The sequence below is a fragment of the Pseudophryne corroboree genome, chromosome 1 (genome assembly GCF_028390025.1).
Source record: "Pseudophryne corroboree isolate aPseCor3 chromosome 1, aPseCor3.hap2, whole genome shotgun sequence".
NCBI lineage: Eukaryota > Metazoa > Chordata > Amphibia > Anura > Myobatrachidae > Pseudophryne > Pseudophryne corroboree.
The window spans coordinates 473150617-473438974 of record NC_086444.1 but is presented as its reverse complement, the minus strand read 5'-3'; the positions used below and the strand labels follow the sequence as shown (position 1 = coordinate 473438974).

At 46.2% G+C, this 288358-nt stretch overlaps 1 protein-coding gene across 1 annotated transcript; it reads right to left on the bottom strand.

Annotated features, from left to right (window-relative positions):
• Positions 1 to 55510: 55510 nt before the first annotated feature.
• Positions 55511 to 217240, bottom strand: SLC35D2 (solute carrier family 35 member D2). Its single transcript, XM_063913743.1, has 12 exons — positions 216981 to 217240; positions 205710 to 205743; positions 162711 to 162797; positions 146545 to 146612; positions 112788 to 112859; positions 97269 to 97337; positions 96666 to 96768; positions 88267 to 88359; positions 76059 to 76126; positions 68471 to 68549; positions 58970 to 59052; positions 55511 to 56167 (listed from the first exon to the last, which is right to left on the bottom strand). The coding sequence occupies exons 1-12, from the start codon at positions 217100 to 217102 to the stop codon at positions 56029 to 56031; spliced, it is 1017 nt and encodes a 338-aa protein (XP_063769813.1). The 5' UTR covers positions 217103 to 217240; the 3' UTR covers positions 55511 to 56028.
• Between the last annotated feature and the right edge of the window lie 71118 nt (positions 217241 to 288358).

Genomic DNA, 288358 nt, shown 5'->3' with positions numbered 1-288358 from the left:
AGAGTGGTCGAGAAAGGATCTGGAATGGGTTCTGATGACAAGGACGGATTAGTAGAATTCCAAGAGCAACACAGTCACCGAGCAAAGGCGAGTATCAGAAAACGATCTGGTAGTCATGACACTAGGAGACATTGTGAAGGATTGTTAGCTGAGGAGAATTGTATCTGTAGAAATTGTGAAAACATAGTTGAGGACGGGTGCATCCAGAGATGTCAGTCCAGCCTTAATATCAACATGGACCGTCATCCATTGAGTGACTATCACTCATTAGTGGGTAAGGTTTTAAACCAAACGGAATGCTGGGTGTGCTCACAAGTACCTCAAGGTCAGAGCAAGTCAGGATTAGTACCGTATCCTTTAACACTAGATGAGGTACTTGAATTAAGGGGTCGGAGACCGGTGGACAAGAAATTTAATATTTCTAGGCCTCCTAGTTTGAAGCTCCACCAATATCATGTGGATAGGTCCTTAATATGTTTTAACATTTCCAATCCCCGAAAGCCGGGAAATTGGGAAGTGACATGGAACAACCATACCATGGCATTTTCACACAGAGCCGATAGAATTCCCATAGACCCAGAACTTATACGCCAAATAGCCGACGGTGGGAGATATTTTCGGTACAGGTATACTCTAGGAAGTAGGACCATGCGGGTTGGAGAATTATCTCCAGGGTACTGTGCGCATATCATACAGCCTGATACGTGTACTGAACAAATGAGAGAGGGATAGGATTTTTCACCTGGAAGGTTTGCAATATGGTGATGTCATATTCTGTCCCATATGTTCTCCCCGATGATGCATATTTCATATGCGGGAGGAAGGCGTATAAGTGGCTTGCCCCAAACTCAGAGGGATTGTGTTACCTTGGAAGAGTGTTGCCAGAAGTAATGACCATTACCCATAATAAGATAAAAGACGTTCACCGCAATGCTCAAGCTCCTTACACTCACACTCATTACGAACACATTGTTAAGAGACACCTTATAGATAGGACAGAGCACGCAGCCTCTGATCTGATCCACAAATCCACCGGGATTCAATTCCTACTCACGCTAGATATCACCCGTACCGCCAGAGGAATTATAAATTATAGGTATATTCATGCGCTAGCGAACCTGATAGACAATATCACCGAGATGTATGATGACACCTTCAGGTATACTGGGAGGGAATTGCAAGCTTACAAAACGGAACTGATCCAGCACAGGATGGTTCTCAATTACATCACAGTGGTGACAGGCGGGTATTGTGTCACCCTAGCAACTCAGTATGGTGTGAAATGCTGTACGTATATTACAAACAGCACTGATGACCTCACCGAGGTCATCGATCAAAAGATGGACGATATCTTGCAGTTGAAGTGGGAGTTCCGAAGGAGACACAACCTTACCCTGACTGCTGTGAGTAATGAACTGACCGGCTGGGTTTCATGGTTGAACCCACGCAATTGGTTCTCAGGTTTAGAATGGGCTCAAAATGTTATCGTGAATGTAGGAAAGTTTCTCTTTTGTATCCTGGGAGTTGTCATAATGATTGGTTTGATATTTAGATGTGTTCGGATTTTAATGCAGTGCAAGCGCAGTACCAAAGTGATGAGTTTGAGGAGCGAGGGCATTGTTACAACAACTGGTTTAATTTATGATCCATCAATTGAGACAATGCTGTGATAAGACGTGATTCCACGATCCGTTTCTTTCACCCGTTTCTACTTTGTTTTTCTCCCAAGCGAAAAGACATCCATTCGGAAGAAGACTAAAGACTTTGATGGAGAAGACTACAGACCTTTGATGGACATTTCTACAGACTTTGAGAGACACTTTAGAGACTTTAAAGATTTTTTTATGGACACTTGAAAGACTTTGATTATCACCCACAGCAAGGATACACCTATCCGGACAAGACTTCAACAGACACCCAAGGACAATTGCACACATTATCATATGAATGTATTTGTGACATATGTTTCTTATCTTCATCTCTACAACCTTCAGGTAGTGACACACATAGTCGACAGGTGACATAGGTACATATATTAGCATTCACATGTTTTTCCCCCTCCATGCACCCCATTTGTTAACCCCATTAATTAATGTGCACCCCATTTGTTGGAACAAGAAGCCGAAAAGAGCTCGATAGTGTTTGTTGGCCAACTTACAGACCCTTAATACGGGATAAGAAGGATTTAATGTATACTTCGCAATACCTCGAAGCTTATCTAGAACATGTACGGCACGATGATACATGCCCCCCAGACATGAAGTTCATACATACATGCTTTTACTATCTCACTAGGCCATACATTTCCCGCCTACTCCTCTCCTTCCTCCACCCAATCATATATAGGTAAGGAAAGATGCCTGGCTGAACAACAGCCGGCTGAACAGGGCTTTATTATAAGGGCTTTTTTTAAAAGGGTTATGAAAATATTACAATATAGACTTACCCAGGACTTCTACATAGTGGCTGCATGTTTGCCATATACTGAAGGGCTGTGCCGGACCAATATGACAATTGCTCTCCTTTCTCTGCAGGTAATCTACACTACTTTGCATTTTGGATCTGCTGAGAATATATATGCATCAGTGATAGTGTTAATATAACTAGGTAATCTACACTACTTTGCATTTTGGATCTGCTGAGAATATATATGCATCAGTGATAGTGTTAATATAACTAGGTAATCTACACTACTTTGCATTTTGGATCTGCTGAGAATATATATGCATCAGTGATAGTGTTAATATAACTAGGTAATCTACACTACTTTGCATTTTGGATCTGCTGAGAATATATATGCATCAGTGATAGTGTTAATATAACTAGGTAATCTACACTGTCAATTTGTATATTATATGCTATATTCATTGTATTGTAGGATGAAACTGTCTTGCAACTTTATATAGTTGTTAACTGCTATCTTAGTATTTGTTTTAGCTGAGTTTTATGGCATGCTCTGTAAACGGGGGTGGGATGTTAGGCCTTGATTGCAATTACTAGAGACACATGGATACTTACCATTCATAAGGAAAGATGCCTGGCTGAACAACAGCCGGCTGAACAGGGCTTTATTATAAGGGCTTTTTTTAAAAGGGTTATGAAAATATTACAATATAGACTTACCCAGGACTTACCAGGACGAAAACATACGGAAACAACCCACCGACAAAACAGAAAACATCATCCTATCCTTTCATTCCCAATCATCTGTGTATTTCAGCGTATGTAAAATTTTATCAACTAAAAACCTCATGACCTCTAAGAACAAAATGCAACCAATTTGGTAGACAACTATATACATTGTGATTTACATGTGATTGTACATACCTGTTTGTCACTTTGCTCTATAATGCACAGTTAACATACAGCAGAACACCACCAGTAAATAGGCACCTGCACTTTTAACTTGAACAGGTAAAACCCTACACTCTCAGCCTAGAAAACACTGGTTTCATCTCAAACTAACTATGTTCCACAAATTGATTTTCTGCATTGCTCTTCATGGAGTATTCATAAAGGCCATTGCATCATTCAGTCTCCCAGCAACTCAGCCCTCTGTACATATTGCCCCCTCAATTCTACACTCCCCTCTTATTAGCACTCATGAGCTTTTTACTTCCCTATACTCATTGACAATAACCTCTACAACCTCTCACCATAAAAAACTTTCACAAACCTCTGACACCCACATTTATCTCTCTCTTCTGCTTCTGATAGCTGGTGACATTTCACCAAATCCAGGACCCTGCCACTTGCATCACTCGCATTCACCTGATTCACAGCAACATAGAAATCCAGCTAACCTCATAAACATCACATGTCTTCCATCACCCTCCAGATCACTAAAATGTGCCTTATGGAATGCACGCTCTGTTTGTAACAAATTAACATCTATCCATGACCTCTTCATATCTAACAACATCAATCTGCTGGCTATAACAGAAACCTGGCTCACACAATCTGACACAGCCTCCCCTGCAGCACTGGCACATGGTGGTCTCCACTTTACACACACCTCCAGACCCGATAACCATAAAGGAGGAGGAGTTGGACTTTTACTTTCACAATCTTTTGCATATACTGTTCTACCACAGGTTCCATCACTCACATTTACATAATTTGAAGTACATTCCATTAGGGTTTACTCTCCTTTCTCTCTGCGTGTTGCAGCTATCTACCGCCCACCTGGGCATCCAAAACAATTTTTGGAAGATTTTTCTGCCTGGCTGCCTCACTTTCTATCCTCTGACATCTCCACCATTATCATGGGTGATTTCAATATTGCTATTGATTGTCCAAAATCTGCTGCGCATGCCTCCAAACTACTCTCTCTAACCTCCTCTCTTGGCCTCTCCCAATGGACTGACTCCTCTACTCATCAGGCGGGCCACTGCCTTGATCTAGTATTCACCAGACTATGCTACATCTCTGAACTCACTAACACTCCTTTCCCCCTATCAGATCACAACCTTATCACCTGCATGCTTTCCTCTGTTAATTCAAACCCTGTGTTGCGGAAGTTCTCCAATCTTCCTCAAACTCGCAGAAATATTAACACAATTAATCTTCAAGAACTTTCCACTTCACTCCAACAACTGCTTTCACCTATTTCTGCATTCACCTCTCCTGAGATGGCTGTATCACACCTTAATAAGACTCTAGAACTAGCCCTTGATGAAGTGGCTCCAGCTACCCATCACACTCCACGTAGGCCTAGATGTCAACCATGGCACTCCAAATTAACAAGACAACTACAAAAACTCACACGAAAACTTGAACGTCAGTGGCGTAAATCCCGTATTTCAAGTGACTTCCTCACATATAAGACAGTCTACCATTCTTATAAAAATACCCTGGACATTGCCAAACAAACATATTTCCAAACTCTTATCTCTGCTCAAGCCTCTAACCCCAAACGACTCTTTAATACATTTAAATCACTTCTGAATCCTCCCGCACCTACCCCACCAGCCTCTATCAAGGCACAGGATCTTGCTTCCTACTTCAAGGAGAAGATTGATAAGATCCGAGATGAAATGGTATGCTCTTCGGCAGCCAGTGACCTGCTCCGTTCTTTACCTGAACCTTCTGGCACTCTTTCTTCATTTGATCCCACAAATGAAGATGAAGTATCATCACTCTTCTCATCCTGCTTCTCTACTACCTCTCCTCTTGATCCTTTACCCTCACAAATAAGTAAAGCTCTGTCTCTGGTGCTCATCCCTACCTTAACTAACATCTGTAATCTCTCTCTCTCTACTGGTATTTTTCCTTCACTCTTCAAGCATGCAGTTATTACTCCCATTTTAAAAAAACAAAATTCTGACCCTAATGCTCTCTCAAACTACCGCCCTATCTCTCAGCTCCCTTGTCTCTCTAAGCTACTTGAGAGACTTGCCTACACTCGACTCACACACTTTCTTAACTCATACACTCTGTTGGACCCACTTCAGTCAGGCTTCCGTTCCCAACATTCCACAGAGACGGCACTGACTAAAGTGGTTAATGATTTGGTCACTACGAAGTCTAAAGGCCACTACTCACTACTTATTCTTCTAGATCTATCTGCTGCATTTGACACTGTAGACCACTCTCTTCTCATACAGACACTACAATCCCTAGGTCTTAAAGACACAGCCCTTTCTTGGTTCCTCTCGTACCTATCTAATCGCTCCTTCAGTGTTCGCTTCTCTGAATCTACCTCCTCTTCGCTACCTCTTTCAGTTGGAGTACCGCAAGGTTCAGTCTTGGGTCCTCTGCTTTTCTCTATCTATACCTCATCTCTTGGTAAACTAATCAGCTCTTTTGGTTTTCAGTATCATCTGTACGCAGATGATACTCAAATCTACCTATCCTCCCCTGACTTGTCCCTATCTGTACTGGACCGTGTCACTGAATGCCTTTCTGCTATCTCATCCTGGATGACATCTCGCCACCTCAAACTTAATATTTCAAAGACAGAGTTAATTATATTTCCACCGGCCAATAGTAGGTACCAACCTGATATCTCTATCACTGTTGAAAACTCGACTATCTACCCTACCCCACAAGCTCGCTGCCTAGGTGTCATCCTTGACTCTGATCTGTCCTTTGTTCCCCACATTCAATCTGTCTCAAGATCATGTTACATGCATCTAAAAAACATATCCAAAATACGACCATACCTTACACAAGACACTGCTAAAACTCTAATCCACGCTCTCATTATCTCCCGCATTGATTATTGCAATAGTCTCCTAACTGGTCTTCCCAAAACGAGACTCTCACCACTACAATCCATTCTGAATGCAGCGGCGAGGCTTATCTTCCTCGCTAGACGTTCATCGTCTGCAGATCCACTCTGTCAGTCCCTCCATTGGTTACCTGTATTCTACCGCATTCAATATAAAATACTTTTACTCACACACAAGGCCATTAATCAAACTACACCAACGTACATCACTTCGCTTATCACAAAATATCTCCCCACCCGACCTCTGCGCTCTTCACAAGACCTGCGTCTCTCATCCACACTCATTACTCGCTCCCACTCACGACTGCAGGACTTTCATCGGGCTGCACCCACTCTGTGGAATGCCCTACCACACACAATAAGACTCTCCTCTAGTCTCCAAACCTTCAAGCGTTCCCTCAAAACTCACCTCTTTAGGCAAGCGTATCAAATTCCTGAACCGCCCACATAACTTTCATAAACCTTGCTATCAAATTACATCCACTCTGTACAGTCCACACATATCCTCACATGTCTTCTCATTCTATGCAATAGATAGCACCTTTCCTTATGTACATATGCCTATAGATTGTAAGCTTGCGAGCAGGGCCTTCCTACCTCTATGACTGTTATCACCCAGTTTGTAATTGTTATTTCAAATTGTAAAGCGCAACGGAATTTGCTGCGCTATATAAGAAACTGTTAATAAATAAATAAAATAAATAGGTATTTCATTGTATTGTATATTTTTCTGCTTAAATGTTTAGATTGTGGCAGTTATTGTTGACTGCCAAAGGGTCGACTTTCAAAGTCGAAAAATATTGTTATACGTATCCATTATACTAACCCCTCATGCACATGCACGCTGCTCGTGCACCCGGTCCCCCGTGCGTACACATACCCACAAGTTGCGTAAGAGACGCTCCAGCGACTCGTGCGCATGATATGTGTATTTACGGCGGAGTTTGTGAGCGTGTAGCGTGCGACTCAAACGTAGCATATTTAACCCAAATAGTGCATTTTGTAGATATAGTTCCCTTAGATAATGTCAGCGAGTAATGTTAGTTTAAACAGTTCCTGGACAGAGGGATTCGTCTTTGCATGATAGGAAGGGTCAGACAAAGGTTGGTAGGTGGTCTGGTATCCAGCTGTAGGGTATTTTTAGGGTAACATTCCGGTGTTAGTTAGGAAAAGATCGCTTGCTCCTGCGTATAGTTATGTACAAAAGTAGATTATGAACATTTACTGTATTTGCTGTAAATTACACATGCGGCGGGAATCCAGAGGATACCTCCCACCAGAGCAGTTGGGGAAGGACATCGCCTACCTGTTCAAATCCACCTATGACCTTTGCTGTAATGTAGGGACACATCCCTGTGTCCAATGAACAATGAGATTACAGGGACCATTGTATTGTGAATGTATGTTGTGTATAAAAAGACCACTGTTGCCTGGCCAGACACAAAGACTCTGAAGGCTTTCACCCTGATAGCTGAGGACTGGTCCAGGACGCGCTTGCGAACGATTCCCCACGTATGTATATTCTCTGTAGCCATTATTCTCTATTATTCTGTTTAGATTTCTTTGTTAGCCTGTAGTGTATAACTTGTATCTGTTTACCCCTTTTCTCTGAATAATCCGCTGCAGTGTTAGAGCCCAGTGGTTTACCACAAACCGGTGTTGTGTTTTCACTTTCCTGCAAAGGGCTTTCTTAGCGTCTCAATCGCTCTAAGGTGTATATGCATTGTTAAGGTTTTAAGGTATTACATCGTTGCAGTACTAGACTGCTAAGGTTTAAAGTATAAGCACACCCTTACACTGTTTCATTACTTAAGGTTTACTGTATATCACTCTGTGTGCGTCCGCGCCGCGTGTACGTTGTACCCACGGCACGGCGTCTGATACGCTAATAGCGTATCAGTACGGTACTCAGTACGCTAACAGCGTGCTTAGTACGAAGCGTGAATCCGTGTGCGTACGTGCCGCTCGTGCGTCGCGCCCACGGCATAGCGTCGGATACGCTAAGTGTGTATCCATACGGTACTCAGTACGCAAATAGCGTACTTAGTCCGTAGTGTGTGTAATAAGTCTAGCGGCCATAGCGGCTCCACGGTAATAGTGTATAGCTTTATGTTTTAAGGTAATATTTGACATTATCACCCCTTTCTTTTTCATCCACTAGGGGTCACTGGAGTACTCTTGGGATATGGACGGCTTCCACCGGAAGAAGGCACTGAATAAATTAATTTTTGAGACTACTCCTCCCCTCCATATCCTGCAGCACTCCAGTGTTTTTTCTGTGCTCGACACAGTTAGAAGGCATAGTGGAGCTCATCCACAAAGTATTGGAATTTTTTTCTAAGTTTTTTTTTTTCTTCAATTTCCACGTCCTTTCCCCCCTTCTAACAGGCGTGGGTCAGGGACAGTGGAAGCGGCTGAGTAGCCGTGAGTGTCGGACCTCTCTGTAAAGAGCTCCCTCACTCCACTTGCAGGCTGCCTGCAGGAAAGCTGGACGGAGCTTGGATGAAGGCCCCGTCATAGACTTTTGTCACGGTCCAGGTATGTTGGGTTGGGGCGGTCAGCGCTTGCTGCCGCTCCACTGTTGGGGATTGTTGGGTACTCACCGCTGCCCGGAGCGCGTGTACATGGGCCGCTTCACGGTCCATGCGGCGCGCTCTCACTCTCCGGCTCCCAGCATCCTAAGAGACCGCTGCTCCCTGCGCAGCAGCAGCGCTGCTTGGCTACACAGACACGCCGTTATGCTGTGTGTGGCGGGCGGGAGCACGTGTGCATAGGCCGCTCCACGGCTCTATGCAGCACGCTCTCTGCTTCCGCCATCCGCCCGCAGCAGCCGAGGAGTTCCGTTGTCCGGGGTCTACAGGCAGGCCGCTCACACGGCCCTTTGCAAAACTTCCACAGGCCCAGACCCGGTGCTGTACACGGAGGTCGTGGGAGTGGGGGGGGGAGACTTTAACAGTATTTGGCAGTGCAAGAAATGCTTAATATGTTTAAATGTTCTCCTGTCTGTTCCAGGTTTCCTATTTTTACATCTCGGCTAAGAGTGGTACTAGAGGAATTTTGGGGTCAGTTTTCGTATTTCTGGCAGGCACTGCACTTGCCTAGATATATACCAGGAACTTTGGTGTTATTACTGAGTCGTGCAGTCTGTCTGTGTGGAGTTTGTATTGTCTGTCTTCATAATGAGTAAGACACCAGCAAAATCTAAGAAACATTTGTCATGTCATGTCTGTAAGAGTGTGTTGCCTGATGGATCCACCACATGTACAGCATGTGTTGTTAATACAGCCATAAATACGATTTCCATTCCAGAAGTAAAGCCAGCATCTCAGGACCCGCCATGGGCTTTACTTGCAGATGTATTAGTTGGTTTACAATCAGAACTGGCCGCCTCTCGTGAAGAAAGAGAGGCGGCAAGATCTGAGTTTAAGATGAGACCATTTGAGTTACCTGGGGAGTCTCAAACTGGTCATAAGTCCACCTTGAGTGGAAAAGATAAGTTTCCTTTTCCTACTAATTTTCCTGTCTCTGGGATACTAGACCTCACTGAACAGGAGTACGAGGAGGGCGAAATAGAACAACAGTCAGAAGGTGACGACTTTGACAGCCCAGGTATTGACAATCTCATCAGAGCAGTTCGTCAGTCGCTGGAGTTTACGGAAACTGAGGAGCCACTGACGAATGATGAGGTAGTCTTTACTAAACGACAGAGATCTCCGATGTGTTTCCCTATCTCGGAATCTCTTAATAAAATGTTACTGGAGTCACGGAAAAATCCGGACAAACGGTTTTCTATTCCTCGTAGATTTAAATCGAGTTACCCGTTTCCAGAGGCCATGACAGCTACATGGGAGAACCCACCTTTGGTGGATTCATCCGTATCTAAACTTACGAGGAAGTTAACCATACCAGTCCCAACTGCTACTACGCTTAAAAACCCTGCAGATCGTAAAATAGAGGCTATGCTAAGGTCCATGTACACAGCAACTGGAGTGCTGTTAAGACCTGGGTTGGTTGGCATTTGGGTTACTAAGGCTTTAATGGTATGGATAAAAGAGCTCAAGTCGGCTCTGCAAGATGATCATCTTATACTTCTCGCGGATCAAATCTGGGAAGCTGCTGAATATCTATGTACAGCTTCTACTGACGTCTGTCAGCTTACTTCTCGCCTGTCCTCATCGCTAGTCACAGTACGACGAGCACTTTGGCTGCGTTCGTGGCAGGCGGAGACGGAGGTTAAAAAAGGTATAGAGGCATTGCCTTATGATGGCGAGAAACTTTTTGGTCCTGAATTGGACAAATGGATTTCTGAGGCTACTGGAGGGAAGTCTGTTTTTCTTCCATCGCCTACAACTATACCTAAACGGAAATATTCTGGTCCGGCGTTCAAATCCTTTAGAACTCAGCCCTTTCGTGGGCAGGGAGGAGCAGTCACGCCGGGCAGAAGAGGTCGGGGACGTAGTGCCCGACAATCCAATGCACGTCGTCAAGACACCAAGACCACTAACAAACCAGTGGCATGACGGGCTCCCAGCCCATCTCGGATCTCCAATTGTGGGAGCACGCCTTCAGAGCTTTCAGGGGGCGTGGCTGCAGACGTCCACAGATGGGTGGATCCGCAATTTAGTATTAGAGGGTTACAAAATAGAGTTCGATTATCTTCCGACAGGAAGATTTTTCACGACAGGACTGCCTGTGTCGGACGACAAGAAAGCAGTTCTGCAGGTTGCCATTCAGTCTCTGCTGAATGCTGCAGTGATAATTCCGGTCCCTGTGCAGGAACAGGGGCAGGGTTATTATTCCAGTCTGTTTCTGGTACCAAAACCAGATGGCTCAGTCAGGCCAATATTGAACCTAAAAGGTCTCAATCATTACGTCACTTACCACAGATTCAAGATGGAATCTCTCAGGTCAGTAATTGCAGGGTTAGAGCCACAGGAATTCATGATTGCACTAGATCTCAAGGATGCGTATTTGCACATTCCGATTTGGCCACCTCACCAGAGTTTCTTAAGGTTTGCGATAAGACGAGACCATTACCAATTTCAGGCTCTACCGTTTGGCCTCTCATCAGCGCCTCGGGTATTCACCAAGGTAATGTCCGTGATGACAGCTCATCTCAGGTCCCTAGGGGTAATAATTGTTCCGTATTTAGACGATCTACTCATAAAGGCTCCGTCTCAACAATTGCTTCTCCAACATGCCTTACTAACGTACAATGTACTAGTTCAGCACGGTTGGATAGTCAGTTTAAAGAAATCACATCTAATTCCGTGTCAACGACTTCAATTCCTAGGGATGATTCTCGATACAGTAAAACAAAGGGTTTACCTGCCACAACAGAAAGTACAGGGCATTCGTCATCTGGTGCAATTAGTGCTCAAGCCACGCACAGTCTCAGTACATTTGTGCATTCGCCTTCTAGGCACAATGGTGGCGGCTTTCGAAGCACTTCAGTTCGGAAGATTTCACTCACGTCCGTTTCAACTGGAGGTGTTAGCACAGTGGTCGGGATCACATCTGCAGCTGCACCACAGGGTGAGGTTGTCACCACAAGTCAGGGTGTCTCTTCTCTGGTGGTTAAAAATACACAATCTATCTGCAGGGAGACGATTCGGCGTCGCGAATTGGATAATTCTGACAACAGACGCAAGTCTCAGAGGTTGGGGAGCTGTAGTTCAGAGTTATCGGCTCCAGGGCCTCTGGGCGGATCACGAAAGATCGCTATCCATAAATGTTCTGGAACTCAGGGCGATTTACAATGCTCTAAGACAAGCGGTGTACATGTTTCGTTTTCAGACTGTTCAGGTGCAGTCAGACAACGCGACGGCAGTCGCATATATAAACAAACAAGGAGGAACGAGAAGCCGCATGGCTATGCGGGAAGTAGCTCGGATCCTCAGATGGGCCGAATATCACCAGGTGATATTATCGGCAGTGTTCATTCCTGGAGTGGACAACTGGGAGGCAGATTTTCTCAGTCGTCGGGATTTTCATCCAGGAGAGTGGGCATTGAATCCAGAAGTATTTCAGATGTTGATCCAGAAGTGGGGTTACCCTCAGGTGGATCTAATGGCATCCCGCCACAATCATCAGGTGTCAAGATATGTGTCCAGAACAAGAGATCCAGGGGCAGTGGCGGTGGATGCTCTCACAGCCACGTGGCCATACAGCCTTGTGTATCTGTTTCCACCGTTTCCGCTGCTCCCGTTGGTGCTAAAACGGATCAAGAGAGGGTTCGTCACAGTCATTCTAATAGCGCCTCATTGGCCTCGGAGGGCTTGGTTCTCGGATCTCCTCGGGTTACTCGCAGACGATCCGTGGCCACTCCCACTACGTCCGGACCTGTTACAACAGGGTCCGTTCCTTTACCCCGATTTAGCGCGGCTGCGTTTGACGGGGTGGCTGTTGAAAAGGCCATCTTAAGGAAAGAGGGCATTCCTGAGTCTGTTATACCAACCATGGTACGAGCTAGGAAGCCGGTTACGGCAGCTCATTATTATAGAATTTGGCGTACTTATATAGGTTGGTGTGAAGCTCGGAAATTTCCGACATCGTCTTTTAAATTATCCCGTCTTTTGTTATTTTTACAAATGGGGTTAGATGGAGGACTACGTCTTTCCACACTAAAGGTGCAGGTATCTGCGTTGTCAATTTATTTTCAAAGGAAATTGGCCTCGTTGCAGTCAATACATACGTTTCTACAGGGTGTAAAGAGGATACAGCCTCCTTTCATTCCACCTACAGCACCATGGGACTTGAATCTGGTTTTAGATTTCTTACAGTCCGATTACTTTGAACCCTTACAACAAGTGGATATTAAATTTCTCACTTGGAAAACGATTTTTCTTTTAGCCTTAGCTTCGGCTAAGCGTGTTTCAGATTTGGGTGCCTTGTCATGCAAGTCACCGTATTTAATTTTTCATGATGACAGAGCGGAACTTCGGACGAATCCCGCTTTTCTACCAAAGGTAGTGTCGTCTTTTCACATCAATCAACCAATAGTAGTTCCTGTGTTAACAGGAGATTCTGGAACGTTGGATGTGGTTCGCGCATTGCGCATCTATGTTTCCCGAACGTCTACTGTGCGTAAGACAGATACGTTGTTTGTTCTCTATGACGCAGCTAAGAGGGGTTGGCCAGCCTCTAAGCAGACCTTATCCAGATGGATCAAACTGACTATACGTCAGGCTTACCTTTATGCTAAGTTACAGCCACCTACTTCAGTAACAGCTCATTCCACACGTTCTGTGGGGACGTCATGGGCAGCGAGTCGTGGGGCTTCTACGACACAGCTTTGCCGTGCGGCTACTTGGTCGTAGGGGCACACGTTTGTGCGCTTTTACAAGTTTGATACGTTCGCGGCAGCAGCATCTAGCTTTGGCCGTTTAGTGTTACAGGTGCCAAACAGCTCTCCCGCCACGGAGGAGACTTTGGTACATCCCAAGAGTACTCCAGTGACCCCTAGTGGATGAAAAAGAAAATAGGATTTTGGTACCTACCAGGTAAATCCTTTTCTTTGAATCCATAGGGGGCACTGGACGCCCACCCAGAGCAGTTTACCTGTTTTAGGAGTCCAGTGGTTCTTATGGTAACACACTTTCACGACTGGTTTAAATTTAACAGGGGTTAATCAGTTATGGTGTCAACTGTTTAGTTGTCTGTTACGTTGTGTCAACTTTATTGTTGTCTGTGAGACTATATGTAATTCTCCTTTTGTCAATCTCTCTATCGATCCTGTTCGGCTCAGTAAAAAACACTGAAGTGCTGCAGGATATGGAGGGGAGGAGTAGTCTCAAAAATTAATTTATTCAGTGCCTTCTTCCGGTGGAAGCCGTCCATATCCCAAGAGTACTCCAGTGCCCCCTATGGATTCAAAGAAAAGGATTTACCTGGTAGGTACCAAAATCCTATTTTTCGAATTTGTACCGATTTTTATGTTTAAAATGTTGGAGGGTATGCAATACTAGCGTGCAGTTCCAGTCACAAGCATACATTCTAGTGTGCATTATTACCCTTACCAGTTATGTGCATACCTGTTTGTCACTGACACACCTACAGTGAGCACTTATCTTGTACCTGTGTTCAAGGCTTCAGCTAGTGTCTGCTACCATTGCAGAGCAGCATACCAGCCCTTCAGCCTAGAATTTAGGTGTTCTCCTTCCTGCTCAGTAACTATCCAGTAGGTATCACTGAATGAGAAGTGATATTAGAACACCTAACATCGGTGGTCATTCCGAGTTGTTCGCTCGGTAATTTTCTTCGCATCGCAGCGATTTTCCGCTAATTGCGCATGCGCAATGTTCGCACTGCGACTGCGCCAAGTAAATTTGCTATGAAGATTGGTATTTTACTCACGGCATTACAAGGTTTTTTCTTCGTTCTGGTGATCGTAATGTGATTGACAGGAAGTGGGTGTTTCTGGGCGGAAACTGCCCGTTTTATGGGAGTGTGTGAAAAAACGCTGCAGTTTCTGGGAAAAACGCGGGAGTGGCTGGAGAAACGGGGGAGTGTCTTGGCGAACGCTGGGTGTGTTTGTGACGTCAAACCAGGAACGACAAGCACTGAACTGATCGCACTGGAAGAGTAAGTCTCGAGCTACTCAGAAACTGCACAGAGAAGTCTTTTCGCAATATTGCGAATCTTTCGTTCGCAATTTTGATAAGCTAAGATTCACTCCCAGTAGGCGGCGGCTTAGCGTGTGCAATGCTGCTAAAAGCAGCTTGCGAGCGAACAACTCGGAATGACCACCATCATTCACTCCAGTTCTAACCAGTACTACCGACTGTTGTGCTTCCATACAATGAACCTTTTTAATGCAAGTCGTGAATCTAAAACAGCTTCTTCTTGTCAGGGTAAAGAAGCAGTCACTTACACTACTTGAGTTTCATGTGACCACGGGATATCAGAAGCTAGTTATGATAGCTCATGGTGTCCTTTGAATTTGCCACTACCACCCGAAAGTAGTAAAATAAAATGGAAACAGCAGCTGTCATTAGCAAACGGCAATATCTCTAGAGACAATCAGTAAAATCAAACAGGGAAGGACAGGACTTCGTGTGCTCAATAACCATAGTGGGGTAGTATAAATAGCATATATTCCACTGGAAATTATGTGCAGTGTGCAGATACATGGATAGTGGGCCTAATTCAGATCTGATCACTGTTGTGCAAAATCGCAGTGGACGATTATCGAATGACTGCACGTGTGTGCACCGCAATGCGCAGGCGCGAGACCAGACAGCAACAGAATGGTGTGAAAATTTAGATTGCTAGGCGTACGCAAGGTGATTGACAGGAAGTGGATGTTTGTGGGTGATAACTGCCCATTTTCTGGGAGTGTCAGGAAAAAAGCAGGTGTTCCCAAGCGTTTTCAGGGCGGGTGTGTGACGACAGCTCCGGCCCCAAACAGCCTGAATCTGTCACACTGTAGGAGTAAGTCCTGGGCTATGCACAGATTGGAAAAATAATTTGATGGTGAGTTGCGAACGGATTTGCAGCAAAGTTTTCACATGGCGTACGCATGCATTCGCACACTTGCACGGGGCGGGTTTTCATTTTCTATGGGCAGCGACTATCTGATTGCAGACCTCCGCAAAAACACAGAGGAGCAATCAGGTCTGAATTAGGCCCCGTATCAGTAGTCTTCCCCTCTGTTAGAAATTACGGCTAGTTGTTTATAATTAAGTGAGATCACCATTGTTACACTTATAGGCAAGCCTCACACCAAATCACAATGTACATGCCAGACAAACAAGGGTGTACTTCAAATGGAGATTAATTATCCATGTTGGGTATAAGCAAACATGTCTCTTTCACATACAAAATAGCAAAAATACAATTGCTTCACATTCAGAGTTAAGAAGTAATCAGTGGAAGAAGTCAGAAAGGCTTTATTTTTATAAATAATGTGCGGACAGGAGACAAACACCTCATATATTTACCAATATACTGTAGGCACTTTGGCCCTGATTCAGATGTTGATGGAGTAGCTATCGCTGCTGCTTACATAAAAGCAGTAGTGATTAGGGATGTGCACTTGAAATTTTTCGGGTTTTGGGTTTTGGTTTTGGGTTCGGTTCCGCGGCCGTGTTTTGGGTTCGACCGCGTTTTGGCAAAACCTCACCGAATTTTTTTTGTCGGATTCGGGTGTTTTTTTCAAAAAACCCTAAAAAACCGCTTAAATCATAGAATTTGGGGGTCATTTTGATCCCAAAGTATTATTAACCTCAAAAACCATAATTTCCACTCATTTTCAGTCTATTCTGAATACCTCACACCTCACAATATTATTTTTAGTCCTAAAATTTGCACCGAGGTCGCTGGATGACTAAGCTAAGCGACCCTAGTGGCCGACACAAACACCTGGCCCATCTAGGAGTGGCACTGCAGTGTCACGCAGGATGGCCCTTCCAAAAAACACTCCCCAAACAGCACATGACGCAAAGAAGAAAAAAGAGGCGCAATGAGGTAGCTGTGTGAGTAAGCTAAGCGACCCTAGTGGCCGACAAAAACACCTGGCCCATCTAGGAGTGGCACTGCAGTGTCACGCAGGATGGCCCTTCCAAAAAACACTCCCCAAACAGCACATGACGCAAAGAAGAAAAAAAGAGGCGCAATGAGGTAGCTGTGTGAGTAAGCTAAGCGACCCTAGTGGCCGACACAAACACCTGGCCCATCTAGGAGTGGCACTGCAGTGTCACGCAGGATGGCCCTTCCAAAAAACACTCCCCAAACAGCACATGACGCAAAGAAGAAAAAAAGAGGCGCAATGAGGTAGCTGTGTGAGTAAGATAAGCGACCCTAGTGGCCGACACAAACACCTGGCCCATCTAGGAGTGGCACTGCAGTGTCACGCAGGATGGCCCTTCCAAAAAACACTCCCCAAACAGCACATGACGCAAAGAAGAAAAAAAGAGGCGCAATGAGGTAGCTGTGTGAGTAAGCTAAGCGACCCTAGTGGCCGACACAAACACCTGGCCCATCTAGGAGTGGCACTGCAGTGTCACGCAGGATGGCCCTTCCAAAAAACACTCCCCAAACAGCACATGACGCAAAGAAAAATTAAAGAAAAAAGAGGTGCAAGATGGAATTGTCCTTGGGCCCTCCCACCCACCCTTATGTTGTATAAACAGGACATGCACACTTTAACCAACCCATCATTTCAGTGACAGGGTCTGCCACACGACTGTGACTGAAATGACGGGTTGGTTTGGACCCCCACCGAAAAAGAAGCAATTAATCTCTCCTTGCACAAACTGGCTCTACAGAGGCAAGATGTCCACCTCATCATCATCCTCCGATATATCACCGTGTACATCCCGCTCCTCACAGATTATCAATTCGTCCCCACTGGAATCCACCATCTCAGCTCCCTGTGTACTTTGTGGAGGCAATTGCTGCTGGTCAATGTCTCCACGGAGGAATTGATTATAATTAATTTTAATGAACATCATCTTCTCCACATTTTCTGGAAGTAACCTCGTACGCAGATTGCTGACAAGGTGAGCGGCGGCACTAAACACTCTTTCGGAGTACACACTTGTGGGAGGGCAACTTAGGTAGAATAAAGCCAGTTTGTGCAAGGGCCTCCAAATTGCCTCTTTTTCCTGCCAGTATAAATACGGACTGTCTGACGTGCCTACTTGGATGCGGTCACTCATATAATCCTCCACTATTCTTTCAATGGTGAGAGAATCATATGCAGTGACAGTAGACGACATGTCCGTAATCGTTGTCAGGTCCTTCAGTCCGGACCAGATGTCAGCATCAGCAGTCGCTCCAGACTGCCCTGCATCACCGCCAGCGGGTGGGCTCGGAATTCTGAGCCTTTTCCTCGCACCCCCAGTTGCGGGAGAATGTGAAGGAGGAGATGTTGACAGGTCGCGTTCCGCTTGACTTGACAATTTTGTCACCAGCAGGTCTTTGAACCCCAGCAGACTTGTGTCTGCCGGAAAGAGAGATCCAAGGTAGGTTTTAAATCTAGGATCGAGCACGGTGGCCAAAATGTAGTGCTCTGATTTCAACAGATTGACCACCCGTGAATCCTTGTTAAGCGAATTAAGGGCTCCATCCACAAGTCCCACATGCCTAGCGGAATCGCTCCCTTTTAGCTCCTCCTTCAATGCCTCCAGCTTCTTCTGCAAAAGCCTGATGAGGGGAATGACCTGACTCAGGCTGGCAGTGTCTGAACTGACTTCACGTGTGGCAAGTTCAAAAGGTTGCAGAACCTTGCACAACGTTGAAATCATTCTCCACTGCGCTTGAGACAGGTACATTCCACCTCCTATATCGTGCTCAATTGTATAGGCTTGAATGGCCTTTTGCTGCTCCTCCAACCTCTGAAGCATATAGAGGGTTGAATTCCACCTCGTTACCACTTCTTGCTTCAGATGATGGCAGGGCAGGTTCAGGCGTTTTTGGTGGTGCTCCAGTCTTCTGTACGTGGTGCCTGTACGCCGAAAGTGTCCCGCAATTCTTCTGGCCACCGACAGCATCTCTTGCACGCCCCTGTCGTTTTTAAAAAAATTCTGCACCACCAAATTCAAGGTATGTGCAAAACATGGGACGTGCTGGAATTTGCCCATATTTAATGCACACACAATATTGCTGGCGTTGTCCGATGCCACAAATCCACAGGAGAGTCCAATTGGGGTAAGCCATTCCGCGATGATCTTCCTCAGTTGCCGTAAGAGGTTTTCAGCTGTGTGCGTATTCTGGAAACCGGTGATACAAAGCGTAGCCTGCCTAGGAAAGAGTTGGCGTTTGCGAGATGCTGCTACTGGTGCCGCCGCTGCTGTTCTTGCGGCGGGAGTCCATACATCTACCCAGTGGGCTGTCACAGTCATATAGTCCTGACCCTGCCCTGCTCCACTTGTCCACATGTCCGTGGTTAAGTGGACATTGGGTACAACTGCATTTTTTAGGACACTGGTGAGTCTTTTTCTGACGTCCGTGTACATTCTCGGTATCGCCTGCCTAGAGAAGTGGAACCTAGATGGTATTTGGTAACGGGGGCACACTGCCTCAAGAAATTGTCTAGTTCCCTGTGAACTAACGGCGGATACCGGACGCACGTCTAACACCAACATAGTTGTCAAGGCCTCAGTTATCCGCTTTGCAACAGGATGACTGCTGTGATATTTCATCTTCCTCGCAAAGGACTGTTGGACAGTCAATTGCTTGGTGGAAGTAGTAAAAGTGGGCTTACGACTTCCCCTCTGGGATGACCATCGACTTCCAGCAGCAACAACAGCAGCGCCAGCAGCAGTAGGCGTTACACGCAAGGATGCATCGGAGGAATCCCAGGCAGGAGAGGACTCGTCAGAATTGCCAGTGACATGGCATGCAGGACTATTGGCATTCCTGGGGAAGGAGGAAATTGACACTGAGGGAGTTGGTGGGGTGGTTTGCGTGAGCTTGGTTACAAGAGGAAGGGATTTACTGGTCAGTGGACAGCTTCCGCTGTCGCCCAAAGTTTTTGAACTTGTCACTGACTTATTATGAATGCGCTGCAGGTGACGTATAAGGGAGGATGTTCCGAGGTGGTTAACGTCCTTACCCCTACTTATTACAGCTTGACAAAGGCAACACACGGCTTGACAAATGTTGTCCGCATTTCTGGTGAAATACTTCCACACCGAAGAGCTGATTTTTTTGGTATTTTCACCAGGCATGTCAACGGCCCTATTCCTCCCACGGACAACAGGTGTCTCCCCGGGTGCCTGACTTAAACAAACAACCTCACCATCAGAATCCTCCTTGTCAATTTCCTCCCCAGCGCCAGCAACACCCATATCCTCCTCATCCTGGTGTACTTCAACACTGACATCTTCAATCTGACTATCAGGAACTGAACTGCGGGTGCTCCTTCCAGCACTTGCAGGGGGCATGCAAATGGTGGAAGGCGCATGCTCTTCACGTCCAGTGTTGGGAAGGTCAGGCATCGCAACCGACACAATTGGACTCTCCTTGTGGATTTGGGATTTCGAAGAACGCACAGTTCTTTGCGGTGCTTTTGCCAGCTTGAGTCTTTTCAGTTTTCTAGCGAGAGGCTGAGTGCTTCCATCCTCATGTGAAGCTGAACCACTAGCCATGAACATAGGCCAGGGCCTCAGCCGTTCCTTGCCACTCCGTGTGGTAAATGGCATATTGGCAAGTTTACGCTTCTCCTCCGACAATTTTATTTTAGATTTTGGAGTCCTTTTTTTACTGATATTTGGTGTTTTGGATTTTACATGCTCTGTACTATGACATTGGGCATCGGCCTTGGCAGACGACGTTGCTGGCATTTCATCGTCTCGGCCATGACTAGTGGCAGCAGCTTCAGCACGAGGTGGAAGTGGATCTTGATCTTTCCCTAATTTTGGAACCTCAACATTTTTGTTCTCCATATTTTAATAGGCACAACTAAAAGGCACCTCAGGTAAACAATGGAGATGGATGGATACTAGTATACTTATGGATGGACGAGCGACTGCCGACACAGAGGTAGCTACAGCCGTGGACTACCGTACTGTGTCTGCTGCTAATATAGACTGGATGATAAGGAGATGAAATTAATATATATATATATATATATATATATAATATCACTAGTACTGCAGCCGGACAGGTATATATATTTATTATGTAATGACTGATGACGGACCTGCTGGACACTGTCAGCTCAGCAGCACCGCAGACTGCTACAGTAAGCTACTATAGTAGTATGTATAAAGAAGAAAGAAAAAAAAAACACGGGTAGGTGGTATACAATTATGGATGGACGAGCGACTGCCGACACAGAGGTAGCTACAGCCGTGGACTACCGTACTGTGTCTGCTGCTAATATAGACTGGATGATAAGGAGATGAAATTAATTTATATATATATATATATATATATATATAATATCACTAGTACTGCAGCCGGACAGGTATATATATTTATTATGTAATGACTGATGACGGACCTGCTGGACACTGTCAGCTCAGCAGCACCGCAGACTGCTACAGTAAGCTACTATAGTAGTATGTATAAAGAAGAAAGAAAAAAAAAAAAACCACGGGTAGGTGGTATACAATTATGGATGGACGAGCGACTGCCGACACAGAGGTAGCTACAGCCGTGGACTACCGTACTGTGTCTGCTGCTAATATAGACTGGATGATAATGAGATGAAATCAATATATATATATATAATATCACTAGTACTGCAGCCGGACAGGTATATATATTTATTATGTAATGACTGATGACGGACCTGCTGGACACAGTCAGCTCAGCAGCACCGCAGACTGCTACAGTAAGCTACTATAGTAGTATGTATAAAGAAGAAAGAAAAGAAAAAAACCACGGGTAGGTGGTATACAATATTATATATATATATTATATACAATTATATATATATATATATATATTAAACTGGTGGTGACTGGTGGTCAGGTCACTGGTCACACTATCAGCAACTTGCAAGTAGTACTCCTAAGCAGACAATCACAATATATATTATACTGGTGGTCAGTGTGGTCACAATGGCAGTGTGGCACTCTGGCAGCAAAAGTGTGCACTGTACGTTATATGTACTCCTGAGTCCTGCTCTCAGACTCTAACTGCTCCCCACTGTCAGTGTCTCCCCCACAAGTCAGATAATATACAGTCACACTATCTATCACTTCAGCAAGTAACTAGTACTCCTCCTAATGCTCCCCAAAATTACTACTGTGTCTCTCTCTACTGTCTCACTCTCTTCTCTATAAACGGAGAGGACGCCAGCCACGTCCTCTCCCTATGAATCTCAATGCACGTGTGAAAATGGCGGCGACGCGCGGCTCCTTATATAGAATCCGAGTCTCGCGATAGAATCCGAGCCTCGCGAGAATCCGACAGCGGGATGATGACGTTCGGGCGCGCTCGGGCTAACCGAGCAAGGCGGGAAGATCCGAGTCGCTCGACCCCGTGTAAAAAAACATGAAGTTCGGGCGGGTTCGGATTCCGAGGAACCGAACCCGCTCATCCCTAGTAGTGATAGCTCTAATTTGGTAATGCAGCAGCTGCATTACTGATTCTAGCTGAATCCAAGGACGCAGTATCGGCTCTTCTCCGGTCCCATCGGCCGACTGCAAGTCCTACCTAGAGGCCAGGGAATCTCTGTCCTCTGACGGAGATCTTGACCTCGTCCCTCCCTAGTAACGGGCCTTCGTTTGGAGACACGGAGGCCATCGCCGCCCCTCAGACTGTCAATCACTGACAGTCTAAAGCCGTAGTGCACAGTACAAGTCCGCCGCATGCACAAAGTACAGAACATCTGTAATATGCAGCATACCCTGCTACTCCAACACATCTGAATCATGCCACTTGTTAGAGGCTGTCACATGTCATACATAAAAACACTCAACTTAAAGAAGCAGTGACAATAAAGTCAACTATAATGAACTAAATGCATCCAGAATCTGAAAAGTATTGTGCAATAAATATAATTACAGTGCCGGTGGTTCATATGTGTATGCAAACTGTTCAACATTATTATACAAGGAGTTCAAAAAGTCCCTCCTCATTGAGCACTGTCTCTGGCTGCAGATTTCCTTGAAGCTGTGGGATGCCAGAGAGGGACAAAGCCACTGTAGATTCACAGAGCCACCAGAGACTTTGCAGCATGAGCTTATTTCATGCAAATAAAGTTTTGTTTTAAAACAATGATGTTGGCATATTACACTCTCAGTGGGGAGACTTTCTTAGCACTCAGTCACTGTGGAGAGACTTTTTGAACTCCCTATATTATAATCAATAGAATATCTGTTGATTAAAACTACAGAAACAATTAGCAAGGGTTGTAATATTAGTAAATATGTTGGCAGGATAGTATGGATAATGTATCTAATAATTTCCTATGGTCTGTACGGACAAACCTAACCCAAGTGGAGTCCCTGAGGTAAGTATGGGAGTGCGTGCATGTTTGTGTGGGGTGTATGGAGCTAGGGGTGTGTTTCTCAGAGGAGGATGACACAGAGCACCACAAAGAGGGACAGGGCAGTGGATAGAGAGGGTACATGCGGGACAGACAGGTGACCATGGGAAGGCAGACTGAGTTAACCCTTTACTAGTAGTAATTTTATATTATGCGTAGTGTAAAAAGTGGATTTTAATTACCTACAGGTAAATCCTTTTCTCTTAGTCCATAAGGGATACTGGGAACACTGAATTACGATGGGGTATAGATGGGGTCCAAAGGAGCCAGTGCACTTTAATTTCTTCAACAGGGTGTGCTGGCTCCTCCCTTCTATGCCCTCTGTCACAGCTCAGTCTAGGAAAACTGTGCCCGAAGGAGAAGACATACTTGAGAGGAGGAAACATAACAAGATACGAGTGGTGAGAGTAACGAACCAGCACACAGTAACATCAAAACTAGCAACCGCTAGTGAAACCAGAAAACAGCAACAGCTGAAATGACCAACTTCACACAAGAATAATAATTTGCAGGAAAGTGAAGCACAGAGGCAGCCACACAGTATCCCTTATGGACTACGAGAAAAGGATTTACCGTTAGGTAATTAAAATCCTCTTTTTTCTATCATCCATAAGGGATACTGGGAACACTGAATTATGATGGGGACTTCCTAAAGCTCCCAGAACCGGTGGAAACGTGCTGAGATGCCTGCAACACCATATATGTCCAAACTGGACATCCTCCGTGGCCAGGGTATCAAACCTGTAGAACTTGACAAACATGTTGGTCACCGACCAGGTAGCGGCCCGGCATAGTTGCAAAGCCGAGCCACCATGGGTAGCCGCCTAGGAAGGACCCACAGACCTGGTAGAGTGGGCCTTGATAGACATAGGAACAGGCAAGGCTGCCGAAGCATAGGCCTTTTGAATAGTAAACCTAATCCTAAGGGCAATAGATTGCTTGGAAGCAGGAAGACCTTTCTTGCAAGTGTCATAGAGGATAAACAAGGAATCCGATTTTCGGACAGTCGCAGTCCTCTTGACGTAAATCCTCCTGGCTCGCACCACATCCAAGGACTCAAGAAGAGAGGCAGTGGCCGAAGCCGCTGGAACCACAATAAGGAGATTTATGGTAAGAACTTACCTTTGTTAAATCTCTTTCTGCGAGGTACACTGGGTTCCATAGGGATAACATCGGGGTGTAGAGTTGGACCTTGATCCGAGGCACCAACAGGCTGAAAGCTTTGACTGTTCCCAAGGTGCACAACACCGCCTCCTCTATAACCCCGCCTCAGGAGCTCAGTTTTGTTAACCAGTCCAATGCAGCAGCAGGTAAGAAAGACAACAACCGTTAGTAGCCACTTATACCACATTCTCACGACAGGAGAAGGTACCAGCGGCTAATACCATACAAACCCAAAGAAGCTCAGTGCGTCAGGGTGGGCGCCCAGTGGAACCCAGTGTACCTCGCAGAAAGAGATTTAACAAAGGTAAGTTCTTACCATAAATCTCCTTTTCTGCAGCGGGGTACACTGCGGTTCCACAGGGATAACATTGGGGATGTCCTAAAGCAGTTCCTCATGGCAGGGGATGCACTGTAACATAGTAACATAGTATCTGAGGTTGAAAAAAGACAATTGTCCATCGAGTTCAACCTATTTGTGGTCTCCTATGCATGATGGTTTGACTAAAATTTCTGACTGATGCTGGTGTCAGCCGTTGCATTTTATCCCTATTTATAGTAACTATAATGCATGACTATGCACCATACCCCTGGATATCCTTATCCATTAGGAATTTATCTAACCCATTCTTAAAGGTGTTGACAGATTCCGCCATTACAACTCCCTCAGGCAGGGAATTCCAAACACGTATTGTCCTTACCGTGAAAAAGCCTTTACGACGTATTGTGCGGAATCTCCTCTCCTCTAACCTGAGCAAGTGTCCATGAGTCCTCTGTGTTGATCTAACCAAAAACAGGTCCCACGCAAGCTCTGTGTATTGTCCCCTTATATATTTGTAGATGTTGATCATATCCCTTCTTAGTCTCCGCTTTTCCAATGTAAACATGCCTAGTCTTTCAAGCCTTTCCTTGTATTCCATCGTCTCCATGCCCTTAATTAGTTTGGTCGCCCTCCTCTGTACCTTTTCTAGCTCCAGGATATCCTTTTTGTAGTACGGTGCCAAGAATTGTACACAGTATTCAAGGTGTGGCCTCACTAGTGATTTATATAACGGGAGTATAATACTCTCGTCCCTAGCATCAATACCCCGTTTTATGCATGCTAATATCTTATTAGCCTTCTTTGCTGCAGTCCTACTTTGGGTACTACTGCTTAGCTTGCTATCTATGAGGACACCTAAGTCCTTTTCCAGTACAGAATCCCCTAATTTTACCCCATTTAGTAGGTAGGTGTAATTTTTGTTCTTGTTACCACAGTGCATTACCTTACACTTGTCTGTGTTGAAGCGCATTCTCCATTTGGCTGCCCATGCTTCTAATTTAACTAAGTCGTTCTGAAGAGACTCGGCATCCTCCTCTGTATTTATAGCCTTACACAATTTGGTATCATCTGCAAAAATTGACACCATGCTCTCTAGACCTTCTGTTAGGTCGTTAATGAAAATATTGAACAATAGCGGTCCTAATACTGAGCCTTGCGGCACACCACTTAGCACTTCAGTCCAAGTTGAAAAAGATCCATTAACCACAACGCGCTGCTCCCTCTTATCTAACCAGTTTTTGACCCAAGTGCATATTGTGCTTCCTAGCCCTGATTCTTGTAGTTTGTAGATAAGTCTCATGTGTGGCACAGTATCGAACGCTTTGGCAAAGTCTAAAAAGATTACATCCACGTCTTTACCCTGATCTAGGTTTGCGCTTACTGTTTCATAAAAGCCAAGTAAGTTGGTTTGACAGGATCTGTCCTTCATAAACCCATGTTGATTCCTTTTAATGACCTTATTGACTTCAAGGAACTTCTGAATACTATCACTTAGAATACCTTCCAATACTTTCCCCACTATAGATGTAAGACTAACTGGTCTATAATTATCTGGTTCAGCTTTACTTCCCTTTTTGAATATAGGCACTACTTCCGCTATACGCCAGTCTTTGGGAACCATACCTGATATAACTGAATCCTTAAAGATCAAAGATAGCGGTTTTGCCAGTTCAGAGTGAAGCTCCATTAGAACCCTTGGGTGAATACCATCGGGCCCTGGTGATTTATTAATCTTTAAATGTTTTAATCGGTCACAGACTACTTCCTCGCTTAAATAAGTACCGTACCTATCAGTGGGATATTCTCATTATTGAGATTGTGTGTCAGTCCCTGAATTGGGTCCTCTCTAGTGAATACTGTTGAAAAAAACTCATTTAGTTTGTCCGCTATGTCATTATAATTTTTGCTTAAGACTCCCAACTTGTCTTTTAAAGGGCCTATACTCTCCTTCTTTAATCTCTTGCTATTAATGTATTTAAAGAATTTTTTGGGATTCGCTTTGCTTTCCTTTGCTACTAGTTTTCCAGTTTCTACTTTAGCCGCTCTTATTTCCTTTTTGCAAATTTTGTTACATTCCTTATAGTGCTGAAATGACTCTGCTTCCCCGTCAGATTTGTATTTTTTAAATGCTCGCCTTTTCTTGCCCATAAGTTCCTTAATCTTTTTGTTAAGCCACATCGGTTTATGATTTTTATTCCTTTTTTTGCTGCTCATAGGAATAAATTTGAGTGTATTTTTAGCTAGCAGGAATTTTAGTACCTCCCATTTCTCCGTAGTATTTTTTCCTAAAAACAAACCTTCCCATTCAATATCCCTGAAAAATACCCTCATCTTTTCAAAATTTGCTTTGCTAAAGTTTAGAGTCCTAGTTGAGCCAGTATAGGGCTGTTTATGGAAACTGATATTGAATGTGACCATATTGTGGTCGCTGTTTCCTATGGGTTCCCCTACTATAATACCTGATACCAAATCCCCATTGTTTGTTAATACCAGGTCTAAGATTGCATTGTACCTAGTTGGTTCCTCAATTAGTTGGACTAAGTAGTTATCATTAAGTGTGTTTAAAAACATATTGCCCCTAGCAGTATCACATGAATCGTTTTTCCAGTTTATCTCTCCCATCACTACTATGTCTCCTACTCCTGCTGCTCTTTCAATTTGCTTTAGTAACAATTCCTCATCAGATGCGTTGATACCAGGCGGCCTATAGCATACACCCAGGGCCGGTGCTAGGGTGTTCGGCGCCCCCCTGCAAACTATAAATTTGCGCCCTCCCATATTCCTTTGGCGCGCGCCGGGAAAAGGGGTGTGGTCTCACAAGTAAGGGGCATAGCCACACAATAGTACCCCCATTCAAAATTACGCCACAATGTAGCACAATCTTATTAATCTTATACGTAATGCCCCACCAGTAGCAGTAGCGTCCTTATATGTAATGCCCCCCAGTAGTAGTAGCGTCCTTATACGTAGTGCACTCCTAGTAGTAGAAGCGTCCATATGCATAATTCCGCCGTAGTAATAGTAGCGTCCTTATACATAATGCCCCCCCAGTAGTAGTAGCAGCGTCCTTATACGTAATGCCCCCCCAGTTGTAGTAGCGTCCTTATACGTAGTGCACCCCCCGTAGTAGAAGCGTCCTTATACGTAATTCCCCCTAGTAGTAGTAGCGTCCTTATACGTAATGCCCCCACCAGTTGTAGTAGCGTCCTTATACGTAGTGCACCCCCAGTAGTAGAAGTGTCCATATGCATAATTCCGCCCTAGTAGTAGTAGCGTCCTTATACGTAATGCCCCCCCCAGTTGTAGTAGCGCCCTTATACGTAGTGCACCCCCAGTAGTAGAAGCGTCCTTATACGTAATGTGCCCCCAGTAGTAGTACCGTCCTTATACATAATGCCCCCCCCAGTAGTAGCATCCTTATACGTAATGCCCTCCCCCAGTAGTAGTATTGTTATACGTAATGCCCCCCAGTAATAGTAGTGTCCTATACATAATGCCCCCAAGTAGTAGTATCGTCCTTATACGTAATGACCCCCCAGTAGTAGCGTCATTACACGCAATGGCCCCCATTAGTAGCTTCGTTACACGTAATGCCCCCCCTGTAGTAGTAGCATCCTTAAAGCACACATAAACGCACACAGACATACCACACACACACACATTTCCCTCTCACACTTCACTTACCTAAGCCAGTCTCCCTACACTACAGCAGCCTGGTCCGTGTAGCTCCGCCCCCTTCTGTCCCATTTAGCCCCACCCCTTCCGGCCCACTTAGCTCCGCCCCTTCTGTCCCGTGCACAGCGCTGTCCTGTCACACAGGTGAGGGAGGAGGATTTTCATGCTGCAGGTGCCGCAGCCAGTGCCTGTCATACAGTGACAGGCACAGCAGCAGCAGCAGGGGGGACAGGACGGCGCAGCAGGGAAGGAATGCAGAGCAGGGGGAGCGCCTCCCTGCACTGCATCCCTTCGCTGAGCGGGTAGCGCCAGGCCTGCATACACCCAATACTAACTTTTTTATTCCTTTTTCCCCGCATGCAATTTCTACCCATAATGTCTCGACAGTGTCTACAGTCCCCTCCTGAATATCTTCCCGTATATCAGGTTTTAAAAACGGCTTTACGTAAAGACACACCCCTCCACCCTTTTTATTTAGTCTGTCTCTCCTAAACAGTGTATAGCCCTCTAGATTGACTGTCCAATCATGAGATTCATCCCACCAAGTTTCAGTAATGCCTATAATATCATACTGTTTGCTTGCTGCAAGTATTTCTAGTTCACCCTTTTTACCAGTAATGCTTCTGGCGTTTACATATATACAACTAAGATAAGTATTTTCCCTTGCGTTAGGGACATCTTTCACCTTATGTAGCAATGATGACCTGTAATCGTCATTGGTTAGTGCTTTGGTAAAATCTCTTTTAGTACCCATGTTAGTAACTTTACCGCCTGCTCTTACCCTCCCCCCAACTTCGTTTACTACCGCCATCCCCACTATTCTCACTGCATAACCCGTAGTTTCTAGCTAAACCCTCCCCCCAGGCTCCTAGTTTAAAATCTCCTCCAACCTTCTAACCATCCTTCCCCCCAGCACTGCTGCCCCTCCTCAGTCAGGTGCAATCCGTCACGACAAAATAGATGGCGCCTGACTGAGAAGTCCGCCCAGTGTTCCAGGAACACAAACCCCTCTTTCCTGCACCAATCCCTAAGCCACACATTTACCTCCCTAATCTCCCTCTGCCTCCCTGGACTAGCGCGTGGCACGGGTAATAATTCCGAGAATATTACCTTAGATGTCCTTGCCTTCAGTTTCTTTCCTAAGTCCCTATAGTCTTTCTTAAGGACATCCCACCTTCCGCTAACTTTGTCATTGGTGCCAACGTGCACTAAGACCGCTGGGTCTTTCCCAGCCCCTCCCAACAATCTATCTACCCGGTCCGCGATGTGCCGTACCCGAGCACCCGGGAGACAACCGACTGTACGGCGATCACGGTCCCGGTAGCAGATTGCCCTATCTGCCTTCCTGATGATAGAATCCCCTACCACCACCATCTGACTAGGTACCTCTCTTTCTTTTATCCCAACCGCGCCAGAGGGACTGCTCCTCTGGATGCTAGAGGGAGCAGTCTCCTCCGGCACCGTAATTTCTTCACTATCATCCTCCGATTCCTCGTCCAATCGGGCAAATTTGTTCGGGTTTGATAGTTCGGAGATGTCGAGCCTCCCCCTCTTTTTCTTCCTTCTAACTGTGACCCAACTGGCTACCTGATCATCATCCTCTTCTACCAGTGACCCCTCCCGCAACTCCTCCACCGTTCTGTCTAAACTACGCTCAAGATTGTGAATCTCCCTCAGTCACGTAACGGTTTGCTCTAGATCAGTTACCTGGGCTTCCAGGGCAACAGTTCGCACACACCTCGTGCAGATGTAATCACACTGGGTCGGTAGCTCCAGGTGTGCATACATCTTGCACGACATGCACTGAGTGAGGTCCCCAATCACAGCCCCTCCCATATTGTTTGCACGGTCTAACTCCCTGTTACGCTCAAAGAAAAAGCAGAAAAAATAAAAAGTAGAAGACAAGCAATCTCACTTATACAATAATTAAGCTGGCTTATACTTATCTATCTTTGTGCGGTTCTTGGTCCTTCACTTTTATGCAGCCGTAGTACTCTCTCCTGCGGCACCTAATGCTCCACTTAGCAGTTGCAGTTGCAGTTGTTCCAGCTCACTGCACCTCCTTTTCACTCGGCTTCCAGCTCCTGCTTTTTGCTGTTTACAACTCACACTTAGAAATCCAAGCAGCACTTAAAAAAGACAAGCCTTTACACAGAGCAAGCTCCAAAGAGTCTAATCACTGTAGCGGGCACAAGAACCTGGCATCCAAAGTAGGCATCCTGGGAGGCAGAAGTATCGAAGGTTTAGAACCTAATGAACGTGTTCACTGAGGACCACGTAGCCGCCTTGTACAATTGTTCAAGGGTCACACCACGGAGGGCCGCCCAAGAGGGTCCAACAGACCGAGAATGGGCTTTGATGGTAGCAGGAGCTGGAAGTCCAGCCTGTGCACAAGCATGTGCAATCACCATTCTAATCCATCTGGCCAAGGTCTGCTTATTAGCAGGCCAGCCACGTTTGTGAAAACCAAAAAGAACAAAGAGAGAATCAGATCTCGTAAGCGAAGCTGTTCTCTTCACATAAATACGGAGAGCCTGTACCACATCCAAAGACCGCTCTTTGGAGGATAAACCAGGAGAGGTAAAGGCCAGAACCACAATGTCTTGGTTAAGTTGGAAAGATGACACCACCTTAGGTAGAAATCAGGACGAGTTCTAAAAACCGTCTGGTCACGGTGAAAAATCAGAAACGGTGACCTACAGGACAAGGCACCCAAGTCTGAAACCCGTCTAGCAGAGGCAATAGCCAGCAAGAACAAGACCTTAAGAGTAAGCCACTTAAGGACCACAGACTTAAGAGGTTCAAACGGAGACTCTTGTAAAGCGTCCAGAACAACCGACAAATCCCAAGGAGCCACAGGCGGGACATAGGAAGGTTGAATCTGTAAAACACCCTGAGTGAATGTCTGAACGTCAGGCAGAGTCGCAATTTTTCTCTGAAACCATATCGACAAGGCAGAAATATTAACCTTGAGGGAGGCCAGACAAAGGCGTAAGTCCATGCCCTGTTGCAGGAAAGCCAAAAGCTTGGCAGTACTGAACTTGTATGCGTCATAATGGTTAGTCGCACACCAGGTGAAGTAAGAATTCCAGACCCTATAATAAATCCGAGCAGACTCCGGTTTACGGGCCTTCAGCATAGTTTGAACAACCGCCTCAGAAAACCCTTTGGCCCTCAGTACGGAAGCTTCAAGAGCCACGCCGTCAAAGCCAGCCGGGCAAATCTTGGTAGACACGAGGGCCCTGAACGAGGAGGTCTGGGTGTTGCGGATGTAGAAGAGGGTGCTCTATCGAGAGACCCTGCAGATCTGAGAACCAATGCCGTCTGGGCCATGCTGGAGCGAATAAAAGTAGTATTCCTCCTTCTTGCTTGAACTTTCTTAACACCCTGGGCAGAAGTGACACCGGAGGGAACACGTACGGCAGCCGAAAGTTCCATGAAATTGCCAGTGCGTCCACGAACGTTGCTTGAGGATCCCTTGTCCTTGCTCCGAAGACCGGAACCTTATGATTGTGTCGAGACACCATCAGGTCTACATCTGGTAGGCCCCACTTGTCCACTAGGAGTTGAAAAGACTTCTGGATGAAGACTCCACTCTCCAGGATGTACGTCCTGATGACTGAGGAAATCCGCTTCCCAGTTGAGGACTCCCGGAATGCACACTGCCGATATGGCTGGCAGATGGCTTTCTGCCCAACAAAGGATTTTTGATACTTTCATCATTGCCATGTGGCTTCGAGTGCCGCCTTGATGATTTATGCACGCCACCATGGTGGCGTATTTCGACTGAATTTGAACAGACCTGTTCTGCACTAGAGGCTGGGCAAGTGTCAACGCATGGAACACTGCCTGCAATTCCAGAATGTTTATTGGGAGGAGAGATTCCTCCCTGGTCCACCGACCCTGAAGAGAGTGTTGCTCCAACACCGCGCCAGAACCCCCGCAGACTGGCATCCGTCATCAGAAGGACCCAGTTGGAGATCCAGAAGGGGCGACCCCTGCTCAGTTACTGGTCCTGTAGCCACCATCTCAGTGACAGGCGGACCTCCGGAGTCAATGAGATCATGTGAGTCCTGATCTGGTGAGGCAGGTGGTCCCACTTGGAGAGTATCAACTGCTGTAAGGGGCGGGAATGAAATTGAGTGTACTCTACCATGTCGAAAGCCGACACCATGAGGCCTAGTACATGCATCGCCAAGTGTACCGACACACGTGGGCGAGAGAGGAAGCAGCTTATCTTGTCCTGAAGTTTTAGGACCTTCTCTGGAGACAAAAAACGCTGGTTGTGGGTGTCCAATAGTGTTCCCAGGTGCACCATGCTCTGAGCAGGGCCCAGGGAAGATTTCTTCCAGTTGATGAGCCACCCGTGGGCTTGCAGGAATTGGACCGTCAGTTGCAGATGACAGACGAGAACCTCTGGAGAGTTGGCCAGGATCAACAAGTCATCCAGATACGGCAGGATCCTGATACCCTGAAGGCGGAGTAGAGCCATCATGACTGCCATGACCTTGGTGAAAATTCTTGGAGCCGTGATCAGATCGAAACGTAAGGCCTGGAATTTAAATTGTAGGTTGCCAATAGCAAACCGCAGGTATTGCTGATGCAACACTGCAATAGGTATATGCAGGTAAGCATCCTGCATGTCATGGGAAACCATATAGTCCTTGGGCTCCAAACCCAGAATTATTGAGTGAAGCGTTTCCATATGGAATTTAGAAACTTTCACAAACTTGGAAACCCGCACATGCTTGTTCAAAGACTTGAGGTTGAGAATGGGCTGAGAGGACCCATTCGGTTTCGGGACTAGGAACAGCGTGGAATAGTATCCCCTGCCTCTCTGAGCCAGAGGCACTGGCACTATTACTCCTGTATCCAGGAGAAATTGTACCACCAGATGGTGAATTTTGCTTTTACCTGATCCGAAGGGATGTTTGTTGAGCAAAACTGGTGAGGGGGACGAGATGGCGTATCCATGACGACTTCCCTTACCCAGGCGAACGGAGTGGTCTGTAACCACACCTGAGCAAACCGTATAAGTCGGCCTCCAACCCTGGGATCCCTCCAGGAGGAGGCCTGCCCCATCATGCAGCAGGCTTGTCTGTTTTGGAAGCAGGCTGACGAGCAGCCCAGGCACGTTTAGGTTTGGGCTTAGAGGTTTTGGAAGTGCAAGCCTGTTTCGGGTAAACCTGACCCTTTGCTTTGCCTGGAGGTCAAAAGGAATGAAAGGAAGTACTCTTAGCCTTCGGAGCCAAAGGAGAAGCATTAGGCAGACATGCAGGCTTTGCTGATGCTAAGTCAGCAACAATCTTGTTGAGATCTTCCCCAAAAAGAATGTTTCTCTTAAAAGGGATCACCTCCAAGGTCTTTTTAGAGTCCAGATCTACGGACCAGGACTGCAACCAGAGAATTCGGCGAGCCAGAATGGACATAGTAGACGCCTTCGCCACCAGGACACCTGCATCAGATGCCGCCTCCTGAATATAATGAGAGGTTGTAATAATATATGAAAGACATTGTCTAGCATTATCAGGAAAATCCGACGGTAGTTCCGCTTCAACTTCCTGACCCCAGGCTTCAATAGCTTTTGCCACTCCAAGAAGCCGCAATAGTGGGCCTATGCACAGCTCCAGCAACAGTGTAAATAGACTTCAAGCAACCCTCCACATGCTTATCCATCGGTTCCTTCAGCGAGATAACGGTAGTGACAAGCAGGGCAGAGGAGACCACCAGCGAGGGGATAACGAGCTAGCATCTTTTTAGACAGGGAAAATTTATTTCCTGGATTTTCCCAGGATTCCTGACGAATGTCAACCAAGTGGTCAGAAAGAGGTAAAATTAATTTAGTAACCTTCTGACGTTTAAACTTATCTGGTTTCTTAGAGGTAGCTGGAGGCTCTTCGTCATCATCGATTTGAAGAATCAGCCTGATAGCCTCTAAGACAGTGATTTTCAACCTTTTTTTACTCGCGGCACACCGAACAATATTTTAAAATTGCCAAGGCACACCATCAGTTCCCCACAGAAGAAAAAAACAAAACACACACATTGGCGCTCACAGTAAAAAAAATAATCCACTAATACATTGGCCTACACAGAAAAAAAAATCACATTGCTCCCCACATAAATCCTATTGCTCCACACATAAATCCATCACATGTCTCCCCACATAAATCCTATTGCTCCCCACATGAATTATTCACATTGTTCCCCCCATAAATTCTTATTCTCCCCACTTAAATCCTATTGAAATCCTATTGTTCCCCACAGGAGAAATTAAATAACAAATATTATTATCAGCTGTCCTCCTCCCTGTCCCTCAGTGGCGGGGGCTGTTCATAGTGGAGTTCTGCGAATACTGAGCAGCGGGCGGTCAGGCAGGTGTGGATGTGGGTGGGAAGGAAAGCTGTGTATGCAGGCGGGAACTGGAAAACGTGTATGCAGGCAGGTGGGCTGGCTGGGAGGTGAGACGCAGCGGCTGTGACCTATGATATCACATCGTTTTCAAGGCATAGGTCATGGCCGGAGCACGACTGATCCTCTAAGAAGAGCCCGGGCCAACAGTTCACTCTGAAGGTGCAGGAAGCTGCTCTGGCTCCGCGGCACACCTTGCAACTGGTCGCGGCACACTAGTGTGCCACGGCACACTGGTTGAAAAAGCTTGCTCTAAGAGGTCAGGAACATCCACTTGTGTCAGAGATTCCCCATCAGTGTCTGAAGGGTCAGTGTAAGCTCCATCTTCATCGGATGAGGTATCCGAAACGTGTGGATTGTGAGGACGTAATGGCCCGTTTAAATGACCCCTTGGTCTTAGGCGGGTGAGTCAGGATGTTGTTTAGCCAGAGACTGATTTAATTTCTGTAACTTAGAGGAGAGTGTATCTGCCCATGGCGGATTAACTGCAGGGACAATATTTGGCTGTAATGGCACAGGAGGCCCCATAGGGGGCGCAAGCCTAGTTACTAGCATTGTCAGTAAATTAGAGAAAGCAGCCCAAGGTGGGTCTTGATTTGCCCCCATTGCTGCAGACTGGAACCTTCAGCTGCTATGTTTTCCTCCGAGTTGTCCGTGGCATCAGCCCTGCATGGTGCAGGATCAGCCATGGAACTACCACCCTGTGTAGCAGACATTATATGTAAGCGGAACCTTAGGGTGTAATAGTACAATAAAGCAAATTACCTGACAAAAAAAACCCTGTATAGTGTGACTGCAAAGCAGAGCACAAACAGAGGATTTAAGAGGTATGTGGTGACTGTAAAACACAGAGAAAAATGCCAAAGTAGTATATCCTGTGAAACACTATATTATATGATAACCCTGACGAACTTAGCCCCCCTCAGGGTACAGAATATAGGGATAGCAATACTTGTGAGATACACGAAACAGAGATCACACAGCAACTATTGGCACACACTCAGTCACATGTACAATGCAGAAATTATTACCAACAACTATAAAACTGCACTGGACTAGCAATACTAACTACAAACTGTACTACCAAGTAAAGCTTTATAGGTATACAGCTATAACAATGCACAGTAAAGACTGGATGTATATCACAGGGTACTTGTACTAAATATCCCTGTAGTAATGCACTTGTTCTTAACTAACACTGTCTAAATGACATGTAGAATACTTAAGTGTCCTGTAAATGCACAGTGCTGATGATGCAGGCGGCTTTACAGAGGAGACATTGCCCAGCAGTCCCAGAATCAGCTCAGCATGTGTGTAATGGCGCCCAAACGCTGACAGGGAGTGAGGGAGCCAGAGAGATGCAGCTCCAGGGCTGGGAACATTTGCAGTAAATGGCGTCTGGGGGAGGGGCTACAGGTCAGAGCATTATCCCCTTGCTGGACTTCACCACCGGGTACTGCGGGGCCTATTAAAGTGGATTATTAGGTAATCCGGCCTGTGCCCCTTGCACTGGTGGTCTAGTGGGGTCCCTGTACGGCCACAGTGTCCACACCAGCGCGTGGCCCGTCTCCTAGAGACCGTGGCGGATCGCGGTTACAGTGAGTCCCGCCTGGGGGACCCTCTTACCTCCTCCCTGTAATGCAGCCATGCAATCCTGGAGAGCAGCGGCAAGTGTGTGTGCCCTGATGAGAAACCGGAGCCCTGCGCTGTAAGTACCCGGCAACCAGGGCGCGGGAGTATACAGCGCCGCTGGGGGAGGTGAGTGAGCCGCAGCACGATATGTCAGAATGACATATAGCACTTTTAAGTGCCTGTGCTGCGGCCCTTGAAGTCTTTTGTCTTCTAAAAAAGCTCTTGTCAGGGCTGCCTAGCGCAGCCCTTCCTGTTAGCTGCCTGCACTGCAGGCACCAACTTACAAACTGAGCTCCTGTGCATGGAGGCAGGGTTTTAGAGGAGGCGGTGCTGTGCATCTTGGGAACAGTCAAAGCTTTTAGCCTGTTTGTGCCTCGGATCAAGATCCAACTCTACACCCCGATGTTATCCCTGTGGAACACAAGTGTAACCCGCTGCAGAAAGGCTGATTTAGGTGGAACTCAGAGACCACCTTCGGCAGAAACTGTTGACGAGTCCTGAGCTCTGCCCTGTCCGCATGAAAGACCAGGTAGGAATTCCTACAGGACAAAGCACCTAGCTCTGAAACTCGCCTAGCGGAAGCCAAGGCTAAGAGCATCACCGTCTTCAACGTGAGGAATTTGTCTTCCACTGACATCAGAGGCTCAGGAATGTCAGAACTACGTTGAGATCCAAAGGAGCCGTGGGTGGCACAAAGGGAGGTTGAATATGCAGGACACCCTGCAGGAACGTCTGTACCTCAGGCTGAGCAGCCAATTTCTTCTGTAAGAAGATGGACAAGGCCGAGAGCTGACCCTTAATGGAGCCCAACCATAGGCCCATATCCCGCCAGCTTGTAGGAAGCACAAGAAGTGCCCCATATTAAATTCCGCAGCTGAACATCCTCTGCCCTCACACCAGGAGACATATCGTTTCCAGATATGGTGGTAATGCTTTGACGTGACAGGCTTCCTGGCGTGATGGTAAAGACCTTATCTGGAATACTTTTCTTAGCTAGAATGTTCCGTTCAATCACCTTGCCATTAAACAAAGCCACCGTAAGGCTGGGTAGACGAACAGTCCTTGCTGATTAAGATCCTCCCATAGTGGGAGGGCACAGGGTTATTCTACTGCCATGGGCAGAATATCCACATACCAGACTCTTCGAGGCCAGTCGGGGGCAATGAGAATTGCCTGTACCCCCTCTCATCGGATTCTATGTAAGATCAGGGGAAGTAAGGGAATTGGAAGAAACAGGTACACTAGCAGGTAATCCCATGGTGCCGTCAGCGCGTTCACCGCCGCTGCTAGAGGGTCCCTCGTCCTGGAACAATAGCACGGAAGCTTGTTGTTGAGCCGAGAGGCCATCAGATCAATCTGTGGACGTACCCATAGATCTGTTATCATCCGGACCACCTGTGGATGCAGGCCCCACTCTCCTGGGTGAAGGTCGTGGTGACGTAGGAAATCCACTTCCCAGTTGTCCACTCCTGGAATGAAAATGGCTGACACCGCCCTTGCATTTCTTTCGACCCAAAGGGGAATCTTGGATACTTCCCTCATGCAGGCGCTGCTCTTTGTTCCTCCCTGTCGATTGACATATGCCACCGCTGTGGCATTGTCTGACTGAACCTGAATGGCTTGACCTCAGAGCAGCTGAGATCCGTGCAACAGAGCACTGTATATCGCTCTGAGTTCCAGTATGTGTATTGGAAGGCAGGCCTCGAGTTCTGACCACCTGCCCTAGAACTGTGCCTCTTGGGTAACAGCGCCCCAGCCCCAAAGGCTTGCGTCAGTGGTCACAAGAATCCAATCCTGGATCCTCCCCACCAAGAGGTTTGCGGGCTATAACCACAACAGAAGAGCGATCCTGGCCTGTGGTGACAGACGAACACTTCTTCAGGAAATCCAGTTGGTAGGTCCTTGCATGAAACCTGCCAAATGTAATGGCCTCGAAGGAGGCCACCATCTTGCCCAACAGATGGGTGCAAAGATGTACCGAGATCTTGCGTGGTTGTAGAACCGCTTGAACCAACTACTGAAGAGCCTCTGCCTTGTCTGCAAGGAGGAAAACTTTTTGAGTCACCGTGTCCAGGATCATTCCAAGGAACAGGAGTCGGGTTGGCTCCAGGTGGGATTTCTGTAAGTTCAGAATCCAACGTGGCGTGACAACAGGGATGTCGTGCGGCAGATGCTCCCAGCAGGATTTCCTTTGACCTTGCTTTTATAAGCAGATCGTCCCCCTGAATCCTGAGTTGTAACATCATCTCTGCCATTACCTTGGTGAAAACCCTTGGGGCTGTGGATAAGCTGAAGGGTAGTGCCTGGAACTGGTAATGTTCCTCCATCAGAACAAACCTGAGGTACCTCTGATGAGGCGGCCATATTGGGACATGGAGGTAGGCATCCTTTATGTCCAGAGATACCAAGCATTCCCTCTCCTCCAGACCTGAGATCACCGCTCTCAGAGACTCCGTTTTGAACCGGAAAACCCTCAGATATGTGTTTAATGATTTGAGGTTCAAAATGGGTCTCACTGAACCATCTGGCTTTGGTACCACAAAAACGCTGGAATAGTATCCTTCGCCCCATTGCTGTAGTGGTACAGGGACAATGGCCTGGGTCTGGACCAACTTTTGAATGACCTCCTGTAGGATGAGGCACATGGTTTCTGAAGCTGGTAAACCCCATTTGAAAAACGTTTGCGGTGGAGGACAGTTTGTAGCCCTGTGAGATCAGATCTTTTACCCTGGTGTCCTGGCATGAGCTGTTCCAAATGGGCCTGATGAATCTCAGACGAGCTCCCAACCTGAGATCCCCCTGGAGCAGAGGAACACCGTCATGCTGAGGGTTTTGAGGAGACTGAGCTGACGCTCTAGTCCTGAGATCCTGTGGTAACCGGCTTGCGAGACTTACCTCTGGAACCTCGTGCCGTATTTGAGGCACCTCTGACTTTACCTTTAAAGCGTGCTGTCCAAAAGGACTGCAGAGAAGGTCCAGTGTAAGAGCACCTAGGTGGTGGAGCAGCAGAGGGGAGGAACATGAACTTTCCAGCGGTCGCCTTAGAAATCCAGGTATCCAATTCACCTCCGAACAGCCAATCACCGGTGAAGGGTAAGGCTTCCACACTCTACTTAGACTCAGCGTCTGCTACCCACTGGCGTAACCACAATGCTCTGCGTGCAGATATTGCCATGGTAGAGGTAAGTGCATTAATAACACCGATTCTTTATGGTATCACAGAGGAAGCGGGCAGACTCCTGAATGTGCTGAACCAGCAGTACTAAGTCGGCCAGGGTCTTATCCCCTGCTAGTCCTTCGTGAATGTTACCAGCCCAAGTCTGTATGGCGCGCGTCACCCAAATTCCTGCAATAACAGGCCTTTGGGATGCTCCTGCTGCAACATAGAGTTTAAAGTTGCTCCTATTTTCCGATCTGTAGGTTCCTTTAAGGCCGAAGCCTCTGGAACCGGCAGAACTAGCTTTTTGGACAGGCGTGACACTGAAGCGTCCACTGCCGGGGGAGTTTCCAATACCTTATGCCGTTCCTGGGCAAATGGGAAGGTGGTTAACCACTTTTTGAACACTTGGAATTTTTATTATCAGGATAGGTACATGGCTCTCTGAAAAGGTCATCTAGTTCCTTTGATTCAGGAAATGAGACCTGTACCTTTTTTTGTGCAGAGAAAAAGGATTGCAGCACATCAGATTCATTGTTAGGAATATTTAAAACATCTCTTATTGCAATAAAAAGTGAGTCTACACCCTGTGCAGCAGAGGAATCATCTAACTCAGCATTTGATTCCAGCTCCTCCCCCTCTTCCACCTCTGTTACCTCCTCCTTGGAGTCTGAAAGGCTATCAGGTAACCCCTTTTTTGGGGTAAATGATTAGAGAGAGGAGAAACACGTCTGCTATCTGCCCTGTCCTTTGTCAGAGCAGCCTTAGGGGTCTATTTACTAAGACTTGGATGGAGATAAAGTCGCTGGAGATAAAGCACCAGCCAATCAGCTCCTACCTGCTATGCCACAGGCTGTGTTTGAAAAATGACAGGTAGGAGGTGATTGGCTAGTACTTTATCTCCAGCGACTTTATCTCCATCCAAGGCTTAGTAAATAGACCCCACAGACTGTTGTAACTGCTGCCTTTCTTGTCTTGCAGTAGTTAACTCATTAGACATGTCAGCTATTATAGATTTAATTGAACTGAGCCAAGGAGGCTCTTGCAATTCACCCCCAGAAGCCCCACTAGTTTGTGAGGGCTGACTGCATTGTTTACACATGAGGGAATCTGCAGGAGAGGGGCAAACCTGGTGTGGAGCAGCACACACAACTTTTTTCACCATGCTGACAGAGGACATTTACACACACACACACACACACACACACACACACACACACACACACACACACACACACACACACACACACACACACACACACACACACACACACACACACACACACACACGGTACAAGCAAACCTGCCCAGTCTAGTATGTGTGGAGATACACAGAGATGAGGAACCAGCACACAGCCTGATACTAACAATTGAGCTGCTAGAAGGCAATTTAGTGTACAGTGCGTGAGGAGCCTAATACACGGGTCCCACAGCAGGCTCTCCCCCTTAACTACACCCTTGTACCAGTGTCTGGTCGTGGAGTGTCCTTTGGAGGAGCTGGCAGTCCTGCAGCAGCGCTGTGAGTGCAGTAAATGGTGCCAATAAGCCGCTGGTCCCGCTCTGATGAAGCGCCACCCCCTGCAATGGCGCTGGAGCTAAACTGTTATTTATACTGGAAAAGTCCCCAAATAGTGTAAAAATGAAAGTTCTAGTACCCCATTCCACTATCGCTGGCCAGTCTGCACGGGGGGGCTATGGGATCACCTCAAGGGGAGTCCGTATGCCCGCCCTGCGATGGCGCCACACAATGAACCTTATCACCACTCTAAGGACCTTCAGGCTCTGTACTGGGGGTATGCGGCGAGCTGCAGGTGTGTGCGTAAGAGCGCAATGCCTGCGGTATACGAACCCTCAGGACCGTTGTCTTGTCAGTGGGATCTGACTCAGCACCTCCAGGAGGCCGGTGTCAGTCCCCCTTCCAGTGTCCCTCGTTGCAGGTAAACTGTTGCCCAACAGCTTACCTGAAAATAACAAACAGAAACTAAACTGAAGAAAAACTCTGGAGCTCCAGAGTGTGCATCCTCTCCTGAGGGCACATTTTTCTAAACTGAGCTGTGAGGGAGGGCATAGAGGGGAGGAGCCAGCACACCCTGTTGAAGAAATGTAAAGTGCAGAGGCTCCTTTGGACCCCATCGTAATTCAGTGTTCCCAGTATACCTTATGGGTGATAGAGAAATGTTTATTGGATAGTATGAGTATTGTGTTGTCTATTGGACAGTAAATATAATGTGTAGCCTGCTTAACACTATATGAAACTGAACACTATTTAATAAGTTATGTGCGGTTATATTGTTGGAAACAAATGATCCCTTAGCAGCTAATGGCAGTGTGTACTTATGAAATAACCCCTACAAAATAACTTGGCATGACAGAAGAAATGATCAGGCTTAGTATCAATACATTATTTACTTACACGTTGCAAGGAGAAAACACATTTGATTGACACCTGAAGTAACTGCCAAGAATAAATTCTAACTTCACAGAAATTGTTCATTTAGATTCAACTGAAAAAATAAGATTTTACTTACCGATAAATCTATTTCTCGTAGTCCGTAGTGGATGCTGGGACTCCGTCAGGACCATGGGGATTAGCGGCTCCGCAGGAGACAGGGCACAAAAATAAAAGCTTTAGGACTAGGTGGTGTGCACTGGCTCCTCCCCCCATGACCCTCCTCCAAGCCTCAGTTAGGATACTGTGCCCGGACGAGCGTACACAATAAGGAAGGATTTTGAATCCCGGGTAAGACTCATACCAGCCACACCAATCACACCGTACAACCTGTGATCTGAACCCAGTTAACAGTATGACAAACGTAGGAGCCTCTGAACAGACGGCTCACAACAATAACAACCCGATTTTTTTGTAACAATAACTATGTACAAGTATTGCAGACAATCCGCACTTGGGATGGGCGCCCAGCATCCACTACGGACTACGAGAAATAGATTTATCGGTAAGTAAAATCTTATTTTCTCTGACGTCCTAGTGGATGCTGGGACTCTGTCAGGACCATGGGGATTATACCAAAGCTCCCAAACGGGCGGGAGAGTGCGGATGACTCTGCAGCACCGAATGAGAGAACTCCAGGTCCTCTTTAGCCAGGGTATCAAATTTGTAGAATTTTACAAACGTGTTCTCCCCCGACCACGTAGCTGCTCGGCAGAGTTGTAATGCTGAGACCCCTCGGGCAGCCGCCCAAGATGAGCCCACCTTCCTTGTGGAATGGGCCTTGATAGATTTAGGCTGTGGCAGGCCTGCCACAGAATGTGCAAGTTGAATTGTGCTACAAATCCAACGAGCAATCGTCTGCTTAGAAGCAGGAGCACCCAGCTTGTTGGGTGCATACAGTATAAACAGCGAGTCAGATTTTCTGACTCCAGCCGTCCTTGAAATATATATTTTCAATGCCCTGACAACGTCCAGCAACTTGGAATCCTCCAAATCGCTAGTAGCCGCAGGCACCACAATAGGCTGGTTCAGGTGAAACGCTGAAACCACCTTAGGCAGAAACTGAGGACGCGTCCGCAGTTCTGCCCTGTCCGAATGGAAAATCAGATATGGGCTTTTATACGATAAAGCCGCCAATTCTGACACTCTCCTGGCTGAAGCCAGGGCCAGTAGCATGGTTACTTTCCATGTAAGATATTTCAAATCCACCGATTTGAGTGGCTCAAACCAATGTGATTTGAGAAAATCCAAAACTACATTAAGATCCCACGGAGCCACTGGGGGCACAACCGGGGGCTGTATATGTAGTACTCCTTTTACAAAAGTCTGGACTTCAGGAACTGAAGCCAATTCTTTCTGGAAGAAAATCGACAGGGCCGAAATTTGAACCTTAATGGACCCTAATTTGAGGCCCATAGACAATCCTGTTTGCAGGAAATGTAGGAATCGACCCAGTTGAAATTCCTCCGTCTGGGCCTTCCTGGCCTCACACCACGCAACATATTTTCTCCAAATGCGGTGATAATGTTGTGCAGTCACCTCCTTCCTGGCTTTTACCAGGGTAGGGATGACCTCTTCCGGAATGCCTTTTTCCCTTAGAATTCGGCGTTCAACCGCCATGCCGTCAAACGCAGCCGCGGTAAGTCTTGGAATAGACACGGTCCCTGCTGAAGCAGGTCCCGTCTTAGAGGTAGAGGCCACGGATCTTTCGTGAGCATCTCCTGAAGTTCCGGGTACCAAGTTCTTCTTGGCCAATCCGGAGCCACGAGTATCGTTCTTACTCCCCTTTGCCGTATAATTCTCAGTACTTTTGGTATGAGAGGCAGAGGAGGAAACACATACACTGACTGGAACACCCACGGTGTTACCAGAGCGTCCACAGCTATTGCCTGAGGGTCTCTTGACCTGGCGCAATACCTGTCCAGTTTTTTGTTGAGGCGGGACGCCATCATATCCACCTTTGGTTTTTCCCAACGGTTCACAATCATGTGGAAGACTTCTGGATGAAGTCCCCACTCTCCCGGGTGTAGATCGTGTCTGCTGAGGAAGTCCGCTTCCCAGTTGTCCACTCCCGGAATGAACACTGCTGACAGTGCTATCACATGATCTTCCGCCCAGCGAAGAATCCTTGCAGCTTCTGCCATTGCCCTCCTGCTTCTTGTGCCGCCCTGTCTGTTTACGTGGGGGACTGCCGTGATGTTGTCCGACTGGATCAACACCGGCTGACCCTGAAGCAGGGGTTTTGCCAGGCTTAGAGCATTGTAAATCGCTCTTAGCTCCAGTATATTTATGTGAAGAGACATCTCCAGGCTTGACCACACTCCCTGGAAGTTTCTTCCCTGTGTGACCGCTCCCCAGCCTCTCAGACTAGCATCCGTGGTCACCAGGACCCAGTCCTGTATGCCGAATCTGCGGCCCTCTAACAGATGAGCACTCTGCAACCACCACAGAAGAGACACCCTTGTCCGTGGAGACAAAGTTATCCGCTGATGCATCTGCAGATGCGATCCGGACCATTTGTCCAGCAGATCCCACTGAAAAGTTCGTGCGTGGAATCTGCCGAATGGAATCGCTTCGTAAGAAGCCACCATTTTTCCCAGGACTCTTGTGCATTGATGCACAGACACTTTTCCTGGTTTTAGGAGGTTCCTGACAAGTTCGGATAACTCCCTGGCTTTCTCCTCCGGAAGAAACACCTTTTTCTGAACCGTGTCCAGAATCATTCCCAGGAACAGCAGACGTGTCGTCGGGGTCAATTGAGATTTTGGAAAATTCAGAATCCACCCGTGCTGTCGTAGTACTACTTGGGTTAGTGCTACTACGTCCTCCAGCTGTTCTCTGGACCTTGCCCTTATCAGGAGATCGTCCAAGTAAGGGATAATTAATACGCCTTTTCTTCGCAGAAGAAACATCATTTCGGCCATTACCTTGGTAAAGACCGAGGTGCCGTGGACAATCCAAACGGCAGCGTCTGAAACTGATAATGACAGTTTTGCACCACGAACCTGAGGTACCCTTGATGTGAAGGGCAAATTGGGACATGCAGGTAAGCATCCTTGATGTCCAGGGACACCATAAAGTCCCCTTCTTCCAGATTCGCTATCACTGCTCTGAGTGACTCCATCTTGAACTTGAATTTTTGTATGTACAGGTTCAAAGATTTCAGATTTAGAATAGGTCTTACCGAGCCGTCCGGCTTCGGTACCACAAATAGTGTGGAATAATACCCCTTTCCCTGTTGTAGGAGGGGTACCTTGACTATCACCTGCTGAGAATACAGCTTGTGAATGGCTTCCAATACCGTCGCCCTGTCTGAGGGAGACGTTGGCAGAGCAGACTTTAGGAACCGGCGAGGGGGAGACTTCTCGAATTCCAACCTGTAACCCTGAGATACTACCTGCAGGATCCAGGGGTCCACCTGTGAGTGAGCCCACTGTGCGCTGAAATTCTTGAGTCGACCCCCCACCGCCCCTGAGTCCGCTTGTAAAGCCCCAACGTCATGCTGAGGGCTTTGCAGAAGCCGGGGAGGGCTTCTGCTCCTGGGAGGGAGCTGCTTGGTGCACTCTCTTACCCTTTCCTTTGCCTCGGGGCAGATATGACTGTCCTTTTGCCCGCTTGTTCTTATAGGAACGAAAGGACTGCGGCTGAAAAGACGGTGTCTTTTTCTGTTGGGAGGGGACCTGAGGTAAAAAGGTGGATTTCCCGGCTGTTGCCGTGGCCACCAAATCCGATAGACCGACCCCAAATAATTCCTCCCCTTTATACGGCAATACTTCCATATGCCGTTTGGAATCCGCATCACCTGACCACTGTCGCGTCCATAAACTTCTTCTGGCAGATATGGACATCGCACTTACTCTCGATGCCAGAGTGCAAATATCCCTCTGAGCATCTCGCATATAAAGAAAAGCATCCTTTAATTGCTCTATAGTCAATAAAATACTGTCCCTATCCAGGGTATCAATATTTTCAGTCAGGGAATCCGACCAAACCACCCCAGCACTGCACATCCATGCTGAGGCGATGGCTGGTCGCAGTATAACACCAGTATGAGTGTATATACTTTTCAGGGTAGTTTCCAGCCTCCTATCAGCTGGATCCTTGAGGGCGGCCGTTTCAGGAGACGGTAACGCCACTTGTTTTGATAAGCGTGTGAGTGCCTTATCCACCCTAGGGGGTGTTTCCCAGCGCGCCCTAACCTCTGGCGGGAAAGGATATAATGCCAATAACTTCTTTGAAATTAGCAGTTTTCTATCGGGGTTAACCCACGCTTCATCACACACTTCATTCAATTCCTCTGATTCAGGAAAAAACTACAGGTAGTTTTTTCAGACCCCACATAATACCCCTTTTTGTGGTACTTGCAGTATCAGAGATATGCAAAGCCTCCTTCATTGCCGTGATCATATAACGTGTGGCCCTACTGGAAAATACGTTTGTTTCTTCACCGTCGACACTAGATTCGGTGTCCGTGTCTGGGTCTGTGTCGACCGACTGAGGTAAAGGGCGTTTCACAGCCCCTGACGGTGTCTGAGACGCCTGGACAGGTACTAACTGGTTTGCCGGCCGTCTCATGTCGTCAACTGATTTTTGTAACGTGCTGACATTATCACGTAATTCCATAAACAAAGCCATCCATTCCGGTGTCGACTCCCTAGGGGGTGACATCACCATTACCGGCAATTGCTCCGCCTCCACACCAACATCGTCCTCATACATGTCGACACACACGTACCGACACACAGCAGACACACAGGGAATGCTCTTATCGAAGACAGGACCCCACTAGCCCTTTGGGGAGACAGAGGGAGAGTTTGCCAGCACACACCCAAGCGCTATAAATATATAGGAACAACCCTACAGAAGTGTTGTTTCCTTTATAGCAGCTTAATATATCAATATCGCCAAAAAAGTGCCCCCCCTCTCTGTTTTTTTTACCCTGTTTCTGTAGTGCAGTGCAGGGGAGAGTCCTGGGAGCCTTCCTCGCAGCGGAGCTGTGCAGGAAAATGGCGCTGTGTGCTGAGGAGATAGGCCCCGCCCCCTATTTCGGCGGGCTCTTCTCCCGGTGTTTGTGAGACCTGGCAGGGGTTAAATACATCCATATAGCCCCAGGGGCTATATGTGATGTATTTTTAGCCAGAACAAGGTATTATCATTGCTGCCCAGGGCGCCCCCCCCCAGCGCCCTGCACCCTCAGTGACCGCTGGTGTGAAGTGTGCTGACAACAATGGCGCACAGCTGCAGTGCTGTGCGCTACCTCATGAAGACTGAAAAGTCTTCTGCCGCCGGTTTCTGGACCTCTTCACTTTTCGGCATTTGCAAGGGGGCCGGCGGCGCGGCTCCGGGACCGGACTCCATGGCTGGGCCTGTGTTCGATCCCTCTGGAGCTAATGGTGTCCAGTAGCCTAAGAAGCCAATCCATCCTGCACGCAGGTGAGATCACTTCTTCTCCCCTAAGTCCCTCGTTGCAGTGAGCCTGTTGCCAGCAGGACTCACTGAAAATAAAAAACCTAATAACTTTTTCTAAGCAGCTCTTTAGGAGAGCCACCTAGATTGCACCCTGCTCGGACGGGCACAAAAACCTAACTGTTTATTGGATAGTATGAGTATTGTGTTGTCTATTGGACAGTAAATATAATGTGTAGCCTGCTTAACACTATATGAAACTGAACACTATTTAATAAGTTATGTGCGGTTATATTGTTGGAAACAAATGATCCCTTAGCAGCTAATGGCAGTGTGTACTTATGAAATAACCCCTACAAAATAACTTGGCATGACAGAAGAAATGATCAGGCTTAGTATCAATACATTATTTACTTACACGTTGCAAGGAGAAAACACATTTGATTGACACCTGAAGTAACTGCCAAGAATAAATTCTAACTTCACAGAAATTGTTCATTTAGATTCAACTGAAAAAATAAGATTTTACTTACCGATAAATCTATTTCTCGTAGTCCGTAGTGGATGCTGGGACTCCGTCAGGACCATGGGGATTAGCGGCTCCGCAGGAGACAGGGCACAAAAATAAAAGCTTTAGGACTAGGTGGTGTGCACTGGCTCCTCCCCCCATGACCCTCCTCCAAGCCTCAGTTAGGATACTGTGCCCGGACGAGCGTACACAATAAGGAAGGATTTTGAATCCCGGGTAAGACTCATACCAGCCACACCAATCACACCGTACAACCTGTGATCTGAACCCAGTTAACAGTATGACAAACGTAGGAGCCTCTGAACAGACGGCTCACAACAATAACAACCCGATTTTTTTGTAACAATAACTATGTACAAGTATTGCAGACAATCCGCACTTGGGATGGGCGCCCAGCATCCACTACGGACTACGAGAAATAGATTTATCGGTAAGTAAAATCTTATTTTCTCTGACGTCCTAGTGGATGCTGGGACTCTGTCAGGACCATGGGGATTATACCAAAGCTCCCAAACGGGCGGGAGAGTGCGGATGACTCTGCAGCACCGAATGAGAGAACTCCAGGTCCTCTTTAGCCAGGGTATCAAATTTGTAGAATTTTACAAACGTGTTCTCCCCCGACCACGTAGCTGCTCGGCAGAGTTGTAATGCTGAGACCCCTCGGGCAGCCGCCCAAGATGAGCCCACCTTCCTTGTGGAATGGGCCTTGATAGATTTAGGCTGTGGCAGGCCTGCCACAGAATGTGCAAGTTGAATTGTGCTACAAATCCAACGAGCAATCGTCTGCTTAGAAGCAGGAGCACCCAGCTTGTTGGGTGCATACAGTATAAACAGCGAGTCAGATTTTCTGACTCCAGCCGTCCTTGAAATATATATTTTCAATGCCCTGACAACGTCCAGCAACTTGGAATCCTCCAAATCGCTAGTAGCCGCAGGCACCACAATAGGCTGGTTCAGGTGAAACGCTGAAACCACCTTAGGCAGAAACTGAGGACGCGTCCGCAGTTCTGCCCTGTCCGAATGGAAAATCAGATATGGGCTTTTATACGATAAAGCCGCCAATTCTGACACTCTCCTGGCTGAAGCCAGGGCCAGTAGCATGGTTACTTTCCATGTAAGATATTTCAAATCCACCGATTTGAGTGGCTCAAACCAATGTGATTTGAGAAAATCCAAAACTACATTAAGATCCCACGGAGCCACTGGGGGCACAACCGGGGGCTGTATATGTAGTACTCCTTTTACAAAAGTCTGGACTTCAGGAACTGAAGCCAATTCTTTCTGGAAGAAAATCGACAGGGCCGAAATTTGAACCTTAATGGACCCTAATTTGAGGCCCATAGACAATCCTGTTTGCAGGAAATGTAGGAATCGACCCAGTTGAAATTCCTCCGTCGGGGCCTTCCTGGCCTCACACCACGCAACATATTTTCTCCAAATGCGGTGATAATGTTGTGCAGTCACCTCCTTCCTGGCTTTTACCAGGGTAGGGATGACCTCTTCCGGAATGCCTTTTTCCCTTAGAATTCGGCGTTCAACCGCCATGCCGTCAAACGCAGCCGCGGTAAGTCTTGGAATAGACACGGTCCCTGCTGAAGCAGGTCCCGTCTTAGAGGTAGAGGCCACGGATCTTTCGTGAGCATCTCCTGAAGTTCCGGGTACCAAGTTCTTCTTGGCCAATCCGGAGCCACGAGTATCGTTCTTACTCCCCTTTGCCGTATAATTCTCAGTACTTTTGGTATGAGAGGCAGAGGAGGAAACACATACACTGACTGGAACACCCACGGTGTTACCAGAGCGTCCACAGCTATTGCCTGAGGGTCTCTTGACCTGGCGCAATACCTGTCCAGTTTTTTGTTGAGGCGGGACGCCATCATATCCACCTTTGGTTTTTCCCAACGGTTCACAATCATGTGGAAGACTTCTGGATGAAGTCCCCACTCTCCCGGGTGTAGATCGTGTCTGCTGAGGAAGTCCGCTTCCCAGTTGTCCACTCCCGGAATGAACACTGCTGACAGTGCTATCACATGATCTTCCGCCCAGCGAAGAATCCTTGCAGCTTCTGCCATTGCCCTCCTGCTTCTTGTGCCGCCCTGTCTGTTTACGTGGGGGACTGCCGTGATGTTGTCCGACTGGATCAACACCGGCTGACCCTGAAGCAGGGGTTTTGCCAGGCTTAGAGCATTGTAAATCGCTCTTAGCTCCAGTATATTTATGTGAAGAGACATCTCCAGGCTTGACCACACTCCCTGGAAGTTTCTTCCCTGTGTGACCGCTCCCCAGCCTCTCAGACTAGCATCCGTGGTCACCAGGACCCAGTCCTGTATGCCGAATCTGCGGCCCTCTAACAGATGAGCACTCTGCAACCACCACAGAAGAGACACCCTTGTCCGTGGAGACAAAGTTATCCGCTGATGCATCTGCAGATGCGATCCGGACCATTTGTCCAGCAGATCCCACTGAAAAGTTCGTGCGTGGAATCTGCCGAATGGAATCGCTTCGTAAGAAGCCACCATTTTTCCCAGGACTCTTGTGCATTGATGCACAGACACTTTTCCTGGTTTTAGGAGGTTCCTGACAAGTTCGGATAACTCCCTGGCTTTCTCCTCCGGAAGAAACACCTTTTTCTGAACCGTGTCCAGAATCATTCCCAGGAACAGCAGACGTGTCGTCGGGGTCAATTGAGATTTTGGAAAATTCAGAATCCACCCGTGCTGTCGTAGTACTACTTGGGTTAGTGCTACTACGTCCTCCAGCTGTTCTCTGGACCTTGCCCTTATCAGGAGATCGTCCAAGTAAGGGATAATTAATACGCCTTTTCTTCGCAGAAGAAACATCATTTCGGCCATTACCTTGGTAAAGACCGAGGTGCCGTGGACAATCCAAACGGCAGCGTCTGAAACTGATAATGACAGTTTTGCACCACGAACCTGAGGTACCCTTGATGTGAAGGGCAAATTGGGACATGCAGGTAAGCATCCTTGATGTCCAGGGACACCATAAAGTCCCCTTCTTCCAGATTCGCTATCACTGCTCTGAGTGACTCCATCTTGAACTTGAATTTTTGTATGTACAGGTTCAAAGATTTCAGATTTAGAATAGGTCTTACCGAGCCGTCCGGCTTCGGTACCACAAATAGTGTGGAATAATACCCCTTTCCCTGTTGTAGGAGGGGTACCTTGACTATCACCTGCTGAGAATACAGCTTGTGAATGGCTTCCAATACCGTCGCCCTGTCTGAGGGAGACGTTGGCAGAGCAGACTTTAGGAACCGGCGAGGGGGAGACTTCTCGAATTCCAACCTGTAACCCTGAGATACTACCTGCAGGATCCAGGGGTCCACCTCTGAGTGAGCCCACTGTGCGCTGAAATTCTTGAGTCGACCCCCCACCGCCCCTGAGTCCGCTTGTAAAGCCCCAACGTCATGCTGAGGGCTTTGCAGAAGCCGGGGAGGGCTTCTGCTCCTGGGAGGGAGCTGCTTGGTGCACTCTCTTACCCTTTCCTTTGCCTCGGGGCAGATATGACTGTCCTTTTGCCCGCTTGTTCTTATAGGAACGAAAGGACTGCGGCTGAAAAGACGGTGTCTTTTTCTGTTGGGAGGGGACCTGAGGTAAAAAGGTGGATTTCCCGGCTGTTGCCGTGGCCACCAAATCCGATAGACCGACCCCAAATAATTCCTCCCCTTTATACGGCAATACTTCCATATGCCGTTTGGAATCCGCATCACCTGACCACTGTCGCGTCCATAAACTTCTTCTGGCAGATATGGACATCGCACTTACTCTCGATGCCAGAGTGCAAATATCCCTCTGAGCATCTCGCATATAAAGAAAAGCATCCTTTAATTGCTCTATAGTCAATAAAATACTGTCCCTATCCAGGGTATCAATATTTTCAGTCAGGGAATCCGACCAAACCACCCCAGCACTGCACATCCATGCTGAGGCGATGGCTGGTCGCAGTATAACACCAGTATGAGTGTATATACTTTTCAGGGTAGTTTCCAGCCTCCTATCAGCTGGATCCTTGAGGGCGGCCGTTTCAGGAGACGGTAACGCCACTTGTTTTGATAAGCGTGTGAGTGCCTTATCCACCCTAGGGGGTGTTTCCCAGCGCGCCCTAACCTCTGGCGGGAAAGGATATAATGCCAATAACTTCTTTGAAATTAGCAGTTTTCTATCGGGGTTAACCCACGCTTCATCACACACTTCATTCAATTCCTCTGATTCAGGAAAAAACTACAGGTAGTTTTTTCAGACCCCACATAATACCCCTTTTTGTGGTACTTGCAGTATCAGAGATATGCAAAGCCTCCTTCATTGCCGTGATCATATAACGTGTGGCCCTACTGGAAAATACGTTTGTTTCTTCACCGTCGACACTAGATTCGGTGTCCGTGTCTGGGTCTGTGTCGACCGACTGAGGTAAAGGGCGTTTCACAGCCCCTGACGGTGTCTGAGACGCCTGGACAGGTACTAACTGGTTTGCCGGCCGTCTCATGTCGTCAACTGATTTTTGTAACGTGCTGACATTATCACGTAATTCCATAAACAAAGCCATCCATTCCGGTGTCGACTCCCTAGGGGGTGACATCACCATTACCGGCAATTGCTCCCCCTCCACACCAACATCGTCCTCATACATGTCGACACACACGTACCGACACACAGCAGACACACAGGGAATGCTCTTATCGAAGACAGTACCCCACTAGCCCTTTGGGGAGACAGAGGGAGAGTTTGCCAGCACACACCCAAGCGCTATAAATATATAGGAACAACCCTACAGAAGTGTTGTTTCCTTTATAGCAGCTTAATATATCAATATCGCCAAAAAAGTGCCCCCCCTCTCTGTTTTTTTTACCCTGTTTCTGTAGTGCAGTGCAGGGGAGAGTCCTGGGAGCCTTCCTCGCAGCGGAGCTGTGCAGGAAAATGGCGCTGTGTGCTGAGGAGATAGGCCCCGCCCCCTATTTCGGCGGGCTCTTCTCCCGGTGTTTGTGAGACCTGGCAGGGGTTAAATACATCCATATAGCCCCAGGGGCTATATGTGATGTATTTTTAGCCAGAACAAGGTATTATCATTGCTGCCCAGGGCGCCCCCCCCCAGCGCCCTGCACCCTCAGTGACCGCTGGTGTGAAGTGTGCTGACAACAATGGCGCACAGCTGCAGTGCTGTGCGCTACCTCATGAAGACTGAAAAGTCTTCTGCCGCCGGTTTCTGGACCTCTTCACTTTTCGGCATTTGCAAGGGGGCCGGCGGCGCGGCTCCGGGACCGGACTCCATGGCTGGGCCTGTGTTCGATCCCTCTGGAGCTAATGGTGTCCAGTAGCCTAAGAAGCCAATCCATCCTGCACGCAGGTGAGATCACTTCTTCTCCCCTAAGGTCCCTCGTTGCAGTGAGCCTGTTGCCAGCAGGACTCACTGAAAATAAAAAACCTAATAACTTTTTCTAAGCAGCTCTTTAGGAGAGCCACCTAGATTGCACCCTGCTCGGACGGGCACAAAAACCTAACTGAGGCTTGGAGGAGGGTCATGGGGGGAGGAGCCAGTGCACACCACCTAGTCCTAAAGCTTTTATTTTTGTGCCCTGTCTCCTGCGGAGCCGCTAATCCCCATGGTCCTGACGGAGTCCCAGCATCCACTAGGACGTCAGAGAAATACCATTGTAAGATAGCTTCTGGCAAAGGGTGTACATCTTTTTCAAATGGAAATAAGTTTACATTTTGTTTTATTTCAAACCGATGTCAATAGAAACTAATATAATATTAAGTACTTTGTCATCATATTCAATTGAAGTCGGATCCATTCCGACATTCATTTGTCAGAATGGATCCGACCTGGCCTATTCAATTGACATCTCAATTCGACTTTTCTAAAAGTCGAATTGAGATGCGGGTGGGTGGGTGGGAGACGGGGGAGCGCCGCGGGCAGACGGGGGAGAGCAGCGCTACAGCAGCAGCTATATAGCTGCTGCTGTAGCGCTGCTCTCCCCCGTCCCTCCTGTCTCACAGCAACTGCTCCATCCCCCGTCCAGCCGCCACCGCTCCCCCTCTCTCACAGCCGCAGCTCACGGCAGCGTCCACCTGGCTCACAGCCGCCGCCCACGGCAGCGTCCACCCAGCTCCAGCAAGCGCCTCGGCTCTCCCCGTCTCCGGCGCTGCTGCCCCCATCTCATGGGGGCCAAAACCGTTTTCGACACAAGCACGTGGATCGGCTGCTATTCCACCGATCCACGTGCTTTTCGACAAGTCGAATTCCTCGACTTGTCGAATAGCACTGAATAGGTCGAATCACGATTCGACCTTAAAAAGTCGAAAACTGCCGTCTTTTCGACAGATGGCAGTTTTCGACACCAATTGAACAAAAAACCCCAAGGCTGTTATCTTAGGCTATATTAGCATCATTGGAGCATCAGTGTATTCATGTGGTCACTGTACTTGACTAAAGGGAATACATATGAATTACCAGAAGACGGGATGCCGGCTGTCACTACACCGACAGCGGCATCCCGCTCGCCACAGTTTCTATTCCCACCCGGTTGGTGGCGTGGACCCACCAACCAAGTGGGAATACCCCGCATTTGTCGGGATTCCGGACGGCGGTATTTCACTGGCTGATAGGATTCCAGAATTGGTCTCTAAAGACCTGGAAGAACATCTTCTTGCTGCAAAGATCATTTCCAATTTTCAAATAAACATTTTAGGAAAATATTCAAATAGACGTAAATCAAGGGTAACTGCTCAAATAGAAGTAGCAATGGTAAATTATTATTATCATTTATTTATATGGCGCTACAAGTGTTCTGCAGCACCTAACAAAGTACATAAACAAATGAGCAAAACAAGAAAACAATGACTCAGTACAAGACAATGTAGAACAAATACATTTTTCAAGCGGCAATCATTTACAAGGCAATGCCAACTTGGTTTTGCCTTGTAGATGATTGGCGCTTCAAAAAGACGGGCAATCTCGGCTCAAATCCCGGACCCCCGCAAGATCGGACACTATTACATTTACCTGTTGGTATACTGACATTGCTGTATCGGGAACATCAGGGTGCCAGAAACAGAGGGTTAGGTGCAGATGTAGGGAGCATTGGAGTAGAAAAAAAGTTTAAGAAAGGGAACATCATATGAGGGGGCAGGGCCCTGCTGATGAGAGCTTACATTCTGAAGGGGAGGTGCAGCAGACAGGGGTGACATAGAAGGCATAGAAGTGAGAATGTAACTGAGGGTTAGGATGAGCGACGGCTAAGTTTGATGAAGAAGTGGGTCTTGGGAGGTTAATCCAGCAATGCTACCAGTAGTCTAAAAATGAATTTTCATATTATACAATTTTAAGATTAATCATCTTAAATGTTTTCTGGATCAAGGCAGATACCAGACTTAAACAATTATACCTTTTTTTCTAGAGCGCTCCAGATAAGAAATATCATACTGAATAACAGATGTCTTGAAGGATTAGGACACAATAATTTCAGATATACATATTACCATATGCCCAGTCCATAAAACTATTTTCCATTCACAAGGCAGCAGTAAGTGGCTGTAATTGATAATGTGACGCATTCATGACTCCAGTACACATCATGTTTTAAGGTATACTTCTGACATATAAATTCTTTATTTGCATTAGTATGGCACTGGCATAATACTTCCCATCATACTTTGCTCTGTTCCTCCATGCATTGGTACCAAACCATCTGAATGTAGTGAACCACCTCCCAACACAGATGTCACATGATTAATGCTTTTCTAAAATGCTTGTGGTAACTGCACCATGAATGAATATAAGCATATTTAAAAACTAGTACAGTATATACAGAACTACCAATTGCATATCCTTAAATGATTTGAATACAGTAAATAAGTTTGGTAACTATACGGCAGCAGTTGGTGTGAGTATCCTTTGGCAAGTAAACCTGATTAATACCAGTAAAATATACAGTCTACAATCGCCATACTTTGTACAGCTAGTAAACAGATTCCTCAGATGCCTAACATCTCTCACCATTTAAGAATCAACAATGGACAACAAATGGAAATTTGTGTTCCAACAGTCACATTAACTCTTTCATACAAATGTCTGAGCTAATGGTAATTTTAGCAATCAGCACAGTCTTTCACTCTCTGTTTTTGTTTGTGATTCAACACTTTGTGACAATGTATTATCTTGCTCTTCTGAAATAGAAGTCTTTGATGGGGATTCCCGTAATACTGCAAAAGAATATGCCATTCCACCTGCCATGCTGAAATGGAAGATGTAAAACAGAAAAGTTAACTAATTTAATTTTACATTTTAATTTTTCATTTTCTAAAGTATGTTCTGTGTTGAACCTTCTGTTCAAAGTGGCCGATAAAACTTTAGTATCAGAACTATTTGCAGACCCAGTTATCTGGCAATATAGCACAGTGATTGATGGTGCCAGTCATGACATCATTAGGCTGAACAAACTGGGCATGCATACAGAGGGTGATCTATACATACTAGTGCTGCTTTCTAGTTCTAGTGTGGCCCTCATATGTACCATGGTCAGGCCTAATCTACCGTGTGTGTCCTTCAAGGGGTTTCTATCTGTAGACACTGGATGCTTTAGAATTTACTAATGATTCTTTTCTTTACGATTTCTGAATCGTTTGTCTATGTGACAAATGCTTTACTCATGCAGTCACAAAATACAATCTTATTGTAGCATATCTATTTCAGTTCTATCAAATCTTTTATCATACTACAATACTTAAAGCAGTACTGTAACTTCAAAATGATTGCACTATGGTATGTGGTAACAAACAGAATGGTGTTATATGGGCCGTAATGTAATGGAGGCCGAGTTCAGCGGCCGTATGGGATGCCAGTCGAACTCAGATGTATTTTTAAAGAGGCAATCATGTACAAGGCTAAACCATGCCTTGTACATGTTTATCCCTTTAAATACACATCCAAGTTCGGCCAGCATCCCGCACGGTTGCCAAACTCAGACTCCATTACATCCTGGCCGTGGTGTCAAGGGAAAAAAAATATATAATGCACATAGGGGTAGATTTATTAAACCTGGTGAAGTGATAAATTGCATGGTGATAATTTACCAGCCAATCAGCTCCTAACTACCATGTCACAGGCTGGGTTTGAAAAATGACAGTTAGGAACTGACTGGCTGGTGCTTTATCACCTTCCACTTTATCACTTCACCAGGCTTAATAAATCTGCCCCATAATCACTTAAATTAATATATATGTTTTTTTACTTATTAACAAAGGGGCGTCGTACACAATTGGCCCTGTGACACAGGGAAAACATTTACGTTCATTATGTTTAGTCATATGGATGTCACGGTGCATTAAGCTGCACATCAGTAGCATGTACAACAGATTATGTCAGGAGTAACAAATGTACATACCAAGTCAGCATAAGGAAAGACTACAGACGTGGCCTGATAGTGTTTACACACTATCTTTACACGCACCATTGAAACCTGCACCATCCCTACAGTGGGGTGGATTATCCATCAGACTATGTGAGTTATTCTGTATCTGTGTACGCAACCACTATCAGCAACGCGCCTGTGACACACCCATAAGATGGTCACTTAGCCACCTCCCTGTCACTGCCCAGGAATGCCCAGTACATTTTCAAAACATCTCTGAGACCATGCGTCACTCGTATGCCCTAATTGCATCGCTGACTCCGTGCGTAGGGAGTGTGGATGCCTGTGCAGTGCAACACAGTCACATGCACAGAAGAAAAAAGTCTGCCATAACTGCTACATCTGAGTCAGAATCAGGCCCAATGTCAGATGTAAATGTGACCTTTTTTACATTACTAGTTTGTGCACAGCAATGCCACATATCCTATCATTACATCAGGCATATATATACACACTGCTACAGAGTCCATGGTGTAATTACATATGTGTCCTCATACATCTAGCCTCAACACACCAAGCAGTGGGAGATGCCTGGTGTGAGTGAGCCACCAGGTCCCGGGCAACTCAGATAGCGTCGGGCGTCTTTTATGGCGAAAATGCTTTTTGGTCATAATGCAATCTAACTAGGATGCACCAGGACACTAGTATATATGTGTGTGACTGAGTCTGTATATGGAGCAGAACAGAAAAAAGCTGCGGCTGCTACATTGTATCACTTCATATACTCAGAGACTCAGTCCACACAGATATATACGTGTCATATATAAAATTAATCAGCAGAGTCTCCCGGAGCGTCCTAGTCATATTACGCTGCGACTAAGACAAATTTTTCGGCAAAAAAGACTCCCGAAGCTAGCAGAGTCTCACGGGACCTGGTGTGCTGAGAGGGGATGTTTGGCGTGACTGCAGCAATGATGTATGAGGACACATCTGTAACACAAAGTAAACGGAGAAAAGAGTGACTAATTAACAAGGTTATCGAAGAAGAGTTTAACAAATACTAGCGTACATGTTATATCTGCCCCCCCTGCAGTGCAACATGGTTTTGCCTATTAGAGAACAATTTTGCTGCTGCGATCAGGTCTGAATTAGGCCCTTAATCTTTTCTTTAATGTGAAAAAAAAATAAAAAATTGAGTAGATTCCAAAATACTGAGCACAGCAATGTGACTTACAGTAAAACTAGTTCATGAAAAAAGTTATCATTGTGCTGCCAAGATTTGTGAGGAGTTTGTTGTTAAAATTGTTTTAAAGTGAGACCTAAACATATTGATGAATGTTAAACCCATAAAAGGATAAAAAATGTAGTCCTTTAAATTTAATCTAATCTTTGTTTCTCAAACTAGGAACGCAGACACCAACCAACATTGTTTTGTATATGGAAAACCCTTAATACATTTCTTAGATTCCTTGAGAAAGGAAATATGCATTGGAGGTAATTTTACTTGTATAGTTTTAGCTTTAACATACTATGTTTATGTGTGTTTCTGCTATATTTTCTCCTGTATTGGAGCTACTATCATTACCGCCAAGAAACTCGGTTCAAACTCATACAAAAATCCAGTACAAGTAAAGCAAAGTAAATTTATTACAGTAGTAATAGTAATAAAACATATAGAATACTTACCAAATATTTAAGCCTAAAAAGTTTAACCAAGAGAAACTATAATCTCCACTAATGAATATCCCGATATAGGCAATGCTTACATTCTAAAGGAAAAAAAGATTTAAAACAAATGTTATAACAGTTTACGTACCCTGTAATCCTAAAAACTGTCAGTTTGCATCATCACCCAAAGTTAATAAATCAGACCACTGGCGGGATGTAATGAAGTCCGAGTTCGGCGGATGTGTGGGATGCCGGCTAAACTCTGACTTTTTTTTAGCCTTGTAAATGATTGCCCCTTTAAAAAATCGCCTGAGTTTGGCCGGCATCCCGCACCGCCACCAAACTCGGACTTCATTACATCCCACCCCATATGTTATATATTATTATAGAATATTAAATACCCTGGATTTTAAAATTGCATCCAATCCTGCAGGCCCCCCAATGCCTGTCATGGATTGTTGGTGATCATTTCATTCCTGCCAGCAGTGTGTTGTCTATTTACAATACACCATCTATAGGTATATAAGCCTATCTCAGCAAAGTCAGGTAGAAAATTGTCGAACAGCATCAAACATCGGGTGAGCCACTAAATCGAAAGGAACGCTAGATGCATGGTAAGAAATATTCATATTATAATTTATGATACTGGAACCTTAAGAAAATTGGAAGTTTTACTTGAAGTACACCTTCATACCGTAATCTGATGCGACAAACTAGTATATGGCAAAAAGATTATTTATTATTTGGATGAAATCCAAAATATGGATCTGCAGCAGTACTCTATAACACAAATTGTAAAGAATATGTTTACGTAATCACTTAACTGCCCCCCCAAAAAATCCCGAAAATGTTGTGTTTTATGTATGAGTGAATTAGGTAAAGAACATGTTTTTAAAGTTTTTATTAGATAAAAAAGAAAGAAAACTTTTTAAAAATTTAAAAAATAAATAGTTTTTCAAACATAGAGAACATCGGTCAACATCAGAAGGGGTAAGGGAGGGAGAGATGTGGGGTGACGCTGGGCTGTCTGGTCACTGCTGGCCACAGTGTTCGGGGAGGGTGCAGTGCTGCAGCTGTAGGACAGAGGTAGGAGGCGGGAGGGAGGGCAGTGTTGCGCTGACACTGATGCCCGATTACTGCACACAGTGAACGGGACAGAGGGACGGAAGGAGGGAGGGTTTCCGCCGGGTGGGGGGAGGGGATGCTGCACTGCTGCCCAATCACTGTATTCAGAAGCAGAGCCGTGGCGAGTGTAGGAGGGCTGACAGGTCCCTCTGAGTGGGTTTTTCTGACTGCTTGCATCAGATGCCACAATATCAGGGAAAGCCCAGCCTGGTGCCTGGTGTGGTCGTATCTGATGCGACCATGCCAGGCAAGTGGTTAATGATGTCAACAATCATAACAAATATTTATATGGAGCTCTTACGCCTAAATATAGATAATTATTCAAGGTATTATAATTTACAGTAAAACAATTATTTTGAGACTAAAAAATTATATATAATAGTGGTATAAAATGGAAATCACACATCAATCATATGTAGCAGTCTTTCCAGTGGGGAAGGAGGGATAATTGTGTATACATATCACAGAAAGTTGACCGGCATGCTTTCCAGTACTCTCCTCGGATACACCACATTACAAATAATAAGATTTTACTTACCGGTAAATCTATTTCTCGTAGTCCGTAGTGGATGCTGGGTACTCCGTAAGGACCATGGGGAACAGACGGGCTCCGCAGGAGACAGGGCACTCCAAGAAAGCTTTGGATTCTGGGTGTGCACTGGCTCCTCCCTCTATGTCCCTCCCCCAGACCTCAGTTAGAGAAACTGTGCCCAGAGGATATGAACAGTACGAGGAAAGGATTTTTGTAATCTAAGGGCGAGATTCATACCAACCACACCAATCACACCGTATAACTTGTGATAAACTACCCAGTTAACAGTATGAACAATTAACATAGCCTCGGTTCAAGACCGACCAACTATAATATAACCCTTATTGAAGCAATAACTATATACAAGTCTTGCAGAAGAAGTCCGCACTTGGGACGGGCGCCCAGCATCCACTACGGACTACGAGAAATAGATTTACCGGTAAGTAAAATCCTATTTTCTCTAACGTCCTAGTGGATGCTGGGGACTCCGTAAGGACCATGGGGATTATACCAAAGCTCCCAAACGGGCGGGAGAGTGCGGATGACTCTGCAGCACCGATTGAGCAAACACAAGGTCCTCCTCAGCCAGGGTATCAAACTTATAGAACTTCGCAAAAGTGTTGGAACCTGACCAAGTAGCCACTCGGCAAAGCTGTAATGCCGAGACCCCTCGGGCAGCCGCCCAAGAAGAGCCCACCTTCCTAGTGGAATGGGCCTTAACCGATTTAGGTAATGGCAATCCTGCCGTAGAATGCACCTGCTGAATCGCGTTACAGATCCAGCGAGCAATAGTCTGCTTTGAAGCAGGAGGGCCAACCTTGTTGGCCGCATACAGAACAAACAGAGCTTCCGTCTTCCTGATCCTAGCTGTTCTGGTCACATAAATCTTCAAAGCCCTGACCACATCCAGGGACTCAGAATCCTCCAAGTCCCGTGTAGCCACAGGCACGACAATAGGTTGGTTCATATGAAAAGATGAGACCACCTTGGGCAGAAATTGAGGCCGAGTCCTCAACCCTGCCCTATCCACGTAAAAAAACAGGTATGGGCTTTTATATGATAAAGCCGCTAATTCCGAAACACACCTTGCAGAAGCTAAGGCCAACAACATGACCACTTTCCAAGTGAGGTATTTCAACTCCACTGTTTTGAGTGGTTCAAACCAAGGTGACTTGAGGAAACTTAATACCACGTTAAGATCCCAAGGCACCACCGGAGGCACAAAGGGAGGCTGAATATGCAGCACGCCCTTCACAAAAGTCTGTACTTCAGGAAGAGAAGCCAATTCTCTTTGAAATAAAATGGCTAAGGCCGAAATTTGGACCTTTATGGACCATAATTTTAGGCCCAAATTCACTCCCGTTTGAAGGAAGTGAAGCAAACGGCCCAAATGGAACTCCTCCGTAGGAGCAGCTCTGGCCTCACACCAAGAAACATATTTCCACCATATACGGTGATAATGTTTCGATCTCACATCCTTCCTAGCCTTGATCAGGGTAGGAATGACCTCCTCCAGAATCCCTTTTTCTGCTAGGATCCAGCGTTCAACCGCCATGCCGTCAAACGCAGCCGCGGTAAGTCTTGGAACAGACAGGGCCCCTGCTGCAGCAGGTCCTGCCTTAGAGGAAGAGGCCACGGATCTTCTGTGAGCAACTCTTGCAGATCCGGATACCAAGTCCTCCTTGGCCAATCTGGAACAATGAGAATTGCTCTGACCCTTCTTAGTCTTATTTATCTCAACACCTTGGGTATGAGAGGCAGAGGAGGAAACACATAGACCGATCTGAACACCCATGGTGTCACCAGAGCGTCTACCGCTACCGCCTGAGGGTCTCTTGACCTGGCGCAATACCTCTTTAGCTTTTTGTTGAGACGGGACGCCATCATGTCTATTTGAGGCAGTTCCCACCGATCCACGATCTGTGTGAAGACTTCTTGATGAAGTCCCCACTATCCTGGATGCAGGTCGTGCCTGCTGAGGAAGTCCGCCTCCTAGTTGTCCACCCCCGGGATGAACACTGCTGATAGCGCGCTTACATGGCCTTCCGCCCAGCGCAGAATCCTGGACGCCTCTGCCATGGCCACTCTGCTCCTTGTGCCGCCCTGGCGGTTTACATGAGCCACTGCCGTGACATTGTCCGACTGAATCAGAACCGGTTTGTTCTGAAGCCATTCCTCCGCCTGGCGTAGGGCGTTGTAAATGGCCCTTAACTCCAGGACATTGATGTGGAGACAAGTCTCTTGGAAACTTCTTCCCAGTGCGACAGCTCCCCAACCTCGGAGGCTCGCGTCCGTGGTCACCAGGATCCAGTCCTGAATGCCAAACCTGCGACCCTCTAGGAGGTGAGCACTGTGCAGCCACCACAGGAGAGATACCCTGGCCCTGGGAGACAGGGTGATCCGTTTCTGCAAATGTACATGGGACCCGGACCATTTGTCCAATAGGTCCCATTGGAAGGTCCTCGCATGGAACCTGCCGAAGGGGATGGCCTCGTATGAAGTCACCATCTTCCCCAGAACTTTTGTGCAATGATGCACAGAAACCTTTTTTGGCTTTAAAAGGTTCCTGACCAGGGCTATGAGCTCCTGAGCCTTCTCCACCGGAAGAAAAACTCTTTTTTGGTCTGTGTCTAGAATCAGGCCCAAAAAGGTCAGACGCGTTGCAGGTACTAGCTGGGATTTCGGTAAATTGAGAATCCAACCGTGCCTCTGCAACGTCTTCACGGACAGAGACACGCTGTCCATCAACTACTCCCGAGATCTCGCCTTTATAAGGAGATCGTCCAAGTACGGGATAATTGTGACTCCCTGCTTGCGCAGGAGCACCATCATTTCCGCCATTACCTTGGTGAAAATTGTCGGGGCCGTGGAAAGACCAAACGGCAACGTCTGAAATTGGTAGTGACAATCCTGTACTGCAAATCTCAGAAACGCCTGGTGAGGGGGGAAAATCGGAACATGAAGGTACGCATCCTTTATGTCCAGGGACACCATCCAATCCCCTCCCTCCAGGCTGGCGATGACCATTCTGAGCGATTCCATCTTGAACTTGAACCTCTTCAAGTACAGGTTCAGGGATTTTAGATTTAGAATGGGTCTGACCGAACCGTCCGGTTTCGGTACCACAAACAGGGATGAATAATAACCCTCTCCTTGCTGGAGATGAGGAACCTTGATTATCACCTGTTGAATGTACAATTTGTGAATTGCCGCTAACACTAGCTCCCTCTCTGACGGGGAAGCTGGCAGAGCCGATTTGAAAAACCGGCGAGGAGGCATGTCTTCGAATTCCAGTCTGTATCCCTGGGAAACAATCTCTATTGCCCAGGGATCCACCTGTGATTGAACCCAGACGTGGCTGAAAAGACGAAGACGTGCCCCCACTTGATCTGACCCCCCCCCCCCCCCCCCCCCCCGGAAAGCCCCAGCGTCGTGCTGTGGACTTTGCGGAAGCAGGGGAGGACTTCTGCTCCTGGGAACTAGCGGAGTGCAGCCGTTTTCCCTTGCCTTTACCTCTGGCAACGAAGGACGATCCTCGTACCTTCTTGTTTTTATTGGAACGAAAGGACTGCATTTGATAATGCGGTACCTTCTTAGAATGCTGCGGGGGAACATAAGGTAAAAAATTTGATTTACCGGCCGTAGCAGTAGAGACTAGGTCCGAGAGGCCTTCTCCAAACAACTCCTCCCCCTTGTACGGCAATGACTCCATATGCCACTTCGAGTCGGCGTCTCCCGTCCAATGTCGGGTCCACAAGAGCCGCCTAACAGAAATAGACATAGCGTTTATTCTAGAGCTTAGTAAACAAATGTCTCTCTGAGCATCCCTCATATACAAGGCAGCATCTCTGATATGCTCCATGGTCATTTGGATGGTATCCCTATCTAAGGTGTCAATCTCCGTAGATAAGGAGTCTGCCCATGCCACGACAGCACTACAAACCCAGGCCGACGCCATGGCCGGCCTAACTATAGTTCCTGAATGTGTGTAAATGTGCTTCAGGGTGATTTCCTGCTTGCGATCAGCAGGATCCTTGAGGGAAGCTGTATCCGGAGAAGGCAGTGCCACCTTCTTGGATAAGCGTGTCAGCGCCTTGTCTACTTTAGGCGCAGATTCCCATTGTATCCGATCCTTCTGTGGAAAGGGATACGCCACGAGAATCCTTTTGGGAACCTGTAGTCTCCGATCTGGAGATTCCCAAGCCTTTTCGCATAATTCGCTTAGCTCAAATGAGGACGGAAACGTGACCTCAGGCCTTTTCCCTTTATACATGTGAACCCTCGTGTCAGGGACAGGGGGTTCCTCCGTGATATGCAAAACCTCCTTTATGGCAATAATCATGTACCTAATACCTTTTGCCACCTTCGGCTGTAATTTTGCATCCTCATAGTCGACACTAGAGTCAGTATCTGTGTCGGTATCTGTGTCAGCGACCTGGGATATGGGGCGCTTTTGAGACCCTGAAGGTCCTGGCTCCCCAGGGACAGGCACGGGCTGGCTACCTGACTGATCCCTAGCTTCAGCCTTGTCTAATCTTTAATGCAGCAGATTTACATTTGCATTCAAGACATTTAGCATATCCACCCAGTCCGGTGTCGGCGTTGCCGACGGCGACCTGACATTCAAGCACTCCCCCTCCACATTTAGCGAGCCTTCCTCATCAAACATGTTGACACACCCGTACCGACACACTGCACACACCCAGGGAAACTTTTTCTGAAGACCGTATCCCCTGAAAGGCCCTTTGGAGAGACAGAGAGAGAGTATGCCAGCACACACCCCAGCACAACAACCTGGAGACCAACACAGAATGTCTTTCCCCAGCAGCGCTGTGTTATATTGTATCCGCCAATTATGTGCCCCCCCCCCTCTCTTTTTAAACCCCCTTCACCGTGTGTAAGCAGGGGAGAGTCCGGGGAGCTTCCTCTCAGCGTTCTGTGGAGAGAGAAATGGCGCTGGTGAGTGCTGAGGGAGAAGCCCCGCCCCCTCGGCGGCGGGCTTCTATCCCGCTCAAAATCGTGAGCGGGGGCTCAATTATATACATGTACAGTGCCCAGCTGTACATGTATATACCTATTTGCCATCCAAGAGGTGTTACTATTGCTGCCCAGGGCGCCCCCCCCCCCCCTGCGCCCTGCACCCATACAGAGACCGGAGTGTGTGAGGTGTATGGGAGCAATGACGCACAGCTGCAGTGCTGTGCGTTACCTCTGTGAAGCTGAAGGCTTCTGCCGCCTGAGACGTCTTCTTGCTTCTGCTCTTCTGGCTCTGTGGGGAGAATGGCGGCGCGGCTCCGGGGGTGGACGCCCAGGACGAACCTGTGTTCACCCCCTCTGAAGGTAATGGTGTTCAGTAGCCGAGGCAGCAGATCCTATCAGTTAAGTAGGTCTGCCCATCTCTCCTCAGTCCCTCGATGCAGGGAGCCTGTTGCCAGCAGTGCTCCCTGTAAAAAAGTAAAGATCCAAAACAAAAATGCTTTCTGTAGCAAAGAACTCAAGAGAGCTCCCTGCAGTGCGCCCTTCATCCTCTGGGCACAGGATTTAACTGAGGTCTGGGGGAGGGACATAGAGGGAGGAGCCAGTGCACACCCAGAATCCAAAGCTTTCTTGGAGTGCCCTGTCTCCTGCGAAGCCCGTCTGTTCCCCATGGTCCTTACGGAGTCTCCAGCATCCACTAGGACGTTAGAGAAAAAGCTTTCAAAAACTAAAGGATAAATTAACTCTGTGGACATTTTTGAGGGATTAACTGCAATAACCCTTTGTGGTTCATCTCCCAGATAATCCGTAGTCTGATATAGTCTCAAACAGAGACTACTGAGCACTTATCTTTCCTTCAAATTCTCCATTTTAGGAGGGTTGGGTGGGCATATGAAGGATTATGCCCTTACACATCCTCCTTTAGGATAGATCAGCTCTAAGAGATCCTGTGATGAATACATCGAGGAAGTGAAAGTGGATCTGTAGGCACACTTTCCACATTGTCCTAGAATATTAGAATTTATTTCAAGGCCCCCCTAGGCCAAATGTTTCTTTCTGAGCAATTCAGAAAAAAATATTAAGTAAATTGTGTTTTTATGTCATCCTTAGGTTCAGTTATGTGGTAAGGGACTAGATTCACTTATTTTATGACTGGAAGCCACCAGTACTGGTTTAGCCTATCACACTAATCATAAATTATTTTAATTGGTCCTGAACCACCAACCCAATGCACCCAGTTTGGGAACCACTGCTGTAGGAGGATTGTAGAGCCCAGAGCCAAAATAAATGGATACTGGTTTCGTGATTGGAACCTAGGGCTGTCAATGTTACAGGGCATGGCCTACATACATACACTGCTTCTGTCCACTGAATATACACAGCAAGTTAACTTTTTAGATTTTCTTTTAAAGATACAAGATATGTTAAAGGAGAAAAAAAAAAATCAGAAAGTGGATATAATTCAACCAATATTAATCTTTGTACAAATAGGTTAATAAAAATTAATACTGAAATAATAATGAATAAAGGACAATGGTGGTCATTCCGAGTTGTTCGCTCGCTAGCAGTTTTTAGCAGCTGTGCAAACGCTATGCCGCCTCCCACTGGGAGTGTATTTTAGCTTAGCAGAAGTGCGAACGAAAGGATCGCTGTGTGGCTACAAAATAATTTTGTGCAGTTTCAGAGTAGCTTCAAACCTACTCAGCGCTTGCGATCACTTCAGCCCATTCAGTTCCGGATTTGACGTCACAAACACGCCCTGCGTTCGCCCAGCCACGCCTGCGATTTTTCGAACACTCCCTGAAAACGGTGAGTTGACACCCAGAAACGCCCACTTCATGTCAATCACTCTGCGGCAGCCAGTGCGACTGAAAAGCTTCGCTAGACCTTGTGTGAAACTACATCGTTATTTGTAACAGTACGTCGCGCATGCACATTGCGCCACGTACGCATGCGCAGAAGTGTTTTTTTTTAGCCTCATCGCTGCACAGCGAACGAATGCAGCTAGCAAACAACTCGGAATGACCCGCCATATCAGTACATGTAAAAAAATTTATTTATTTTCTCTCTTCAACCATAAGGCTATATAATGAATGCATTTTATGTTTTTTTTGTGTTATTTATACAGGTTGTAGAATGCTCAACTTATTTGCCTCATATCTTCTTGTATTACATTATTATTATTATTATTATTATGATTATTATACTACAGTATATTTCATTATTTTACAAAACTGAGCTTGTATTATTGCCTCTCCAGTTAATTAAATGCGGAGGACATTTAATAAGTACAGTAGGTGCCTTTGTGGAATTTACATATTTGGAAGTAGCTAAAATCCAATTTACGCGGATTGGACAGTTACTAATTCACATATACTTGGTATTCGGACTCTGGGTCGACAGCACTTAGGTTGACACACCTTAGGTCGACGCCTATTGGTCGACAGTGACTAGGACACCAGAAATAGGTTGACACACCCATTAGGTCGACATGAACAAGATTAACATGGAAAAAGGTCGACATGAGTTTTTAACTTTTTTTTTTTTTTTTTTTTTTACTTTTTCATACTTAACGATCCACGTGGACTACAATTGGGAACAGTAACCTGCCCGAAGCATGGCGAGCGAACACTGTGCACTAATTGGGGTTCCCGGTCACTTTGTGAAGAAAACAACACAAAAAAATAAAATAAAAAACTCATGCCGACCTATTTCCATGTTGACCTAGTTCATGTCGACCTAATGGCCGCGACGACCTATTTCTTGTGTCGACCTACTTACTGTCGACCAATAGGCGTCAACCTAATGTGTGTCGACCTAGACACTGTCGACCCTGAGTCCCATACCCCATGTACTCATATTATAAGAAAGCACTTCATATTTACCTTGAGGGCACCAACGACTGTAGTTGTAAGTGCTGAGTTATAGTAACTGCAGAGCACTGTTGAATAAAGCAGCACAAATCTGTGAGGAGCCAAAGACAGAAAAGCAGAAATGTAAATACTGGGAGGAGATTTATCAAAGCTTGAAAAGAGATAAAGTACCAACCAATCAGCTCCTAACTCATGTTACAGGCTTTGGTTAGGACTTAGGTTAGGGCTCTATTATAAAATATCTTACATGTGGCTACCAATTCCCTTAACTATATATTTTTAACCAACATTTTTTCCCTTACTACCCATATTATAATGTTACATATGCAGCACACACACATGTCCTCTTTAGAGATTTTTATTGTTGCTCCACATGAACATTCCACCTTTATCACAAAGGCACCACAGAAAATAAGAATTTACTCACCGGTAATTCTATTTCTCGTAGTCCGTAGTGGATGCTGGGAACTCCGAAAGGACCATGGGGAATAGCGGGCTCCGAAGGAGGCTGGGCACTCTAGAAAGATTTAGGACTACCTGGTGTGCACTGGCTCCTCCCACTATGACCCTCCTCCAAGCCTCAGTTAGGACACTGTGCCCGGACGAGCGTACACAATAAGGAAGGATTTTGAATCCCGGGTAAGACTCATACCAGCCACACCAATCACACCGTACAACTTGTGATATGAATCCCAGTTAACAGTATGAAACAACTGAGCCTCTCAACAGATGGCTCAACAATAACCCGATTTAGTTAACAATAACTATGTACAAGTATTGCAGATAAACCGCACTTGGGATGGGCGCCCAGCACCAGCATCCACTACGGACTACGAGAAATAGAATTACCGGTGAGTAAATTCTTATTTTCTCTAACGTCTTAGTGGATGCTGGGAACTCCGAAAGGACCATGGGGATTATAACAAAGCTCCCAAACGGGCGGGAGAGTGCGGATGACTCTGCAGCACCGAATGAGAGAACTCCAGGTCCTCCTCAGCCAGGGTATCAAAATTGTAGAATTTTGCAAACGTGTTTGCCCCTGACCAAGTAGCTGCTCGGCAAAGTTGTAAAGCCGAGACCCCTCGGGCAGCCGCCCAAGATGAGCCCACCTTCCTAGTGGAATGGGCATTTACAGATTTTGGCTGTGGCAGGCCTGCCACAGAATGAGCAAGCTGAATTGTACTACAAATCCAGCGAGCAATAGTCTGCTTAGAAGCAGGAGCACCCAGCTTGTTGGGTGCATACAGGATAAACAGCGAGTCAGATTTTCTGACTCCAGCCGTCCTGGAAACATATATTTTCAGGGCCCTGACAACGTCTAGCAACTTGGAGTCCTCCAAGTCCCTAGTAGCCGCAGGCACCACAATAGGCTGGTTCAGGTGAAACGCTGACACCACCTTTGGGAGAAATTGGGGACGAGTCCTCAATTCTGCCCTATCCATATGGAAAATCAGATAAGGGCTTTTACATGATAAAGCCGCCAATTCTGACACACGCCTGGCTGAAGCCAAAGCCAATAACATGACCACTTTCCACGTGAGATATTTCAGATCCACGGTTTTTAGTGGCTCAAACCAATGTGATTTTAAGAAACTCAACATCACGTTGAGATCCCAAGGTGCCACAGGAGGCACAAATGGGGGCTGAATATGCAGCACTCCTTTCACAAATGTCTGAACTTCAGGTACTGAAGCTAGTTCTTTTTGAAAGAAAATCGACAGAGCCGAGATCTGTACTTTAATGGAGCCTAGTTTTAGGCCCATATTAACTCCTGCTTGCAGGAAATGCAGAAATCGACCTAGTTGAAATTCCTCTGTTGGGGCCTTTTCGGCCTCACACCATGCAACATACTACCGCCATATGCGGTGATAATGATTTGCTGTAACCTCTTTTCTAGCTTTAATAAGCGTAGGAATGACTTCCTCCGGAATGCCCTTTTCCTTCAGGATCCGGCGTTCAACCGCCATGCCGTCAAACGCAGCCGCGGTAAGTCTTGGAACAGACAGGGCCCCTGCTGTAGCTGGTCTTGTCTGAGCGGCAGAGACCACGGGTCCTCTGAGATCATCTCTTGAAGTTCCGGGTACCACGCTCTTCTTGGCCAATCCGGAACCACGAGAATTGTGTTTACACCTCGCTTTCTTATTATTCTCAATACCTTTGGTATGAGAGGTAGAGGAGGGAACACATAAACTGACTGGTACACCCACGGTGTCACTAGAGCGTCCACAGCTATCGCCTGAGGGTCTCTTGACCTGGCGCAATACCTCTCTAGTTTTTTGTTTAGGCGGGACGCCATCATGTCCACCTGTGGACGACCCCACTGATTTACAATCATTTGGAAGACTTCTGGATGAAGTCCCCACTCTCCCGGGTGGAGGTCGTGCCTGCTGAGAAAGTCTGCTTCCCAGTTGTCCACTCCCGGGATGAACACTGCTGACAGTGCTAGTACATGATTTTCCGCCCATCGGAGAATCCTTGTGGCTTCTGCCATTGCCATCCTGCTTCTTGTGCCGCCCTGTCGATTCACATGGGCGACTGCCGTGATGTTGTCTGACTGGATTAGCACCGGCTGGTGTAGGAGCAGGGATTTTGCTTGACTTAGGGCATTGTAAATGGCCCTTAGTTCCAGAATATTTATGTGAAGGGAAGTCTCCTGACTTGACCATAGTCCTTGGAAGTTTCTTCCCTTTGTGACTGCCCCCCAGCCTCGTAGGCTGGCATCCGTGGTCACCAGGACCCAGTCCTGTATGCCGAATCTGCGGCCCTCCAAAAGATGAGCACTCTGCAGCCACCACAGAAGAGACACCCTGGTTCTTGGGGACAGGGTTATCAAGCGATGCATCTGAAGATGCGATCCGGACCACTTGTCCAACAGGATCCACTGAAAAATCCTGGCATGGAACCTGCCGAATGGAATTGCTTCGTAAGAAGCTACCATCTTTCCCAGGACCCGCGTGCAGTGATGCAATGATACCTGTTTTTTTTTTAGGAGGTCTCTGACTAGAGAAGACAACTCCCTGGCTTTCTCCTCCGGGAGAAACACTTTTTTCTGGACTGTGTCCAGAATCATTCCCAGGAACATTAGACGTGTCGTCGGGACCAGCTGTGACTTTGGGATATTCAGAATCCAGCCGTGCTGGCGCAGCACTTCCTGAGATAGTGCTACTCCCACTAACAACTGTTCCTTGGATCGTGCCTTTATTAGGAGATCGTCCAAGTATGGGATAATTAAAACTCCCTTTTTTCGAAGGAGTATCATCATTTCCGCCATAACCTTGGTAAATACCCTCGGTGCCGTGGAGAGTCCAAACGGCAGCGTCTGGAATTGGTAATGGCAATCCTGTACCACAAATCTGAGGTACTCCTGGTGAGGATGGTAAATGGGGACATGCAGGTAAGCATCCTTGATGTCCAGGGATACCATGTAATCCCCCTCCTCCAGGCTTGCAATAACCGCCCTGAGCGATTCCATCTTGAACTTGAATTTTTTTATGTATGTGTTCAAGGATTTCAAATTTAAAATGGGTCTCACCGAACCGTCCGGTTTCGGCACCACAAATAGTGTGGAATAGTAACCCCGGCCTTGTTGAAGTAGGGGTACCTTGATTATCACCTGCTGGGAATACAGCTTGTGAATCGCTGCTAGCACCGCCTCCCTGTCTGAGGGAGCAATCGGCAAGGCAGATTTTAGGAACCGGTGGGGTGGAGCCGCCTCGAATTCCAGCTTGTACCCCTGAGATACTATTTGAAGGATCCAGGGATCCACCTGTGAGCGAGCCCACTGATCGCTGAATTTCATGAGGCGGGCCCCCACCGTACCTGGCTCCGCCTGTGGAGCCCCACCGTCATGCGGCGGACTTGGAAGAGGAAGCGGGGGAGGACTTTTGCTCCTGGGAACCTGCTGTTTGTTGCAGCCTTTTTCCCCTACCTCTGCCTCTAGAGTTATAAGGCAAAACTTCCATGTGCCTTTTGGAATCTGCATCTCCAGTCCACTGGCGAGTCCATAAACATCTCCTAGCAGAGATGGACAATGCACTTATTTTAGATGCCAGCCGGCAGACTTCCCTCTGTGCATCTCTCATATATAAGACTGAGTCTTTGATATGGTCAATTGTTAGCAGAATCGTGTCTCTGTCTAGTGTGTCAATATTTTCTGACAGTTTATCCGACCACGCAGCGGCAGCACTGCACATCCATGCTGACGCAATATCTGGTCTAAGTATAATGCCTGAGTGTGTATATACAGACTTCAGGATCGCCTCCTGCTTTCTATCAGCAGGTTCCTTAAGGGCGGCCGTATCCTGAGACGGTAGTGCCACCTTTTTAGACAAACGTGTGAGCGCTTTATCCACTCTAGGAGGTGTTTCCCAACGTAACCTATCCTCTGGCGGGAAAGGGAACGCCATTAGTACCTTCTTAGGAATTACCAATTTCTTATCAGGGGAAGCCCACGCTTCTTCACACACTTCATTTAATTCATCTGACGGGGGGAAAACTACAGGTAGTTTACCCTTTTTTGTGGTACCTGGATGTAAATCAGAGATATTTAACACCTCTTTCATTGCCTCAATCATGCAGTGAATGGCCTTAATGGGCATTAAATTTGACTCCTCGTCGTCGACACTGGTGTCAGTATCCGTGTCGACATCTACTTGTGCCATCTGAGATAGCGGGCGTTTCAGAGCCCCTGATGACTTTTGAGACACCTGGACAGGCACGAGCTGAGAACTCGGCTGTCCCGCAGTCGGCATGTCGGCAAATTTCTTATGTAATGAGTCTATACGTGCACTCATTTCTTTCCATAAGCACATCCACTCAGGTGTCTGCCCCCCAGGGGGTGACATCCCTTCTAAAGGCATCTGCTCCGCCTCCACCTCATTATCCTCATCAAACATGTCGACACAGCCGTACCGACACACTCCACACACACAGGGAATGCTCAATATAGAGGACAGGACCCACAAAAGCCCTTTGGGGGGACAGAGTGAGAGTATGCCAGCACACACCAGAGCGCTATATAAGGCAGGGACTAACTGAGTTATGTCCCTTATAGCTGCTTTTTAATATAAACTATATACTGCGCCAAATTAAATGCCCCCCCTCTCTCTTTTTTACCCTTTTCTGTAGAGTAGTCTGCAGGGGAGAGCCAGGGAGCTTCCTTCCAGCGGAACTGTGAGGGAAAAATGGCTCCCAGTGTGCTGAGGGAGATAGCTCCGCCCCTTTTCCGCGGCCTATTCTCCCGCTTTTTTCTGGATTCTGGCAGGGGTATTTACCTCATATATAGCCCCTGGGGCTATATATTGAGGTATTTTTGCCAGCCAAGGTGTTTTTATTGCTGCCTCAGGGCGCCCCCCCCCAGCGCCCTGCACCCTCAGTGACCGGAGTGTGAAGTGTGAGAGGAGCAATGGCGCACAGCTGCAGTGCTGTGCGCTACCTTGGTGAAGACTGATGTCTTCATGCCGCCGATTTTCCGGACCATCTTCTTGCTTCTGGCTCTGTAAGGGGGACGGCGGCGCGGCTCCGGGACCGAACATCAAGGCTGGGCCTGCGGTCGATCCCTCTGGAGCTAATGGTGTCCAGTAGCCTAAGAAGCCCAATCCGGCTGCAAGCAGGCGAGTTCGCTTCTTCTCCCCTTAATTCCTCGCTGCAGTGAGCCTGTTGCCAGCAGGTCTCACTGAAAATAATAAACCTAAGACTATCTTTCTTCTAAGAGCTCAGGAGAGCCCCTAGTGTGCATCCAACCTCGGCCGGGCACAAAATCTAACTGAGGCTTGGAGGAGGGTCATAGTGGGAGGAGCCAGTGCACACCAGGTAGTCCTAAATCTTTCTAGAGTGCCCAGCCTCCTTCGGAGCCCGCTATTCCCCATGGTCCTTTCGGAGTTCCCAGCATCCACTAGGACGTTAGAGAAATGTTAATATGAGCAACAGTTAATATTTGTAATATAAGAAGACTGACTTGCGGGCTGCATATTTTCTATTAGTGCCTGATCCAGGATTCACCTACAGTAGTTCACAGCAAATATACCGTATGCTAAATAACAGAGGTCTATGGGGGTCATTCCGAGTTGATCTCTAGCTGAATTTGTTCACAGCGCAGCGCAGCGATCAGGCTAAAAATTGGCAGTTCTGCGTATGCGGCGCAATGCGCACGCACGACGTATGGGCACAACGAACGATGTCGTTTTGCACAGGGTCTAGCGATGCATTTCAGTCGCACTGCTTGCTGCAGAGTGATTGACATGAAGTGGGCGTTTCTGGGTGGCAACTGACCATTTTCAGGGAATGTGCGGAAAAACGCAGGCGTGGCTGGGCGAACGCTGGGCGGGTTTGTGACGACAAATCCGGAACTGAATAGTCTGAAGTGATCGCAAGCGCTGAGTAGGTTTTGAGCTACTGTACTCTGAAACTACACCCCAAAATTTTTGTAGCTACTCTGCGATACAACCGTTCGCGCTTCTGCTAAGCTAAAATACACTCCCACGTTGGCGGCGGCATATCGTTTGCACGGCTGCTAAAACTAGTTAGCGAGCGATCAACTCGGAATGACCCCCTATAAACGATGGACACATGCTACAGCACATTTAACAAAGATTACAGTAGTATAAGGTATTTTTTGACTAAAACAATTTTAATGGAGTCTGCAATACAGTATGAGGTAGAGTCTTCACAGTGTGACTTTTGCTCTTTGTCCTGTGGCTGAGGAGATGTACCAAAGCTTGGAGAGAGATAAAGTGGAGAGAGTGAGTGTATAAACCAATGAGCTCCTAACTGCCATATTACAGGCTGTGTTAGAAAAATGATGGTTAGAAGCTGGTTGGCTGGTACGTTATCTCTCTCCAATCTTTGATACATTTCCCTATAAGCGTCTGTGCAGTCTATCTAGTGATATTTCCATAAATGTAGTTACAAAGTCGACAGTCAAAATGTCAACTGTGTAATGTTGACCACACAATGTCAATACAGCACTGGTAAAGCATCATGTATAATGTTATAATGTGGACACTGTTAACATGCTTTAAGTCATTTTACTGCTAGGTTGGCATTGTGCTGTTGGCATTGCATGTCAACATTTTGAATTAGTGAAGTGCATGCTATTACAACACGATAGTAAACAATCTTACTATAGACTTTACTATTTTGGTCATGTCTTGTCTGTTATTATATTGCCACCTAAAATAATTTATTTTATTAACACTGCAAGCAAAGTTGCATAAAAAAAACCCAAATCATTTTATACCAACTAAAATCAGCTTATAGCCATTTTCTTGGTCCAAGTTCTGTCTGTTTTATCTAGCTTTTGGTAGCATAACCTAGACACCATGAATTAAAGGAATAGTGTATCAAAGATATCTTTAAAAAAATTGTTGTGCTTTCTCTATCACTTTAAAAATCAGCCCTGAATTTTAATTTGGCAATACCTTCTTGAGCTTTACCTGATATGGGTTTGGTATAAATTGTATAAAAATCAGCAAAAGTCAGAACTACTGAAAAATGCCTGCCTGCTAAAGATTTACTGCATATACATTTCTGAAACTTCTACCTATGCACACCAAATATATTTATTTATTAACCAAAACTACAGATACTGCTGTCTACTTACCCCAAACCGCAGGAAAGTAAAAATTGAAAAACAAAAGCAGCACTGGTCCACTCGCTATAATGTATAGCCTAAAAAAAAAAAATTACATAGATATTGTTTATACCAGTATTCTACATACACGACATGAATTATGTAGTGTTCACTAATAGTGACATATCAGCATATTATTAAAAGGCAACGCTAAAGGATTAATAAAATATACTGTAAAATGGAAACTGATCTATGTAAAAGAGCTACTGGTAACATAACTGGATGCTTACCGCTATTTACAACAGCTGGAATGGTAATTTTCAAACAGTGAAGTATTCCTCAGCCTCATTCTGAAGGACCTAATCCAGAGGTTCCCAAACGTGGTCCTCAAGGCACCCTAACATTCCAGGTTTTAAGTATATCCATGCTTGGCCAAAGGTGACTTAATTCGTATCTCAGTTAATTTGATTTAACCGTCTGTGCTGAGCAATGAATATACCTAAAACTTAGACCATTAGGGTTCCCTGAAGATTGTGTTTGGGAACCTCTGAACTAATCCATCCTTCTGTAGTCATGGAGGCCAGGAACAGGTATTTCAACTATCTTGAAACAGTCAAGGGTAAGAAAGACCATGCCCCCTGTAGTTTTGAGGATGAGTGATAATTTCCTGAACACCAACACTATATACCAGGGACGTGCAGTCAGGGGAGGCAGGGGAGGCAGTGCCTCCCCTGTCATAATGATTGAAGTAATACAAAGAAGATATTTATAACACATGTTCTGTGTCATAATTATCTTCTTTGCATTTTTCTAATCGTAGTTGCTGTGAAAACATTGCTAAATGTGGGTGGGAGGCAGCTGAGAGCGCTGCCACCCACTGACAATGATAAAGTGTATGAGCAGGCAGGGGGCGGGCCCAAACCGAGGGCAGGAAAAGCCCATTGAAAAAATAAGAATTTACTCACCGGTAATTCTATTTCTCGTAGTCCGTAGTGGATGCTGGGAACTCCGAAAGGACCATGGGGAATAGCGGGCTCCGAAGGAGGCTGGGCACTCTAGAAAGATTTAGGACTACCTGGTGTGCACTGGCTCCTCCCCCTATGACCCTCCTCCAAGCCTCAGTTAGGACACTGTGCCCGGACGAGCGTACACAATAAGGAAGGATTTTTAATCCCGGGTAAGACTCATACCAGCCACACCAATCACATCGTACAACTCGTGATATGAATCCCAGTTAACAGTATGAAACAACTGAGCCTCTCAACAGATGGCTCAACAATAACCCGATTTAGTTAACAATAACTATGTACAAGTATTGCAGATAAACCGCACGTGGGATGGGCGCCCAGCATCCACTACGGACTACGAGAAATAGAATTACCGGTGAGTAAATTCTTATTTTCTCTAACGTCCTAGTGGATGCTGGGAACTCCGAAAGGACCATGGGGATTATACCAAAGCTCCCAAACGGGCGGGAGAGTGCGGATGACTCTGCAGCACCGAATGAGAGAACTCCAGGTCCTCCTCAGCCAGGGTATCAAATTTGTAGAATTTTGCAAACGTGTTTGCCCCTGACCAAGTAGCTGCTCGGCAAAGTTGTAAAGCCGAGACCCCTCGGGCAGCCGCCCAAGATGAGCCCACCTTCCTAGTGGAATGGGCATTTACAGATTTTGGCTGTGGCAGGCCTGCCACAGAATGAGCAAGCTGAATTGTACTACAAATCCAGCGAGCAATAGTCTGCTTAGAAGCAGGAGCACCCAGCTTGTTGGGTGCATACAGGATAAACAGCGAGTCAGATTTTCTGACTCCAGCCGTCCTGGAAACATATATTTTCAGGGCCCTGACAACGTCTAGCAACTTGGAGTCCTCCAAGTCCCTAGTAGCCGCAGGCACCACAATAGGCTGGTTCAGGTGAAACGCTGACACCACCTTTGGGAGAAATTGGGGACGAGTCCTCAATTCTGCCCTATCCATATGGAAAATCAGATAAGGGCTTTTACATGATAAAGCCGCCAATTCTGACACACGCCTGGCTGAAGCCAAAGCCAATAACATGACCACTTTCCACGTGAGATATTTCAGATCCACGGTTTTTAGTGGCTCAAACCAATGTGATTTTAAGAAACTCAACATCACGTTGAGATCCCAAGGTGCCACAGGAGGCACAAATGGGGGCTGAATATGCAGCACTCCTTTCACAAATGTCTGAACTTCAGGTACTGAAGCTAGTTCTTTTTGAAAGAAAATCGACAGAGCCGAGATCTGTACTTTAATGGAGCCTAGTTTTAGGCCCATATTAACTCCTGCTTGCAGGAAATGCAGAAATCGACCTAGTTGAAATTCCTCTGTTGGGGCCTTTTCGGCCTCACACCATGCAACATACTTCCGCCATATGCGGTGATAATGATTTGCTGTAACCTCTTTTCTAGCTTTAATTAACGTAGGAATGACTTCCTCCGGAATGCCCTTTTCCTTCAGGATCCGGCGTTCAACCGCCATGCCGTCAAACGCAGCCGCGGTAAGTCTTGGAACAGACAGGGCCCCTGCTGTAGCAGGTCTTGTCTGAGCGGCAGAGACCACGGGTCCTCTGAGATCATCTCTTGAAGTTCCGGGTACCACGCTCTTCTTGGCCAATCCGGAACCACGAGAATTGTGTTTACACCTCGCTTTCTTATTATTCTCAATACCTTTGGTATGAGAGGTAGAGGAGGGAACACATAAACTGACTGGTACACCCACGGTGTCACTAGAGCGTCCACAGCTATCGCCTGAGGGTCTCTTGACCTGGCGCAATACCTCTCTAGTTTTTTGTTTAGGCGGGACGCCATCATGTCCACCTGTGGACGACCCCACTGATTTACAATCATTTGGAAGACTTCTGGATGAAGTCCCCACTCTCCCGGGTGGAGGTCGTGCCTGCTGAGAAAGTCTGCTTCCCAGTTGTCCACTCCCGGGATGAACACTGCTGACAGTGCTAGTACATGATTTTCCGCCCATCGGAGAATCCTTGTGGCTTCTGCCATTGCCATCCTGCTTCTTGTGCCGCCCTGTCGATTCACATGGGCGACTGCCGTGATGTTGTCTGACTGGATCAGCACCGGCTGGTGTAGGAGCAGGGATTTTGCTTGACTTAGGGCATTGTAAATGGCCCTTAGTTCCAGAATATTTATGTGAAGGGAAGTCTCCTGACTTGACCATAGTCCTTGGAAGTTTCTTCCCTTTGTGACTGCCCCCCAGCCTCGTAGGCTGGCATCCGTGGTCACCAGGACCCAGTCCTGTATGCCGAATCTGCGGCCCTCCAAAAGATGAGCACTCTGCAGCCACCACAGAAGAGACACCCTGGTTCTTGGGGACAGGGTTATCAAGCGATGCATCTGAAGATGCGATCCGGACCACTTGTCCAACAGGTCCCACTGAAAAATCCTGGCATGGAACCTGCCGAATGGAATTGCTTCGTAAGAAGCTACCATCTTTCCCAGGACCCGCGTGCAGTGATGCACCGATACCTGTTTTGGTTTTAGGAGGTCTCTGACTAGAGCAGACAACTCCCTGGCTTTCTCCTCCGGGAGAAACACTTTTTTCTGGACTGTGTCCAGAATCATTCCCAGGAACATTAGACGTGTCGTCGGGACCAGCTGTGACTTTGGGATATTCAGAATCCAGCCGTGCTGGCGCAGCACTTCCTGAGATAGTGCTACTCCCACTAACAACTGTTCCTTGGATCGTGCCTTTATTAGGAGATCGTCCAAGTATGGGATAATTAAAACTCCCTTTTTTCGAAGGAGTATCATCATTTCCGCCATAACCTTGGTAAATACCCTCGGTGCCATGGAGAGTCCAAACGGCAGCGTCTGGAATTGGTAATGGCAATCCTGTACCACAAATCTGAGGTACTCCTGGTGAGGATGGTAAATGGGGACATGCAGGTAAGCATCCTTGATGTCCAGGGATACCATGTAATCCCCCTCCTCCAGGCTTGCAATAACCGCCCTGAGCGATTCCATCTTGAACTTGAATTTTTTTATGTATGTGTTCAAGGATTTCAAATTTAAAATGGGTCTCACCGAACCGTCCGGTTTCGGCACCACAAATAGTGTGGAATAGTAACCCCGGCCTTGTTGAAGTAGGGGTACCTTGATTATCACCTGCTGGGAATACAGCTTGTGAATCGCTGCTAGCACCGCCTCCCTGTCTGAGGGAGCAATCGGCAAGGCAGATTTTAGGAACCGGTGGGGTGGAGCCGCCTCGAATTCCAGCTTGTACCCCTGAGATACTATTTGAAGGATCCAGGGATCCACCTGTGAGCGAGCCCACTGATCGCTGAACTTCATGAGGCGGGCCCCCACCGTACCTGGCTCCGCCTGTGGAGCCCCACCGTCATGCGGCGGACTTGGAAGAGGAAGCGGGGGAGGACTTTTGCTCCTGGGAACCTGCTGTTTGTTGCAGCCTTTTTCCCCTACCTCTGCCTCTAGAGAGAAAAGACCCTCCTTTTCCCCGCTTGTTTTTCTGGGTCCGAAAGGACTGAACCTGATAAAATGGCGCCTTCTTAGGCTGTGAGGGGACATGGGGTAAAAATGCTGACTTCCCAGACGTTGCTGTGGAAACTAGGTCGGAGAGACCATCCCCAAATAATTCCTCCCCCTTATAAGGCAAAACTTCCATGTGCCTTTTGGAATCTGCATCTCCAATCTACTGGCGAGTCCATAAGCATCTCCTAGCAGAGATGGACAATGCACTTATTTTAGATGCCAGCCGGCAGACTTCCCTCTGTGCATCTCTCATATATAAGACTGAGTCTTTGATATGGTCAATTGTTAGCAGAATCGTGTCTCTGTCTAGTGTGTCAATATTTTCTGACAGTTTATCCGACCACGCAGCGGCAGCACTGCACATCCATGCTGACGCAATAGCTGGTCTAAGTATAATGCCTGAGTGTGTATATACAGACTTCAGGATCGCCTCCTGCTTTCTATCAGCAGGTTCCTTAAGGGCGGCCGTATCCTGAGACGGTAGTGCCACCTTTTTAGACAAACGTGTGAGCGCTTTATCCACTCTAGGAGGTGTTTCCCAACGTAACCTATCCTCTGGCAAGAAAGGGAACGCCATTAGTACCTTCTTAGGAATTACCAATTTCTTATCAGGGGAAGCCCACGCTTCTTCACACACTTCATTTAATTCATCTGACGGGGGAAAAACTACAGGTAGTTTTTTCTCCCCAAACATAATACCCTTTTTTGTGGTACCTGGATGTAAATCAGAGATATTTAACACCTCTTTCATTGCCTCAATCATGCAGTGAATGGCCTTCATGGGCATTAAATTTGACTCCTCGTCGTCGACACTGGTGTCAGTATCCGTGTCGACATCTACTTGTGCCATCTGAGATAGCGGGCGTTTCAGAGCCCCTGATGACTTTTGAGACACCTGGACAGGCACGAGCTGAGAACTCGGCTGTCCCGCAGTCGGCATGTCGTCAAATTTCTTATGTAATGAGTCTATACGTGCACTCATTTCTTTCCATAAGCACATCCACTCAGGTGTCTGCCCCCCAGGGGGTGACATCCCTTCTAAAGGCATCTGCTCCGCCTCCACCTCATTATCCTCATCAAACATGTCGACACAGCCGTACCGACACACTCCACACACACAGGGAATGCTCAATATAGAGGACAGGACCCACAAAAGCCCTTTGGGGGGACAGAGTGAGAGTATGCCAGCACACACCAGAGCGCTATATAAGGCAGGGACTAACTGAGTTATGTCCCTTATAGCTGCTTTTTAATATAAACTATATACTGCGCCAAATTAAATGCCCCCCCTCTCTCTTTTTTTACCCTTTTCTGTAGAGTAGTCTGCAGGGGAGAGCCAGGGAGCTTCCTTCCAGCGGAACTGTGAGGGAAAATGGCGCCCAGTGTGCTGAGGGAGATAGCTCCGCCCCTTTTCCGCGGCCTATTCTCCCGCTTTTTTTTTCTGGATTCTGGCAGGGGTATTTACCTCATATATAGCCCCTGGGGCTATATATTGAGGTATTTTTGCCAGCCAAGGTGTTTTTATTGCTGCCTCAGGGCGCCCCCCCCCCAGCGCCCTGCACCCTCAGTGACCGGAGTGTGAAGTGTGAGAGGAGCAATGGCGCACAGCTGCAGTGCTGTGCGCTACCTTGGTGAAGACTGATGTCTTCATGCCGCCGATTTTCCGGACCATCTTCTTGCTTCTGGCTCTGTAAGGGGGACGGCAGCGCGGCTCCGGGACCGAACATCAAGGCTGGGCCTGCGGTCGATCCCTCTGGAGCTAATGGTGTCCAGTAGCCTAAGAAGCCCAATCCGGCTGCAAGCAGGCGAGTTCGCTTCTTCTCCCCTTAGTCCCTCGCTGCAGTGAGCCTGTTGCCAGCAGGTCTCACTGAAAATAATAAACCTAAGACTATCTTTCTTCTAAGAGCTCAGGAGAGCCCCTAGTGTGCATCCAACCTCGGCCGGGCACAAAATCTAACTGAGGCTTGGAGGAGGGTCATATGGGGAGGAGCCAGTGCACACCAGGTAGTCCTAAATCTTTCTAGAGTGCCCAGCCTCCTTCAGAGCCCGCTATTCCCCATGGTCCTTTCGGAGTTCCCAGCATCCACTAGGACGTTAGAGAAACATAGAGTAGAGGCACCAGACGATCTGCCTCAGTGACAGGGGTGTGCCTGCATCCCACCTCAGAGCCCGCCCCTGTCAGTGAGGCAGATTTCATTGGTCAGCGGCTCCAGTGCTGAGCAGTGACTATTTCCCTCTGTCACTGCCAGTGCTGAGTCCGTCCGGCTCTCTTCCTCCCTCACCTCTCTCCCTCTCCAGGTACTGGTCGGAAGTCTGATCGCTCTGCAGGAGCGGATCCTAATGTCTTTGTTAAGTTCATGGGCCAGGTATGGGAGGATTGGGAGCCGGAAGTGAATGACGCCGGACAGGAGATGGGAAGTGAATGACGCCGGACAGGAGATGGGGAGTGACAGAAGAAGGACGGGAGAGCTGCTGCTGAGTGATAAAATGCACTGCAGCACCTTTGCCTAGCGCAGCACTAGCGGCAGGGATGCTGCAAACTTCGGGCACTGCAGGAGCAGCAGGTAGGAAACACTGGTGGCTCCAGGTGGGATGCGGGGAGTGGGGACCATAGGCAGCCAGAACAGTGTTGTAAGGTTGGGGCTGCAGGAGCATAGTTTGAAGCTGTGTGAGGCATGCAGACGGTGCGCCCCAGCTGCTATGATTTTGTGTATAGCAGCCTCAGACTGGGAGTATTGGTGGCAGTGCTGTCCGGGTTTCAGGAGGAGGGGGGGGGTTAGGTCTGTCTAAACTCTGTATAGCTCCTATCCATGATTACTTTGGAAGGGCAGCGTCCGGCATCCAGGACTCCAGAAGGTCCACATATCTGAACTCTCAAGTGGCTTCCTCCACTGTTCATGCCCCTAACTCCTTCTCTGCTGTGCACTCTATACATTGTGGCATTCTTCCAGTCCCATGCAGGACCCCTAGACTAGTAGCCAGAGACATCCCGGATTGGCTGGTCCATGAATCGCCAGCACATAATCACACAAACCCACCACCATTGCAGCTCCCATGTGGCAAGTCTACCAAACCTCTGGGCAGCTTGAGCCCTGCTTTACAATTCTGGTTGTATGAACATGGTCCTACCCCTCTCAATCTAATAACATCTAATTACATTTTCAGGGTGACATCAAATGCAGCTGCTCCAATGTAAAAAATGGCGGCAGCCCTACTTAGCCCTCATTTCTGCGTGAGCGATGCAATCATAATTGTTTTACGATCGCATCGCTGGGCCAGCCAATTAGCATGCTGGGCGGCCCCCAGCATGCCACAGAAGGGATTGAAGATTCTGCTTTTTAGCAAAATCTGCAATCCGTGCTTAATAACCCCCACTATTTGGAATGCCGACACCGGAATCCCGAATAGATTCACCATCCCAGCGCCGGAATCCTGACAGCCAGGATGCCAAACGACAAGCCAGCGGGATGATGCAGGGAGGGGGGAAGTTTGGTTAAGGCTGCAGGGGGGGGGGGGGGGGGGGGGTTAGGTTTAGGCTGCGTCCCTGGGGGGTTAGGTTTAGGCACCGAAGGGGGGGGGGTTAGGGTTAGGCACTACCCCCGGAGGGCTAGGTTTAGGCTCTGGGGAGGGAAGGTTAGGAGGCCAGGAAGGGAAGGGAAGTATACTTACCTTCCCCTATTGGGATTACGTTCTTCAGGATGCAGCAGTCGGTATTCTGACCCAATCAAACCCGACAGGACAGTTAGAGAAATTTATTGTAGTTTATTTTCAGTACTCTCCACAGCTTGATAAATCTAGCCCATGTATCCAGGGCCGGTTTTACGCATACACTGGCTACACAGCTGAGTAGGGCGCCGCATAGAGAAAGGTGCCCTGGCTCAGCTGCGCCAGCGACATTCTACCTTGTACTGTATGTCCCCCTGGGTAGTGCCTGCTCCGGGCTCACACTGCGAGGAGGCGGCATCTGGGTGTGCTGTTCTGTGCTGATCTGACCAGCGGTAAGCCCCGATAGTCAAACTGCTGCTGCAGGGACAGGGAGGTAGGAGAGGAGCATTGGAGCCCCCAGGAGGACACATCTGTTCAGCTGCTGCTGCCTGTTTGCGCACCTCATAGCACCTAGAACATCATACACAGTATAGATCTGTCCCGAGCTGGCTGCATCAATGTCCATGCTGTGAGTTAACCCCCAGCGGATACTGTTGCACCTTTTGTATAATGCCCACAGAACCACTGGGTTCATACACTGTATGCCGGTGTAAATCCAGTTCTGTTATAAGCCAGTGCCTCCCCGGTCATTGACCTCACCGCACGTCACTGCTATATACTGTATATACAACACTAGATATATCCTCATATATCTTTGCTGCGGTCTCGCCAAGCAGCCCTGGCATGCCATGTCGCATATTTTTTGCCGAAAACGCTTCTTAGTCACAATGCAATCTGACTAGGAAGCACAAGGAGACTGTGCTGATTAATTTGATATACTGTATGACACATATATATCATAATCTGTGTGCTACCGAATCTCTGAATCTGTATATAAAGTGCTACAATGTAGTAGCAGCAGCATTTTCTAACACAGATTCTGTCCTGCTTTGTATGCAGACTGAGTCACATACAATATACAAGTGTCATATATCAGATCAACCAGCATTCTCTTCATGTATCCTAGTTGTATTACATTGCGACTAAGACATATTTCTGGCAAAAACAGACGCCCAACGTTAGCAGACTTGCACAGGACCTGGCGGCTGACTCACGCCAGGCATTTCATGTTGCGTGGCGTATTGAGGCTAGATATATGGGGACACATCTGTATAGACCATGACAAAAAAGGGTGTATACCATATGTACAAAACAGTTATAGGCTTACCTAAAGGTAAGGCATGCAAATTAAGTATTGGAATAGAATAACTGCTCAACTCTCAAATACAGAAGTAGCCATGCTCATCTTTACTGCGATGCAGCATGCTGCAACACTGTTTGCTGCATGGCATGCCAGGCTGTGACTATTCCAGCCAGCGATCGCCGGCTGCGAATAGTTGCAGCATGCCGTGATGCAACATGTCGCATTACAGTACGATGAGCATGGCTACATCTGTAGATCAGTGATAGGTAGACGATGCTTGGTTAGATAAATCTCAATATGTGGCAGACCTAACGCCAACTGCATTTGAGTATTGAGAGGCTCTCACAGTAGTTATATATAGATCGTCTTAAAGAGAGAGATGCTGATTCAGAGTGCAGGCACTTCTGCCAGATTGCCTGCGCAGAAATAAATTTGGATCTTCACCTATATTCAGAGTTGTCTGTATCTAAGCCGCCATCACTATTAGTGTGCAGGTTCACCTCTGAATGGCCAGCAATAGTCCTTAATATACATAGAGAACACATATCCTATGTATGACCGCCTCACTGCTGCTTAGTTATACCCACTCAGCCACAAATGGAGAAAAATCCAACTCTAAATTGCCCATAGTAGTTCAATGTTGCATATGCAGGCTCCGACGCATGGATGCAACTCTAAATAAATCTCAGAGTGACTAAACCTTATTCCACCAGACTGAGTTGGCTTGAATAAGGAAGACAAATGAGTTAAGGTACAAATTAACCACCACATCATTGTGTCACGTATTACTAAAGCTAGCTACTCTCTATGCTACTGATACTCTCCATCTGACCATGGTCCCCTGTGTGAGCTGCTGTGTGTCTTTGGATGCAGCCACTGACATAAGCATGTTTTTGTCAGCAAAAGTACTATATTATTACTGGGGTTATAGCTGGTATCTCTTATTTAACCAGTTTTAAAACATGATTATCTGAAACGTAATGTTGTGCTGCTACATGCATACACAAAGTACTGATTTGCAGGTTCTCTCTCTCAAGTAGGGAGGCCAATCCCGGGGCATTTTTTCAATCCCGGGATTCGGGATTGAAAAATGCTCAATCCCGGGATTCCCGGGATTGTAGTAGGGATCAGTGTAGGGAGCAGGGAAAGTATATGTAGAGGGCAGCAAGGCAGGGTGGATGTAGGGAGCAAGGGAGGGTGGGTGTAGGGAGCATGTAAGGAACAGGAAGGGAGGGTGGGTGTAGGGAGCATGTAAGGAACAGGAAGGGAGGGTGGGTGTAGGGAGCAGCGGGAGAGAGGGTGTAGGGAGCAGCGGGAGGGTGGGTGTAGGGGGCAGTGGGAGGGTGGGTGTGTACACTGTGTAGTGAGCATGTAAGGTACAGGAAGGGAAGGTGCCGGTGGGTGTAGCGAGCAGAGGGAGGATGTCAGGAGCAGAGAGTGTGGGTGTAGGTAGCGAAGATAAACACTTACTACTTACGGGCGGGCCGCGGGCACCAGCCATGGACACACACAAACTGACCGCGCTGGCAGCATTTCAAACGTAGCGCTGGCCGCCAGCCAGTCAGAACTGGCAGTCCGGCAGCCAATCAGGGGCCGCGGCTGCTGCCGCTTCCCTGATTGGCTGCCGGTCTGCCAGCTCTGATTGGCTGGCGGCCGGCGCTACGTTTGAAATGCCGCCAGCGCGGTCAGTGTGTGTGTGTCCATAGCTGATGTAACTACATCGCTAACAGCCGGGCAGCGCTGTGCTATAGTGCTCAGCGCTGTCCGGCAAAACTGCGCATGCGCACTCTAATCCCGTGAATCCCGGGATTGGAGGCTCCAATCCCGGGATTCAAATCCCGGCATTTTTGGGCCCAAATCCTGGGATCCCGATCCCGGGATTGACCTCCCTACTCTCAAGCAGGAAGTCAGTCTTTCAAAAATGGCACTAATGCTTAACATGTGATACCTCCAGGCTGAATTACTTTATACCTGGATATTAGCAGGTTATCTAGATGTGACCAAACTGAGGGGCAGATTTATTAAGCTTGGTGAAGTGATAAATGGGAAAGTGATAACACTCCAGCCAATCAGCTCCTAACTTCCATGTTGAAGGCTGGGTTTGAAAAATGAAAGTTAGGAGCTGACTGGCCGGAGCATTATCACCTTCCACTTTATCACTTCACCAAGCTTAATAAATCTGCCCCTGAGCAACTCCAAGTGAATGAATAGATTGGTTATATTGTTTATGATCAGGCACTGTATTAGCAATACCTATACATATATTGTATGTCATGTGCTCTTTGGGCTAGATACACAGTTGAAAGCAAGTCAGCCATATTGCTATCATTTCTCTACTGCATTCTAGAAAATGCTAAACAGTATCTGACTGGTTGCTATGGGCAACACCTCCAACTGTCTGCTTTAGAATACATGTGGATTACAGTAACTATGGAGAATTGACTGAGGAAATAATATGACAGTGTGTGTCAGGGGTGTATTAAAAGCTGAAGTGGGCCCCATGAATATTTGTATGTGCCTGCTTGTGCAGTGCGCCACCTCCCTATTCTTGTTCCGCGGTGCCATATTTCCGGTGATACATTCGGAAATATGGTGCATGCACAAAGACTCTGTGCTGTGAGATCTTTTTCAATACATCACAAGATGGCGCCTTGGGAAAAGCCCCGCAGGACCCATGTGCACTGCACACGTTGTACCCATGATAGGTCCGCCTGTGGTATCTGCTTTCATTTACTTACACCAATACCAAATCACAAATAACCACAGCATGTATTAGATATGGCCACAGATTCATACATTTTCTGATTTGTAATCAGTAAATAAAACAGTTTTAATGTTATTACTATTATTATCCACTTACTGTTTGAAATTCTCCATTCAATAAAGTAAAAGTCAGTGTAGGTAAAATTGTAAAAATGGCATTGTAAAAAATAAGACCGTATTTGCCCAATTCCTGTAAAATATCACAACAAAAATGGACAGACATCAAAATTAGAAATTAATGAGAATATAATTAGAAATAATGTTCACATGCTGAATAAAAAAGCCTAAATATAAATATGTTTTGGGAGAATAAAAACAATTAATGATGACTTTACTGTTATGTCCACTTCACATGAAAATATGGCTGGATGGCCATCTGGCAAATGCCAGAATGTCCAGTGGCCACTTTGAATGCCTGGCCGAGCAGCTCTACCCCCATGTAATCTGTTCAGCCGGCATGTTTAGATGGGGGCTTGCAGCGCCCCAGTATGGCATGATCACACCACATGAGGCATGGCCACGCATTCTTCCCTATGCGCGCTGTCGGCCAGGGAAGAATTACAGCCCCAGTTTGTCCCTGCACAGAGATTATTTAATGATTTGAGTATGATGTTATAAGCATAAGAGCACTGATTATTGAATGGCAATAAAGACCAACTGATATATCTATACACACTGTTAACGTTTAAAATAGACCTATGTTATCCCTAGCATGTTTAAAAGACAGTTTCTGAGACTGAAAATTCTGTTTTGGATGTACTACCCTAAGTGAACTCCAGTGGCATGCGGTGAGGTCAGTGGCTGGTGAGGCACTGCAGCCATAATGTCCGCCGAATCCTGCTGATGACCCCTACCGCCACTGCCGCCAATGCCCGCTGCCTGCCTGCTCATTATACTTGTGATATATTGTACATTTTTATAGAAAAAAAAAAAATTAGTGTTTGGGACTGGGAAGGGGTGGGAGGAGGACATGAATGCAATTTTGTTGTCCAGGGCTTCCATTAACTTAATAGCACCGTGGATGCGGCGTTATTAAGTTAATAGAAAACAAACACTGCAGCGAAAGCATAGAATTTGTAAAAAAAATGGAGCTTTCAAATAGACCTGCTTTTTGCTGGCTTGTTGTGATAGTCATGCACAGATCAGCGAGATCCGTGCATGCTTATCTGTGGAAAAGGCTATGAATTGGTTAAAATTTAAAAAAAGAAATGCGTGTGGGTCCCCCCTCCTAAGTATAACCAGCCTCGGGCTCTTTGAGCCGGTCCTGGTTGTTTAAATACTGGGAAAAAAATTGGACAGGGGTTCCCCGTATTTAGACAACCAGCACCGGGCTTAGTCCGGTCCTGGTTCCAAAAATACGGGGGACAAAAGATGTAGGGACGCCCGTATTTTTAAAACTAGCACCGGGCTCCACTAGCCAGGGACATAATGCCACAGCCGGGGGACACATTTATATTGGTCCCTGCGGCCGTGGCATTACCCCCCCAACTAGTCACCCCTGGCCGGGGTTCCCTGGAGGAGTGGGGACCCCTTTAATCAAGGGGTCCCCCCCCTTCAGCCACCCAAGGGCCAGGGGTGAAGCCCGAGGCTGTCCCCCCCATCCGTGGGCGGTGGATGGGAGGCTGATAGCCATGTGTGTAAAAAAACGAATATTGTTTTTTGTTGTGAAACTACAAGGCCCAGCAAGCCTCCCCCGCTTGCTGGTACTTGGAGAACCTCAAGTACCAGCATGCGGGGAAATAACGGGGACGCTGGTACCTGTAGTTCTACAACAACAAAAAATACCCAAATAAAAACACAACACACACACCGTGACAGTAAAAATTTATTAAAACACTTACACACTCACACATACTTACCTACATCCCACGCCGGTCACGTCCACTTGTCCAGTAGAATCCAATTGGGGTACCTGTAGAGGAGAGAGGGCACACAATTTGTTCTTTGGCAGACTTACTTACCTATACACTCAGGAGGTTTAGGAGTTTGGAAGGGGAGAGAGAGAGAGAGACGAACCTGGAGTGAATCTGTTTGCGCCCTCCAGCTGCTCTTGCCGGCGGAGGGAGCAACTCTGACACTGACAGCGGCTGTTCTCAGCGGACCTGCCATTGACAGCGGCTCTTCTCAGCGACACAGGTATACAAACACTGGAGGGGGACATGCGCCAGGTGTGGGGCGGAGGGAGCAGCTCTGACAGCGGCTCTTGTCAGCAGCTCCCGACGCGGACAGACAAGGAGGGGGAACATGCGGCAGGACGAAACTCGGCTCACTGATTTCCGCCCTCCAACTGCTCCTGCTGAGCAGGTCTGACAGCGGCTCTGCTCAGCGGCGACAGCGGCTCTTCTTAGCGGCGCCCGGTGCGGACAGGGAAGGAGGGGGAACATGCGGCAGGAGGGGGACTGTGCCTGACAAGGAAGCGGACACGCACAGGGAAGTGAGCACTCATTTTTCAGCTTATAGGTGATTGGACCAGCAGATCCAGCCCTGGATCCGCTGTCCAATCACATCTAGCCCTATCGTCGCGGCACTTCTATTAGTGCCGCTTCCTCGTCGATTTTCTATGGGCTTTTACAGCCCAGTGCTTGGCTACGCCCCCCGCTTTCTCCTCCGTCCCATTCACAACGGGAGGCACTGTTATCAGTGACTCCTAACCTGCTACTTCCATATTTTATAATGGTTAAAATAATATTACGAAGTTACTTATGACACAGAATATGTCATAAGTATCTTCCTTGTATTATTTTACTCAATAATGACAGGGGAGGCACTGCCTCCCCTGACTGCACGTCCCTGGTGAACGCTAGTCCCTAAAGACTGTTTACTTTGGTTCTAAAGTTGGTTCCAGATTTTGCCTCTATTGCATGCTCTTGTTACTGCTCCCCTTACTCCTGTATGCTCCCTTATCCACTATGTTACCATGGGACAATTGAACACCATGCAGCAGGAGATAAGTACATTTCAGGGACTGATTTTCACTTTACATATTCCACCTAAAACTCGACTTCAGTTTTGAGTCTAATTATCCTAACAATTCTTTCACTGACGTTTCTACTCTCCATCTACTAGACTGAGGTTTGTACATGACAATAGTGACAACTGCAAGGGTTCAAAATGTACAATCTGCTGAGCTGAAGGAGCTGGGCTGATCAGACGGCTCTGCTGACCTTACACTAGGTGTGTGGCCGGGTCTAGTTTTGCATCCTCAAATTAAAACAGGATTAATATTAGTGGCATCATTTAAATGATAATCAATGCAGGGATGTGCAGCCAGGGTAGGCATAGCCTCCCCTGTCATACTCCCTGTCACGGTTATGGATCAATGGGTCGACATTTAGAAGGTCGACACCAAATGGTCAACATGGTAAAAATGTCGACATGGAAATTGTCGACACATGAAAAGGTCGACATGAGTTTTTAATTTTTGGGGTATCAAAATCACGTGGACCACCAATTAGTGCACTGTGGGGGTAATTCAGAGTTGATTGCAGCAGCAAATTTGTTAGCAGTTGGGCAAAACCATGTGCACTGCAGGGGGGCAGATATAACATGTGCAGAGAGAGTTAGATTTGGGTGGGTTATATTGTTTCTGTGCAGGGTAAATACTGGCTGCTTTATTTACACACTGCAATTTAGATTTCAGTTTGAACACACCACACCCAAATCTAACTCTCTCTGCACATTTTATATCTACCCCACCTAAAGTGCACATGGTTTTGCCCAACTGCTAACAAATTTGCTACTGCGATCAACTTAATTAGGCCCTGTGTCCCCTTGCATGGCTTGATTCACTCGCCAGGTTACTATTCCCACGTGGATAGTAAAGTATGAAAAAGTCCTGAAAATTTAAAACAAAAGAAGAAAAAAAAAACCTCATGTTGATCATTTCATGTGTCGACCATTATCATGTCGACATTGTGTCCATATCGACCATATGCATATCGACCATTTGGTTTCGACCTTTTCAGTGTCGACTTATCATCCGAATACCTTGTGGCTCAGTTCTAAAGTCAGACACTGCTTTGCAGAGCTGCGGGCAGGAACACACCACAGGCAGTAAAGCTGCACAGAAAGTCAGCTAATAGAGGGGGTGTGGTTCATCAAATCGACAGTGTCTAGGTCGACAATGTTTAGGTCGACCACTATAGGTCGACAGTCACTAGGTCGACATGGATGGAAGGTCGACAGGGTTTCTAGGTCGACATGTGCTAGGTCGACAGGTCTAAAGGTCGACATGAGGATTTTTTTTTTTTTGTCGTTTTCTTCATAGAGTGACCGGGATCCCAAATTAGTGCATGGCTCGCTTCGCTCGCCATGCTTCGGGCATGGTGCCTTCGCTCCACTACCGCTTCGCTCTGCACACTTTACCGTTCCAATCGTAGTCCACGTGGATCGTTAAGTATGAAAAAAAAAAAAATGTGAAAAACTCATGTCGACCTTTAGACCTGTCGACCTAGCACATGTCGACCTAGAAACCCTGTCGACCTTCCATCCATGTCGACCTAGTGACTGTCGACCTAAACATTGTCGACCTAGACACTGTCGATCTTCAGACCGGATCCCAATAGAGGCATGCCTTCGAGTGTAGGGGCGGGCCTTGGGCACTGATGGACACTTGGATGTGTCATATGACCAGGAAGTGCACTGTAGTTGGAGCTCAGTCAGCAGCAGCAAGAGAAGACACATGGATGCAGGTAGGAGACTCAGTGGACACTGTAGCTTATACCCCTTTTCCACCACTGTAGCATGGGTCGCAGCCGTGTCGCCTGACACGGCTGCGACCCATGCTACAGCCCCATTCAGACAGCGCTCACCAACCCGGCAATTGCCGGGTTGGTGACGTGGCTGTTGACGGCGCTGGGAGATCACATGATCTCCCAGTGCCGCCCTCCCAAACACTGTGAACGGGAGCCGTGTTGCCTCGACACGGCTCTCGTTCACACTACACAGCTTACCGGGTTGAACACGTGTTCAACCCAGCAAGCTACCCGGGTATGATTCCCGGATCACTTGATCCGGGAATTTGCCGGAGGACCCTTTTCCACTAGGAAAAAACACAGGTAAATGCGCGACCCCGCACATTTACCCGTGTTTTAAAAAGCTAGTGGAAAAGGGGTATTAGTGTAGTGAGGGGTGAGAAACATTGAGTAGGGGGTGAGACAGGCTCCAAGAATTCAAACCCATCCACATGTGTGCCTCCCTAGCCATTCACCTCACCACACATCACTGATTCAATGGATAGAGAAGGTATGTTTAGTTGGACATCCCCTTTTTTATGTAAAGGCTGCAGAGAACTTCATAAACTTTCAAAAGAATGCCATTTGCAGCTTAAAGTCACACTGTATTATGCTAAAATGTATTTGTAGATTATTTTGACCAGTGTGCAGAGAAATATTCATACACCCAAAAGTGACACATGCAATTGATTTGGATGCAGCTGCCTCCGTGTCCGATAGCGCAGTCGCATGTGTGATTTTATACAATTGCTGCTACACAACCCTTCCCTGGTATACATTCGTGCATCCGAATGTGCAAGGACAATGAAATACCGATTTGTGTGTCTTTAGTTGCACAATTGAAACTTGCAACAGCCCTATGGCAGGTGCAGATTATACATCTGTGTATAGCCCTCTACGTGAAGGGTTCTGCATCTGAACACAACTACTATCACTGACATGTCCGCAGCACTCCCATTAGATGCAATATTTCTGTACATCTGTTAAACCATTCCTATTATCTTCCAGTCACTGCCAGGAACACTCCATAAGTTTCTGCTCCTCTGCCTGTAGATTTAGGTGTATGTGTGGCGAGACTCAAATGCATGCACAGATGAAAAACATTCCTCCACTGCATGTGACATCGCTACTGCCTGTCCATAATGTACAGTTTTTGAGAAATGTACACATTTAAATGAAGGAAGGCACTGGGAGGAACTCAATTGCTGCCAAATGGATTTTCCCGTATGAATCCGCATGACACTCACCGCACTTTATACCAGCGGATCTTGCTCAAAGTGTTCACTACCCCATAGGATAGCGAGCGCTTTTGAGCAAAAAGGGGAGCGGAACGGATGTGCGAAGGCTGCGAGTCGGGCTACCATTGCCGGTGTTTAATCATTGTGGCAACTCACCCCTTTTGGCAGCAATTGAATTCCTCCACTTGTTCCTTAAGTGGTTGTAAGGACATTACAGTGTCAACCTTACTCTTTTACACATTGCTCATGTCCATTTAAAAACAAAATATGGGTGAAAAATGTGTATTTGCACTATATAAAAAGTGTTTTGCACTGTTATAACTGACCTTCACCTGAGAAAACACTCCCCTGTTCAAGTGTCCCGCACAATTCTATTGCTAAATGTCCACGGAATATTGCTAACATTGCTGTTATTTCTCTAGGACCAAATGCAAAGGAAAAATGCTTTGTGAAATGCTGTGTATATTTAATAATATTTGAACTTCCATTAACATGCACCATATATTATAGACCTGCATATAAGAAACTGATGTATTAAGTTAAATTAGATATGAAGGTCTTTAAACAACCTCTATTTAAAAGTAGAGTTTGCATGAAAATGACAAAGACAAGACAGCAGAGGTCTGTGATACTGAACAAATAAGAATTTGATGATTGTCTTTTAGTCAGCATTTTAGGGCAAATTCAATAAGGATTGCAAAAATTACAAAGTAGCAAAAATTGCGAGCAAAAGCAAAACTGCGAAAGCACGCCCAAAAGGAAAAACTGCAACACTAATTTAACAAAAAGAAGGTGGCCTTGTGAAATGTGCAAATACTGCGAAAACCATCCTAATAATCGCAATTTTTTCGTACATATTACAAATGTACGCAATTTTTGTGTACATGTTTCTGATGTTGCATTTTTTGCTAACAACAGTGTTTTTCCCTTAAAAATTGCACAACCTACTTTCATGCACCCAAATTAAAGAAACTACTCAACAATTGTAAATCAATTCAATCATCACTTAATTGGTCAAATGATCTTGTGGTAATTTAGCAGTTATTATCTTAAAGACACCATAGTGTTTTTCTTCAAACTAATGCCCATAACTGTGTTCAAATATATTCAACTAGAGAGAGTGTGAATTCTATTCTCTAAACCCTACACAACAGCAATTATTGGTATATGTTTTAACAAACACACTTTAAATATTTTAAATTTGGAAACAACAGTAACATTTTTATTAAAAAAAAAGTGTTTTTTTTTAATTGTGAAGTGGTCAAAACATTACATATTATTGTTTCTTTGCTTTTATTTACATACCTTACTTTAAGGAATTATGTGTAAATATTTGTTTCAATAAGTATACAAATGGAGCAGAATTTGCAAAACTTGAAAATAAAAAGATGGTGTTGCTGTTCTTCAACATATGTTTGTGTGTAGCGCACATCGGTGTATTATCTAGTTCATCTCACATGTCAATGACATCTCACATAAGCCAAAATCGTAAGCACACATAGTCCATATCTCAAGAAAAGTTAGTCAAAATCTGTGCTATCTGGGCTCCGGGGAGTTCAAGGGAAATAGCATAGTCAAAATCGGCCATAGCAAGGATCTCACCGTGTGTACACACCTTAAGTGTAAACACAAATCGGTTAGTAACATATATTTTCACAATCAACATGTGTTACAGAGTTAAACAAGTTAAACAATACCTTACATGTTTCTAAGTTCCAATACAGCTGAATGAAATGATGTGGGTGTGAGCTTCTTTAGCTGGGTGTAATGAAGCAATGATTGCAGTATACATGCATTCTACAATTGAGGTCACCTTGTGCAATTTTTAAGGTAGACTTGTAGTCACTCAGAAACTACACATCAGAAATGTGTGATCTGTTGTAAAAATTGCGAATGCACTGCCCACCGACCATCAGCATACGCCCACAACACGCCCCGCAACACGTCCCTGATCGTAGTTTTTGTGAGTCCAGCCCTTTAGTACGCCCCCTACATGCCTACTTTTCATAGTGCATACGCAGTTTTTGCTAAGTCTCAGAAATTGTTTTTTTTCTCAGTTTTTGCTATTTAAATTGCAGAATTTGCATTTTTACGCTTTTTTTGCTAATTTTGCTGATTTGCAATCCTTGTTGAATTAGGCCCTTTATCAACATATTTGTCTAAGGGGCCCTACACACTCGGCGATGCGCCGCCGAGGTGCCCGACGGCCGATATGGCCGACGAGCAACCCGGCGGCGGGGGGGCAGTGACGGGGGGAGTGAAGTTTCTTCACTCCCCCCGTCACCCGGCTGCATTGAAGTGCAGGCAAATATGGACGAGATCGTCCATATTGGCCTGCATGCACAGCCGACGGGAGATCAGCGATGAACGAGCGCGGGGACGCGCATCGTTCATCGCTGGAGTCTCCACACTGAAAGATATGAACGAGTTCTCGTTCATTTATGAACGAGATCGTTCATATCTTTCAGAATATCGGCATGTGTGTAGGGCCTATCACCAATATACACTTTGCCTCTAATTATTACCTTGTAATCAAGTTTCTGTTTAATATAAACCCCATATAAAGCTGTGAATAAGTCATTCAATAATACAATAGTGTATCCTTCCAAACTAAAAGTCAGATCAAAACTGAAAAAAAAAAAAAGTTAAACATTAGATTAGTACATAGAACAACAATAATGTGACTATGAAAACAAACACTACAAATGTATTGTGCCAAAAAACTACAATGGTATTAAAAGAAGAAAAACACATCTTATGTATCAAAAAAAAAGGAAGGCAGGTTGCAAAATGTTTAAAAGTTTGTACTTTGTTTAAATGGATTATTTAATGGTTTCTACTATGGTTGCATTTTTTTTTTTTTGTAATTTGCCGATATGGATTATAATGTCATTAATTTCAGTTAAGGAACAAAATAATTGAGGAAAAACACAGAACCTAATAAGAGAAAACTGCAGAACTGAAGCCCTGTTTAATGGATAAATAAATCAACAAAATGGAAATTGAATAAAATAAAGTCCACAATATCTAACAATCAATAAACTAAGGGAGTGTCAGTGGCATAAACAAAATGGTTGTTAGAGGAATAAATACTAGGCACAGAGAAATCACAGAAGACAAAATCATACCTTGCTGCTATAAAAACTCCCAATACGATTGCTAACACACTCAGTGAAACAGATAATGAGTATCTTTTCCTGTGAGAGAAAAAAAACAATATTTCTGACAGCGTACATATAGTTCATTTCCCATTGTTAAAGGGAAAGTCATTCATACAATTGTCGCAGAATAAATATGTGGCTGAAAAATCACGTGACTCAAGTTCAGTAAAACTAGTGATATTTTTCTGGGAATTGAAGCATAACGCCATTACGGAGGTTGTATTTAAGATTGGCTTTCTAATCCTCTTACAGAACTGGCTGCAGATGCTGCTGTAATCGAGCGTGCCAGTATACGGGCAGTGCCATCATACAGAGTCCATGATAAGTGCCTGCCTGGGCTTTTCATTGGTCACTGTTCTCAGCCTATCAGGGAAAGTTGTGGAACAAATTGTTACCAGACTACTACTGACAGAAGCACACTGTGGGTCGGATGAAGCACACTGAGGGTCGGACACCACAAACAAGGTTTATGCAAACTGCAAATTAAAGCTATGCATACACGTGCAGATAAAATGTCTGTCAGACCTACATGCATTTCATGTGGCAGTCTGCAGCTCAGCAGTTATTGTGGCCATACACTCTGAGATATCTGCCATCCCTTCCCATGTCTGTCAATCAGCTGTGACAGGGCATGCACTGCCCAATGCGGCCAGCTTGTGTCTTCAAAATATTGCATCAGAAGGGCATGCTGGATGATCTAGCATGTCCGACTGATCAATGTATTTGGATTGACTGCACACGTACACTATAATTATCTGGGCAGATAATTCTAGCATGTATGACCAGCTTACGGAGTGTAAAGGGAAGAGGCAAAGGCCAGAAAGCTGTGAAATTGGCCTTATTTATTAAGATTAAGTGCAGTGTGCACATTACAATTCCTGTCCCTGCATGTTACATGGATCCAATACTAACTTTTTCTGTTTATTATTTATCTGGCATTTATAACGCTAATCATTTATTAAAGAGGCCTACAGGAAGATATAAAACAGAGAAGTGATGCCACCAACTCTAAAATCCCCCTCCCACCCTAAGGTGTTCTTGAACCTGTATTGCAAGAAAAATAGCACTAAGTAAAACACTTCCTATTGTATTATTATGTATTAATCTTACTTCAGAATATTTAAATAGTAAGTTAGGTTTTAGTAATTTAATAAAAATCTCTTCATTTCTGTCCATATATTTAAGAGAAGTAAAAAGTGGTTGTAAGCCAAACACTAATAGACAACGTTATCTAATTATTCATCTATTTCTTTCCACTTGCTGCTAGTTACCATCTTAAATCATGACACTACCCTATCTAGGGGCGCAACTATGGTGAGTATGAGTACTTGGTGTGCCATTGCTATGGGGTCTTGAAGCTTAGGGGGTTCACCTCTCCTGCACCCAGCTCCAGGATTAAGGTGGCATGGAAAAGGTGCACTTGTCCTAGGACCTCCCCACCCTGGGATGGATCGCTGGGAATACAAAACATGCAAAAAGTGGTGGTCACTGGAATGTTCCCTGTATTTATAGAATATATGGGTACATGTTAAATTAATATTGGGGATAGTCCCAGAGCCATGTAGCTTCTGTTTGTTCCCATTCATTGCATACTATGATCAGGCTGCAGGGGTCCCACTCAATATGCCCAGTCCTATTACTGGGGCTGCAGTCAGAAGAAGTTACACCGCCACTCCCAGATGTACACCCTCTATTAGTTACTAAGTAACAATGAATGGCTTACGTCTTCCTAGGTGAGCATCAGGGAGAGTGTTAATAGCCACCCTCCCTAGATATGCAGATATTGCAAATTCTGAGACAGGAAATTATATATTTCTGAGATTCACTTAACTTGTTTGTGATTTGAGGGTTTCTTAATCTTTACTAATACAGGAAACTTTGAGTTATAATTCACAGACTGCAGTTCCCCTTGACTCTATGAGGAACATTATATTAAATTACATTATTACATTATGAACAAATGAACAAATTTTCTCCTCTGACCCTCCCCGCCTTCTTCTTTTACATGGTCTCAACAATTATAGTGGGTAGTATTTTTGTTTCCTTTTTGTCTACTTGGCTCTACTACCCCAAGCTCTTTAATATTAATCTCATTCCTACTACTATATTTGTGCAACAAGGTTTGCATTATGTGTATTATTTTCTATAGTTGTAATTTACATGTGACCTGCTATTTAGGAATTTGGATCACTCCCGGTGCTGTTTTATTTGTCGATGCACAAAATAATTTATTTTTAATAGAAAACATATATATATACATACTGTATATATACACACATATATATATATATATATATATATATATAACAGACAGAAAAAAAATAGTATTATTGAGTTCTTGCAATGTCACATCAGTTTTGTAAGCCCTGCCTGCAGTAGTACAACACAGTCTGCATTTGATGAGCTTTGCCACCTAGTGGCCATAAGTGGACTAAAGTTTTCTAAACTTCTTTAGCATTCCCTGAGCAATACTTCTCTACTTAGGGGAACCTTAAGTACAGTACCTGTAATCTCCCTGTATATCACAGTTTGTAAAAGTCAGCCTACTGACACTTTAATGTTTTTCAGTAAGAGCCGTATTTTTTATATGAAAACTTACCAAATGGCAGGCATAGGGTTCAGACTAGGGAGGCCAATCCCGGGATCGGCGGGATCCCGGGATTTGGGCCCAAAAATGCCGGGATTTGAATCCCGGGATTGGAGCCTCCAATCCCGGGATTCACGGGATTAGAGTGCGCATGCGCAGTTTTGCCGGACAGCGCTGAGCACTATAGCTCAGCGCTGCCCGGCTGTCAGCGAGGGAGTTACATCAGCTAAGGACACACGTACTGACGGCGCTGGCGGCATTTCAAACGTAGCGCCGGCCGCCAGCCAATCAGAGCTGGCAGACCGGCAGCCAATCAGGGAAGCGGCAGCAGCAGCTGCCCCTGATTGGCTGCCGGACTGCCACTTCTGACTGGCTGGCGGCCAGCGCTACGTTTGAAATGCTGCCAGCGCGGTCAGTGTGTGTGTCCATAGCTGGTGCCCGCGGCCCACCCGTAAGTGTTTATCTTCGCTACCTACACCCACACTCTCTGCTCCTGACATCCTCCCTCTGCTCGCTACACCCACCCTCCCGCTGCTCCCTACTCCCACTCTCCCGCTGCTCCCTACTCCCACTCTCCCGCTGCTCCCTACTCCCACTCTCCCGCTGCTCCCTACTCCCACTCTCCCGCTGCTCCCTACTCCCACCCTCCCTTCCTGTTCCTTACATGCTCCCTACACCCACCCTCCCTTCCTGTTCCTTACATGCTCCCTACACCCACCCTCCCTTGCTCCCTACATCCACCCTGCCTTGCTGCCCTCCACATATACTTTCCCTGCTCCCTACACTGATCCCTACTGCAATCCCAGGATTGAGCATTTTTCAATCCCGAATCCCGGGATTGAAAAAATGCCCCGGGATTGGCCTCCCTAGTTCAGACACTGGAGTTAGAGAATGTTGGGGCGCAATTGATTATGTCCATTTTGCTATGTGGTTCGATTTACAGACGCAATTCACTTTAAAACAATGACAGAAAAGAACACACAATAATTGTAACAATTCAGTCATTGCTCTGGCAATTATGGAATTTTATTAGCCCAAACCAGCGCTGTCCACACAATGCAGGAAGGGTGGGGGGGGGGGGGGGCCCTGAACATATAAACATATATGTTATGCTGTATGTAATATATGTGGTGGCTGGTTATCCTGGGGATCGGCAACGCTGTGTGTATAATAGACGACGTGCAGCACGTCTGGGGGGCAGACTTAGAAGGAGAGTGAAGCCTAATGCTGAGTCCTGGGTGCCGCACAGAGCCTGTTATACACACAGCGCTGCCGATCCCTGGGATAACGATCCAGCACATATATTACATACAGCATAACATGCAGCCCAGGGACTGCAGCTGCTGCTGGTCCAGACCCAAGTCTGGAAATTAAAGGCAATGGGTAAACACCTGGCCTATGTAACATCTGTAAACTGTGTTTGAAATATTTGATTTTTCATTCTTGCTTCATATCATTTTAGAAGAAGCTCTCAAGGTCCACTTCTGTATTAAAGCTTTCCAGCTATCATCCTAACTAACCACTCCATGCTCCCTGCTCACTGTCTCTCCCCTTTAGACTGTTAACTCTCACGAGTTGGGCCCTCATGTGCTTTTCCTTCCCTTACTTTTACCATCATCACCTCCCTACTGCCTACAACAGCCCCTAATACTTGTGTACTGCCGCCCTGCTGTTTCGCTTAGTCATATGACAGCTGATGCAGCAATGTTTATAAACCTTGTCCTTGGGGGTAATTCAGAGTTGATCGCAGCAGCAAATTTGTTAGCAGTTGGTCAAAACCATGTGCACTGCAGGGGGGGAAGATAGAACATGTGTAGAGAGAGTTAGATTTGAGCGGGGTATGTTCAAACTGAAATCTAAATTGCAGTATAAAAATAAAGCAGCCAGTATTTACCCTGCACAGAAACAATATAACCTGCCCAAATCTAACTCTCTCTGCAAATGTTATATCTGCCTGCCCCCCCCCCCCCCCCCCCCCCCCTGCAGTGCACATGGTTGTGCCCAACTGCTAACAAATTTGCTGTTGCGATCAACTCTGAATTAGGCCCCTTGGGGGTAATTCCAAGTTGATCGCAGCAGGATTTTTGTTAGCAGTTGGGCAAAACCATGTGCACTGCAGGGAAGGCAGATATAATATGTGCAGAAAGAGTTAGATTTGGGTGGGTTATTTTATTTCTGTGCAGGGTAAATACTGGCAGCTTTATTTTTACACTGCAAATTAGATTGCAGATTGAACACACCCCACCCAAATCTAACTCTCTCTGCACATGTTAAATCTGCCTCCCATGCAGTGCACATGGTTTTGCCCAACTGCTAAAAAATTTCCTGCTGCGATCAACTTGGAATTACCCCCATGTTCTGTACTGTAAGTCACTTGTCTTGTTTTGTTCATACTGTTTCTGTGTACTCTGTAAGGTGCTGCGGATCACTTGTGGTGCCATATAAATAAAGGGTAATATTAATACTAAAGACCTAAGGATTAAAGCCACTAAGGTCATAAACCACAAGGCAGCACCAATTTCTTTAATTCTCTTACTAAAATAAACAGTTATTAGAAGCATGGCTGTCAGCAACAACCAAGCATCCCCCAGGCCTGCGCTACCATATACATGGGACCCTCGTACAATGGTCAGCCAGTTATATTAATGTATAATAGCTGCTTGGGATCCTGACCAACAATGAACTCAGACTGGTTGCCAAAGAGTTCATAGCAAAACAATAAACAGCAATGTAGGCTCAAACCTTGATATTAATGAAACTTGTATATTGAGATCAATGTGCATCAGGTTGTGATATCAATGTGACTTGTGAATAGTGACCAGTGTCAGTATCCGGAGCCTTACTTCCGGTGCGGTCTCCCGGGGTTTGCCATCCCAGTGGTTGGCGCGCCTGCGACAGCGGGGAGCTGCTTGCAGCGGGTCCTTGGGCACGTGTGCGGCTTCCAGAGGTCGGGGGCCGGGGTCTGGTGAGCTAAGCGCTGCGGTGGGTAGTCGCTGCATCAGAGCCCTCTGGCAGTGACTCTGTTTCAGGAAGTCGGGGCCGGAGCTGGGTTAGCTAAAGTGCTGCTGCTGAGAATGTCCCCAGTGCTGGGGGCAGCCATGTTGGAGACCAGAGATATGCCAATTGAATTCACACTCTGCTTCCAGCCAATCCGGTGCTGTCTTCCCTTATAAAAGGGGGCTGGCTCAGGAGAGAGTGCCAGTGCTTCAAGTTACTTTCCTGTGAAAGGTGCTCCAGCTCTGTGCTCCCAGGCTGCTCCTGGTTCCCCGGTTTCGGTTGCTATCATCAGTCCGTGACCTATCGCTGCTGTAGTCCTGTCGCTTAACCCATTGCCACTCGTGGAGAATTTGAGTTCTTCAGCCTCGCTTTCCAAGCCCAAGCCACAGTCTTCGTTTTTTCAGGATCTGAGTTCTTCAGCCTCGCTCTCCAAGCTCAAGCCAAAGTCTTTCAGTACTTCAAAACGGGTGTAGTATGTTAAGCCGGCGGTCGGGCTCATGACGACCAGCATACTGGTGCTGGAATCCCGACCGCCGGCATACCGACAGCTGGGCGAGCGCAAATGAGCCCCTTGCAGGCTTGCTGCGCTCGCCACGCTGCGGGCACGGTAGCGCACCATGCTATCTATTCTCCCTCCAGGGGGGTCGTGGACCCCCAAGAGGGACAAGAACTGTCGGTATGCCAGCGGTCGGGATTCCGGCGCCAGTATGCTGGTCGCTGGGAGCCCGACCACCGGCAAAGTGAAGACCACCCCTTCAAAACCAGTCTCCTTCAACCTTGTCTACCAGTCACAAGCCACAGTCTTTCAGTTCTTCAAAACCCAACCTCCTTCATCCTTGTCTACCAATCATTAACCACAGTTTTTCAGTTCCTCAAATACCGGTGATCTTCAGCTACATTCCTCAAATCGTTTTATCATTGATTCCAGTTCTTTTCCCAAGTCTTTCAATTCTTCGAGTATCAGTGTACAGTTGTTTCTTCATTAAAGATAGTTAACCTCCTACAGAGTCCTCACTCTTCTGCTCACCAGCCAACTCTACACCTACTAGGCCTCCACCTCATGAGGAAGAACTACATTCAACCACCTTGTCTACTGCCTACACAGTCAGCTGTCCTCCCAGCCCAAGCTCGGTTGTCGGAGCCCCAATCTTCGCCGAGCGTGACAGTAAGCACTGGCCCTATGGATCCAATAAATGAGCAGGCTACCGGTGGCAATGCCTCTGCTGACATCCTATCTCGATTAAACAAACAGGAGGCCATGCAGGCACAGATTGTTCAATTCATGCAGAATATGTCCTCCCGTTTAGACTCTCTTCATGCCGCCATATCCACATTTCAGACTCCAGCTCCAGCTTCCAATCCTCCAGTATCCATGCTGGTTCCGCATTTACAATTACCACCACCCAGTAAATTTGACGGCAGTCCAAAGCAATTCAGTTCGAGTTACAGTCGGCCAATTTTCCATCTGATCGATCAAAGATAGCATACATCATATCCCTTTTAACCGGGCAAGCTCTGGACTGGGTTTCGCCATTGTGGGAGAGATCTGATCCCTTACTCTCGAACTACCCATATTTCGTGGCAGCTTTTCGTAGGATCTTTGATGAGCCAGGCCGGACCATCTCTGCTTCCTTGGAGATCCTGCGTCTGCGTCAAGGAACCCGCTCCGTAGCCCAGTAAGTGATCCAATGCTGTACTCTTTCTTCTGAACTGAGCTGGAACGAGGAAGCTCTCATTGCTACCTTTTAGAATGGTCTCTCCGACAGGATTAAGGATGACCTGGCCACTCAAGGAGTGCCAACTAAGCTTGACAAGTCAATCTCTTTGTGTGATAAATTGGATTTGAGATATAAAGAGCGTTGTCTTGAACGTACAAGTTTTGAGCGACCAAAACCATGGGCTAGCCCTACTCCAAGACCATCTTCGCCCTCTACAAAAGAACCCATGCAAGTCAACTGTTCCCGGCTCACCAACGAGGAACGTCAAAAATGCAGACTGGGCAACCTTTGCATGTATTGTGTGGCGGCCGACCACTTTGTTAAATCTTGTATTCAACAGGCGGGAAACTCCCGCTCCTAGCTTATGCAGGAGAGGTTAAGCTAGGAGTATTCCCCGAACAACCTACCAGAAAAGAGTCTTTGTTGTTTATCTGTCTGGAGCTTCCTTCCTCTTCTCTTCATGTTACAGCACTTTTGGATTCAGGAGCTGCTGAAAGTTTCATTACTTCCGCCTTAGTTCAACATTCCAAAATACAGACCGTTTGTTTAGAGCGGGCTATCTCTATCACAGCGGTAGATGGAAGTTACATTCCCGAAGGGATTATCACCCTCCGTACTGTTCCACTGAAGATGAAAGTTGGAATTCTCCATTCTGAAGCCATCTCCTTTCTGGTAATTCCCAAAGCCTCTCAAAAAATAATCCTTGGATTCCCGTGGTTACAGAAGCACAACCACTGTTTGGATTGGCGAACTATGGATGTGCTCACCTGGGGGAAGTCGTGTACCCAAAGTTGCCTGTCTACTGTCATGCCACTTCATTCTCTACATGCTTCCAGCCTTCCAGGCGCTTATCAACCTTTCTCAGACGTCTTCAGTAAGCAGGGGGCAGATACTCTGCCTCCCCATCGCAGTTGGCACTGTCCTATTGATTTACTGCATGGTAAAACACCTCCCAGAGGCCGAACTTACCCATTATCCCTCCTGGAAACCCAAGCGATGTCAGAGTACATACAGGAGAATTTGGCCAAAGGATTTCTTCGTCACTCTTCTTCTCAAGCTGGGGTGGGGTTTTATTTGTTAAAAAGAAAAACGGGGGCCTGCGGCCTTGCATCAACTACCGGGGCCTTAATGAAGTTACAATTAAGAACAGATACCCCTTGCCCCTGATCCCTGAACTGTTGGACCGAGTAAAGGGACCTACCATTTTCACCAAATTGGACCTGTGCGGAGCTTATAACCTTATACGCATTCGCATGGGAGACGAGTGGAAGACTCCGTTCAATACCCGTGAAGGGCCTTATGAATATCTGGTGATGCCCTTTGGCCTGTGCAATGCTCCAGCAGTCTTCCAGAATTATGTCAACGAGTTATTTCGGGATCTGCCCTATAAGTGCCTGGTTGTGTATCTGGACGATATCCTGATATTTTCCAAAGAGCTGAATGTCCATCGAGAACAGGTCAAAGAAGTCTTGAGACGTCCAAGGGAGAAACAACTCTTTTGAAAACTGGAGAAGTGCACGTTTGAGGTTACCTCCGTCTCCTTTTTAGGTTACATCATCTCCGGGAGGGAATTACAGATGGACCCTGCCAAAGTCCAGGCAATCAGAGATTGGACCCTTCCTGTCACTCTGAAGGGAATCCAGCATTTTTTGGGCTTCGCCAATTTCTATAGAAAGTTCATTAAAGATTACTCTTCCATCATTGCTCCTATTACAGCACTAATGAGAAAAGGGGCTAACCCTGCAGCTTGGCCACCTGAGGCACTAAAAGCTTTTTCGTTTCTTAAAGAGGCCTTCATGTCTGCTCCTATCCTTCGACAACCCGATCTCAGTCATCACTTTCAGGTGGAGGTGGATGCTTCTTCAGTAGGAGTGGGAGCCGTCTTATCCCAGTTCTTCAATGACCAGAAAGCTCATCCCTGTGCTTATTTTTCCCGAAGATTCTCTCCGGCGGAACAAAACTACGCTATTGGGGAACAAGAATTGCTGGCTATAAAACTTGCTTTTGAGTAGTGGAGGTACTTGCTGGAAGGGGCTCAGCACCCAATCTCTGTTCTAGGAAGTTGCAGGAGAATTTGAGGGAGACTTTCCCGTCTCCATGAAAGTGGGCAAATCCCCCGAAGATCATGGTGCGATTAGCGTCATCGTGACCCTGTCTCCAGCGTTAATTAATGCTGACAAACTAAAAAGGGGACGGAACTGCTTTGACGCATATTGCGGTGCTCTGCCTCCTCCTCTCCCAGGTTGAGACTTACCACAATCAGCAAGTATGGTGTGTTTCAGGTGTAACCTGTGTATACTGATCAGTGTGTATCAGGCAGTGCATGATGTCTGTGTGACCTGTGTACAGTGATCAGTGTGTATCATTTTGTGTGATATCAGTGTAGCCAGAATATAGTGCACAGTAAATATCAGATGTGGGATATATGTGGGATTTTTGTATAGTGATCATTGGTAGCAGGTATCTTATATCAGAATAAACTAAGTATAGTGATTAGGGAGTAAAAATAATTAAGGGCTGTGCTAAATGCCAGGCGAGTAGATACACTCTCACAGGTTGCTGCAGAAAGATTGTAGTGTATATTCCAATACTTTAATTGATGTACAATAGTCTGGAAAATAACTTTCTGCACATAACCTGGTTACACTGATCAGTGTGTATCAGGCAATGTATTATGTCTGTGTACAGTGATCAGTGTGTATCAGGTGTGTGAAAGGATCCGGAAATGATCCGACAGGTATTGAATACAGTGTTAATTTTGTTGCTGAAAATTCTTACTAAAAATATTCGTCGACCACAGTTTATTTCAGGACTATAATTAGACTAAAATAAAAACTGAGATCCACTGACTAAACCTTAACTAAAATGAAGCAAAAAATAATGACTAAGACTAAAACTAAATTTAAAATCCTTGCCAAAGGACAGTGGAAATAATACTGGAAGTATGGTTTTAAATTAAATTAAATGTTGTAGATATTGCAGAAAATAAATATGACCTGCTATAAAGGAAATAGGATTATGTATTGCACTTGTCTGTTCTAACAAGCTTAAGGCATTAATTTGTATATACTATAATATGGGGGTACTATGGTAAATCAGACTCAGATTGTAACACGTTCTCAGCCTACTGAGCCTAGATTACTAAACACATAGTTAAAAGGTATGCAAACTTCTCAAGGGAATTATAGCGAAAATGTTCTTCACGAAAATCCATTACAGTATGATTAAACTGTTTGCAAAAATGATGACTAAAATATTTACTAAAATTAGACTAAAATGAAAACTGAGATTCACAGACTAAATCTTGACTAAAATGAAGCAAAAGAAAAAGACTAAAATGTAACTATAAACCAACTACAATGTAAAGTAAGCGACTAAGACTAAAATTAAATTGAAAATCCTTGTCAAAATTAACACTGCTTATACTCCATATTAATCGTAGAGTTGATCAAAATTATTTGGACTAACAGTATTCTTGGTGCTCAGAGTGTGCATCTGCATCTTTCTTTTTCCTGCATGGTTCTACAAGTCTCAGCATCGTAGCACTATGTATAAAGTAAGTTTTTGTTTTTTTAGTCCAACCCCTCACCCCCACCTTTCCTCTATACATGTGTATATATTATACACTTGGAATCTGAGACACCTCCTGCTTGATATTAGCATCCCTCCCGTCTGCCCTTAGGTGATTTTAATAAACTAGGTGCTTCATCGCGCCCTACGGGCGCTCTTCACACCGTCGCAAGGGGCTACGCCCCCTTAACCCTTGCATGCCTTTCTGGGGTTTAATATTTGTATTATATGGAGTATTACCTGCATTCCTTTGTTAGTGGTTAAATATTGCACAATGAAAGGGCGTGCGATGGTGAAGGAGGCGCAGCCCCTTACGACGGCGTGAACAGCACCTGCAGGGCACGATGTACAGAATGTAGCGGGTGCGGGGGGGACTGCGGATGGTGTCTGTAGATGCTGCGGGTGGAGGGGAGGCAGAAGTGGGGGCGGGGCCCGGATGGGGAAGGTTCGGGAGGTGCTGCGCGTGGGGGAGGGGCAGAGGAGTGGGGGATGCAGATGGGGGAGGGGTCCGGAGGCACCGCAGGTGGGGGAGGGGCAGGGGTGCCACGGGTGGGAGAGGGGCAGGTGTGGGGATGTTGTGGATGGGTGAAGGGTTCCGGAGGTGCTGTGGGATGGGAAGGGACGGGTGTGCCGGGGGTTGGGTAGGGGACCGCAGGCACCATGGGTAGGGTAGGGGCAGGTACGGGTGTTGCGGCGGATGGGAAAGGAGGTCCGGAGGTGCTGCAAGTGGTGGAGGGGCAGGTGCAGGGGTGCCATTGGTGGGGGAGGGGTGGGTGAGGGGGGGACCGCTGATGGAGGAGGGTGTCTGCAGATGCTGCGGGTGGAGGGGGGCAGGTGTGGGGGGAGACGTATAAGGGGGGTGAATGGTGGAAGGGGCCTGGAGGTGCTGTGGGTGGTGAAGGGGTGGAGGAGTGGGAGCCACGGGTGGTGTAGGGGGTCTGGAGGCACAGCATGTGGGGGAGGGGTGGAGTGCCGCATGTGGTGGAGGGGAAGGTGCGGAGGTGTGGTGCATTGGGGAGAGGTCTGGAGGCGCTGCGGGTACTGTACATGCCATAAAAGGTAGTTGGAGGGTATGCAGTAACAGGGCCAGGACAGGGGTGACAGGGTCAGTACAGGGTTGACGGGGCCAGGACAGGGGTGACGGTGCCAGGATAGGGGTGACGGGGCCAGGACAGGGGTGACGGGGCCAGGACAGGGGTGACGGGGCCAGGACAGGGGTGACAGGGCCAGGACAGAAATGATAGGGACAGGATAGGGGTGACAGGGCCAGGGTAGGGGCGGCAGGACCAGGACAGGGGTGACGGGGCCAGTATAGGGTTCACAGGGCAAGCACAGGGGTGACAGGGCCAGGATAGGGGTAACAGGGCCAGCATAAGGGTGACAGGGCCAGGATAAGGGTGAAAGGGCCAGAATAAGGGTGGCAGGGCAAGGCCAGGGACATGACAGAACACAGGGCACGGGAGAGATTGGTATTAGGGACAAAACAGTGGTGACAGACAGATGTGTCTTACCGGAGTCACTGCTGCTGGCTGCTGCTGTTCCATTCCAACCTGTTGGGATCTGCTGCTGCTGGAGACTTGGCATGGCTGACTCTCTCAGGCTGGAGTCCTGCTTTCTCTGCCAGTCCGCATCCCTCCCCCCCCTCCTCAGTCACACACCGCAGACCTCGCGCAGCTGCCGGGCACTGTGGTAAGGTGAGACTGGAAATGACTGGTTAGCCCCCAGGAGATGCTGCGGCTGGAGGGAGGAGGGGGTCATAGCATGCACGTGGCGCGGACCTCACGGCTTCCGGGCACTGTGGTAAGGGGAGACTGGGAGTGACTGGTTAGCTCCCAGGAGACGCTGCGGCTGGAGGGAGGAGTGGGTCAGAGCCTGCAAGCAGCTCGGATTTCTGCAGCGCTACCCGCCAGCTAAAGTGTGTGAATGAGCTGGGCGCACTCCACTGCGGGTGGCAGCGCTGCAGCTAGCGGTGGGGTTGCCGGGGCTGGAGATAACAGAGGCAGTATGGAACCTGCACAGCGGCAGGTGCCTCACTAAACTGCAGCTAAGAAGCGTGGAGTGTGTCAGAAAGTGACGCTCCTCCGCACCAGAGAGACCCTGCTGAGTATGCCGATGTGGGGGGTCAAGCACACAGTAAGCCGGTGCCCGTCTGTCTGTATGACATACCCCTCACACACCCCCATACCTCCCAAATGTCCCGATTTTCGCGGGACAGTCCCATTTTTTGGGGTCTGTCCCGCTGTCCCACCCACGGGTCGCAGTGTCCTGCGGTGGGGGGGGCAGTTGGAAAGCTCCTGTACTCGCTGTTCTGCTTAGCAGAGCAGCGGTGAATAGTGGAGACAGAGGGAGAGGGGGCATCAGGGGGTACGGATTAATGGGGGGGTTCCAGCAGCAGAGCCGGATTAAGGGGGGGGGGGGGCGGGGGATACGTACCGTTGGCCCCACAGTTTTAGAGGCCCCCCCGGCTGGAGTAGCTCTGTCCCAGCTCAGAAGCTCCCCCCCCCCCCGTCCTGCCAGCAACAGTGGCAGCATTGTGCTACAGTCAGCACACGCTGCTGCATATTGGCAGGTCTGTGGTGTTGCAGGGAGGCAGCAGTCTCCCTGCTTTCTTCTCCCTGTGCGGGTGTGTAGGGGGGAGCGACCACCTCCTCTGGATTTAGCCCTAGCTGAGGGGCCAAAATCCCATTAAAAAAATAAAAACAAAAATCGGAATTTGCATAAGGGGGCGTGGCCGCGCGGTCCGCGATTAGGCCACGCCCCCAACCCCCAGCAGGCACAGCAATGAGATAGGGCTCCCCTGTCTCAAGTGCCCTGGGCCCCCGGACTCATAATCAGCCCCTGGGGGCATGCCAGCAGCTCACAGAGCGCTGGGCATGCCCCCTCACTGACGAAAACGGGGACCCTCCCGTGAAGCCACGCCCCCTTTTCGCCGAGTATTTCCCTCCTTCTGCCTGGAGAAAGCTCCTGCAGAAAGCTGGGAGGTATGCAGCCCTGTCTGTGACATGCCCAATGTCCATGCTATCTGCTTCTGCTCCTAGTCTCCTGTAGATTTGGCCAGATCTCTGTGACTCATTTGAATAACTCCGCCCACTGTTGTGACTCCGCCCAGCGTTAGCAAATGAATCACAAGGTCACAGAATAGGGCTATTATATAGGAGATGTTCCAGCATTGCTGTCCACATATTAGAATGGTCTCTATTATAGTTAAGTCCTAGATAAATTGGTATGTGTTAGAATTAGGGATGTTAGGGACCCATCTGATGGGGTTCACCTTAACATTGTGGATAATCAAAAAGTTTTGGACAAACGTGTACGAAGAACTTCACTTATAATCCATGCTAATTATCAAGTTTATCGAAAATATTTTTACTATATCACTATTCTTAGTGCTTATAGTGTGTACCTTTATTTTCTCTTTTTTTGCCTGCAGGGTCATACTATAACACCTAGGTATAGTGATCAGTGTGTATCAAGTAGGTGATATCAATGTAACATGAGTAAAATGAGCAGTGTGCATCAGTCGTGTCATATCATAAGAACAGATTATAGTAATCATTATGTATGCGGTGTATGATATCAGTATGACATGTGTATACTATAGTCCTTACGACTGAAACGGGAGGCGGACTTGCGATAGCTCCTCTCTCAGATGAAGATGGGAAGCATGTTCGTGGTCCTACCCTTACAGCTTTGACCTTGCCCACTTTTAACAGATACAAGTACGTACTCTACATGGAGTCGATGTTTTCTTCAATGGAAATCCGTGGATACAAGGGGTAATGCTACAGTGGTGATATATAAACACTGGGGGGGGCAATGCCTCTCAAGGGATCTATTTTTTTTAATCATTTTCAAATAGATGTCACTGACCTAATTAATTGATGAAACAAAAAAAAAAATTGACGACATTTACTGGAAAAAAAATTGTCAGTTAAGTGATTAAAATACTCCAGTTTCCGGAATGGCCTTGCATTCCTTTCCAAATGTAAGTCATCCTCAGTTTCTGGGCTCCACAGTTGGGTGTTTGGACCTCGCTATGGACAGGTGACATTTATTTTCGATTGTTTCCTTATGACGCGCCTTTATATTATGCAATACTAAACAGAGAATTTTTATCCTCCACATTATTCCCCAATTAAACTTGCAGACACAAACCATAACCATACCTGGCCTCAACATTTCTTTTTAGGTCCTGCTCAGTAGATAACACAAATTCCTCACTACTGCACATAACTTCTGAGAAGATTTTCAAACATCATCAGTCACAATTTCTTAAAATAATACTTCCTAGTTGGGGGCTGCATTTCCATCAAGAGTAAGCCTTGGGTCATAACATACATATAGATCAAATGCTAATAAAACAATTTGAATGCATGAGCACCACTATATAACATAAATGCATTTGACCACACTATCTTTCTGCATCATTTTGAAAGGCATTATAAATTGTTGATCTGTTATGTTGAAGGACCCTGCTCCTCCCAGTATGAAACAGTCTGTTGCTTCCGACTAACCTGTATATCCCTTCTCTCATTATGACATCTGAAGCAACCCTGTCCTCCCATACTCAATCATAGGTCACTGTCATTTTAAATAACTGAAAAGCATAATTACCTTAGAATGAGCATTTCAAGAATCAGAGTAAATATAATTGAAAATTTACGGAGAACGGTAAACATTGGCAAGCTGAAAAGACAATCAATAATATATATATATTTATTATATTCATTGTACATGAACAGACATACATGAAAGACAGTTAATCAATATTTGAAATAATTGTAAAATTTCTGAAGTAACTTTGTGATACAGAAATCACAAGAAACAATGGGGGTAATTCTGAGTTGATCGCAGCAGGAACTTTGTTAGCAGTTGGGCAAAACCATGGTGGTCATTCCGAGTTGTTCGCTCGCAAGCCGTTTTTAGCAGCTTTGCACACGCTAAGCCTACGCCTACTGGGAGTGAATCTTAGCATAGTAAAATTGCGAACGAAAGATTCGCAATATTGAGAAAAGACATCTCTGTGCAGTTTCTGAGTAGCTCCAGACTTACTCGGCATCTGCGATCAGTTCAGAGCTTGTCGTTCCTGGTTTGACGTCACAAACACACCCAGCGTTCGCCCAGCCACTCCCGCGTTTTTCCCAGAAAATAAGAATTTACTCACCGGTAATTCTATTTCTCGTAGTCCGTAGTGGATGCTGGGCACTCCGAAAGGACCATGGGGGATAGCGGGCTCCGAAGGAGGCTGGGCACTCTAGAAAGATTTAGGACTACCTGGTGTGCACTGGCTCCTCCCACTATGACCCTCCTCCAAGCCTCAGTTAGGACACTGTGCCCGGACGAGCGTACACAATAAGGAAGGATTTTGAATCCCGGGTAAGACTCATACCAGCCACATCAATCACACCGTACAACTCGTGATATGAATCCCAGTTAACAGTATGAAACAACTGAGCCTCTCAACAGATGGCTCAACAATAACCCGATTTAGTTAACAATAACTATGTACAAGTATTGCAGATAAACCGCACTTGGGATGGGCGCCCAGCATCCACTACGGACTACGAGAAATAGAATTACCGGTGAGTAAATTCTTATTTTCTCTAACGTCCTAGTGGATGCTGGGAACTCCGAAAGGACCATGGGGATTATACCAAAGCTCCCAAACGGGCGGGAGAGTGCGGATGACTCTGCAGCACCGAATGAGAGAACTCCAGGTCCTCCTCAGCCAGGGTATCAAATTTGTAGAATTTTGCAAACGTGTTTGCCCCTGACCAAGTAACTGCTCGGCAAAGTTGTAAAGCCGAGACCCCTCAGGCAGCCGCCCAAGATGAGCCCACCTTCCTAGTGGAATGGGCATTTACAGATTTTGGCTGTGGCAGGCCTGCCACAGAATGAGCAAGCTGAATTGTACTACAAATCCAGCGAGCAATAGTCTGCTTAGAAGCAGGAGCACCCAGCTTGTTGGGTGCATACAGGATAAACAGCGAGTCAGATTTTCTGACTCCAGCCGTCCTGGAAACATATATTTTCAGGGCCCTGACAACGTCTAGCAACTTGGAGTCCTCCAAGTCCCTAGTAGCCGCAGGCACCACAATAGGCTGGTTCAGGTGAAACGCTGACACCACCTTTGGGAGAAATTGGGGACGAGTCCTCAATTCTGCCCTATCCATATGGAAAATCAGATAAGGGCTTTTACATGATAAAGCCGCCAATTCTGACACACGCCTGGCTGAAGCCAAAGCCAATAACATGACCACTTTCCACGTGAGATATTTCAGATCCACGGTTTTTAGTGGCTCAAACCAATGTGATTTTAAGAAACTCAACATCATGTTGAGATCCCAAGGTGCCACAGGAGGCACAAATGGGGGCTGAATATGCAGCACTCCTTTCACAAATGTCTGAACTTCAGGTACTGAAGCTAGTTCTTTTTGAAAGAAAATCGACAGAGCCGAGATCTGTACTTTAATGGAGCCTAGTTTTAGGCCCATATTAACTCCTGCTTGCAGGAAATGCAGAAAACGACCTAGTTGAAATTCCTCTGTAGGGGCCTTTTCGGCCTCACACCATGCAACATACTTCCGCCATATGCGGTGATAATGATTTGCTGTAACCTCTTTCCTAGCTTTAATAAGCGTAGGAATGACTTCCTCCGGAATGCCCTTTTCCTTCAGGATCCGGCGTTCAACCGCCATGCCGTCAAACGCAGCCGCGGTAAGTCTTGGAACAGACAGGGCCCCTGCTGTAGCAGGTCTTGTCTGAGCGGCAGAGACCACGGGTCCTCTGAGATCATCTCTTGAAGTTCCGGGTACCACGCTCTTCTTGGCCAATCCGGAACCACGAGAATTGTGTTTACACCTCGCTTTCTTATTATTCTCAATACCTTTGGTATGAGAGGTAGAGGAGGGAACACATAAACTGACTGGTACACCCACGGTGTCACTAGAGCGTCCACAGCTATCGCTTGAGGGTCTCTTGACCTGGCGCAATACCTCTCTAGTTTTTTGTTTAGGCGGGACGCCATCATGTCCACCTGTGGACGACCCCACTGATTTACAATCATTTGGAAGACTTCTGGATGAAGTCCCCACTCTCCCGGGTGGAGGTCGTGCCTGCTGAGAAAGTCTGCTTCCCAGTTGTCCACTCCCGGGATGAACACTGCTGACAGTGCTAGTACATGATTTTCCGCCCATCGGAGAATCCTTGTGGCTTCTGCCATTGCCATCCTGCTTCTTGTGCCGCCCTGTCGATTCACATGGGCGACTGCCGTGATGTTGTCTGACTGGATCAGCACCGGCTGGTGTAGGAGCAGGCATTTTGCTTGACTTAGGGCATTGTAAATGGCCCTTAGTTCCAGAATATTTATGTGAAGGGAAGTCTCCTGACTTGACCATAGTCCTTGGAAGTTTCTTCCCTTTGTGACTGCCCCCCAGCCTCGTAGGCTGGCATCCGTGGTCACCAGGACCCAGTCCTGTATGCCGAATCTGCGGCCCTCCAAAAGATGAGCACTCTGCAGCCACCACAGAAGAGACACCCTGGTTCTTGGGGACAGGGTTATCAAGCGATGCATCTGAAGATGCGATCCGGACCACTTGTCCAACAGGTCCCACTGAAAAATCCTGGCATGGAATCTGCCGAATGGAATTGCTTCGTAAGAAGCTACCATCTTTCCCAGGACCCGCGTGCAGTGATGCACCGATACCTGTTTTGGTTTTAGGAGGTCTCTGACTAGAGAAGACAACTCCCTGGCTTTCTCCTCCGGGAGAAACACTTTTTTCTGGACTGTGTCCAGAATCATTCCCAGGAACATTAGACGTGTCGTCGGGACCAGCTGTGACTTTGGGATATTCAGAATCCAGCCGTGCTGGCGCAGCACTTCCTGAGATAGTGCCACTCCCACTAACAACTGTTCCTTGGATCGTGCCTTTATTAGGAGATCGTCCAAGTATGGGATAATTAAAACTCCCTTTTTTCGAAGGAGTATCATCATTTCCGCCATAACCTTGGTAAATACCCTCGGTGCCGTGGAGAGTCCAAACGGCAGCGTCTGGAATTGGTAATGGCAATCCTGTACCACAAATCTGAGGTACTCCTGGTGAGGATGGTAAATGGGGACATGCAGGTAAGCATCCTTGATGTCCAGGGATACCATGTAATCCCCCTCCTCCAGGCTTGCAATAACCGCCCTGAGCGATTCCATCTTGAACTTGAATTTTTTTATGTATGTGTTCAAGGATTTCAAATTTAAAATGGGTCTCACCGAACCGTCCGGTTTCGGCACCACAAATAGTGTGGAATAGTAACCCCGGCCTTGTTGAAGTAGGGGTACCTTGATTATCACCTGCTGGGAATACAGCTTGTGAATCGCAGCTAGCACCGCCTCCCTGCCTGAGGGAGCAATCGGCAAGGCAGATTTTAGGAACCGGTGAGGTGGAGCCGCCTCGAATTCCAGCTTGTACCCCTGAGATACTATTTGAAGGATCCAGGGATCCACCTGTGAGCGAGCCCACTGATCGCTGAAATTCATGAGGCGGGCCCCCACCGTACCTGGCTCCGCCTGTGGAGCCCCACCGTCATGCGGCGGACTTGGAAGAGGAAGCGGGGGAGGACTTTTGCTCCTGGGAACCTGCTGTTTGTTGCAGCCTTTTTCCCCTACCTCTGCCTCTAGAGAGAAAAGACCCTCCTTTTCCCCGCTTGTTTTTCTGGGTCCGAAAGGACTGAACCTGATAAAATGGCGCCTTCTTAGGCTGTGAGGGGACATGGGGTAAAAATGCTGACTTCCCAGACGTTGCTGTGGAAACTAGGTCGGAGAGACCATCCCCAAATAATTCCTCCCCCTTATAAGGCAAAACTTCCATGTGCCTTTTGGAATCTGCATCTCCAGTCCACTGGTGAGTCCATAAGCATCTCCTAGCAGAGATGGACAATGCACTTATTTTAGATGCCAGCCAGCAGACTTCCCTCTGTGCATCTCTCATATATAAGACTGAGTCTTTGATATGGTCAATTGTTAGCAGAATCGTGTCTCTGTCTAGTGTGTCAATATTTTCTGACAGTTTATCCGACCACGCAGCGGCAGCACTGCACATCCCTGCTGACGCAATAGCTGGTCTAAGTATAATGCCTAAGTGTGTATATACAGACTTCAGGATCGCCTCCTGCTTTCTATCAGCAGGTTCCTTAAGGGCGGCCGTATCCTGAGACGGTAGTGCCACCTTTTTAGACAAACGTGTGAGCGCTTTATCCACCCTAGGAGGTGTTTCCCAACGTAACCTATCCTCTGGCGGGAAAGGGAACGCCATTAGTACCTTCTTAGGAATTACCAATTTCTTATCAGGGGAAGCCCACGCTTCTTCACACACTTCATTTAATTCATCTGACGGGGGAAAAACTACAGGTAGTTTTTTCTCCCCAAACATAATACCCTTTTTTGTGGTACCTGGATGTAAATCAGAGATATTTAACACCTCTTTCATTGCCTCAATCATGCAGTGAATGGCCTTAATGGGCATTAAATTTGACTCATCGTCGTCGACACTGGTGTCAGTATCCGTGTCGACATCTACTTGTGCCATCTGAGATAGCGGGCGTTTCAGAGCCCCTGATGACTTTTGAGACACCTGGACAGGCACGAGCTGAGAACTCGGCTGTCCCGCAGTCGGCATGTCGTCAAATTTCTTATGTAATGAGTCTATACGTGCACTCATTTCTTTCCATAAGCACATCCACTCAGGTGTCTGCCCCCCAGGGGGTGACATCCCTTCTAAAGGCATCTGCTCCGCCTCCACCTCATTATCCTCATCAAACATGTCGACACAGCCGTACCGACACACTCCACACACACAGGGAATGCTCTATATAGAGGACAGGACCCACAAAAGCCCTTTGGGGGGACAGAGTGAGAGTATGCCAGCACACACCAGAGCGCTATATAAGGCAGGGACTAACTGAGTTATGTCCCTTATAGCTGCTTTTTAATATAACTATATACTGCGCCAAATTAAATGCCCCCCCTCTCTCTTTTTTACCCTTTTCTGTAGAGTAGTCTGCAGGGGAGAGCCAGGGAGCTTCCTTCCAGCGGAACTGTGAGGGAAAATGGCGCCCAGTGTGCTGAGGGAGATAGCTCCGCCCCTTTTCCGCGGCCTATTCTCCCGCTTTTTTATGGAATCTGGCAGGGGTATTTACCTCATATATAGCCCCTGGGGCTATATATTGAGGTATTTTTGCCAGCCAAGGTGTTTTTATTGTTGCCTCGGGGAGCCCCCCCCCCAGCGCCCTGCACCCTCAGTGACCGGAGTGTGAAGTGTGAGAGGAGCAATGGCGCACAGCTGCAGTGCTGTGCGCTACCTTGGTGAAGACTGATGTCTTCATGCCGCCGATTTTCCGGACCATCTTCTTGCTTCTGGCTCTGTAAGGGGGACGGCGGCGCGGCTCCGGGACCGAACATCAAGGCTGGGCCTGCGGTCGATCCCTCTAGAGCTAATGGTGTCCAGTAGCCTAAGAAGCCCAATCCGGCTGCAAGCAGGCGAGTTCGCTTCTTCTCCCCTTAGTCCCTCGCTGCAGTGAGCCTGTTGCCAGCAGGTCTCACTGAAAATAATAAACCTAAGACTATCTTTCTTCTAAGAGCTCAGGAGAGCCCCTAGTGTGCATCCAACCTCGGCCGGGCACAAAATCTAACTGAGGCTTGGAGGAGGGTCATAGTGGGAGGAGCCAGTGCACACCAGGTAGTCCTAAATCTTTCTAGAGTGCCCAGCCTCCTTCGGAGCCCGCTATCCCCCATGGTCCTTTCGGAGTGCCCAGCATCCACTAGGACGTTAGAGAAACGGTAGCGTTTTTTCCCACACGCCCATAAAACGGCCTGTTTCCGCCTAGAAACACCCACTTCCTGTCAATCACATTACGATCGCCTGAACGAAGAAAAAGCCGTGAGTAAAATACCTAACTTCATAGCAAATTTACTTGGCGCAGTCGCAGTGCGAACATTGCGCATGCGCACTAAGCGGAAAATCGCTGCGATGCGATGAAATTTTCCTAGCAAACAACTCGGAATGACCCCCCCCCCCATGTGCACTGCAGGGGGGCAGATATAACATGTGCAGAGGGAGTTAGATTTGGGTGTGGTGTGTTCAAACTGAAATCTAAATTGCAGTGTAAAAATAAAGCAGCCAGTATTTACCCTGCACAGAAACAAAATAACCCACCCAAATCTAACTCTCTGCACATGTTATATCTGCCCCCCTGCAGTGCACATGGTTTTGCCCAACTGCTAACAAAGTTCCTGCTGCGATCAACTCAGAATTACCCCAATGTACACATCTATATTGAATAATTATGTTCCACTATAGCACATATATAAACCCACCACCTGACCTATAATAAGAAATGAAGCATAAAAAAGTAGTTTTGATTATGTGCATGGATGGGTTCCTTTAGTCAGTGGTTCCCAAACTTTTTTCAATGACTGCGCCCTAGACTATCAGAAGTTTTTTCACGACACCCCTATGCCAAAAGTTTCTTTTTGAGAAATTTAGAAAAAAGTATTAAATTAAGTAAACTGTGTTTATATGTAATCCTTAGGTTCAGATTTGCTTCTGTTTGTCCACATATTTTATGATTAACAACCACCAGCACTGGTTTGCCTATTACATTGACCATAAATACTATGACTGATTGAAAAGTAATGAGACTGCTTCTGTTTTTCTGTACCATAGGTAGACGTGGCAACGCTATGCTGGTTACTGTGAAGCTCATACACCGATGTATCTGAACCTATGGTTGGACTGCCGTAGTCTTCTTTGCTTGGTCACAGTGAGTGAAAGATTTTCGTATGTTTCGTCATGGCGGATGAGGAAGACGTGTCTGTGAGATTACGTCAGAGATGTGTGATTGAATTTTGTGTTAAACTTGGAAAAAGCGGAAATGAAACTCATGAAATGTTACGGCAAGCATACAGTGGAAAAACAATTAGCTGTGCTGCAGTACAGTGGTGGGAGCACTACAAAGAGGGTAATACACGAGTGACTGACGAAGCATGTTCTGGGAGACCATCTACCTCAGTTACACATTTCCAAAGCTGCGGAGATGTTGCAAAATAACAGAAGGTTAACTATACGCAAACCTTTTTGGCTTCACTTTATTGGAATGGGTTCAGCATATTGTGACAAAGAAAATAAAATGCATCGCATGTGTGCCAGGTGGATACCCAGAAATCTCACAGAAGAGCAGATGTGATGATGAGTTGAATCGTGCAAAAACAGTTTGAATGTCTCTGACGTAATTTCACAGACAAGTCTTCCCAATCCGCCATGATGAAACATACAAAGAAGACTACGGCAGACACCTATGGAACAGAAAAACAGAGGCAGTCTCATTACTTTTCAATCAGCCCTCATAATTTGAATTGGTCCTGGACCACCAATCCAAGGCACCCCTGCAAGTGCCCTAAGGCGCCCCAGGGAGCCTAGACACACAGTTTGAGAACCACTGTCTTTAGTTAACGCAATAAGAGCCAAATGCCTTCTATGAGAAATGAGAAAATCAGAAATATCTCATATATATATATATATATATATATATATATTACACTGTATATACAGTACTGTGCAAAGGTGTGAAAAAATGCTGCAAAGTAAGAATGCATACAAAAATAGAAGTGTGAGTAGTTTATTTTTATCAATTAACAAAATGCAAAGTAAATGAACAGAAGATGAATCTAAATCAAATAAATATTTGGTGTGACCACCCGTTGCCTTCAAAACAGCATCAATTCTCTAGGTACACTTGCAAACAGTATTTGAAGGAACTCGGCAGGGGGGTTGTTCCAGACATCTTGGGGAAGTAACCATAGATCTTCTGTCTCTTCATGTAATCCCAGACAGACTTGATGGTGTTGAGAACAGGGCACTGTGGGGGCCATATCATCACTTCCAGGACTCCTTGTTCTTCTTTACGCCGAAGATAATTCTTGATGACATTAGCTGTATGTCTGGGGTTGTTGTCCTGCTGTAGAATACATTTGGAGCCAATCAGATGCCTCCCTGATGGATAAGTACCTGCCTGTATTTTTCAACATTGAGGACACCATTAATCCAGATCAAATCTCCAACTGCATTCGCTGAAATGCAGCCCCAAACTTGCAAGGAACCTCCACCATGCTTCACTGTTACCTGCAGACACTCATTGTATCGCTCTCCAGCCCTTCAGCAAACAAACTGTCCTCTGTTACAGCCGAATATTCCAAATTTTGAGTCATCAGTCCAGGGCACCTGCTGACATTTTTCTGGACGCTATTTCCTATGTTTGCATGCATAGTTAAGTTGCTAGGCCTTGTTTCCATGTCAAAGGTTTGGCTTTTTGGCTGCAATCCTTCCATGAAGACCACTTTTGGCCAGACGTCCCTAAACAGTAGATGGTTGTACCTGGGTCCCACTGGTTTCTACCAGTTCTGAGCTGATGGCACTGCTGGACATCTTCTGATTTTGAAGGGAAGCATGATGTGTCATTTTTTTTTATATAGCGTCCTTTCTCCAACAGGACTCAAGGCGCATATCTATCTATCGATTATACACACACACACACACACACACACACACACATACACACTAGCTGTTCATGATTTTACTTTCAGTTTTCGAGTAAAGTCTTTGCCATATACATCACACAGCTCCTGGTCTTGGTGTCAGTATTGAATGCAAGTGTGTACTGTATGTGCACATACACTACACCTGCAGCAACGGATGGGCAATTATTTCAGGACTGCCTCCCTTCTGTAACCCCGGCCAGCAGGAGGGGGCTGAGGGTAGGTTGCCGTGGCAACCAAGGAGTCAGCCGGTGGGCTGAGCCCAGAACCCATCAGATGCGACCGTGTCAAAGAAAGTCCAACTTGGCATAGTCACTTCTGAAGCAACCACGTCAGGCAAGGGGTTAAACATAGGTTAATGTTGAGTTTGCCAAAAATTATGTAATTTATGCCTGAAAAAGGTGCACTAAAAATAGTGTTTCCACACATATGCAGAGCTCAAGATGCGTTCAGTTCAACAAAAGTAACAAATGCATCTGATTCATGCCAGGCAAGCGTCACATACAGTACACTTACGTTCCACTTTAGTACATGCTGTAAACCCTTTATTTTATGTGCAGCAAACAGGTTTGCTACTAAACATCAATTAAGCAAAAAAAAAAACAAAACCCTGTCTAATACAGCCGACACGGGTGTTCATTCCGAGTTGTTCGCTCGTTCTTTTTCATCGCATCGCAGTGAAAATCCGCTTAGTACGCATGCGCAAAGTTCGCACTGCGACTGCGCCAAGTAACTTTACTATGAAGAAAGTATTTTTACTCACGGCTTTTTCTTCGCTCCGGCGATCGTAATGTGATTGACAGGAAATGGGTGTTACTGGGCGGAAACACGGCGTTTCAGGGGCGTGTGGCTGAAAACGCTACCGTTTCCGGAAAAAACGCAGGAGTGGCCGGAGAAACGGTGGGAGTGCCTGGGCGAACGCTGGGTGTGTTTGTGACGTCAACCAGGAACGACAAGCACTGAACTGATCGCACAGGCAGAGTAAGTCTGGAGCTACTCTGAAACTGCTAAGTAGTTAGTAATCGCAATATTGCGAATACATCGGTCGCAATTTTAAGAAGCTAAGATTCACTCCCAGTAGGCGGCGGCTTAGCGTGTGTAACTCTGCTAAATTCGCCTTGCGACCGATCAACTCGGAATGAGGGCCACTATTCCACATCCTACAGTATGTACAAAAAAACAAAAAAATTGCATAAACATGCTCACAAAAGCATAAGCATAATTTATGTACCAGCGATGAAGGATGCATCAGCATCAAATCACAAGCAGGTGCTAGTGCTGACGACCATCATCATCATCATCATCCTCATCTGCTCTTTGTGCCAGCCTCTGATCACTCCCAAAACCTATTGCTTTCCTAGGCATATTTGTGTCTGTATCTCTTTGCAGTTGCATGACCAGAGCCTCTGTGTATTTGGCATATTCTGGAACACCACTGTCATGTCCGGTTCTACCATCCCTCTCTGGGGATTTTTGTGCAAAGAAGCCCATAGGCTTCTCTAATCAATGCAATCTATTTATGGCGTTAGCTATTGGGTACAAGCTTTAGGATGTTATGCTTCCCGAAGCTTACTGAATGCGGGCACAATGCAGCCCCATGCAATCTTATGGAGACTGCTGTGCCAAGAGACCGCAGAGGATATCTCCAATATGAGCTGCAGACCCTTGTTTACATAGGGGGATATGTTGTAACAAATCTCCAAAAACTGCACAGGTACCACATTTTTAATTCTGATACATCCCGTCCTAACGGAGGTCAATAATGCATAGGCTTTCAATTATGTCATACCATGCCTTTAGATAAGGCCTCATAATTTCCTTACCACCGAGCTATTTTATTGAGAGAATGATTACACTTCAGGAATATTGAGAGAAAAGCTGCGGGAAGAGATGAAGGAATTATGGAGACAAGAAATAATGGCAGCTGTGCTGAATGGTGAATTCTGCATGCAGAATATGGTAAGCTTAAGCATCTTACACAAGTTTAGCAGAAGATGCTGACAGAAATGGCAAAGTTTGGCTTTCTCTCAGTCCATCAGTAATTCAGGACTGAAGTATTTTTTGCTAGCACAGCTCTGTTGACACCACCATTTACACAAGACGTGGAGATACTAGATGCTGGGAGCTGTTTCTTTGAGGATATCCTCACTATAGCTACTGTTGTTTCATGACCATCATTATGTTCCGGTCCAGAGAAAAGAAGAGAGATTGGTTCTATCCTCTGGTGTAGAGAATACCATAGTATTTGAAAGGGTCCCTTAAAAGTTTCAATACCTCTTTGCCAGGGCCGGTGCAAGATTTTCAGGCACCCTAGGCAAAACTTAAGCCTAACCCCCCCCCACACACACACACACACACACACACACACACACACACACACACACACACACACACACACACACACACACACACACACACTCCCCATATTTACGTTACGTCACAGTAGTGCCTCTTATTGATGTTTCATCACACAGTAGTGTCCCGTATTCACGTTACACTACAGTAGAGTCCATTTACATTAAACCACACAGTAGAGCACATCCATGTTATACCACACAGTAGTACTCCCTGCAATGTGCTTTGATGGCTCCCAGGGTACACGTTATACATAACAATAAAACTACATTATATATGTATTATATATACATATATATATATATGAATCCAACCTTTTTGCAATACAATATATCCTTTTTATGAAACCCAGTGAGTGCCTATTATGTTTCCTTCTTTAATTATAGTTGCAAATGCTAGTCACTCCCCTTCGTGTATATATAATTATTGATTCTGTGCCCCATATCCCCTTTCCTGTTTATAAATAAAAAAATTATATATATATATATATATATATATATATATATATTGTTGAAGTTCAGAACATGGGACCCCCGGGTTAGCATAACTAAACTGTTTCAGAACAGTAAAACGTACCCTTGCTCACCACAGGTTACTATTCCTATTACATGTCCACGTGGATAGTTAAACTGATAGCTGTGTTAATTTCAGTTTCTTTCTCTATACTCTCCTCTCCAGCCTCCTCTGCACTTCTGCCTGCCTGGCACTGTTGGGCTGAGGTAAATTGTCACTGGCTTGTGGGAGTCGGAAACTACTTGTTGGACACGCTGACACAACGGGGGTTGATCGCTCGCTAGCTACTTTTAGCAGCCGTGCAAACGCATAGTCACCGCCTATAGGGAGTGTATTTTCGCTTTGCAAGTGTGTGAACGCCTGTGCAGCGGAGCTCTGCAAAAACATTTTGTGCAGTTTGAGTAGATCTGGACTTACTCAGCCCTTTCGATCACTTCAGTCTTTTTGTTCCCGCAATTGACGTCAGACACCCCCCCTGCAAACGCTTGGACACGCCTCCGTTTTTCAAAACACTCCTAGAAAACGGTCAGCTGACACCCACATACGCCTTCTTCCTGTCAATCTCCTTGCGGTCGGCTGTGCGAACGGATTCTTCGTTAAATCCATCGCTCAGCAACGATCCCGTTTGTACCCGTACGACGCGCCTGCGCATTGCGGAGCATACGCATGCGCAGTTTTGACGTTTTTTAACCTGAACGCTGCGCTGCAAAAATTGACAGCGAGCGATCAACTCGGAATGACCCCCAAGATTCTCCTGCTGCTAACAGGGTGGTGACATAAGGAAAGGGGTAATCCAGGTGAGGTGCTGACAATGGGTCGCACTGTGTCACATCAACAAGAATTGTACCCTCTAATACAGGTCACAAAGTGGTGTGTGAGTAACATGTACCAGCAATGTATTCCCTGCTTACTTGTGTTGAGCCTCCTCTGGAATGGACACCAGAATCCCATTAGAGCTCCCTCTGGATGCTGACTCTGCAGTGCTTTCTCTTCCAGGCTCACCCCGTTTGCAGCTGCTTGCTCTTTCCCTTATTTGGGCGGGCTGAGGTCACTGCAAAGCCCTGTTCTCTGCGGAGCTTTCTCTTCCTCCCCTGCCAGGGATTCCCTCGCTGAAGCTGCCCACACACTCCTTATATGGGCAGGAGGGTCACAGTTCATCTCTGCTCACGATTCTCTCTCTCTCTCACAGGGGAAATCCCCGCTGTCACTGCCGGGAGCCACACACTGATACGCAGGCTTCCAGGCACTCCGGGGTGACACACAGGACTTCAGCCTCTGCTGTCTGCCTCAGTTGAACGGAGCCGATCAGCGCTCCTCACAGATCCTCCTGTCACAGCACGCTCTCCCCAGAGAGTCTCCTTCCTCCGGGCACACTGCATTTTAACCCCTCGCCTCAGGAGTCCCCGGATGTTTCCGCGCTGACTCTCCCCCCAGTGGCTGTGCAACCAGGTAGAAGGGGTGGCCCCTTTTACACCGCTTGTTGCAGTAAGGATTTCAGAAGGAGGGGGGAAGGAGGATAAGGCTGCGGGCTGCGTTTTTTGTGTAGATGGCAGCACAGGGTCACACTGCTGCCATTTAACAGGATTCAGGAGGAGCATGCCGCCCTCTAGTGGCTGCCGCCCATAGGCAGCTGCCTAAAGCTGCCTAATGGTAGCGCCGGCCCTGCCCTTTGCATTTGAATTTTATCTCTACCATCATTATTTATTTATAAGTAATGTATTCTGTGTTTACAGTTTTACACTGTGAGATATTTACTTTTCTATGAACCAACTGTTACCTGAAACTTCCCCCAGATGTTTTTGACAGACTACAATATATCAATGGAAGTAAAACTCCTTTCTACTCATTGCCCCACCGCCATGTTATACTTCAGAACTTACAGTACCTATCATTGGCATATTTCTTGGGGTTCTAAGTGGAAGAACCAGGGTTAGATACCGGATGCAGGATTATTTTCATTTTTCACAGTGCAAGCCGGGTCCTCACACCTAGTGCAGTATTGCAAGTCTCCTTGTGCATCTCCCAGATCTCTGGGTTGCACAAAGAGACTTTCTCTATGATAAGCTTTTTAAAATACTGTGATAATACATAACATATTGCCCAAAAAGTCTAGGTAACTTTGCTTAGATTGTTAAACTGATATTTTGTATCAAAAGGTCAAGTACAAAGGATTAGGCAACGTTTTTAAATAGCTGGGGGTCTTGCAGCTCTCTGACCACCACTGTACAAGACATTGCAGGAAGGTTAAGGCCCCCATCCACTAGTGCGATATTGCCTGTTTTTATGTGATTGCGATGTGAGCTCCTACGTGCCTTGCATCGCAATCGCAGATGACAAGGGCTGACCGTCATATTTATCTCAATTGCATGGAAATAGGTGCACATCGCAGTTCTTTTGTACACCTGCGATCCGGTCACGTGATTGCTCGCAGGAGTCACTTGACTGGCACCTTGGACACTCCCATACACACGCCCAGCAGCAGTAGCGGATCAGTACAGCACACTACTACTCCTACTACTTTTGATTTCTTCAAATCGGACTGCAATCGGATTGCAAGTGAGTACCAGCACCCAGCAACTGCACCAATCACACACTAGCTGCCAAGTATTGCTTTTAAACACCGTCCACCACTGTTTAAATCACTGTACACTGCCCACCTCCACCCATATCCCCAAACATGTGCATCCTGTTTATGTGTCCCAGCTTCTCCAAAAGTCATTATAGAACCCGTTGTTGGCCAATCCTCATTACCTACACTGTGCCCCTATTGTGGCCCACATTGCTACTGTTGTGCCAAAGTGTTTATAGAACCTGTTGGTGCCCATCCTCATTACCTGCACTGTACCCCTATTGTGGCCCACATTGCTACTGTTGTGCCAAAGTGTTTATAGAACCTGTTGGCGCCCATCCTCATTACCTACACTGTACCCCTATTGTGGCCCACATTGCTACTGTTGTGCCAAAGTGTTTAGAACCTGTTGGTGCCCGTCCTCATTACCTACACTGTACCCCTATTGTGGTCCACAATGCTACTGCTGTGCCAAAGTGTTTATAGAACATGTTGGTGGCCGTCCTCATTACCTACACTGTACCCCTATTGTGGTCCACAATGCTACTGCTGCGCCAAAGTGTTTATAGAACCTGTTGGTGCTTATTAATGACACATTGCTTTCCAAACAAACTTTATTTATAATTTTTACAACACTAACCATAAAGAACAACATTTCAACATAACCAATAAAACAATAACTAATTTTGTCTGAAATCTTTTTTTATAGATATGTCTCTTGACAAAAATTTGTATTTTATCACTGGATTCATTGAGCTGTTGCAATCCAAAGAATGTTTGTGGAAAGTGAAGTCCAAGGACTACACCTATAAGTCCAAATGCCTTGCAGCCAATGAGGACCTGGTGGAATTTAGTAAGCCATTCTATGTGGTAGCTGATGTGGAGTGGGTAAAAAAAAAATGGGATAACCTCTGCACAGTACAAAAAGGAGCAGAAAATGATGGAGGATTCTAAGCGGTCTGGGGCAGGCACAGATGAAATATATACACCTAGGTTATGGTATTACAGTCTGATGTCCTTCCTAAATGAGCCAGAACCAACAAGGACTGGATTCTCCTCCATCCCATGGGCAGATGCAGCGGAGAGTGAAATGGGTGAAGCTTCGCAAGCCACATCTGTAAGTATTTTGTCATTGTTACTTTAATTATTAACCTTGGCCCCCAGTCCACCACGCACCACACTCCACTCACTTTACGTTATTGCATTCTCCTGCCAGTGGACTGCGCCTACGCCATTAAAATAGGCCAGGTACTCCTCCCTGACCTGGTTTGCACGAGCAGTCCCCTTGGAGAGGAGAGGACGTGCTTGCAGGGAAGCATAGGTGAATTCTCCTCTTCCTCTTCCGTTGCTGTGACCATTGGCCTATGCTGGCTTGTTTGGCTGCGCAGAAAATTATGGAGGACACAGCATGCAGTCAGCACCCAGTCTATTTTGTTCACACTGAGGTTGATTGTGGTGAGGAAGATCCGAAGTCTGTTAGACAGTATCCCAAAAGTGTTCTCCACAATACGCCATGCCCTTGATAGTCTATAGTTAAAGATCTTCTCCTTACATAGGTTTCTTTGGGGATAGGGCTTAATGATGTGTTCGTGGAGTGCTAAGGCCTCACCCGCCACAAAAACAAAATTGAGGCCGTGTGTTGTTTCTCCTCTAGAAGGCAAGTTCATCTTGTTTGAGATAAGTCTCTCATAAAAGGCAGTGTGCTCCAGGGAGCCACCATCTGAGACCCGGCCATTCTTATCAACATCAATGAAGATAAACTCGTATTTGCATTTACCACTGCCATCAGAACGATGCTAAAGTACCCCTTGTAATTGTAGTACATCGATCCGCTGTCGACAGGTGGGTTAATGCGGATGTGTTTCCCATCGATGGCTCCACCACAATTAAGGAAATTCCACCAGGTTTCAAACTCCTGGCTGTTGGCTTGCCATGCTTTAACACTTGCAGGGAACTAGGGAAAAATATAATAAAGAAATTACCACGTTAACTGTTTGTCTATTTACCCCACAGTTTACAACTTTGGAGACAGAAATGTCCAGCACCCCAGACCACACAAACCCCGCCAGCACAACAAACAAGTACACCTGTGCCTCCTACCACCTGTCCACAAGCTTCTCGCAAAAGAAGGCAGAAGCACAAGAACACCCAGGAGGATGAGGAGGAGGCTGCTTGCTACCAGCAAGTCAAAAGAGCTTTAACAAATCCACCAGACCGTTTTGCGGAGTTTGGGACATAAATAGTAAGGAGTACCCGCGATGCCCCTCTTGACCAAGTGGAACATTATGAGCAACTGTCCCATGAGTTGGTCTTTATGATGAGTAGAAGCCGTCTGAGTAATGACACAGTAATCGGTCACCATTCCACAGTCATCTCAGATTATATGGCCCCACCCCAGCCTACTCCTCCCACCCAACCCCAACCTATTCCTCCCACCAAAGCCCAGCCTATTCTTCCCACCCAATCCCAGACTATTCCTCCCACCCAACTCCAGCAAATTTCTCCCACAGATTCACTGCCTATTCCTGCCGCCCAAGCCGAGCCTACTCCACCACCCATCTTCCCTAGATCTTTTTTTTTCTGCTATGCTGGATGGTGAGGATGATGCATTTTAGTTTTTTAAGAAAATGTAATAATAGGATTTTAATACCTACCAGAAATCCTCTTCTCCTAGTCCGTAGAGGATGCTGGGGACTCCAAAAGGACCATGGGGTATAGACGGGATCCGCAGGAGACATGGGCACACTATAAGACTTTGAATGGGTGTGAACTGGCTCCTCCCTCTATGCCCCTCCTCCAGACCTCAGTTAGAAAACTGTGCCCAGGGAGACGGACATTTCGAGGAAAGAATTTAATGTTTAAACACGGTGAGTGTCCTACCAGCTCACACCACGAACATACAGCAGAACGTGGCATTCAATAGAACACCAGCCAACGGCATGAAAAAATACATAGCCACATGCTGAGAAATATGCAGCACAACCTGTGTGTCAACCCAACCAATAATAAGATACCGCATGCCATGGCATGAACAACGTCAGCGACAGCCTGACAGAGAAGAAACACCACAAAGTGTAACCAAAATCAATAACTGCAGACACAGTACGCATCCTCTAAGGACTAGGAGAAAAGGATTTACCGGTAGGTATTAAAATCCTATTTTCTCTTACGTCCTAGAGGATACTGGGGACTCCAAAAGGACCATGGGGTCTATACCAAAGCTCCAGACTGGGCGGGAGAGTGCGGACGACTCTGCAGCACCGATTGAGCAAACATGAGGTCCCCATCAGCCAGGGTATCAAACTTGCAGAGCTTAGCAAAAGTGTTTGAACCCGACCAAGTAGCCGCCCAAGAAGAGCCCATCTTCCTAGTAGAATGGGTCTCCACCAACTACGGTAACGGCAATCCAGCCGTAGAACGAGCACGCCGAATCGTATCACAGATCCAGCGTGTAACAGACTGCCTAGACGCAGGTGCCCCAATCATGTTGGGAGCATACCAGACAAACAGAGCCTCTGTTTCTCCAATCTGAGCCAAATTGGCGACATAAATATTCAAAGCCCCGACTACATCGAGAGACTTTGAAGAAGCCAATGCTTAAGTAACCACAGGCATCACAATAGGCTGGTTTCTGTGAAATACATAAACCACTTTTTGGCAGAACTATTATCCGAGTTCTCAATTCCGCTCTATCCACATGAAAGATCCAACCGGGGCTCTTGTGAGACAAAGCCGCCACTTCCAACACCCGCCTTGCGGACGCCAAAGTCAATAACAAGACCACTCTTCAAGAGAGAAATTTTAACACAACCTTTCATAAAGGTTCCAATCAGTGTGACACAAGAAACGCAACACCACGTCAAGTTCCCACGTGCCAATGGTGGACAAATGAAGGTTGGATGTGCAGTACTCCTTTACGAAAGCCTGAACTTCCGGAAAGGTGGCCAATTTTTTATTTTTTTTTGAAAGAAAATTTCTAAGGCCAAACTGCACTGAAATGGAGCCTAACTTTAGGCCTGCAGCCACACCTGCTTGCAAAGAGTGGAGCAGAACGACCCAGCTGAAAGACTTCCGTAGGAGTCTTCTAGGATACATACCAAGACACATATTTACGCCAACTACAGTGGTAAAGCTTTGCCGTTACTTCTTTTCTAGCCTGAAGAAGTGTGGAAATGACTTCACTGGGAATACCCTTTCGGGCTAGGATATGGCATTCAACCGCCACGCCGTCAAACGCAGCCGCGGTAAGTACTGAGACATGCCCGGATCTTGCTGTAACAGTTCCTCACGTAGAGGAAGAGGCCAGTGATCTTCTATGAGTAATCATGAAAAACTGGATACCAAGCCCTCCTCGACTAGACCGGAACAATGAGGATCGCCTGAACCTTTTTTCTTCTTGCGTCTATCACCGTCAGACGAATGAAATCGGAGGGGACACATAGACCGACTGAAAAACACCCAAGGGGACACGAGGGCGTCCACTGCTATAGCTTGAGTGTCCCTTGACCTGGAACAATATCCCTGAGGCCTCTCGTTGAGGCGAGACGGCAACATGTCCAATTGAGGCACTCCTCAAAGACTTGTCACTTCTGTGAACGCTTCTCAATGACGACTGTATTTCTCCCGGATAGAGATCTCGTCTGCAGAGGAAATCTATTTCTCTGTCATTTACCTCCGGAACGGAGACTGCCAATATAGCGTTTACCAGTCTGTCCACCCAGCGGCAACCTTCTGCATCCTCTGCCATTGCCGCTTTTCTCCTTGCTCCGCCCTAGCGGCTTACTTATGACACTGCTGTCAAGTCGTCCGACAGAACTAACACGGGCAGATCACGAAGAATATGTTCGTCGAAAATAGCTCTTAATTCAAGAGAGCTTATTGCATACAAGCTTCCCAGCTTGACCTTTTCCTCTGGAAATACGTCCCTTGAAAGGACTGTTCCCCAGCCTCGGAGATCTGCATGCATGGACACCAGGATCTAATCCTGGATCCCGAACCTTCGTCTCTCTAGAAGGTGAGAACCTAGCAGACACCACCGGAGTGAAGTCCTGGCCATTAGGATCAAATTCCGGTGCATGTGCAGGTGAGACCCGGACCACATTTCCAACTGGTCCCTTGAAAACCACTCTGGCATTTGACCTGCTCACCGAAAAGGCCTCTAAAGGGGGGTACACACGGAGAGATCCGTGCTTAAAATCTAAGCAATCTTGATAGATTGCTTAGATTTTAAGCACGGATCTGCCGTGTGTATGCCCCCCAGCGATAGCGATGCGCGGCCCCGCGCATCGCTATCGCCGGTGCTAGATTGAGCCTGCATGCAGGCTCAATCTAGCGGGTCGCTCACTTCACCGTTGTGTGAAGTGAGCGGCTCCCCGTCGGCTTTCCCCCTCGCTCAGCACATCGCGCTGTGCTGAGCGGGGAGAGAGATGTGTGCTGAGCGGTCTGTGTTAAGATCGCTCAGCACACATCTCTCCCGTGAGTACCCCCCTTTAGACCGCACCCATCTGCTTCATTAACGGAACCTATTAATGGATTGTTACTGCAAATCTGATCCAACTCTGGATCCTCAGACCTCTTTCCACAGGAAAAACACAGAACCTCAACCGTTCAGTATCTACTCTGATACCCATCTCCGACGTCTGCGTCGTTGGGAACAACAGCCATTCCCTGTGTTGAAGAACAGTCAGAGAGAAACAACGATTTGCACCACTTGTTTCTTGACCTCGCCTTAATCAGGAGAACGTCTCAGTACAGAATAACAATGGCTCTTACTATTGAAAGAAAACCATCATACTACCATCACTCCGGTGAAATGGCAAAGACAATCCTGGATATCCCTCCAGGTAATCTGAATGCGTAGAACCACGCATGTAAACCTCTTATTTTTTTTATTTTATTTTTTAACAGGGACAGCAGGACAAGGCCCTGAACCTGACGCACCTCTGGTATGGCGTCGCGTACTACCTCCCCTTCCAGAGGGGAAACGGCAAGATCCATTAGAAAATCAGTGAGGGGAAACATCTGTAACTCCAAAATGTCCCCCTTTGGATTCTATAAGTAACTCACCGGTCCTAGTCTATTCCCGGACTAACTGAAAGTAGTAAAGGAGTCCTCACCGGAGTGGGGTCCAGCCAGATAGACTCCGCGACATGTGGTGAATGTGGTAGAAACAGAAACGACATCCTCTTTTGCGAACCTAACAAGGCTGCAGAACTCTTACCTTTTCACCTTCCACAGTCTACACAGAAAAGGAAAAAAGAACTGTATCAAACCGGTTAAAACGACTGCATCCCACAAAAGAATGCGTTACCAACCGTTGTGAGGGAATCTAACTCACGAAGTTAGACTTACCAGCAGTATCCACCGAGATTGACTGAACTGAGGCATCCCCCCAAACAACTCCAGTATCTCTCGGAGTCAGCCTCAGCATTCCCCCGGCCACACTTCCTGTATACGTACGGCAGCCTGCCGCAATGTTATAGAGAAGAACCAACATAAGGAACACCCCATCTCTCTTTAGGGTAATGTCTTTCCGAATATAAACACTCCCTCATGTGCATGTAATGCAAATAAGCCCAAAGCATAGAAATAAAATATCACTTAGCTTCCTGTATACGATCCTTTGAGACAGGGCCCCGTGTCGACCAGGAGTTGACTTTCACAGAATTCTATCCATGGCGGGAAAAGAATAAACCTTCGGACTCCTTGAGAGGGTGTGAGTCACGGCCGACCTAGAGCTTTATCAACAGAGCGACCAGCACATGAGAAGGAATACTATTACTTCAGCATTCATTATAAATCCTAATATGAATATACATATTGTAATACACATATACACACATATTCTAAATATATATATATATATATATATAAAACATACATATAAGCAGATTGTCCGGAGCCTTCGGGTCCCTAGTGACATTACTGTGTTCTGAATGTGTATGACCATGTACTGAAATGCCCCAGTTGTGGATCTACCAGGAAACATAGTTGAAAGAAAAACCTAGTATTCGTCGACAGCAGGGAGTAGTAACCAGGCAAAATAACATTCTTGCGACCCTGAGGGGTCCGAGGGAAGTATGCCTATACAATCCCAATATCACTCCCCCACAAATACTACCATGTCTGTGCTCGAGCTACAGGCCCATGGAACCGTACCATACATATAAATATATATATATATATATATATACAGGTATAAGTCAGTTACAGCATGTTAATTTACACCCAGTAATAACAGTTGGTGCAGACAGGGTCACCCACATACCACTGTGTCTCCCCTACAGTGTTTACTTTTTACAAGCATACCACTACCGACCTGTTGACTACTGTATGAAGTACCCACAGGCGTCGGCGATGCCGACAGTGAACCCCATAGGTGTTTGTGACAGAACACTCACGCCTGTCGACACAAGTGAACTATAGTGGGTATATCTGACAGGGAGCACACAGAAAATACACACAAGAATGATTACATGCTCATCTCTAAAACAACTAGTGTTATATATGCCCAACATAACACTAAAATACTGTGCCCCCCCCCCCCCCTCATTTGTGCTGTACACATTTTTGGGTGGGGACAGTGAGAAAATGGCGCTGAATCCTGTGTGTGAGGGCTAAGCCCCGCCCCCATCGGCGCGCTTCAGCCCCGTTATAGTATATATGCAGGCAGGGGACCGTATATAGGCCCTCATTCCGAGTTGATCGGTCGGTATTTTTCATCGCATCGCAATGAAAATCCGCTTAGTACGCATGCGCAATATTCGCACTGCGACTGCGCCAAGTAATTTAACAATGAAGATAGTATTTTTACTCACGGCTTTTTCATCGCTCCGGCGATCGTAATGTGATTGACAGGAAATGGGTGTTACTGGGCGGAAACACGGCGTTTTATGGGCGTGTGGATGAAAACGCTACCGTTTCCGGAAAAAACGCAGGAGTGGCTGGAGAAACGGGGGAGTGTCTGAGCGAACGCTGGGTGTGTTTGTGACGTCAAACCAGGAACGACAAGCACTGAACTGATCGCACAGGCAGAGTAAGGTTGAAGTTACTCAGAAACTGCAAAGTAGTTTGTAATCGCAATATTGCGAATACATCGGTCGCAATTTTAAGAAGCTAAGATACACTCCCAGTAGGCGTAGGCTTAGCGTGTGTAACTCTGCTAAATTCGCCTTGCGACCGATCAACTCGGAATGAGGGCCATAGTGTATACACACTATATACCTCCTGAAACCCTCTATATATTGCTGTCCAGGGCGCCCCCCCCCCCCCCCCGCGCCCTGCACCCAAGTAAAACCGTTGGTGTATGGGAGCACTGGCGCGCAGCGCGACCGCTGCTATGTACTGGCGGGGGTATCGTACGCGGTGCCCGGGGGCTGTACTATGCTCTTTTGCCAGTTAAACCAGACCTCAGTAATTGCTGCCCAGGGCGCTCCCCCCCCAGCGCCCTGCACCCTGTAAGTGCCGTTGGTGTGTGGGAGCACGAAGCGCAGCGCTACCGCTGCGCTTACCTCCGTTACTGAAGTCTTCTGCCGTCTGACGTCTTCTGTACTTCTCATACTCACCCGGCTTCTTTCTTCTGGCTTCTGCGAGGGGGGTGACGGCGCGGCTCCGGGAACAAGCAGCTAGGCGAACCAAGTGATCGAACCCTCTAGAGCTAATGGTGTCCAGTAGCCTAAGAAGCAGAGCCCTTAACTAAGTAGAAGTAGGTCTGACTTCTCTCCCCTCAGTCCCACGATGCAGGGAGCCTGTAGCCAGCAGGTCTCCCTGAAAATAAAAAACTTAACAAAGTATTTTCAGAGAAACTCAGTAGAGCTCCCCTAGTGTGTGTCCAGTCACTCCTGGGCGCAAAGTCTAACTGAGGTCTGGAGGAGGGGCATAGAGGGAGGAGCCAGTTCACACCCATTCAAAGTCTTATAGTGTGCCCATGTCTCCTGCGGATCCCGTCTATACCCCATGGTCCTTTTGGAGTCCCCAGCATCCTCTAGGACGTAAGAGAAATTTATATTCCCAATAAATATGGTGCGGTATTGTGATATATGGTGCTTTGGTTGCAGAGTTTGGGGGGGAGGATACACACATTCTGCAAGTGCATAGTCGTGGGGCCAGGACCACTGACTGCACTTTACAGCATGTGTATATTCTCTGGGTCCAATCTGCAACCAAAACACCATATATCCCTCCCATGTTAGGAATATATATACCGCACAATATTTATTGGGAATTACAGGGATTGGCTAAAAACCAGACAGGCCCAGATCCTCAAACGCCACATCGTACTGAACAGAGGCGTATCTAGCACGGGGCGAGCAGGGCACGTGCCCTGGGCGCCATGGCAGCCCCAACAGAGGGGGGCGCCACCGGCACCTGCACGGCCCACTCGCCCCATGCTTCAGGGATTCCGCCGGCGCTACCCACGGCGCTTTCCCTGTCTCCCCGGCTGCTGTGCCTGTCACAATAGACAGGCAGCGGCAGCCAGGAGCCTCCCCCTACTCCCCCCTGCAAAGTGAGTGACTGTGTGTACGCGATCGCGTGCGCGACCTCGGGGGGGGCATGCGGCCCCTGCCCTGAACAGCAGTGAGTGCAGGTGAGCGGGAAGGGGGTGCGGGACATTTTGTGTGTGTGTGTTAAGTGTGTGTGTGTCGGACAGTGTGCGTGTATGTTGTGTGTGGGACATTGTGTGTGTGTGGGACAGTGTGAGTGTGTTAATTGTGTGTGTGGGACAGTTTGAGTGTGTGTAAATTGTGTGTGTGTGTGACTGTGTGTGTGTGGGACAGTGTGTGTGTGAGTGTGTGAGTGTGTGTGTGTGTGTGTGTGTGTGTGTGTGTGTGTGTGTGTGTGGGACAGTGCGTGTTTGTTAATTGTGTGTGTGACAGTGTGAGTGTGTTAATTGTGTGTGTGGGACAGTTTTGAGTGCGTGTTAATTGTGTGTGTGTGTGGGACAGTGTGCGTGTGTGTTAATTGTGTATGTGTGGGACAGTGTGAGTGTGTTAATTGTGTGTGTGTGTGTGTGTGTGGAACAGTGTGAGTGTGTTAATTGTGTGTGTGTGTGGGACAGTTTGAGTGTGTGTTAATTGTGTGTGTGTGGGACAGTGTGCGTGTGTGTTAATTGTGTGTGTGTGGGACAGTGTGCGTGTGTATCAATTGTGTGTGTGTGGGACAGTGTGCGTGTGTGTTAATTGTGTGTGTGTGGGACAGTGTGCGTGTGTTAAGTGTGTGTGTGTGTGTGTGTGTGTGTGACAGTGTGAGTGTGTTAATTGTGTGTGTGTGGGACAGTGCGTGTTTGTTAATTGTGTGTGGGACAGTGTGCGTGTGTGTTATTTGTGTGTGTGGGACAGTGTGCGTGCGTGTGTGTTAATTGTGTGTGGGACAGTGTGCGTGTGTTAATTGTGTGTGTGTGTGTGTGTTAATTGTCCCGGCGGTTATTGGCGTCTGTAGTGTGCGCCCCATCCTCCTCCGCTGCCGCTGACAGGAGCGGCGGTGTGCGGCTCTCCCCCTCCTCCGCCGGCTCCGTCCTCCCGTCGTGGCCCTGCAGTGTGTGCCGGTCTCCCCAGCAGCAGCAGCAGGTTAGTCTCTCCCCCCCCCTCTCTCTCTCTCTCTCTCTCTCCTCCTGTGGATTGCAGTTTGTAAGTATCATTTTAATTTTTACAGGTACCCCTATTGAATTCTACTGGACAAGTGGACGTGATCGGCGTGGGATGTAGGTAAGTAATCTGTCTCTTATTTTTACAGGTACCCCTATTGGATTCTACTGGACAAGTGGACGTGACTGGCGTGGGATGTAGGTAAGTAATCTGTCTCTCATTTTTACAGGTACCCCTATTGGATTCTACTGGACAAGTGGACGTGACCGGCGTGGGATGTAGGTAAGTAATCTGTCTCTCATTTTTACAGATTCCCCTACTGGATTCTACTGGACAAGTGGACGTGACCAGCGTGGGATATAGGTAAGTAATCTGTCTCTCATTTTTACAGGTACCCCTATTGGATTCTACTGGACAAGTGGACGTGATCGGCGTGGGATGTAGGTAAGTAATCTCTCTCTCATTTTCACAGGTACCCCTATTGGATTCTACTGGACAAGTGGACGTGACCGGCGTGGGATGTAGGTGAGTAATCTGTCTCTCATTTTTACAGATTCCCCTACTGGATTCTACTGGACAAGTGGACGTGACCAGCGTGGGATATAGGTAACTAATCTGTCTCTCATTTTTACAGGTACCCCTATTGGATTCTACTGGACAAGTGGACGTGATCGGCGTGGGATGTAGGTAAGTAATCTGTCTCTCATTTTACAGGTACCCCTATTGAATTCTACTGGACAAGTGGACGTGACCAGCGTGGGATATAGGTAACTAATCTGTCTCTCATTTTTACAGGTACCCCTATTGGATTCTACTGGACAAGTGGACGTGATCGGCGTGGGATGTAGGTAAGTAATCTGTCTCTCATTTTACAGGTACCCCTATTGAATTCTACTGGACAAGTGGACGTGACCAGCGTGGGATGTAGGTAAGTAATCTGTCTCTCATTTTTACAGGTACCCCTATTGGATTCTACTGGACAAGTGGACGTGATCGGCGTGGGATGTAGGTAAGTAATCTGTCTCTCATTTTTACAGGTACCCCTATTGGATTCTACTGGACAAGTGGACGTGACCGGCGTGGGATGTAGGTAAGTAATCTGTCTCTCATTTTTACAGATTCCCCTACTGGATTCTACTGGACAAGTGGACGTGACCAGCGTGGGATGTAGGTAAGTAATCTGTCTCTCATTTTTACAGGTACCCCTATTGAATTCTACTGGACAAGTGGACGTGACCAGCGTGGGATGTAGGTAAGTAATCTGTCTCTCATTTTTACAGGTACCCCTATTGGATTCTACTGGACAAGTGGACGTGATCGGCGTGGGATGTAGGTAAGTAATCTGTCTCTCATTTTTACAGGTACCCCTATTGGATTCTACTGCACAAGTGGACGTGACCGGCGTGGGATGTAGGTAAGTAATCTGTCTCTCATTTTTACAGATTCCCCTACTGGATTCTACTGGACAAGTGGACGTGACCAGCGTGGGATGTAGGTAAGTAATCTGTCTCTCATTTTTACAGGTACCCTTATTGAATTCTACTGGACAAGTGGACGTGACCAGCGTGGGATGTAGGTAAGTAATCTGTCTCTCATTTTTACAGGTACCCCTATTGGATTCTACTGGACAAGTGGACGTGATCGGCGTGGGATGTAGGTAAGTAATCTGTCTCTCATTTTTACAGGTACCCCTATTGGATTCTACTGGACAAGTGGACGTGACTGGCGTGGGATGTAGGTAAGTAATCTGTCTCTCATGTTTACAGATTCCCCTACTGGATTCTACTGGACAAGTGGACGTGACCGGCGTGGGATGTAGGTAAGTAATCTGTCTCTCATTTTTACAGATTCCCCTAGTGGATTCTACTGGACAAGTGGACGTGACCGGCGTGGGATGTAGGTAAGTAATGTGTCTCTCATTTTTACAGCTACCCCTATTGGATTCTACTGGACAAGTGGACGTGACCGGCGTGGGATATAGGTAAGTATGTGTGAGTGTGTCAGTGTGCTTTAATAAATTTTTACTGTCACGGTGTGTGAGTTGTGTTTTTATTTGGGTATTTTTTCTGTTGTAGAACTACAGGTACCGGCGGGCCCGTTATTTCCCTGCATGTTGGTACTTGAGGTTCTCCAAGTACCAGCAAGCGGGGGAGGCTTTCTGGGCCTTGCAGTTCCACAACAAAAAACAATATTCTTTTTTTACTTACATGGCTATCAGCCTCCCATCCACAGCCCACGGATGGGGGGGACAGCCTCGGGCTTCACCCCTGGCCCTTGGGTGCCCGGAGGGGGGGTGACCCCTTGATTTAAGGGGTCCCCACTCCTCCAGGGAACCCCGGCCAGTGGTGACTAGTTGGGGGGGTAATGCCACGGCCGCAGGGACCTACATAAATGTGTCCCCCGGCTGTGGCATTATGACCCTGGCTAGTGGAGCCCGGTGCTGGTTTTAAAAATACGGGGGGACCCCTACATCTTTTGTCCCCCGTATTTTTGGAACCAGGACTGGACTAAGAGCCCGATGCTGGTTGTCTAAATACGGGGAACCCCTGTCCAATTTTTTCCCAGTATTTAAACAACCAGGACCGGCTCAAAGAGCCCGAGGCTGGTTATACTTAGGAGGGGGACCTCACGCAGTTTTTTTTTACATTTTTAACCCATTCAGACCCTTCTCCATTAAGTTAATGGAAACCCTGGACAACAAAATTGCATTCATGTCCTCCTCCCACTCCCTTCCCAGTCCCAAACACTGATTATTATTTTTTTCTATAAAAATGTACAATATATAACAAGTATGATGAGCAGGCATGCAGCGGGCATTGGCGACTTTGGACTGAGTTGCAAATTAGTGGCGGAGGGCTGGGTCAGTTGATGGTGGGCGAGTTTGTAAGCCATTGGTGGTGGCAGCGGGCATCGGCTCAGAGGCAGTGGCGGGCATTGGCTGTAGGGTTCATCGACAGGATTCGGCGGACATTATGGCTGTAGTGCCTCACCGCACGCCACTGACCTCACCGCACGCCACTGGTGTGTGGGACAGTGTGCGTGTGTGTTAATTGTGTGTGTGGGACAGTGTGAGTGTGTGTTAATTGTGTGTGTGTGTAACAGTGTCAGTGTGTGTAAATTTTTGCAGTCCAGTGTGTGTGTGGGGGAGAGGAAAGTATGAGAATGTGTGTGTGTGTAGTCTGAGTGGGTGTGTGTAGGATTTGGGGGTGGCCAGTCTGTGTGTGTGTAATCAGTGTGTGTGGGATGTACTAATGGCCATTTACCGAAGAGAGATATGTATTAAACCACGGGCACTGAGATGCCCTTCTCACTCACCATCCAGCTGGGTGGGCGAGCCGGGAGGGTGGAAAGCCAGCAGCAGGGGCAGCATGCCGGATATCAGCAGCCGAGGGTGGGGGCTGTAATGCACATGCGGAGCCCAAAGCCGGAGATCAGCAGCATGCTGACCGGCAATAAGCAGCTTCTGCTTCCGCGTTCAACATGCTGCTGATCTCCGGCTTTGGGCTACGCAGGGTTCGGGGGATGGGTGTCCTTTGCCGGTGTACTGCAGCTCCGGGGGTGCGGGCTCCGGAGGCTTTCAGCACTGTTGAATATCCAGCTGCCTCAAGTATGTACAGCCCGCACCCTCTGCTGCTGATATCCGGCATGCTGCTGCTGGCTGTCCCCCCGCCCGGCTCGGCCACACAGCTGTATGGTGAGAAGGGCATCTCAGTTCCTGAGGTTTAACACATATGCCTCAGAAAATGGCCTCTGCGGTAAACGATACTAATGTTTACCGTGACAGTAACAGCGGGGAGGAAGGCGCACATCGGGATCCTGCAGCATGAAACAAGAACCCCTTCGGAGCGCAGCAGGCCAAACTGAAAAGGGTGCATACCCGGTGCGGTGCTCTGCATCCCGGGTGGTGCCGAAGATGTGGAGTGTCGGAGGTGGCAGAAGCGCCGCAGCTTGGGGTGAGAAACCGCTGCAGCCCTTCCGCTGCTAAACTCTGCAATTAGTCTATTAAGGGGGTGGGCTCCCCTCATCATAGTGCCCCACAGGCCATGTTAATTCTGGGGGTAGGATCCCCTAACTCTATAATGGGAATTTTGGCTCATATCATGTGCTGTAACGTGAATTTTGGCTAATACCGTGTGCTATAATGTGAATTTCGGCTCATACTATGTGGGGTAATGTGAATTTTGGCTCATTCCGTGTGCTGTAATGTGAATTTCGGCTCATACCGTGTGCTGTAATGTGAATTTCTGCTCATACAATGTGGGGAAATGTGAATTTTGGCTCATACCATGTGGAGTAATGTGAATTTTGGCTCATACCGTGTGCTATAATGTGAATTTCGGCTCATACCGTGTGCTATAATGTGAATTTTGGCTCATACCATGTGGGGTAATGTGAATTTCGGCTCATACTGTGTGCTATAATGTGAATTTCGGCTCATGCCGTGTGGGGCAATGTGAATTTCGGCTCATACTGTGTGCTATAATGTGAATTTCGGCTCATACCGTGTGCTATAATGTGAAAGGGGCACCAGTACTAGATAGTATAAGGGGTCCTACTACACTGAAGGACACGCCCCTTTTCCGGATAATTGCTATCTGCACTCTTTCATTCCACCTTCAAAAATTCAACTTCGACCACTGCACCTACATACACATACATACACACCCTGACATCTTTATATGCAGTGACACCGGTGGCGTCTGCACATACTTTCCTTTTGTATTTTTTTTTTATTATCATTTTATTAATTTATTATTTTTATTAAGAAAAAATTATTATTATTTTTTTTTTTTTGGGGGGGGGGCGCCATTATTGATCTTGCCCTGGGCTCCAAAAACCCTAGTTACGCCTCTGGTACTGAACCCCCACACTGATCTTGGTAACTTTTTAGAAAAAGTACATCCGGGGGGGTGTCTTTGCCTGGGGGGTTTATGTGACAGCAGTCATTGTGGAGAAAGGGAGGGAGAGATTACAGCTGTTCTGCATTATCCAGGGATGTTTTTAAAAACCAAAACAACCTAGACCATACAGAGATGCTGTAATCGCTCTCTCTCGGTGTTCCGCAATGACCACTGACATATACACCCCATCGGGCTGGGGACCCCACAAACCGGGATGTATGGGGATGTGCTGTCGTTTCTCTAAAATTGCTGGGATTAGTGCAGGGATCCAGTACGGTGTGGCGTAGGGGGCTCCGGATGTTTCTGGCTTTTACCCAATCCCTCCACTATTAAAGTTTTTGTATTTTATACTGTTTATAATAAGGGAGTATTTATGCTTGTTGAAAGTCATGTTGGCTACAGTACAAATATATGCACTTTTTGACTTGTATTCTGCTTTAACAAAAATTTTACCACTTGATGGCTACAGTGAAAATATATGCCATATTGGCATTTGTAGTGCACTTTATCGGATGTTTTATCCTACGATAAAAATGTTTACTACTCAAGTAAACAAGTGTGTCGTGTTGTTCTTTTACCTTTAAATACTGGTTCTGCAGCACCTTCACGATGACCTTACAGGTGTCAGGAATGATCCGCCCCGAAGTTTGAGGTGAGGGTCCCAAACAGAGATGAGGGTCCCAAACTTTAGATCTTCCAGTGAACACCCGGTAGCCAGATACCTCAAGGTAGCCGTCAGTCTCTCCTCAGGCAGTATGGCTCTCCACATTTTGGTATCCTGCCTATAGGGAGTCACCAGGGCCTTCTCTGAGTCCTGTCATGTCTCCTCTTAAGAAACATATACACGAGAGAAGAAAAAAGAGTTGCCTTAAAGTGGTGCACCACTTTAAGGCAATTCTTTTTTCTTCTCTCGTGTATATGATTCTATTTTTTGCCTAGGTAGCACCCCCCATTATAGAATATCCATACTAAGATATCAATTGGAACTTAAGGGGGTCTCTCTGTTATTATCCAATGACTTGTGCAACCTTTTTCTCCCGTATACTCCTTTTAAGAAAGCCATAGGCTAATAAGAGGTTATGGGGTATATGCAATTGCGGTCGAATTCCCGAAATTGGCGAAAAACGGGACTTTTTCGCCAAAAAAAAAAAAAATCGTCAATGCAATTCAGTACTTTCCGTCAAAAAAACGGACTTTCAAAATTCGACTTTTTGAAATTCGACTTTTATCAAATTCGACTTTTCTGCAATGATACAAGTGCTGCAATTCGACCAAAGTATATTCAATTGAAGTTTGGAAATTCGACAACAGTGCTTTTAGACAGTAAATTCGTCATTTTCAATCCGCCACACTTTGGTGGGTGAAACTAATAGAAAAAATTTAAAACATGTTTTTTTTGGTGTTTTTTTTATTGGTAATAGCATATCTATTTATATTAGAAGGGATTAGGTACTTGGTTTGTCTTTTTTGGAGGCACAAGTATTTTTTATATATTTTTAAAACTAATATTTTTTTTTATTTTTTTTAGATGGAATGGTAAAATCCCGGTAAAAAATGGCGTGGGGTCCCTCCTCCAAAGCATAACCAGCCTCGGGCTCTTCGAGCCGGTCCTGGTTCTAAAAATCCGGGGGGAAAAATGACAGGGGATCCCCCGTATTTTTAAAACCAGCACCGGGCTCTGCGCCTGGTGCTGGTGCAAAAAATACAGGGGACAAAAAGAGTAGGGGTCCCCCGTATTTTATACACCAGCATCGGGCTCCACTAGCTGGACAGATAATGCCACAGCCGGGGGTCACTTTTATACAGCGCCCTGCGGCTGTGGCATTAAATATCCAACTAGTCACCCCTGGCCGGGGTACCCTGGGGGAGTGGGGACTCCTTCAATCAAGGGGTCTCCCCCCCAGCCACCCAAGGGCCAGGGGTGAAGCCCGAGGCTGTCCCCCCCATCCAAGGGCTGCGGATGGGAGGCTGATAGCCTTGAGAAAATGTAAAGAATATTGTTTTTTCCTGTAGTACTACAAGTCCCAGCAAGCCTCCCCCGCAAGCTGGTACTTGGAGAACCACAAGTACCAGCATGCGGAGGAAAACCGGGCCCGCTGGTACCTGTAGTACTACTGAAAAAAAAAAAATCCAAATAAAAACAGGAGACACACACCTTGATAGTAAAACTTTATTACACAACTGCCGACACACACATACTTACCTATGTTGACCCGCCGACTGCCACAGTCTCCGACGATCCGGGGTACCTGTGAAAAAAATTAGACTCACCTCAATCCAGTGTCCGGGAGATAATCCACGTACTTGTTAAAAAACAAACCGCATACCCGACCATGCCGGACTGAAAGGGGTCCCATGTTTACACATCAGACCCCTTTCCCCGAATGCCGGGACACCACGTGACTGCTGTCACCCCTACTCTTTTTGTCCCCCGTATTTTTTGCACCAGCACCAGGCACAGACCCCGGTGCTGGTGCAAAAAATACGGGGGATCCCTGTCAATTTTTCCCCCGGATTTTTAGAACCAGGACCAGCTCGAAGAGCCCGAGGCTGGTTATGCTTTGGAGGGGGGACCCCACGCCATTTTTTTTCGAGTTTTTCCTGTTTTTTCCCGTTTTTAAAAAACCGGGTCAAAATCCGTCAAATCGGCCGTTTTTCGGCCGCGGGACTGTCGAATCCGTTTTTTATTGCATATGGTCAATTTCGGCACCCACTTGCCGAAATTAGCCTGTCGAATTGTGTCGAGTTGAAAAACGGCCGATAATTTGCCGCGATTCGCCGCTAATTGCATATACCCCCATAGTGATAGGGATCCATATCAGAATAGAATAGGAAAAAGCAAAGCAAAATGAAGCAGTGCACGGTAGCAATGTGGAACGCGCAGAAAGTATAAACCAGCCTCACTAGTCACAGAGCAGAGTGTGCCCAAAGTTGAAAATGGCTGCTGTTTACATATGCTGATTTTAGCCCAGCCCATCTGATCAATCATATGTGAAATTGCAGGTTAAAAAAGGCCTTTTTACGATATATCGCATGAGATGGATAGCATTGCGTTAGATCGCATGAGATAAATCACATAAAGTAAAAAGAAAAACTCAAGTAGCAAATCGCAATCGCAGGGCTCCCGGGAAGCTACAAGCCAGATTGTAGGAAATTTGGATCCAACTCATTGGCGAGATAATACTCCCTAGTGGATGGGGAGCAGATGTAGGAGAGAATGGGCACTCAGATGCCTCAAAAAGCAAAGTATTTGATGTTGCCTTGGCTCACACATTAAATAGACAAGAGCACCACTCTTTCTAGCCAAGATGAATACTTCCTAAGAACAAAGGGGGAGATTTTATTTATACTTGGAGAGAGAAAAATTGAATTAGCAATCAATCAGTTTATTTCACTTTTCTAGCAAAGCCTGTAAAATGACAGTTACAAGCTGATTGGTTGGTATGGGTAATTTCGCCACTTTATCTCTCTCCAAAATTTGAATTATCTTCCCCAAAGTCAATGGCAGCCGTCCCTTTTGTACTCACCTAGTGTCAGCCCCATCTCAGCACCTTGCTCCCCACCCCCTTCTTATAGTCCTGGGGATGATATAAGAAACATGGGTGGGACAGATGTTGGAGAACCAACAAAAGCCATTCAAGTGGAGCAATACATTAGTGAGTGGGTATGGCATGTGTCAGCAATAGTTAGGAAATTATGTTGACACAAGCTACATTTTGGACTGGGGCAGAAGAAGATTTAACACCACCACTGTATTTGAGCAAGATCCAATACATCTACTATTCATTATCATACATGTCGGATTTTACATTTCTACTTTCTCAATACAATGGCAATAAAAAAAAACAACACTTTTTTTATAAATTACCTTAGATTTTTTGTACTTGACAATCCAGTTAAATTATTCCCAATGTATAATATAGGCAAAGGAAATATCTAAAAATAGAGACAAAATGATCTTATGAGTAGTTTGTAACTGTTGCAAATCAATGTAAACTGCACATAGTAAATCTATAAGGCTAATTTGTCTTGTTGTACTTTTCTGCTACATTTCTAGATCACGTCGCTAGAGTGAATACTGGGCCAGATTCAAGTTTGTAAGCAAAGCAAAAAAGCACACAAGTGGGTAAAATAATATTGCACTGCAGGTGGGGCAGATGTAGCCTGTCTAGAGTTAGATTTGGGTGGGTTATATTGTTTCTGTGCAGGGTAAATACTGGCTGCTTTTGCATGTAGCCCACAAATGTTTTTACACTGCAATTTAATTTCAGTTTGAACACACCCCACCCAACTCTAAATCTTGCTGCACGTTACATCTCCCCCCCCCCCCCTATGGTTTTGCCCAGTTGCGTGCTTTTTTGTTCTGCTTACAAACCTGAATCAGGCCCTTTAAAACTAAGGGGCCTGTGTATTAATCGCAGCACTGTTGAGATTATTAACAGTTTGTACTGCGACGGATATTTCAGTTTGGATGAAAATATCCCCGCTATGTACTAAAGTTGACTTGCAGGGACAGCAGTAGTGAGAACATCTGTGAAAGACTCCTCTGGGGAATCTGACTCTGCACATGCGCACAGTGTAAGATATGGGAAGCCTTTAAACATCTGCAGGAAAGGCTTTAAACCTCCTAAGGGGCCTTAGGATCAGACTGTAGTCCCCAATGATAATAATGGGGACTGCGGTCTACAGTGATAATTAGCCTTCTGCAGGAGATTTCTGTGAAATATCCGTTGTGATACAGACGGGTGTAGTATGGTATGCTGGCGGCCGGGCTCCTGGCGACCAGCATACCGACGCCAGGAGCCCGACCGCGGCATACCGACAGCGTGGCAAGCACAAATCAGCCCCTTGCGGGCTCGCTGCGCTCGTCGATATGCCGGCTGTCGGGATTCCGGCGCCGGTATACTGTGCGCCGGGATCCCGACAGTCGTCATACTGAAGACCACCCATATAGACTGTTCATTTTTGTGAAATCTCCTGCATTAGGCTGTTAGTACATAGCGGGAATACATACATGTATGCAGAAACTGCTGTTTCTGCATAATTTTATGAAAAGTGGGCTTGATAAATAAGCCCCAAAAGATGGCCATACACTTACCTTTCCAACCATTCTAAAAGTTAGCTGGTTGGAACAAAAATGTGGTAATATATGGGAGCAAATGACAATCTACCACTTGCTCCCAAACACTGGAAAATGGGTAAAAAAAAAAGATAATTCAGACAAATTGGTTTCATCCTTTTGATTATTCATGGATAAGCAATGTTATACTCAAAGGGCCTGATTTAGACCTGATCACTGCTGTGCGTTTTCGCACAGCGAGTGATCAGGTCATAACTGCGCATGCACCACAATATGCACGTGTCGGACAGCATCAACGGGCATTCCCAGTCAGCGACAGGAAGGTGTAAAAATGTAATTCGCACAGGCGTTTGCAAGGTGATTGACAGTAGGAGGCCATTTGTGGGTGGCAACTGACCGTTTACTGGGAGTGTTTGGAAAAACGCAGGTGTGCACAAGCGTTTTCAGGGAGGGTGTCTGACATCAGCTCTGGCCACGATCAGCCTGATGTGATCGCACTGAAGGAGTAAATCCTGGGCTGCGCAGAGACTACACACAGTGAATTTTTGCAGCTTGGCGTACACGTGCAATCGCACACTTGCATGGCGGATTTACACTCACCCTGGGGCGGTGACTATCTGAACACAGGACAGCAAAGTTAGCAGCCCAGCGATCAGATCTGAATCACCCTCAAAGAGTGATGCTGAATTTCAAATTGCTTTCTATCTTTTATCCCAACTTTACATAAAAATTTGTGAATTTAAGAACAATGAAAACATATTTACATAGTTTTCACCTAAACAAAATTGCATAGCCTTAATAAATCTAAATAAATTAGAAAACTATATAAAAGCAGAGGTACCATTCCAATGCTTCAATGCAAAAAATATGCACGATAGGAAAATTATTGTTTTATATGAAAGTTAAAACTTCGCTTTTGTAAGTATCTTTTAACTGACTACCTAATGAAGTAGTAGGAATAACCTCTTCTTATACACTAAATGGAACAATCTTTTCCTTCTCCTTAGTATATAATATCAGTGGCAGAAGAGATGGTAAAGATAGACAAAAGTAGAATAGTTAAACAGAGTAGCGTTTAAGAGTGTTTCCCAAACTCAGGGCCAATTCATGTTTGTATGCAGATGCAATTGCGCTTTTCTAGGTTATGGAACTGCTAATGTTAGCAAGAAAAGCTGCCACACAGAAATGAAGAGACACCTACCGGAGGCATCGCAACTCATTCACAATTGTGTACACATTAGCAGCCTATAAGCAAAAACAAGGAACATTGAGGTTAAGGGTAGGCTACGCAGACTGGACACAGCAGTAGCGAAGCAGGCGCCGTATTTTTGTATGAACTAGCTCACAGCTGACGGCAGATACATGCCCCGTTAACGTCTCCAAACGGCCACTTCCTGTCAATCACTTCTCCACGAAATCCTCATTGGGACCGAGGTGACAGCAGCACCTTGAGGCATGCACACTGCAATCACAGCACATGTGCAGTCAGCCAATAATCGCTCCATTGCGTGAACATCGGCATTGCGTACAAACATGAATTAGGACCTCAGTCCTTAAGGCACCCTAACAGTCTAGGGGGTATATTTACTAAAGTGCAGGTTATTGAAATGGTGATGTTGCCCATACTAACCAATCAGATTCTACTTATCATTTATCTAGCACCTTCTAGAAGATAATAGCTAGAATCTGTTTGGTTGCTATTGGCAACATCTCCACTTCTAAAAACCCACACTTTAGTAAATATAACCCAAGGTTTTAATAATATTCATGCTTGAGCATAAATGACTGAGGTTTGAAATAAATTACCTGTGCGCAAAAATGGATATCCATAGACTGGAGTCTTAGGGGTCTATTTACTAAGCCTTGAATGGAGATAAAGTGGATGGAGATAAAGTACCAGCACCAGTTTATCTCCATCCACTTTATATCCATCCAAGGCTTAGTAAATAGACCCCTTAGTGTGCTACTGGTTTAGGAAATATAAATAAAGATTATGTGTAGCTATAGATCCGCTTGCAGATTAGTTTGTAGTATTACTATCCTCTTCAAAAAAGATAGAGAGCAGGGGGGTCAGGGACAGGCAATAAGTTCAGCACAGATGGCGAACAGTTAAGAGGAACAAGTGCAGGAGAAATCAGATACAAAAGGGAACAGTACCTTTATCAAAAATAGGGTCTGGTTCATACTTGTACGCAAACCCAATGACTTGCTTACAAATACGACGTTTGGATTTCTGCAGAGGCGCAAGACCCATTCTGCGCATGTGCTGTATGGGACTTGCAATGTGGCTCACGGCCCCGTTAGCCGCAGCATAGTTGACATGCTGCAGTGTTTTGGGGAGGAGGCGGAGCAGGGGCAATACCCGACACCGTTCTTCAAAATGGGGTCATGTCAGCCCCGCTTTGAAGGTGTGACGGGTCCAGGGTCTGCGTCAGATGCAGACTTCCTGGACCCCAGTGTCCCGTTCCTATTGCCAGCCTTAGTAAGCTTCAGCTTACACAGGCTGACCAGTGCATGTAACCATCGTGAATCGGGACTGATGGTCATGTGGTGATCTGAGGCTGCATTCCCAGATGCAACACTCTTATCCTCACTAATGCTAACAGGAGGTGTATATCTACTACAGACGCCTCCTGCTGCATTAGAATTTTAATTAGACTGAACTGCACAGCTGCTTCCTTTCGCCTGGACAATTCCATACAAACATGAATCAGGCCCATAGTACCATAATTGTGAACAGAGAATCCAGTAAATGTCAGTTTAACTAAAAAAGAGGCCAGAACTCACAAACAATTAACTTATCATTACCAAAATCTCAATTTGGTATCATGTTCTGTTCAATGAACAGTTGTTAAAATATTTGCTTGTAAAACTTAGAAGAAAATACATTTGTATTCAGATTGCATAAACAAACGTTTTAAATGTAAAGGCAGTGCCACACTGGACCATATTTTAAACTACCGTATATCGCTCATTTTCACCCTGAGTGACATAGTAATATATATTGTCCAGTGTAGCCAGTGCGAACGACGAACAATATGCAAGGCTAGCCACACCCTGGACACTCCCTGAAATTTTCCTATCTACATGCGGAGCTGCTGGCTGGACAGAGAAGCAGATCATTATATCTGAAATCGGTGAGTACAGTAGTGCCACCAATCTGGCCACACCACTGCCCACCAATGTATCCTTGCTACATCACCCTTGCCACATGTTACCATGCCTGTGCATGTCACCCTGGCCGCGCATGTCACCCTGGCCGCGCATGTCATCCTGTCCTCGCATGTCACCCTAGCCAGCATGTCACCCTGTCTGCGCATGTGACCCTGGCCACCTCTATGTCACAAAGGCCACGTGATGTTCCTTCTGTACACCAATTTATTCCTCTGTAAATTGAAGATTTTTTTTTTTAACTGTTTGTAATAGGTTTAATTTTTAAAACATTTTTTTACAGACATGTCTGAAGATACCGTATATACTCGAGTATAAGTCGACCCGAATATAAGCCGAGGCACCTAATTTTACCACAAAAACCTGGGAAAACTTATTGACTCGAGTATAAGCCTAGGGTGGGAAATGCAGCTCTAGCCGTACACAGCCCTCATAGTGCCAGATATGCCCTCATACTGCCAGATATCCTCCCACAGTGCCAAATGTGCCAGATATGCCCCACAGTGCCAGATATGCCCCACAGTGCCAGATATGCCCCACAGTGCCAGATATGCCCTCATGCTGCCAGATATGCCCCACAGTGCCAGATATGCCCCACAGTGCCAGATATGCCCTCATGCTGCCAGATATGCCCCACAGTGCCAGATGTGCCAGATATGCCCCACAGTGCCAGATGTGCCAGATATGCCCTCATGCTGCCAGATATGCCCCACAGTGCCAGATGTGCCAGATATGCCCCACAGTGCCAGATGTGCCAGATATGCCCTCATGCTGCCAGATATGCCCCACAGTGCCAGATGTGCCAGATATGCCCCACAGTGCCAGTTACTTACCCTCCGTCGCTCCTGCGCTGTCTTCTGAAGGAGGGACACGGAGTGCACGTGTGTGTGTTAAAGGAAGTGCCGATTCATGAGCCAATCAGAGCTCACGAACGGGCACTTCCTTTAACACACACTCGCCGCTGCCGCCGGAGACGCAGGAGGGACACAGGAGAGCCGGGCGCTGTGCCCTCCGTGTCCCTCCTAAATACTGACTCGAGTATAAGCCGAAGGGGCTTTTTCAGCACATAAAAAAGTGCTGAAATAGTCGGCTTATACTCAAGTATATACGGTAAGTTGAATTATACAGAGCCAATGAGTGCCTATGGAGAATCAAATCCAAAGATTACGTCAACAAAAAATAAGAAGAAGCTGGTACTCCAGAAGCTGGTCGTGTACTGCAAAGGCCAACACAACTGATGCTGACATCACACAACTGATGCTGACATCAGATGGGTAAAGAAGGTTCAAAATTTCCGGCCTGTTTTCTTGAAGGAGCACAAGAAATTCAAAGAGTCGTAATGATTGGGATCTGGGGCGGATGAAGTCCAGAAGCCGTCACTCTGGTATTATGACCTTCTCCAATTCACGCTGGAGCAGGAGCCCAAGAGCATGACGCATTGCTCAATGATGGGAGGCACGTCTGGAGATTTGGAAGAGGAGGATGCGGCGAGCCAAGATCTGGTAAGTAGACACACACAAATCAGATACACCCTCTATAATGTTTTCTTATACCTTTACAGGGGTTAAGTTGTGAGGCAATGGCAAGAGTGTGCAGGTGTCCATTTTGCCCATGTCATCCATTCAGCTTAAAAATATAATTTTGGAGATTTTATTTGTTAAATGTTTCCTCACATCTGATTTGTTGCCATGGGCAACCTCTTCTCTGGCACACTTCCTCACTCTTGTCACTGCTTTCACTTTTCCATTCCTCTGGGTACTTTTTATACTAAATGTTTCATGTACTAATTTTTTCTTTTTCATTTACAGTTCCCCACCTCGGTCGTGGAGACCTCCATCATTAAGCAACCAGAGCTGGAAGTCGCAGAGGTGGCAGAACACCACCTCAGCCTGCCACTAAAAGGAGAAGGCTTCCAGCTCTGCACCGACAAGTGAGGAAGATTTTCTCAAACGCGCAGAAAATCTGAATCAGCCCCCAGATGACAATATGAATTTTGTATGAATCTCGCCAAAGAAATGAACAAAATGGACCCGGTGCAGTGTTTTTGTTTTAAGCGTATCATATACGATGGGATGGGATGTCATGTGTGCTGGATGGCCAATTGCCCCAGTGCACTATGCTACCATCGCATAAGATACAGTAGCCCACTCCACCAGTTTCCAGATTTAATCAATTACATCCGGCGTATCCACCACTGTTTCCTCCTCCGCAAGCCCCCTCCTTTTCTGTGTTGCGCGCCCCTACACCACCAACCACCCATCCCAGTACCTCTTCGAGTGACATGCACTCAGCTTTGTTGAGTGCACAAGACACTCTTCATGGCAAGCAAGATTTATTTAATTTGTGATTTTTTTCTTATGCAGTTTTTATGTTTGAGAAAATCTTGAGCAGTTGCTCTTGCCCTCTTGCTCCAGGATGACCAGGAAATAGTCGTATTGCCATAGTGACGGCTATTGGACTTCACTTGCCCCTGCTTCTAAAAGTTGAGACTTTTTGATTCTTGTGTTCTTTTAAGATAACAAGTCCGGAAATTGACAATCTTCTTCTTTACCTTATTGATGTCAGCATCACTGTTGTTGCCTGAGCCAAACATGACTAAAAGCTGGAGTGTCAGGTTTTTCTATTTTGTTGGTGTATTCTTTGCACTCGAAGCACTCATTGGTCAGTTTTATATTCAATGGATCCAGTCCAGAAATTTGTGTCCCTTTTCATGTGTTATTTATTTGTAAAATGTTAACTTATTTTTTTGTGTTGTGCTCTTATTTGCTCCATATTATGGAGGGGAGGGGAGTTTGGGGTGGAAGGTGGTAGAGGGGGTGAAATTGGTTAGATAGGAGGTATAAGTGGGCAAGGGGTAGATAGGGGATATAGAGGGGGAGGGGTAGATATGTGGTAATAGGGGGTGGTTTAGATAGGATGTGTGTGTGTGCGTGTGTGTGTCTATATATATATATATATATATATATATATATACATATATATATATATATGTATATAGACACACACAGACATACACACACATTTAGTCCCTTGTGGTCCGCACTCACATCATATGACTAATTGTGCTGGGGTAGCAGCCCATATTGGGGTTATAACACTTCAATCAATGTAAGAAAAAGCAGGGGGCACACTCACCTGACTTCAGCACAAAAACAGGGTTTATTCACATCAGGTCGTGCAAGATGTCAACGTTTGGTTACCCACACGGACCTTTGACAATAGCACAGGTAAAATAATGGGGTGCACTCACTAGTCCTTCAGTTTCATTTAAAAAAGTCAAAGTCTTTAGCATTATTGGTGACATGTTTGAATATGATGATGTAATAAAGTCTTGGATGATTAAAGAAACAAAGGGACTGGTGCGTGCACCCTGTTATTTTACATGCACACGCACACACATACCAACCAGTAACTTAAAACATATAATGATTAAAAGGACACTACACAATTTTCATGACAAAAAAAATATATTAATTATATTATATATAAATTAATCACAAGTCAGAATTAGGAGAATGGAGTACAGAGAGACCAGTTGGGCTACTATATATGGCAGTGTGACCCATTTTTTCCCAGAAAAGAGTCCAGCCATACCATTTCATATGAATAGAGTACGGAGAAGAAGAATATTTGGCCTCAGCTGTTTCATATACAAAGTGTTTATGAATTTCATCTTGAATAGTTATTAAAGAAGGAATTTTCTCGGATTTCCAGACCTGGGCAATAGACGCTTTTGTAGCTATCAAAATATGTCCTACTAGGTATTTATCTCTATGAGAAAGTTGATCTAGGTATAATTGGAAAAGCGCTATAGCTGGGTCAGGTAGAACATTCAATCCCAAAACCATACTCAGCATTTGGAATACCTCTTTCCAAAGTGGCTGTATGTAGGGACAAGCCCAAAATATATAATAAATATCACCAATGTTCCCACACTTTCTCCAACAAAATGTGGACATTGCCGGCCATACTTTATGTTGCCGTTCAGGCGTAAAGTAAGCCATCTGAATAAGTTTGTAGAACATTTCGGAGTGGTTAATTCATCTAGATATTTAAAACAATCAGTTAATATATGGTCCCACTCTTCATCTGTGAAGGATCTTTTCAGATCCCTCTCCCAATGACACTGTGACTTTAATCTACTTTTCTTACTATCTGATATTTGAAACTGGTACCACCTAGAGATCCCTCCCTTATGTAAGGAGGCATCTAATCAGGTTTTAATAAAGGCTGGGAAAATTAGTTTCCTGCGGGAAGGAGTCAAAAAGGATTGGATCCAACTTCTCAACTGCAGATATACAAAAAAGTCTTGTTTCTTAATGTTAAATTGCTCTTGTAGTTGAGAGAAAAACATTAGACTATCTCCAATAAACAAATCTCCTAGGGAAGTCAACCCTTGCTGTATCCAATTGCCCAGTGCTATATTGGGGATGAATGCCATCATAGATTTCAGTGATAAAAAAAAAGGGGACGGTAGAGTAATCTCCACGCAAGAGGGAACTAATTTATGCCACATATCTGAAGTAGTTTTTTTTTAGCTGATTTTTACATATCCGTCCAAGTATGCGTAGCAGAGGGTGGCATCCACAACAAATCGGAGAGAGCAACCGGATGGGAGGCAAAGTTTTCCATTAAAACTCATGGTTTAGGATCTCACCTACCAAGATCAAACCAGTCTCTAGCCTGACTCAACAAACATGAAGAGTGATATTTTTCAATATCGGGGAAGTCAACACCACCAGCGATCTTTGATAAAATGAAGATATTCTTCGCAATTCTAGGTTTGGAGTTTTTCCAAATATACCGGATCAAAATCTGAATTTATTATAGAGATATCTTGGTAGAAATCTAGGAATTGCTTGGAAAAGATACATCAGGTTCAGCAAGAGAACCATTTTTGCCGCGGCAATTCTCCCCAGCCACAAAACCTCCTGCATCATCCAGTCTCCAGTCAGCTGCTCGAAAGCTTTGACTAGAGAGCCATAGTTACACTTGATTAGGTGTTCTTCACTAGCTAAGTTTATACCCAGGTATCTCAATGAGCGGTTCTGCCAAGAGTATTTATATGATGCCTTCAACCTAGTTAGCACATCTGGAGGGACATGAAAAGGAAGGGCTTCTGTTTTAGTGGTGTTAAGCTTATATAGAGAGACTTCCGAAAATTCCTGTAGCACCTTATGCAGCTCTGATAAAGAGGTATCAGAGTTTAATAAACAGAGCAAAATATTGTCTGCAAACAAACTCAATTTATGAGAGATACCACCAATTACGGGGCCTCTGATCAATTCTTGTGTCCTAATCCGTTCAGCCAGAAGCTCAATTGCCAGTGCAAAAATAAGAGGGGATAACGGGCATCCCTGGCGCGTGCCATTAGATATATCAAATCCCGTGGAAATACAACCGTTTATAAAAACTATGGCAGAAGGTGTAGAGAGCCAGTACAGAATCCAGGATCCAACCAGCAAAGCCAAATCTCCTCAAGGTTGCTTGCATAAACCCCCACTGCAGTCTATCGAACGCCTTTTCCGCGTTCAATGATAATAATAAAAGGGGCTCTGTCCTGCACTGACAATATTCAATAACATTAATCACTTGTCAGGTGTTATCCGGGGCCTGCTTGTTCAAAACAAAACCCACCTGGTCATGTTTAATAAGAGACGGGAGAAGGGGACAAATGCGATTTGCAACTAGTTTAGCGTATAGTTTCAGGTCTGTATTGAGTAAGGCGATTGGTCTAAAATTTTGGACCGAGGATTGATATTTCCCCGGTTTAGGAATAGCAATAATTTGAGATTCTATCATTTCTTTTGGGAAATGTTTTACGTCTGACGCTTCGTTGAACACTGATAACAGCACCGGGGCCAGTTGTTCCTTAAAGGTCTTATAAAAGATGGGGGTATAACCATCTGGACCCGGTGCTTTATCAGTAAGTAAAGAGTCAATAACCTTTTGAACCTCATCTAACGACCAGTGTACATCAAGAGACAAACAGGCCTCCGGAGACAGCGAGGGGTGATCAAGAGCATCCAAAAACTTCTCTATGCCCAACTGACCTGGCTGAAAGGCCGAAGAATCATCTTTTAGATTATACAGTTTAGAGTAGTATGATGCGAATACATTTGCTATACCGTTGGGATCATACACTCTGGAACCTTTATCAGAATGTATATTATGGATTTTCTCTCTAGCCTTCTTACCCATCAGCTTCCTTGCTGACAGCCTACTGGCTCGGTTCCCATATACATAAAATCTTTGATGGAGTCTGTTAAGGTTACGTTGTACCTCCGCTAAATAAAATACATTTACCTTGTCTCTAGCATCCCGTAATGACTTAAGAAGAGTCTTATCGTTTGGGTTAGCCTTATGCGCCACCTCTACAGAAGCAACATCCATTTCAACCTGCTCAAACTTACGCCTATAGTCTTTCTTAAGCTCAGCTGCAATTTGAATCGCTGAGCCACGTATGACAGATTTCAGAACACACCAGAAGTTGAAGGTAGATGTTTCTGCAGGAGAGTTCTCATTGAGGTAATAGTTTATGGCAGATTGAATGGCCTGTAGAGACTGTGGCTGATAAAATAAAGGTTTGCATTCCCAGACGCCAAGGGCTAGGAGACGTCTTTCTTTGTGCAATATCCCACACTAGGAAAAGTGGTGAATGGTCTGACGAAGACATAGGGAGTATAGATATTTTGCTGATAGACTGTAGAGACCACTTATCAGATAAAGCAAGGTCTATTCGAGAATAAGTGCCATGGATGTGGGAATAAAAAGTGAAGTCTTTTTCTGCTGGGTGTTTGGTACGCCATATGTCAAAAAGATTGTATTCCGCTTGCAACTGGCGGAAACCCTTAGCAAATCTGTGGGGCTGACTGGAGAGAGAAGTATGTTTGCGGAAACTATCAACTGACGGGTCTAAAACCAAATTAAAGTCACCAAGCATTAACAGAGCGCCTTTAGCAACTTGTTGCACCTTAGCGCATAATTTCCTGCAAAATGGTTGTTTAGTGTTGGGAGAATAGCAGGACACTAAAGTCACCTCTCTGTTCTCGAGAGAACCAGATAGGATCAAATATCTCCCTTCAGGATCACAATGTTGAGAGGTGAGAGTGAACGCACAATGTTGGGAAAATAAAGTAGCTACACCAGCTTTTTTTGCCGGTCCGTTTGCCATATAACAGTGTGGGAATCTGACATTATGAAATTGTGGAGGGGCCGATTTGATAAAATGAGTCTCCGGAATTGCAACAATCTGAGCTTTAACTTTGTGGAGATAGTTCAATGCTAATCTCCTTTTATGAGGGGAATTAAGCCCCTTTGCATTCAGAGACACAATATTAACCATTATATCTTGTTAAAGAAAAAAGATCATAAAACGATGTGAACCTCCTATGGGTATATATCCTGTGTAACATGTACCTGGCAATAACAAGGAAAGGGTCAGGGGAAAAAGAAAAAAGAAAGTAGCAAAGAGGAAAAGAAGAATAGGAACAACCCCTCTCGGTGGCACGGTAGGACGCCTAACCATGGCGGCACTAAGTAAAGTAAGGGGGGTAGTGGTTACCACACCATCACCAAATAAAAACATGACAATACAGAGTCCCTCAGTGCTGCAATTCTGTCACTCCACTGTACTAAAGCCCAAATCGGAAATGAGCTTGACTGTGGGCTGTACAATGTAAATAGGATGCCCATAAAAAAGGAACAAACCATCTGGGGTCAGCGGAGAGACAGAAGCCAGCCATCATAAAATATAACAATCGCAGAGGAACTCCTATACAAAATCAAAGGAATAATATAACAATCTCAAAACTTGTGTTAAAACCGAAATTAGACATAACATAATCAAAAATACAATGCAGAAATGGGGAAGGAAAAATACTTATGCTTTTGCTTCAGCGCCTGCCGTAGTCCAGTCCTGCTGAAGACCACGGTCAAGTGAGGAGATTGAAGAAGAAGAACCGACAAGGTTCCATTTTGAGAGAACCTTTTTACCCTTCTCCACATTCATTATCACCACTGCGGAGCCAATGTTGCTTGAGATAAGTCTGCGAATATTTGAATTGAGCCAAGAATCACTTATACGTCTTCAGAGGGTCTAGCAGCTTTTAAGATTGCCTCTTTCACATGGAAATAGTGCATCCTCATAAGAACGTCATGAGGGACCCCATCCGGTGCGTTTATAGCCTTGGGGAGCCTATGGATACGGTCAATCAGCCTATGAATACGGTCAAGGCACTATTAGAGACAGACTCTGGGACGCCACACAATTTTATATTGTGACGTTGCGACCTGTCCACCAGATCAGAGATCTTGTCTCAAGGAGAGGTGACTTCAGCTTGTAGCGCCTCATGAGAGGAGATCAGGTCATTATGCAAATTTACAACTTCTCCCATTTTCGTTTCTAAATGGTCAGTACGGCCACCAATCTCGTCAATAGACCTCTGGCAATCGAACTGAAATTCTGCCACCACTTCTCCCTTAAACTATGACAGTAGATATTTCATAGTGCCCACCGTAAGCGAGTCGCTGTCATCGATGCAATCGACATGGGCGTCAGCAGTACTAGGAGCAGGCATGGTCAGTTTAGGTGTAGTCACCGAAGTATCTTTCTGAGCAGCGGTACGTCCTTTGTCTTTGGTTTTGTCAGAATGCGGAGAGCGTTTAAAAAATGGCACCTACGAAACCGCTTTAGACACCTTATATCGTTTGGGAAGCGTAATGCTGCACTGCAAGTGAAGATAGTGTAGCAGGAAAAAAAGACGTATATTATTATCAATCGAGGAAGGTTCCACTTGAACAAGCTACCTCTCACAGGGAACTTGGAGGAGTCTGCAGCAATAACTTTATATGACACCAGGTGGAGCTCCAGAACTATCCAGTGCCTGGGGTCTGTATGAAAAGCAATATAACTGTCAGGAATACAGCTAAAACTTGCAGCTGTGCAGCCAGCAATTTCTCAATAATACAACACTAAGCAGTGCCAAGTATAATGCCTCCCAAGTTCCCCCTGGCAGCTTCCAGTAGCTGGCACTGTTGTGTGTGAGGAGGGGATCCAGACTTTGCAGCCCCACACTGTATAGAGAAGCTGCTGTGTCCCGAATTTGAAGTCTTGGAGGGATCTACCAGTCGCCAGGTACCCCAGGGTTGCAATCAGCCTCTCCTTGGCTGGAATGGACCTCCGCAGCCTAGTATCCTGCTTCTGGATGAGAGGCGTCATCAGATCATGCAGCACCATGAAGGTAGGATCATCCATGCGCAATATTTCGGGTAGTCATTAGAGTTATTCTCATGGATCTCATGAAGCAGCAGCATGTAAGAGAGAGAATCCCTCTGCATCAGCCACTTCTTTGTCCAGCAACAGCAAAGGCTTCTCAGTTTCTGGGACCTCTACCTATTAGCAATCAACGCAACCCCAGCATATGCTATAATCATAAAATAGAAAAAAATCCCTCTCTTGGCGCTGCAATAAAGAGCTGCAATGGAAAGTACTGAATAGATCACCAATCTATATAAACTGTACAAAGAAGAAAAGGTACAATCTCACTTTGCGCACAATGTCCCAGAAATCCAGACTTGTCCCCGTGGACAGGTGTATTCCAATCAATATGAAAAGAAAAACAAAAAACACAACATAGTGTATTACTGCAATAAAGATGAATCTTTCCCCGCTGTGTGAGACGAAGAATGAAGGTGTAGGTATAGTCCCGATAGAAAGTTCGTATATCCACCTCCTTTCCAAAGGCACCCGAAATGGTGTGAAGGAATTATAGTAGTGATTCCTTACATGTATGCTTACTTCTGTAAGGCGTGTTCAAAGCACATAAAGGTTTCTTTTTGCGATCTTTTTAGCGCTCCTCACCCATGCAGATAAGCAACGATATCCCTCATGACAAATCAAAGCCAGAGATAAAATCCAATTAGGACAAGAACACTCTTTTTATTTTCAGAGTATAAAAAAGGGTAAACAAAATAGCCGTACCATATGGGGAGGGCAATGATGGTGATCAGCTGATAACAATAGACCTGGATATCATATTGTTATTGATTCTTCACTATGGATGGGCTGGCCTGTAACCCACCAAATACACTGTGTCAACGCGTTTCGACGCTATGCAGTGTCTTTTTCAAGATTCACAGTGTATAATCACCCTGGACTGCAGCGTGTCCTGTCTGATCAGCTATATCAACAATATGATACCCGGGTCTATTGTTATCAGCTGATTACCATCATTGCCCTCCCCATATGGTACGGCTATTTTGTTTACCCTTTTTTATACTCTGAAAATAAAAAGAGTGTTCTTGTCCTAATTGGATTTTATCTCTGGCTTTGATTTGTCATGAGGGATATCGTTGCTTATCTGCATGGGTGAGGAGCGCTAAAAAGATCGCAAAAAGAAACCTTTATGTGCTTTGAACACGCCTTACAGAAGTAAGCATACATGTAAGGAATCACTACTATAATTCCTTCACACCATTTCGGGTGCCTTTGGAAAGGAGGTGGATATACAAACTTTCTATCGGGACTATACCTACACCTTCATTCTTCGTCTCACACAGCGGGGAAAGATTCATCTTTATTGCAGTATTACACTATGTTGTGTTTTTTTGTGTTTCTTTTCATATTGATTGGAATACACCTGTCCACGGGGACAAATCTGGATTTCTGGGACATTGAGCACAAAGTGAGATTGTACCTTTTCTTCTTTATATGCTATAATCAGTTTATGGCGATAAGGATCCATCACAGCAGAAGGAAGAAGTACACACACTTTGTTCAGGCAAGGCAAAAACAAAGAGGAGCAAATTAGCAATGTAAAATAGTGTTGAGCAGGAATAAACCACGCCAAAAAGCATAAATGCAAATATCCAAAATGACCACCGCTAATTATCCCTTCCTGAAGTCCAGACCTATAATCACTGTCTAACATGTAAATGCAGAACCAGCATTTAAATAAAAGGAGCCAAAACCTTAGAGACAAACGATTTAAGCATATCATTTAGTCATTCATGATATCGCTCAGTGTGGCGTTCATTATCGTTTATCTGGGAGTCCAGGAAGTTCAAGGGAAAAAAATTAATGATATCATTCATGTCGTACAGTGTGGCACTGCCTTAATCCATACACCCGCGGTTCTCAACCCCAACCCTCAAGTTTTCCCAACAGTTGTGTTTTGGGGATATCTGTTGGTGGAAGCAGGTGTGATAATTACTGAAAAAGAAAATGCAGATGCCAGGAAATCTCTGTCCTATGATAGAGATCCCTGACCTCTTACCTGCCCCTTAAATGGCGGCGGCACAAATGGATGACATCACCGCCCCCCTAGACAGCAGGAGACTATACTACCGCTCTGCATCCTACGTCACAGAACCCATTCGCTCACTGGGCCTTGCGCATGCGCATTGTACTGAAAATCTGTAATTTGCGACAATGGGCACAGGACTGACCGGACCTGAATCGTGCCCTATATTTGTAAGAGCAGGGGCCAGTACAGGGCTGCTGGGTGATAGCCTAGCAGCTCTGTACAACAGCAGCACTCTGTTAATGAAAGGGAAAAAAACATTGATGGTAAAACAAGTTACCATCGGGCAATGACCATCGATGGCCAACCCTATTAGAGAGGGAAGCAGCTAAAGAATGACATGAAAACTGCTTTCTGGCACAAATACACTTGCAAGTCCTTCGGGGGTGACAAAGAGTGACTAGTTGTTTAGCAGAATGGTATAGGATAAGTCACTGGCGGTTTTTACTGTTGTACAGCAGATGCATATTGAAGACTCACCTTCCTGGGGATCTCTCTGTTAAAATCTGGGAATGTGAAGATGCCTTTCATCTTTCCCACGTACAGTATAAGTATTGCGAATACCATCTAGGAAAACAGGGCAAGGTTATTAGTATATGTACCAGTTATTGTAAGCTTGCGAGCATGACCTTCCTACCTCTATGACGTCTGTTTTTACCCACTTTTGTTGTATCACTGTTGTTTCAATTGTAAAGTGCAACGAAATTTGGGGTGCTACATAAGAAACTATTAATAAATAAATAATCACAAGAGAACAGGAGGAGACTTAATAGGATGAAATAAATCAGAATGCTTTCTCATGATATTATGTATTGACAGTCAATTGAGGTTTATACACGTTGTCTTAATTATGAGGCTGCGTAGTACAAGTACATAGTAAATCTATGTCTGCTTTTAAATAAATGCTCCTGTCTACCATATTTACTTAAAGAAGGAGTTTTTACCATGAGACAACACCTGCAACTTTTGCTAAATATATTAATATATATTACTGTTTTTCCCTAAGCAATGCATTTACTAATGGTCATCTACAAGGCAATAATAAAATGGCTAGAATCCATTCACTTGCTGTCTACATCATGGAAGAATCCACGTTATCCTGGCATGACCTAGATAGGTGCCTTCCTGAAATAGTGAACATGCATTGTGTTCCATAATCCTGGTGCTGGTGACCTCTTATTTCAGTGTGGTGCTGAGAATCATAGATATGATTATATAAGTACAGAGCTTGATGCAAGTGTTGTGCTTATCAAATACATCACAGGGCCTTCTTCCTTGAGGGGCTGGCTTTGTTAGTGCAGAATATACATGGCTCTACTATACCCCTTTCACACAGCAAATGCCGGATCCCACCCGGGAATTGGAAACGGGTCCTTCTCAGATGGGATCCGGCATTAGACGCTACAGCAGGCTTCCCTGACCCGGCAATATGCCGGGTGGGTTGCTGTAGCGGCAGGGGGGTTGGAGCAGGCAGCGGTGGCGGAGGCGACGCTGGGAGATGAGCTTATCTCCGTGCCTCCTCTTCCTATCTAGTGAACGGGTCCCATCGACCTGGGAACCCGTTTACACTGCCACTGACCCGGTATTCAACCTTGGAATAACACTGCTTTATTCCCGGGGTGAATTACCGGGTCAGGCGACCCGGGAATTCTACCATGGCGCTTTCACACCGCACGCCGACCCGGCAATATGCCAGGTCGATACCGGGTTATTTGTGTGGTGTGAAAGGGGTAATAGCGTACTGTAGAAGATACATGATAGGAGACTTCCGGTTCCGGCGCCAATGTGAGGAGAAGCTGATTTCTGCAGCTCTCCTGCACCCTCGGTAACCGGAGCACACAGCGCCTCCCGCTCGCGGCTTTTCTCCGCGCCTGGCGCACACCACCTGTGGGAAAGTGCTGGGGATTGGATGGAAAGGTTTCTGTCCTCCCCCATGCTCCCTAAAGCCCAGAGATTGAGGTCTGAAAAACAGCCGGGGGAATCCAAGATTGCCACCGCACCTAGCTCACAGACGAGTCTGCAGGATGCTGGCAACATCAAACAGGCTTCTGCAAAACACATTTCTCCCTCAGGTGAGCCCGACTGTTCCCCTGCCTCTCCAGTGACTTATGCTGATGTAGTGAGAGCTGTTAGGGATGCCATGGAGCCTATTATGGATGCACATGCTGCTAAAATGCAGCAGGCAGTAAAAGATCTAAAATCCCAAATCAAGCAGTTATCTTAGACTGTTCTTACAAATGAACAAAGGCTGGGGGAGACTTTCCAGGATGTTGGGGATCTTAAGCACAGATATGATGAGCACCAGAAATCTCACTTCCAGCTGCTGAACAAGGTTGACGATCTTGAAAATAGATCGAGGAGATCAAATCTTCGGGTGCTGGGGCTCCCTGAGTCACTGAAAGGTCCTGATTTGACTCTTTTTCTACAAACGTCCCTCCTTTTTTGTTGCATATCCAAGATGAATGTACTGGCTTAGTTATCGAGAGAGCCCACAGACTGGGTCCCCCACGTTCTTCACCTAATAGCAGACCACGTGTGGTTATATTTAAATGTCTGAACTTTCTCCACAAGGAGGCAATATGGACGGCATCCAGGAGGCATAGGAATTTACAATGGGAGGGAGCTCGTTTGGCCATTTTCCAGGACTACTCCGCGGAGGTTTCCCGGGCACGTCGGGAATTTACTCCCCTTTGCTAAAGGCGAATAAGAAATTTGCTCTGCTCTTCTCCGCAAGACTACGCCTGTTCGATGGAAATTCTTTCCGGGACTTTACAAATCTTGCAGATGCAGAGGCTTATGTTTCTGAGGCATCTAAGGCAGATGACGACTCCTCTCAGGCAGATGACGCCCCGGATCGAGATGGCTGAGTATTGCTCCTGGACTTCTCTGTTTCCTGTTATGTCTGCCAATTTAATTATTGTTGTGGGATTTGCTGCAGGTGTTTTTTCCCAAAAGAGACTTTGGTCTTATACAGCGGGCTGAACCTTTTTGCCTTGTTTTATGTTTTACATTTTTATTATTCATTTGTTGTCTTTCTGTGGCTATGTAATCTTTCTACAATGCTTATATATGCTTAGCGGAGATATCTCCCCCTTCTTCTTATGTGAAAGGCTGTGTTTTTCTTTTTCTGTAACATGCTCTGTGTGCTCTGATATTTTCTTGTTATTTTTCCTATGTATATTTTCATTTATTATGTTGCCGAGGGTGGGTAAGGACGCCCCCTCCCTCATTTTTTCCTCAGGTTTTCATAATTCTGGCTGGCTCATTGGCGGTCTTAGACGGCCTCTGTGCTTGCTTGAATCGGTTGCTCTCGTTTTCTGAAGTTATGATTGTCCTTAGCAGGACTTTCTTTCACAATGTTAATGTTATATTTTGTGTGTTTTCTATGTTTCTGCCCCTCTTTTCCCCCTTTTCTTCTCCCCCTCCCCTTCTTCTCCTTTGTGTCCACCCCGGTATGTTTTGTATCCGTTTTTCGGCGGCTGTAGATATTGTGGTTACTGCGCAGGTTTTCAGGATTTCCCAGTTCATTTGATGCATGGCTAGTTTGAGTGTCGGTATGTGGAATGTGGGAGGGATCAACTCCCCAGCTAAACGCAGAAAGATTTTGCTCTATCTTCGGAAGGTGGGGATGGATGTTGTTTTCATTCAGGAGTCTCACCTTATGCCAAATGAGGTGGTAAAACTGAACACTATGGGTTGGTCTGTGGTAGCCTCTTCCTCCTTCTCTTCTAAGGCTAGGGGAGTGATTATTTTAGCACGGCGCACGGTCCCTATCTCTGTCCATGCGATTTTAGATCACACTCAGGGTCGGTATGTACTGGCAGATGTCACATTGTATACATCCAGGTTCCTACTTTGTAATATTTATGCTCCCAATCATCACTCTAAGCTATTTTTTACGAACATTGTCACTAAACTACTAAGCTACTCTGAAATTCCTATAATCCTGGGTGGAGATTTTAATTTAAATTCTTCTCCAAATTTGGATAAATCCCCCCCCCCACATTACCACGTATTGGTATCCCCTATATTTGCTAGCAGTTGTCCTTAATGGATGTGTGGCGCGCATGCTACCCATTAGAAAGGGAATTTACATGCCTCTCAGCTGCGCATCACACATTCTCGAGGATTGATTATCTGCTGTTATCTGACTCCTTTTTTTCAAAAGTGGCTGACTCTAAAATTGAGGGTATCTGTATTTTCGGACCACGCTTTATGCTGGATGAAATTGATGCTTCTCTCAGAAAAATCCCCTTTTCGCTCCTGACACTTCCCCTCTCATTTAAGTGGCTCTCTGAAATTCCGCTCCTCATTAGATGCAGCGTGGCTGGATTATCATACGCATAATGGAGAGACTCTGCGCGATGATCCTGCTCTTTTCTGGCAGGCGTCAAAATCAGTTATTCGGGGGCACATTATGACCTATAGTAAAAAAAGGGATTCAGATTTAAAATCACAATATTTGGAAGCCCAGGCGGCTCTTACTCACTCTTTTCAGGAATTTAAATCCTCCCCCTCCCCTTCTACTAGGGAACGATACCTTACACAAAAAACACTGTTTGATACCCTCCTTTCTCAAATGGAAGCTAAATATTCATTTTCAAGAGACTGTGGCATTTACAGATATGGCAATAAGTCTGGCAAACTGTTATCCTGTTTGTTAAAAGGCAGACACCCTAAAGTGGTCATTCACTCTCTGCTCATCAAGGTGGGGACAGAGTACGGACCTCTGCCGAGATCGCTGAGGTGCTACAGTCTTTTTATACCAATCTTTATGCACGTCCTGTTATTAACCAGACCCACAAGTCTGGCTTTTGGTCTTCTACTGATCTGCCCCAAATGTCAGAGGCGCACTGTACCTCTCTTCTTGCACCTATTACCACTGAGGAAGTTTCTGCGGCAATAGCTGGACTTAAGGCTGGGAAGACTCCGGGCCCGGACGGTTTCGCCAATGACTACTATAAAATTCTATCTTCTAGATCAGAGGTTCTCAAACTCGGTCCTCGGGAGCCCACACAGTGCATGTTTTGCAGGTAACCCAGCTGGTGCACAGGTGTATTAATTACTCACTGACACATTTTAAAAGGTCCACTGGTGTAGCTAATTATTTCACTTGCGATTCTGTGAGGAGACCTGCAAAACATGCACTGTGTGGGCCCCCGAGGACCGAGTTTGAGAACCTCTGTTCTAGATTATGCGAACCTCTTTCTGTCTTATTTAATTCTTTCATGAAGGGTGCTCCCTTGCCTCAATATTTTAATTCCGCAGTCATAAAGGTTATCCCGAAGCCTGGCCGGGATCCTGAGTCTCCCAGTTCTTATGGTCCGATCTCCCTTGTAAACACGGATTATAAATTGTTCACTAAAATCCTCTCGAATAGACTCAAATTCATAGTTCCTGATATAGTTCATACAGACCAGACTGGATTTGTTTGGGGTCGGCAATCAGTGAGCAATATACGAAAGGTCTTGACTGTTATGCAGGTCTTTCAGCTTTCCAAACCCACTGACACTAATGTATTATTGTCACTTGATGCCGAAAAGGCGTTTGACCTGGTCACCTGGGACCATCTATATGAAACGCTCCACCGCTTTGGTGCAACTGAGGACTTTGTTTCTCTTTTTCCCCGATTATATGAATCTCCCTCCACTCAAGTTTTGGGGAATGGCATCCTCTCTTCCCCTTTTCTTATCCAGAGTGGCACACAACAGGGCTGCCCCTTGTCACCTTTATTATTTGCCTTAGCTTTAGAACCCCTAGCTGTTTCCCTGAGAAATTCTCCCAGATTTACAGGCATAAAAATAAAGGACACTATGGTAAAATTATCACTGTATGCTGATGAAATGCTTCTATTTATTTCTCATCGAATACGTCCCTGCGATTGTCTCCCTGATTGAACAATTTGGTTCCTTTGCGGGACACAAAATTAATATATCTAAATCCGAGCTTCTCCTCCTTTCAGGAGACTCTTCCCTCTTTCCATTACACCCGGTCCTGTCCCGATTTCCAGTGGCTCGAGTTAGTCTTAGATATTTAGGGGTTCAGATCCCTACTTCCCTCCCGATGCGGTTAATTTTGGTCCTATTTTGTCCAAGGTGTCTAAAATCCTTACAGACTGGGCGTCTCTGCCCTTGTCTCTTATGGGTCGCGCAGAAGTTATTAAATCTGTTGTTTTTCCCAAGATTGCTTATTTTCTTCTTATGCTCCCTATTGCCCTTGTCGAGAAAGATGTCCTTTTTCTTAAACAGTGTTTCACTAGATTTCTATGGGGAGGTAAACGACCAAGAGTCCCCTACGCTAGGTTGCAGCTATTACGTGAAGAGGGAGGTATGGGAATCCCGGATCCTGTTCTATTTAGTAGAGCAGCGATGTATCGGTATATTACAGACTGGATTTGGGGCAGATCAGTATTTACGAACTTGCCACTTGAACTGGTCGTATTCCATCCTTTCTCCCCTGCTGCACTCTTACACACCCCAAAATCCCGACTCCCATCGGAGATAAAACACAATATTTTATTTTGGCATACATATTGAGCATGGCAGGCCACTCACACTAAAGCCCAGAGAAAACCTGACACCTCTCTTCACACTACGTTTTGGGGTAACCCATGTTTCCTTCCTGGCCTTGATAACGCACATTTTTTGAGTTGGAGAGAAAAGGGGATCGCAGCTATTAGAGACATATACGACCCAGGAGGCAACGCAGTGCTTTCTTTCTCTGATATCCAGATAAAATTTGGTATTTCCCACCGGGAATTTTTTATGTACTTGCAGGCTAGACACTTTGCTCAATCCCAGTCTCACCCAATGATTTCTGAAGCTACCACAGACCCGCTGCGCACCTTAATGGTGCTCACTAAAGATTGCCCTTACCATCTTAGTTACTTCAGAACCACCTTTAGGGTCTCATATAGAGACCGGCTCTGGGATTCGGCGTTGTCTTCCTGGTCCAGAGATATCCCCAATATGGGATTGTGCGCTGAATTGTTAGATAACATTTTACCCACTTTTAGGTTCTTATACTCTGCCTCTTTGCAAGAGGTTCACTTGTAGATGCTCCAAAGGGCATATATAGCGCCTAATCAGAGGGCACACATGGTCCCCGACGACACTGGCTGTTGCATCAAATGCACTGCGCATAGTGCCACCTTGTACCACAATATGTGGTTTTGCCAGAAAATATCTAACTTTTGGTACAAGGTGGTCGCTTATCTCAACACAGTATTTAACTTACGGTTAATAAAACGCCCGAAGGCTTGTTTGCTACTTGATTTTAGGGAGTGGTCTCTTGGGCCTGAGGATAGGGATATTGTTCCGGTACTCTCTGTTATCCTGACAATTGCCAAGAAACAAATTCTTAATCATTGGATCAAACCGTCTACCCCTTCTTTGATGGCTGTGAAACACATGACCCTCCGGATTATTTATTTTGAGAGGCGTGCTACTCTTCCTGATATTGAATTGGGGGGTCAGGCGGTTTGCCAAGAAGTGGGAGAAGCATATTGATACTCTAGACCCGGATGTACAGTCGTTCATCTATAAACTTTTTGAGACCACAACGTGGTATCTACACAGACAAATCGATAGGGCCTCTTAACAACCTAGGCCCATGTACTGTTCTCCTTTTAGGACCGCCTGCTGTTTTCTTAGGAAATGCAATTATATTAATTTTAATACCCCATGCTGTGTAGGTACTGAACAGTCTCTTTTGTTAGAACTGCTAACCATGCCTGAATTACTTCTTTAATAATTTTACTTAGGACTTCTTTGGCCGCTACTCATTCATGATATGATTATATTTGTATTGGGGTTTTTTCCCCAATTGTTTCTCCCCCCCCCCCCCCCCCCCCTTCCTCCTGTCTGTCTTCTTTACTGACCTTTCGTGTATACTGTTGTCCTATGAATCCTCAGGTAGAATTGTATGCTTAGCTTTAGGTATATGGTGATTTCTTATGCTGAGACGAACGTTGGTAATGTCTTCATCATTTACTAGACCTCATATTTGGTTAAGATTGTTTTTCTTTTACCTCTTACTCAAGCCTACAATTACCTACTATGTATCTGTTGTCTCACTGATGTGGCTTAAAAGCACCTTACGATGGATTATTGTAACTATACCGGTTTCTCTCCGGTTTTTGGTATGTCTGTAACATGAAGGTCTTCCCTGTTCTTGTATTTCTATAAAAAATCTAATGAAAATTGTTGAATTAAAAAAAAAGAAGATACATGATAGATGTATCTCTTGCTACTCAGTAGCAACAGACCACTGTTAAAAGCATTATATCACTATCAAAAAGTTTTGCTGAACAAAGAGGGAGACATGAGACAAATCAAAATGCAGGCATGAAAACAAAGGGTAAGAAGGGCTCTGCTCATGAGAACAATCTTGTAGAAAAACTGCAGAACTAAAACAAGAGGCGCAAGTGTGACTTAAAGAGAAGATTTGAGAGTAAAGATAAACTAGTGTGAGTAATCTGTGTGGGTGAAGGGTAGGCTAAAATAAAGATATGGGTTTTCAAAAAAATGTTTAACCATCAGTAGACAGGAAGAGAGTATGATTAGGCATGGTAGGAAATTCCATAACTTGGAAGCAGCATGGAAAAAATATCTTGTGTGTCATGGGTGACTCAAGCTCACTATAAAATCATTATGGGAAATTAACTAGCCAAGGCAATCATTTCCATAATCCACAGTTGAAATCTGTAAAAATTTGGAACAAATTTGTAACTGCTGAAATATACATAATACCATGGGGTATATTTGCTAAGGTCCCGATTTTGTCTGAGTTTTTTTTTTTTTTCTAAATGTCATCTCGGGAATTGACTAAACGCAAATCTCGGCAGTGTTGGGGCTATTCGTATTGTTTTCCCTGGCTAAGTTCTCAAATACGAATGAATACACCATTGGTCAAACACGGCTGTTATTTGATACAGCTTGGTCATTTACTAAGAATTTGTATTCTCAATCACTGCCGACAATAGTCAAACACTGCCGGGAAAGCATAGACTTCGTAAAAAAAATAGCATTTTAGTACCTACCGGTAAATCCTTTTCTCTTAGTCCGTAGAGGATGCTGGGGATGCTTCAAGAACCATGGGGTATAGACGGGATCCGCAGGAGACATGGGCACACTATAAAACTTTGAATGGGTGTGAACTGGCTCCTCCCTCTATGCCCCTCCTCCAGACTCCAGCTATAGGAACTGTGCCCAGGGAGACGGACATTTCGAGGAAAAGGATTTATTTAATTATTTTAAAACTAAGGTGAGATACATACCAGCTCACACCTCAAACACGCCGTACAACATGGCATTCAACAACAACGCATGCAACGGCATGACCAACAACAGTTACAGATTGACTGAACTCAACGCAACATGAGCGTAACTATAACCAAACTGCAGATAAAGCCCGCACTGGGACGGGTGCCCAGCATCCTCTACGGACTAAGAAAAAAGGAATTACCGGTAGGTATTAAAATCCTATTTTCTCATACGTCCGAGAGGATGCTGGGGATGCTTCAAGAACCATGGGGTTTATACCAAAGCTCTAAAACGGGCGGGAGAGTGCGGATGACTCTGCAGCACCGATTGACCAAACAAGAGGTCCTCCTCAGCCAGTGTATCAAACTTGTAAAACTTTGCAAAGGTGTTTGATCCCGACCAAGTAGCAGCTCGGCAAAGTTGTAACGCCGAGACCCCTCGGGCAGCCGCCCAGGATGAGCCCACCTTTCTGGTAGAATGGGCTTTTACCGATTTCGGTAACGGCAATCCTGCCATAGAATGAGCCTGCTGAATCGTATTACAAATCCAGCGCGCAACAGTCTGCTTAAAAGCAGGAGCCCCAATCTTGTTGGGAGCCCACAGGACAAACAGAGCCTCTGTTTTCCTAATCTGAGCCGTTCTGGCGACATAGATCTTCAAAGCTCTGACCACATCGAGAGACTTTGATTCTGCCAAGGCGCCAGTAGCCACTGGCACCACAATAGGCTGGTTCACGTGAAATTATGAAACCACTTTTGCCAGAAATTGCTGACGAGTTCTCAACTCCGCTCTATCAGCATGGAAGATTAAATAGGGGCTTTTGTGAGACAAAGCCGCCAACTCAGACACCCGCCTTACGGACGCCAAGGCCAACACCATGACTACTTTCCAAGTAAGGAATTTTAACTCAACCTTGCGCAAAGGTTCAAACCAATGCGAATGCAGGAACTGCAACACCACTTAAGATCCCACGGTGCCACAGGAGGCACAAATGGAGGTTGGATGTGTAGCACGCCTTTGACGAAGGTCTGAACTTCTGGAAGGGAGGCCAATTCTTTCTGAAAAAAGATCGACAAGGCCGAAATCTGTACTTTAATGGAGCCTAACTTTAGGCCCTCATCCACACCTGTTTGCAAAAAATGAAGCAAACGCCCCAGGTGAAATTCTTCCGTAGGAGACTTCTTGGATTCACACCAAGACATATTTTCTCCAAATACAGTGGAAATGCTTTGCCGTTACTTCTTTTCTAGCCTGAAGAAGTGTGGGAATAACTTCACTGGGAATACCCTTTCGGGCTAGGATTTGGCGTTCAACCGCCACGCCATCAAACGCAGCCACGGTAAGTCTTGATACACGCACGGCCCCTGTTGCAACAGGTCCTCCCGAAGAGGAAGAGGCCAGGGATCTTCTATGAGCAACTCCTGAAGATCTGGATACCAGGCCCTTCTTGGCCAATCCGGAACAATGAGTATCGCCTGAACCCTTGTTCTTCTTATAATTTTTATCACCTTTGGAATGAGCGGAAGTGGAGGGAACACATATACCGATGGAAACACCCACAGTGTCACTAGGGCGTCCACCGCTATCGCTTGAGGGTCCCTTGACCTGGAACAATATCTCTGAAGTTTCTTGTTGAGGCGGGACACCATCATGTCTACTTGAGGAATTCCCCAACGACTTGTCACTTCTGCAAAGATCTCTTGATGAAGACCCCACTCACCTGGATGGAGATCGTGTCTGCTGAGGAAGTCTGCTTCCCAGTTGTCCACTCCTGGAATGAAGACTGCTGACAGAGCGCTGGCATGTCTTTCCGCCCAGCGAAGAATCTTTGTGGCTTCGGCCATCGCCGCTCTGCTCCTTGTTCCGCCATGGCGGTTTATGTACGCCACTGCTGTCACGTTGTCTGACTGAATCAAGTCAGGCAGACCTCGAAGAAGATGTTCTGCTTGCAGAATGCTTTTGTAAATGGCCCTTAATTCCAGAATGTTTATGTGTAGACAAGCTTCCTGGCTTGACCACTTTCCCTGAAAATTTCTTCCCTGTGTGACTGCTCCCCAGCCTCGGAGGCTTGCATCTGTGGTCACCAGGATCCAATCCTGAATCCCGAACCTGCGTCCCTCCAGAAGGTGAGAACTGTGCAGCCACCACAGAAGGGATATTCTGGTCCTGGGAGATAGAATTATTTTTCGTTGCAAGTCCAGGTGAGTCCCGGACCACTTGTCCAACAGGTCCCACTGAAACACCCTGGCATGGAACCTGCCATACGGAATGGCCTCGTAGGCCGCCACCATCTTCCCCAGCAACCAAGTGCATTGAAGAACTGACACCTTTGCTGGTTTCAGAATCTGTTTTACCATGTTCTGTATTCCCAGAGCCTTTTCCACTGGAAGAAAAACTCTCTGCAATTCTGTATCCAGAATCATACCCAGGAACGACAGCCGTGTCGTCGGATCCAACTGTGATTTTGGCAAATTTAGGAGCCAACCATGCTGTTGCAGAATCGTCAGTGAAAGGGCAACATTTTTCAGCAATTGCTCCTTGGATCTTGCCTTTATGAGGAGATCGTCCAAGTACGGGATAATTGTGATTCCCTGCTTGCGCAAGAGAACCATCATTTCCGCCATTAATTTGGTGAAAATCCTTGGAGCCGTGGACAGACCAAATGGCAACGTCTGAAATTGGTAATGACAATCCTGAGGAGCAAATCTCAGGTAAGCCTGATGTGGAGGATATATGGGGACATGCAAGTAGGCATCCTTTATGTCGACCGACACCATAAAATCCCCCTCCTCCAGACTGGAGATCACTGCTCGGAGAGATTCCATCTTGAATTTGAATTTTTTTAGAAAGAAATTGAGGGATTTTAGGTTCAGAATCGGTCTGACTGAGCCATCTGGCTTCGGGACCACGAACAGGCTCGAATAAAAGCTTTCCCCCTGTTGTGACGGGGGTACCCTGACAATTACTTGATTTTGACACAACTTTAGTATCGCAGCGCATACTACCTCCCTTTCTATAAGAGAAGCTGGCAAGGCCGATTTGAAAAATCGGTGAGGGGGCACGTCTTGAAACTCTAATCTGTATCCTTGGGTTACTATTTCTACTATCCAAGGATCCAGGTCCGAGTGCACCCAGATCTGACTGAAAAGTCTGAGACGTGCCCCCACCGGTGCGAACTCCCGCAGAGGAGCCCCAGTGTCATGCGGTGGATTTGGTAGAAGCCGGAGAGGACTTCTGCTCTTGGGAACTTGCCACAGCCTGTGACCTTTTTCCCCTTCCTCTCGCAGCAAGGAGGGAGGACCCTCGTCCTTTTTTGAATTTATTGGGCCGAAAGGACTGCATTGGATAGTGAGGCGTTTTCTTCTGCTGTGCAGGAACATAAGGTAAAAATGACGACTTACCCACGGTAGCCGTAGACACCAGGTCAGTGAGGCCGTCACCAAACAGGACACTACCGTTAAATGGTAACGACTCCATCGCCTTCTTAGAGTCAACGTCAGCATTCCATTGATGAATCCACAATGCTCTCCTTGCTGAGACTGCCATGGCATTGGCCCTTGATCCCAAAAGGCCAATATCCCTCACAGCTTCTTTTAAATATGCTGCAGCGTCCCTGATATGACCCAGAGTCAAAAGCACGCTATCCCTGTCTAGGGTATCTACCTCAGATGACAAGTTATCTGCCCACTTTTCAATAGCACTACTCACCCATGCCGAAGCAACGGCAGGCCTGAGTAGTGAACCCGTAGTGACATAAATGGATTTTAGTGTATTTTCCTGCTTACGATCCGTGTCAGGAGACGGAAGCGCCACCTTTTTGGATAGACGCGATAAAGCTTTGTCTACCATGGGGGTTGACTCCCACTTTTCCCTGTCCCCAAATGGAAACGGATATGCCACTGGAATTCTTTTGAGGACCTGTATCTTCTTGTCAGGATTTTCCCAAGCCTTTTCAAAAGCGCGTTCAGTTCATGAGAGGGAGGAAACGTTACCTCAGGTTTCTTTCCTTTATACATACAGACCCTTGTATCAGGGACAGCAGGATCCTCTGTTATATGCAACACTTCTTTTATTGCCACAATCATGTATTGAATGCTCTTAGCCAGTTTTGGATTTAATCTGGCATCACTATAGTCGACACTGGAATCAGAGTCCGTGTCGGTATCTGTATCAGCTATCTAGGTAAATGCACGTTTCTGTCACCCCGAAGGGGTCTGAGCTTGTGACAAAGCATCCTCCATGGATTTCCTCCATGTCTGGTTCTTAGACTCAGATCTATCAAATCTCTTAGTCAACCGAGTCACATTTGCATTTAAAACACTCAACATATTTACCCAATCATCCGTCGGCGGTGCCGACACGGTCACTCTCACAGTATTTTCTGTCCCCACTCCAGCCTCATCCTGGGAAGAGCACTCAGCCTCAGACATGTCGACAAAAACGTACCGACACCCACAACCACACTGGGGCTATAGGAGACAGACCCACAACAAAGCCTGTAAGAGAGACACAGAGGGAGTTCTGCCAGCTCACAACCCAGCTCCTATCCCGGAACTGAAGAGAGTAAAAAGACTGCCCAGACCTGTTAGCGCTTTATATAAACAATTAGCACCAAATCACTTGTGCAACCCCCCCCCCCCCCCCGTTTTGCACCCTGTTACTTGTACAGCAGTGTGGGAGGCCAGGCTCAGCGTCTCTGCAGCTTCTGTGAAGAGAAAATGGCGCTGGTCAGAGCTGTGAGGGCTAAGCCACGCCCCCTACATAGCGCGCTTCAATCCCGCTTAAATTTCATATTTATACTGGCGGGGGTCCCGTACCTAGTGCCTAGGCACTGTTTTTACTTTTGCCAGTGCCATTTGAGGGTCCAATGCTGCAAAGGGCGCCCCCCCTGAACCCTGCAGTGCCGTGTTATGTGTAGGAGCATGGCGCGCAGCGCGACCGCTGCACGGTTCCTCAAACACAGTCTTCTGCCGTCACTGAAGTCTTCTGATCTTCCTATACTCACCCGGCTTCTGTCTTCTGGCTCTGTGAGGGGGGTGCCGGCGCGGCTCCGGGAAGCAGCTAAGCGCACCAAGTGATCGAACCCTCTGGAGCTAATGGTGTCCAGTAGCCTAAGAAGCAGAGCCCTTGAACTCAGAGAAGTAGGTCTGCTTCTCTCCCCTCAGTCCCACGATGCAGGGAGCCTGTTGCCAGCAGGTCTCCCTGAAAATAACAAACCTAAGTCTTTTTTCTGAGAAGCTCTGGAGAGCTCCTCAGTGTGCATCCAGTCTCACTGGGCACAGAATCTAACTGGAGTCTGGAGGAGGGGCATAGAGGGAGGAGCCAGTTCACACCCATTCAAAGTCTTATAGTGTGCCCATGTCTCCTGCGGATCCCGTTTATACCCCATGGTTCTTGAAGCATCCCCAGCATCCTCTAGGACGTATGAGAAAAGCAGTTTTAGAATAGACCTGCTTTTTCCTGGCATGTTTAGATAGTCATGCACGGATCAGTAAGATCCGTGCATGCTCATCTGTGTAAAGGGGTGTGAAAGTGTTAAAAATCAAAGAAAAAAAAAGCGTGGGGTCCCCCCGCCTAAGCATAACCAGCCTTGGGCTCTTTGAGCCGGCCCTGGTTGTAAAAATACAGGGGGGGGAAATGACTGGGGTCCCCCCATATTTATACAACCAGCACCGGGCTTTGCGTCTGGTCCCGGTACAAAAAATACGGGGAACAAAAGATGTAGGGGTCCCCCGTATTTTTTAAACCAGCACCAGGCTCCACTAGCCAGAGAGATAATGCCACAGCCCCCCCTCCAGCCACCCAAGGGCCAGGAGTGAGGCCCGAGGCTGCCCCCCCCGCCACCCCCCCATGCGTGGGTGGTGGAAGGGAGGCTGATAGCCTTTGTGTAAAAAAAATAGAATATTGTTTTTTGTGGTAGAACTACAAGTCCCAGCAAGCCTCCCCCGCAAGCTGGTACTTGGAGAACCACAAGTACCAGCATGCGAGGAAATAACGGGCCCGCTGGTACCTGTAGTTCTACTACAAAAAAATACCCCCAAATAAACACAACACACAGCCCGTGAAAGTAAAGCTTTATTTTACATACATGCACGCTTACACACTCAGATACTTACCTGTTGTCCCACGGAGCTCCTCGGTCCCCTTGTCCCGTAGAATCCATGGTGGACCTTTTAAGAGATGTACAAAATACTCACCTATTATCCTATTATCCCACAAGAGTGACCCCAATTAACTTTGCGGTTAACCGCAGACCGCAAAGTTCCCACCATAGGCTAGAATGGAGGCTCGCGATCCTCCATTCTAGCCGCTGCGCTCAGCCTGATTGACAGGCAAGGAGCACACAGCAAATCAGGAGAGCGCCATCACGTAGCGCTCCCTGATCGGCTGGCGGGATCTCCAGTGACAGTAGTCAGGGGGGGTCCCGGCATTCGGAAAAAGGGGTTTCATGTGTAAACATGGAACCCCTTTAGTGCGAGGGTTCGGGTTTTGTCAGGGTTTTTTTTTTTTAACCCCCTGGATGCTACATGGATTGAAGAGGATAGAACTACACCGGATAATAGGTGAGTATTTTGGGCATCTTTTAACAGGTCCACCGTGGATTCTACGGGACAGGGGGACCGAGGGGCATCCGTGGGACAATAGGTAAGTATGTGAGTGTGTAAGTGTGCATGTATGTAAAAATAAGAATTTACTCACTGGTAATTCTATTTCTCGTAGTCCGTAGTGGATGCTGGGAACTCCGTAAGGACCATGGGGAACAGCGGGCTCCGAAGGAGGCTGGGCACTCTAGAAAGATTTATGACTACCTGGTGTGCACTGGCTCCTCCCACTATGACCCTCCTCCAAGCCTCAGTTAGGACACTGTGCCCGGACGAGCTGACATAATAAGGAAGGATTTAGAATCCCGGGTAAGACTCATACCAGCCACACCAATCACACCGTACAACTCGTGATACTATATCCAGTTTGACAGTATGAAAAACAACTGAGCCTCTCAACAGATGGCTCAACAATAACCCTTTAGTTAACAATAACTATTTACAAGTATTGCAGACAATCCGCACTTGGGATGGGCGCCCAGCATCCACTACGGACTACGAGAAATAGAATTACCGGTGAGTAAATTCTTATTTTCTCTGACGTCCTAGTGGATGCTGGGAACTCCGTAAGGACCATGGGGATTATACCAAAGCTCCCAAACGGGCGGGAGAGTGCGGATGACTCTGTAGCACCGAATGAGAGAACTGCAGGTCCTCCTCAGCCAGGGTATCAAATTTGTAGAATTTTGCAAACGTGTTTGCCCCTGACCAAGTAGCTGCTCGGCAAAGTTGTAAAGCCGAGACCCCTCGGGCAGCCGCCCAAGATGAGCCCACCTTCCTTGTGGAATGGGCATTTACAGATTTTGGCTGTGGTATGCCTGCCACAGAATGTGCAAGCTGAATTGTACTACAAATCCAGCGAGCAATAGACTGCTTAGAAGCAGGAGCACCCAGCTTGTTGGGTGCATACAGGATAAAGAGCGAGTCAGATTTTCTGACTCCAGCCGTCCTGGAAACATATATTTTCAGGGCCCTGACAACGTCTAGCAACTTGGAGTCCTCCAATTCACTAGTAGCCGCCGGCACCACAATAGGCTGGTTCAGGTGAAACGCTGACACCACCTTAGGGAGAAATTGGGGACGAGTCCTCAACTCTGCCCTATCCATATGGAAAATCAGATAAGGGCTTTTACATGATAAAGCCGCCAATTCTGACACTCGCCTGGCTGAAGCCAAGGCTAATAACATGACCACTTTCCACGTGAGATATTTCAGATCCACGGTTTTTAGTGGCTCAAACCAATGTGATTTTAAGAAACTCAACATCACGTTGAGATCCCAAGGTGCCACAGGAGGCACAAACGGGGGCTGAATATGCAGCACTCCTTTCACAAATGTCTGAACTTCAGGTACTGAAGCTAGTTCTTTTTGAAAGAAAATCGACAGAGCCGAGATCTGTACTTTAATGGAGCCTAGTTTTAGGCCCATATCCACTCCTGCTTGCAGGAAATGCAGAAATCGACCTAGTTGAAATTCCTCTGTTGGGGCCTTATTGGCCTCGCACCATGCAACATATTTCCGCCATATGCGGTGATAATGCGTTGCCGTAACATCTTTCCTGGCCTTAATAAGCGTAGGAATGACTTCTTCCGGAATACCCTTTTCCTTTAGGATCCGGTGTTCAACCGCCATGCCGTCAAACGCAGCCGCGGTAAGTCTTGGAACCGTCAGGGCCCCTGCTGTATCCTGTCTGAGCGGTAGAGGCCACGGGTCCTCTGAGAGCATCTCTTGAAGTTCCGGGTACCACGCTCGTCTTGGCCAATCCGGAACCACGAGAATTGTGTTTACTCCTCGCTTTCTTATTATTCTCAATACCTTTGGAATGAGAGGCAGAGGAGGGAACACATAAACCGACTGGTACACCCACGGTGTCACTAGAGCGTCCACAGCTATCGCCTGAGGGTCCCTTGACCTGGCGCAATATCTTTTTAACTTTTTGTTGAGACGGGACGCCATCATGTCCACCTATGGTTTTTCCCAACGGTTTACCAGCATCTGGAAGACTTCTGGGTGAAGTCCCCACTCTCCCGGGTGGAGGTCGTGTCTGCTGAGGAAGTCTGCTTCCCAGTTGTCCACTCCCGGAATGAACACTGCTGACAGTGCTAGTACATGATTCTCCGCCCATCGGAGAATTCTTGTGGCTTCTGCCATCGCCATCCTGTTTCTTGTGCCGCCCTGTCGATTTACATGGGCGACTGCCGTGATGTTGTCTGACTGGATCAGCACCGGCTGGTGTAGGAGCAGGGATCTTGCTTGACTTAGGGCATTGTAGATGGCCCTTAGTTCCAGAATATTTATGTGAAGGGAAGTCTCCTGACTCGACCATAGTCCTTGGAAGTTTCTTCCCTGTATGACTGCCCCCCAGCCTCGAAGGCTGGCATCCGTGGTCACCAGGACCCAGTCCTGTATGCCGAACCTGCGGCCCTCTAGAAGATGGGCACTCTGCAGCCACCACAGTAGAGACACCCTGGTTCTTGGAGACAGGGTTATTAAGCGATGCATCTGAAGATGCGATCCGGACCACTGGTCCAACAGGTCCCACTGAAAGATTCTGGCATGGAACCTGCCGAAGGGAATTGCTTCGTAAGAAGCCACCATCTTTCCCAGGACCCGTGTGCAGCGATGCACTGATACCTGTTTTGGTTTCAGGAGGTCTCTGACTAGAGATGACAACTCCCTGGCTTTCTCCTCCGGGAGAAACACTTTCTTCTGGACTGTATCCAGAATCATACCCAGGAACAGTAGCCGTGTCGTCGGAACCAGCTGTGACTTTGGGATATTCAGAATCCAGCCGTGCTGGTGCAGCACCTCCTGAGATAGTGCTACTCCCACCAACAACTGTTCCTTGGACCTCGCTTTTATTAGGAGATCGTCCAAGTACGGGATAATTAAAACTCCCTTTTTTCGAAGGAGTATCATCATTTCCGCCATAACCTTGGTAAATACCCTCGGTGCCGTGGACAGGCCAAACGGCAGCGTCTGGAATTGGTAATGGCAATCCTGTACCACAAATCTGAGGTACTCCTGGTGAAGATGGTAAATGGGGACATGCAAGTAAGCATCCTTGATGTCCAGGGATACCATGTAATCCCCTTCGTCCAGGCTTGCAATAACCGCCCTGAGCGATTCCATCTTGAACTTGAATTTTTTTATGTACGTGTTCAAGGATTTTAAATTTAAAATGGGTCTCACCGAACCGTCCGGTTTCGGTACCACAAATAGTGTGGAATAATAACCCCGGCCTTGTTGAAGTAGGGGTACCTTGATTATCACCTGCTGGGAATACAGCTTGTGAATTGCCGCTAGCACCGCCTCCCTGTCTGAGGGAGCAATCGGCAAGGCAGATTTTAGGAACCGGTGGGGTGGGGACGCCTCGAATTCCAGTTTGTACCCCTGAGATACTATTTGCAGGATCCAGGGATCCACCTGTGAGCGAGCCCACTGATCGCTGAAATTCTTGAGGCGACCCCCCCACCGTACCTGGCTCCGCCTGTGGAGCCCCACCGTCATGCGGCGGACTTGGAAGAAGAAGCGGGGGAGGATTTTTGCTCCTGGGAACCTGCTGTTTGTTGCAGCCTTTTTCCCCTACCTCTGCCTCTGGACAGAAAGGACCCGCCTTTTCCACGCCTGTTTTTCTGGGTCCGAAAGGACTGAACCTGATAAAACGGCGCCTTCTTAGGCTGTGAGGGGACATGGGGTAAAAATGCTGACTTCCCAGACGTTGCTGTGGAAACTAGGTCCGAGAGACCAACCCCAAATAATTCCTTACCCTTATATGGCAACACTTCCATGTGCTTTTTAGAATCTGCATCTCCTGTCCACTGGCGAGTCCATAAGCCTCTCCTAGCAGAAATGGACAATGCACTTACTTTAGATGCCAGTCGGCAGATTTCCCTCTGTGCATCTCTCATATATAAGACTGAGTCTTTTATATGGTCTATGGTTAACAGGATCGTGTCTCTGTCTAATGTGTCAATATTTTCTGACAGTTTATCTGACCACGCAGCGGCAGCACTGCACATCCAGGCTGACGCAATAGCTGGCCTAAGTATAATGCCTGAGTGTGTATATACAGACTTCAGGATCGCCTCCTGCTTTCTATCAGCAGGTTCCTTGAGGGCGGCCGTATCCGGAGACGGTAGTGCCACCTTTTTAGACAAACGTGTGAGCGCTTTGTCCACCCTGGGGGTGTTTCCCAACGTGACCTATCCTCTGGCGGGAAAGGGAACGCCATTAGTACCTTCTTAGGAATTACCAATTTTTTATCCGGGAAAGCCCACGCTTCTTCACACACTTCATTTAATTCATCTGATGGGGGGAAAACTACGGGTAGTTTTTTTCTCTCCAAACATAATACCCTTTTTAGTGGTACCTGTAGTTATATCAGAAATGTGTAACACCTCTTTCATTGCCTCAATCATGCAGTAAATGGCCTTAGTGGGCATCAGGTTAGACTCATCGTCGTCGACACTGGTGTCAGTATCAGTGTCGACATCTGGGTCTGCTTGCGGTAGCGGGCATTTTAGAGCCCCTGACGACCCATGCGACGCCTGGGCAGGCACGAGCTGAGAAGTCGGCTGTCCCACATTTGGCATGTCGTCAATTTTCTTATGTAAGGAGTCTATACGTGCACTCATTACTTTTCATAAGCTCATCCACTCAGGTGTCTGCCCCGCAGGGGGTGACATCCCTTCTAAAGGCATCTGCTCCGCCTCCACATCATTATCCTCATCAAACATGTCGACACAGCCGTACCGACACACCGCACACACACAAGGAATGCTCCGAATGAGGACAGGACCCACAAAAGCCCTTTGGGGGGACAGAGTGAGAGTATGCCAGCACACACCAGAGCGCTATATAATGCAGGGACTAACTGAGTTATGTCCCCTATAGCTGCTTTTTCTATATATTATATACTGCGCCTAAATTTAGTGCCCCCCCCTCTCTGTTTTTACCCTGTTCTGTAGTGTAGACTGCAGGGGAGAGCCAGGGAGCTTCCTTCCAGCGGATCTGTGAAGGAGAAATGGCGCCAGTGTGCTGTGAGAGATAGCTCCGCCCCTTTTCCGCTGACTATTCTCCCGCTTTTTTCCATATTCTGGCAAGGGTATTTTCCACATATATAGCCTCTAGGACTATATATTGTGGAATTTTTGCCAGCCAAGGTGTTATTATTGCTTCTCAGGGCGCCCCCCCCCAGCGCCCTGCACCCTCAGTGAACGGAGTATGAAGTGTGTATGAGGAGCAATGGCGCACAGCTGCAGTGCTGTGCGCTACCTTGGTGAAGACTGATGTCTTCTGCCGCCGTTTTTCCGGACCTCTTCTTGCTTCTGGCTCTGTAAGGGGGACGGCGGCGCGGCTCCGGGACCGAACACCAAGGACTGGGCCTGCGGTCGATCCCTCTGGAGCTAATGGTGTCCAGTAGCCTAAGAAGCCCAATCCGGCTGCAAGCAGGCGAGTTCGCTTCTTCTCCCCTTAGTCCCTCGCTGCAGTGAGCCTGTTGCCAGCAGGTCTCACTGAAAATAAAAAACCTAAATCTATACTTTCTTTCTAAGGGCTCAGGAGAGCCCCTAGTGTGCATCCAACCTCGGCCGGGCACAAAATCTAACTGAGGCTTGGAGGAGGGTCATAGTGGGAGGAGCCAGTGCACACCAGGTAGTCATAAATCTTTCTAGAGTGCCCAGCCTCCTTCGGAGCCCGCTGTTCCCCATGGTCCTTACGGAGTTCCCAGCATCCACTAGGACGTCAGAGAAATAAAGCTTTACTTTCACGGTGTGTGTGTTGTGTTTTTTTAGGGGTATTTTTTTTATAGTAGAACTACAGGTACCAGTGGGCCTGTTATTTCCCCGCATGCTGGTACTTGTGGTTCTCACTCCTCCAGGGTACCCCAGCCAGGGGTGACTAGTTGGGGGGGTAATGCCACGGCCGCAGGGACCTATATAAAAGTGAATGCTGAATGCTGATCACAGGTACTTACAGGTTAGTACCTACTTTGCCTTCATCCTTTTGAGGGACACTACTCATTGCAACAGCTGTATTACAACATATTATCATCAACATACACAGCACTATAGACTATTCTCTCAGAGTAAAACATTAACACACATTCACTGGACTTACTGGGTGAATTATTACCATATGACAAGCTGGTATTACAAAAGACTCTATTGCAAAACATTGCTGTATCTTGTCCAATTTGTTCCACATTGTATTCATCAGTACTTAGGGCAGTGTTTCCCAACCTCGGTCCTCAAGGCACACTAACAGTTCTGGTTTTAGTGATATCCAGGCTTGAACACAGGTGACTTAATCAGTAGCTCAGTTATTTTGATTTAACCATCCGTGCTGAAGCCTGGATATCACTAAAACCTGCACTGTTGGTGTGCCTTGAGGACCGCGGTTGGGAATGCCTGACTTAGGGGGTAATTCAGATCTGATTGCAGTAGCATATTTGTTAGCTAATGGGCAAGACCATGTGCACTGCAGGAGGTGTGTGGGGGGGGGGGGGGGGCAGATGTAACATGTGCAGAGAGTTAGATTTGGGCAGGGTAAATACTGGCTGCTTTATTTTTACACTGCAATTTAGATTTCAGTTTGAACACACCCCACCCAGATGTAACATGTGCAGAGAGTTAGATTTGGGCAGGGTAAATACTGGCTGCTTTATTTTTACACTGCAATTTAGATTTCAGTTTGAACACACCCCACCCAAATCTAACTCTCTCTGCACATGTTCTATCTGCCCCCCCTGCAGTGCACACTGGGCCTAATTCAGACCTGATCGTAGATGTGCTAAATTTAGCACATCTGCGATCAGTTACTCAGACATACCGGGGGACAGCCAGCACAGGGCTAGTCCACCTCGCATGTCTGATGTCTGGCTCTGCCCCCCCCCCCCCCCCCCCCCCGCACAGGTACAAAAGCATCGCACGGCGGTGATGCTTTTGTACCTGAGGAGTAGCTCCCTACCAGCGCAGCTCCTGCGCGCTGGCAGGAAGCTACTTGTCACTTCCTGGGTCGCAGCGGCTGCGTGTGATGTCAGCAGCTGCTGTGGCCCGCTCCCCCGCACGGAACGGACACGCATGCACGCCGGTGCAGTTCAGACCTGACCCCCGGCTGTGCGAAAACGCACAGCAGCGATCAGGTCTGAACTAGGCCCATGGTTTTGCCCATTAGCTAACAAATTTGCTGCTGTGATCAGATCTGAATTAGGCCCTTAATACACTTCATACTGAGGAGGAGATTTATCAATGTGTGGAGGTGTCGCCCATAGTAACTGTAACGCCCACAAACACATAACATTTACGGTGCCGAAAACTTAAACTAAATTGTGGGGTGCTAGTGTGAGTCAGGTTCGGGTGATCAGAGCGGCAGACCTGCTTTACCTCTAAGACACAATGACAACACAAACATAATATAGTATCCAACTCCATTTTATTATCCTAACAAAATTTACAAGAGGCAGGTAAACAGGGAACTGGCGCACAATTGAAGCAGGCTGGTTATGGCTTCTAAATAACAGTCTCAGGTAACCAGCGTTAGCAATACAGGTAGCAGGTAAGCAAGTAACTGGTGCACAATTGAAGCAGGCTGGTTATGGCTTCTAAATAATAGTCTCAGGTAACCAGCGTCAGCAATACAGGTAGCAGGTAAGCAGGAACTTGTGCACGATTAAAGCAGGCTGGTTATGGCTATTAAACGACAGTCTCAGGTAACCAGCGTTATCAATACAAGTAGCAGGTAAGCAGGTAACTTGTGCACAATTAAAGCAGGCTGGTTATGGCTACTAAACAACAGTCTCAGGTAACCAGCGTCAGCAATACAGGTAGCAGGTAAGCAGGAACTTGTGCACGATTAAAGCATGCTGGTTATGGCTATTAAACGACAGTCTCAGGTAACCAGCGTTAGCAATACAAGTAGCAGGTAAGCAGGTAACTTGTGCACAATTAAAGCAGGCTGGTTATGGCTACTAAACAACAGTCTCAGGTAACCAGCGTCAGCAATACAGGTAGCAGGTAAGCAGGAACTTGTGCACGATTAAAGCAGGCTGGTTATGGCTATTAAACGACAGTCTCAGGTAACCAGCGTTAGCAATACAAGTAGCAGGTAAGCAGGAACTTGTGCATGATTAAAGCAGGCTGGTTATGGCTATTAAACGACAGTCTCAGGTAACCAGCGTCAACAATGCAGGTAGCAGGTAAGCAGGAACTTGTGCACAAATAAAGCAGGCTGGTTATGGCTTCTAAATAACAGTCTCAGGTAACCAGCGTTAGCACTACAAGTAGCAGGTAAGCAGGTACTTTGTGCACAATTAGAGCAGGCTGGTTATGGCTTCTAAATAACAGTCTCAGGTAACCAGCGTTGGCAATGCAGGTGGCGGGTAAACAGGAACTTGTGATTGAAGCAGGCTGGTTACGGCTTCTTAATAATAGTCTCAGGTAACCAGCGTCAGCAATTCATTAACATTAGCTTTCACACTGCTGGGCGGAGCTTGCATGAAAAGAACTATCAGTACCAGCATTCCTTAATAGCAGCTAAATGCATTAACATTAGCTTTCACACTGCTGGGCGGAGCTTGCATAAAAAAGAACTATCAGTACCAGCATTCCTTAATAGCAGATAAATGCATTAACATTAGCTTTCACACTGCTGGGCGGAGCTTGCAATAAAAGAACTATCAGTACCAGCATTCCCTAATAGCAGACAAATGCATTAACATTAGCTTTCACACTGCTGGGCGGAGCTTGCATAAAAAGAACTTGCATCAACATTAGCTTTCACACTGCTGGGCGGAGCTTGCATAAAAAGAACTATCAGTCCCAGCATTCCTTAGTAGCAGACAAATGCATTAACATTAGCTTTCACACCGCTGGGCGGAGCTTGCATAAAAAGAACTATCAGTACCAGCATTCCTTAATAGCAGATAAATGCATTAACATTAGCTTTCACACTGCTGGGCGGAGCTTGCATAAAAAGAACTATCAGTACCAGCATTCCTTAATAGCAGATAAATGCATTAACATTAGCTTTCACACTGCTGGGCGGAGCTTGCATAAAAAGAACTATCAGTACCAGCATTCCTTAATAGCAGATAAATGCATTAACATTAGCTTTCACACTGCTGGGCGGAGCTTGCATAAAAAGAACTATCAGTACCAGCATTCCTTAATAGCAGATAAATGCATTAACATTAGCTTTCACACTGCTGGGCGGAGCTTGCATAAAAAGAACTATCAGTACCAGCATTCCTTAATAGCAGATAAATGCATTAACATTAGCTTTCACACTGCTGGGCGGAGCTTGCATAAAAAAGAACTATCAGTACCAGCATTCCTTAATAGCAGACAAATGCATTAACATTAGCTTTTACACTGCTGGGCGGAGCTTGCATAAAAAAACTATCAGTATCAGCAATCCTTAATAGCGGATAAATGCTTTAACATTAACTTTCACACTGCTGGGCGGAGCTTGCATAAAAAGAACTATCAGTATCAGCAATCCTTAATAGCAGATAAATGTATTAACATTAGCTTTCACACTGCTGGGCGGAGCTAGCATTAAAAAGAACTATCAGTACCAGCATTCCTTAATAGCAGATAAATGCATTAACATTAGCTTTCACACTGCTGGGCGGAGCTTGCATAAAAAGAACTATCAGTACCAGCATTCCTTAATAGCAGATAAATGCATTAACATTAGCTTTCACACTGCTGGGCGGAGCTTGCATAAAAAGAACTATCAGTACCAGCATTCCTTAATAGCAGATAAATGCATTAACATTAGCTTTCACACTGCTGGGCGGAGCTTGCATAAAAAGAACTATCAGTACCAGCATTCCTTAATAGCAGATAAATGCATTAACATTAGCTTTCACACTGCTGGGCGGAGCTTGCATAAAAAAGAACTATCAGTACCAGCATTCCTTAATAGCAGATAAATACATTCACAAATATATAAGGACAGTCTACCTCCTTTTACAACATTCCAAAACAAATATGCGGGGCACAGCACTAGTGGGGAGCCTCTTCCCCTGGAATACAATATATTGCCCCCAGATTACAGAGTCTTTGCAGCAGAAGGGGTTAAGCCGGGCACATACAAATGAGGGGAGCGCAACTCCTAATTATCTAAACTTGCGGGGGTACTGTGATGAGGGGAGCCCACCCCTTTTTATTATCAATTGTCTCACCGGGGCACTCATGAAGGGCAACCTACCCACTTAGTAAATATGTTCCCCAAATGCAGAGTTCATGCAGCGGAAGGGGTTAAATACCGGACACAGGGGATCTTAGGGGTGTCTACACCTTTTTTCAAATACTATGTCCCCTATTAGCAGAGTTTTTGCAGCGGAGGGCACAACAGGGGCAGAGTAGGGCAGCGGAAGGGCGATCAGGGTCTCACCACCTGCTGCGGCGCTTCTGCCACCTCCGATGCTCCGCTTCTTCATTCCTTCTGCCGGCGATGTCCTCTTCTGCTCCGGTCCCCGCCGTCCTCTCACTGGTCTCCAGCCGCAGGTCCGCGCCGTCCTCTCACTGGTCTCCAGCCGCAGGTCGCTTTTCTCCGTGCAGCAGGCTCCGGTCCGCGCCGTCATCTCCCACGCTGGGGTCTTCTCGGGTCCTCGCCGTACTCCAGCCGCCAGGGGTCCTCGCTGGGGTCTTCTTCCCGGGGTCGTCCTTCGCGGTGCCTGCGCGCTTCTCGCCACTCTAGCGGCCGCTTTTCTTCCTGATCCAGGGGATTGGGGTCTTCACTGCGCTGCTGAACGGGCTGCGGTTCCTCCGTTCCAACGCTCCAGTCTCTCGGCAGCGGCGGCTCTTCTCCGCACTCCATCCCCGCTGGCCCTGACGCGGCCAGCTCTTCCCCTCTGCAGCAGGGTCTCCAGTCGTCTTCAGCGCCGACGATCTCCATGGCGTGGCAGGCGGCTCCTCTTCTTCCCCAGGCAGGTCATCACGTCAAATCCCGGTGGCGGCTGAGCTGGGCAACAGGCTCACTTGAGCAGAGGCTCCTCACTTCAGGCTCCCGGATACTACATGGCTCCACTTCCCCAGGTACACTTTCCCATCCTCCAGGGGCTCCTCTGGCAGCGATCCTCCCAGCGCTGCATACTCCAGTCTTCAGGCTCTGGACACTACATGGCTCCACTTCCCCAGGTACATATTCCCATTCCTCCAGGTCTCTCCCCCTCCTGTGCTGTGAGGCTTCTTTTAAGGGTACTGGTGCTCCTCCACCTCCCCTCTCCTCTATGATGACTGGCTCCCGGGGCCCCAGCAACAGACCACCCCCTGGTCACTCTGCCCTACAACCCAGGGGACCCAATCAGCTGGGGACCTGTTTCCCGGACTTTTTATGTTGCTGGGTAAGAGTTGACAGGACCAGAGAATTGGCGGCAAAATCCCTGTCTCAATCTGACAGGGAACATCACAGTTCAGCCCACGATCTACTCTGGGACTTGTAGTTCCACAATGTAAACATAACAAAAAAAAAATCACAAGGGGATCCCCATGGTGCCATAGCTTCAGGGTATTACATTCTACCCCCCTAAAATTATACGTGTCCTCACGTATACACCTTAACACTATACATCGGTTAACATAAGCCTTGAACTGGGTACAGCTCTGTTGGCAAACAAGTCATTGTGTCTGGAGCACAGGCCTGCCTGAGATTCTCTGATCCTGTTCGTGACGCCAAAGAGATGTAACGCCCACAAACACATAACATTTACGGTGCCGAAAACTTAAACTAAATTGTGGGGTGCTAATGTGAATCAGGTTCGGGTGATCAGAGCGGCAGACCTGCTTTACCTCTCAGACACAATGACAACACAAACATAATATAGTATCCAACTCCATTTTATTATCCTAACAAAATTTACAAGAGGCAGGTAAACAGGGAACTGGCGCACAATTGAAGCAGGCTGGTTATGGCTTCTAAATAACAGTCTCAGGTAACCAGCGTTAGCAATACAGGTAGCAGGTAAGCAAGTAACTGGTGCACAATTGAAGCAGGCTGGTTATGGCTTCTAAATAATAGTCTCAGGTAACCAGCGTCAGCAATACAGGTAGCAGGTAAGCAGGAACTTGTGCACGATTAAAGCAGGCTGGTTATGGCTATTAAACGACAGTCTCAGATAACCAGCGTTATCAATACAAGTAGCAGGTAAGCAGGTAACTTGTGCACAATTAAAGCAGGCTGGTTATGGCTACTAAACAACAGTCTCAGGTAACCAGCGTCAGCAATACAGGTAGCAGGTAAGCAGGAACTTGTGCACGATTAAAGCAGGCTGGTTATGGCTATTAAACGACAGTCTCAGGTAACCAGCGTTATCAATACAAGTAGCAGGTAAGCAGGTAACTTGTGCACAATTAAAGCAGGCTGGTTATGGCTACTAAACAACAGTCTCAGGTAACCAGCGTCAGCAATACAGGTAGCAGGTAAGCAGGAACTTGTGCACGATTAAAGCAGGCTGGTTATGGCTATTAAACGACAGTCTCAGGTAACCAGCGTTAGCAATACAAGTAGCAGGTAAGCAGGAACTTGTGCATGATTAAAGCAGGCTGGTTATGGCTATTAAACGACAGTCTCAGGTAACCAGCGTCAGCAATGCAGGTAGCAGGTAAGCAGGAACTTGTGCACAAATAAAGCAGGCTAGTTATGGCTTCTAAATAACAGTCTCAGGTAACCAGCGTTAGCACTACAAGTAGCAGGTAAGCAGGTACTTTGTGCACAATTAGAGCAGGCTGGTTATGGCTTCTAAATAACAGTCTCAGGTAACCAGCGTTGGCAATGCAGGTGGCGGGTAAACAGGAACTTGTGATTGAAGCAGGCTGGTTACGGCTTCTAAATAATAGTCTCAGGTAACCAGCGTCAGCAATTCATTAACATTAGCTTTCACACTGCTGGGCGGAGCTTGCATGAAAAGAACTATCAGTACCAGCATTCCTTAATAGCGGACAAATGCATTAACATTAGCTTTCACACTGCTGGGCGGAGCTTGCATAAAAAGAACTATCAGTACCAGCATTCCTTAATAGCGGACAAATGCATTAATATTAGCTTTCACACTGCTGGGCGGAGCTTGCATAAAAAAGAACTATCAGTACCAGCATTCCTTAATAGCAGATAAATGCATTAACATTAGCTTTCACACTGCTGGGCGGAGCTTGCATAAAAAGAACTTGCATCAACATTAGCTTTCACACTGCTGGGCGGAGCTTGCATAAAAAGAACTACCAGTCCCAGCATTCCTTAGTAGCAGACAAATGCATTAACATTAGCTTTCACACTGCTGGGCGGAGCTTGCATAAAAAAAGAACTATCAGTACCAGCATTCCTTAATAGCAGATAAATGCATTAACATTAGCTTTCACACTGCTGGGCGGAGCTTGCAATAAAAGAACTATCAGTACCAGCATTCCCTAATAGCAGACAAATGCATTAACATTAGCTTTCACACTGCTGGGCGGAGCTTGCGTAAAAAGAACTTGCATCAACATTAGCTTTCACACTGCTGGGCGGAGCTTGCATAAAAAGAACTATCAGTCCCAGCATTCCTTAGTAGCAGACAAATGCATTAACATTAGCTTTCACACCGCTGGGCGGAGCTTGCATAAAAAGAACTATCAGTACCAGCATTCCTTAATAGCAGATAAATGCATTAACATTAGCTTTCACACTGCTGGGCGGAGCTTGCATAAAAAGAACTATCAGTACCAGCATTCCTTAATAGCAGATAAATGCATTAACATTAGCTTTCACACTGCTGGGCGGAGCTTGCATAAAAAGAACTATCAGTACCAGCATTCCTTAATAGCAGATAAATGCATTAACATTAGCTTTCACACTGCTGGGCGGAGCTTGCATAAAAAGAACTATCAGTACCAGCATTCCTTAATAGCAGATAAATGCATTAACATTAGCTTTCACACTGCTGGGCGGAGCTTGCATAAAAAGAACTATCAGTACCAGCATTCCTTAATAGCAGATAAATGCATTAACATTAGCTTTCACACTGCTGGGCGGAGCTTGCATAAAAAAGAACTATCAGTACCAGCATTCCTTAATAGCAGACAAATGCATTAACATTAGCTTTTACACTGCTGGGCGGAGCTTGCATAAAAAAACTATCAGTATCAGCAATCCTTAATAGCGGATAAATGCTTTAACATTAACTTTCACACTGCTGGGCGGAGCTTGCATAAAAAGAACTATCAGTATCAGCAATCCTTAATAGCAGATAAATGTATTAACATTAGCTTTCACACTGCTGGGCGGAGCTAGCATTAAAAAGAACTATCAGTACCAGCATTCCTTAATAGCAGATAAATGCATTAACATTAGCTTTCACACTGCTGGGCGGAGCTTGCATAAAAAGAACTATCAGTACCAGCATTCCTTAATAGCAGATAAATGCATTAACATTAGCTTTCACACTGCTGGGCGGAGCTTGCATAAAAAGAACTATCAGTACCAGCATTCCTTAATAGCAGATAAATGCATTAACATTAGCTTTCACACTGCTGGGCGGAGCTTGCATAAAAAGAACTATCAGTACCAGCATTCCTTAATAGCAGATAAATGCATTAACATTAGCTTTCACACTGCTGGGCGGAGCTTGCATAAAAAGAACTATCAGTACCAGCATTCCTTAATAGCAGATAAATGCATTAACATTAGCTTTCACACTGCTGGGCGGAGCTTGCATAAAAAGAACTATAAGTACCAGCATTCCTTAATAGCAGATAAATGCATTAACATTAGCTTTCACACTGCTGGGCGGAGCTTGCATAAAAAAGAACTATCAGTACCAGCATTCCTTAATAGCAGATAAATACATTCACAAATATATAAGGACAGTCTACCCCCTTTTACAACATTCCAAAACAAATATGCGGGGCACAGCACTAGTGGGGAGCCTCTTCCCCTGGAATACAATATATTGCCCCCAGATTACAGAGTCTTTGCAGCAGAAGGGGTTAAGCCGGGCACATACAAATGAGGGGAGCGCAACTCCTAATTATCTAAACTTGCGGGGGTACTGTGATGAGGGGAGCCCACCCCTTTTTATTATTAATTGTCTCACCGGGGCACTCATGAAGGGCAACCTACCCACTTAGTAAATATGTTCCCCAAATGCAGAGTTCATGCAGCGGAAGGGGTTAAATACCGGACACAGGGGATCTTAGGGGTGTCTACACCTTTTTTCAAATACTATGTCCCCTATTAGCAGAGTTTTTGCAGCGGAGGGCACAACAGGGGCAGAGTAGGGCAGCGGAAGGGCGATCAGGGTCTCACCACCTGCTGCGGCGCTTCTGCCACCTCCGATGCTCCGCTTCTTCATTCCTTCTGCCGGCGATGTCCTCTTCTGCTCCGGTCCCCGCCGTCCTCTCACTGGTCTCCAGCCGCAGGTCCGCGCCGTCCTCTCACTGGTCTCCAGCCGCAGGTCGCTTTTCTCCGTGCAGCAGGCTCCGGTCCGCGCCGTCATCTCCCACGCTGGGGTCTTCTCGGGTCCTCGCCGTACTCCAGCCGCCAGGGGTCCTCGCTGGGGTCTTCTTCCCGGGGTCGTCCTTCGCGGTGCCTGCGCGCTTCTCGCCACTCCAGCGGCCGCTTTTCTTCCTGATCCAGGGGATGGGGGTCTTCACTGCTCTGCTGAACGGGCTGCGGTTCCTCCGTTCCAACGCTCCAGTCTCTCGGCAGCGGCGGCTCTTCTCCGCACTCCATCCCCGCTGGCCCTGACGCGGCCAGCTCTTCCCCTCTGCAGCAGGGTCTCCAGTCGTCTTCAGCGCCGACGATCTCCATGGCGTGGCAGGCGGCTCCTCTTCTTCCCCAGGCAGGTCATCACGTCAAATCCCGGTGGCGGCTGAGCTGGGCAACAGGCTCACTTGAGCAGAGGCTCCTCACTTCAGGCTCCCGGATACTACATGGCTCCACTTCCCCAGGTACACTTTCCCATCCTCCAGGGGCTCCTCTGGCAGCGATCCTCCCAGCGCTGCATACTCCAGTCTTCAGGCTCTGGACACTACATGGCTCCACTTCCCCAGGTACATATTCCCATTCCTCCAGGTCTCTCCCCCTCCTGTGCTGTGAGGCTTCTTTAAAGGGTACTGGTGCTCCTCCACCTCCCCTCTCCTCTATGATGACTGGCTCCCGGGGCCCCAGCAACAGACCACCCCCTGGTCACTCTGCCCTACAACCCAGGGGACCCAATCAGCTGGGGACCTGTTTCCCGGACTTTTTATGTTGCTGGGTAAGAGTTGACAGGACCAGAGAATTGGCGGCAAAATCCCTGTCTCAATCTGACAGGGAACATCACAGTTCAGCCCACGATCTACTCTGGGACTTGTAGTTCCACAATGTAAACATAACAACAAAAAAATCACAAGGGGATCCCCATGGTGCCATAGCTTCAGGGTATTACATAACCAATCAGATTCTCGCAAAAAAAATTCTAGAATGTACAAAATAAATCATAGGTACAATCTGATTGGTTGCCAAGGACAACACCTGCATTTTACCTTTTCAGAAGGTTTGATAACTGTCCCCCTAAGTCAGAGATTACATATCTTTTAGTCAAATACAATATGGCAGGGGTGGCCAAACAGTCGATCGCGATCGACTGGTCGATCGTGGACATGCGACCAGTCGATCGCGATCCTCCGCCGAGCCACCCGAAGCCGCACCTCTCCTGCCTGCCGCCCTGCCCCACTGTCTGGTCTCCGGCAGTGACGGCGGAGTGTATGGCTCAAATCAGGTGCCGGTTAGCCAATGAGAGCTCGCGGACCGGCGCCTGATTTGAGACATACACGCTGGCTGCCGTCACCGCCGGAGATCAGACTGAAAAGCAAGGCGGCAGGCAGGAGAAGCGCGCGCTGCGCTGCGCTCACCAGACAGTAACGGTGAGCTCTACTATGGGGGCACATCTGGCATTGTGGGCACATGGCTCAGTGGGGGCATATCTGGCAATGTGGGTCATATGTGGCACTGTGGGGGCATATCTGGCTCTGCGGGCACATGGCACTGTGGGGGCATATCTGGCACTGTGGGCACATGGCACTGTGGGGGCATATCTATAATCTGGCACTGCGGGGTCATATCTGGCACTGTGGGGTCATATCTGGCACTGTGGGCACATGGCACTGTGGGGGCATATGGCACTGTGGGGGCATATCTATAATCTCGCACTGTGGAGGCATATCTAGCACTGTGGGCACATGGCACTGTGGGGGCATATCTGTATCTGACACTGGGGTCATATCTGGTACTGTGGGCACATGGCACTGTGGGGGCATATCTGTAATCTGGCACTGTGGGGGCATATCTAGCACTGTGGGCACATGGCACTGTGGGGGCATATCTTTATCTGGCACTGTGGGGTCATATCTGGCACTGTGGGGTCATATCTGGCACTGTGGGCACATGGCACTGTGGGGGCATATCTATAATCTGGCACTGTGGGGGCATATCTAGCACTGTGGGCACATGGCACTGTGGGGGCAGATCTGTATCTGGCACTGTAGGGTCATATCTGGCACTGTGGGGGCATATCTGGCACTGTGGACACATGGCACTGTGGGGGCATGTGTGTATCTGGCACTGTGGGAGCATATGTGTTTGAGGTTTTTACCTGTGGGGGCCAATGTGTTATTTCGTGTGAGGCAGTCATTACACTCTGTGCAGCAAGGCTACGTCCCTTTTTTTTTTTTTATATATACCACGCCCACTTTTTTGATATACCACGCCCACTTTTTGTTATGCCACGCCTCTTTTTTTGCACGCGCGCCTGCGGCGCGCGCTATTATTCCTCCTAGGTAGATCACAAAAGCTTTTTAGCTTTCAAAGTAGATCGCCGACTCCAAAAGTCTGGCCACCCCTGCAATATGGTGAAATGAACCTGTAACCTTTTATTTTTTATTTTGTCATGATTCTTCAATGAGTAACTCCACACTACCCACACACATACCCACGGAGGCCACAACATTGAGTTATCTACCCATACTACTAACCAATTATAGAGACTGAGCAACTCTCACATATCTCAACAGTTCCACACGGCAGTTAAAAAAGAAAAAAGAATACAATAAAATAATACAGGTTGAGTATCCCTTATCCAAATATTCCGAAATACGGAATATTCCGAAATACGGACTTTTTTTGACTGAGATTGAGATAGTGAAAACTTTATTTTTTGATGACTCAGTGTACACAAACTTTGTTTAATACACAAAGTTATTAAAAATATTGTATTAAATGACCTGCAGACTGTGTGTATAAGGTGTATATGAAACCTAAATGAATTGTGTGAATGTAGACACACTTTGTTTAATACACAAAGTTACAAAAAAATATTGGCTAAAATGACCTTCAGGCTGTGTGTATAAGGTGTATATGTATCATAAATGCATTCTGTGCTTAGATTTAGGTCCCATCACCATGATATCTCATTATGGTATGCAATTATTCCAAAATACGGAAAAATCCCATATCCAAAATACCTCTGGTCCCAAGCATTTTGGATAAGGGATACTCAACCTGTATATAACATAACTAAAGACATATAACCAAATTCCTATGTTTTCCTTAGAACTGTTATGCCCCTTTCAGACCGCCTGAGGTGGGTCGCGCCCTGGAGCCTGATACGGAAGCTCCTAGTGTGCGACCCGCCTCATGTGCCCGGGTTGGAGACGTCAGCGGTGACGTCGACGGCGCTTGGAGATCACATGATCTTCAAGTGCCGCCCATACACACATAGTGAACGGGAAACGGGTCGCATCGACCCGGCTCTCGTTCACAACGCACAGTGAGCTGGGTTGAACACAAGTTCAACCTTGCTCGCGACCAGGGTTGAAATACTGGGTCGCTCGACCCGGTATTTCAACCCTTGCACCTTTCAGACCGCACCTGAACACGGGTTATAGCGCTCATGTGCCAATAACCTGTGTTCAATGGTGGAGGTCTGAAAGGGGTATTACTGAAGTCCTTGCATAGTGAGGGTAGCAATGGAAAGGGACAGGGATGGGGGCTGGAAAGGGATAGGGGGTGTAAAACATTTTACTATATGTAGTCTATATGTATATTATATTTAAAATCTTTTACATGTTAATACCTTCTTTATTCTCTTATAAACAAAATCCACAGACTTTTTCTCTATAGATATTGGGGGTTATTTAGAAGCAAACTAAAAAAGCTGGGTAAAACCATGTTGGGGCAGATGTAACATATGCAGAGATTTAGATTTCGGTGGGGTGTGTTCAAACTGAAATATAAATTGCAGTGTAAAAATAAAGCTAACATTTGTGGGCTACATGCAAAAGCAGCCAGTATTTACCCTGCACTGAAAAAATATAAATGTATTTCCTCCCTTTGCATTGCAAAATGGTTTATTCCAGACACAAACTTACATGCTTTCTCTTACGTCCTAGAGGATGCTGGGGACTCCAAAAGGACCATGGGGTATAGACGGGATCCGCAGGAGACATGGGCACACTATAAGACTTTGAATGGGTGTGAACTGGCTCCTCCCTCTATGCCCCTCCTCCAGACCTCAGTTACATTCTGTGCCCAGAGTGACTGGACACACACTAGGGGAGCTCTCCTGAGTTTCTCTGAAAAGACTTTCTGTTAGGTTTTTTATTTTCAGGGAGACTTGCTGGCTACAGGCTCCCTGCATCGGGGGAGTGAGGGGAGAGAAGCAGACCTACTTCCTCTGAGTTAAAGGCTCTGCTTCTTAGGCTACTGGACACCATTAGCTCCAGAGGGTTTGAACACTTGGTGCGCCTAGCTGCTTGTTCCCGGAGCCGCGCCGTCATCCCCCTCATGGAAGCCAGAAGAAAGAAGCCGGGTGAGTATACAGAAGAAAGAAGACTTCAGTGACGGCAGAAGACTTCAGTAACGGAGGTACAGCGCAGCGCCCCATGCTCCCACACATACACCAACGGCACTCACAGGGTGCAGGGCACCAAATGGCAGTCTCGGCCAGGACAGCGCTGTGGATTCATCAATGGAATGCGGATGCCGACTCCAAGAAAGCTATGGAAGCTCTCCCTTATAAAGGTAGTGTCTTGTTTGGTGACGGCCTCGCTGACCTGGTGTCTACCGCTACAGCGGGTGAGTCATCTTTTCTTCCTTATGTTCCAGCACAACAGAAAAAAGCACCCCATTATCAGATGCAGTCCTTTCGGCCTAATTAATACAAAAAAGGAAGAGGCTCGTCCTTCCTTGCTTCAAAAGGCAGAGGAAGGGGAAAAAGGTCGCCTGCTGTGTCGGGCTCCCAGGACCAAAAGTTCTCCCCAGCCTCTGCCAAGTCCACCGCATGACGCTGGGGCTCCCCTACGGGAGTCCGTGCCGGTGGGGGCACGTCTCCGACTCTTCAGTCAGGTCTGGTTTCACTCGGGCCTAGATCCTTGGGTGTTAGACATAGTGTCCCAAGGGTACAAACTGGAGTTTCAGGAGGTGCCCCCCCCACCGATTTTTCAAATCAGCCATGCCAGTTTCTATCCCAGAAAGGGAAGTAGTGAGTGCTGTGATACAAAAGCTGTGTCTCCAGAGTGTCATTGTCCCGGTACCCCCGTCCCAACGGGGAGAAGGGTTTTATTCGAGCCTCTTTGTCGTGCCAAAGCCAGACGGCTCGGTCAGACCGATCCTGAACTTAAAATCCCTCAATCTGTATTTAAAAACTTTCAAGTTCAAGATGGAATCTCTTCGAGCAGTGATCTGTGGTCTAGAAGGGGGGGATTTTATGGCGTCAGTCGACATAAAAGATGCCTACTTACACGTCCCGATATATCCTCCACATCAGGCTTTCCTGAGATTTGCGATGCAGGATTGTCATTACCAATTTCAGACGTTGCCGTTTGGGCTTTTCACGGCCCCGAGGGTCTTCATCAAAGTGATAGAGGAAATGATGGTACTCCTACGCAAGCAGGGTGTCACAATTATCCCGTACTTGGACGATCTCCTGATAAAGGCGAGATCGAAGGAGCAGTAGCTAAGAAATGTGGAACTCTCCCTGACGGTTCTGCAACATCATGGTTGGATTCTAAATTTGCCAAAGTCTCAGTTGATTCCGACAACTCGGCTGCCCTTCTTGGGCATGATCCTGGACATGGAACTGCAGAGAGTGTTTCTTCCGGCGGAAAAAGCTCTGGAAATCCAATGCATGGTCAAGTAGATTCTGAAACCGGCAAGAGTGTCGATTCATCAATGCACTCGAGTGCTAGGGAAGATGGTTGCGGCTTACGAAGCCATTCCGTTTGGCAGGTTTCATGCCCGGGTGTTTCAGTGGGACCTGCTGGACAAATGGTCCGGGTCTCACCTGCACATGCACCGGAAAATAAGTCTATCTTCCAGGACCAGAATTTCTCTCCTGTGGTGGCTGCAAATCTCACCTTCTGGAGGGACGCAGGTTCGGGATCCAGGATTGGGTCCTGCTGACCACGGATGCAAGTCTCCGAGGCTGGGGAGCAGTCATACAAGGAAGAAGTTTCCAGGGAAAATAGTCAAGCCAGGAAACTTGTCTCCACATAAACGTTCTGGAGTTAAGAGCCATTTACAACGGCCTTCTGCAAGTGGAACACCTTCTTCGAGGTCTACCTGTCCTGATTCAGTCGGACAACGTAACAGCGGTGGCGTACGTAAACCGCCAAGGCGGAACAAAGTGCAGAGCGGCGATGGCGGAGGCCACAAGAGTTCTCCACTGGGCGGAAAAACACGTGAGCGCTCTGTCAGCAGTCTTCCTTACGGGCGTGGACAACTGGGAAGCAGACTTCCTCAGCAGACACGATCTCCATCCAGGAGAGTGGGCTCTTCATCAAGAGGTATTTGCAGAAGTGACAAGGCGTTGGGGAATTCCTCAAATAGACAAGATGGCGTTTCGCCTCAACAAGAAGCTTCCGAGGTATTGTTCCAGGTCAAGGGACCCCCAAGCCAGTGCAGTGGACGCCCTGGTAACTCTGTGGGTGTTTCAGTCGGTATATATGTTCCCTCCACTTTCTCTCATTCCAAAAGTGTTGAGGATCATAAGACGAACAAGAGTTCCGGCAGTACTCGTCGTTCCAGATTGGCCACGGAGGGCCTGGTATCCGGATCTTCAGGAATTGCTCATAGAAGATCCTTGGCCGCTTCCTCTCAGAGAGGACCTGTTACTGCAGGGGCCGTGCATATTTCAAGACTTACCGCGGCTGCGTTTGACGGCGTGGAGGTTGAACGCCAAATCCTAGCTCGAAAGGGTATTCCCAGGGAAGTCATTGCCACTCTCCTTAAGGCTAGAAAGGAGGTCACGGCGAAGCATTATCACCGTATTTGGAGAAAATATGTGTCGTGGTGTGAAGCTGGGTCGTTTCCTCCATTTTTTGCAGGCAGGCGTGGGTGCAGGCCTAAAATTGGGTTCCATCAAAGTACGGATTTCGGCTTTATCTATTTTCTTTCAAAAAGAATTGGCCGCCCTTCCTGAAGTTCAGACTTTCGTGAAGGGAGTACTGCATATCCATCCTCCGTTTGTGCCACCCGTGGCACCGTGGGATCTTGACGTGGTGTTACAATTTCTTATGTCTCACTGGCTTGAACCATTGCGAAAGGTTGAGTTGAAATTTCTCACTTGGAAAGTGGTCATGCTTGTGGCCTTGGCGTCTGCCAGACGGGTGTCGGAATTGGCGGCTTTGTCTCACAAGAGCCCATATTTGATTTTCCATGAGGATAGAGCGGAATTGAGGAATCGTCAACAATTTCTGCCGAAGGTGGTGTCTTCGTTTCACATAGATCAACCTATTGTGGTGCCTGTGGCTACAGATGCCGTGACGGTGCCAAAATCTCTCGATGTCGTAAGAGCTTTGAAAATTTATGTCGCCAGAACGGCTCTTGTTAGGAAAACAGAGCCTGTACGCTTCCAACAAGATTGGAAATCCTGCTTCCAAGCAGACTATTGCACGCTGGATTTGTAATACGATTCAGCACGCTCATTCTACGGCTGGATTGCCGTTGCCGAAGTCAGTGAAGGCCCATTCTACCGGGAAGGTGGGCTCATCTTGGGCGACTGCCCGACGGGTCTCGGCACTTCAACTTTGCCGAGCAGCTACGTGGTCGGGTTCAAACACTTTTGCTAAGTTCTACAAGTTTGATACCCTAGCTGATGAGGACCTCATGTTTGCTCAATCGGTGCTGCAGAGTCGTCTGCTCTCTCCCGCCCGGTCTGGAGCTTTCTCTAGGACGTAAGAGAAAATAGGATTTTAATACCTACTGGTAAATCCTTTTCTCCTAGTCCGTAGAGACTGTGAAAATGAAATGTGAAATTTGGACTTTACAGCTCTTTTGCATGGATTTGAAATGCATATTGAAATGTGAGTGAGTTAAGAATTATCTATTGCCTATGTATATTTCTTCTATTATTAATATATTTAAACAGTATAAGGATATACCTAATTGGACTATTAAATATCACTATACCAATTGGATATGTGCTTATCACCCTTTGTATACGGGTTTCCATAGCAACCAATAAACAGTTATGGTGGGGAAGGTCCAAAGTGTGAGTAACATCCTTATTTGGTCATTTGTTAAGTATTTCCGGCCCTTGACGTTTGCCGAGGATATAGTGACACACGGACGGTGCGGTCATGTGACACACGGACGGCGCGGTCATGTGACCGAGAGAACGACGTCCTTTGTGACGTAAATGCGCACCCGTCACGTGTCAACATTTAGACCAATGGGATAGACCCACACTTTAAAGATCCACAAAAAACATCAGTGTACCCCAGGCGAAGGGGATTTATGACACCCGGTCATGTGATTAGAACCACATGACCGTGAGTTGTTCATTCGACCAATGGGACTGCCAGAATAGCCGATCATGTGATGTGATACATCACATGATCAGTAGGCTGTAATTATACTGTCAAACGTTTCTTCTTAATAAATAAGGATACAATACTCGTTTTCAGTCGATATTTATTGCATGAATAGATATGATTATCATGATCTTGATTGTAAGGTTTTTATACTATTTTTATGGATGGTTTGCTTCGAGGTATTTTGTGATTAAACAGGTGATGTTTATTGAATCATTAAGAAAGGTATAAATAGAGTACCCAGTGCTTATAGGATTTATGCTCCTGAGGAAGCTGGATTGTATTTGTGCCAGTGAAACGCATTGAGCTCTTCCTACATCTATCTGGACCCCACTTTCTAAACAGACCTACAGGACTCCTGTTATCCCCTGGCAAAAATTGGACTCTTTCTCCCATCACTGGATAAATTATATTCAACCGGTTGGCCCACACCTGCAGCTCTAAATGGACTTATCCTAATGCTGATGCCTATCAATTTGTGGATCCGGTAATTATTTACAAAACACAGTGAATGCATCTTGGGAGACTGTCCTAGCCCTAAGGATTTGACTTTGGTCATATAGGAAAGTGGTAAATTGCACAATCAGTTTATCCAGATAAGACGAATGAATTTACATTGCCAACTAGTGGTATTAGGGATATATTCCTTTTTTTAATTGTTTTATATATGATATGATAATAAATTGTTCATAATTTTATACATGAAGCAAACCATCTTTGTATTAATTTGTTAGCCAGCGCTGGTATACACATTTTTTACACTCTAGTTTACATTTGAGGATCTGACCTTACTCATACCAGCTGCTGTTGGTTGCGCATGTACATATTTCTCTATCTTTGGCCATTCTACCGGGAAGGTGGGCTCATCTTGGGCGACTGCCCGAGGAGTCTCGGCACTTCAACTTTGCTGAGCAGCTACGTGGTCGGGTTCAAACACTTTTGCTAAGTTCTACAAGTTTGATACCCTAGCTGATGAGGACCTCATGTTTGCTCAATCGGTGCTGCAGAGTCGTCTGCACTCTCCCGCCCGGTCTGGAGCTTTGGTATAGACCCCATGGTCCTTTTGGAGTCCCCAGCATCCTCTAGGACATAAGAGAAAATAGGATTTTAATACCTACCGGTAAATCCTTTTCTCCTAGTCCGTAGAGGATGCTGGGCGCCCATCCCAGTGCGGACTGTTACTTGCAGTTGTATTGGTAGTTGTTGTTTTCGGTTACACGAAGGTTGTGTATCGCTTATGTTCAGCTTCTTGCTGTTTTCATTCATACTGTTATCTGGTATTCCTGCTAATCCAGTTGTACGGTATGTTTGTGGTGTGAGCTGGTATGTATCTCACCCTTAGTGTAACAAAAATCCTTTCCTCGAAATGTCCGTCTCCCTGGGCACAGTTCCTATAACTGAGGTCTGGAGGAGGGGCATAGAGGGAGGAGCCAGTTCACACCCATTCAAAGTCTTATAGTGTGCCCATGTCTCCTGCGGATCCCGTCTATATACCCCATGGTCCTTTTGGAGTCCCCAGCATCCTCTACGGACTAGGCGAAAAGGATTTACCGGTAGGTATTAAAATCCTATTTTCTCTGTCTTACTTCCAAATCAGGCAAATAGTATCCAGATTCAGATTTTTTTTATAGATATAGTGACTATATAGTTATTTTTAAAACACTTAAATGCCTGTTAAACTCTAGGGGGTATATTTACTATGGGCAACATCTCCACTTCTAAAAACCAGCACTTCGGTAAATACAGTGCATCCGGAAAGTATTCACAGCTCTTCACCTTTTCCACATTTTGTTATGTTACAGCCTTATTCCAAAATGGAATAAATTTATTTTTTCCCTCAAAATTCTACACACAATACCCCATAATGACAACTTGAAAAAAGTTTTTATTTAGAGTTTTGCAAATATATTAAAATAAAAAACTAAGAAATCACATGTACATAAGTACTCACAGCCTTTGCCATGAAGCTCAAAATTAAGCTCAGGTGCATCCTGTTTTCACTGATCATCCTTGAGATCTTCCTACAGCCAGAGGTGTTTTAAGAGATGAGGGGGCCCGTGTGCAGACTTTGGGTAGGCCCCCTCCTCTCCACAACGCCTGGACCGCACAGATTGCACCCATGATAGAAACGCCTAATCCTACAGCTTAATTGGAGTCCACCTGTGGTAAATTCAGTTGATTGGACATGATTTAGAAAGGCACAAACCTGTCTATATAAGGTCCCACACTTGACATTGCATGTCTGAGCACAAACCAAGCATGAAGTCAAAGGAATTATCTGTAAACCTCCGAAACAGGATTGTCTCGAGGCACAAATCTGGGGAAGGGTACAGAAAAATATCTGCTGCTTTGAAGGTCCCAATGAGCACAGTGGCCTCCATCATCCGTAAATGGAAGAAGTTCTGAACCACCAGGACTCTTCCTAGAGCTGGTCAGCCATCTAAACTGAGTGATTGGGGGAGAAGGGTCCTAGTCAGGGAGGTGACCAAGAACCCGATGGTCACTCTGTCAGAGCTACAGCATTCCTGTGCGGAGAGAGGAGAACCTTCCAGAAGGACAACCATCCCTGCAGCAATCCACCAATCAGGCATGTATGGTAGAGTGGCAAGACGGAAGCCACTCCTTAGTAAAAAGCCATGGCAGCCCACCTGGAGTTTGTTAAAATGCAGACCATCAGAAACAAAATTATCTGGTCTGATGAGACAAAGATTGAACTCTTTGGCATGAATGCCATGCGTTATGTTTGGAGGGAACCAGACACCGCTCATCACCAGGCCAATACAATCCCTACAGTGAAACATGGTGGTGGCAGCATCATGCTGTGGGGATGTTTTTCAGCGGCAGGAACTGGGAGACTAGTCAGGATAGAGGGAAAGATGAATGCAGCAATGTACAGAGACATCATGGATGAAAACCTACCCCAGAGCGCTCTTGAACTCAGACTCTGACGGCGGTTCATCTTTGAGCAGGACAACGACCCTAAGCACACAGTCAAGATATCAAAGGAGTGGCTACAGGACAACTCTGTGAATGTCCTTGAGTGGTCCAGCCAGAGCCCAGACTTGAATCCGATTGAACAGCTCTAGAAAGATCTGAAAATGGCTGTGCACCGACACTTCCCATCCAACCTGATGGAGCTTGAGAGGTGCTGCAAAGAGGAATGGGCGAAACTGGTCAAAGATAGGTGTGCCAAGCTTGTGGCATCATACTCAAAAAGACTTGAGGCTCTATTTGCTGCCAAAGGTGCATCAACAAAGTACTGAGCAAAGGCTGTGAATACTTATGTACATGTGATTTCTGTTTTTTCTTTTTAATAAATTTGCAAAAATCCAAAAAACAAAAAAATGTCACGTTGTTATTATGGGTATTGTGTGTAGAATTTTGAGGGGGAAAAATGAATGTATTCCATTTTGGAATAAGGCTGTAACATAACAAAATCTGGAAAAAGTGAAGCGCTGTGAATACTTTCCAGATGCACTGTGTACTCATAGCTCTCGTTTGCATGCATTACTAATAGAAAAATATCTGACAAAAACAGACAAAAGGTAAACTATTCACATTTATTTTGAACAGCTGCTGACTTACATTTTGCCTAGTCCTACTTTCTAGTTGGGAGTAGACAATATTATATGTTATATATTACAATATTAAATGTAAATGAATTAAACAGTTTTGTTCATTTCTTGTCCCACAAAAATGGTAATAATTAGTTAAAAAAAAGTATCTCACAATTCTCATTAAGACCACAAAGATCTACAGTACTTTCATTTGTAGACATACCTGACCAACTCCAAGAAATGTAGAAGATGGAAACCTGTGATACAAAATAAAATATAATGAATAATATTATTATCAAAGTTAATCATTCAGTACTCTCATAGTTATCTATATATTTATCCCAAACTTGCCAGGGGATTCCCAGTGATCTGGAAGCCTAGTCTACTCTTCCGGGACTGTGGAAGAGTTCCCCAAAATTCCGGGAGAGTAGATAAGTATACTTTATCCTTTGGAATGGAACCTGAAAAAGTCCCTATAGAAGAATGTGCATTCATTATTTTAGATTTGTTCTAAATGCAAAAATTATAAAATCCGAAACATATTGGGGTAAAGATATACTGACATTATAAATAAATACAAAGGCAATAAAACCTGACACATATGAGGGTAGAGACACAACAATGAGGACAGCAGCCATCCCTACTCATGGTCACCTAGACTGAGGGGAATGTCTGTACATGGATGCCTTAGCTGTACAGCCACATCCCCAACATGAGGCTGGCAGTCAGAAGACCGACAGCAGCATCCGATCCTCAGATTCCAGACAGGGGTGCGGTAAGTACACTAACCGTCTCCCTGTAACTCCTTAATCCTAACCCTCCCTACTCGATGTCTACCCCCACCCCCCCTGCGCAGCCTAAACCTAACCCTCCCTCCCTGCAACGTAACCCTAACCCACCCCGGTAGTCTAACCCTAATCCTCTCTCCTCGCAGCCTGACCCTAACCCCCCAGCTCCCGCAGCCTAACTATAACCCACTCCCTAGTGCCTAAACCTAACCCTCCCCCCAACCTTTGGCCATATGAAGCAGAATTTAATCCAGTGATACTAGCAGATAGCAGCATTGACTGGCAGGAGAAGTTACAGAGCCAGATATACAATTATAAACAGGATTTAATCAAATGTAAAAATAGGATTTTGGTACCTACCGGTAAATCCTTTTCTCGTAGTCCGTAGAGGATGCTGGGGTCCACATTAGTACCATGGAGTATAGACGGCTCCACCAGGAGCCATTGGCACTTTAAGAGTTTGAGAGTGTGGGCTGGCTCCTCCCTCTATGCCCCTGCTACCAGACTCAGTCTAGAAACTGTGCCCGAGGAGACAACATACTTCGAGAGAAGGATGATACACAGATAGTGTTTAGATTCATACCAGCTCACACATACAAGGCACGTCAAGCCAACTAAGCTTGAACACTCAGCAACAGCTGAAACATTACTTCCCAAGTATGCAGTACTCAACTAAACGAAGTGGTACTGAACCAAACAACATTTGCAGGAAAACGAAGCGCTGAGCGGGCGCCCAGCATCATCTACGGACTACGAGAAAAGGATTTACCGGTAGGTACCAAAATCCTATTTTCTCTTACGTCCTAGAGGATGCTGGGGTCCACATTAGTATCATGGGGATGTACCAAAGCTCCCAGAACGGGAGGGAGTGCTCGGTGGCTCCTGCAGAACTGATTGACTGAACTTCAGATTATCAGAGGCCAAAGTATCGAACTTGTAAAACTTTGAAAACGTGTTCGATCCAGACCAAGTTGCAGCTAGGCAAAGTTGCAATGCTGAGACACCCCAGGCAGCCGCCCACGAAGACCCCACCTTACGAGTAGAGTGGGCCTTAACAGATTTTGGACACGGCAGTCCTGCCGTAGAATAAGCATGCTGGACAGTGAACCTGATCCAGCAAGAGATCTTCTGCTTAGAAGCAGGACACCCAATTTTCTTGGGATCATATAGGACAAACAGACAGTCCGACTTTCTGTGACGAGAAGTTCTCTTCACATATATCTTCAAAGCCCTTACGACATCCAAGGACTTTGATGTAATTGAGGAGTCAGTAGCCACTGGCACCACAATAGGTTGGTTGATATGAAATGCCAACACAACCTTCGGAAGAAACTGCTGACGTGCCCGGAGCCCAGCTCTATCTTCGTGGAAGATCAAGTAAGGGCTTTTACAGGATAAAGCCCCCAGCTCGGACACACGTCTAGCAGAAGCTAAGGCCAACAACGTGACCGCCTTCCATGTAAGAAACTTGACCTCTACCTCCTGTAGAGGCTCAAACCAATCCGACTGGAGGAACTGCAACACCACGTTAAGGTCCCAGGGTGCCATAGGCGGTACAAAGGGAGGTTGGATATGCAGAACCCCCTTCAAAAAGGTCTGAACCTCAGGGAGGGCAGCCAATTGTTTCTGAAAGAAAATGGATAGGGCCGAAATCTGGACCTTTACAGAACCCAACCTCAGGCCCATATCCACTCCTGCCTGCAGGAATAGGAGGAAACGTCCCAGTTGAAACTCCACCGTAGGAAACTTCTTGGATTCTCACCAAGAGACATATTTCTTCCAAATACGATGGTAATGTTAAGACGTTACCCCTTTCCTAGCCTGTATGAGAGTAGGAATAACCCTTCCGAGGAAGTATCAGGTGCTCAACTTCCATGCCGTCAAACGTAGCCGCGGTAAGTCTTGATAGGCAAATGGCCCCTGCTGCAGCAGGTCCTCCCGAAGAGGAAGAGGCCTCGGCTCTTCTTGCAGTAGATTCAGAAGGTCCGCGTGCTATGCCCTTCTTGGCCAGTCTGGGGCAATGAGGATTGCTTGAACCCTTGTTCTCCTTATGAGCATTAGGATTCTTGGGATTAGTGGGAGTGGTGGAAACACGTACACTGACTGGAACACCCACGGAGACACCAGGGCGTCCACTGCCACTGCCTGTGGGTCTCTCGACCTGAAACAATAACGCCGAAGCTTCTTGTTGAGACGAGAGGCCATCATGTCTATTTGGGGCAAACCCCAAAGGTCTGTTATTTCCGTGAACACCTCCGGATGGAGACCCCAGTCCCCTGGATGGAGATCGTGTCTGCTGAGGAAGTCTGCTTCCCAGTTGTCTACTCCCAGAATGAAGATGGCTGACAGCGCCAACGCATACTTTTCTGTCCAGAGTATTCTTGTCACCTCTGACATTGCCGCTCTGCTCTTCGTTCCGCCTTGTCGGTTTATGTAAGCCACTGTTGTTACGTTGTCCGACTGCACTTGAATGGCCTGATTTCTTAGAAGAGGGGCCGTCTGAAGAAGACCGTTGTAGACCGCTCTTAGTTCCAGGATGTTGATGGGCAGGCCGGCTTCCAGGATTGACCACCATCCTTGAAATGCTACACCTTGAGTGACTGCTCCCCAGCCCCGGAGGCTCGCATCCGTGGTTAGAAGGACCCAGTCCTGAATCCCGAACCTGCGGCCCTCCAGAAGGTGAGGCAATTGGAGCCACTAGAGGAGTGAAATCCTTGCCCTTGGCGATAGACGAATTCTCTGGTGCATGTGGAGGTGAGATCCCGACCACTTGTCCAGGAGATCCAGTTGGAAGGTCCGAACGTGGAACCTCCCGTACTGGAGAGCCTCGTAAGAGGCCACCATCTTTCCCAATAGGCGAATGCATTGATGAACCGACACCAGGGGTGGCTTCAGGACATCCCGGACCATAGCTTGTATCACCAACGCCTTTTCCTGCGGAAGAAACACCCGCTGCGCTTCCGTATCCAGCAGGGACGTGCGGTGAGCTAAATGGCTCAGGAGGCACTGGCTGGCACCAGAGCCAGGTTTACATGCAATATATGAGCCAAAGCGTACATGTGGGCATTATACACAGGTGCAGCAGTATAAACTCCTGGAAATTTGGTGAGTTTTGATCAGAGGTGTGCGGAAAAGATAAGAAAGTGAGGCACTGCTTCACCTGCCGTACACTTTTTACTCCAGAGTTTTGGCTATAAAAATTATTAGAATAATGCAAAGAAGATATTTCAAACATATTCTTTGTATTTTTCATATACTTTATACAGTCAAAACTCTGGTACAAACTTTAGTATGACAGGAAAGGCTCTGCCTCACCTGCCTCACCCCACCGCACGTCACTGGTATCCAGGATCATTCCCAGAAATGACAACCTCTGGGTTGGTTCCAAATGTGACTTTGGAAGGTTCAGAATCCAACCATGACTCTGGAGCAGTCGTGTTGTCAGAACAATGGACTGCAGCAGCTTCTCCTTGGACGATGCCTTTATCAGCAGATCGTCCAGATATGGAATGATGTTCACCCCTTGCTTGCGGAGGAGAATCATCATTTCCGCCATCACCTTGGTAAACACCCTCGGTGCGGTTGAGAGGCCGAATGGCAGGGCCTGGAACTGGAAATGACAGTCCAGCAATGCGAAGTGGAGATAAGCCTGATGCGGCAGCCAGATCGGAATGTGGAGGTACACATCCTTGATATCCAGTGATACCAGTAATTCCCCCTCTTCCAGACCTGATATCACCGCCCTGAGAGACTCCATCTTGAACTTGAACTCCCTTAGAAAGGGGTTCAATGATTTTAGGTTCAGAATGGGCCTGGCCGAACCATCCGGTTTCGGTACCACGAAAGGGTTCGAATAGTAACCTTTGGTCAGCATGTGAGGTGGCACTGGCACAATGACCTGTGCCTCCACCAGCTTTTGGACAGCGTCTTGTAGTACAGTGCTGTCCTCCAACAGAGTTAGTAAGCCCGACTTGAAAAAGCGATGAGGAGGGAGACTTTGAAATTCCAGCCTGTATCCCTGAGACACAATATCTATCACCCAGGGATCCAGGCCGGACGATACCCAGACATGACTGAAGTGTCTGAGTCTCGCTCCCACTGGCCCCACCACTGGGGCGTGCAGTCCACCGTCATGCGGAGGACTTTGGCGTACCTGAAGTAGGCTTTTGTTCCTGGGAACCTTCAGCGGCAGGTTTCCTGGACTTAACCCGACCTCCCCTAAAGAAAGTATTGGATGTTCTGGCCTTTCTGAGCTTGTTAGGCTGAAAGGACTGCGGTGCAGATGAAGAGAAAGATTTCTTCGGGGCTGCCCATCGCTATCGCTGTGAGGGGTACACACGGAGAGATCATGCTTAAAATCTAAGCAATCTAGTCAGATTGCTTAGATTTTAGGCTGGGATCGCTCCGTGAGTACTCCCCTTAATACAAGCAGATTCTACAATAAAAACTTTCAGACTGATTCCAAAGATGAGGACTTCACTTCTAATAGTGATTCAGATCAACCAACGAAAATCACGTCCCTTAAGGGCCCCATACACTAGAGCGACCACATGTCGGAGGCGATCGCAGGCGATCACCCCAGCAGCCTCCCGGGGGGAAGGATCGGGCAAGATACATTGTATGCTGCCTTTTTGCATACAATATATCTTGGGCGATCCCAGCCATGCCCTCAGGTCGGACCTGATTGAATGTGCAGCACATTCAATCTGAAGGATCCGATCCGATGCTCACGGAAACGCGCATCGGATCGGAAACACATAAAAAATGACCGATTTCATGCAAAATATCGGGCCGAATGCCCGATATCGGCTGAAATCGGGCATTATCGCTCTAGTGTATGGGGCCCTTTAGGAGTTCGTACTCGAGCCAAGGTATTGGACTAGGTGGGAACTACACCAGAAGAGGTAGTCAGGGGAAAAGGCAGGCAAAGAGGTTGTAAGCCACCAATTCAATTTATCTTCTCATGTATTGCTCCGGTTTCCACCCACAATCCAAAACATACTGATAGGTTAATTGGATCCCAACAAAATTAACCCTAGGGTGAATGTGTCTGTGTGTACATGTGATAGGGAATATAGATTGCAAGCTCCACTGGGGCAGGGACTGATGTGAATGGCCAAAATATTCTCTGTAAAACGCTGCGGAATATGTGTGCGCTATATAAATAACTGGTAATAAATAATATTGCCACCTGCAGAACTGAAGGTTCTTAGCAGAGGATTATCATTTGTACCAAAAGCTGCATTTGATCATCTCCAATTGGAGACTGAGAAATACAAATTCAACAGACAATTGAAATAACATGAATTTTTAAAGGAACGAATTCAACTAAAGAACCTAGAATAACCTCAGAAGTTGCTTTACCAAAATAATTGTTAAAAGAGCAATTTTTCTGTGTTCCAAACTCCAACAATTAAAACATTTTTTTAAATACTGGACAAAGAGGTTAATAAAGATTCCATCATCCAACGTAAACCTCATTATAACATATCACAAGAGGAACATTTTGCTCATAAGGATTTAGCTGCTAACACTAAAACTGTTATACAGTACATCCAGCCAGTAAGGACAGAGGTATCAGGGGGTTCACTACGATATGCCGGCGGCCGGGCTCCCGGCGACCAGCATACCGGCGCCGGGAGCCCGACCGCCGGCTTACCGACAGTGTGGCAAGCGCAAATGAGCCCCTTGCGGGCTCGCTGCGCTCGCCACGCTACGGGCACGGTGGCTCGCTACGCGCACCACACTATTTTATTCTCCTTCCAGGGGGGTCGTGGACCCCCACGAGGGAGAATAAGTGTCGGTATGCCGGCTGTCGGGCTCCCGGCGCCGGTATGCTGGTCGCCGGGAGCCCGACCGCCGGCATACTGAAGACCACCCGTATCAGGACCTGCATACATAGAGAGCTGAGACACTGCGACAACTATTACACCCAAATGTTTATAGACCTTTACCACAGGATCCATTGCATACATTTAAACAGGATATAAATAGAATACGTCAGGATGCATTAGACAATGGCTTCATTAACCACTTAACTGATGATTTTTCCCTTTAAAATATTTTTTTTTTAATTTAATATAGTTTAAAAATTATTTTTTAAAATATTTAAATATTATATTATGTACATCTGCAGAACGGATATCCTTGTCAAAAACTGGGGGACCCAGCGGTTCAGCGCGGTCGCACATGATCCGACCATGCCAGTTAAGTGGTTAAAGACGTTCCAAAAAGCCTTTATACCTCAACATCCCATCCCCGTTTTATACTACACCAAAATTTTAGAAAAGATCCACGGCTCTGTCCCATCAATTTGGCTAGGGGATTGCTTTTCCAAAATGGTTCAGTTTTTATGTATAGTTTGCTACAGCCCTGTGTGCAGAATCACAAGAACTTCCTCCAGGACACAACTAGTTTTTTTACATCTGTGCAGTATAGATGTGTCAAGTCTCTAAACTGTTATAATACACAATAAAGGATTTGAAGGAGTAAGAAGACTGACTTATAACAATACACTACAAAGTACTGGATCCAAGTGCCATCTTAACCCAAATAGAACTTATTTTGACCCATTGTTGTTCTTTTTTTTATGCCAATTTGTACTGCAGGTATCAGATTCTGTAATGGGGTCAAACATGGCTCCATCATACGCAAATGCTTACCTGTATATAGTGGAGGAGGCTACTTTCCTTTTCAGATCCTCATATACACTACATGAACATAAGTATAAAGACCCCTTGACCATTACACCAACAGGGACTGTAATGACATTGGGGTCGATTCAATTCACCAACAGTTGAATAGCGCCGGGAATTAGCTCCTGGCGCTATTCATTTCAGCTCAAGTTAAGTCGGCGAAGGCCCGTTCTCCCGGACTTAACAGGTTGATTTGTCGGGAGAACGGGCATTCTCTGACTTAACTCTCCGCCGCGATGCTGATTCCCAACAGAATCAGCCTCGCGCCGGCATGCGGCAGCACTTTTGTAGGATTTTTTCTTTCATCCCAACAATTGAGTGTCACTTGGCGCTGTATTGAATAGCGCCGGGAGCTAACGCCCGGCGCTATTCAACTGTCGGTGAATTGAATCGACCCCATTGTATTCAAATACATATACTTTAATATGGAGTTGGCCCCTCTTTAGCAACTATGACCGCATCCACTCTTCTTGGAAGGCTTTCCACAAGATTTTGGATTGTTTCTGTGGGAATATGCGCCCATTCATTCTGTAGACCATTTATGAGGTCAGGCACTGATGTTGGACGAGTAGACCTAGCTCGCAATCTCCATTCCAGTTCATCCCAAAGGTGCTTGATGGGATTGAGGTCAGGGCCAGTCAAGTTCTTCCACACCAAACTCATTAAGCCATGTATTTATAGTGCTTGCATTGTACACTGGGGAACAGTCATGATGGAATAGAAAAGAGCCTTCCCCAAACTATTGCCATAAATTTGGAGCCTAGCATTGTTCTAAATGTCTGCAGCATTAAGATTGCCGTTCACTGGAGATAAGGGGCCTAGCCCAAACCTTGTAAAACAGCCCCATACCATTATCCCTCCTCCACCAATGCAGTCAGACAGGTAAAGTTCTCCCGGCATCCTCCAAACTCAGACTCACCAATTTGACAGCTAAACAGAGAAGCGTGAATTGGGCACTCCACAGAACACGTTTTCACTGCTCCACAGCCCTGTGTCGGTGTGCTTTACACCACTCCATCCGATACTTGGCATTGGTGATGTGAGGCTTGGATGCAGCTGCTCGGCCATGGAAACCCATTACATTAAGCTTCTGCAGCACAGTTTTTGTGATTTAATGCCAGTGGAAGTTCGGAACTCTTCAGCTATGGAATCAGCAGAGCGTTGGCGACCTTTACACACCATGCGCCTTAGCAGTCGTTGACCCCATTCTGTGATTTCATGTGGTCTTCCACTTCGTTGACTGAGTTGCTGTTGTTCCTAAATGCTTCCATTTTAATTTCACGAAGCGTCTTAATGCAAAGCTGGCATCCTATTACAGTACCGTGCTTGAAGTCACTGAACTCTTCAGAATGACCCACAAATGTTTCAAATGGAGACTGCATGACTAAGTGCTTGATTTTATACACCTGTGGCAACGGGTCTGATTGACACATCTGAATTCAATAATTAACAGGTGTGGGTAAATACTTTTGTGTACATTGTAACATATTGTTTTACACTAGATTTATAAATTAAGTTTTTTAATCTGGTCAGGTACTGAGGAGAGCCGTAGCTGTTACCATAAACTCCTCACAATGGTTTTATCTTAGTCACAGATGATGAGTGAAAATAATTCGTAGTGACACTGCTACTGATAACAACATGTTAAGGGGGGTACACACAGAGAGATGTTCAGCTAACTAGATTGCTTAGAAATTAGCTGAACATCGCTCCGTGTGTAGGGGTACCGGCGACAGCGCGTCACTATCGCCGATGCTAGATTGGCCTGCATGCAGGCACAATCTAGCAGGTCGCTCATTTCACCGCTGGGTGAAATGAGCGGCCCCCCTGTCTGTCTCCGTCCCACCTTGCTCGGCACATCGCGCTGTGCTGAGCGGGGGGGGAGAGGTGTGTTGACCGGTCTGTGCTAGACCCTCAGCACACATCTCTGGGAAAATCTCCCCGTCAGTACGGCCCTTTAAATTTCAGATTAGGGGTGGGATGTACGAAGCACTAAAAAGCAGTCAAACCTCCAAAAACTATTGTTTTCAGAGGTTTCACCAAATCCCATATGTATCAAACTTCGGAAAGTTAAACATTATACTTGTACCTGGGGGAGCTGGAAATGCAGCACGGAGTCACTGGGGAGAGACAGACTGTGGGGTGTGTTGGGGGACGGATATACTTTTTTTCAAGTATATACAGTATGTGTATAAACAAACAAATATATATTTACAGTTTCTTATTTAGTGCAGAAAATTATGTTGCACTTTAATATATATATATATATATCTCAAACAAAAAACTCTCCTCCTGCGCTATTCTATCGTAGAGTGAATGATTGGGTTATAATATCTCTGGGGTGGGCTGCCTGATTCCACTAGAGATAGATAGATAGATAGATAGATAGATAGATAGATAGATAGATAGATAGATAGATAGATAGATACAGAGGCAGAACTCTGGGAGGCAACAGAGTCATCTGCCGCCGGGCTCCTGCTCTGAAGGGGGGCTCTTCTCCTCCCATTCTGTGACACGACACCATTGAAGTAAATTAATTGATGGCTGCCGCTATCTTTTCACAATATGAAGTTACTTCTCTGACTATTACACATAACTTCATATAGTTACTGTACAATTCTCATGCTTCCTGTACTGGAGCAAATAGCTCCATCAGTAAAGTGTCTGCTGTCAGTGGGTTCTAATCCTGGGTATGACTGCTAAGAAATGTGTGATTTAAAATAAAAGACAATGAAATGTATCCCTTATCCAAAATGCTTGGGACCAGAGGTATCTTGGATAACGGATTTTTCCGTATTTTGGAATAATTGCATACCATAATGAGATATCATGTAGTGTTCATTCTAGCACCCTGCACCTTTCAAAATCCATGCAGTTCTCCTTTCCTGCCTGGGGTGTCGCTCTCTGCTCTGGTGCTTCTCCGAACACTCTGGTCTGTATCTCGGCACTGAAATACAGACCAGAGTGTGCTGAGAAGCACCAGAGCAGAGAGTGACACCCCAGGCAGGAAAGAGGAACTGCACATGTTTTGAAAGGTGCAGGGTGCTAGAATGAACACTATCATGGTGATGGGACCTAAATCTAAGCACAGAATGCATTTATGTTACATATACACTTTATACACACAGCCTGAAGGTAATTTTAGCCAATATTTTTTATAACTTTGTCATTAAACAAAGTGTGTCTACATTCACACAATTCATTTATGTTTCATATACACCTTATACACACAGCCTGAAGGTCATTTAATACAATATTTTTAATAACTTTGTGCATTAAACAAAGTTTGTGTACATTGAGCCATCAAAAAACAAAGGTTTCACTATCTCACTCAAAAAAGTCCGTATTTCGGAATATTCCGTATTTCGGAATATTTGGATATGGGATACTCAACCTGTATACAGTATATAAAAAAAAATTCAGAACACTCCATGCACACACACATACATATGTATGTATGTGTGCATATATGTATCTAAATATAAGGGGGGGGGCAACTGGTATGAACTTGCCTCCGGGCGACTGTGACGAACTTACGTCACTGGATAGATAGATAGATAGATAGATAGATAGATAGATAGATAGATAGATAGATAGATAGATAGATAGATTTAAAATCTGAAGGGGCCCCATAGATATCAGTGTACCAGGGCCCAATATTTATGTTGCTAGTCCTGGCTATGCTAATCTAGGGGGTCCTGTGTTCTGAACTTGAACCAGCTGAATGCCCTCACAACATAAACTAACCAGTTTGGCCATTTACTTGTTTTCAAATTATAACGAGGTCAGTAGTTGTCCATCTCATTGTTCTACACTATTTGTGCATTATATAACTGAAATTATGCCGTCAAATTGCGGGGCATTTACTTAGACCACCCTTACCTCCCACACTTTACCCTCCTGTCCACTGTACCTAGGTGTCCTATTACCATACTACTGGTTGCTAATAATGTGCCAGTCTCGCGCTGCCAGTCCTCACGTTAGTACATACACGCGCTATTTCCTTCCTACCTGTGGGCGGTGAGCACGGTCTTGTTTGCCAGGATAGTTAGGAACGAGGTGACCGCAAAGAAGAGCGCTGCCAGCAGCCGCACAGTGCTGGACGGTGGCGGAGCCTCTGTGTAGGTAGACATGCTGAGCTGGTTGACCCTCCGATATAAGGTCTGCAGCGTGTCACTGTCAGGCTAGGCTGCTGGGATGCACATCCTGCTGGGTAGGGAAAGGGACAGACGAGGGAACACATTGGAGTCACCTGGCTCCACCCTCATAAAACAGGTAGCTGAAGGGCGGGGATGCCGAGCTGTGAGCAATGGGAGTGATACGACGTCTACTCAGAGAGCAGCAGTAGCAGCAGCGATCAGTCACATATTTATTTGCACAGAATAAAACCAATTACTATTATTATACTGTACAGTGATATTTTTGTTTCGTAAGTTATAAAGTGTTGGAAGAGGGCCGCTATACTGTAATCGATATAGCAGGTTTCAGCTTACTTCCAATTAAGTTAAAACTTAAATATAAGCTCAAAATGTAAAATATTATTTTTGCTATAGGTTGTAATGAAAATATATATTTGAACTTACATGGAGTGCATCATTCCTCCAGTGTTACTGTTAACTCCATTCCTCCAATGTGATGGACACAGCACTGTTCTCATTTGCTGCTATGGCAGATTTCCTTCTAACACATGCACAGTAGTAGTTTAGGGGTCTATTCATGAAACAGTGAAAACAGTGGAGAAGTGAGCCAGTGGAGAAGAGCCAATCAGCACTGGAGTAACATTTATAATTTGCATACTATAAAATTATACAGAGAAGCTGATTGGTTGCCATGGGCAACTTCCCCAGTGGCTCACTTCTCCACTCTTTTCACTGAATAAACCCCTTAGTGTTCTTTCCCAGTGACCTTCTCATTGCCAGGAATGACTGACAACAGCAACAGGTGACTTTGCATCAGAGCAGTGCCCCTCTGCCTTAGCAGGGTTTAGTGAACTGCGCCCATTGGGCCTGATTCAGTTCCAGTTGGGTCTACAGCACATGCAGCAAAGTACAGATGTTCAGTAATCAGTACTTTGCAAATGCTCCAGGCACCAACAGTGGACGCATCAGACTGGAAAAGTGATTGACAATCTGATGCCGTTTTCGGTGCAGTGACGCCTTCTCAAAACGAGGCGTGTGTTTGTCATTGCGGGAAGGACGAGGCCAGGATCTCCACCAGAGGACAGAGATTCCCTGGCTTCTTGCTCGGACCTGCGGTGGCCGGCTTGAGTCATGCAGCTGGCCGTCGGTGTCACAGTTGAAGCTGCATCCTATGAGCAGTATTGGATGCTGCATTGCCATATTAGTGCTATCGCTGCTACTTCCATGTAAGCGGCAGTGATAGCAGCTCCAACCACGGGACATATGCGGATAGGGTCCGAGGTTGCTGGAGGTGGAGGATGCTGGCCGATCTCTGACTTTTTTTTAAAGCGCTTTTTTTTAAAGCGGAAATAATTTACAAAGCATGGTTTTGCCTTGTATATGAGTGCCATTTTAAAAAAAATGTTTGAGATCGGCCGGCATTCCACACATTTGGCAAACTCGGATCCAACTGGCAGTTGTAGTATTCCCTTAGGTGTGGTATCCGCACAAGGCTAGCTTGGGAGATTAGGAGATGGAAGGTCCTTTTACCAACACCTAGGTGCTGTAGAGTAGATGAAAGATGGAACTGGTCAGCAGATGAAGTACAGAGGCTGAACGTACTGCAGAATGAGTGATACTCGTAGACTGCCGGTTTTGCCAGATAGAACGGATAATGAAGATCTGTGAATGAAGTATGGATAAACCAGTGTTAGCAGCAGAGTTAAATGACACTGGTGATGCTAGGGATCAATGAATTGGGAAAACAGATGACTTGAATACTGTAGATATCAGGAACACCGATGGCGGAGCACCGATAACAATAGGTAGCTGAACACCACTGGAAGCCCAATGCTGGAAGCTGGTGTTTTTGGAGCACTGCCAATAGCAGAAGGCAATGAGGATACTATGGAGTCAGGCAGGCACCGCAGGGTGGTGATTCTCTGCAGAACTGGAGACTCAGGAGATGGAATACCTGGAACACAGTTAGTAATCACAGAGAGCAGAGACAGGATACACTGGTAATGACAACCAAAGCACTGACAACTTCCTGGTCTAGGATCAGTCCCTTTATACCCCCAGCAGTGTAGGGATTGGATCAGCAATCAGGCAGAGCTCAGCGAAACTGTAGATTGGTGGAAATAGCATCATGTGATCAGAACCAACATGGCTGCGCCCATACTGGTTCTTGGAGGGAAACCTGGTTTGTAATTTCATGTGGAGCTTTCACAGTAATGGCGGCAGCGGCCGCAGGACACAGTGAATGTCAAACTGCACAGCAACCTCCCAGAGCCGGCGGCGGAAGCTACAGCAGGTGAGAGGCGCCACACAGACCTGTAGTGCTTTACTGTAGTAATCGCGGCAAAAGCCGCAGCTGACAGGAGATGCTATACAGAGCCGTCCAAGTGCTGAGAATGCAGTAATGGCGGCGGAGGCCACGATGAGCTAGAAACGCCATTCTATTTAAGAGTTCCTTGTGACAGCACCTGCAGACTGGCAGAGAGGAGATATGAAGTAAGGACATTTAACAACATTATTGAGACCTGGCCCTAGAACGCTGAGCCAGCCTCAGGAGACACCTGAAAGGTAAAAAATGATGTCCAGTAGTCTGGATCGTGACAGCACCCCCCCCCCCCCCCTTTATTAGTGGCCCCAGGACACTTCTTTGGCTTCTGAGGGAACGTAGAATGGAAATTCCAAACCAATGTAGGAGCATGGACATCTGAAGCATTGGTTCAGGAACGTTCCTCAGGGCCATAGCCCTTCCAATCGATCAGGTATTAAGTTGACCATAACGGAAGCGTGAATCCAGAATCTTGGTGACTTCATACTCAACACCACGTTGAGTCTGGACTTTGGGAGCCGAAGGAAGTGCTGAATGGAACCGATTCAGGATCAGCGGTTTCAGAAGGGAAACATGAAACATCCTGGGAATTTTTAAGAATGGAGGAAGCTGAAGTGTGAAAGCTACTGGGTTGATGACTTGTTCAATTCGAAAAGGGCCGATATATCGAGGAGCAAATTTCATGCTTGGAATTCTTAACCTCAAATTCTTCGTAGATAGCCAAACACAATCACCCACTTTAAGGGCAGGAATTGCCCTACGCTTCCTATCTGCAAACTTCTTATATCTAAAAGATGCCTTGAGTAGAGCCGCTCAAACGTTCTTCCAGTTATTTGAAAACTGACGAAGAGTGATATCAGCTGCTGGCACTGAAGTTGCTGGAAGCGGTTGAAATTCTGGAACTTTAGGGTGAAATCCATAGTTAGTGAAGAATGGCGTAGAAGAGGATGACAAGTGGTATTGGTTGTTATGACAGAACTCGGCCCAGGGAAGAAGTTGAACCCAGTCATCTTGGGATGAGGATACATAAATTCGGAGGAAGGCCTCCAAGTCCTGATTCACCCTCTCAGATTGACCGTTAGTTTGGGGGTGATACGCTGTGGAGAATTTTAATTTGACTTGGAGGGCCAAACATAAACTTCGCCAAAACTTGGCTACGAACTGTACTCCTCTGTCAGAAATTATTTCCTCGGGAGGCCATGTAGTCTGAAGATCTCTTGGATGAACACTTGAGCCAACCTGGAAGCTGACGGAAGACCGGTGAGGGGAATGAAATGAGCCATCTTGGAGAACCGGTCAACTATCACCCAGATGGTATTAAACTTGTTGCATATAGGAAGGTCCGTAATAAAGTCCATTGACAGATGGGTCCACGGACGATGAGGAACAGCTGGAGGAACCAGTTGCCTGGTGGGTGACTGACGAGGTACTTTGTGTTGGGCACATTTTGGGCAGGAAGCAATAAACTCCGTGACATCTTTTTTCAGGGTCGGCCACCAGTATGATCTGGAGATGAATTCAAGGGTTTTCTGGATGCCCGCATGTCCGGTAAAATGGGAAGCATGTGCCAATGCATGAGCTTCTTCATTAGAGCCGGCTTTACAAAGCTTTTCCCTGATGGAGGCATAGAGTCCATCCTTACCGTGGAACACGCCACTGGATGGATAATAGGATGCTTGTCCGAAGACTCAGACAGGGCCGTCTTTTCGTATGGGCTCAATGGGCACTTGCCCAAGGGCCCCAGTAGTATAAGGGCCCTATGCTGATAGATGAGGGTCCACTCTTTCCAGGGGTACCAGATTTTTGAAAATCGGCCCTGGGGAACCAGAGATATCCAACTTCAAAGCAGTGGTCCCCATCCGAGCCTGTTAATTGCAATTCCCCCCATGATATCTCGGGCTCTGTCTGACTTAGAGTAGTTCTGATGGTATACTCCAGAAGCTGGGACTCTACCCTTTCACTGGACACTGGCAGCTTATCTCTACTATGCCCAGAACCAGAGATATCAGCCTTCGAGCAGCTGGTCCCTGCTCCAGCTCCACATGCCTGGTATGCAGTTTTATAATTTCATTGGTGGATTGCTCTGGCTCCTGATCTCGGATCCCCAAGTCCCCAGTACTTCCTAAAAGGTGGGACTCTCTACTTTTATATCCCATTGAAAGCTAAGAAATCTATATCCAGGAATTTGAGATATCTGCAATCAAGCAAGCTGCCCTCTCACCAGAAAATTATGAATATTAAGCCCACTCCCCCTACCGCCCTGGAAGTCAAGTACTGGGGCCCATTCATTCAGTGCAATGCCCCCTTCTACAGTTTAGTGTTCTCCCTCTCACCGCATCTCCCACCATCTGTGCAGTAAAGGAGTATTAGCAGAAATTACTGCTCCAGGTCCTACATGCTGAGTGGAAAATAGAACACCCACTACCGCCCGCGGATCATCAAAGCTGCCGCTGATAGTACCCCCACCCCTACTGCTGTAGGATGGGTAGGGGCCACAGTGCATTGCTGTGCCCAGGGGCCTACACTGCTGTTAAGACGGCCCTGGACTCAGACTCATTTTCTTGCTCCCATGAGCGGGAAAGGGCATCAGCCTTGCGATTCTGTGACCCTGGACAGAACTGGAGTTTAAAGTCGAACCTAGAAAAAAAAGTGCCCATCTGGCTTGACGGGGGTTGAGACATTGTGCACTCTTCAAATACAGGAGATTTTTGTGATCTTCAAGAATCGTAATGGTATGGGAAGCGCCTTCTAGCAAATGCCTCCACTCTTCCAGAGCAAGCTTGATAGCCAACAATTCTTGATCGCCAATGGCGTAATTGCGCTCAGCAGGGGAAAACCTCCGGGAGAAGAAGCCGCAAGGATGCAGATGACCATCTTTGGCTCTTTGAGACAGGACAGCGCCCACTCCAACGGAGGAGGCATCCACCTCAAGGGTGAACGGCGAGTTGGTATCTGGCTGTTTCAACACTGGAGATGAGGTGAATCTTTGCTTTAACAGATGGAAGGCTTGCATGGCTTCTTTGGACCACTTGGAGGGATTAGCACCCTTCTTGGTAAAGGCAGTGATAGGCGCCACAATGGTGGAAAAGTCTCGAATAAATTTTCTGTAATAGTTGGCGAATCCTAAAAATCTCTGAACACTCTTGAGGGTTGTAGGTATTGGCCAATCCTGGATAGCTTGTAGTTTCTCAGGATCCATCTCTAGTCCGGAGCCGGACACAATGTAGCCTAGAAACGGAATGGATTTGACTTCAAAGACGCATTTTTCCAACTTGCAATTAAGATGATTGGCATGAAGACGGGACAGGACTTCCTTCACCCAAAAACAATGTTCCTCCAGATCGTTGGCAAAGATGAGGATGTCATCGAGGTATACCACGACATGACGATAGAGGATATCTCTAAAGATCTCGTTCACGAAGTGTTGATTAACAGCTGGAGCATTACTAACTCTGAAAGGCATGACGAGGTACTCATAATGTCCGTCACGGGTGTTAAATGCGGTCTTCCACTCGTCACCCTTCCGGATCCGAATGAGGTTATAGGCACCCCTCAAATCTAATTTCGTGAAGATGGTTGCTCCGCTAACCCGGTCGAAGCGTTCGGTAATCAGAGGCAGAGGATACCGTTTTTTTAATGTCGTTCAAACCTCTATAGTCGATGCATGGCCGCAGGCCACCGTCTTTCTTCTTAACGAAGAAGAAACCTGCGCCAGCAGGAGAAGAAGAAGGTCAGATAAAACCCTTTGCCAAATTTTCTTAAATGTACTCCTCCATGGAATAAGACTCTGGTACAGACAACGAATACGTTCGGCCTCGAGGTGGAACCTTCCCTGGGATGATGGGATGAGGTCGATAGGACAATCCCACTCCCTATGTGGGGGCAGGACATCAGCAGAGGCTTTACTGAACACATCTGTATAGTCTTGATACTGAAGAGGTGGAACATCAGAAGACCTGGAGGATGAAGAACATACAGGAAGTACTTTGGAAAGACAGGTCTCAGAACAGGATGGACCCCATGCCAGGATATGGGTCGTCCTCCAGTCAATCAGAGGATTATGCAAACGAAGCCATCGAAGTCCCAGAACCACCAGATGGGTGGCCTTTGGAATCACCAAAAAGGAAATTAATTCTGAATGAAGAACTCCTACTTTCAGACGAACTGGTAGAGTCTTGGAAGAAATGACTGCATCAGAAATCTTGCTGCCATCCACGGCAGTCAAAGATATGGAAGACGAAAGTGTCTCGGTGGGTAGGGACCAACGCTTGACGTATTCCTCAGTCATAAAATTCCCAGCTGCTTCTGAGTCTAATAAAGCAATAATGTTCCTAGTACGCTGAGCCACTTGGAGCGAAACTGGGAGATTACATTCACTTGAAGATGGAGAGGAATGCATTGCTCCTAGCCGACCCTCTCCTTGGTGGGCTAGGACTTGGAGTTTCCCGGACGCTTGGGACAGTCATTAATAACGTGAGATGGTGCAGCACAATAGAGACAGAGATGCTCAGAGAGACATCTTCTGCGCTCTGCCAGAGATAGACGAGAATGACCTACCTGCATGGGTTCGTCCTTGGGCGGAGATGGCTGATGAGGAGGAGGAGTAGACTTGGGAAATTATGATCTTCCTCGCTCGATTGCCCTTTCTCGAAACCGTAGATCAACTTTGGTACACAGAGATATTAGTTCATCCAACTTTGAGGGCAAATCCCTGGTAGCCAATTCGTCCTTGATACGCTCAGATATGCCATGCCAGAAGGCTGCACGTAAAGCATCATCGTTCCATGCCAATTCTGATGCTGAGATCTGGAATTGTATTAGATGCTGTCCAACAGTTCGTGTCCCCTGGTGGATACGGAGAATCTCAGAAGAAGCTGAAGTTACACGGCCTGGCTCGTCAAAGGTATGCCTGAATGTTGCCACAAAGTCTGTATATGAAGACAACAAAGTATCAGATCTCTCCCATAACGGTGATGCCCAATCCAGCGCGGAGCCACTGAGGAGGGAAATAATGTAGGCAACCTTTGTGCGATCAGTTGGAAAACTGCCAGGCTGTAATTCTAAATGAATTTCGCACTGGTTGAGGAATCCCCTGCATGCTTTTGGGGACCCATCAAATTTTGCTGGAGTTGGTAAATGAAGATGTGGAGCAAAAGTGGGTATGGTGGGTGGAGTTACCACTGTAGGTACTGCCGTTGGTACACCAAACGCCCCGGAACCATGGAGGGTCATTTGGATTCCATCCAGCCGAAAGGAGAGATCCTGAAGACAGTGGATAACATGACCTTGTGCAGCCTCCTGATGTTCAAGTCGGGCTGCCAGTTCTTGCATTGGCCTGACCGCTTGCTCTTGGTCTCCGGCTGGATTCATTAGGTCAGTGCTTACTGTCACAACTGAGGGCTGGTGTTGATCTGGGACAGCCTCAGTTGTAAGGGCTGGTGGGCTGGTGTAAAGGTGAATCTGGGTGGCAGAATAGGACTCCTAGACATAGATGACTTCTACCACCAATGCCTGAAGATGTGACCACGACAACAAAGATAAAATGAATGTTTGTTTATTGAACACAGTTCTGGTGGTACACCGGCAGTTGCACAGTTATGATATGAGAAATGATTAAAAACAGTACACAGTTCCAAAAAAAATAGCAGTTGTAGTATTCCCTTAGGTGTGGTATCCGCACAAGGCTAGCTTGGAAGATTAGGAGATGGAAAGTCCTTTTACCAACACCTAGGTGCTGTAGAGTAGATGAAAGCTGGAACTGGTCAGCAGATGTAGTACAGAGGCTGAACGTACTGCTGAATGAGTGATACTCGTAGACTGCCGGTTTTGCCAGATGGAACGGATAATGAAGAACTGTAAATGAAGTACGGATAAACCAGTGTTAGCAGCGGAGTTGAATGACACTGGTGATGCTAGAGATCGATGAATTGGGAAAACAGATGACTTGAATACTGTAGATATCAGGAACACCGATGGCGGAGCACTGATGACAATAGGTAGCTGAACACCACTGGAAGCCCAATGCTGGAAGCTGGTGTTTTTGGAGCACTGCCAATAGCAGAAGGCAATGAGGATACTATGGAGTCAGGCAGGCACCGCAGGGTGGTGATTCGTGCAGGTCTCTGCAGAACTGGAGACTCAGGAGATGGAATACCTGGAACACAGTTAGTAATCACAGAGAGCAGAGACAGGATACACTGGTAATGACAACCAAAGCACTGACAACTTCCTGGTCTAGGATCAGTCCCTTTATACCCCCAGCAGTGTAGGGATTGGATCAGCAATCAGGCAGAGCTCAGCTAAACTGTAGATTGGTGGAAATAGCATCATGTGATCAGAACCAACATGGCTGCGCCCATACTGGTTCTTGGAGGGAAACCTGGTTTGTAATTTCATGTGGAGCTTTCACAGTAATGGCGGCAGCGGCCGCAGGACACAGTGAATGTCAAACTGCACAGCAACCTCCCAGAGCCGGCGGCGGAAGCTACAGCAGGTGAGAGGCGCCACACAGACCTGTAGTGCTTTACTGTAGTAATCGCGGCAAAAGCCGCAGCTGACAGGAGATGCTATACAGAGCCGTCCAAGTGCTGAGAATGCAGTAATGGTGGCGGAGGCCACGATGAGCTAGAAATGCCATTCTATTTAAGAGTTCCTTGTGACAGCACCTGCAGACTGGCAGAGAGGAGATATGAAGTAAGGACATTTAACAACATTATTGAGACCCGGCCCTAGAACGCTGAGCCAGCCTCAGGAGACACCTGAAAGGTAAAAAATGATCTCCAGTAGTCTGGATCGTGACAGCACCCCCCCCCCCCCCCCTTTAGTAGTGGCCCCAGGACACTTCTTTGGCTTCTGAGGGAACGTAGAATGGAAATTCCAAACCAATGTAGGAGCATGGACATCTGAAGCATTGGTTCAGGAACGTTCGTCAGGGCCATAGCCCTTCCAATCGATCAGGTATTGAAGTTGACCATAACGGAAGCGTGAATCCAGAATCTTGGCGACTTCATACTCAACACCACGTTGAGTCTGGACTTTGGGAGCCGAAGGAAGTGCTGAATGGAACCGATTCAGGATCAGCGGTTTCAGAAGGGAAACATGAAACATCCTGGGAATTTTTAAGAATGGAGGAAGCTGAAGTGTGAAAGCTACTGGGTTGATGACTTGTTCAATTCGAAAAGGGCCGATATATCGAGGAGCAAATTTCATGCTTGGAATTCTTAACCTCAAATTCTTCGTAGATAGCCAAACACAATCACCCACTTTAAGGGCAGGAATTGCCCTACGCTTCCTATCTGCAAACTTCTTATATCTAAAAGATGCCTTGAGTAGAGCCGCTCAAACGTTCTTCCAGTTATTTGAAAACTGACGAAGAGTGATATCAGCTGCTGGCACTGAAGTTGCTGGAAGCGGTTGAAATTCTGGAACTTTAGGGTGAAATCCATAGTTAGTGAAGAATGGCGTAGAAGAGGATGACAAGTGGTATTGGTTGTTATGACAGAACTCGGCCCAGGGAAGAAGTTGAACCCAGTCATCTTGGGATGAGGATACATAAATTCGGAGGAAGGCCTCCAAGTCCTGATTCACCCTCTCAGATTGACCGTTAGTTTGGGGGTGATACGCTGTGGAGAATTTTAATTTGACTTGGAGGGCCAAACATAAACTTCGCCAAAACTTGGCTACGAACTGTACTCCTCTGTCAGAAATTATTTCCTCGGGAGGCCATGTAGTCTGAAGATCTCTTGGATGAACACTTGAGCCAACCTGGAAGCTGACGGAAGACCGGTGAGGGGAATGAAATGAGCCATCTTGGAGAACCGGTCAACTATCACCCAGATGGTATTAAACTTGTTGCATATAGGAAGGTCCGTAATAAAGTCCATTGACAGATGGGTCCACGGACGATGAGGAACAGCTGGAGGAACCAGTTGCCCGGCGGGTGACTGACGAGGTACTTTGTGTTGGGCACATTTTGGGCAGGAAGCAATAAACTCCGTGACATCTTTTTTCAGGGTCAGCCACCAGTATGATCTGGAGATGAATTCAAGGGTTTTCTGGATGCCCGCATGTCCGGTAAAATGGGAAGCATGTGCCCAATGCATGAGCTTCTTCCTTAGAGCCGGCTTTACAAAGCTTTTCCCTGATGGAGGCATAGAGTCCATCCTTACCGTGGTGAACGCCACTGGATGGATAATAGGATGCTTGTCCGAAGACTCAGACAGGGCAGTCTTTTCGTATGGGCTCAATGGGCACTTTCCCAAGGGCCCCAGTAGTATAAGGGCCCTATGCTGATAGATGAGGGTCCACTCTTTACAGGGGTACCAGATTTTTGAAAATCGGCCCTGGGGAACCAGAGATATCCAACTTCAAAGCAGTGGTCCCCATCCGAGCATGTTAATTGCAATTCCCCCCAAGATATCTCGGGCTCTGTCTGACTTAGAGTAGTTCTGATGGTATACTCCAGAAGCTGGGACTCTCCCCTTTCACTGGACACTGGCAGCTTCTCTCTACTATGCCCAGAACCAGAGATATCAGCCTTCGAGCAGCTGGTCCCTGCTCCAGCTCCACATGCCTGGTATGCAGTTTTATAATTTCATTGGTGAATTGCTCTGGCTCCTGATCTCAGATCCCCAAGTCCCCAGTACTTCCTAAAAGGTGGGACTCTCTACTTTTCTATCCCATTGAAAGCTAAGAAATCTATATCCAGGAATTTGAGATATCTGCAATCAAGCAAGCTGCCCTCTCACCAGAAAATTATGAATATTAAGCCCACTCCCCCTACCGCCCTGGAAGTCAAGTACTGGGGCCCATTCATTCAGTGCAATGCCCCCTTCTACAGTTTAGTGTTCTCCCTCTCACCGCATCTCCCACCATCTGTGCAGTAAAGGAGTATTAGCAGAAATTACTGCTCCAGGTCCTACATGCTGAGTGGAAAATAGAACACCCACTACCGCCCGCGGATCATCAAAGCTGCCGCTGATAGTACCCCCACCCCTACTGCTGTAGGATGGGTAGGGGCCACAGTGCATTGCTGTGCCCAGGGGCCTACACTGCTGTTAAGACGGCCCTGGACTCAGACTCATTTTCTTGCTCCCATGAGCGGGAAAGGGCATCAGCCTTGCGATTCTGTGACCCTGGACAGAACTGGAGTTTAAAGTCGAACCTAGAAAAAAAAGTGCCCATCTGGCTTGACGGATGTTGAGACATTGTGCACTCTTCAAATACAGGAGATTTTTGTGATCTGTAAGAATCGTAATTGTATGGGAAGCGCCTTCTAGCAAATGCCTCCACTCTTCCAGAGCAAGCTTGATAGCCAACAATTCTTGATCACCAATGGCGTAATTGCGCTCAGCAGGGGAAAACCTCCGGGAGAAGAAGCCGCAAGGATGCAGATGACCATCTTTGGCTCTTTGAGACAGGACAGCGCCCACTCCAACGGAGGAGGCATCCACCTCAAGGGTGAACGGCGAGTTGGTATCTGGCTGTTTCAACACCGGAGCTGAGGTGAATCTTTGCTTTAACAGATGGAAGGCTTGCATGGCTTCTTTGGACCACTTGGAGGGATTAGCACCCTTCTTGGTAAAGGCAGTGATAGGCGCCACAATGGTGGAAAAGTCTCGAATAAATTTTCTGTAATAGTTGGCGAATCCTAAAAATCTCTGAACACTTTTGAGGGTTGTAGGTATTGGCCAATCCTGGATAGCTTGTAGTTTCTCAGGATCCATCTCTAGTCCGGAACCGGACACAATGTAGCCTGGAAACGGAATGGATTTGACTTCAAAGACGCATTTTTCCAACTTGCAATAAAGATGATTGGCATGAAGACGGGACAGGACTTCCTTCACCCAAAAACAATGTTCCTCCAGATCGTTGGCAAAGATGAGGATGTCATCGAGGTATACCACGACATGACGATAGAGGATATCTCTAAAGATCTCGTTCACGAAGTGTTGATAAACAGCTGGAGCATTACTAACTCTGAAAGGCATGACGAGGTACTCATAATGTCCATCACGGGTGTTAAATGCGGTCTTCCACTCGTCACCCTTCCGGATCCGAATGAGGTTATAGGCACCCCTCAAATCTAATTTCGTGAAGATGGTTGCTCCGCTAACCCGGTCGAAGAGTTCGGTAATCAGAGGCAGAGGATACCGTTTTTTTAATGGGATGTCGTTCAAACCTCTATAGTCGATGCATGGCCGCAGGCCACCGTCTTTCTTCTTAACGAAGAAGAAACCTGCGCCAGCAGGAGAAGAAGGTCGGATAAAACCCTTTGCCAAATTTTCTTAAATGTACTCCTCCATGGAATGAGACTCTGGTACAGACAACGGATACGTTCGGCCTCGAGGTGGAACCTTCCCTGGGATGATGGGATGAGGTCGATAGGACAATCCCACTCCCTATGTGGGGGCAGGACATCAGCAGAGGCTTTACTGAACACATCTGTATAGTCTTGATACTGAAGAGGTGAAACATCAGAAGACCTGGAGTATGAAGAACATACAGGAAGTACTTTGGAAAGACAGGTCTCAGAACAGGATGGACCCCATGCCAGGATATGGGTCGTCCTCCAGTCAATCAGAGGATTATGCAAACGAAGCCATCGAAGTCCCAGAACCACCAGATGGGTGGCCTTTGGAATCACCAAAAAGGAAATTAATTCTGAATGAAGAACTCCTACTTTCAGACGAACTGGTAGAGTCTTGGAAGAAATGACTGCATCAGAAATCTTGCTGCCATCCACGGCAGTCAAAGATATGGAAGACGAAAGTCTCTCGGTGGGTAGGGACCAACGCTTGACGTATTCCTCAGTCATAAAATTCCCAGCTGCTCCTGAGTCTAATAAAGCAATAATGTTCCTAGTACGCTGAGCCACTTGGAGCGAAACTGGGAGATTACATTCACTTGAAGATGGAGAGGAATGCATTGCTCCTAGCCGACCCTCTCCTTGGTGGGCTAGGACTTGGAGTTTCCCGGACGCTTGGGACAGTCATTAATAACGTGAGATGGTGCAGCACAATAGAGACAGAGATGCTCAGAGAGACATCTTCTGCGCTCTGCCAGAGATAGACGAGAATGACCTACCTGCATGGGTTCGTCCTTGGGCGGAGATGGCTGATGAGGAGGAGGAGTAGACTTGGGAAATTATGATCTTCCTCGCTCGATTGCCCTTTCTCGAAACCGTAGATCAACTTTGGTACACAGAGATATTAGTTCATCCAACTTTGAGGGCAAATCCCTGGTAGCCAATTCGTCCTTGATACGCTCAGATATGCCATGCCAGAAGGCTGCACGTAAAGCATCATCATTCCATGCCAATTCTGATGCTGAGATCTGGAATTGTATTAGATGCTGTCCAACAGTTCGTGTCCCCTGGTGGATACGGAGAATCTCAGAAGAAGCTGAAGTTACACGGCCTGGCTCGTCAAAGGTATGCCTGAATGTTGCCACAAAGTCTGTATATGAAGACAACAAAGTATCAGATCTCTCCCATAATGGTGATGCCCAATCCAGCGCGGAGCCACTGAGGAGGGAAATAATGTAGGCAACCTTTGTGCGATCAGTTGGAAAACTGCCAGGCTGTAATTCTAAATGAATTTCGCACTGGTTGAGGAATCCCCTGCATGCTTTTGGGGACCCATCAAATTTTGCTGGAGTTGGTAAATGAAGATGTGGAGCAAAAGTGGGTATGGTGGGTGGAGTTACCACTGTAGGTACTGCCGTTGGTACACCAAACGCCCCGGAACCATGGAGGGTCATTTGGATTCCATCCAGCCGAAAGGAGAGATCCTGAAGACAGTGGATAACATGACCTTGTGCAGCCTCCTGATGTTCAAGTCGGGCTGCCAGTTCTTGCATTGGCCTGACCGCTTGCTCTTGGTCTCCGGCTGGATTCATTAGGTCAGTGCTTACTGTCACAACTGAGGGCTGGTGTTGATCTGGGACAGCCTCAGTTGTAAGGGCTGGTGGGCTGGTGTAAAGGTGAATCTGGGTGGCAGAATAGGACTCCTAGACATAGATGACTTCTACCACCAATGCCTGAAGATGTGACCACGACAACAAAGATAAAATGAATGTTTGTTTATTGAACACAGTTCTGGTGGTACACCGGCAGTTGCACAGTTATGATATGAGAAATGATTAAAAACAGTACACAGTTCCAAAAAAAATAGCAGTTGTAGTATTCCCTTAGGTGTGGTATCCGCACAAGGCTAGCTTGGAAGATTAGGAGATGGAAAGTCCTTTTACCAACACCTAGGTGCTGTAGAGTAGATGAAAGCTGGAACTGGTCAGCAGATGTAGTACAGAGGCTGAACGTACTGCTGAATGAGTGATACTCGTAGACTGCCGGTTTTGCCAGATGGAACGGATAATGAAGAACTGTAAATGAAGTACGGATAAACCAGTGTTAGCAGCGGAGTTGAATGACACTGGTGATGCTAGAGATCGATGAATTGGGAAAACAGATGACTTGAATACTGTAGATATCAGGAACACCGATGGCGGAGCACTGATGACAATAGGTAGCTGAACACCACTGGAAGCCCAATGCTGGAAGCTGGTGTTTTTGGAGCACTGCCAATAGCAGAAGGCAATGAGGATACTATGGAGTCAGGCAGGCACCGCAGGGTGGTGATTCGTGCAGGTCTCTGCAGAACTGGAGACTCAGGAGATGGAATACCTGGAACACAGTTAGTAATCACAGAGAGCAGAGACAGGATACACTGGTAATGACAACCAAAGCACTGACAACTTCCTGGTCTAGGATCAGTCCCTTTATACCCCCAGCAGTGTAGGGATTGGATCAGCAATCAGGCAGAGCTCAGCGAAACTGTAGATTGGTGGAAATAGCATCATGTGATCAGAACCAACATGGCTGCGCCCATACTGGTTCTTGGAGGGAAACCTGGTTTGTAATTTCATGTGGAGCTTTCACAGTAATGGCGGCAGCGGCCGCAGGACACAGTGAATGTCAAACTGCACAGCAACCTCCCAGAGCCGGCGGCGGAAGCTACAGCAGGTGAGAGGCGCCACACAGACCTGTAGTGCTTTACTGTAGTAATCGCGGCAAAAGCCGCAGCTGACAGGAGATGCTATACAGAGCCGTCCAAGTGCTGAGAATGCAGTAATGGTGGCGGAGGCCACGATGAGCTAGAAATGCCATTCTATTTAAGAGTTCCTTGTGACAGCACCTGCAGACTGGCAGAGAGGAGATATGAAGTAAGGACATTTAACAACATTATTGAGACCTGGCCCTAGAACGCTGAGCCAGCCTCAGGAGACACCTGAAAGGTAAAAAATGATGTCCAGTAGTCTGGATCATGACAGCACCCCCCCCCCCCCTTCCCTTTAGTAGTGGCCCCAGGACACTTCTTTGGCTTCTGAGGGAACGTAGAATGGAAATTCCAAACCAATGTAGGAGCATGGACATCTGAAGCATTGGTTTAGGAACGTTCGTCAGGGCCATAGCCCTTCCAATCGATCAGGTATTGAAGTTGACCATAACGGAAGCGTGAATCCAGAATCTTGGCGACTTCATACTCAACACCACGTTGAGTCTGGACTTTAGGAGCCGAAGGAAGTGCTGAATGGAACCAATTCAGGATCAACGGTTTCAGAAGGGAAACATGAAACATCCTGGGAATTTTTAAGAATGGAGGAAGCTGAAGTGTGAAAGCTACTGGGTTGATGACTTGTTCAATTCGAAAAGGGCCGATATATCGAGGAGCAAATTTCATGCTTGGAATTCTTAACCTCAAATTCTTCGTAGATAGCCAAACACAATCACCCACTTTAAGGGCAGGAATTGCCCTACGCTTCCTATCTGCAAACTTCTTATATCTAAAAGATGCCTTGAGTAGAGCCGCTCAAACGTTCTTCCAGTTATTTGAAAACTGACGAAGAGTGATATCAGCTGCTGGCACTGAAGTTGCTGGAAGCGGTTGAAATTCTGGAACTTTAGGGTGAAATCCATAGTTAGTGAAGAATGGCGTAGAAGAGGATGACAAGTGGTATTGGTTGTTATGACAGAACTCGGCCCAGGGAAGAAGTTGAACCCAGTCATCTTGGGATGAGGATACATAAATTCGGAGGAAGGCCTCCAAGTCCTGATTCACCCTCTCAGTTTGACCGTTAGTTTGGGGGTGATACGCTGTGGAGAATTTTAATTTGACTTGGAGGGCCAAACATAAACTTCGCCAAAACTTGGCTACGAACTGTACTCCTCTGTCAGAAATTATTTCCTCGGGAGGCCATGTAGTCTGAAGATCTCTTGGATGAACACTTGAGCCAACCTGGAAGCTGACGGAAGACCGGTGAGGGGAATGAAATGAGCCATCTTGGAGAACCGGTCAACTATCACCCAGATGGTATTAAACTTGTTGCATATAGGAAGGTCCGTAATAAAGTCCATTGACAGATGGGTCCACGGACGATGAGGAACAGCTGGAGGAACCAGTTGCCCGGCAGGTGACTGACGAGGTACTTTGTGTTGGGCACATTTTGGGCAGGAAGCAATAAACTCCGTGACATCTTTTTTCAGGGTCAGCCACCAGTATGATCTGGAGATGAATTCAAGGGTTTTCTGGATGCCCGCATGTCCGGTAAAATGGGAAGCATGTGCCCAATGCATGAGCTTCTTCCTTAGAGCCGGCTTTACAAAGCTTTTCCCTGATGGAGGCATAGAGTCCATCCTTACCGTGGAGAACGCCACTGGATGGATAATAGGATGCTTGTCCGAAGACTCAGACAGGGCCGTCTTTTCGTATGGGCTCAATGGGCACTTTCCCAAGGGCCCCAGTAGTATAAGGGCCCTATGCTGATAGATGAGGGTCCACTCTTTACAGGGGTACCAGATTTTTGAAAATTGGCCCTGGGGAACCAGAGATATCCAACTTCAAAGCAGCGGTCCCCATCCGAGCGTGTTAATTGCAATTCCCCCCAAGATATCTCGGGCTCTGTCTGACTTAGAGTAGTTCTGATGGTATACTCCAGAAGCTGGGACTCTCCCCTTTCACTGGACACTGGCAGCTTATCTCTACTATGCCCAGAACCAGAGATATCAGCCTTCGAGCAGCTGGTCCCTGCTCCAGCTCCACATGCCTGGTATGCAGTTTTATAATTTCATTGGTGGATTGCTCTGGCTCCTGATCTCGGATCCCCAAGTCCCCAGTACTTCCTAAAAGGTGGGACTCTCTACTTTTATATCACATTGAAAGCTAAGAAATCTATATCCAGGAATTTGAGATATCTGCAATCAAGCAAGCTGCCCTCTCACCAGAAAATTATGAATATTAAGCCCACTCCCCCTACCGCCCTGGAAGTCAAGTACTGGGGCCCTTTCATTCAGTGCAATGCCCCCTTCTACAGTTTAGTGTTCTCCCTCTCACCGCATCTCCCACCATCTGTGCAGTAAAGGAGTATTAGCAGAAATTACTGCTCCAGGTCCTACATGCTGAGTGGAAAATAGAACACCCACTACCGCCCGCGGATCATCAAAGCTGCCGCTGATAGTACCCCCACCCCTACTGCTGTAGGATGGGTAGGGGCCACAGTGCATTGCTGTGCCCAGGGGCCTACACTGCTGTTAAGACGGCCCTGGACTCAGACTCATTTTCTTGCTCCCAAGAGCGGGAAAGGGCATCAGCCTTGCGATTCTGTGACCCTGGACAGAACTGGAGTTTAAAGTCGAACCTAGAAAAAAAAGTGCCCATCTGGCTTGACGGGGGTTGAGACATTGTGCACTCTTCAAATACAGGAGATTTTTGTGATCTGTAAGAATCGTAATTGTATGGGAAGCGCCTTCTAGCAAATGCCTCCACTCTTCCAGAGCAAGCTTGATAGCCAACAATTCTTGATCACCAATGGCGTAATTGCGCTCAGCAGGGGAAAACCTCCGGGAGAAGAAGCCGCAAGGATGCAGATGACCATCTTTGGCTCTTTGAGACAGGACAGCGCCCACTCCAACGGAGGAGGCATCCACCTCAAGGGTGAACGGCGAGTTGGTATCTGGCTGTTTCAACACCGGAGCTGAGGTGAATCTTTGCTTTAACAGATGGAAGGCTTGCATGGCTTCTTTGGACCACTTGGAGGGATTAGCACCCTTCTTGGTAAAGGCAGTGATAGGCGCCACAATGGTGGAAAAGTCTCAAATAAATTTTCTGTAATAGTTGGCGAATCCTAAAAATCTCTGAACACTCTTGAGGGTTGTAGGTATTGGCCAATCCTGGATAGCTTGTAGTTTCTCAGGATCCATCTCTAGTCCGGAACCGGACACAATGTAGCCTAGAAACGGAATGGATTTGACTTCAAAGACGCATTTTTCCAACTTGCAATAAAGATGATTGGCATGAAGACGGGACAGGACTTCCTTCACCCAAAAACAATGTTCCTCCAGATCGTTGGCAAAGATGAGGATGTCATCGAGGTATACCACGACATGACGATAGAGGATATCTCTAAAGATCTCGTTCACGAAGTGTTGATAAACAGCTGGAGCATTACTAACTCTGAAAGGCATGACGAGGTACTCATAATGTCCGTCACGGGTGTTAAATGCGGTCTTCCACTCGTCACCCTTCCGGATCCGAATGAGGTTATAGGCACCCCTCAAATCTAATTTCGTGAAGATGGTTGCTCCGCTAACCCGGTCGAAGAGTTCGGTAATCAGAGGCAGAGGATACCGTTTTTTTAATGGGATGTCGTTCAAACCTCTATAGTCGATGCATGGCCGCAGGCCACCGTCTTTCTTCTTAACGAAGAAGAAACCTGCGCCAGCAGGAGAAGAAGAAGGTCGGATAAAACCCTTTGCCAAATTTTCTTAAATGTACTCCTCCATGGAATGAGACTCTGGTACAGACAACGGATACGTTCGGCCCCGAGGTGGAACCTTCCCTGGGATGATGGGATGAGGTCGATAGGACAATCCCACTCCCTATGTGGGGGCAGGACATCAGCAGAGGCTTTACTGAACACATCTGTATAGTCTTGATACTGAAGAGGTGAAACATCAGAAGACCTGGAGGATGAAGAACATACAGGAAGTACTTTGGAAAGACAGGTCTCAGAACAGGATGGACCCCATGCCAGGATATGGGTCGTCCTCCAGTCAATCAGAGGATTATGCAAACGAAGCCATCGAAGTCCCAGAACCACCAGATGGGTGGCCTTTGGAATCACCAAAAAGGAAATTAATTCTGAATGAAGAACTCCTACTTTCAGACGAACTGGTAGAGTCTTGGAAGAAATGACTGCATCAGAAATCTTGCTGCCATCCACGGCAGTCAAAAATATGGAAGACGAAAGTCTCTCGGTGGGTAGGGACCAACGCTTGACGTATTCCTCAGTCATAAAATTCCCAGCTGCTCCTGAGTCTAATAAAGCAATAATGTTCCTAGTACGCTGAGCCACTTGGAGCGAAACTGGGAGATTACATTCACTTGAAGATGGAGAGGAATACATTGCTCCTAGCCGACCCTCTCCTTGGTGGGCTAGGACTTGGAGTTTCCCGGACGCTTGGGACAGTCATTAATAACGTGAGATGGTGCAGCACAATAGAGACAGAGATGCTCAGAGAGACATCTTCTGCGCTCTGCCAGAGATAGACGAGAATGACCTACCTGCATGGGTTCGTCCTCGGGCGGAGATGGCTGATGAGGAGGAAGAGTAGACTTGGGAAATTATGATCTTCCTCGCTCGATTGCCCTTTCTCGAAACCGTAGATCAACTTTGGTACACAGAGATATTAGTTCATCCAACTTTGAGGGCAAATCCCTGGTAGCCAATTCGTCCTTGATACGCTCAGATATGCCATGCCAGAAGGCTGCACGTAAAGCATCATCGTTCCATGCCAATTCTGATGCTGAGATCTGGAATTGTATTAGATGCTGTCCAACAGTTCGTGTCCCCTGGTGGATACGGAGAATCTCAGAAGAAGCTGAAGTTACACGGCCTGGCTCGTCAAAGGTATGCCTGAATGTTGCCACAAAGTCTGTATATGAAGACAACAAAGTATCAGATCTCTCCCATAACGGTGATGCCCAATCCAGCGCGGAGCCACTGAGGAGGGAAATAATGTAGGCAACCTTTGTGCGATCAGTTGGAAAACTGCCAGGCTGTAATTCTAAAAGAATTTCGCACTGGTTGAGGAATCCCCTGCATGCTTTTGGGGACCCATCAAATTTTGCTGGAGTTGGTAAATGAAGATGTGGAGCAAAAGTGGGTATGGTGGGTGGGGTTACCACTGTAGGTACTGCCGTTGGTACACCAAACGCCCCGGAACCATGGAGGGTCATTTGGATTCCATCCAGCCGAAAGGAGAGATCCTGAAGACAGTGGATAACATGACCTTGTGCAGCCTCCTGATGTTCAAGTCGGGCTGCCAGTTCTTGCATTGGCCTGACCGCTTGCTCTTGGTCTCCGGCTGGATTCATTAGGTCAGTGCTTACTGTCACAACTGAGGGCTGGTGTTGATCTGGGACAGCCTCAGTTGTAAGGGCTGGTGGGCTTGTGTAAAGGTGAATCTGGGTGGCAGAATAGGACTCCTAGACATAGATGACTTCTACCACCAATGCCTGAAGATGTGACCACGACAACAAAGATAAAATGAATGTTTGTTTATTGAACACAGTTCTGGTGGTACACCGGCAGTTGCACAGTTATGATATGAGAAATTATTAAAAACAGTACACAGTTCCAAAAAAAATAGCAGTTGTAGTATTCCCTTAGGTGTGGTATCCGCACAAGGCTAGCTTGGAAGATTAGGAGATGGAAAGTCCTTTTACCAACACCTAGGTGCTGTAGAGTAGATGAAAGCTGGAACTGGTCAGCAGATGTAGTACAGAGGCTGAACGTACTGCTGAATGAGTGATACTCGTAGACTGCCGGTTTTGCCAGATGGAACGGATAATGAAGAACTGTAAATGAAGTACGGATAAACCAGTGTTAGCAGCGGAGTTGAATGACACTGGTGATGCTAGAGATCGATGAATTGGGAAAACAGATGACTTGAATACTGTAGATATCAGGAACACCGATGGCGGAGCACTGATGACAATAGGTAGCTGAACACCACTGGAAGCCCAATGCTGGAAGCTGGTGTTTTTGGAGCACTGCCAATAGCAGAAGGCAATGAGGATACTATGGAGTCAGGCAGGCACCGCAGGGTGGTGATTCGTGCAGGTCTCTGCAGAACTGGAGACTCAGGAGATGGAATACCTGGAACACAGTTAGTAATCACAGAGAGCAGAGACAGGATACACTGGTAATGACAACCAAAGCACTGACAACTTCCTGGTCTAGGATCAGTCCCTTTATACCCCCAGCAGTGTAGGGATTGGATCAGCAATCAGTCAGAGCTCAGCAAACTGTAGATTGGTGGAAATAGCATCATGTAATCAGAACCAATATGGCTGCGCCCATACTGGTTCTTGGAGGGAAACCTGGTTTGTAATTTCATGTGGAGCTTTCACATTAATGGCGGCAACGGCCGCAGGACACAGTGAATGTCAAACTGCACAGCAACCTCCCAGAGCCGGCGGCGGAAGCTACAGCAGGTGAGAGGCGCCGCACAGACCTGTAGTGCTTTACTGTAGTAATCGCGGCATAGGCCGCAGCTGACAGGGGATGCCACACAGATCCGTCCACACGCTTGTCACAACTGAGGGCCTGAGCTGACGGGAGGCAGCCTCAGTTGTAGGGGCTGAGATGTACCGGAACCTGGGAGGTTGTATCAGACCCCTGGACATGTAAGTAACATGGATAATAACTGCCCGAAGGCGTGACCACGACAACTTAGATAAAAGTCAATGATGTTTATTATGACAACTCCGCATCACAGCAGCAATAAAAGAAAACGTAAAAGTCAGCAAAGAATAAATACAGTTCCTGAGTACTACAGCATGGCAGGAGCCACAGGGCACTGGTAGTGTGAGATAGTTCTTATAATCTTCTAGATGGAAAGTCCTTACCAGGCCCGGCTGTAGCAATGGAGATAACCCAGGATTGTACCAGCTGGTGTTCCAGGAAGAGCTGGGTTGCTGAAGGTAAAACAGCTGCTGTGGATACTGGCTGGAACCAGACTGTTGTTAGCACGGAGTGGATACTGGCTGGAACCAGTTAAATAATAAATGAACTTTGGGAGCGATGAAATGTGAACTGAAATGTAGAACTTGAGAGCGGAGAAATAATAATTCCGGTGGAGAGTGGTAAAGTGTAGAAAGGACACCGGCCCTTTAAGGGAAGCTGTATTCTGCTGGAAGCTGAGGCTGGAAGCAGGTAGTGTTGTAGCTGGAAACAGATGAATCCACAATGGATTGGAGAGTCAGGCTACACCGCAGGTGGAATGCTGGTGCGGGTCTCTATGGTGGAAGTCTTGAGACAGGAGCTGGAACCTGGAAGACAATCATAGAAGAGAGACAAACAGGAACTAGGTTTGACAACCAAAGCACTGACGTCTTCCTTGCTCAGGCACAGCTTACTTATACCTGCAGCAAGGAAGGGGTTGGCTAGGCAATTATGCAAAACAACAATACAGACAGCAGATTGGTGGAAATGATCAGATGACAAAATCCAAGATGGCTGCGCCCATGCAGACACTTGGAGGGAAGTTTGGTTTGTAATCCATGTGGTCTGGGAAACAGTAATGGCGGCGCCGGCCACCGGAGACAGGAGACGCCAGGCTGACAGATGCACATTTAACCACGCGGGCACAGCGGAGGCCGCGGCTGATGAAAACACCACTCTGACACTCTGCATGTGGAAACTCAGGAACAGCGGAATCCGGTCCTGGAACGCTGAGCCCGCCCTAGGAGGCATCTGAAGGGTAAGTAATGGCGTCCAGATACCCGGATCGTGACAGCACCCCCCCCTTTAGGAGTGGCCCCAGGACACTTCTTAGGCTTTAAAGGAAACTTTGCGTGGAAATTTCGGACCAAGGCAGGAGCATGGACGTCTGAGGCATTGGTCCAAGAGCGTTCTTCAGGACCATAGCCCTTCCAGTCAATGAGATACTGAAGTTGACCGTAACGGTGACGTGAGTCCAGGATCTTGGCCACTTCATACTCAACGCCTCGTTGAGTTTGGACTTTCGGAGTTGGTGGAAGTGAGGAATGAAACCGATTCAAGATTAGCGGTTTCAACAGGGAAACATGGAATGTCCTGGGTATTTTTAAGAAGGGAGGTAACTGGAGTCTGTAAGCAACAGGATTGATGACTTGATCAATTTTAAAAGGACCGATGTAGCGAGGTGCAAACTTCATACTGGGAACTCTTAACCTCAAATTCTTCGTGGATAACCATACCCGATCACCCACCTTGAGAGCAGGAACTGCTCGACGCTTCTTATCCGCAAACTTCTTGTACCTGAACGATGCCTTGAGCAGAGCTGATCGTACGCTCTTCCAGATATTGGCAAACTGATGCAAGGTGATATCCACTGCGGGAACAGAAGTTGCTGGAAGCGGTTGGAACTCAGGGACTTTAGGGTGGAATCCAAAGTTGGTGAAGAATGGTGTTGAAGAAGATGAAGAATGATACTGGTTGTTATGACAGAACTCGGCCCAGGGAAGTAATTGAACCCAGTCATCTTGAGAGGAGGACACATAGATGCGGAGGAAGGCCTCCAAGTCCTGATTCACCCTCTCAGTTTGACCATTGGTCTGAGGATGGTAAGCCGTGGAAAACTTTAACTTGACTTGGAGGACTTGACATAAACTTCGCCAGAATTTGGCTGTGAATTGAACTCCTCGATCTGAGATAATTTCTTCTGGAAGACCGTGGAGTCGGAAGATCTCTTGTATGAATACTTGAGCCAACTTGGAAGCTGACGGAAGACCGGTGAGAGGAATGAAGTGTGCCATCTTGGTGAACCGGTCAACTACCACCCAGATGGTATTGAACTTGTTGCACATGGGCAAATCAGTAATAAAATCCATCGACAAATGGGTCCATGGTCGACGGGGAACAGATAGTGGAACCAGTTGCCCCGCAGGCGACTGGCGGGATACTTTATGTTGAGCACACTTTGGGCAAGATGCAATAAACTCCAAAACGTCCTTTTTCAGAGTTGGCCACCAATAGGACCTAGAGATAAACTCCAGAGTTTTTTGGATATCTGTATGTCCGGCAAAACGGGAAGCATGGGCCCAATGCATGAGCTTCTTCCTTAGTGTCGGCTTCACAAAACTTTTCCCTGATGGGGGCATAGAGTCCATCCCTACCGTGGAGAATGCCAACGGATTTATAATAGGATGCTTGTCTGAAGACTCTGACTCATTTTCTTGCTCCCATGAGCGGGAAAGGGCATCGGCCTTACGATTCTGAGAGCCCGGACAGAACTGGAGTTTAAAGTCGAACCTGGAAAAGAAAAGTGCCCATCTGGCCTGACGAGGGTTGAGACATTGTGCGCCTTTTAGATATAGAAGGTTCTTGTGGTCTGTAAGGATGGTGATTGAATGAGAAGCTCCCTCCAACAGATATCTCCACTCCTCTAGAGCGAGCTTGATGGCTAGCAACTCCTGGTCGCCAATGGCATAGTTGCGCTCCGCTGGGGAGAACTTCCGTGAGAAAAAACTGCAAGGATGTAAATGACCATCTTTAGCCCTCTGGGATAACACCGCTCCTACTCCAACGGAGGAGGCATCCACCTCTAAGATGAAAGGAGAGTCGATGTCAGGCTGTTTCAGGACAGGTGCAGAGATGAACCTCTGTTTTAAAAGATGAAAAGCTTGCATGGCTTCTTCAGACCACTTGGACGGGTTAGCACCCTTCTTGGTGAAAGCAGTAATAGGCGCCACAATGGTGGAAAAGTCTCGTATAAACTTTCGGTAATAATTGGCGAACCCTAAGAACCTCTGGACCCCTTTGAGGGTTAAGGGTACCGGCCAATTCTGGATTGCTTGTAGTTTCTCAGGATCCATCTCTAGTCCGGAACCGGACACAATGTACCCTAGAAACGGAATGGACTTGACTTCAAAGACGCATTTCTCTAATTTGCAGTAGAGATGATTGACACGGAGACGGGACAGAACCTCCTTTACCCAGAAATGATGTTCCTCTAAATCGTTGGCAAAAATGAGGATATCATCTAGATAGACCACGACATGACGGTATAGAATGTCTCTGAAGATCTCATTGACGAAATGCTGGAAGACAGCTGGAGCATTGCTCAATCCGAAGGGCATGACGAGGTACTCATAATGTCCGTCACGGGTGTTAAATGCGGTCTTCCACTCGTCACCCTCACGGATCCGGATGAGATTGTATGCACCTCTCAGGTCCAGCTTTGTAAAGATGGTAGCTCCGCTAACTCTGTCAAAGAGCTCAGTAATCAGGGGTAAAGGATAGCGGTTCTTGATGGTAATGTCGTTCAAACCTCTGTAGTCGATGCACGGCCGCAGACCACCATCTTTCTTCTTTACAAAAAAGAAGCCTGCGCCGGCTGGAGAAGAAGAAGGTCGAATGAACCCCTTTGCTAGGTTCTCTTTAATGTATTCCTCCATAGAATGCGTCTCGGGGAGAGACAACGGATAAGTTCGGCCTCGAGGTGGAACCTTCCCTGGAACGAGATCAATCGGGCAGTCCCATTCTCTATGAGGAGGAAGGATATCAGCAGAAGCTTTACTGAACACATCCGTGAAATCTTGATATGGAGGAGGTGGAACATCAGACGACCTGGGGGAGGAAGAACAGACAGGCAATACTTTAAACAAACATGTCTCTGCACAGGAGGAACCCCATGCCAGGATTTGCGTAGTCGTCCAATCAATTATAGGATTGTGAAGACGGAGCCATGGAAGGCCCAGGACCACAGGATGTGTGGCTCTTGGAATCACTAAAAGTGAAATAAGTTCGGAATGAAGAACTCCCACTCTCAGACGAACTGGTAGAGTCCTTAGAGCAATAACAGTATCAAAAATTTTACTGCCATCCACGGCAGTTAAGGAAAAGGAGGAAGGAAGTCTCTCGGTGGGTAGGGACCACCGTTTAACATAGGCTTCAGTAATAAAGTTCCCAGCTGCTCCGGAATCAAGGAGAGCAATGACGTTCCGATAACGTTGAGCAACTTGAAGCGAGACTGGGAGATTACAATCATGAGGAGATGGAGAGGAGATCATTACTCCTAGCCGGCCCTCTCCTGGGCGAGCTAGGGTTTGGAGTTTTCCCGGACGTTCGGGACAGGCATTGATGGTGTGAGACGGAGCTGCACAGTAAAGACAAAGAGACTCAGAGAGACGTCTTCGGCGCTCAGCAGGAGTTAAACGGGAACGGCCAATTTGCATGGGCTCATCTTTAGATGGTGACAGTTGACGAGGAGGAGGAGCAGAAGATTTTGGAGCAGATGATCTTCCACGCTCAGTTGCTCTCTCTCTGAAACGTAAGTCAACTTTCGTACAAAGTGAGATTAACTCATCTAACTTGGAGGGTAAGTCTCTGGTAGCTAACTCATCTTTAATACGCTCGGATAAACCATGCCAGAATGCAGCATACAGGGCCTCGTCGTTCCATGCCAGTTCGGATGCCAGGATCTGGAACTGTATAAGATATTGTCCTACAGTACGTGATCCCTGGCGTAAACGGAGAATCTCAGACGAAGCTGAAGTTACCCGGCCTGGCTCGTCGAAGATGCGCCTGAATGTTGACACGAATGCAGTGTAAGAAGATAGCAGGGTGTCGGACCTCTCCCATAACGGTGATGCCCAATCGAGGGCTGAGCCACTGAGAAGAGAAATAATGTAGGCAATTTTTGTACGGTCACTGGGGAAATTGCCAGGTTGTAGCTCAAACTGAATCTCACACTGGTTGAGAAATCCCCTGCAGAATCTTGGAGATCCGTCAAATTTTGCTGGCGTTGGAAGATGAAGACGTGGAGCAGGAATGGGTAAGGTGGGTGGGGTTATAGCTGGAGTCACTGTGGTTGACGTACCAGACGCGCCTGATCCACGGAGAGTGGTCTGAATCCCATCCAGCCGAGTAGAGAGATCCTGGAGACAGCGGATGATGTGGCCCTGTGCAGCCTCCTGATGTTCTAGTCGGGCTGCCAGTTCTTGCATCGGCCTAGCCGCTTGATCCTGGTCTCCGGCTGGATTCATTAGGTCAGTGCTTACTGTCACAACTGAGGGCCTGAGCTGACGGGAGGCAGCCTCAGTTGTAGGGGCTGAGATGTACCGGAACCTGGGAGGTTGTATCAGACCCCTGGACATGTAAGTAACATGGATAATAACTGCCCGAAGGCGTGACCACGACAACTTAGATAAAAGTCAATGATGTTTATTATGACAACTCCGCATCACAGCAGCAATTAAAGAAAACGTAAAAGTCAGCAAAGAATAAATACAGTTCCTGAGTACTACAGCATGGCAGGAGCCACAGGGCACTGGTAGTGTGAGATAGTTCTTATAATCTTCTAGATGGAAAGTCCTTACCAGGCCCGGCTGTAGCAATGGAGATAACCCAGGATTGTACCAGCTGGTGTTCCAGGAAGAGCTGGGTTGCTGAAGGTAAAACAGCTGCTGTGGATACTGGCTGGAACCAGACTGTTGTTAGCACGGAGTGGATACTGGCTGGAACCAGTTAAATAATAAATGAACTTTGGGAGCGATGAAATGTGAACTGAAATGTAGAACTTGAGAGCGGAGAAATAATAATTCCGGTGGAGAGTGGTAAAGTGTAGAAAGGACACCGGCCCTTTAAGGGAAGCTGTATTCTGCTGGAAGCTGAGGCTGGAAGCAGGTAGTGTTGTAGCTGGAAACAGATGAATCCACAATGGATTGGAGAGTCAGGCTACACCGCAGGTGGAATGCTGGTGCGGGTCTCTATGGTGGAAGTCTTGAGACAGGAGCTGGAACCTGGAAGACAATCATAGAAGAGAGACAAACAGGAACTAGGTTTGACAACCAAAGCACTGACGTCTTCCTTGCTCAGGCACAGCTTACTTATACCTGCAGCAAGGAAGGGGTTGGCTAGGCAATTATGCAAAACAACAATACAGACAGCAGATTGGTGGAAATGATCAGATGACAAAATCCAAGATGGCTGCGCCCATGCAGACACTTGGAGGGAAGTTTGGTTTGTAATCCATGTGGTCTGGGAAACAGTAATGGCGGCGCCGGCCACCGGAGACAGGAGACGCCAGGCTGACAGATGCACATTTAACCACGCGGGCACAGCGGAGGCCGCGGCTGATGAAAACACCACTCTGACACTCTGCATGTGGAAACTCAGGAACAGCGGAATCCGGTCCTGGAACGCTGAGCCCGCCCTAGGAGGCATCTGAAGGGTAAGTAATGGCGTCCAGATACCCGGATCGTGACAACGCTGAGGGAGCAGCAATAGCGGCGGAGGCCGCAGCTGACAGGAGATGCTATACAGAGCCGTCCAAGTGCTGAGAATGCAATAATGTCGGCGGAGGCCACGATGAGCTAGAAACGCCATTCTATTTAAGAGTTCCTTGTGACAGCACCTGCAGACTGGCAGAGAGGAGATATGAAGTAAGGACATTTAGCAACATGATTGAGACCCGGCCCTGGAACGCTGAGCCAGCCTCAGGAGACACCTGAAAGGTAAAAAATGATGTCCAGTAGTCCGGATCGTGACATTTGACCTCCATCATGGCTAGTGCACACTCTTCTCAATTACATTATACCGGCCTCTACCTTGAGCAGATATTACTCCCAATACAGGGAGTATATTACAATGTTGTCCAAAAATGCAGCAGCATAAACCTTATGAAATTTCAGCAGCTTAATCATGGCCCTCTGGAAGGTGGCAGGGGTGCTATATAACAGTACATTTTACTGATACAGCCCAAAAAGAGTGCTGAAGGCAGTCTTCAGTCTAACTACCCTCTCGGGAGTTTGCCAATATCCTTTTGTCAAAATTAAGGAGCTTCCTTCTTCTCAGCAACAAATAGCTCAGTCACGCTTCCTTGCAGGCAGGATCCTGACCTCCTGGTCTGAGTCACTCTGATTGTATCACTTTCACCTGTGCTCTGACTCACCAGAGTAGTACACACAATCCAACTTGGACCGGATACACAGGCATCCGCCAGCCCTTGACTGTGCAGTCCCACCAGGACTGTCTCCTCTCTGCAGCAGCCATTAGGTGTGGTAACACCTCCTTTTTCTCCCCTGTGCGTGTGGATCCCTCCAGCCACACTCTAAACACGTGTTCATAATGCCATTTATCTTCACACTGCCATACTTGTAACTGGCTGTACCTGAAAAATGACAGGAGCTGGTACTTTATCTCTGTCCACTTTATCTCTCTCCATGGCTTAATACATAGACCCCCACAAATACTTGCTGGTCCAAGTTAGATACATGATCTCCCAGACCAGTTCCAACCACCATCATTAGTGGGCTGTGTTCTTGCTATGGCTTAATAAGTTTAACATGATACTGTACATGATACAGTTGCTCCCCTTTCCTTCTGCTAAATGAACCTTATAATTTATTGGACATACAGGCTTTATTATCTCATAGGGCTATACCAGTGAGTAAAGAACTTGCTGTTTTGTGTGGGAACTAATATCAACACTTTGTTACCGTGCTGAAATTACTGGACTACCGCTGTCCTATCATAGTTGCCTGCCATGGGCTTTCCCTAGGAGATGGTGCACTTGAGGGGCTATCTTTCCTAACCTCCCCTGGCTTTGAGCTATGAACTGTACCAGATTTGGCGACCTTCAACCAGCCCTCCTTCAACATGTCAAACAGCCTTCTGGGATGTCTCACATAGAGTAGCCTAACTCAAAAGTACTAAATCTATTGGCGGGTTAAGATACCTCCCATATTGCAAACATAAAGTACAGTAGGGCAGAAGAGTATGCAAATTCCTTTTCTCCTGAGCTTCCAATTCCCTTGCCATTTGTTCCAAGGTTCTATTAAAACTTCCTTCTAGGCCATCCGTTTGAGGATGATACAAATGGTATACAATCAGAATGTAAACAATCACTATCTTGAAATTCAGAATGTCAACAGTTATGAGACTGAAATGTTAAAAAATGTGAACATCTATTAATTCAATATGACATGTCCACATGGTGAAAATGTTGACATTAGGGTTAGCATTAGGTTTAGGTATACTTTAAAAACGGATTGTTGACAATGTGAATATTGTTAAGTTCGTTTAACTTTCAGGGAAATGCAATACCTTATAATAATATGGTTCGGGCCGCTGCGGCCGCTGAATGCAACCGATAACCCCTGCGATGTGTATGCTAGTTGTGTGTTCACGCCGACACGCTATGCGCACGATACAGTGACACATGTGGCTAAATACATCTCTATAGACAAACAAGAATGGAATGCGACACCAGTAGTATATGTTATGTTGTGGTCCAACGCAGCAACAAATATTTACTTAAAAGGGTATACACAGAAATACAACAATATCACAGAGAAGAGCTACAACCAATAGTACATATGTTTGTTCGCCAGCGCCTCCCAGATCCGGTTCTCAGTCAGTCTTTGCAAGATGACCTTCAGAGAATTAGACCGAGACCGGCCAGGAGGCCTTGATTTTACACAATGGTCCAAAACACAATACAAAGGAAACTGTAAGCTCTTCTTCCAAAGGTCAAGGGGCAGGTCATTTACAGTACATGAGGGGTCATAGGTTGGTTTGAATAGGTGGGCGATGCTTGGTCCAGGTGTACTTGCAGAGGTCCTCCACTGGGTTCCTGCCGAATATCAAGAGTACAGTAATTACAGTAAATTATGAATATTGTATTCCTGCGCATATCTATGTGCAGGAGCATGCTATAATCTGCAAACTGCAATCGGAATGTAGCCCTTGAAATACTGTACATCTGGATACCAAACACTATGTCCTAACCTAGTTCTGTCCCCTCACATCTTATAAAGCTGGATATCTCTGTTGTTTTATTTCCTAAGTAAATGTAACTTGCTGGTGTGGTGTGTGTAGGTTATGTGTAAATTATGCACTATGTGGATAAAATATTGAATATGTCTTTGTGGCTTTTCTATGTGAACGCATATGCTACCGTATTTACTCATACCACGCGCTAATACAGAGGCCTTCGTGAGTGTTATGCACACCAGTGCCTGCAGGAAAGTACTGGTGTCAGAACTGTTATGCAAAACAAATGGACTCACAGACAAACTGGGGAATATGACATAATGTACACAGAAGGTAATAGGGTAACAAAATACACACAAAGTGAACAGAGAAGCCCAGAGGCTAAGGAACTGGGTATCTCCCTTGTATTAGAACTGCACAGATGGAAAAAGCAAGATGTTGTGTTTTAATACGTAGAGAACCCGAAATGCTGTTGCTAAGGGCAACAGCAAAACCCTAAAGGGTTACCAACGGGTGTGGCAGTAAACTCCTTGGTCAGAGATGGAATGATAGACACAAGGAGAGTCTCCACAATCCTATTTCTCACTTGCAGTGCACAGGTTTTAGCTTACTGCCACTAAACTGACCCCTGACACCTAGCACAGTGAGACAGGATTAGACAGGCAAGTCTTAGAATACAGCCGCAAACTTGCTAAGTTCACAGAGTAGTAACAGAACCCCAGCAAGCTAAACGACTGACTCCAGTCTTACTGCTAGGTCTGGATTGGCAGAGTGTAATACCAAATCCCCAGGCCTATTTGCAGTAAGCAACAAACAAATACAAAGCTACACAGTACTGGCTAACTTTCATGAACTGACTAACCAACAAAGATTCAGCAGCATCTGCTTACCCTGAAAAGAGGCCTTATAAAGCAGGTGCTGTCCACGCCCCACTCAGACCTCACAGACTGTGAGCACAAAAACCAGCACCGGATCCCCTGCCGTGCACAGAGCCTATAACCACTGCACAGCAAAAGACCCGAACCGGAGTATCAGCTGCGCTCAGGTTACTCCACTAGCACTTGTCTCCCGGTTGCCATGACGACGTGGCAGCACAGGGCAGGAGACCCTAACAGTACCCCCCCTCTGACGAGGGGTCAAAGAACCCCTACCACCGGGTTTATCGGGGAACTGCGAGAAGAAAGAGCGTATCAGTCTGGGGGCATGAAGATCACAACTGCGCACCCACGACCGCTCCTCCGGGCCATACCCCTTCCAGTGCACCAAAAATGACAGCCGACCCCGAACCACCTTGGAGTCAAGAATCCTTTCAACAACAAACTCCCTCTGGCCACGTATCAGAAGAGGGGAAGGTCTTCCACTGGAAGAAGGATTACTAATCGCCCGTTTTAAAAGGGAACAATGAAATGTTTTATTGATACCCAAAGAACGGGGCAGATCTAACTGAAATGCCACCGGATTGATAACCCTGGTGATCTTATAAGGGCCGATGAACCGGGGCCCTAACTTATGAGATGGCTGTCTCAACTTCAAATTCTTGGTAGACAACCAGACGAAGTCTCCTAATTTGAAGCTGCAGGGTCTTTTCCGCTTATCAAAAACCCTTTTGGTCACTAATGACACAGACACAAGGGCTTTCTTCACTTTCCGCCAAATACCTCTAAGGACCGAAACCACAGAGGAACCACCAGGCGTGGAGTCCAGGGGGTCAAAATAATTGGCCTTAGGATGATGCCCATACACACAAAGGAAGGGAGAGATCCCTGTGGCAGAGTGAGCCGCGTTGTTATAGGCAAACTCCGCCATGGACAGATGAGCAACCCAGTCAGTCTGACACTTGGAGACATAACACCTGAGGAACTGCTCCAAGGACTGGTTCACCCTTTCAGTCTGCCCATTAGACTGCGGATGGTAGCCTGACGACAAGCTGACAGAAATCTGGAGATCGGAACAAAATGCCCTCCAGAATTTGGCCACAAACTGGGATCCACGGTCAGAGACCACATCAAGTGGCAACCCGTGGAGACGCACAACATGCAGCATAAATAATTCAGACAGGTGTCTGGCTGATGGCAGCCCAACCAGTGGAACGAAGTGCGCCATCTTCGAAAACCTGTCAACGACAACCCAGATGGCTGTCATCCCCGAGGATTTGGGCAAGTCCACCACAAAATCCATTGAAATGTGGGTCCATGGCTTAGATGGGATAGAGAGTGGATGTAATGGGCCAACAGGAACCCCTCTAGGAGTCTTATTTCGGGCACAGATGTCACATGCCCGAACCCACTGATCCACATCCTTAGCCACCGAGGGCCACCACACCGCCCTAGATAGCAACTCCCGAGTTCTGGCAATACCCGGGTGACCTGCCGACTTCTTGGCATGGAATTCCAGGAACACTCGCTGTCTTAACCTAGGAGGCACAAACAAAAGACCTACCGGAAGGTCTGGAGGAGCCTGCTCCTGTGCTCTAAGGACTAATGATAAGAGGTCCTGGATAATGCCCACTTTAATACATGATGGGGAAACAATGGGCAACGGCTCCTCGGTGGTCTCCTGGATTGGAGCAAAACTCCGCGAGAGCGCATCAGCCTTGATGTTTTTTGACCCAGGGCGATATGTTATCAAAAAATTAAAGCGAGCAAAAAACAAAGCCCATCGTGCCTGTCTGGCATTGAGACGCTTCGCTGACTCTAAATATGCCAGATTCTTATGGTCAGTGAGAATTGAGACCACAAACTTAGCCCCCTCAAGCCAGTGTCTCCACTCCTCGAGTGCATCCTTAATAGCCAACAATTCCCGGTTACCCACGTCATAATTCATCTCGGCAGGCGAAAATTTACGGGAAAAGTAAGCACAGGGATGAAGGCGATTATCAGACACTCCCATCTGAGAAAGCACTGCCCCAATACCCATCTCAGAGGCATCCACCTCCACCACAAAAGGACGCTCTGGATCTGGGTGTCGCAGCACCTTGGCCGAAACAAATGCCCTTTTGAGACGGGCAAAAGCCGCTTTAGCCTCACAAGACCAGTGAGCAACATCCGCCCCTTTCTTAGTGAGTGCCACCAAGGGCGCCACTATAGACGAAAATCCAGCGATAAATCGTCTATAAAAATTCGCAAAGCCCAGGAAACGCTGAAGCGCCTTCAAACTAGTGGGCTGCACCCAATCCAGGACTGCCTGTACCTTGGAACCCTCCATTTGGAAACCTTCTGGGGAGATAATATATCCTAGAAATGCGATTTGCTGAACTTCAAATTCGCACTTCTCCAGCTTCGCCCCAAGCCGGTGGTCTCTGAGTTTCTGGAGGACTAAGCGTACATGCTTCCGATGTTCCTCCAGGGAATGGGAGAAGATTAGGATGTCATCTAAGTATACAACTAAGAATCTATCCAAATATTCCCTGAGCACATCATTCATGAAATCCTGGAAGACTGCCGGGGCATTACAGAGCCCAAAAGGCATCACCAAATATTCATAATGCCCTGAGTGGGTATTAAAGGCAGTCTTCCATTCATCCCCCTCTCTTATTCGGATTAGATTGTACGCACCGCGTAGGTCAATCTTAGAAAAAATGGTGGCAGTACGAAGCTGGTCAAACAAGACCGAAATGAGAGGCAGTGGGTATGAGTTTTTAATCGTGATACGGTTCAATTCCCTGAAGTCGATGCAGGGTCGCAACGAACCGTCCTTTTTACCCACGAAGAAGAACCCCGACCCAACTGGAGACTGTGAAGGTCTGATAAATCCCTTAGCCAAGTTCTCCTGAATGTACTCTGCCATAGCCTGAGTCTCAGGACGTGACAGGGAGTACAACCTGCTCTTGGGAAGCTTAGCATTTGGCAACAAATCAATGGCACAGTCATAGGGGCGATGGGGAGGTAGTACCTCTGCAACTTTTTTGGAGAACACGTCCGCAAAATCTGCATAACACCCTGGCAATCCTGGCAAACTTAGCTGCGAGAGCCTGACTGGAAGGCTCAAGCAACTCCTGAAACAATCAGTACCCCAACTAAGAATCTCCCCAGAGACCCAGTCAAATTGAGGATTGTGGGCCCTTAACCAGGGTAACCCCAACACCAATGGGGCAAAAGTACAGACAGTCACATAAAAGGACAATTTTTCAGAGTGTGTGGCTCCAATAAACAAAGAAATCTGGCTAGTGCAAGAGGTAATTTTACCTTGGGATAATGGTTCCCCGTTTAACCCACAAATCTCAATTTCCGATGCCAAGGGTACTAAGGGAACAGAGTGTTTCAGGGCGAATTGGCGGTCCATAAAAACCCCGTCGGCCCCACTGTCCACAAAGGCCTCAGTTTTGACAGTTTGACCGAGGATCTTCAAGGTCACCGGAATGATAAAAGTCTTCTTGGGAAATTCTGACTTCTGGCCTGACAGGATATTTCCCATCACCCTCAGGCCCTGAAGTTTTCCGGCTTTTCTGGGCATGATACTACCACATGACCTTTATTCCCACAGTACAAACACAACCCCTGCTGTCTCCTCCGCGTCTTCTCACGCGAGGAGAGGCGGGTAGCCCCAATCTGCATAGGCTCCTCAGAAAATTCCTCAGAGTCTGAGGTTCCCTTGGGAAGGAAGGAAATCTCAGTCTCCCTTTCAAGCCTACGCTCTCTCAGCCGTCTATCCACCCGGATGGATAACTGCATGAGCTGATCCAAGCTATCAGGCAAGGGATATTGTACCAGTTGGTCCTTTATCTGGTTAGAAAGACCTCTTCGGTACTGGTGTCTCAGGGCTGGGTCATTCCACTGGGTATCATGGGCCAACCTCCGAAACTCCGTACAGTAAACCTCAACTGGCCTTCGCCCTTGCTTAAGGATCGAAATCTGAGCCTCGGCTGAGGCCGTCTTGTCAGGGTCATCATACAACATGCCCAGTGCCGTAAAAAAAGCATCAACACTTTTAAGCGACGGACAGTCAGGCTGCAACCCATATGCCCAGACCTGTGGGTCTCCTTGTAGCAAGGAAATCACTATGCCCACCCGCTGAATCTCCGACCCAGAAGACTGAGGCCTAAGCCGGAAGTATAGCTTGCAGCTCTCCTTGAAACAAAAGAACTGCGAGCGATCTCCAGAAAAACGATCCGGGAGATTTACTTTCGGCTCCTTAACCCCTGCAGGTGCTGCTGCTGCTGCGGGAGCTCCGCCAGCAGCCTGGGAGGTGTGCATTTTAATGGACAAATCATTAAATTGTCGAGTCAGGACCTGCACCTGATCGACCACCTGTTGCAACGTATTTTGAGGGGTATGCTCCATATTCCCACAAAATTTCAACAGGAGTATTTGGCTGCTGAATATGTTATGCACACCAGTGCCTGCAGGAAAGTACTGGTGTCAGAACTGTTATGCAAAACAAATGGACTCACAGACAAACTGGGGAATATGACATAATGTACACAGAAGGTAATAGGGTAACAAAATACACACAAAGTGAACAGAGAAGCCCAGAGGCTAAGGAACTGGGTATCTCCCTTGTATTAGAACTGCACAGATGGAAAAAGCAAGATGTTGTGTTTTAATACGTAGAGAACCCGAAATGCTGTTGCTAAGGGCAACAGCAAAACCCTAAAGGGTTACCAACGGGTGTGGCAGTAAACTCCTTGGTCAGAGATGGAATGATAGACACAAGGAGAGTCTCCACAATCCTATTTATCACTTGCAGTGCACAGGTTTTAGCTTACTGCCACTAAACTGACCCCTGACACCTAGCACAGTGAGACAGGATTAGACAGGCAAGTCTTAGAATACAGCCGCAAACTTGCTAAGTTCACAGAGTAGTAACAGAACCCCAGCAAGCTAAACGACTGACTCCAGTCTTACTGCTAGGTCTGGATTGGCAGAGTGTAATACCAAATCCCCAGGCCTATTTGCAGTAAGCAACAAACAAATACAAAGCTACACAGTACTGGCTAACTTTCATGAACTGACTAACCAACAAAGATTCAGCAGCATCTGCTTACCCTGAAAAGAGGCCTTATAAAGCAGGTGCTGTCCACGCCCCACTCAGACCTCACAGACTGTGAGCACAAAAACCAGCACCGGATCCCCTGCCGTGCACAGAGCCTATAACCACTGCACAGCAAAAGACCCGAACCGGAGTATCAGCTGCGCTCAGGTTACTCCACTAGCACTTGTCTCCCGGTTGCCATGACGACGTGGCAGCACAGGGCAGGAGACCCTAACAGTGAGCCAATGTACGCAGCGTGCGGGCATGCGCACGCATGGCAGGGAACGCGCATGCACAGAGGCCACTCTGTGTGGTGTTTGCACGTGTTGGGGGTGGGTGTAATATTTTCGACTTCGACAGTCCACCCTTTGGCAGTAAACAATAACTGCCATAAATTACTAATAACAATGAAAATATTTCACATACAATATGCACAACATTCGAGTGGGCACCTTTGAACATGAGGAAGAGTTATAGGATGGAAATATATGGCCTAGTGGGATAGGAAAAAGCGTGTATGTATGAGTAAATGTTTGAGGGGGATGTATCATCGTGCCGTGTAAGTTCTATGAAAGCTTTAAGGTTCTGAGAAGTATACATTTAATCCTTCTCATCCCGTATTAAGGGTCTGTACATGGTCAAACAAACATTACCGAGCTCTTTCTAGACAAGGGCTTTTCTCCCTCACCTTGTTCGGCTTCTATTAATAAATGGGGAGCACATTTATCTGATGATAAATGCGGGGAGATGTATGTGTATGCCATTATGTGTGGATGACGTTTATTGGCTATGTGTATTATTAACTGAAGATTGCAGAGATGAGAGTAAGACGTAAAAGTACATACACCTAAATCAGGGTACAAAGATGTCGTTTCTGATTGTAGATCTCTGGGTAGAGGAGGGAACAAAAAATAAACAGTGGAAAAAAAACAGATCATGAAATTAATTTACATTCCTTATCACAACACTGTTTCTATGGTTGGGTCGTAAATAAAATCTGCCGCATTCACACTCTCCTAACCCAGAGAACCATTTGAGTGGGTTCAGCCATGAGGCCCATCCGGTCAATTCATTACCCACAGCCACTAAAGTGAGATTGTGTTTCCTTCTGAACTCCCACTTCAACTGCAAGATCTCGTCCATCTTTTGATCAATAATCTCCATTGGGTCCTCAGTACTGTTTGTAATATATGTGCAGCACTTCACACCATATTGAGTCGCCAAAGTAACACAATACCCACTTGTCATGGCCGTGACATAATTCAAGACCATCCTGTGTTGGACCAGTTCCGTCTTGTAGGCCTGTAGTTCCCTACCTGTTTACCTGAAGGTGTCATCATACATCTCAGTGATATTATCTATCAAGTTCGCTAGCGCATGGATGTATCTATAATTTATCATTCAAAAACAATGAGAGGATAGATCAAAGGCAATGTTATCCTCTCATTGTTTTTGTTCTATATTGTTTGATCTGTTATTTGGACGGATCTGTTGAGGATTTAGATTGGGCTGACAACCTGTTGCGCCAGAATTTACACTATTGTGTTCTTTTTTATAATTTATAATTCCTCTGGCAGTATGGCTGATATCTAATGCAAGAAGAATCTGAATCCCGGTAGATTCATGGATCAAATTAGAGTCTGCGAGCTCTCCCCTGTCTATGAGGTGTCTCTTGAAAATGTGTTCTTAGTGGGTGTGAGTATAAGGAGGCAGAGCGCTGCGGTGAATATCTTTAATTTTGTCATGTGCGATGGTCATGACCTCTGGTAGTACTCTGCCTATGTAACAACCCTTCAGAGCTCGGAGTAAGCCACTTGTACGTCTTCATTCCACATATGAAATAGGCATCGTCTGGAAGAACATAGGGGACAAAATGTATCAAGATCATGTCACAAATAACTTTCACGAAGAAACCCGTTCCCAGCTCTTCCATCTGTTTGATACACGTATCTGGCTGAATGATGTGTGCACAATATCCCTGTGACACCTTTCCAGCCCACATGGTTTTGATCCCACGTGTATACCTGTATCGGAAGTACCTCCCACTTGTGGTTATCCCTCGTACAAGCTCAGAGTTGATGGGTTCTTTATCAGCTCTTTGTCAGAAGGTCATTGTCTGATTGTTCCATGTTACTTCCCAATTTCCTGGTTTACGGAAATTGGTTACGTTGAAACACAGTGGTGACCTATCTACTTGGTACTGGTGGAGCTTTAAACTAGGGGGTCTAGATATATTGAATTTTCTGTCCACCGGTCTCCCTCCATGCAATTCAAGTACCTCATTTACTGTTAATGGGTATGGCACTAATCCCAACTTACTCTGTCCTTGAGGTACTTGTGAGCACACCCAGCATTTTGTTTGGTTTAAGACCGTACCCACTAATGAGTGATAGTCACTCAAAGAATGTCCGTCAATATTGATATTATTGTTTGACTGACATCTCTGGATGCACCCATCTTCGACTATGTTATCGCAGTATGTACATATGCAGTATTCATCAGACAATAAACCTTCACATTGCCTCCGAGCTCCGTGACTACCAGATCTCTTACTTATACCAGCTTTCACCAAAGCGATGGGCTGATCCTTGGGTCCTACAAATTCATCCTCTCCATCAGAACCCATTCCAGATCATTGCTCGGCTTCTCGGGGGTCCTTACAAAAACAAATTGTCTTGATCAAAAATAGAATTAAAAAAAAAACGAGAAGACAGAATTGTCTTTTTGTTGGCGCACTTAGAAAGGAAATTAGTGTATTATTATATTGGTATTTTTAATAAGACTTAACTTTTATTATATTGGTTAAAAATATCCTGTTTGGTGAAGTATAAACATATATATGTGAAAAATTAATAAAAAGTGATAATAAAAATGGCTTTCGGGCTCACTGTGTTGTTATTCCTATATTGTTAGGCTGTGTGTGTAGTTTCTGAATCATCAATTAATTCTATACAGGAGGTCTGTAGTCATATATACAATCCTTTTGGATATCCCAAATAGGTACAATATCAACTATATTTATCACATAGGTGAGTTGATGGAAAGAGGACAAAGGATATTATTATTATATCCCACACAAAGATAAGTCTGCTAACTATGGTGTTATTCACTTTTCCATACCACGTCTATTATTCAGACAAAGGTTCAGATTAAACAATGATATTTTGAACATACCAGGTAGTGGATACTATCTGTGTACCTTTATTAATATACGTTCCACAATATAATCCTGTTTTACATCTTATATATGGACTCTTTTGTATATGACCTGCTGACAATGATATATTTACACAGAAAGGCAAATGTACATCACGTCTAGTATACAGGTCCTTTTGATATATATATGAGTCCCAATATTGGTCGACAGTGGTGTGGGAGTTTGTATGAAATTATATTATAAACACCATGTCTAATCATACAGACTTGTCATGTGTGTCATCGTATGTATAGTCATTATATTCTAATCTTTGTCATTCACCTATAGGTTATTTAAATGTGGACATTGAGCACACTGGGATGATTATTCTTAAAGTTTAATCAGGGTTCCTCTAATTCCAAAGATGGTAATCATTGATTCCATTTATTCCAATTATAATTATAGGGAAAATATCATTCAGTTGAAGCTGTAGTGTACAGGAATAAGTATGTACTATCAGTATAGATATCTCATAAACTTCATTCCAATATTATAATGAAAAGAGTGTTATTCAGTTGGAATTTATGATACACAGGGATGAACATGTGCTATTAGTTTAGGTATCTCATATGATTTATTCCAATATTTGAATTATATCCTATCTATTATCACAGGTAACCGAGATACTGCATGTCTCTATTCACAATGTAATTTATTCAGTCTCCCCGTGGCTTCCTACCAATACACTGTGGCTGTATTTGGAAACAGTTTCTCATATGTTACATTCCGTATCAGAACAGCCCTCCCAGCAGCTCCCTACTGATACATTGTAGCTGCATTCGGAAACAATCCCTTATGAATTGTATTCTGTGCCAAATCAGCTGTACAAATGACTGGGTTTGTGTATTGAAACGTGATTATATTAGGAACCGTTGCGTTTGGTTACCGTTTCATGTTCTGATTTCTATACTGAGTCGGCTGTACAATTCACTATCCAAATGGTGATTGGGACCTGTACTCTTCTTATGACTTAACTTCACAATACTAATTCCTATTGCATTTCATGCTATTACTGATCCTATATTTCCCTTCAACAGAATTAGAGGATCTCCGCTTCCTACTATCTACCCCTGTTCTTATTCCATTTTCATACACACACTATTCTTATTCCATTATCATATACACATTGATTTTATAATTTTAACAGTGAGCCCATTTGCACAGAAACGCCGGCGTGCACGTTTCACAAACAGGCTTCGTCAGGGCGAACCAGATTGCCCCGTTTGATAGATATTTAAAATTGGGGACAGCCAATAAGGACACATATACAGATCATCTGTATGTCTCGACCAATGCGCTATATCTTTTCAGTCGCTAGGGCTGCCGGGAAATGTAGTTCCTATTCTTCCCCAATCACGTGATCTTTATATCCAATGATATCACCTGATTTCCATAACCAATAGTGTGGTATATTAGCGCTCCAGGGAAATGTAGTTCTTTCAGGGTATCTCATTCTCTGAAATACCGTAAATCTATATTTTATGAATTTCCGTCAATTTCATCTCGGATATTGATGTAATAATGGGTTTGTAATCAGTTCCGAAGTTACATGCTGATTTTATAATTAACTGAAATCTGAGTCTATTATGACCCCGTTGTTTCTCAATCTAATAGTATAGTCATATATGGTGGGTCACAAAACAAAAGGGACCATATATATGTTATTAAAATTCTTCAAGATGGATTTGGTTAAATTAGTTCAAGCCAGACCTATTGCTAAAAAGTAGGTTAATAAATTTGTGTATATATTTTTTTAAAGAAAGTTTAATAATGAATATAGTATCGTGACCTTATGTGATGTAAAGGTGACATATTAAAATTATTTTAAAAATAATAATGAAGTGAACGTGAGTGTGTATATTAATAAATGTGTTCTGTGTATTGTATAGTGATTATTGCCAAAAGATGAATAGTGTATTCGTATTATGTTGTGAAGTGAAAAAATACAATAGTTGACAATAGTTCAGTGTCTATTATAGTTCCTTATATATTCTTAGGACTCCTATAACTGCAATCTGTGTTTAAACTTATTACTGTGAGCTAACCAAAAACAACTACGTGAAGTAAAAGTGAAGAAGTGCCATAAAAAGGAAAAAAAGAAGAAAATAATTTTTTGGTGTAAGTGATTTTGTTTTCTAATATTGACTCCCATCTCCACCCATATATGACACACATGTCATTGAATTATACTTAGTTCAAGATTTTAGGCATGTAACATGTCTGTCATACAATTACTTTGACTCCGGTCCTTACATAATTCAATATTGTGATTTTTAATATAAATAATGTATCCACCCTTAAGGGCCACATCATATATATATATATATATATGTACACACATACACATATATATACACGTACATAACATGAATCAATAGGGTCCGCCCATTGTCCTGAAATAAATGGATACCATATGTGGAGCGTGTATATAAGGTGACAAGAGGCCAAGATTTAGGGAAAATCTTTGGTGTTCTATTCAGATATCAATGTTGTTCATGTCCCAAATTTATAGATAAATTGATCATAGGAAGATCAGAGAAAAGGTAGGTAACTGTTGTTCTCGTTTAATCCCTTTGGATATTGACTGTCCATGAGAAATATCATTTTGGTTTCAAATTGTAAGAGATATTTGTCGACATCTCCTCCTCTGATGTCAGTCTGTATGTGTTTCATACCAAAGGCTTGTAATCCTTTTGGATTACCTTCGTGATGGGATAAGAAATGATTTGCAACTGGGGTTAGTGATTTAAATCTGTCCCTGTCTTGTTTGGCATTTCTTATACTGCATAGGTGTTCCAATAGTCTCACCTTCAGCGGTCTGATCGTTTTGCCAATATAAATTTTATTGCAGGGACAGATTAATTGATACACCACTCCTGTTGTTGTACAATCAATATATTCATCAATTTTCCATTTCTTCCCATATTTGTCAAAATATTCCGTTCTAGGTATCATGTGTTGACAGGCTTTACACTGTCTACAACAGAAAGAGCCTTTTTTGTGATATTTGGGTTTCTTCAGAGAAGGTAAATGACTGTACCAAAATATCCTTTAGATTTTGGGATTTTCTCCAATTTATTTCTACTTTTCTGGGCAAAATTTCTTTCAGATCGATATCAGTGTGGAGGACTGACCAATGCTTTTGTAATATGGAGTTGATCTCACGCCATTGGTTATTAAAGGTTCCTATGAATCTGACTGGTTCTTCCTTTTGGACCTTAGTTTTAGGTGTAAGTAGAGATTCTCTTGTGTATGATTTCACTTCACGTCTAGCTGTTTTGATAATCCGATTGCTGTATCCTCTCTGTTTCAGTCTGTCACATAATTGATGTTCTCTTTCTCGAAAATTATATGCATTGGAACAATTTCTTTTGGTGCATAATAATTCCCCTTTTGGGATTGCCAAAAGTAAGAGATGATAATTTAAGGATTATCAATTTAACGATAAAACTCTTACAGACGAACAGACTTCCCTACTATCAAAGGGATTATCCTTTTCTCCCTCACATAAACCCAACCGATTTGATTGTGAGAAAGACCTCCAGTTATTCACCAGAAAAATACTATTGAATAAATTCTATAGCAACCAACAAAAATTTCGAGAACATTTGCAAGTAATAGAAAACCCTGACTATACATCTACCCTTACAGGGGAAGATTGAACCATGATACAAATTCTGGAAGAATTAGAATCTGGTCAGGAAGATAGTACCCATACCATGCATCCCTTTGATTCCTCCAAGATTAAGAACAAATCCTCATTTTTCCCAGACTTTAAAATATGTCCACCTGTAAAGGTATATTTAGATCTGGTATCTAGGGACTTAGACAATTTGTTTAATCAGCAAAATACATTTGAATCCCAGAATGACAATTTAACTATAGGAGAGAAACATGCTCTCCAACAGATCTCCCAATGGCATGACACCATTATTAAGCCCTCGGACAAGGGGGGCAATGTGGTGTTATGGCCTAGAACCATGTATGTTGAAGAATTAAACAGACAGCTTAATGATTGTTCCTGTTACAAACTATTGTCATTTAATCCGACCTCTGACTTTCAAAAAAAGTATACTGACATAATCTCAAATGCATTGGAGAATGGGATAATAACTAAGAAGGATTTAAACTTCTTGTATAATGATAAACCTAAGATACCAACCCTATACTTACTGCCAAAAATCCATAAGAGTGAGACTACCCCCCCAGGAAGACCGATTGTCACTGGAATGGGGAGCCTAACGGAAAGGGCGAGCATATTTGTTGATAAATATCTACGACAATTTGTGATATCACTACCCTCATATGTTAGGGATACAATGGATGTCTTGAACAAACTACAAAACTTATCGGTCAGTCCAGGGACCTGGCTGGCAACATACGACGTTGAAAGTCTCTATACTAGTATAGATCACGATAAGGGAATTTTGGCCATTGAGTATTTCCTAAACATGCCTAAACAATATGATTTTAATACTATCCTCCTCTCACTATTGAAATTTATACTAACTCGAAATTACTTTACGTGTAATGAAAAATTCTACCTCCAGGTCAGAGGCACGGCGATGGGGACGGCTTGTGCCCCAACATATGCCAGCCTCTACCTGGGGTGGTGGGAGAGGGAATTTCTCTTTCATGAGAGGAATGTGATCTACACCGACCACATCCTCATATATTTGAGATACATCGATGATGTTCTAATTGTATGGGATGGGGATCAAGAACAGCTGAAACAACTCATCTCAATTCTTAACACCAATGATTTGAATTTAAAACTCACCGGTGAAATGAGTCAACATAAAGTGAACTTTTTAGATCTGACCATCATGATAGAAGAGGATGGATCAATAACAACGGACATGTTTAGGAAAGAGACTGCAACAAATAGTATCTTACATTATAGTAGTTCACACTTACCAGCAACTTTAAGGGCAATCCCAAAAGGGGAATTATTACGCACCAAAAGAAATTGTTCCAATGCATATAATTTTTGAGAAAGAGAACATCAATTATGTGACAGACTGAAACAGAGAGGATACAGCAATTGGATTATCAAAACAGCTAGACGTGAAGTGAAATCATACACAAGAGAATCTCTACTTACACCTAAAACTAAGGTCCAAAAGGAAGAACCAGTCAGATTCATAGGAACCTTTAATAACCAATGGCGTGAGATCAACTCCATATTACAAAAGCATTGGTCAGTCCTCCACACTGATATCGATCTGAAAGAAATTTTGCCCAGAAAAGTAGAAATAAATTGGAGAAAATTCCAAAATCTAAAGGATATTTTGGTACAGAGTCATTTACCTTCTCTGAAGAAACCCAAATATCACAAAAAAGGCTCTTTCTGTTGTAGACAGTGTAAAGCCTGTCAACACATGATACCTAGAACGGAATATTTTGACAAATATGGGAAGAAATGGAAAATTGATGAATATATTGATTGTACAACCACAGGAGTGGTATATCAATTAATCTGTCCCTGCAATTAAATTTATATTGGCAAAATGATCAGACCGCTGAAGGTGAGACTATTGGAACACCTATGCAGTATAAGAAATGCCAAACAAGACAGGGACAGATTTAAATCACTAACCCCAGTTGCAAATCATTTCTTATCCCATCACGAAGGTAATCCAAAAGGATTACAAACCTTTGGTATGAAACACATACAGACTGACATCAGAGGAGGAGATGTCGACAAATATCTCTTACAATTTGAAACCAAAATGATATTTCTCATGGACAGTCAATATCCAAAGGGATTAAACGAGAACAACAGTTACCTACCTTTTCTCTGATCTTCCTATGATCAATTTATCTATAAATTTGGGACATGAACAACATTGATATCTGAATAGAAAACCAAAGATTTTCCCTAAATCTTGGCCTCTTGTCACCTTATATACACGCTCCACATATGGTATCCATTTATTTCAGGACAATGGGCGGACCCTATTGATTCATGTTATGTACATGTATATATATGTGTATGTGTTTACATATATACAAATATATATATATATATATATATGATGTGGCCCTTAAGGGTGGATACATTATTTATATTAAAGATCATAATATTGAATTATGTAAGGACCGGAGTCAAAGTAATTGTATGACAGACATGTTACATGCCTAAAATCTTGAACTAAGTATAATTCAATGACATGTGTGTCATATATGGGTGGAGATGGGAGTCAATATAAGAAAACAAAATCACTTACACCAAAAAATTATTTTCTTCTTTTTTTCCTTTTTATGGCACTTCTTCACTTTTACTTCACATAGTTGTTTTTGGTTAGCTCACAGTAATAAGTTTAAACACAGATTGCAGTTATAGGAGTCCTAAGAATATATAAGGAACTATAATAGACACTGAACTATTGTAAACTATTGTATTTTTTCACTTCACAACATAATACGAATACACTATTCATCTTTTGGAAATAATCACTATACAATACACAGAACACATTTATTAATATACACACTCACGTTCACGTTCACTTCATTATTATTTTTAAAATAATTTTAATATGTCACCTTTACATCACATAAGGTCACGATACTATATTCATTATTAAACTTTCTTTAAAAAAATATATACACAAATTTATTAACCTACTTTTTAGCAATAGGTCTGGCTTGAACTAATTTAACCAAATCCATCTTGAAGAATTTTAATAACATATATATGGTCCCTTTTGTTTTGTGACCCACCATATATGACTATACTATTAGATTGAGAAACAACGGGGTCATAATAGACTCAGATTTCAGTTAATTATAAAATCAGCATGTAACTTCGGAACTGATTACAAACCCATTATTACATCAATATCCGAGATGAAATTGATGGAAATTCATAAAATATAGATTTACGGTATTTCAGAGAATGAGATACCCTGAAAGAACTACATTTCCCTGGAGCGCTAATATACCACACTATTGGTTATGGAAATCAGGTGACCACCTGAGTATTAGAAATAGTGATATCATTGGATATAAAGATCACGTGATCGGGGAAGAATAGGAACTACATTTCCCGGCAGCCCTAGCGACTGTGAAAAGATATAGCGCATTGGTCGAGACATACAGATGATCTGTATATGTGTCCTTATTGGCTGTCCCCAATTTTAAATATCTATCAAACGGGGCAATCTGGTTCGCCCTGACGAAGCCTGTTTGTGAAACATGCACGCCGGCGTTTCTGTGCAAACGGGCTCACTGTTAAAATGATATGATCAATGTGTATATGATAATGGAATAAGAATAGTGTGTGTATGAAAATGGAATAAGAACAGGGGTAGATAGTAAGAAGCGGAGATCCTCTAATTCAGTTGAAGGGAAATATAGGATCAGTAATAGCATGAAATGCAATAGGAATTAGTATTGTGAAGTTAAGTCATAAGAAGAGTACAGGTCCCAATCACCATTTGGATAGTGAATTGTACAGCGGACTCAGTATAGAAATCAGAACATGAAACGGTAACCAAACGCAACGGTTCCTAATATAATCACGTTTCAATACACAAACCCAGTCATTTGTACAGCTGATTTGGCACAGAATACAATTCATAAGGGATTGTTTCCGAATGCAGCTACAATGTATCAGTAGGGAGCTGCTGGGAGGGCTGTTCTGATACGGAATGTAACATATGAGAAACTGTTTCCAAATACAGCCACAGTGTATTGGTAGGAAGCCATGGGGAGACTGAATAAATTACATTGTGAATAGAGACATGCAGTATCTCGGTTACCTGTGATAATAGATAGGATATAATTCAAATATTGGAATAAATCATATGAGATATCTATACTAATAGCACATGTTCATCCATGTGTATCATGATTACCATCTTTGGAATTAGAGGAACCCTGATTAAACTTTAAGAATAATCATCCCAGTGTGCTCAATGTCCACATTTTAATAACCTATAGGTGAATGACAAAGATTAGAATATAATGACTATACATATGATGACACACATGACAAGTCTGTATGATTAGACATGGTGTTTATAATATAATTTCATACAAACTCCCATACCACTGTCGACCAATATTGGGACTCATATATATATCAAAAGGACCTGTATACTAGACGTGATGTACATTTGCCTTTCTGTGTAAATATATCATTGTCAGCAGGTCATATACAAAAGAGTCCAAATATAAGACGTAAAACAGGATTATATTGTGGAACGTATATTAATAAAGGTACACAGATAGTATCCACTACCTGCTATGTTCAAAACGTAATTGTATAATTTGAACCTTTGTCTGAATAATAGACGTGGTATGGAAAAGTGAATAACACCATAGTTAGCAGACTTATCTTTGTGTGGGATATAATAATATCCTTTGTCCTCTTACCATCAACTCACCTATGTGATAAATATAGTTGATATTGTACCTATTTGGGATATCCGAAAGGATTGTATATATGACTACAGACCTCCTGTATAGAATTAATTGATGATTCAGAAACTACACACACAGCCTAACAATATAGGAATAACAACACAGTGAGCCCGAAAGCTATTTTTATTATCACTTTTTATTAATTTTTCACATATGTATGTTTATATTTCACCTAACAGGATATTTTTAACCAATATAATAAGAGTTAAGTCTTATTAAAAATACCAATATAATAATACATTAATTTCCTTTCTAAGTGCGCCAACAAAAAGACAATTCTGTCCTCTCGTTTTTTTGTCTTCTACTACTGTTGTCTTAGGCAGCACCCCCATCTTGTGGATCCTATTACAGATTACATGAATAATTGGGGAGTTATCTAATAAATAAAACCTGTCCAGAAACATTCCCATTCCCCTTTTCCTTTGTATATCAAAAATAGAATCACAAGAAAAATCCGGAATACAGTCTCTTGATGTGGATCCATTTCGGTAAGGAAAAAAAAGGAGGGGAGGAAAAAAACATGAAGAGGGGGGGGGGGGGGGGGGTGTTTGGAGAGAAAAAATTTTTTAAGACCACCATCCTTGATTTTGCTTTTCACCACGCTCAGGTGTTGTTCACCAGTTCTGCCTTTCAGCCTTCCCGGAACAGATTCTCCAGTGATATGAGGTTCTCTTCACCTTCCTCCTTCTGACTAGTTTTTTCGGGGTTAGTGACCTTCTTGCAGTGGGACGAGTGGACCCAAGTCTCTCTCTCGGCAACCTTCAGTGCTGTCGTGCTGGTCAACAAAACTTGATACGGTCCTTCCCACCTGTCTATGAGGCAACCTGAGCGTAGAAAATTTTGGATCATCACATAGTCCCCAGGTTCAATTTCATGACAATTACTGTTTGGTAGGTCTGTCTGTGACAACTACCGTCAGTGTAGAAAGTAAAGTCTACATCTTCCAGTGGGTTGTCACGGATGTCAGGTCTCGCAGTGAAAGTCTGGTTCAGGTATTCCTTACAATCATGCGTATCAGTGTCTGCGCTAAATCCTCCTTCACCATCATTCTCATCCTCCACCCTTTGTGCATGACAAGGCACACTCGGCAAGTAAGTTGCAGGATTTAGTGTGCTACACCTCTTTATGGTGATGTTAACAGAGGCCATCAGTGATAGTTCCCACTTTGTAAACCGAGCATATGAGACATGTCTGGTTTGGGCGGAGTTTAGCAAGGCTGATACTGCATGAGGTGTATGGATTGTCAGGTTGTGTCCTAACACTACGTCTTTGCTTTTACTTACCAACAAAGCTATAGCTGCAACACTTCATAGGCAAGTGGGGAGAGACCGTGCTACAGTGTCTAATTGTGCACTGCAGTAGGCTACCGGTCTGCTGGCATCACCATGTTTCTGGATTAGGACTCCTGCCACGCACCCAGCACTCTCAGTACCGTACAACTCAAAAGGTTTCCCATAATCTGGCATTCCCAATGCTGGTGCTTGTGACAAACACTCTTTTAGTCTCTCGAACGCCAGTTTGGACTCCTCTGTATGAGAGACCCATTCTGGTTTGTTTGAAGAGACCATTTCTTGCGGTGGTAGTGCCAGAATAGAGAAGCCCGAAATCTAGTTACGACAATACCCGCACATTCCTAGAAAAGTGCGAATTTGTTGCTGGGTTTGCGGCAGAGTCATGTCACGGATGGCCTGTATGCTGTCTGTGGTCAGGTGTCTGAGTCCTTGCGTCAAGCAATGTTCCAAGTATTTAACCTTAGTCCGGCACAACTGTAATTTATCCTTAGAAACCTTGTGTCCTGTCTGGGAGACATGAAACAGAAGCTGTTTAGTGTCTGCCAGGGACGACTCAAATGAATCAGAGCATAACAACAAGTCATCAACATATTGTATCAGCACCGACCCATTCTCAGGTTGAAAGGATTGCAAACAGTCATGTAGGGCCTGGGAGAAAATACTTGGGCTGTCACTTGAAACCTTGGGGGAGATGGGTCCAGGTGTACTGTACTCCCCTGTAGGTGAAAGCGAAAAGGTACTGACTGTCGGGTGAAGAGGGACAGAAAAGAAAGCAGAACAGAGGTCAATCACAGTGAAGTACTTAGAGGTGGAGGGAATCTGCATGAGGATGACCGCTGGATTGGGCACTACAGGGAATTGGCTCTTGACTATTTTGTTTATCCCCCTTAGATCCTGCACTAGCCTGTAACCCCTCCCCCAACTCTTTTTCACAGGGAAGATGGGACTGTTGGCTGTGCTGGACGTCCTGACTAGGATGCCCTGCTGTAGCAGCCGTTCTATGACGTGGTATACTCCTAATTCCACCTCTGGTTTCAGATGGTACTGGGGGATTTTTAGAGCTATCCTGCCATCTTTTATTTGCACTACTACTGGGGCTACATTCGCCATCAATCCAGTGTCCTGTCCATCTTTGGTCCATAGGGAACCCGGTATTTGTGAGATCATTTTCTCTACCTATGATGAACATGTGTCTAGAACGGTAGAGTGTAACATTAGCCTTTGAGGGGTGTCTAATATATCTTGTACTTCCTGTGTATGGTTTTCAGGGATATTTAAAAACACACCCTCAGGGGTACAATATATGACACACCACATTTTACATAACAAATCTCTGCCAAGTAGATTAGTCGGAGCCGATGCAGCCAACAGGAAAGAATGTTTGGTATGCAAGGGCCCTATCATAATCTCTGCAGGTTTACTCAAAGGGTACTGGTGCACTTTTCCCGTTATTCCCATTGCCAAAATCATTTTACCCGTGGTCATTATACCTGTTGGAGAGTTTAGCACCGATCTGGCCGCCCCTGTTTCTACAAGAAAAGGTTGTGGTATGCCAGCTACATTGACCATGACCTCAGGTTCACCTCCAAGGCCAGCAATCAATTTCACTGGCTGCAGACTACAGGTATGACCTGACCCCTATTGTGGTTTTGGACCCTCCCGCAGAGCATTGGCAGCTACTATATGTGAGGGGGATAGCTGTGAGTTTTCGAAAGCCTGCCAGTCCCTCCTTGGTGGGTACCTCCGTGCTTCCCCTCTATGTGGCTCGTAATCTCTATCCCATCTATGTGTTTGATAATTTGTCTTGTGTTGTTGTCTAGGGGGCCTATATTAATTATGTGTCCCTGTACTCCTACAGTTCCTGGCAAAGTGTCCCTCCTTTTTGCACGCATAACATACTATTACCCGTTTCCAGTCTTCAGGGGTCTGGGGTTGTGGTTGGTTGGACATCCCTTCAAGAGCCTGTATACTTGCCAGCATCAACCTATCCCTTGCGACTCCTTGTGGTTAAGGATATTACGGTCATGTTCGATAGCAGACTCTCTCAGGGCATCTACCGTAATTCCCCTCCAATTTGGCAAAGAGGTTTGTACTCTGGTTCTCAATGCCTCTTTGAGCCCGTCCATTAAAACAGAGACAGCTACCTCCCTGTGGTTAGCATTTTCTTTTATATCCCCTATCCCAGTGTATCTAGCCATTTCCTGTAAAGCTCTATGGAAATATTTGGATGCCGTTTCACTTTCTTTCTGTCTTATAGAGAAAATTTTATACCACTTGACAACGGTGGGGAAATGAAATCCTAGTTGTATGTTAATTTGCCTAACATTCTCCTGATTATATTCATCAGTGAGAGGCACATCTGCATCTATCTTGCAGTCTGTTATAAATTTCTGGGTGTCAATATTTGAGGGTAGGCTCACTCGTAAAACTATCCACCAATCTTTGTTTGTGGGCTCATGGGCATTGCCCAGTTCTTTAATAAATTTCTGGCATCCGACTAAATCTTTCCTGGGATCGGGGAATTCTGACATAATTGACTTCAGTTCAGACCGGGACCATGGACAATGCATTGCAATGTTCCTGATGGGGGTTACTCCCTGGTTATCAGTTCTCCCATTGGAGACTGCTATTACCCGAACAGGGTTTAATTCAATCACTTCACCCTTGTTTGTCTCAGTGCGGGGGGCTACTGCCTCTGCATAATGAACGGTCCCGTAGTTACCGGTGGATACAATCTCACCCGTTTCTCCAGTGGAGGGCATCGCCACGGCTCTTACTGGTTGGGCCGTGCCCACCTGAGTTTCCTGTATGGTGGCTGCCAGGGAGAGGGCTGAGACCCCGCGTACCCAGACTAGGCCCCTACCAGACCCCTCAGAACTGAAATTATTGAAACATTAACAGAATCAATATAACACCTTTTCCAGTGGACGTTAAAAGTCTGTTGGAATGTTTTCCTGAGAGAGAGTCAGCGAAAAATTCCTTCTACCTTACACAAATCACGCCTGCGTATGCTCCACACAGCGCGTATGATGACGCAATTGCGAATACAGAACGCAAATGGTATCACGTTGCGCCGCATATCACACACACAGATGTGCGGTCCAATCGCACGGCCTATAGATACTTGTTATCTATATGCCCTACGATCGCAGGAGTCGAATTCACAAGCTGCGCTCCACAGCCGGAGCGTAACACTAAAAACCTTAAATCAATACTTCCTCTACACGTTTTAGTATGTGCCTACTTCACAATCTATCACACTCCTCTCCACGTTTTAGTACGTGCCTACTTCGTCAATACGTAAGGTTGCGAACCTTCACGCCGCCGAGCCTCTGCTAACTAAGCGTCTCCCACGGGATCCCGGTTTCAGCGGGGTTCAGTACATCCACACCTACTTTCAACTCACGCTAATACACAAGGTTTTCTGTAGAGAAAAATATCACTCTTTCTGATTGATAGCTTGTCCCAGAGGTAGTACACTTTAAACAAAATTTTATAGTAATCTGCTTTTAAAATCGGATAGTTACTTGCCATTGTATCCCGCCTTTTAAATGTATTCCTATTGTGTGGTTAAACTTGCACTCGCAACTTCACGCAACCTTGCGTAAGCACGCAACCGTGCACGTCCCTGCACCACGTGCGCGTTCCCGTATGCTTTCCTCACGTACCACGTGTACACCGCGCGTTCGCAACTGACTATACCACACTTATCACGATCAATGTGAGCAAAATTCTACTGCTCACTACACAATACACTTTTGTTCCTCACACCCGCTGGAAGTCGCCCACAGGGGTAATCCTCCTTTGAGTGTTTACCTAAACTTTTAGGCCGGAACTGTGTTTTATGTTTTTATAATTACTCCCTTAACGAAATATATCAAATATATAACAAATAAACGTATCCGATTCTATGCAGATCTATAATGACTATTACAACCTATGGCAACAATATGTGAGAATGTATGCAAACTATCAGTATGTTTTGTGCGCATTTTCGCGCCAAAAATTACACACAAAAGAAAGTAAATGGCTTTTCTCTGTTTTCCCTCGGTTCTCACCAGCACCTCTAAGTTTATACAGGACAGACGTGGTCTAACAACATTAGTTAGTTTTAAACACAATACAGAATTACTTAAGACGTGTCTCCACCCTTTGTTGGTAGACCACAGTCTGTTAGGCCCTGCAAGTCGTGAGTATGTGGTGAACCGGACGAGCCGCAAACTGTTAAGTTCGTTTAACTTTCAGGGAAATGCAATACCTTATAATTCTATGGTTCGGGCCGCTGCGGCCGCTGAATGCAGTCGATAAACCCTGCGATGTGTATGCTAGTTGCGTGTTCACGCCGACACGCTATGCGCACAATACAGCGACACGTGTGGCTAAATACACCTCTATACCCAAACAAGAATGGAATGCGACACCAGTAGTATATGTTATGTTGTGGTCCAACACAGCAACAAATATTTACTTAAAAGGGTATACACAGAAATACAACAATATCACAGAGAAGAGCTACAACCAATAGTACATACGTTTGCTCGCCAGCGCCTCCAGGATCCGGTCCTCAGTCTTAGCAAAATGACCTTCAGAGAATTAGACTGAGACCAACCAGGAGGCCTTGCTTTTATACAATGGTCCAAAACACAATACAAAGGAAACTGTAAGATCTTCTTCCATAGGTCAAGGGGCAGGTCATTTACAGTACATGAGGGGTCATAGGTTGGTTTGAATAGGTGGGCGATGCTTGGTCCAGGTGTACTTGCAGAGGTCCTCCACTGGGTTCCCGCCGAATATCACGAGCACAGTAGTTACAGTAAGTTATGAATATTTTATGTATTCCTGCCCATATCTATGTGCAGGAGCATGCTATAATCTGCAAACTGCAATCGGAATGTAACCCTTGAAATACTGTACATCTGGATACCAAACACTATGTCCTAACCTAGTTCTGTCCCCTCACATCCTGTAAAGCTGGATATCTCTGATGTTTTAGTTCCTAAGTAAATGTAAATTGCTGGTGTGGTGTGTGTAGGCTATGTGTAAATTATGCACTATGTGGATAAAATATTGAATAGGTCTTTGTGGCTTTTCTATGCAAACGAGTATGCTACTGTATTTACTCATACCACGTGCTAATACGCAGGGCTTCATGAGCCAATGTACGCTGTGTGCGGGCATGCGCACGCACGGCAGAGAACACGCACGCACAGAGGCCACTCTGTGTGGTGTTTGCACGTGTTGGGGGTGGGTGTAATATTTTCGACTACGACACTATGTTGACATTTAATTAGGGTCAACATGGTGAATGTCAACTTACTGTGGACAAGGCTTCTACAGAAAACTGCTTGTTTAGGTATGTGTCCTTTAGCATGCATATTGCCCTCTACACTAGTGTACAGTTTCGCCGTTCACTGACACCATTTTGCTCAGGAGTATAGGCAATGGTCAACTGAAGCTTTTTTCCATATTTTTTCCAAATCATCAAGGAGAAACCAGGAGGCAGAGAGACATCTAAAATCCTTGTCAGGGGGGCGTGGCCTGGCTGTGGAGAGAGGAAGACGCCTTGAGCCCGGGCTCCTGCCTATGCTTGGTTTTAAAGCCCTTTCTGCCTCTTATTCTGCCCTTTGGCCCACATCACTGGGTCACTAAGATCCCGTTGTATTGGGTGAGGTGGGTTGCGGAGCCGGTGGGCACCCCCTGTGCCCATGCGAGTTGCGGCCTGCCTACCTGAAAGAAGCCGGGGACTCGAGTGGAGCTGTGCCCGGACCGGAGGTGATGCGGCAGGGCCTCGTTCGAGAAGGAAGTACGGAGCTAGCCCACCGCTTTCCCTCCCTGCAGTCTCCTCACCAACTTCGTGCCTGCACGTCAGGAGGGGTTTCCCAGACGCTAACCGCGACCCCCGCTGAGAGGCCCGACGAAGCGGGAGAGCGGGTCCGCGGCTGCGCTGCCCATTCTGTCCACGGCGGCCGCTGCTGCCCGCCCCCAGCGATGATTTACGGATGCACATGACAGGGATCCCGGGGCTCCCAGTGTACTTACCGCTGACACCACCAATGATTCTGGAGAGCATCCAACATTGCAGTTCCAGAGGCCTGTGACTGGAACCTGATGGCGCCATTTTGCTTTCTGGCAAACTGCCAGTACTGAGGTAAAATTGCCCTGCACCACAATTTCCTCATCCCTACACAGCTCCACATTTGTATACCTTCTATGTATGAGACACCCTCTCTGTTCCTTCACTCCTTGGTAACTGTTCCGCGGCCTTAAAGGGAAAACGTCAGGCATCATTATTGGGAAACCCCAGACACTTCCCTTAACCCTTCATATCCTCGCTGCACTTGGCCACTGGGTGCCACGGGGAGACTCGCCTCTGCCCGGGACGTGCTGATGTAACCATCGATGTGATATCTGGGACTCTCCCTCACTCCTGATGCTGTGATCTCGCTCCTGGCGCATACATCAAGCAGACATAGGTTTATCTATCCTCCTGCTTCCGATTTCTCTTGTCAATGACTACCGCGGTGGGATATACCCTCTGGGATAATGCCGCCTAAACGCCAAAAAGATCAGACCCCGGTTCGTCCGGTCGCTTTCTTCAAACAGTCTCCGGCATCCCAGAGCCTGAAAAGTCCTGCTGTGTCGGATCCCCTCTCCAAGCACTTCCCAGGAAGCGACGACGTGTCTATGACTTCCCGTGTGAATCAAACAAAACTCTCAACAGGATGACGATGCACCCCTCACTCTCGGCTCTATGCAGCAACTCCTGGCTTCCTTCAAAGATGATATTACGATGGAAGTTAAGATGGCGCTCCAGTGCTGCCAGCAAACGGTCGATGCCATAGGCCAACGTACGGATCACCTTGAGAATAAGTGTGAGGAGGTGGTGAAGTCTGACAATGAGCTGATTAATCAACTTGAAGAGCTACAAGCTGAGGTCGCGGACCTAAGACGGAAGACCTGTGACCTTGAGGACAGGTCACGCTGTAACAATGTAAAACTCCGCGGCATCCCAGAAACGGTCTCCAACTCAGAGCTCAAACAATTTGCGACAGACCTCTTCATGACTCTTCCTCCTACCAGCTCTATTGATGATTTTCTCATTGATCGTATCCACCGCCTACCGAAGTCTAGAAACGCCCCGAAGGACGCTCCGAGAGACACTTTGATGAGGATGCATTACTTCCATGTCAAGGAACAAATCCTGCAGGCAGCTATGCACCCGGATCTGCCGGCTACGACCTTGGGAGATATACAAGTGTACGGAGACCTTTCAGCGGCTATTCTGGCTATGCAACGCTCATTCTATCTGGTGACCGCGGCACTACAGAGAGCTAATATTCTTTACCGATGGGGGTTTACGACAAAATTGCTTGTTAGATGAAACGGTGTCATGCATGCGATAATCACGCCGGAGGCTGGTTTGAAACTGTTGGATTCCTGGAAGAGGGAGGATTCACCTGAAAAGGCACCCATTACCCTCAAATTGGCTCAGGAGTGGTCAACTGCCGGCAAATGACTGTCGAGATTATTTACTTCACCCTGGTTGTAAGTCATAGCCGGACTTGATCTTCTTGTCCCTCTTTACGTTGACGTGGGCCTTCACCTTGCCCTCCCGGGCAGTGCTTTGGATAATCACAGAGCAAGATTTATATTTATGCATAAGTGTGGTATAAGTCTAGTTTAGGATTCTTACATTGTATTATCTCTACTATTATCTTGTTGCTCAATGTTCACCTTGCATTCCATCAGTGATATTCTTGCTTCTTTTAACGCTATATGCGTTGATCCTAGCGTGGTCCGGGAAATGGCACTTACCCTATGTCTCCTTGATGTTGTTATTATATGTTGATTGTTCTAGGAGTGGGGGGATGTCTCCCCGCACCTCGCCACGACCCCATGTGTTGCCTATTTAGGCAACCCTGTTTGGCATCCTTGTGGTGCCCGCTCTGCTTTCCTTTCTCTCTGTTTCTTCTACCTTCCCTGTTTTCCCTGTCTCTCCAAGTTTTGGTATACAAGTACTCACGTAGGTCCCGATATACAGTTTATGTATGTAGATTGATTTTTGCATGGTTCACTGACATGCCTAATGGTTAATGTTCTTTCCTTAAACGTGAAAGGGCTGAATTCGCCCAATAAACGGCGACTGGCCTTGCGCCATTTTGCCAAATGTAAGGCGCACATAGTGGCCTTACAAGAGACCCACTTCATGTCTATGTCACCCCCCTCCCTTAAGGATAACAAATTCCCCACTTGTTATACGTCCAACGGCCCAAAGAAAAAAGCTGGGGTTGCTATTTTATTTTCTAGTGCATGTGATTTCTCTCTAGATCATCAAATTAAAGATCAAGAGGGTAGATATCTTATTCTGACAGGTAAATTGGAAGACAGGCCTGTCACTGTAGCCACGCTGTATGCTCCTAATACCAAACAAATACCTTTCTTTAGGAAATTCTTTAAAACCCTTCAGATGCACCTATCGGGTGCTTTGTTATTGCTGGGGGATTTTAACATGGTCCTTGACCCCACGGTAGATAAATCCTTAGCCCGCTCTACCACCAGTGCAAGCTCGCAGCGGGATAGCTCCCATGCCTTTCGGAATATATTACAAGAGTATGATCTCTACGATGTCTGGAGAGCTAAAAACCCGACCTGTAGGGATTACTCGTTCTTCTCCCCGGTACATGGCTCTTTCTCTAGGATCGATCTAGCAATATCGGATAAATGGACCCTCCAACAGGTTTCGAAGGCTTCTATCCTGCCAGTATCATGGTCCCATCATTCTGCCCTCTCTATCCATTGGAACCTCCGTCGCATGAGATCCTCTCCTACGCTATGGCGCCTTGGGGACTATCTCCTTTCAAATGCGGATGCTAACCGGTCTATTACACAGGCCCTTTCCCTGTACATCGAAACCAATGTCCCGGCCGACACGTCCGTATTTACACACTGGTGTGCCTTTAAAGCGGTGGTTAGGGGAGCGGCAATCCAGGGGGCTGCCTATATTCGTAGAACCTCCCGGGAAAAACAGTTAGAATTCGAAGCCCGTCTTAAAGACTTAGAAGCTCTACTCAAGCTAAACCCTTCGAATAAGAAAATATATCGGGACCTGACTCGGGTCAGAGATGAGATGAATAAATTGGCTTTAATAGAGGTCCACAAAAACCTTTTCCGATTGCGACAAAAGTTTTATATGCAGGGGGACAGGGCAGGTAGAATGCTTGCACGCAAGCTGAGGGGGAAAAATGCTAAAGCGAGGGTGAAATCCATTATCAATTTAAATAACATTAAAATAACTGACCCGTCAGATATTGCTGATTCCTTTGCTACATACTACTCCTCCCTCTACAATTTAAAAGACGATGTATCTATCCCACAACCCACACCAGCTAATATTGCGGCCTTTTTGAAAGATGTCCATCTCCCCTCCCTCGACTCAACTACTCTACAGGCTTTAAACCAACCCTGGTCCCGTACAGAAATTAACCAAGCTATAGACTCACTCCCGTTGGACAAAGCTCCAGGCCCCGAAGGATTCATAAATAAATTCTATAAATGCTTCAAAGATACTCTCACTCCTGTTCTGGATGGAGTCTATAATCATGCTTCCTCCGTCTGGAATTTCCCGGTAGAAATGTTGGAGGCTCGTGTAGTTGCCTTTCCCAAGCCAGGGAAGAACCCCGCTATGATGCCTAACTATCGCCCCATAGCTCTATTAAATACTGATTTAAAAATCTATGCAAAACTAGTGGCCAACAGGCTTAACCCCCTGCTCCCCTCGCTCGTCCAAAGTGATCAAGTGGGTTTTGTCCCCGGCAGACAGTCCCCCGATAACACTAGGTGGGTAATAAATGTGCTAGACGCCTTCTCTACATCAGATTCTCCATTATTGTTGCTATCACTGGACGCGGAGAAGGTGTTCGATCGCCTTCACGGGGGGTACTTACCGGCGGTTCTTTGTAAGTTTGGTCTTACTGGCAGGGTTCTCTCCTCCATTTTGGCTTTATATTCTCACCCCTCAGCAAGAGTGTGTTTGAATGGACTCCTCTCCTCTTCTTTTAGAATCACGAATGGCACACGCCAAGGGTGCCCCCTGTCCCCACTAGTATTTGCTTTGGCAATAGAGCCCTTGGCTGAGAAAATAAGATCTTCGTCCTTGATTAAAGGAGTGGAATATCTGGGACGATCACATAAGATATGTCTATTCGTGGACGATGTCCTCCTGACCCTCACCACCCCTACAACCTCCCTGCGAGCTTTACACACACTCTTGACTGAATATTCGGCTGTATCCTATTATAAACTTAATAATACCAAGACGGAGGCACTTCCTATTAACTTTCCACACCCCCACCCCCCCACCCCCTCTTATCCACGCTGAAAGCTTCCTACTCGTATTCCTGGCAGGATAGAAGCCTCAAATATCTGGGGATTCATATCACCCAGAAGTTGGACGTTTTGATCTCCGCTAACTACCCCCCGCTATTGTGTAAATTTGCAGCTCTGGTCTCTGACTGGATGATGCATCATGTCTCATGGTTAGGGTGAATAGCTGCACTAAAGATGACGATCCTCCCCAGGCTCATGTATCTATTTCGGGCCATCCCTATCCTCCTACCCAACTATCTTTTGTCTAAATGTAATGCTATACTCAACTCTTATGTATGGAAAGGCAAGAAACCGAGGTTAGCCAGGAAAACAATGATCTGGCCCAAACGAGAAGGGGGGCTAGCATATCCAGATTTACATTCCTATCAACTAGCATGCTGACTTGCGCAAATAGGAGCCTGGTATTCACATCCTCCATATAAATCGTGGGTCCAACTCGAACAAGGGCTCGTTGCCCCACTCCCCTTGACTGATGTTTTGTTACTCACGAAGTCGGAGGGCAAACTACTAACCACTAGATCTCTCTCTGTACAATCTGCTCGGAGGGCTTGGTTGGAAGTGGTGCATAGAGGAAGCGTTATAACTCTCCCCACTCCTGCTCTCTCACTGACGGGCATAGCCTCCTTGATCCCTGAATTGAGATTCGATTCCTGGATATTGAGGGGAATTCTGTCTCTGCAGGATATAATGGTGAATAATACTCTCCTGTCTTTTGCCCAGATACAGGAAAGATTCCTGCTGCCACACGGGGAATTTTATAAATATTTGCAACTCAGACATTGGCTCCACGCCTCAGTATCCCCCCACATCCTTTCTACCTTACCCAAACTTGTTCAGAAGCTCCTGGATACCGGGGAGGGCAGGGGAGGCATCACTAAATGGTATAACTTCATTATCAACCCCCAACCACCACAGAAAGTCCCCTTTCAAGCGAATTGGGAGGCGGACCTTAGGTGCTCAGTCTCGGAGGAGGAATGGGAGATGATTTTCCGATCCTGCTATTCTGTATCTAAATGTATATCACATATAGAGTTATCCTATAAACTCCTCCATCGTTTATATTTCACCCCATCCCGCTTACATGCGATGCAACCCTCCACACCCAATCTGTGCTGGCGTAACTGTGGTAAGGTTGGAACCTTAATGCATATCTTCTGGGATTGCCCAGTGCTCACCCCGCTGTGGAACTCAGTCTTCCACCTTTTAGAATTGGTGCTGGGCCTCTATATAACTACCCACCCACGACTGGCTCTCCTTCATCTATATTATGGCGACTTATCGCCGGGCGATCGCTACGTCCTAGGCCATATTCTTATCTCCACCAAACTCTTAATTGCTCGCCAATGGGGCTCCACCAGGGTTCCCCATATAACGGAGATAGAGAGGGCCGTACAGTCGCATTGCGAATTTGAGACAGCGGGAGTGGCCTATGCCTCTACCCCGTCCTGCCCACTGCTCCACTGGTATTCGTGGTCTACCTATTGGCACAATCGCCCACCAGATCCCACATCCCCTCATGACACTTAGGACTGTAGATTACCATTTTATTATGTATTTACTGTTGGAAGGATCTAGCCTTATGTTATTTTCCTGTATGATGTTTTCCTTACATTCTCTATGTAATTATGTTTTTTGCTGAATAGTCTCTGTACCCCCTAACCCTTCCCCTTTTTTCTTTTCTGTACCCCTCTCCCTTTTGCTTTTGTTCACCCGCAAAATAATAAAAATTAATATTGAAAAAAAAAATCCTTGTCAGCAGTGCATGTTCCAGGCAAAGAGAATATAATAGCAGATTTTTGTGAAGCAGGAAGGAGGTTCTTCCTGGAGAGTGGGAACTAAACAAAGATATATTTCAGCAGGTGGTGAACAGGTCTGGTCAACCAGATGTGGACCTCATGGCAACAAACTTGAACAAGGTGGTGAGATGCGTCTTCTCCAGATATTATCTTACGGGAACAAATGGATGCTTTCTCAGTACAGTGTACCTTCTTACTAGGTTATGTCTTCCCACCGGTTCCTTTAATAGCATGAGTCCTAAAGAAGATTATAGAGCAACAAGTACAAGTGGTAGCTATCCTTCCATTTTGACGGGGTATTTTCAAACCACCATGAAATTATAGGTCCAGAAACCATAGACGCTGCCATTCAGACCAGGTCTGTTGAGTCAGGGTCCTATATACCATCCACATCTACAGAAAATCCATTTAACGGCATGGAAATTGAGTGGAAGTTATTAAAAAAACAAAAAAACAAAGGCATATCTGATCAAGTAGTAAATATTGAAAATACTCATGCGAGCAAGGAAGAAAGTTTCTTCACAAACTTATTATAAAGTTTGGAGGAAGTTTATTGAATGGATGGGATACAAGTATAACTTAATTTATGCCAAAACACCGCTGCTGTTGCATGTTCTACATGATGGTTTTATGCAAGGATTGTCAGTATCAACTGTTAAAGGGCAAATATCGGCCTTGTCTTTTTTGATAGATAAGATTTGAAGAAGACAAGTTGATGAAAAGATTTTGTCAAGCCATTAAAAAGATGAGACCTCCGATCATTTGTTACCCCCTGGGACTTAAATCTGGTTTTAAACACCTTAATGACTCATCCATTTGAAACTTTACAGGATGTACCTCTTAGATTCCTAACATGGAAAGTTGTTTCTCTGGTGGCTATCACTTTAGGAAGAAGAGTGAGTGAGTGAGCTTCAAGCCCTATGGGCAGAAGAGCCTTATTTGAATATATTTCCAGATAAAGTGGTGCTGAGGACCAACCCATCCTTCCTCCCTAAAGTGGTATCCTTTCATTTTAACCAAGAGATTATACTACCATCATTCTATCCTTCACCAAGAGATAGGAAGGAAGAAGAATGGAACACGCTGGATTTTGTTAAGGCAATTTCTATTTACCTTGAAAGAGTGAAAAGTTTCAGGAGCTCTAAGCATCTGTTTGTACTGCCAGAAGGAATAAAGAAAGGTTATGCTCCCACGAAACAAACCATAGCAAGATGGAATAGAGAACTGATCACCTATGCATACAAGAGTACAGATCAAAAAGTTCCAGAAGTAATCACGGCAATGGCAACTTTGTGGGCTATGCTGGAGGAAGACAGATGCAGATGCACACTCCTAGCACTAAGAACACTGATAATAAAAATAATGTAAATAAACCCTCACAATTAACATGGAGTATAATTGAAGTTCTTAGCACACATTTGCGCAAAGATGCGGTCCCATGTACCGTGGCCAGGTGACTTCATCACATGGGTCCCTAACATTCCTAATACTATCACATTCTATAAATTTATTCAGGACTTACCTCTAAATAGGGCCTTATCCATGTGTGATCTGAAATGCAGGAACCCAGCTAATTAAAACACCTGAGGGAGACTGGGAGGAGTGCCAATACCAGAGGAAGGAAGCCTTGCCTTCCAGTGTACAGTATATACACAAACATAGTGGGGAAAAAGGGGGGGACCTATTACTAAAGATATCAAGAGGTGCTATCATGCTGAGGCTTCTAATACTATGCTGGAGGAAGAGAGATGCAGATGCACACTCTTAGCACTAAGAACCCTGATAGTAAAAATAATTAAAATAAACCCTCACAATTAACATGGAGTATAATTGAAGTTCTTAGGACACATTTGCACAAATATGCAGGCCCATGTACCGCGGCCAGGTGACTTCATCACATGGGTCCCTAACATTCCTAATACTATCACAGTCTATAAATTTATACAGGACTTACCTCTAAATAGGGCCTTATCAATGTGTGATCTGAAATGCAGGAACCCAGCTACTGATTTAATGGAGACACTTGAAAGACAAAGGGGAAGAGGAGGAGTGAGGCTATTTACCAGTAGGTGGGTGGTCCATGGAAAACTTCCTATCTAAACTATGGGGGGAGGGATGACATCCCACTGTGAAGGCTGCCTATGAAGAAAAGGAATTATCAGTGAGTATAATTCACTGATTTCTGTTGCTTTGTATAGTATTTGTATACACAGGAATTGCAGTTACTGTGTGTGAGTGGATATAACAAATATGATTCACATTCCAGACATGAACTTGTAAAAAATTAGCTATTTATGAAGCCTTGAATAGAGATAAAGTGCCAGCAAATCAGCTCCTAACTGCCATGTTACAGGCTGTGTTTGAAAAATGATATGTAGGAGCTCATTGGCTGGTACTTTATCTCCGTCAAAGGCTTAGTAAATAGACCCCATTGTCTTGAAACGGACAGCATGTCCAACCTTCGTATCCCGATGCCATCAAATATAGCCTCCTCTTACTCCCCCCCAGTTTTCTTATTTCTGCCATCAGCACTTTTATAAAGATTCATACAGATAATGACAAATTGACAGTATTCTCCTGTCACAAACACAGAGAAAATTCCTGTCCACCAGGACATGAAAGTAAATCTGAGTACACACTGAATATATTGTGCAGTTATGGTATCTGTGACCACTCTGTAGGACCATCGTGTAGTGTCCCAACCTGTCATTTACACACATCGTTTCATCTGATGTCCTGCGCGTCAGATGAGACAATGATATGTACAATGCAGTGCGGTGATGTTATCTGAACAGGATATATATTGTTGCATCATATTGTTAGATCGTTGCGTCTTTCAAGTGTGTACTCCGCTTAAGCGACCTGGAGATTTTTGGATATGATAAAAACGAATTTGCTAATGGCAGTTAGGATCAAATTATCCAAATTCCATGTAATAATGTCTGACATTGAAATACTTGAGTTTCATCAAGTCCATAATAGTGCAAAAGGAGTAAGGACTAATCTGGAGTAAAATCCTTTGCAGGCATAATCTGAAGGAAAAAGATTTGTCAGGCCTCGAATCAAGCACACTATTTAATTCTACAGAGATTGATGGAATTTTGGACTGTATAAATACATATCCCTTTGGATACTGGTCTTTGTTCAGTACACATTCTAACCAATATGTACAATATTGATCGAATGGGTCTCTATGCATTAGTTTTCGCTCCTACCGGTGTTTGAGGGAACAGGTTGACCATAGGCATTATGGGAAAATGTAAAGAAGGAAGTCTAAATCAAACTTGAAAGCTTGAGTGAAGCTGTTTAGAGGCATAAGAATTGTCTGCCTGTTGGATTGTCTTCATGGCCTATCATTTTTGTATCTCTAAATTATTGATGTGATGGAGGCTGAAACTACCTAAACCTTTGCTTTTGTGGCAAGCCATTTGAATTGACTATAAATAAAGGTGCCCCTTCAAATATGAAACTAGTAAAGCTATTTTATAAGTGTGTTACCCTGACTGATACATTTCTGTGGTCTGGATGGCACAGTCCTAAACTGGTTCAAATAATTTCTCACAGGCAGGTCACAGAGAGTATCGTCTGGATTATACTCATCACCACCAGTGTCATTGCCATGTGGTGTCCCACAAGGTTCTATACTATCCCCCATGCTTTTTGCAGTATACACTCCCATTGGGCAAAATAATGGGCAAAATAATCAGGCGCCATGGCCTGGTCTACCACTGCTATGCAGATGATACACAACTGTATTTGTCCTTTGCTCCGGGCACTGATAACCCAATAGGAACCCTAAATGGCTGTCTAGCTGAACTACAGGAATGGATGAGCACCAGTTGGCTGCGACTGAACCCGGATAAAACAGAGGTCCTTATGATACGACCGCAACATCAAAGGACAAGACTGCAGCATAGCCAACCAACTGGACTTACACTCGGGGATTCAGAATTACAGACCAGTGATCGTGTGCGGAATCTTGGCGTAGTCCTGGATTGTGGCTTGACACTTAAACATCAGATATCAGCCACAATCAAATCCTCATTCTTTCACCTGAGGAACATAGCCAGAATCAAGCACTTAATTCCCTCAGATGATATGCCAAAAGTCATACATGCATTTGTATCATCTCGATTAGACTACTGTAATGCCCTCTACCTTGGTCTACCAGCAAAAGAATTGCAACGCTTACAGCTGGTGCAAAACACAGCTGCCAGTCTGTTAACCAACCAGCCCCGTTCTAGCCACATAACACCCATCCTCTACTCCCTTCACTGGCTGCCTGTAAGAAAGCGAATCATCTTCAAGATTGGCTTACTGAGTTTCAAAGCATTACATGACCAAGGCCCAAGGTACCTGAAACAGCTTCTGACACCATACTGCTCCACTCGATTACTGCGATCTGTAGATGAAGGACTTTTAGCAGTACCTAGAATCTAACGTAATTCATCTGGGGGTCGAGCTTTTAGTCATGCGGCTCCGACTCTATGGAACTCACTTCCCCGCACAGTGCGAGAGGCCCCAACTATAGAATCCTTCAAAAGTAGACTCAAGACTTTCCTGTTTACTCAAGCATTTCCATAATGTCCCTTTTAGTATCTTCATGCTTCTGTATTTTATGAAAATGTACTTCATTATTTTCAGTACTATATTATGCTATGTATCTGTTAAGCGCCTTGAGTACTATTGGAGAAAGAGCGCTATATAAATAAAATTATTATTATTATTATTATTATTAAATATAAGCAGATGGCTCTAAAGTCAATGCTTACATAGACCTTGCTGAAAAAGCAGTGGTGCCAAAGCTCCTGTATAGGAATTCTCTTTGTAGGATTTCCACACAACATGTATTGCCTGTTTACCTCCCCCTCATTATCTTAGAGGTCTTGCAGCAGAGGTCAAAGCAACACTTGATTACAATATGGCACTAGTTATGGCTGCAAAATTACCTAAAGGAAAAAAAACTCCATTTTGCCTTTCAACACTAAGTGGATACATGCACTCTTTTTATAATTTTTTTTTTTTAATTAAACTAATGCTTCAGTACCTGTATCAATTACTTATTTAGAAGACTCTCTTATAACTGGAGTCCCCAGAAAGTTTCCTTAGAAATCAAGGGACGTTGTCGTCTCATTCATTCCCATGGACTTATAGATGAAAGTAACATTTTAATAAAGGGTACTTGAGCGGATGCGATAGCTATTTATTGAAGAAAAAAAAATTACATTCTGTCACTAGGTGGTACTATTGTAAGTTCAGTGTGTCCTCAATTGTGGGCAATAACAGTTTCATTCGCATTACAGCATTCTCTAAGGCAGAAGGTAACAGGATGTTTAATGGTATTGTACAGTTCTGATACATGGTTCTTCAGGGGGAAAAAAAAAAACCCACACACTACAACAGTCACATGAGGCGAGCTCCTAAGACTAGGGTGGCCAAGATGTTTGAAAGTACCATGTCAGACACTACATTCAGACATACTGGCTGTCCTGTTCACTGGCCCTCACCCTGTGCGACTTTCTGTTATTGCTTTTTCTTTTCTAAGAACCAAGTATTAAATCTACAAAATTATATGTCACTTGCGCTGGCTTTAGCAACTGTTATGTACCGCTATAGACCATGCTATTCTTTAAATAGAGACTCTGGGCCGAATTCAATTAGTTCCATTAAGTCAATGGGGTTGAAAGAGGGTGGTAGCACACATAATCTGCAAAAAGTTCGGATTTGGGCATTAACAGGGTCACGGCACCCATTAACCAGTATCCCCTATGGACTAGGATACCTAGGATTTATAGGTAGGTAATTAAAATCCTATTTTCTCTTCCATCCTAAGGGATACTGGGAATCCATTTAGTACCATGGGAAAGTACCAAAGCTCCCAAACCAGGTGGGAGAGTGCTGAGGTTCCTGCAGAACTGATTGACCAAACTGAAGGTCCTCAGAGGCCAAAGTATCGAATTTGTAAAACGTGTTTGAACCTGACCAAGTAGCTGCTCGGCAGAGTTGTAAAGCCGAGACACCCTGAGCAGCCGCCCAAGAGGACCCCACCGACCTACTAGAGTGGGCTTGAACAGATTTAGGAATCGGCAAACCTGCCGTGGAATAAGCATGCTGGATAGTGAGCCTGATCCAGCACGCAGTGGACTACTTTGAAGCAGGACACCCAATTTTATTGGGATCATAAAGAACGAACAGCAAGTCCGATTTTCTGTGACAAGCTGTTCTCTTCACGTAAACCTTCAAAGCCCTTATGACATCCAAAGACTTTAAAGTAGCCGAGGCGTCCGTAACAGCCGGAACCACAATAGGTTGGTTGATGTGAAATGCAGACACCACCTTAGGAAGAAATTGCTGACGACTCCTGAGTTCAACTCTGCCCTCATGGAAAATTAGTAGGGGCTCTTGTAAGACAACGCCCTCAGCTCCGACACCCGTCTTGCTGAAGCCAAGGCCAACAGTGTGACGGTCTTCCACGTAAGACACTTTACATCTACCTCCTGTAACGGTTCAAACCAGTCCGATTGGAGGAACTGCAGCACCGAATTGAGATTCTAAAGTGCCTTGGGAGGCACAAAGGGAGGTTGGATGTGCAGAACACATTTTAAGAACATCTGGACCTCAGGGAAAGAAGCCAATTGTTTCTGAAAGAAAATAGACAAGGCCGAAATCTGAACTTTTATGGAGCCTAAGCGTAGGCCCACATCCACTCCCGACTGCATAAAAAGCAGGAAACGTCCCAGATGAAATTCCACCATAGAATATTGTCTCCTCTCACACCAAGAGACATATTTCTTCCAGATACGATGGTAATGTTTAGGTGTTACCCCCTTTCTAGCTTGGATCTTAGTCGGGATGACCGTGTCAGGAATCCCTTTCCTGGCTAGAATCAGCCGTTCAACTTCCATGCCATTAAACGTAGCCATGGTAAGACTTAATAGACGAACTGACCCTGTTGCAGAAGATCCTCTCGAAGAGGCAGAGGTCACGGATCTTCGAACAGCATCTCAAGAAGATCCGCATACCAGGCCCTTCGTGGCCAGTTCAGAGCAATGAGGAATGCTTGAACCTTTTCCCTTTTTATTCTTTATAGAATTCTTGGGATCAGAGGAATGGGAGGAAACAAGTACACCAGCTGGTAGACCCATGGTGTTGTCAGGGCATCTACCGCCACTGCCTGTGGGTCTCTTGACCTGGAACAATACGGCTTGAGCTTCTTGTTGAGTCGAGAGGCCATCATGTCGATTTGTGGATACCCCCACCGACGTGTCAACCACCAAAATAACTCTGGGTGGAGGCCCCATTCCCTCGGATGCAGATCGTGTCTGCTGAGGAAGTCTGCTTCCCAGTTGTCTACTCCCGGAATGAAGATCGCCAACAATGCCTCGTCGTGTTTTTCTGCCGAGAGAATTCTTGACACCTCTGACATTGCAGCTCTGCTTTTCGTTCCACCGTGTCGGTTTATGTATGTTACCGCCGTCACACTGTCCGACTAGACCTGAATGTCCTCATTCTGAAGAAGAGATGAGGCCTACAGAAGGGCGTTGTAGATAGCCCTGAGTTCCAGGATGTTTATTGGAAGGACGACTTCCTGACTAGCAGAATCCAATTCTGAATTCCGATCCTTTGACCAGGTGAGAAGTCTGTAGCCACCACAGGAGGGAGATCCTGGCTTTTGGTGACAGACGAATCCTCTGGTGCATGTGAAGATGCGATCCGGACCACTTGTCCAACAGGTCCTGCTGGAAGGGCCTCGCATGAAACCTTCTGTACTGAATTGCTTCGTAAGAAGCCACCATTTTCCCCAGGAGGCGTTCACAGAGACGCACTGAGATTTGGGACGGCTTCAAGATGGCCCGAACCATCGACTGGATTGCCTTTTCCAAGGGATGGAATACTTTGAGACTCTGTGTCCAGTAACATTCCCAGGAACTGAAGACTCTGCGTTGGTTCTAGGTGAGATTTTGGCAGGTTCAGAATCCACCCATGATCCAGGAGTAGTCTGGTTGAGAGGGCAATGTTCAACAACTGTTCCCTGGACGGTGCCTTTATCAGAAGATCGTCCAAGTACGGAACTATGTTCATTTCCTGTCTGCGGAGCAACATCATCATCTCTGCCATCACTTAGGTGAACACCCTCGGTGCCATGGAGAGACCAAATGGCAGGGCCTGAAACTGGTAGTGGCAGTCCTGCAGTGCAAACTGTAGATAAGCCTGACGAGACGGCCAGATCGGAAAGTGAAGGTACGCCTCCTTGACATCCAGAGATGCTAGGAATTCCCCCTCCCCCAGACCTGAGATTACCACTCTGAACGACTCCATCTTGAAATTGAACACTCGTAAGTATGGGTTCAATGACTTGAGGTTCAGACGGTCTTACCTAACCCTCCGGTTTCGGTACTGCAAACAAGCTGGAATAGTAACCCTTGTGTAGATGAGGTGGAACTGGAATAATGACCTGGGTCTGTAACAGTTTTTAAATGGCGTCGTGTAGGTTTACTCTCGCCTCTTGTGAAACTGGTAAACCTGATTTGAAAAATCTGTGAGCTGGGAGCTCCTGGAACTCCAGTCTGTAGCCCTGGATCCTGTCCAGATGTGGCTGAAGAATTTTAGCCAGGCCCCCACCCTCATGTCTTCCAGGCATCACGGTCCACCGTCATGCGGAAGGTTTTAAGGAAGCAGAGCCTGAGCACTGTTCCTGTGAACCAGCAGTCGCTGGTTTGCGTGGTTTACCTCTAGCACCCCTGGTGGCGGTAGAAGAACCTCTGGCCTTGCCCCTAAACCTGGCAGTCTGAAAGAACTGTAGATTAGGTCCTGAGTAGGCCCTTCCTTGCTGGCGGAGCTGCAGAAGGTAGGTATTTGGACTTACCCGCAGTAGCTCGGGAGATCCATTTGTCGAGTTCATCTCCAAATAAGGCCTCTCCTGTGAAAGGTAGGCCTTCCACTCCTTTCCTGGAATCCGTGTCAGCAGTCCACTGACGTAGCCATAATCCTCTGCATGCCGACACTGTCATAGCTGTAGTGCGTCCATTAAGCAAACCT

Coding starts and splice junctions, on each gene's coding strand:
- SLC35D2 (XM_063913743.1), bottom strand. CDS start 217,102: ATGTCTACCTACACAGAGGCTCCGCCACCGTCCAGCACTGTGCGGCTG. Junction 146,613..162,710: donor ACAGAGAGATCCCCAGGAAG/GTGAGTCTTCAA, acceptor CTCTATTTTTAG/ATATTTCCTTTGCCTATATT. Junction 56,168..58,969: donor TTTTTAGGCTTAAATATTTG/GTAAGTATTCTA, acceptor CTTCCATTTCAG/CATGGCAGGTGGAATGGCAT.